At 47.5% G+C, this 274,610-nt stretch overlaps 5 protein-coding genes and 2 long non-coding RNA genes across 61 annotated transcripts; 4 read left to right on the forward strand and 3 right to left on the reverse strand.

Moving 5' to 3' along the window:
- Positions 1 to 600: 600 nt before the first annotated feature.
- LOC125705246 (protein arginine N-methyltransferase 8-B-like) lies at positions 601 to 18,473 on the reverse strand. Of its 2 annotated transcripts, XM_048971700.1 has the most exons (12): positions 18,315 to 18,473; positions 17,578 to 18,203; positions 17,124 to 17,242; positions 13,519 to 13,740; positions 12,658 to 12,813; positions 8,933 to 8,996; positions 8,336 to 8,478; positions 7,964 to 8,051; positions 6,706 to 6,821; positions 4,403 to 4,553; positions 1,871 to 1,992; positions 601 to 1,013 (listed from the first exon to the last, which is right to left on the reverse strand). In XM_048971700.1, exons 3-12 carry the CDS (start codon positions 17,190 to 17,192, stop codon positions 930 to 932), a joined length of 1,215 nt encoding a protein of 404 aa, XP_048827657.1. In that variant the 5' UTR covers positions 17,193 to 17,242; positions 17,578 to 18,203; positions 18,315 to 18,473; the 3' UTR covers positions 601 to 929. The 2 variants fall into 2 exon arrangements, with proteins under 2 accessions (XP_048827657.1, XP_048827648.1); XM_048971691.1 differs by having other exon boundaries at positions 17,124 to 18,203.
- A 6,622-nt stretch (positions 18,474 to 25,095) lies between these two features.
- Positions 25,096 to 80,546, forward strand: tspan11 (tetraspanin 11). Of its 11 annotated transcripts, none has more exons than XR_007400370.1 (11): positions 25,098 to 25,319; positions 25,667 to 25,756; positions 29,315 to 29,409; positions 32,742 to 32,933; positions 52,222 to 52,296; positions 53,872 to 53,976; positions 55,644 to 55,802; positions 60,170 to 60,256; positions 71,198 to 71,265; positions 77,322 to 79,773; positions 79,875 to 80,545. XR_007400370.1 is itself a non-coding variant. In XM_049028565.1 (10 exons), exons 3-10 carry the CDS (start codon positions 29,323 to 29,325, stop codon positions 77,332 to 77,334), a joined length of 786 nt encoding a protein of 261 aa, XP_048884522.1. In that variant the 5' UTR covers positions 25,098 to 25,319; positions 25,667 to 25,756; positions 29,315 to 29,322; the 3' UTR covers positions 77,335 to 80,546. The 11 variants fall into 11 exon arrangements, 3 of the variants coding, with proteins under 3 accessions (XP_048884579.1, XP_048884522.1, XP_048884572.1); XR_007400374.1 differs by having other exon boundaries at positions 79,976 to 80,545; XR_007400371.1 differs by having other exon boundaries at positions 77,322 to 79,672.
- An 8,997-nt stretch (positions 80,547 to 89,543) lies between these two features.
- On the forward strand, positions 89,544 to 182,562 carry LOC125741873 (tetraspanin-9-like). 2 transcript variants are annotated; one of them, XM_049013351.1, is made up of 8 exons: positions 89,544 to 89,907; positions 142,335 to 142,414; positions 170,359 to 170,550; positions 171,382 to 171,456; positions 175,055 to 175,156; positions 176,385 to 176,516; positions 177,153 to 177,236; positions 178,831 to 182,562. In XM_049013351.1, exons 2-8 carry the CDS (start codon positions 142,352 to 142,354, stop codon positions 178,900 to 178,902), a joined length of 720 nt encoding a protein of 239 aa, XP_048869308.1. In that variant the 5' UTR covers positions 89,544 to 89,907; positions 142,335 to 142,351; the 3' UTR covers positions 178,903 to 182,562. The 2 variants fall into 2 exon arrangements, with proteins under 2 accessions (XP_048869308.1, XP_048869298.1); XM_049013341.1 differs by lacking the exon at positions 89,544 to 89,907 and having other exon boundaries at positions 141,286 to 142,414.
- A 4,586-nt stretch (positions 182,563 to 187,148) lies between these two features.
- ttc38 (tetratricopeptide repeat domain 38) lies at positions 187,149 to 195,348 on the reverse strand. 3 transcript variants are annotated; one of them, XM_049013311.1, is made up of 14 exons: positions 195,267 to 195,348; positions 194,600 to 194,677; positions 194,428 to 194,509; positions 194,085 to 194,256; positions 193,304 to 193,477; positions 192,271 to 192,346; positions 191,907 to 192,026; positions 191,051 to 191,110; positions 190,752 to 190,790; positions 190,480 to 190,561; positions 190,227 to 190,392; positions 188,946 to 189,105; positions 188,363 to 188,436; positions 187,149 to 187,530 (listed from the first exon to the last, which is right to left on the reverse strand). In XM_049013311.1, the coding sequence occupies exons 1-14, from the start codon at positions 195,294 to 195,296 to the stop codon at positions 187,443 to 187,445; spliced, it is 1,401 nt and encodes a 466-aa protein (XP_048869268.1). In that variant the 5' UTR covers positions 195,297 to 195,348; the 3' UTR covers positions 187,149 to 187,442. The 3 variants fall into 3 exon arrangements, with proteins under 3 accessions (XP_048869268.1, XP_048869278.1, XP_048869288.1); XM_049013321.1 differs by lacking the exon at positions 195,267 to 195,348 and adding an exon at positions 195,166 to 195,230; XM_049013331.1 differs by lacking the exon at positions 188,363 to 188,436.
- Positions 195,349 to 197,130: 1,782 nt separating this feature from the next.
- Positions 197,131 to 273,936, reverse strand: LOC125741707 (protein-methionine sulfoxide oxidase mical3a-like). 40 transcript variants are annotated; one of them, XM_049013008.1, is made up of 46 exons: positions 273,918 to 273,936; positions 238,303 to 238,681; positions 237,914 to 238,121; positions 237,529 to 237,645; positions 237,251 to 237,352; positions 236,622 to 236,777; positions 236,123 to 236,223; positions 234,045 to 234,302; positions 233,778 to 233,893; positions 233,514 to 233,640; positions 233,318 to 233,411; positions 233,152 to 233,181; positions 232,625 to 232,772; positions 231,707 to 231,903; positions 231,500 to 231,612; positions 231,353 to 231,409; positions 230,935 to 231,114; positions 229,516 to 229,623; positions 228,038 to 228,133; positions 227,223 to 227,315; positions 226,934 to 227,032; positions 224,338 to 224,448; positions 223,731 to 223,829; positions 221,962 to 222,069; positions 221,435 to 221,621; positions 220,240 to 220,331; positions 219,865 to 219,955; positions 216,765 to 216,960; positions 216,451 to 216,686; positions 215,683 to 215,772; positions 214,766 to 214,897; positions 214,438 to 214,500; positions 212,268 to 212,339; positions 210,583 to 210,696; positions 210,363 to 210,427; positions 208,412 to 210,266; positions 208,219 to 208,313; positions 206,685 to 206,735; positions 205,879 to 205,986; positions 205,613 to 205,706; positions 204,836 to 204,886; positions 204,084 to 204,134; positions 201,126 to 201,191; positions 199,261 to 199,360; positions 199,096 to 199,169; positions 197,131 to 198,956 (listed from the first exon to the last, which is right to left on the reverse strand). In XM_049013008.1, the coding sequence occupies exons 2-46, from the start codon at positions 238,576 to 238,578 to the stop codon at positions 198,772 to 198,774; spliced, it is 7,062 nt and encodes a 2,353-aa protein (XP_048868965.1). In that variant the 5' UTR covers positions 238,579 to 238,681; positions 273,918 to 273,936; the 3' UTR covers positions 197,131 to 198,771. The 40 variants fall into 40 exon arrangements, 35 of the variants coding, with proteins under 35 accessions (XP_048868965.1, XP_048868937.1, XP_048868912.1 ...); XM_049012980.1 differs by lacking the exon at positions 273,918 to 273,936 and adding an exon at positions 272,633 to 272,827 and having other exon boundaries at positions 238,303 to 238,678; XM_049012955.1 differs by lacking the exon at positions 273,918 to 273,936 and adding an exon at positions 272,633 to 272,827.
- LOC125741892 (uncharacterized) lies at positions 205,682 to 213,796 on the forward strand. The gene is made up of 3 exons (XR_007397932.1): positions 205,682 to 205,870; positions 213,480 to 213,575; positions 213,680 to 213,796. It is a non-coding gene; the product is annotated as an uncharacterized LOC125741892 (long non-coding RNA).
- Positions 226,262 to 226,728, forward strand: LOC125741897 (uncharacterized). 2 transcript variants are annotated; one of them, XR_007397934.1, is made up of 3 exons: positions 226,262 to 226,312; positions 226,558 to 226,606; positions 226,656 to 226,728. It is a non-coding gene; the product is annotated as an uncharacterized LOC125741897 (long non-coding RNA). The 2 variants fall into 2 exon arrangements; XR_007397933.1 differs by lacking the exon at positions 226,262 to 226,312 and adding an exon at positions 226,458 to 226,508.
- Positions 273,937 to 274,610: the final 674 nt, after the last annotated feature.

Consider the following 274,610-nt stretch of genomic DNA (forward strand, 5'->3'; position numbering starts at 1 on the left):
GCAGCTCCAGGCCCAGAGCCCAGGACCCGTCCAATAGGGACAGCGCAAAACCAGGGTGGCCCCTCCCACACAGTTACATGAACAGTGGGAGGAGTCCACTTAAAGGAGGTATGGCAGCCTCCCTGGGACAATCTTGGTTTCAAAGCTTGAAGTAAGTGCCTCTTGATTTTCCTTGTCATGAATACTACGTAGATGCTGACACACTGAAGCCTATTTTACTGCTCCTAAGAGCCTGGTGGTTTGGGCTACTCAGGACAGACCATGCAGCTTTCAATACTACATTCTGGGCACCCAAAAACCAACTGTGTTTGACAAAATGTTATGCTTATATTACCCCACCAGGTCCTGCAGAAATCACGTCATTTAAATACTTATAGCACTGGCTTGTTGACCTGCAATTGTCTTAAATTACTACCAGTTTCTATAAATCCCATATTTTTTTTTACATTTTGTTCTGTAATTATAATATTCCACATAATTAAGTTTAATTTCCAGGTACATATATTGTAAAAAACTTCAGCAGGCATATTCATTTATTATTATTTATTATATAGGTATATAATAATAATTAATAGCAGCTATTTGTTAATATTTCAATTCTCTAGTTGTAACTAAATACAAAAACATACCATTCCTGCCTGTTTCCTAAGAGTTTTAACCGCCTCCATCACCCTGTTCACTAGCTCATTCACTTCCCCGGTACTAATAACATTCACAGCTAAAGATAACTTTCTTAAATAGGTGTGTCAAATTCCTGCTCCAAATCGCTCCTAAGTCTTGGCTCTGTTTTGTAGCTGCAGTACTTGGATAGCTTCCATACTGCAGTATCCGCACGCAGATGGGTCAGATCTTCGTCTTACATCCCCACGTGTTGTCTTCCGCGTGCCTCTGCCTCTCTGTGCTGATGCAGCACCGCCCCCTGCTGGAGACTAGCGCATCCTGTAGTCGTGGGCGATGGAGGCCTCGCTCAGCTGTCCCTTGAACTCGAGCTCAATGGTGAAGTCCAGGTCACGCTGCGGGAAAGCAAGGCCAAAATCACTACTCACATTTGTTTGCTAGCGCTTAAATTTTCCTTCTGTCCATTCGGTGTGTGGCCATGCCCAGCTAACGGCAGGAACATCTCTAGGAACGTTACAATTAAACTATGAGAAAACGTTCAAAGTGTCCAGTTTTCCTGGTATTCTAAAAAAATCATAACACTGCTACAACTATTTCTGTAACTAAGGCTAATAAAATATAAGCTGGGACCGACAACCTTCGTTAATATGTGACGTGGAAACAATGTTCCATTTAGTTACATTAAGAACGTTCTCAGCCAACTTTGAGAGGAACTGTAAATAAGGTGAGCTGAAGTTCTAGGAACGTTCCCTGCTAGCTGGGTGGATATGATTTATGGGAAGATAATGAGGAACACCTGAAGAATTAGATTATCAGCCTTATATGTCCATGGCATGTGTCAGAGCAAACACCATCCATTACAACGCTTATCTTCCCAAAAATATGATTGGATCTCCTAGTAAAACACAAGTGGTGGAAAATAGCTAGCTATCTCAACTAGCTGTTCATGCATTTCTTGCAACAGGGGCGGGAATACAGGGACACTGGCCCCAGTTGAAAGCTGATTGGCCCCCAGAGTGAGTCGTCCTCCGTCACCAACATATCATTGGCTAATGAGAACATTGACCCTTCAGTATGAATTCTGCCCCCTTCATGCCCCCCACCTCAAACAATTCTTAGAATTGCCCCTGCCTTGCAAATTCACCTCCAAGATGTAAACTTATTAAGAGCACGCAGGACATCGCATAAATGCTCTGGGTGACATTCCCCCAAAGCATCAGTACCACCTTCACGTCTACAGCCCACTACTGACCACATTGTTCTCGTTGGGCTTCATCCCAATGGTCCCCACGATCTCTTCACCCCGTCTGACGGTCAGGTAGTCCTCCAGGTAGAAGACAGTCTGCTTCCAGTGCGTGTAGGGAGCCTCTGGAGCTGTTTCAAAAGAATTTCACCAGAAACCTGCTTTGTAAACACTAAGATCAATTTTTTTATCTTGCAAACTTAACATCAGTCTCATAGTCCAATAACAACGCCGGCTTGGAGATCAGCCTGAAGAAGGAAGAGACTCTATTTTTGGCTAAAAAGCATAAGCATTTATCTAAAATTCACAATTTAGCAATTTTTATTTTGATTTTTGTGGCTGGATTATTTTTTTTACTGACGCAGTAGCGACTAAACAATGTTCTCGAGGGAACATCAGATGGTCGCCTCCTGGGACCTGAACCTGCCGCTGTTCCTTCAGAGACCCACTGCTGGTGAATCTGTCTGTAATCCAGTCTGGAGGCGGCCATGTTTCTGCCCGACGAGACAGAACCTGTCTGTCAATCAGCATGAAGAGGCTTCTCAGGGCTCCTGGGCCTCAGTTATTAGACGGACCGGCTTCTGATCCGGATTGAGTTCAGCTCCACAGCTGCGTTAGATCCACACGGACGACTCCCACCCATGTCTGTTTCAGTCTCCCCCATCCGAGCAAGCAGCCGGCCCCCTGAGGACTCCGATAATCGGACATCCCCCCCCCCCGGTCGCACTGCAGAATAAACACCCAGTCGATCCACAGAGCACAGCAGAACTGGCAAATTAGATTTCGACTCTGGCTCCTGATTAACGTCTCTTTGGGCTTCTCTGTTCCTCTGTATGGGAACATGGGGGGTTCCTGCCATTAGTGGGCTGGTGGTCCATTATTCTAACAGTCTGGGACACCTGACCTAACCATCTCCCTCGGCAGCAGGGCTGCCCATGTTCATTCTGATAAAGGTTTTCCGTGACAGGAGGGAATCGATGGGAGCCTTCGTTCTGTGTCATCTGACCCACGCAGACCTTTTCCGCAGAGACGGAAAGTCTGTGCCGGTATGATTGACAGATTTAAAAAACGAGCAGAATCACGAAGAACCACAGCAGCCGGAACCAGGAGCTCCGTTCTGAAGTTCTGAGGAGCGATTGATCCGTCCCATGGTACCGGGCTACGAGGCCCCTGTCTGAGCTGCGATAGATGACGGATCGATGACAGCAGATGTCTTTGTGGTGCTGTTTCTGTAGGCTTCGATATTGCTGGTGTTGATCAATAAGCCTTGTAGAGATACACAAACCCACGGCTTACAGAGATGGTTTAAGTTTTGAGGGAATAAATTGTACACCAACTAGACAGAAGCTAAACGGCATCAAAGCTGCAAGTCAAGATTCAGCCCAAATTATACATGACTTGGGGAAATGTAGTGTAATGATAATCATGTTTTTAGTCACCTATAGTGCGGAAATAAGGAATTCAAAAGAGCTGTTATTAAAGGAACCTGCCACTAGAGGGCAGTCAAAGATCTCCCAAATACCTATACTTGTCTAGTTAAATTAGACACCTCTGAAACAGATTAACCTGAAGCCCATCTTTCTAATATGCAGTGATGAACCTATTTTTATATTATAGTATTAATATTAATATTTGTACTCTTTCATTTATGAAAAAGGGCCATTTCCTTTCAGGCCAAATCTATAAAGATAAAAAGGAAAGACCCTTAAAATTGTATCTCCTGAACAGTGAATACTGAGCAGCCTTTGCGCTTGGGCGTTGTGGCACCGAGCTCACTGGATGCTTTAATCAGTCGTTCTAAAAGCTGCATGATTGCTACCTTTTACCGGCCATTTAAGGGTCCATCAGTTTGAAGCAGTTGCATATGTCCGGAAAACACTCAGCAACTCTGAGGTCCTTGGGTTCGTAATACTGTTGCTTTTAATGCTAACGGTGCTAGACTTTATGAAGACACGTCTTGACCTGGACATTTAAAAGAGGCTTGACGGACTGTCTGTCTTGGCCTCCTGTCTGCCTTGGCAGGGTCCCCCAGGGGAGCAGGTGAGATAAGGTGTCCCTTTCAGCAGACACCTCCAATGGTACCGAAGTCCCCTCTCCTGAGGCTGCCAACTCAAGCTTAAAATGCCCCAGTGCCGCCCTCCTGATTGTTCTCGCTGTCGGGGTGCACGCTGAGTGACAGTGGCTCTCTGACTGCGCTGGCTGGCCCTGTCACATGTGGCCCCATTTTGGCACGAATGGGTTTGAAGATGCACTGCCGGGTTTTTTCAACAGATTCCATCCGTTTGCCCTTTTCACTGAACCGCTACCTGCTCACTCAGCATGTTTAGTACATTTCCACTGATGAAACGCTTCTCAAAAGGAAGAGATGGGGTGATATCACTTATCGTGTAGCTGAGTTCAAAAAGGCAATTCTATAGGTAGGTTCTGTCACCAGTAAATAACTTCCTCCGAGCCGCCCATGAACATCTAAGCTTGGGGCGCCCGAGGGAGCGACGAGCGAATGACATTATCGCTTGTGACTTGAAGCAGAAGGAGCCTTACCAGTGGAGAAGCCGGTCTTCTTGTGACACTTGGTGAACTCGATGTTGAAGTAGGTGACGAGGGCGTGGATGTAGTCGTTGCGCTGAACCTGCAGGCAGAACGTGGAGGTGAAGGAGAGGTCCTCGGCCTTGACCGTGTAGATGTCCACTTCCTGTTAGGGTGGAAACACGGCACCATCATGGCAGGGCACAGGGACGTCTGCGGAGATGACCTCTGTGGCAGCACGTCAGCTGGCAGCCAGAAACATCGTGTGCACCTAGAGTCGCATTTCTGCATCGTCACCGTGAGTGATTCCTACCCCGGTGCCAGTCGCGTTAATGAAGCCCAGCTGGCCCTAATAACGCAGTAAATGGCCCACAAACAATACGAGACAAAGCGCCCTGGTTTTGCTCGTGCGTTTGGACTGTTAATTTGAATTAACTTTCATTCGATTCATAGCGAATTGTTTCTTCAGCAATCTTTCAGTTTCCACCTAGCACCTCGGCCCAGATGCCAACATTCTCACAACGTTCTGTTCAGAACCCTGCATCCCGTCGCACGGGGCTGCCTTCGCCCCACCTCCACCCCCTCTGGCGTACTAATGTGGCAGACGGCACATTAAGGCCTGCTTTATCGGTGCTGCGTGAGAACGGCTCTTAGATGGGGCTCTGCTCTCTGTCCTGTAGCTGCTGACTCCCGACCACGGCTCCGGAGTACTACAGTTTATGAGCCATTATTTATAAATCTCAGCTCCCAGAAGTAATATATTTCTTTGACGATGAATGGGAGAGAGAGGCCAAATGTGAGACTGTCATGTATTGTATCTCCCTGGAGCACATCCCATTAATCCTGATGGGGGCAGGAAGACAGACAGGGTGGAGGCTTTTGGCCAGAGAAGCAAGTCTCATAATGGCCTTGGTTCCACATGCAAACCCACAATGACTGAAGACAGTCTTCACTTCCCCCTTGTTTCCAGTATTACTTTCATGATGGTTCTGCTACCAGGAGATTCTCATTGAGTGTATCACTGTGGAATGTGGCCTGTTTTCCTGTGAGCCTTATCGTTCATCCCGGAATTGCAAACCCAAATGGTCGTCAGATGCTCTAAGGGTAAAGTATCGAATACCCAGTGATTAGCGAGTCCCTGCACTTCACATCCTGGTTGATACCCCTGGAAAAAGTGACGCAGATGCAGACAGATGTGCTGACACTGAACGAAAATGCAGTAATGAGTTCGCTGTTAGGCAGCTGGGACCTCACTCTCTGTTCCCAGGGTGGCCGAAAGTTAGTGAAAAATAACTCCTGTTAAGCAAGAACCCAGCTTATTGTCATGTTTACTCACTTCCCATTGTCACCAAGCTAAAAAAATAAGTCCATCCCCACCTACCCAGGGAGGCAACCTGAACTACATGGCTTTTTACCAATGCTGAGTAGAAGGGATGCAGTCTTATGCCGTCGTTAACCAACACTCCCCGTCAGGGGCACAGCTGCAAATTCTGGGCCCCCTGACAAAATGTCACTTTGGGCCGCCAGCCCAATTTTTCTGCATTCAAGGGCCACTGTAAAGTGCTGGGCCCCCTGAATCTGCCGGGGTATCCGTGCCCCTACTGCACCCCTGGGTAGGGCCCCTGTAAAGTGCTGGGCCCCCTGAATCTGCCTGGGTATCCGTACCCCTACTGCACCCCTGGATAGGGCCCCTGTAAAGTGCTGGACTCCCTGAATCTGCCAGGGTATCCGTGCCCCTAATGCACTCCTGGGTAGGACCCCTGTAAAGTGCTGGGCCCCCTGAATCCTCCAGGGTATCTGTGCCCCTACTGCACACCTGATGATATTATCTGGTCTTCAGCTTCTCTTATGTGGCTCCATTCCCCTCCAAATGATGTCACAAGCCTTTTAATGGGCATTTCAACATTTCTGTATTTCTAACTGAATTTATGGGAAACTTTAATTCCAGTGCCCTTTGGAATTCGACCATCTCAGTCCTTATTACTTTACTTTAAATCTTTAACATTTTTCATATCTGGCTCTAACTACATGTTGTGTGTTCAAGAGGCCGATGTGTCCAAATTCAGGCCAAGCCAACAGCTGGTGTCTGAGAATCACAGTGGCAGCCGGGCTTTGAGGGCCGTGTGTTATCCTTCAATGGCCTCTGCCACCCGACGCAAGTAGTAACTCATTTATTAACATGTCTTACTTGTTATGAAAAACACCTTCGTGCCCAGGGACAGTTAATGTGTCATGTTCTTACTTCTCTCTTCATATTTAAGGCTTCAAAGTAAACCTGTACTGGCTGGGCAGATTTCTTAGGGAAGAGCTTCTCAGACCTTTAGGAGGCAGGAGTTGGTCACCACTTGCTTGGAGTCCACAATGTCCACCAGGGGCTCCCTCATGGCCACATTGCGGATGCAGGTCATGTCAAAACCGTACACGTTCTCCCACCCTATCAAAGAATGCAAAACAAGCACAGTTCAAGCCTTCCTGCTGAAGAGTTACAGTATATCCAACTTCAGTCAACTCCAATTTGGCTGCTTGGGGAGAACTTGGACCCAAAGACGCAGAGGCCGGGTCAGGAATGGGGGCTTTTTCATCACTCCCTTGTCCAAAATATAATAGTTTAGTACTTTAGTCGTCTCTCTTGGTCACCTCACCCCACCTACTCAAAAGGATTTGGTAATGAACAGCGCAGGAGCACCAGGGCTAGGCAAAGTGCTACTGTAGTCGACAGCTATGATTTGGCTGATGATTTAACATTTAGTTTCCTGGATGTTTATTCATAAAGAATGGTGATACATTATTCATAAGAGCAGAGGACTGTGTATGTAAGCACTTCTGTTGTATCTCACAGAGGAATCGCGGCTTCAGCGTGACGCAAAGACAAAAGGATGAACAGATCGCCTGCTGGGGGCTGATTTGCATACTTGGCTTACGATGGAAGCTTCCCGGCCCAATGCTAACCAGTGTGAAGCTGCTCAAATCGGCTGTTGGGTCGGAGACTCGGTTACCCATGATCCTCCTGAGGTAGCATATTGACAGGAGTGCTGAAGTGAGAAATGAGGCCCAGCATAACAAAGGTTCTTTCATCCCATTCAAATGAGTTTGCATCAGTTTATAAAGGGGGGGGGGGGGCTTGTGTTATTTTTCTTCCAGCTCCAGGCCTTCTGCTTTAAGCATTTATATTGGATATGTTGGTGGAGATGTACTACCCAAATGGGAACACTACCTGGGAAATCATGGCCTTTTCTCCTCTACTCTGACAAGAACTGACGAACTGCTCAGCATTTGGCTACAGCCTGCCTTTAATCCCAAAATAAAATCCCAGAGTCGTGGTGACGGCTAAAGATCCCCTGTCCTTTCACAGCCTCCGCGCAGCCGCTGGAAGACGGCACGCTAACAATATCAGAAGTGACAGACTCTGCATGTTCTCCCGCAAGCCTGTGCTCGCAGGCATGTGCTTCTCCCCGGGTTTGTGATGTTCTAAAGAGGTACAAGCCTCAGTAGGATGTTTCAACGTTTCTATGTGGGCAAAAAGACATATTATTGTAGACAAGCTAGTAAACGGCCAAGGAGACACTGTAGACTCACAGTGGATTTTGAAGTCCTTGTACTGCCGATCTTCAATGCCCACCACATACAGGGCGGCTCTGTCTGGGAACATCAGACCTCCAGGCTTCTGTTGATACACCAGAGGGGAGGGGGCTGGCTTTGTGACAAGCACGACACCTTTTCTGGACATGTACGCAAAAATCATTGAGCAAGCAAGACCAAGTCGCTCTCCAAGCTGTTGCACTACTTGGTCCTTGAGCTGGCAGCATTGCATTAGCTTGTATCGTTGGCTAAGACCCATGGCTGGCTGTGTGCATGAGAGCGGGCTGTACGTCATGCACGGGAAGCCCGCTCTCTTGTTAGCGACTGAGCCCATCCGCCCTCAGGGGTGCAGGGAAGCTAAGAACCTACCAGCCACTTGTCCCGGGCAAAGATGACGGTGTTGAGCATGGACTCATAGAAGAGGCAGTAGCCCATCCATTCAGAGATGATGATATCCACTTGCTCCACGGGCAGCTCCACTTCCTCCACCTTGCCCTTGAAAATGGTGATGACTACAAGACACACACAGATACCATTGATGTCTTGCCTCCATGGGTCCTCTATAAAGTCTAAGAGCAAACAATCGAAGAGCAAATTTCCAAGACTCAATCAGTCCATTTCTGTAGATTTAGAGAGCTTGGGGAATTTAACAAAAAGTTCTTTGCTGGATTACAGGAGGACTGAGTGATACGGAAACATTATGAGGAAGGCTGACTTTAGATCATTGGTGATCTTACAAACAACAAAAAACAACAAAAAAATTGACTGATTGAATTGTGGAAATTTGCGTTTCACTCTACTGCTGAAAATTTGCAAAGCAGAAGAAACAGATTATGGATGACGGCTTCTGACCTAGAGCTTCTTAACTGCCAACACATTGGCCACATTTTCACAAAAAATTCCATAATCGAACAGATCAAGGCATTATTACTCAAATACTGCAATGAGCAAAAAGACTAACATTACCATTATCCATGTGATTGGACTTGATGATTTTCTCTGAGAACTCGGAAATGCTGGAACATTCAATCTGCAACACGACATACGGTGATTATAGAAAAACATCGCAACAGACTAAATATATTTTAAGTCTGCATTATGCTGATAGAGCAGTGGGTTGTGATGTCTCAGGAGCATGAGCAGACATTGAGAGTTAGTTAGGTTAGTTTAATCGCGAGAGGATTAGGTGCAGTTTACCCACCCACAGTGCCTCCACTTACCAGACTGGTTTGCAGAGGACTTTGGGGGATTCATGCGATTGAACAGTTCAGTTTTGTCGTTCATTTCCACTGGCACAGCATTATTAAAAGGTCCTGACAGTGGTCTTACTGTACGAAACACGTAGTGAGGAGATTATTGTGCAAGAGCTTTTCCACACGAACTGTCCTGCTGTTTTGCAGTGAGTGGGTCTTGGTAGTTGGGCTATTTTTGTTGCGAGATACCAAAGCATTGAGCCAAGATTTGCAGTTATTTTTTTTTTAAATCATTTAAGTTCTGAACGCAGTGCGCCCCAGCACAAATGCAACACTAGTTTGCTCATGGGAGTTTTACTTACACAAAAATGTTCAGAGGACAGGACAAAACATGATTAGTTCAGAGAGTTAACCAATCAGATTGTACAGGAGGTGCGTCCAATCGACTAGAGGAAGCGGAACCTTCACATGTGATTGGTTGCCCCTGCCGCCTCTAGTTGCTTGGACACACCTCATCTACAATCTGATTGGTTATCCTTCTGGACCAATTATTTTTCATTTTGCCCTCAGAACATTTTCATGTAAGTAAAATTCCCATGAGCTACCAGCTCGGACAGGGGAATTACGAGAGCATGCACTTTTTACAAATATTAAAAACCTTACATGAACATGAATTTTTCAGATCTGAATGAGGGGCGAGAATAATTTATTTTATTCATCAACAGAATGGGTAGAAAGTGTAAAATAATAATAATAATTGTAAAAATAATAACAATAAATAACAATAATTCTGAATTTGAATATGTACATACAAGGTACCCTATTTGCACACTCCTGAAGTGCTGCTTTGATTCAAACATACCTCATGCGTTTTATAGCTGTGAATATGCGATGCACACATGAAGAGCATATGGCCGAGGTCTACCGCAAGGAGATAACCTGCCCTGTATCCCATTGCTTTCATTAATTTCTTAATGGAGTACTGTATACAAAACCGTTTAATAAGATATAACAAGTGCTGACACTGTAGCGTGACCTAATATACAAATGATCCACGCTGCCCTCAACCCTCAACTAATGATATGCATGCATATATTACACAAGTATAAAAGAACTAAAAATATCGATCAATTCTTGCATGATCCATAGCTGTGTATCCATTGCTGCCTTTAAGATAACAGATGTATATAACATATTAGTGGGAGTGACCATCTCTCACACAGCTCAGCCCTGCCAGTCACTGTCAGGCGCAGTGCTTCCTGCGGCCGACGGGGACAGTGTACTGTCACAGGCGGACTTGCAGCAGTTCGCACTTCACGCGAATGGCGCCGAGTGCCAGAACCGTTACCAGATAGAGCAGCCGTTTCCTGTCTCTGGGTTGCCGCTGAGCCGGGATGACTAACTGGTTCTCACGCCGGCCTTGGCGAGCCGACAGCGGGGGCGGGACCAGCGCGGCTACAACACTGACGTTCATCACGGGCGGAGCGGTGAGCAAAATGATTGCTTTAGACAGCACTGGCATTATATTGGGCAAAACTAAGGGATTTCATAAAGAAGAGTGAATTTTAAGTCCTCTAACGCCACATTGATGCCCTCCGTCTATGGGGCAAAGCTCTCTCTCTGTAAATATAGCTTCATTCAATTGTTTTTTGGTTTTGAAGCTCTTGTCTCACATATCCAGCTTGTCCTCGATTCACTTTGTTCCCCGACTTTCTTTCTGTTGCTCAGACGCGAAAAGCAAACTTTCTTCTCAGGGCTGAAGGATCCTCCAGGCTCCATCAATATGCCCCGTCTCTATAATTGCTGTTTGTTGAAAAGTCAAAAGCAAGACACTTGTTCTCGTCTGTCAACGCCGAGCCTATCCCAGAAGCAATGGGCACGAGGCAGGGAACAACCCAGGATGGGGGGCCAGCCCATCGCATGGCACACTCACACACCATTCACTCACACATTCACACCTATGGGCAATTTAGCGACTCCAATTAGCCTCAGCATGTTTTTGGACTGTGGGGGGAAACCGGAGTACCCGGAGGAAACCCCACGACGACATGGGGAGAACATGCAAACTCCACACACATGTAACCCAGACGGAGACTCGAACCCGGGTCCCAGAGGTGTGAGGCAACAGTGCTAACCACTGCACCGCCATGCCGCCCCCAGTGCTAACCACTGCACCGCCATGCAGCCCCCAGTGCTAACCACTGCACCACCATGCAGCCCCAGTGCTAACCACTGCACCACCATGCCACCCCCCCACATACATACAGTACCATGAAAAAGTCTTAGGCAGTCAAAGAAAATGATGCTTAAATGATCTCCATGTTGGTGGAAAACTATGACATTATGTCTGTCAAAATGTAGCTTTGCCCATTTAAAAACCGTTCCCCACGCCCCCCCCCCAGCATACGCAGCCATCACCCAGTACACTCAGACTCCACCGTTAGCCCACCTTGCCTGGCTAATCTGTACCCCACTAAGTTAATTAAGAGAGTTGGGGGTGAAACTTAGTAAAGACAGTAGCCGCCCTGAATCTGCACTTTCGTTTATCCACGGTTCGCCATGGTCTGAAAAAATATATTGACACGGGAGAGAATCTGCGCAAGAACAATGGTGCTGAATAAGGCTGAGGCTAAGAGCATCTCCATCATTGTGGTTCCAGATGGGGTTGAACATCCAAGGTTCACGAGGGAAGAAGAAAACCAGTCGGCAGCTTAGTAATATTCCAGAATAAAACCAGGTGCGACAAACAATCCAAATCGTCAGGCACTAATCCTAATGAGCACCAGATGCATGTACTTTCCTTAAAACTCAGTCACACATGTTTAACCAGAGGAAGCCAGGAAGCTGGCGCATAGCATTCTGGGAAATGTATTTCCATAATTGTAAAATGTGTAACAGTATGTTTTTGCATTGGTCCTTCATCCATTGAAGGATGATTTTCATTTGCTGGCTTATCCCTCAACGCATTTTTTCATTGCTCTATCGTCTCTTGAGAATTGGGCTAAAACGTCATGATCCTTTTCATTCAAGAGAGAGTAGAGTGTGGAGTACTGCATAATAATGTACTTTATTATTTATATATTTGATGTTGGTAATGTTTCATTGTGTGTAATTTATCAGTTACCCTAGATACACGAAAATCACTATAGGCTTGCTTATGGGGTCCATGGATCGTTCACTGTTATCCGCGGCTTCGGCGATCCGCGTTCCTCACTGTCATCAGGGGAATTTCTCCAGTTTCCAGTTACAGTCCAAAAACTGTAAATGGAATGGCTGAGATGCCCCTGAGGAGAGGTTTGGGAGCTGAAGCAGTGTTTATCTAACCATCTGACTAGATATCAGGAACTTGCTGTTTCCTTTTGTGTCACTCTTAAGTTCCATATATTCTAATGGTAAATTGTGTTATTTTCTGAGAAAATATAGACTTATTACCCGGATAAATAGCCTTAAACATTTTTTGATCGCCAAGGACTTTTGCACGTCGACCTGGCTCCTTACCCCGTACACATGGCGGGCTCCAGCCTTGGCTGCAAAGAGGGACAGAATCCCTGTCCCACTGCCCACGTCCAGGACAATCTTGTCCTTGAAGACGTGCTTGTTGTGGTACATGGAGTTCCTGTAGGTCAGCGTCCGCACCTCATCCTTCAGCATCTCCTGTGGAGAAGAGAAAATTGCCAGCTCTGCTCTTTCTCCTCCAAAAGAGCCCGTTCACCCGCAATTGATTGAGGTCTTCATCACTCCCACACAAGACAAACGTTCTCGAGACCTGCACGATTTCCAGTACAACTTCAATGCTCTGTGTCAGTTTATGATGATTCCAGAATGGGGGTGTTGCGAGACATTTCGGACCCCATCAAAGTATGTCATATTGGGCCCCCAACCCAGACCAATCCAATTATGTTCCAAATATGTTAGCTCCCCTGACTTTCTCCCCTTTATAGAGGCCCCGATTCCAAATTCAGGGATGATTTGCGACAGAAATGGAGACTCACTATATATCAGAGGTGCTAGTAAAACAGCGCAGTGATAAACTATAAGAAACTAGCGAATCTTAAACCAATGATGCACCAGGCCCATACTTCAAAGTGGATTTATAAACCCGATTCGTAATTCTCTGTTGTTGAATCTAAGAAACTCAGAGGAATCAGTATTTTAACAAGGTCCTTGTTTCTTTCACAGGAATTTTCTACTGAAATGCAACCCCATGTTTGGATTGTCTTGAAAATAGTTTCTCCCCATAAATCTCCACCATTTAACATATTTCTATGCTTCGCCGTCACCATGCAGGAAAGCATGTGACCTAAATCCTGAAATATAACAGACTGAAAGGCCTCTGTCTTGGACTTTTGTTCTTATCACCTCATGGATGCCAAAGTGAGCGTAGGAGTCGAAGTAGTAGTCTCTGGAGGTCATCTCCTCGGGGTTCAGTAACTTGGCCATCTTGCCTCGGCCAGGGCAGCTGGGCAGGGCCACAGAGTGGGGCAGGGGGGCCATGCGTGGCATGTGATGGACGGACGGCACTGGCTTGGGCAGCGGGGTGGGCTGGACCAACTGGGACGGGAGCATGCGGACGGGCTGCTCCTAGCCGGGGGCGGAGACATCAAGTGCACACGATTGGCTGCCAGACCGACACTGCGGGTAGCAAGGGCTACGCAAGAAGGGTGAGAGAACTTTGTTTATCGCTTGCATTGCATGCTGGGATAGATACACAAGAGACCTGTCACTTGGACATCCCATTTTAACACAGTGTTCATAAAAGCACATCATATAGGATATTTTGCGAAATTTAGCGTGGGAACAATTAATGTATCTATTCAAAACAGTGCGAGACTGAATCTTATATATGGCTTAATTTACATCGTGAATATTACAGTGTTTTAAGTGTATTGTAGGACTATAGGAGAGATCAAGCTGGGTTTGAGAGTAACTTTGCCACATCAAAAAATAGTTGATCCGCTACCCCTGAAGTGTCAGAAATCTGATAATCACAGAGGGAGAAATGAGTGTTACTGTATTACGAGGCAGAGAAAGGGCACTCGGTATGGCGGGTCTTGCAGATTTGCCCCTGAATAGCCAGCACCGTCAAAATTTCATTATGCGACAGATGCTCAATATGAGACACAACATCTGCACATGACGCATATTACAATGATATTATTTGTCACTGAAATTTCTCATCCGAGTGTCGTCCCTCGCAGAGTCCCCTGCCTTGGGCCTTATGCTCTTTGGGATAGGCCTCCTGTCATAATTCAGTACTGGATAAATAGTAAACAGTGAAGATGGATGGATACTATCATTTATGTTGCTTTTTCAACTACTTCCTGTCTATTTAAGCTGCAAGCTATACACAAACAAGCCGTGCTCATTTGATCTTTTGGTAAAAAATATGAATAATAATCATTTAGACCATTATAATTTTAATAATTTAAACAACTATTTGTCATAGTCAAGCAAAATAATGTCTAAAACCACACAGGCGCACAACATTCTTCTCAGTTTTTAATTTTAATTAAGTGACCTGAAACCCAGAGCATGTGAGGCAGCTGGGAGGGAAAGGCCACTTCTGAATGAAGCCTGTTCAATAGCAAAGTGGGGAAAACGTGTTTTCAGAAGGTCCGTATGGAGATGGCAGATGAGAGGCGGCGAGCGGAAATGTGGGAAGGTGAGGCTTTGTGTTTCGAGTTTGAGCTGATTGTCTGCCATGGTCTCTTGAAATGTAAGATCATGAAGATCGATGAAAAACACATATTCTCTGCTGATCACTGTTGATTCTGCGTCCAGACACACACACACCGGATGTCATTTCATGATGAACGTGAGACGAATCTTCGGGAATCGCTGCAATCAGATTAAATCAAGTGTGTGAAAAGCTCCCTGAGTGGAACACATTAAGCTGTTTTATATAATCTTCCGAGAAGATTTGTAAAACTGAATTACAGTCTTCGCCCTGTAGTTCCATCCGGCTTCCATACCTGCTTGTCATATACAGGGCCCAGAGCCTATTGTGGACACAAAGCAGGGAATGACCCAGGATGGGGTGCCATCCCATCTCAGGGCACATACACACCATTCACACACACGTTCACACCTATGGGGAATTTAGCAAGACCAATTCAGCACATTTTTTTGGACCGTGAGGAGAAACTGGAGTAAATATCCTAAGGACACAGGAAGAACATGCAAACTCCACACAGATAGAGCTGAATTTGAGACCCCCCCCCCACCCCCATGGTTCCTACAAGAGGAAAAGCGGAACATCAACCCCCAAGATGTATCTTCTCTAAGTATCTTCTCCCTAGCACAGCCAGAGACAAAGCAAAGCCTTCAGAACCCTTATTATCCACCCACCAACCCTGAGCATTATACAACATCACAAAGCCCCTGTCTGCCGTTGCCAACATAGCAGGTGCCAAGCAAACCAGCATCTGAAGGGATAACATCACTTCTCCTTCTGCTAGTGTGAGATGGTGCAAAAAAACAAACTTAATAGCCAGCATTGATAGCAGTGTAATTTTTCGTGACTCCGTGGCGTGTTTGAGGTACCAGGGGAGCTGAGGTTCAGTGTTCGCCTTTAACTTTGAGTCCCAAAGCTTTGTCATTGTGCTTATGCTTCAGTTTGTCCAACAAGGGCTGGATAAGGCGCTCATTTCGTATTCTGTTTTGAACTTCAGTCTCTTCTCATTCCTGCAACCGCGCTCTGAGTATTTGTGTCCACCTTGCAAACACCTACTCAAGTACCGACACTACAGCTGATATGTATTGATGGAGGACTTGGGGAATAATCTCCTCCCTGCAATATTTCAGTCATAAAGGGTACTACAGATGAATTATGCATACAGTATCTTTAAACTCTCATGCAATCTCATATATCAGTACATATGATAGCGACCTGAAGTCAGGGGAACGTTTTCCAATTAACTGGAGGACGTCAGAAGAACAACCTTTTTTGAAGGTCTTTATGTCGCTTGCGATGTTGTAGACTATGTAATTACCGTATAAGTCAGGGAATGAAACACCTGCTATGCTGTAAAGTTACATTCCGCTGGTCCGTAATCACCGCTTGTTCTAGTGGGAAATAGCGGCAGACCCATTACGGTCGTCTGTTTTGCCGAGTAGTAAGATGTGGTACCATGATGCAGATAGAGCCCCCCCCCCCTTTTTTTCTTTTAGCTTCATGCACCTTTTGCTCCGGAAATCTCACAATGACTGACAGCTGTTTTTCTGGTACTTGTTCGGTCATTAAAGTATTAAATTCCTTGCAACTCAGCTAAATTATGAAAATGTGAAGCATGAAGATGAACGAATTAATGAATTAAAGGACTTATCAGAGCTTATCAGCTTATCATCAAAACAGCGTGTTCTAGTGAATACGTTAAATGTTAAACTTCTTCCATGCCGTCCATATGCTGTTTGGGCGCTTTCGTTTCCGACGGGAGCCGTTTAGAAAGAGGCTGCAGTTAGACAGCGGCTACAGGACCAAGGACAGCGGACCGGCGCCATCGCCACGCACTCCTGTCTCGGGATTGTGGGTTTCCCCGACCGGGCATCAATAACATCCTCAAGAAGCAAAAGCATCTCACTCCGCGACAGTTAGACATTAAGGTTAGACATCAGACCCCCGTGTGCCGGCTGTTTAATACAAGGTCTAATTAAACTCCGATCATTTTAACCGCGCCGGATCCGAATGCTATGTTGGAGCAGTGAGATAGAAAATGCCGCTTATATTCACCTCTCACTAAAAGCTTAAGCTCGTTAATTAATACAGACAAAAAGCTGAATTGGCTGTTAATGTCAATGACTGTAAGACACATGTAATAAGGTCAAAATAGAATAACTTGTATGGTTTTGTTGCTTTTACGGGGTCTAAGCTGCCCGCTTTGTAAATATCATACCTTGATACAAGCGGGACAGCAGAATAAAGTCGAGCGACAATTATATTAAATAAAAGCGTATTTCTTACCTACCTCTGGGTTCTCAGTCTCCGCCATTTTTCTCCTCAGGAGCATACAGCGTGAGGAGTGTTTTATTCCCATAAGAGCCAACGGGATTTCTGCAGCTCCACCACAGGAAAAGGGCAAGAGAACTTAAAAAAAAGAGTTAGATATGTTCCCCTTTAATTTGGATCTTTTCCTTTCCGGAGGTGCTGCAATTCATCTACAATTCTGATGCAAGTTTTGATGTATTAAAGAGAGGGGAAAAAATCGGTTAAGTCCCGAAAGAAGTGTGATCTCCGTTTAAAGCAGATAGGGTCACGGAATCCATAGTACAAAAGTTATCTCCAGTGTCACTCCTAGAGAGGGAATACGAGATAACACGCATGACTTGACAACAACTGTGATCAAGGTGGAAAGCAGTCCTTTTTCCCCAGAGGTATATTGTTAGGCTATATATGCGCACATAGAGAAACTTCATACCCACCTTCCACAACGCTTTAACGCAATATCATAGCAGGGGTGCAGATGATCTGTGCATAGTCCGCCAGAGCAACAACAGTCTTCTTTTTGTCATGTTGCGTCGCAGAAAAATGCGAGCAACTCTCCTTATTTCTTCTAAAAAAATCACTATTTATTTTTTTCTATGAACAATCCAGGTAAAAATGTATGCTGTTTTTTTATTCAGGTTTGCTCGTGAGAAAAAAATCTTCCCAAATTTGCTCTATTAATGAGCTGGTGTAACGACACCAAATTTCGACAGTGGCGGCCAGTTTTATCGCAGCGCGGCACGCCGGCTTACTTACGGCGTTTAATGGTCGAGTGCGTTTCCAGTACGTTATTTTCCAGTTAGGCTATTTGCCAAGTGTCCGCTTTATGTCTGAAGTTCAACTTACCTCTTTGCACGGTAACCGAGAGTATAGAAAAATAGCGTATGGCCACATGACTGAGCATATACCCCCCCATGTGTTTGAGTAAGACGTGCCTCTATCCAGCAGGTCGGCGTCTTACTATTTTCTGTAAATGTACATGGAACTCCTCTGGATCCTCTCAGCTGCTCTTCGTGCTTCTGATCAGCGTCTCATTCTTCCGGCTCGTCCTGTCCTGTTACATCTTGAATAAGATCATTACAGTCGGGACATGCGATTTGATTCGCCCGTTTGCCGTTTACGAATCTCTCTTTCCATTTCTATAAACACATATGAAATAATTCTTCAACATTACCTGCTCTGCTCATTTGCAGTTGATGTTCTTGCATCTATAGAATTGTAATTCAACACTTGGCATTGTAAAGCATCATCGCGAATAAGTAAAGATCACCCAAATTAAATACACAAAGCCCGAGGTGCTGAATGATCTGCCTTCTGCAGATGACTGAGTGTGAAGATGGTCTCTCTTTTGAGTCTACACCCCTTATATGAACTAAAAGTCGTGAACCACCAACTTAGCCAGTAGTTGGACTCTGAAACCAGTATTGACAGTACTGGGGTGCCCAAACCATGTGGGATGCTATCTTAGAATTACCATAGAGACGCTATTGTGACAAGAGTGTAGGTTATGAAACTGCCAAGTGTAAAATTGCTGGTCTGCAGAATATAAGGGGGGGGGGTATTTTGGCAGAGAGGAAACTCACCATTGTTAATAAAACCATTGTTAGGTGAAATAACATCATGCAACACACTAAAAAATATTCACTCGTCACCAATTTGAGAGTTTCAGAAGTGTGAAAAGTCGGGAGCAGTGCATAGCCGATTGAAGAATCTTTTGTTTGTTTGACTTTTAAAAAATTGCTTAGGGCTGAATGAAAAACACGCAAGTTTACACAGTAATGATGAAATAGCGTGACACACAATCAATAACTCAATAATCAATAATACTTAGGTCATTGCCTTTAGAAACCCTAGGTTTAGTTTAACCCGTTCGTTTTAAACAATCTTATGAAATAAATGCGGTTAAACCACCGCGGTACCGAGAATGCGCGTGCACGTGAAAGGTGGTGGTATTTGGCGGGGGAGAGAGATTGGATTTCACCCGATTTGGGGAAGAAATGAAATCCCCCAACTTGCAGACGGCCAGTCCGCGTCTGCCTCCTGGGAAAGGCTTTCTTCATAAGTCTTTAGTGTCCTTACATTCTAAAACATAGCGATGAACCATCGTGATTAACGATTTGGTTAATTTCCTCCGATTATATGTTAGTACAAGAGATTTTGCCCGTGGTACAAACAAATAAAGCTACAATTTCCAGAGGAGTTCACATAAATCTAATGGCTGTATATTTGCCTGGGGAAGACCAACCTGTTCCTTCATGACTAAGGCTGCCCCCCGTCCGGTATGCGCGATTGTCCCGCATTGGAAAATAAACTGCTGTGTCTAGTATTATACAGGACGATCCCTTATTAACAGGCGTTCTGAAAATTTAGCATACCACCAGAACAGTATTCTCTCGCTTAGAGCGCATGCGTAGAACAGAATTTCACAATATTATTCGCTTTTCCATAAATTTAGCATACTGTTGCAAGAAAATTCGACGGAAGTGCAGCGTTGCATAGAATATTACACGAAAAGTAAGCAATTATGCTTTCCGGTATTTCGCGTAGTTATAGGTATGAGTACATGAAAGTGGAATAATAATTTATACTGTTTCTCGCCCCATTATTACGTGTATAGTGCTGTTATACGTGATATTTACGTGCAGTTATGCATGTTATTACATGTAGTTATACGTGTAGCTATAGTGTAGTTATACGTGTTATTACGTGTAGTTATAAGAACATAACATTCGACCCATCAAGCTCGATTGGGGAGAACTCAACTAATAGCTCAGAGTTGTTAAAAGCTCTGATTTAAAAGAACCCAAGGTTGCACTACACTAACAGGAAGAATATTCCAAACTGTGTCAACAGGCTTTGTAAAGAAGAGCTTTCTCCATTCCAATTTAAAATGTTTTCCCAGTAATTTTCACCTGTATCTTCAAGTTGTTGGATTTGAAGTAATGTTGAAGTAACTAATTGGTTGAAGAGCACCCAGACCTGTTAGAATCTTATATACCAGGATTTTATACCACTACCGCGGTTATACATGTTATTACATGTAGTTATACATGTTATTACATGTAGTTATACGTGTTATTACATGTAGTATACCATTAAAAATTAAAGGTATGTTAACGTGATTCCACTGTTAAAAACTATAGGTATTTTATTCTCATTCAGTACATTTCCTGATTAGGGCATGTTGCCTCTATTAAAAACACAGTTTATTTTTGGCATTGTAAATTTCCTTATCAGACTATTTTACCCTTATTAAAATATGCAGTCATGCTATTTTGTTGAAGTGTGACAGACCGATAGATGTAGCAATAAACCTGCACCACCGGTATGCTATTCTGATAGAGTATTTCACAGTGTTAGAATAGTGACAACTTATTCATGACCTGATATAATGACATTTAGCCAAATCATCGGCACGCTTTCCCTGCCACATCTCCTCTGACCAAAGCGTAAACAGCACCGACCATCAGCATGGCGGAGGGCGTGATCAACTATCTAATCCGCACCCTTTGCCACATTTTGATCTCACTAGTCTCTCTGAGGTAAGTAGCAGCGCTAGTGATGGCTGGCAAAAAAAGAGACTGTCAGCTCAAAACGTTGCTGTGATTTTCTGAGAAATATCTGTCCTTAGGTCTTACAGTCTCAAATTTGTCTATGCGTTTGTCATACAGATCACACGTCTGTTCAGATATGAATAGCTCTGAATTATCAGTAGTTTGTCTGTCTGGGAATTCATAACACTCATCAGTTCAATTATTGTCAGGGCACCTGTTAACTCGTGTCTGTTTTGTAGCAAAATTTGCAGCCTTGAGTCAGCACGGGAATCTGAAGTACCTTCCTACAGCTGAACAGCATATCCTAAAGCAGGATGCATACTGTCCAATCTCTTTGCAGCAACGTGACGGGGCTGACAGGGGTCAGGGTGTCATCTGCACGGTGGGAGGATATTGAGGCTTGTTTGCTCCTGTTTTGACTCACATATAGCTGGCGTACAGGTGCTAGGGTGACAGGGAGAATGGGCACTAAGTGGACTGTGACAGTGCAAATGCGGGGGGGGCGGGGGGGGGGGGCAAATTGAGTGCCACTATAATTCTCTTGCCATCGTGCCTTTCCATTGCACGTTCAGCCGGTTGTGTGGGTGGGGTCACGGTTCAGTGGCCCTTGTGGTCGTCCATCAGCAGGTTGGGTTTGACGGTCAACAGGGACAGTTGGGGACCAAGAGGTGAACATAAGATGCTAAAACAAGACAAAAGGCATAGTAGGTGATGTTAAAGGAATCCAGAGCTGCCTCTTCCTCCCAATATTCAGACAGAAGGAATTTAATAAGTTATATCTGCTCAGTTGCTCATATTTCCTGTATGACAGGAAGTAGTTTCCACGATACATGTTGGGGACTGGACTGATTTCAGCAGAAATGCCAGCCTTTGTATTCCAGTGCCTTTCAACTTCATTTAAATAGCAATAATATCTACAGAAAGATAAAATTGAATTATACACAGGCTAATTTACTGTGATAGTGAATCAGCAATTTTCTTGTGTTTCTGAGAACAATGCTTAGATTCCATGATCACATGACACCAGTGGGCGTCACACTGGTGATCACATGACACCAGTGGGCGGCGGCTTCAAGAAGGTCCATAAAAGGCCCAGCTGAGCCTGTGGTCAAAGATCTGATGGTTCAAATTCTGGAAAGAATGCTGATCTAATGATCCGGGACATGTGCAGCTGTGCACATATATGTTACCCTCCATGTGACGGCTTGAAACGTGTCATATGTCGTGTCGCAATGGCAAACGACCCAAGGTGCAGAGGAGCAGCTAATTCTACAAATAACCTGAATAACAATGTCTATGCTTGGCTGCCGTCAACAGATGCTGAAAAGTGCCCTGGTGCATGCTGGGAGGGGGGCGAAGCACAGCCTGTCCACAGATTCCCCTCATTTCTGAAAGAAAGCTGCTTGTATTCACCTCTCTTTACCATTGCCCCCCCCATGCAGTCTGCTGATTCATATTCCCTGGCAAGTTGGCAGAGTTCAGAAATAGTCCTTAATGGGGAGCGTAACAGCGCTAGCAGTTAGACAGGAGGTGTTTTCAGTGCTGGGCAAGCTTTAAAACCAGCCCAGACTGAGACAAACAGCATTAATGGATTTTCCCTCTTCCTTCATACCCCATTATGGTAGATTGGCGTTATGGATTCATTACTGTACTATGCTCTTCTTGAACTTAAAATGAGAAATTCCCCCCCCTTTGATAGTTCGCTTATCTGATGGAGTATCCAATATTTGGGCAGCAGTTGGTTGGTCAAAGGAAGCCCCAAGGACGAGATCAAAGACATGTTGTTTATCAAAATGTGGGGCCTCTTCTTGGAGCAGGAAGTTCAGGAACAACATGCTCATTGTTGGCTGTTTCTGCCGGTTGAAGTCTGTCGCTTCTGCCCCTGAGAGAATGCGATGCTAGCGGCCATTAGAGTTAGCAGGACGGCGTGTCGTGGGGGGGCTGCGCTGTGGGGTTTGCATGCTGTGCTCTTCTTTAAATGGGCTTATGTGGATTGGCGTCTGTAAATAGTGTGTGGACTAGTATCCCATCAGGAGCATGTCTAAATGCGTAACGTAATTGACTTTGATAAAACAGACATACTTTAATGCATAATTTAGCCAGTTTGTTTTAATTAAATGGGGTGGCACTGTACAGGGGCAACTAGCTTCTCTGTTACCGCAGCCCCGCTCTGTGTGTGTGGAGTTTGCATGTTCTTCCTGTCTTGTCTGGACTTCCTCCCATTGTCCAATCAGATTCTCTGTGTTGCCAGAACTGTCTGGGTCTGTGTCTATATGTGCCCTGTGATTGGCTGGCATCTTGTCCAGGCTGTATCCCAGCCATGTGCCCCATGTTACTGGGATAGGAAGATGACTAGGATACGAGGTTGGAAGATGGATGGATGTTTTATAAATGAACTCACATATGACACAGAGAGAAAACACATGTTCTATTTGGTGGTTTTCATATCTGTAGATGTATGAAATATCTTTATCCTTTTAAAGCATGCCGCCTTACGGTAATGTCCTGTGTTGTGGCCAAAGTCAAGAACACTTATGGGGGAAATTCAGATGTGGAGAAATCCTGTTGGTACCCTTACAGCTCACTGAAACTATGCTTCATTTATCCTGAAAAGCGGTTCAGTTAAAAGCAATCGTCTAATGTATACCTGCATGTCTTTAGTATATGATAGAGTAAACCAATAAAATTGTGAAAAGAAATGATTTGTTAGTTATTTTACAAAGATATGCTAAAATGGCATGGACAGATTTGTTGATATACCTAAAGAGACTATTTATCCTTGCATTATAGTTATGTTTCAAACTGCTGTAAGTGTTTAACCTTAATTGGCATCATAGTTGCCTTCAAGCATTTGATCAGATATTCAGCCTATCATTGTGTGCGCCACACTGAACTGACCAGAGACAGCAAAGGAGAGAGCTGACAGGAGCTCAGAAAGACGATTATAGGTAACCATGTTAAAGGCTATAAGATCATGTGACCACAGTTGCCAATATTATTAAAAAGTATGAGGTTCATGGGACCGCAGCCAACCTCCCAAGACGTGGACGCAAGAGGACATGCAAGCCCAGGTTGGTCAGAAGGACAGTGTGGATGGTAGGAAGAGAGCCAGGGAAACCATCTAAGACCATTTGAGCTGAGCTCCAAGGTTAAGGAAGGTCACCTTCTGATCGCAGCATCCGTCGCGTTTTGGTCAATAATGGGCTCCATGGATGTAGACCCAGGAGGGCTCCATTATTGATGGAAAAACAGAAAATTCACCAAAATGCATGTTGACAAGCCCCACAGATTCTGGGAGAATGTCCTTTGGACTGATGAGACTGACTGATGAGCTGGAGCATGTTGGCCAGTTACATCAGCTCTATGTTTACAGAAGAAAAAACAAAGTTTTAAAAGAAAAGACCATCATACCTACTGTGAAACATGGGGGGGGGGGGGCTTGGTTTTGTTATGGGCTGTTTTGCTACCTCTGGCACTGGGAACCTTGAATCTGTGCAGGACACAATGAAGTCTCAAGACTAGCAAGGCATCCTGGACCAAATCATACTGCCCAGTGTCAGAAAGCTCAGCCTCAGTCACATGGGTCCCTCCAGCAGGATAATGACCCAAAACATACAGATAAAAGCATTAAAGAATGGCTGATAAAAAAAAACATTGGACTATTCTTAAATGACCCACCATGAGCCCAGATCTTAATCCCATCGAAGATCTATGGAAAGATCTGACACCTGCAGTGTGGAGATGCCACCCTTCAAACCTGAGACGGCTTGAGCAGTTTGCTCAGGAAGAGTGGGCCAAGCTACCTGTTGGCAAATGCAGATGTTTCACAGTGAAGTACAGAGATCGCTTGTTGGCAGCAATTGCTGCAAAAGGTGGAGCCACAAAATATTAAATTACGGGTGCCATCCTTTTTGTCCTTACCATTTCATTTGTTTAATTATATAAAATATTCAACTCTATCGATAATGAAAAGCAAAGTCTGATTTGTGTTAAATAATGAATAAACAATAAGGGATGCCATTAAACTTGTAAGTTTCAAGTTATTTCAGAGATAGTTGTGTTTTTTTGTGGAAGGGTACCAACAGAGTTGTCCACGTCAGTAATAAGCTAATAATAAAAGAAAAGCCTCAAAAATATTGTGAACAGTAACATGCCGTGTCTGTGAAGCGGCAGCTCGGGTTACAGCTGCCATCATCCAGGTCGTCGTTTCGTTTTCCCGTCTTTCTCCCGTGTCGTTTACAAACTGTTATCCTGTAACATGGGGGTGGAATTCGGGCAAATGAAAACCACCTGACACGTTAGCCATGTGTTAACAAATGAGAAAATACTGTCACCACGTTTTAATTGTCTTTGTTTATTCAGGAAGCGCGACGTAATAGGGATGGCCAGTCCGCACTGCGAATCCTGCGCGCTAATACGGAAGCATGCCAAAAGGCCCATTTGGACGACAAAGAGCCATTCTAAGTTGCTGAGAACATTTCCCACGATCTGGCAGAGCATCTTGCTGGCAGAGTTGTGCATTTTCTCAAGAGGCGCGCATCTCAGACCTCCTCTTCAGTGGTGCCCACTTTGGTAAATCATTGCCTTGATCTGTGCTTTATCCTGCCACGGAGAACAGGCTCCTGGTAAGGTTAACGGCTCGCGCATATTAACACTACAATAACAAGAAAAGTTAAAAAATAAACACGATTACTTTATTTCACGTAATAACTACTTAACAAAGAAAAGACAAATGAGTTAAATAGAAATAAATATTGTTTATTATTATATATTTTTTTTTTTTGGGGGGGGGGGGGGATGTTTATATAGAAAAATATATATGTTTGTAAATTGTCACTGCGATTTGTAGTTAAGTATAACTGTTCGGCGCTATATAGTTTAGTTGGGAATTAGGAAGCAGGCGTCTGATTGTCCTGCTTCCTTTTGAACCCGCACTGACCGCATCTCCTCCCCGGACCGGACGGCCGAGAAGCAACAAGCTGGAGCCGGACTGACTGACGGCGAGCCGGCCAGAGCGCCTCGCAACTTCTCGCACACAGCCTTTCATCAACGTCCTCTTCTGGTAAGTGTGTAGAATATGCAATCGCTGACAGTTATCGGTTATGTAAAATTTACACTTAGTGACATGCGAGACTTAATTTGGGTGCAGGTGCGCGTGGCAACTTATTTAAGGCAGTTTGCCGTGTCGAAAATGCAGAATATCCCTGGCTGCAAGATAACACGTAGGCTGCCATCATTTCGCCGAAAAATATGATGGAGATGTTTTGTTGTGGTTTGTGTTTTTCTTTTTTCTCTGAAATGTGAGAAAGGAATATGGGTTGGAAAGTGCATTTCTTGTTCTTCCTGATGCAATGGAGGCGGTGTGTCCGTATCTGCGGAGCTACAGGAAGGGAGATGTCGAAGGTGTATTTTTCACGGACTATATACACGATAGACAGTTTTAATTCAACAATATTCCAGTTTTCCCAATGCATTATTATTCTGTATATCGCTATTACGTACAATGGTAAACGAAAGGCTGTCTGCAGTTTAAAAGGGTAAATACGATCGGCGGTAATAAAAGCGCTACAGTACTGGCGAAACATCGGTGGCGGAGAGCTTAACACATTATCTAATAAATGTTCATTTTTATGTTCACATAATTCACGTCTAATATTTCCTTTCTTGTCTTTAATCTACTGCTATAATGGTATATATGTATTAGCTACGAAATATTTTGAATGGAATTGTGCTCAGAAATAAAATGTTTAGAATGTGTATATAATAATGTGTAAAAATGTTTTGGTTATCTTATTGACGGCGTTGTGTCATGTATAAACAAACTTAAATAGCGACAAGAATCAGTTTCCAGAAGCGTTAAGACCATCGAGTCGGCTGGCGTGCAAGTGTTACAAGGATAATAACGTTTGTAAATGCTTGAAATGTCATTTATTTAAATGCCAACCAAGCATTTGGAGTGTGCATCGCTCCAGATGGAGATGTAAGGAATAAGGTATCAGATTGTGCCAAAAATGTCACGTTGCCAGTGCAGCACTATGTTCCACATGTCGTCCCAAACATGTATATACAATAGTTAGCGGAATAAAACATGCCACCGGTTGCTCTTTGCTGTCATAGTGTTTTTCAAAACTATATAGCGGCTGTCAGGATGGAAACTTCCCAGTGGCTTCACACAGCTGTTCAAAATTCCCTTCTGCTGTTCGCAGGTGAGCTTCCCAATGATAGGATAGCAGATTGTTATTATGGAATGGAAAGTTTTTGTGATATCTCAGACATGGCAGATTTGGATTATATTTGCATATTTTATTTCAGTGTCACGTCGTTTCTTTTGCTTATTTGGTAATTGTGTACTAGCTAGGTAACATGTTAATTCGGAATGCATTTTTTTTAGCAGCAACGAGGCGTAGCTCAATGTTAATTAAGTTTTAATTTACAGCTTAATATGCAGACTAAAATATGCAGTTTCACTCCTGGATGTGATAACGATGTATGGGAACATAAATATGGCAGACCACACGCTGCAATAAAATATATATATATATATATATACATATATATATATATATATAAACACACACACACAGAAAATTATTATTTAAAAAAAAAAACAAGCTATTCCATCGATATTTATTTATTTGTATGTTTGTTCATTATAATATTACTTGGTTGAGACAGACTAATCAAGGTGTGTGTGTGTGTGTGTGTGTGGGGGGGGGTGTAGCTTATGGATAATTTGTATAATGCAACACAATTAATCAGAGTGCCCCCATCCAGCTGTCTCCACTAAATTAATTCTGACTGTGTTATTTGTTTCTGTCTGTGTTTAATTAATCTGCTATTCGCATATGCTACCTCGACGCAGGCATAATTTGGATTTAAAGTTTTCTTGTGTTTTGCGTCCCTAAGTTACCTTTAGAAACCTATCAGGGCTCTACTGTGAAAATATAGTGCACATTGTAGTGCGCCCCCTAGCTGTGTGGAGTGTTTCTGTTTATTTCTTTGTTAATACATGCAATAATATACAATAATGTGTTTCTGTCTCCCTGATTAGCTCAGTGGCAATCAGTTTGTTATAAACGATTATGTGTGTTTATTTATCCTGGTGGATGTCTCCGTATGTGCACTGGAACAGTGTCCTGCGTTGCGTGATTAGATTATGTTATTGACGGGCGGATGGTGTTCTTCCCGCTAAGCCACTGTTGCTTCTTTAGATGAGAAACAGATTTTTTTTACTATAATAAAACTTGCCTGCAGGATCCTCTGAGGAACATTGGCATTTTTCTTCAATGAAGGAGCCTGTGCCCCCTTGTCATGTCTTGCCCTACCACCAGGAGGCGATATGCTTGTTTTTGGTGTGTCTGAGTTGGGGTTTTGGGGCATTTAGAAAATAGGGTAGGTAGAGGCTGTAATCCTGCTCGTTCGAAGATGTTTGAAGACGTCTGTAGTGGGAATTAACAAGATCGCAAGCTCCTTAACGTGTTTGGGTTCAGCTTTTTCAAGGTTTTTATTGAACCAAGGTTTATTTTTCATAAACGGTTGAAAATTTATTCTAAGTACTGTGCTGCTGACTTGACAATAGGATGCTGCTGTGTAATGGATCATGGAAAATTGCTTCATTTCTCTGCATCTATGGCAAGTTACAGCTGAGTTTATATCTAATGGACGGGTGCCGCTTAACAGAGTATTGGAATGATGTCATTATTCAGACCTATCAGCTTCACACTGTTTTACAGGCATGACCAAAAAATAATTGACATTCTGCTATGTTTTGGAAGGTGATGCAATTCAGGGGTCAGCTTATGTCATGGATCCAGGTGTGTGCGTTCATACACCATTGCTGTGCCAAGTCAGTGCCAACTGAACGCAGAATACCACATAATTTTATTTTAATATTTGATTAATAATCACAGATTGCAGTTGCTGCTACGTATGTTTGGCGAAATCCATACCAAGAAACCTGTAACAATGTTCAAATGTTTGTATTTTTGGATAAAATCGTTGGGTAGTTCCTTCACTTGATTAGATAAAATGGTTAATCATGGTCCATTTAGCAGAAAGACATTGTTAGGAAACCATAATTAAAACGTGTTAATTAACCACCTGCCAATACATCCAGAGTTATTCTTAGCTCCCCTGGCTTGATGATCAGTCAGGGGTAGGCGGCCATTTATGGGTCAGGTTCATTAGTGATGACGGTCTCAGGGTCTCCCCAAAGACGCCAGCTAGGGTCTCCGCCTGCCCGCAACACCATCTCAGCCGCTGCCAGTCACTTCCGCTGATAAGATGGGGACTAATTGCCTTGTCGCTGAGAGAGGCCCCTTGACTGGTAACACAGCGGATAACGCCACTGAATTGTATGTCACTGTTGCTCTTCTGACAGCTTGAAGGCTTTATGGTTTTCTTTAGGCTAAGTGTCAAAGACGGATTTGATTAATGTTAACCTGACAATCCTGCACGTATTTCAGCTTCTCATGTGACAATTTCTTGGGCATGAAGGATTAATTTTAGGAATGTAGCTTGCATGCAGTACTTTGACGCGGACAGCAAACCTGCATTCCCAATAATTAACTCTTGTAGGTGTCTGTGTGTTAGTGTACTGATTGAACATTACCGCTTTCAGGAGGAGCGATGTCTCGCTTTTACAAAGACCCCCGAGAAGACTGGCTCACTGTGTGTCTGAAATACCTTCTCTTCATGTTCAACTTCATCTTCTGGGTGAGTGTAACACTGGTTTTAAAGGCTTTGGTGCGGCGCGGATGTATATTAGGTAAATGCTGGCCAGTCAGAGTATAAAGGGGTATAACGTAAAAGAACAAAGTAAATGAAGATGTACCAAGAAGGGGAAGTACAATCTGGACAGAAAACAGGGATCATTGCTTTTCTGTAAATACTTTTACAGCTGTAAGACAATAAGGTGTACCATCGATCAATAGGGCCTCAGAAAACAAATGTTCTTTCCTTATTCCTAAAAAATGGTAGCATTATAGCAGAAAGCTTAGGCAGTACAATGCGCTGTGTAGTATTGACCGCCAAATAATTGTGGTGAAAAATATATATAACTGTGAAAATGTGCCAAAATCGCAATGAGACCTTTGTAAGAGACCTCGGAACAGAAATGGATGTTAGTGTTTTGTACATTTGGGCTTATTCCCTGGGTCCATAGTTGATGGAAAGTACATCACGCCAAAAGCCCCCCCCCCCCCCAAAGTGGCAGACTGCCGGCACTTTGCAGTGGTCAGCATTTGGGCCTCGTGCGTGGGAAGGCTGAGAAGCTGACTCTTAGGGTAGCTGTGCCCTCGTCTCATTCTGCTCACATCACACCAGGAAGTTAATTTCACTGGGTTTGAAGAGCTATGAAGCAGAAATGAAAATATACTTTTTCCTTCGCTGCTCCAGACCTCTGGTGTCTTTGTATGTGTCATGTTGGGAACCCGGTACGGCCCCCGCACTCCATCCCCCATAAGTCTTTGAGGCGCCTGCCATGACAGTCTGACAGGGACGTGTCATCGAGGCATCATGACTGCCACTCCTGTCATGACTTTTAACCATCTGCTTCATTCCTGTCCTACTCCTAAGGCCTCCTCTTCTGATGTTCTTCTCAAAACAGTCAACCATTCAGCTTCAAACCCTAGCACCCTTTTCACATTTGAGTTCAACAGACACGTTACCTCTTGTAGCCTCAAGGCAGCCATGTATCTTAATCTTGATCGTAGGTTCATCCGAAAAACCAAATTAGAGTTCAGAGCCATGCATCAATAATTGAGGATTAGCCGTTACGTGGTAAGAAGTGCAGGTTCTCGCGCATTTCCGCAGCGGCGCTCAACCAGCTGAAGGTGCCATGGCTTTCAGATGTAGCGCGTTGCTATGCTAACACACAAGGTGTTTGACTGCAGCATACATATAGATGCTTTAATTTTTACCAAACTTTTACTGTGCAGTTGCTATAGAGATCTGCTTGTCACTATACGCAAACTTCATGGGCTTTAAAATTATATTTATTGATTTTCCTTTCTATCCGTACAAATTCAAAATGAGATCAGTAGACGCCTCGTGGTGGTGTGCTAAGTGAGGTTAAGCAGAAGCTGCTTTCTGTAGACGTTTCTGTGCATTTGCTCTATGGATGGTTCTCCTGCAGCGGCTGCTGATAACTCAGTTCTCGTTCCTCTTATTGAAGACACACAACCTAGAGTAGATGCAGGGGAGACTTAACATAGTGTGGAGTGATTTTATTCACTGATGCTGGGGGGGGGCTGAGCTGATGGGCGATGAGAGATATCAGACTTTTAAGACCCACGGTGGGTAGGATGTTCTATCTACCATTGATCACAGTGTTGATTCAAATTGTTAGATCTAATAAAGTCAACTATGAGATATGGGTTAAACTGATTGGAGCTGCTGCTTGGTTTGAAGCCAGGTTCCTCCAGTTTGCCGAGTTCCTGGATTACCCTTAATCTCAGGCTTTAAATAACGTGAACTGTCAGAGTTCGCCGAAGATTCATCTGTCCCCTCGAATCAAACTGTTAAAGTAGATTAGTGACGCATTTTTGCATTATTGCTTTTTAATGAACTCGGCACTTTGCCCGTATGCAGACTGACTCTGTATCGAACCGATTTCCTCGCAGTTGTCTGTTTCGCACTGTCTTTGACCTTGATCCGGAAGGACAGAGCCGGAGACCACAGTACAGTTATTGTAGATGTGCTTGGAAGATGTTTTTGTTGCTGTGTCTTGGCCTGGTTCACCAGATAGAGAGAACTTTCTCACTGTGTTTAGCCCATAAACCTTCTAGGTTTCAGGACATCTTTGTTGTGGAACAGTGCTGGCTGTGTTCCAGGCCTCCTTTAAAGCAGAGAGGCTTGTACTCTAATTGAATGGGGTGTGGGTCCATGTAAGGATTGCTTTTACTCTACCCAGTGAGATGTGTAATTACCTCAGTCTCCCTGTAAGGGACCATTGAAATGTTCATTATTGCCAGACATCTCTGCAGGCTTGCTTTAACTCTTATCTGTGTGCTCCTGTGGTGATTGGGAACGGTTCTACTCTCTTCCTGAAGAGCAAACTCCACATTCCTTTGACTGCTTCCATTGTTAATATTCGAACAAGCAGTCAGTAGGCAAATAAGTGTCAGAAATAATAAAACACTTGTGCAGATATTTAATAGGGAACATGTGAAGTTTTGCTGATTGTGTCAATAAATTGACAGTGCTGAAGTGTAAATGGACTTAGGACAGATTTAGAGATGTGTGCTTGGAGTAGAAGCCAAGAGTATTGACTGGCAAGAGTATTGGGTCTGTAATCGCAGAAGATCAGGGACTCATCACTTATGGACATTTTGCCGTTTCCAATGTTGATGAGAACACAGAGCCTGGGGGGTGCAGGACCGGCCCGGTTTCAGGAAGCCCTTCTCACCAAAACGGCTCTCATTGCCCCCACGTCGTTCTCCCACTGTGTGATATGCATGCTGACAGTGCATGTTAGTGAATTGGGGGTGGGGGAGATGGCCCTGATGGTGGGGAAGATGGCCCTGATGGTTTCTTCCATTCCAGCGTGACTGCCTTTGTGTGACATGTGATAAATTATTCATATTGACAGCGGAAGTCGACTGAGAGGGCTTATCTAAATACAGAGGGTTAGGGTGCTGCAGGGCATCCAGAGGAGAGATGTCATTTGTCTTTGGTCGCAGAGGGTTCAGCGGCAGGGGGAATCGGTGTCCGCTAGTTGCTAATGTTTGGCATCCTGGTTTCAGCTGGGTCTGTGATATTCAGTCCCAGTCAAGTCAAAACCGCTGATCTTCCCATACTTGTATATTTATGCTTGTTGTAAAGTCGGCAGTTGGTCAGTTGATGCGCAGCCACGGCAGATCAATGAAGCCTCAGATGACTGATGATAGTGCAGTTGTGATTTCATAACGTCATGAACAGTGTCCCCATCAAATGACCTGGTTCTGCTGAGTGATGATGAAAAGCTTCCAGGCGGAAATTATTCCGGGCCTCAGAGCTCGGAGAGTCTGCCGGACCCAGTGATCTGTAATGTCCCATCTGTCTGGCAGGTGGGGGGGGCCGCGGTGATGGCAGTGGGCATCTGGACGCTGATCGACAAGAGCGACTACATAAGCCTGTTGGCCTCCAGCACCTTCGCTGTGTCTGCCTACATTCTCATCCTGGCTGGGGTCTTGGTCATGGTCACAGGCTTCCTGGGGTGCTGTGCCGTCATCCGTGAGCAGAGGACCTGCCTGTCCGTGGTGAGTGAGTCCCCATCCTCCTCGACACACCGGGAGAGTCAGAGCTAAAGGGGGGCATGTGGAGATGTTCAAAGGGTGGTCTTCTAGAAACTCTTCCATCAGTCAATAGTTTCATTATGTTCCACAATTTTTTAAATGTCAGGGTCTCTGTCACCAGCAGAACCAATCATCTCTGCTGGTGTCCAGTGGGTGTCTTTCCATAGGATGAGAGGCTGCTGCCGCATGTCTTCAGAGCAGGGACTAGCTGAAGGTACAGGACGGGTGAGTGAGGAGCAAAGGCAGCAGTGCAGTTGTGGTAGCTACTGCGTCCACGGGAGCTCAAGGGAAATGCAGAAATCGTACCTAAAGGCCATAGAGTTATATGAAAGTCATCCTAAAAATGCATGAAAGTACAAAGAAAGGCCTGCATCCCTTCAGTAGGGTGGTGTGTGGCTCAGAGGACTGTGCTTGTGATTGGAAGGCTGCTGGTTTGAATCCCATGGTAGAGGAGCTGCATCTCTTTTATGCCCTTGACTAAGGCCCTTAGCCTCACCCAAATTCCCCAGGGCTGCTGGATGCATGTGTGACCCTGTATCAGACCCCAAACTTCAGTCCTCCTGTGTGTGTGTGTGTGTGTGTGTGTGTGTGTGTGTGTGTGTGTGTGTGTGTGTGTGTGTGTGGGACTATCTTTCAGGTCCCCGCAAAGATCTGTGAATAAACTAAAAGGTTCTCAATGTTTGGATTGTTTGATTTGTGATTAGAGTTTTCGCCATATAAATGACTGGAGAGTCCCCACAAAGATATAATTATACTGTAAACCTGTGTGTGTGTGTGTGTGTGTGTGTGTTTGTGTTTGTGTGTGTGTGTGTGTGTGTGTGTGTGTGTGTGTGTGTGTATGTGATCTCAATGGAGAGCATGATGGGGTATGTGAAAAGCAACATGTTAAATGTAAGTGCACCCATGTACAAATAGCAGATGAAGCACAATTTCATTTCATTTCATGTCATGCCTGAGTACTAGTTTCCCCAGCTGCAGAAATAACTCCCAAAATGGGGAGGCCATACCTCAGAAACGTAGTGAAGTTGTGAGATGCTGCCTTCTAGCCGGCGGGTGGACGCCACACCGGATGGACACGTGGGGAGGTAGAGGAGGAGGCAGAGCGTGATATAAACGGATATCAGGAGAAGTAAACAACTCAGCAGAAAAGGACTGGAAGGGCAACGTAAATGAGGATGTATGAAGTGAAGTGGAAGTAAAATCTGGAAAGAAAACAGGGATCATTGCTTTTCTGTGGATATTTGTACAGCCATAAAACAGGAAGGTGTACCGTCGATCAATAGGGTGTCAGAAAACGATGTTCTTTCCTAATTCAGTAAAAAAATGGTAGCATTATAACAGAAAGCTTACGCAGTACAATGCGCTGTGTAGTATTGACAGCCAAATAACCATGGTAAAAAATGTGTATAATTTTGATCACAATGACAACTTTGTAAGAGCCCTCGGAACAGAAATGGATGTTAGTGCTGTGAACATTTGGGCCATTTAATCTTGTTTCTGTTCCCTGGGTTCATAGTCGATGGAAAGTACATCACGCCAAAAGCCCCTCCCCCCACACAGACCTATAGACGCAGATAAGGTACCTTCATTTTTGTAGGGACCGTCGATACATTGTCATGGACGTAACCCCAGTCACACAGTGAAAACCTTAACCGCTACCCAGCCCTAACCATAACCCTAACCATAACCATAAGTAACCAAACAAAATGCATTTTTTGGGCATTTCTAGTTTTTTAATTGCAATCATAGATTTTTATACAATTCAGTTTCCCCTTGTGGGGACTGAAAAAAGGGTTAGAATAAGAGGTTTTTATCACATTGTCAGGACATTTGGTCTCCGCAATGTAATATATACATTACAGACACACACACACACACACACACACACACACACACACACTAGGGTGCAGTCATGATGCTGTCACTCTGCTCTGATACTTCATCCAGATGCAGTGAGGTGTCACACTTTGAACCTGTGCCTCATTGGTGATGTGGGGGGGTGCAACCCCCCCCCCCGCAATAATGTTCCGTCAGGGAGCCCGAGCCGTCTGCTCCCTCGAAGAGGAGAGACGCTGTCTGAAGGGTGCGTTGCGGCAAGCAAGGACACCTGGCCACAGTGGCTAAAAATAAGCCCCTGTGGAGGGTAATATTCCCCCTCCCCCTCACTCCCCTCTTCGCTGTGACAGTTTAAGGGCTTCTGGGTCCTAAGAGGGAAGGGATTCACTGTGTTGCCAAAAAATTGGACGGGATGAGGACACCATGAGCCAAATTTCACTGACTTGAAAAGGATCTCTGTTCCTGCTCAAAGCCTTTTGCTGAAGTGGCTTTGGAGAGCACATCACTGTCACCCGATCAGCCACCTACGGGCAGCGGGGAGGGGGGGGGGGGGGCACTGCTGTATATTTATTTGCTGTTACTGTGTTTTTATAGCATGATTGATATTCTGGACAGTAGATGAATATTCAGTTTCATTTTTTTCCCCCTTCAAGACGACGCCGATGTGCAGGAATGATTATGTGACCCAAAACCTGGCGTTCCCAAAACTCTGAATGGGAAAAACAATTGTGGGGTAGCATAAAATTTTCCTCTCCACTTGAGACACGGCTTGGTAACCGGAATACTGGCCGCTTCCTCTGTGACATTTTCCGCAGCGCTGCTCCCGGAATGTCGGCGATCACAACGGTTCTGTTGGGATGAACCTGTCGTTTGATAGTTGCTTAATGCCACCCCTGTGTTTACACAATTAAAAGCAGGGATATATCAATACTGAGGCAGAGCTGTACTACTCTTCCAGATGTAAAGGGATCCTGTATCTGCCCGATTTTCCCTGCATCCCGCCTGGTTTAGGTCCTGGTTCCTCGTGCTGCACCAGTGCGCTTTTTATCACAGCTGGGGCATCATCCACTTTGGCAGATTCCGTTAGAGCATCGCCTGGTTGCTCATTAAAATGTAATATCGGTTTCCTCCGGCACACCTGAGTGAATCCCGCCATTCCTGCTCTGCTGGAATTCTTCTCGTCTCCGAATCTCATCTCCCTGTTCGCCATCGGCGGGGGTCCTCGCAAGCACAGGGGCTCGGGATGTGATGGGACGGGGGCTTTCTGCTGGGCGGCTCTCAGCCGGACAGACGCAGCTGCCCTGCTTGAGGTTTTTCAGTAGCGGTGATGAGATGTGATTTCCTATCAGACGACCTCTGATACCTGCTTCCGCCTGGGTGGGTGGGGGTGGGGGCGGAGGGGGGGGTGAAGGAATTTGGGTCTCAAGGAAGCATTAACAATACTCTCACACCTAAATACTTCAGATACTCATTTGCCACATTTTGCACCCCGGCCGGCTGGCGCCCCCTACCCAGGTCGGTGTGATTTACCCAGGCATTGACAGATGATGACGCCAGTATTGCACCCTAAACATTGTAATTTTCAAACACATCACAGCTCAGGCCTATAACCTTGTAGCTCAATAATTGAATGAAAAATTGTCTGCGATAGATGCACAGATGGTATAACTGAGTTGGTCCTGTTGTTTGCCCCCTCCCCCGAACCATTTTCATCATGGTGGAGCCAGATTGTCCAGCACATTCCCTCACATTCAGGAAAAATCATCAACTCACCCCAGTTAATTGATAATTATAGCCTCAGTACCAATTATAGGTTTAGCGACATGCTTGTTAACAGGGTCATGTGACTGGGGTGATCCCCTAGATCTGCTAGGCGGCAGGCCTGGATGCCTGCCGAGTTTGCTAATGCGAGGTGTCGGCCCCGTATAAACTGCAAACAAAAGGCAGGATTTAGGTGTATCCTGCATGGATCTTGAGGTGTCTTGAGTCAGGAACTGTGGATCGTGTTGAACTCCACTGCATCCAGTGTTCAGTTTCATCGATGCCTTTAGAAGCCCTTGAAGGCAGGGCTTGTGTTGTCTCCTGTGAATATGTATTAAGTCGACCTGGAAGAATGGCTTAAATAATTAATCGTGCACTCGGCTGCGCTGATGGCCGACGTGGGGCATTCGGAAAAGACAGCGCGCAGGGAGTGTTCCATAGCGCCGCGGTGGCTTTGACACGACACGCTACGACATGCGATACGCAGCTGATGTGGTAAATTCGTTGAATATCTGACCTACCTTATGTTGCAGTGGTACCAGCGGCGCACCGATGTGGGTATTTTGGCTGATACTGATATCAATATCTTTTTGTCTAATACTACTGGTATTGATAAGCGATACATTTGGGGCAGTTTGAGTTGTATTCATATTTTCTGTGTTCGAGAAACAGAGTAACTGCATATGGAAGCGAGATGAGCAATAGATTTGCTATAAGCTAACTGCCTTTTGCAGTGTGCCCTTGGTGAGGGTCTGAGAAGACAGACCTTGGCTTCTTACTGTGTCAAACACTGCAGGTCAGAAATGGAAAGCAGCTGAACACCTGCTTGCAAACTGGGACACTACAGAGCGTAATGCAGGTGATGGTAAATCAAATTTATGCTTATAAAAATATTCATCCATACATCCATCCATTTTCCAAACCGCTTATCCTACTGGGTCGCGGGGGGTCCGGAGCCTATCCCGGAAGCAATGGGCACGAGGCAGGGAACAACCCAGGATGGGGGGCCAGCCCATCGCAGGGCACACTCACACACCATTCACTCACACATGCACACCTACGGGCAATTTAGCAAGTCCAATTAGCCTCAGCATGTTTTTGGACTGTGGGGGGAAACCGGAGTACCCGGAGGAAACCCCACGACGACATGGGGAGAACATGCAAACGCCACACACATGTGACCCAGGCGGAGACTCGAACCCGGGTCCCAGAGGTGTGAGGCAACAGTGCTAACTGTTCGTACTTGTATGTTAACTGATATTTTACATCACTATTTGGTACCATGGAAATCACTGAGGTCCAAAACAGATTTTGGGTCATCATCTTACAAACCTTAACCATGTTCCTAAAAGCAGTCGTACAATGATGAAATATGATTTTATTAAACAGCAGTTTGTTCCCACATCCTAAAGTGTGCAGCATCTTTTATATCATGGCAAAGTCAATGAGTTATAAGCATAAGTTTCAGAAGTGGGTATTTTCCAGGCCAAAGGTCAGGTGGAAGTTTTATAACTTAAATTCTTGCCAAAGCATCGTCTCCATGGTGATTCTAAGTTAACATCCCAAATGACTAAAACCTGGGCATCCCAGTGCTGTCGGCGCTCAAATCCTAGTCCACCTTCTGGCTGATGGTTCAGAGTGTTTAGGGGGCTGATTTGACTGGATGGCCGGACGCAGGGGCGCAGGGTTGCCTGCTGAGGTGAGAGACATCGGGTGTGTTCTCAGGTGTTCGTCCTCAGGTTCCCTCTGTGATGCAGAGTGTTCTCTGGGGCAAACGGACTCATTTTGCAGAGGATCTAAAACGGGAACAGGACAAGCTGTGCCAGGTGAACTGATCAGGACCCTGAGCACACAGAGAGTCTCATTGCCTGCAAAGAAATCAGCTTAACATCTCTGCTCCCCGGGTGCAACAGTTTGCTGCATGTGGCGTGACTTTTCTCCACGCCGACGCCTTTCCTTGAGTACGCGACAGCATTAGGGGACCTTCTCGTGGAAGTTCCGCGCTGTAAAGCAGCTGGTCTGGCTCAGGTGGAGAGCTGTTTGTGTGCTTTTAATCTTCTGTGCACCCTGCTGTGAAATGCTGCTGCTTCTGACGGGGCGTGTGATAGATTGTCCGCACGATGGGGGCGTTTATTAATGCAGCCTCACATTATCACCGTTGGCCGTGATCTGCAGGACCCCCGTCCCCTAGCCTCCAGCGGTAGCATCTGCCCAGCAGTGTGGCACCCAGCCTGCCCTGGGGTGTCATTGTTGTTTTATCGGAATATTCCCTCTGGTCTCTTTAAAACCTGGCTGCTCTCTCAACTCTGGCTGCTCAGCATTTTCTGAGTTATTCGAGGTGAGAGTGACACGGAGGATTTGTGATTGCTGGAATGCACCAATGCGGGGCCAGTTTTACCGCGCTTTACAAAGCTCTGGGTCTGTTTATTTACTGACTTTCGCTTTAAGAAATGGGTCTCTGGGAAATTTGAGAAGAATTAACTGACTCTCAGGGACAAAAAAACTAGTTTTTTTCCATGCAGAGTGATATATTCAGGATACTTTTCTGGCAGGTTTATGCTCCGACTGCTTTGGTTTTCTGACAGACCTCATCCGGATGGTAGGACCATCTTCTTCTGATAAACACGTCCCAGAAGCCAAAGCCTTTAGGTCATGTGTGGCTCATTGCTGGGACGGTAGCAGCAGAGTCGTCACACGTATATCCCGGCTCCACAACAAAAGTACCTCAATGGGGCCCCGTGACTTGTAGCTCCTCCCCTTTCTCCAGTTCTCCCAGTTGGTGGGCCTGAGTACCAGCCTGTGAAGGAAGACTGCTCTTAAAGTGTCCTGTGACATCATCCTTTAATTCACCCCTCACCCCCCATACAGATGCTCAGGTCACAGTCAGAAGCTCATAATTTGGGGCCTTATATTCACCCAGTGATGGAAGAGGAAGACTGAAGCACTCAAACAACCCAGACATACCTAATTCCGATTCCCAACTCAATACAGAAACAAAGACCAAAATCATGACCTCGCTGCCCCTTTGTGGGGCCACAAGACCAAAGTTCTGCTTGACTCCCTATTTTTTCTTTCCTCTCTCATCAGGAAGTAGAATAATGATAGGACATTTGTCACATAGCGGCAGTAATGGGCTGCTTCTTGCCTGGGTGACTGTTTTTTAATGCTTTTCAATGGACTGGGGACTTTTAATGTCTGGCCTTTTCCATATTTTAGTATTCTAATTAATCTGAAATGTATCAAGTTAAAAATAGAGGCCCTGGCTCTATCACCCGCCCCCCAGGCAATGTCTGGGTAACACAGAGCGTTCAGCTCTCAGTCCCAGTGTCCTGGGCTTGGACTCCAGGGGTGACCTGTTAGTGTATGTCCCTTTAAGATAGGAAGGGACACTGCAAATGCTGAGGTGAACCAGAGGCGTGAGGATGTCCACTCTGCTCCTTTGACATCTGCGTGTTATGATGCCGCCTGTGTCAAGCCGAAACGATGCTTTATTTACTCCTGTGCACTGGAATCCTTTAGTTTCCATAGTATCCTGGGAAGGCCATTGAGACACACACAGGCACGCATACATACACATACACACAGGCACGCATACACACACACACACGCGCACATGTAGGGTATACCTATCCTTATGGGGCCCGCTCATTCACTTCTATGGGAAAAATGCTAACTATGACAACCTTAACCCCCACCCTGCCCTAACCATAACCATAAGTAACCAAGCAAAATACAGGAGTTTTTAGCATTTTTAGTTTTTTCATAGCAGTCACTGATTTTTATGAAATTGAAACTGGTCCCCATAAGAGAAAAAAACAGGTGTTCATTACGTTGTGGGGACATTGTGTCCCCATAAGGTAAGGTATACCCGCTCACACACACACACACACACACACACACACACACACACACACACACACACACACACACACACACACGCACACACACACACACACGCGCGTACACAGGCACATATACATGCACGCATACACACACATACAGGCATTTTTAGTTTGTTGATTGCTGTCACAGATTTTTGTAAAATTGGGTTTCCTCTAGTTGGGACTGAAAAACGGTCCCTGCAACGTTAAAACAGCCCCTTGGGTGTATTTGGTGCACACTGTGTAATATACACCCACAACACGCACAGCTGAGAGTGAAGCTTAGCTTCTGAGCACAGGGTCAGCTGTTTATCCTGCAGCCCGGAGCAGATCGAGAGCTAAAGGCTCAAGGGTCCAACAGTAATGCAGTGTTTCCCTGCTGAGGACCGGATTCAGACCCACAACCACCAAGGCCAAATACCCTGAGCCACGTGGAGATGGAGTGGGTGTGGGAGCCCTTTGGGTGAGGAGCCAAACCCCCCAGCGGGGGTCGAGCACTTACTCCGAGAGTTAGACTTGTGCTCCAAGCTTAGCACCCAGAGTTCCCCATGAACACAGTACTGCCTGGTCCTGGTTATTGCTCAACCCAGAACTCCTGCATGTCCTGATGGACCTTCTGAGGCTGGTCACTGGAGCTACAGGACAATCTGCGTGTTTAGTCTTTGGAACGTTAACATGACTTCTTAGAACTGCGTCAAGATTACAGCTGTCATGGTACAGAAATACATTTTTAAATGTTTAAAGCATTAAACCGAGCTTTTCAGCATCAGTGGTGCACAGACACAGTCTTCTCACATGCAGTGAAGCCTTGAATCCACGAAGGCTTCTGTCGCCCCTTGGCAGATATGGGAACTGCCTGACAGTCGCGAAGACGGCCGCGTCCCAAGCCGGCCGGCCTCCGTTTCCAGGACAAGGTTTGTCATGATCCGCCCCCCCCTCCCTGACGCGTGGTTTAATTGAACCGGCAGTGGCACCTGGGCACCGCCCGACCTGACAGAGCGGTGGTAGCAGAGCGGGGCCCCGCGTCCTGGGGCTCCGCGGAAGTGGCCCGAATGGAGCGCGGCGCGGCGCCTGCCAGCTGATTAATGAACTGACATCTCGTTACACGTCCTCATTTTTCACCTTGGAGTTGGGGGGAGCGTTCGGGGGTAGGGAGGAAAAATGACATTGCAGCAGTCCTATTTTAGTAAGCCCTAAATGTGATATATTAGCAGCGAGGGGGACGTGGATCAGGGTGGGGGTGGGGCAGGCGAGTACGTAGAAGGTGCTGAATGCCCTCCTGTAAATTGCAGGGACACTAAGGAGTGTTGGTTTGGCTCCAGGCAGGGTTACTGCAGTTCAGCTGCTCAAGTCTGTTCAGCTGGTACTTCACGCTCAGAATGTGCAGAGTGTGGACCTTCACACGCAGGGCATCCAGAGTGTGGACCTTCACGTTCAGGGCGTCCAGTGTGTGGACCTTCACGTTCATGGCGTCCAGAGTGTGGACCTTCACGTTCAGGGCGTACAGAGTGTGGACCTTCACTCGCAGGGCGTACAGAGTGTGGACCTTCACGTTCAGGGCGTCCAGAGTGTGGACCTTCACGTTCAGGGCGTCCAGAGTGTGGACCTTCACGTTCAGGGCGTCCAGAGTGTGGACCTTCACACGCAGGGCGTCCAGAGTGTGGACCTTCACACGCAGGGCGTCCAGAGTGTGGACCTTCACGTTCAGAGTGTCCAGAGTGTGGACCTTCACGTTCAGGGTGTCCAGAGTGTGGACCTTCACGTTCAGGGCATCCAGAGTGTGGACCTTCACACGCAGGGCATCCAGAGTGTGGACCTTCACGTTCAGGGCGTCCAGAGTGTGGACCTTCACGTTCAGGGCGTCCAGAGTGTGGACCTTCACGTTCAGGGCGTCCAGAGTGTGGACCTTCACACGCAGGGCGTCCAGAGTGTGGACCTTCACGTTCAGGGCATCCAGAGTGTGGACCTTCACACGCAGGGCGTCCAGAGTGTGGACCTTCACGTTCAGGGCGTCCAGAGTGTAGACCTTCACACGCAGGGCATCCAGAGTGTGGACCTTCACGTTCGGGGCGTCCAGAGTGTGGACCTTCACGTTCAGGGCGTACAGAGTGTGGACCTTCACGTTCAGGGCGTCCAGAGTGTGGACCTTCACGTTCAGGGCGTCCAGAGTGTGGACCTTCACACGCAGGGCGTCCAGAGTGTGGACCTTCACACGCAGGGCGTCCAGAGTGTGGACCTTCACGTTCAGGGTGTCCAGAGTGTGGACCTTCACGTTCAGGGCATCCAGAGTGTGGACCTTCACGTTCAGGGCGTCCAGAGTGTGGACCTTCACACGCAGGGCGTCCAGAGTGTGGACCTTCACGTTCAGGGCATCCAGAGTGTGGACCTTCACACGCAGGGCGTCCAGAGTGTGGACCTTCACGTTCAGGGCGTCCAGAGTGTAGACCTTCACACGCAGGGCATCCAGAGTGTGGACCTTCACGTTCGGGGCGTCCAGAGTGTGGACCTTCACACGCAGGGCATCCAGAGTGTGGACCTTCACACGCAGGGCATCCAGAGTGTGGACCTTCACGTTCAGGGCGTCCAGAGTGTAGACCTTCACACGCAGGGCATCCAGAATGTGGACCTTCACACGCAGGGCATCCAGAGTGTGGACCTTCACGTTCGGGGCGTCCAGAGTGTAGACCTTCACACGCAGGGCATCCAGAGTGTGGACCTTCACACGCAGGGCATCCAGAGTGTAGACCTTCACGCTCGGGGCATCCAGAGTGTGGACCTTCACGTTCGGGGCGTCCAGAGTGTGGACCTTCACGCTCGGGGCGTCCAGAGTGTGGACCTTCACGCTCGGGGCGTCCAGAGTGTGGACCTTCACGCGCGGGGCGTCCAGAGTGTGGACCTTAACGTTCAGGGCATCCAGAGTGTGGACCTTCACGTTCAGGGCATCCAGAGTGTGGACCTTCACGTTCAGGGCGTCCAGTTTGTGGACCTTCACGTTCAGGGCGTCCAGAGTGTAGACCTTCACGTTCGGGGCGTCCAGAGTGTGGACCTTCACGTTCGGGGCGTCCAGTTTGTGGACCTTCACGTTCGGGGCGTCCAGAGTGTGGACCTTCACGCTCAGGGCGTCCAGAGTGTGGACCTTCCCGCTCAGGGCGCCCAGAGTGTGGACCTTCACGCTCAGGGCGTCCAGAGTGTGGACCTTCACGTTCAGGGCGTCCAGTTTGTGGACCTTCACGTTCAGGGTGTCCAGAGTGTGGACCTTCACGCTCAGGGCGTCCAGAGTGTGGACCTTCCCGCTCAGGGCGCCCAGAGTGTGGACCTTCACGCTCAGGGAGCCCAGAGTGTGGACCTTCACGCTCAGGGAGCCCAGAGTGTGGAACTTCACATTCAGGATGTGTAGATTGTGGATTTTATTTTACTTGGGGGGGGCTTTGGCCTGCCAGTTAAGGGAATGGGAGCCCAGCATTTTCAATCCGATTGTGCACAGACTGTTTACCTTAAAGGGCTTTCAGTTTGATAAGATTCCAATGCTGTGCTGCTCCCTCTGTCTGCAGTGGCGTCCTGTTGGTGACCTGGGACCTGCCAGACCTTCATTCTGAAGGCAAATGGTACATTGTTAATAGCTGCCCCCTCGATGCCACCGTTTGCCCTATCAAATGGAAGTTTAGGCATTATCACCTGGATCGGACACGGGTTCTACAGAGCGTGTTTGCCTAGTTTAGCATGTTTCTCGCTCTGGGTGTGTGGGGTGTGCAGTGTGTGGACCTTCATTCTCAGATGGTGTGCTGAATGTAGCGTGTGCCATGTGTGTGTGCTTTGTACCATGTGTAGTGTGGACGCCCCCACGCTCTGGCTTTGTGCCGTGTGTAGCATGTACGCCCCCGTGTTCTGACTTTGTGCCGTGTGTAGCGTGTACACCCCCTTGCTCTGGGTTTGTGTCGTGTGTAGCGTGTACACCCCCACGCTCTGGCTTTGTGCTGTGTGTAGCGTGTACGCCCCCGCCCTCTGGCTTTGTGCCGTGTGTAGCGTGTACACCCCTGCACTGTGGCTTTGTGCCGTGTGTAGCGTGTACGGCCCGCGTCCTGGCTTTGTGCCGTGTGTAGCATGTACACCCCCGCGCTCTGGGTTTGTGCCGTGTGTAGCGTGTACGCCCCGCGTCCTGGCTTTGTGCCGTTTGTAGCATGTACACCCCCGCGCTCTGGGTTTGTGTCGTGTGTAGCGTGTACACCCCCACGCTCTGGGTTTGTGTCGTGTGTAGCGTGTACACCCCCACGCTCTGGCTTTGTGCCGTGTGTAGCGTGTACGCCCCGCGTCCTGGCTTTGTGCCGTGTGTAGCATGTACACCCCCGAGCTCTGGGTTTGTGTCGTGTGTAGCGTGTACACCCCCACGCTCTGGGTTTGTGTCGTGTGTAGCGTGTACACCCCCACGCTCTGGCTTTGTGCCGTGTGTAGCGTGTACGCCTCCACCCTCTGGCTTTGTGCCGTGTGTAGCGTGTACACCCCCGCACTGTGGCTTTGTGCCATGTGTAGCGTGTACGCCCCGCGTCCTGGCTTTGTGCCATGTGTAGTGTGTACACCCCTGCACTGTGGCTTTGTGCCGTGTGTAGCGTGTACGCCCCGCGTCCTGGCTTTGTGCCGTTTGTAGCATGTACACCCCCGCGCTCTGGGTTTGTGTCGTGTGTAGCGTGTACACCCCCACGCTCTGGCTTTGTGCCGTGTGTAGCGTGTACGCCTCCACCCTCTGGCTTTGTGCCGTGTGTAGCGTGTACACCCCCGCACTGTGGCTTTGTGCCGTGTGTAGCGTGTACGCCCCGCGTCCTGGCTTTGTGCCGTTTGTAGCATGTACACCCCCGCGCTCTGGGTTTGTGTCGTGTGTAGCGTGTACACCCCCACGCTCTGGCTTTGTGCCGTGTGTAGCGTGTACACCCCCACGCTCTGGCTTTGTGCCGTGTGTAGCGTGTACGCCTCCACCCTCTGGCTTTGTGCCGTGTGTAGCGTGTACACCCCTGCACTGTGGCTTTGTGCCGTGTGTAGCGTGTACGCCCCGCGTCCTGGCTTTGTGCCGTTTGTAGCATGTACACCCCCGCGCTCTGGGTTTGTGTCGTGTGTAGCGTGTACACCCCCACACTCTGGCTTTGTGCCGTGTGTAGCGTGTACGCCTCCACCCTCTGGCTTTGTGCCGTGTGTAGCGTGTACACCCCCGCACTGTGGCTTTGTGCCGTGTGTAGCGTGTACGCCCCCACGCTCTGGCTTTGTGCCATGTGTAGCGTGTACGCCTCACGCTCTGGCTTTGTGCCGTGTGTAGCGTGTACACCCCCGTTCTCTGGCTTTGTGCCATGTGTAGCGTGTACGCCCCGCGTCCTGGCTTTGTGCCGTGTGTAGCGTGTATGTCCCCGCGTCCTGGCTTTGTGCCGTGTGTAGCGTGTACACCCCCGTTCTCTGGCTTTGTGCCATGTGTAGCGTGTACGCCTCACGCTCTGGCTTTGTGCCGTGTGTAGCGTGTACACCCCCGTTCTCTGGCTTTGTGCCATGTGTAGCGTGTACGCCCCGCGTCCTGGCTTTGTGCCGTGTGTAGCGTGTATGTCCCCGCGTCCTGGCTTTGTGCCATGTGTAGCGTGTACGCCTCACGCTCTGGCTTTGTGTCGTGTGTAGCGTGTATGTCCCCGCGTCCTGGCTTTGTGCCGTGTGTAGCGTGTACACCCCCGCGCTCTGGCTTTGTGCCGTATGTAGCGTGTACACCCCCGCACTGTGGCTTTGTGCCGTGTGTAGCGTGTACGCCCCGCGTCCTGGCTTTGTGCCGTGTGTAGCGTGTACGCCCCGCGTCCTGGCTTTGTGCCGTTTGTAGCATGTACACCCCCGCGCTCTGGGTTTGTGTCGTGTGTAGCGTGTACACCCCCACGCTCTGGGTTTGTGTCGTGTGTAGCGTGTACACCCCCACGCTCTGGCTTTGTGCCGTGTGTAGCGTGTACGCCCCGCTTCCTGGCTTTGTGCCGTGTGTAGCGTGTACACCCCCGAGCTCTGGGTTTGTGTCGTGTGTAGCGTGTACACCCCCACGCTCTGGGTTTGTGTCGTGTGTAGCGTGTACACCCCCACGCTCTGGCTTTGTGCCGTGTGTAGCGTGTACGCCTCCACCCTCTGGCTTTGTGCCGTGTGTAGCGTGTACACCCCCGCACTGTGGCTTTGTGCTGTGTGTAGCGTGTACACTCCCGCGCTCTGGCTTTGTGCCGTGTGTAGCGTGTACACCCCCGCGCTCTGGTTTTGTGCCGTGTGTAGCGTGTACACTCCCGCGCTCTGGCTTTGTGCCGTGTGTAGCGTGTACGCCCCCGTGCTCTGGCTTTGTGCCGTGTGTAGCGTGTACGCCTCACGCTCTGGCTTTGTGCCGTGTGTAGCGTGTACGCCCCCACGCTCTGGCTTTGTGCCGTGTGTAGCGTGTACGCCTCACGCTCTGGCTTTGTGCCGTGTGTAGCGTGTACGCCCCCACGCTCTGGCTTTGTGCCGTGTGTAGCGTGTACGCCCCCACGCTCTGGCTTTGTGCCGTGTGTAGCGTGTACGCCCCCACGCTCTGGCTTTGTGCCGTATGTAGCGTGTACACCCCCGCACTGTGGCTTTGTGCCGTGTGTAGCGTGTACGCCCCGCGTCCTGGCTTTGTGCCGTGTGTAGCGTGTACGCCCCGCGTCCTGGCTTTGTGCCGTTTGTAGCATGTACACCCCCGCGCTCTGGGTTTGTGTCGTGTGTAGCGTGTACACCCCCACGCTCTGGGTTTGTGTCGTGTGTAGCGTGTACACCCCCACGCTCTGGCTTTGTGCCGTGTGTAGCGTGTACGCCCCGCTTCCTGGCTTTGTGCCGTGTGTAGCGTGTACACCCCCGAGCTCTGGGTTTGTGTCGTGTGTAGCGTGTACACCCCCACGCTCTGGGTTTGTGTCGTGTGTAGCGTGTACACCCCCACGCTCTGGCTTTGTGCCGTGTGTAGCGTGTACGCCTCCACCCTCTGGCTTTGTGCCGTGTGTAGCGTGTACACCCCCGCACTGTGGCTTTGTGCTGTGTGTAGCGTGTACACTCCCGCGCTCTGGCTTTGTGCCGTGTGTAGCGTGTACACCCCCGCGCTCTGGTTTTGTGCCGTGTGTAGCGTGTACACTCCCGCGCTCTGGCTTTGTGCCGTGTGTAGCGTGTACGCCCCCGTGCTCTGGCTTTGTGCCGTGTGTAGCGTGTACGCCTCACGCTCTGGCTTTGTGCCGTGTGTAGCGTGTACGCCCCCACGCTCTGGCTTTGTGCCGTGTGTAGCGTGTACGCCTCACGCTCTGGCTTTGTGCCGTGTGTAGCGTGTACGCCCCCACGCTCTGGCTTTGTGCCGTGTGTAGCGTGTACGCCCCCACGCTCTGGCTTTGTGCCGTGTGTAGCGTGTACGCCCCCACGCTCTGGCTTTGTGCTGTGTGTAGCGTGTACGCCTCACGCTCTGGCTTTGTGCCGTGTGTAGCGTGTACGCCTCACGCTCTGGCTTTGTGCCGTGTGTAGCGTGTACGCCCCCGTTCTCTGGCTTTGTGCCATGTGTAGCGTGTACGCCTCACGCTCTGGCTTTGTGCCATGTGTAGCGTGTATGCCTCACGCTCTGGCTTTGTGCCATGTGTAGCGTGTACGCCTCACGCTCTGGCTTTGTGCCATGTGTAGCGTGTATGTCCCCGCATCCTGGCTTTGTGCCGTGTGTAGCGTGTACGCCCCGCGTTCTGGCTTTGTGCCGTGTGTAGCGTGTACGCCCCGCGTCCAGGCTTTGTGCCGTGTGTAGCGTGTACGCCCCGCGTCCAGGCTTTGTGCCGTGTGTAGCATGTACGCCCCCATTCTCTGGCTTTGTGCCATGTGTAGCGTGTACGCCTCACGCTCTGGCTTTGTGCCATGTGTAGCGTGTATGTCCCCGCGTCCTGGCATTGTGCCGTGTGTAGCGTGTACGCCCCGCGTCCTGGCTTTGTGCCATGTGTAGCGTGTACACCCCGCGTTCTGGCTTTGTGCCGTGTATAGCGTGTACGCCCCCGCACTCTGGCTTTGTGCCGTGTGTAGCGTGTACGCCTCACGCTCTGGCTTTGTGCCGTGTGTAGCGTGTACGCCTCACGCTCTGGCTTTGTGCCGTATGTAGCGTGTATGCCCCCGTGCTCTGGCTTTGTGCCGTGTGTAGCGTGTACACTATATTTTCTCCTACACCTTAATTGCTGTAATGACGTCAGAACCCACATTGCAGAGATCCATCTGTTCCAGTGTGGCCAGTCACAAACCATTAACTCCCTGCCAGTTTTGACAAGTGACTTAATTATTGGCATGTTTGTGATCTGTCAGGTCCCCAGCCCTCGCTCACATCCTTCAGTTGAACAGTTGAATATTATGAATGCTTGTTATACAGCGGCTGTGCTAATAGGTCCAAAATCTCATACAGCAGGTTCAAAGTTAAGGTAAGATGTACTATATGGATCCTAGGGAGAAATTAATTTGCATACAGCAGCACGTTGTGTACAGTGCACAAATACGGGAAACTGAATGTTTGAAATGTGTTATACTTACATTTTCCATCTAGGGGGCGATGTGTGGCTCATTGGGTAAACCTCTGTGTCTGTGGTCAGAAGATCACCGGTTCAAGCCCCAGCTTTGACAGAGGATCACATGTCTGTGAGGCTGTGAGCAAGGCCCTTCCCATGCAGCTCCAGGGGGCGCTACATGCTGGCTGACCCTGCGCTTTGACCCCCAAGCTTGCCCTCAGCCAAAAAGGGAATTTCGCCCAGGGCTTACTGAATATTGCTCTATTTAAACATTCGTGGTCTCGTCCCAGGCTATTCAGTGCAGGTTCAGCTGGCCCCTGCTGGTCGGCGGCGTCGACCCCGTTTTCTGCCTGCCTGTGTCCTGCTTTGGCCAGACTTGAGCACCGAGAGTCTCCGCCCTACAGGGACGTCTGGCCTTCTTGATTGCGCAGTCAGTCCATCTCAGCCAGAAAAAAGCCAGCTTAACATTAAATATTTGTACAAGGGAAAGGAAAACAAGTTTTTTTGGGGGAAAAAAGGCCACTGTGTACCTTGGCACTGGTCAGAAGATCATTCTCACCTCCTTTTCAGAAGTTTCGTTGGACCTTCCTTACTCCCCAGGAACTTGTCACAGGCAGCCCCCCCCAGCGCTGTGTGGTCCAGGATCTGGGTTTAGTTCGACCGGCCCGACATAGTGTCCTGCCAACCAATCAGTGCAGTAATCGGACCTTAAGGGCACCCTTCCGATTCTGGCGAATTAATGACTGCTTCCGCCCCCCCTGTAAATTGGGGGGGAGGCAGTGATTTAGAATGGTCTCTAAGTGGTAGCGGACAGCTGGGATGAGCCCGGGGGCCCGTGGAGGCCGGAGAGCTTGACACTCGGATCCCGTTTATTTTAATGGCCGACCTTTGGTGACCCCAGCTATAATTCACCGTGTGGGAAAATCGCTTTTTAATGCCTGAATCCCGTCTCAGTTTCCCTCCTTGATGGTACTTTATGTGACGCCATGTTCTCTTCCGTTCTGTTGTGTGTTTCGAATGAGGTCTTCTACTTGGGGGGGCTTTGGCCTGCCAGCTTAGGGAATGAGACCCCAGCGTTTTGATCAGGGAGATGTTTTCAATCCGATTGTGCACAGACTGTTTACCTTAAAGGGCTTTCAGTTTGATAAGATTCCAATGCTGTGCTGCTCCCCCTGTCTGCAGTGGCGTCCTGTTGGAGACCTGGGACCAGCCAGACCTTCAGTCTGAAGCCAAATGGTACATTGTTAATGGCCCCCCCCTCGACGCCTCAGTTTGCCCCATCAAATGGCAGTGCAGCCATTTTGCACAGATTGTTTACCTCATTTAGCATCACCTCCATCTCGGGGCGCCGCTCCTTTGTCCTCCTTCACGCTCACGCCATTCCATCGTGTGGAAAAATTGAGCAGTAATCAGGCCCATATTGAAATCTGACAAAATGTGACGTGTGTCCTGCCTGCGGTTCTTCTTCTGACAAGAAGAAAAAATGTCTTTAGGAAGCTGGCTGGCTCCGGACCTGCATAGGATGTCACTGCTCAGTGGAACGTTCCGGCAAAAATGGTCCGAGAGCAAATTCAATGAAGATGCCAGCCGTGTAATTTAACATTTCAGGTTCCTGTTTCACTTTCTGTGCGTAATGCAAGAACGCTTAAGCCCCTTTAAATAAAGAATTTGTGAGACGTGTGAGTGAAATGAATAATGACTTTATTCTTAACGCGGTTCTCCCATTAGCAGGGGACAACTAGCTTTTAAGCTGGTAACGGCGATACCAGCATGCAGATTCCGCCCCCCCTGCCCTCCCCTGGTGAATCATAACCTCTGATTCGCACAGCCTGAGCACATTAGCATGTCATTCTGTAAAGGACGGATGAAGCAAGTCTCACTTGTTGTATATTAAGGCCATAGACCCGAGCTCTCTGTTCCGTTCCTCTGTTCTAATTGGCCATTCGTTGTTCCTGGAGCTTGTTATTAATAATAATACACCTTGATTGTTCACATAAGAAAAACAAACTAATGGTGTCATGCCTTCGGCTAGTTCTGTGTTATGCCTGACACCTCCTATAGGTGGATGTATTAGTTTACATTTATTTATTTAGCAGGCACACTTATCCAAAGTGACGTACGAGTCGGGATCAGCGGGTAGGGTTCGGCAGTCCCAGGAGCAATGAGTGTTAGAATCTTTACTCAACGGCCTGATTAATATGATTACTCTGCCAGTTGTGGGACTTGAGCCCACAGCCTTCCGGATATGGGCACAATGCCCTAGCCCGCTGAGATACGTGCCATTCCATATTCACAGGATCGCGTGGTTTCCAGGGCCTCCTTGCTTTAATCAGAGACATTTCCAGTGAAATGTCAGCATTCCGCTCACAGATGAAGGCTTTCCTGTAACATTTGTGGGGAATATTTCCTCCCGGCTACGTCTCGGTTTTATTTCGCCGTTGTAAGATAGCGGAGATTCTGTAAATGTCACAATGTCCAAATGCCAAACGGAGCATGTGGAGCTCAGGCGGGTCGATTGTACTATAATGTTGTATAAAAATGTTTTCTCTGGTTTCTGAGTCTATAAACCGCTCATTAAGTCTGACTGAAATGCAGCGTACGTAAAATTGTTTTATTTTCTCTGCGCTGTTTTCGGTCTGAATCTCTCGGCCGTTTTTTTTATTGGCCACGTTTCTGGAGTCGGGGATGAAATGTTTTTCTGGTTATTGTGATTTTTTTACGCAGTCAAGATGTTTGGTCTTGGACCAGCTCCCGTCTCCCCCGATTTGAGCTTGTGAGTGAGCCGCTCTCGACCTACAATCCACACACTGTTGTCCCTGTACTGGCACGGAGCAAAGGATTCGGATCTCTGTAACGATGCGGGTTCCTGTTCACCAGTCCTTTTAACTGTTTCGTTTGAGTGCAGTTTTAGAATCGAACAGCAAATTTCCAAAATTCACTCAGTACATCTTTTTGTTATTTTTGAGGTGAAACCGGCAGTGACCTAAAGTCGGGCTCCCTCATGATATGTTTCAGTATTGGCAACCAAAACTCATTCAGTACCCATGACATCCAACAATGAATTTTCATTAAATCAAAAATTTCCTTGAAAACATATGCCGTGATCTGAGTAAGGTTTGGGAATTTATTCCTGGACCGTGGTGACCTTACGGTTTTTCTCTAAGATCGTTGGAGTTTTCAGAGATGGGTCTCTCTCTACCTATGGTAGGGTTTTGGTAAAACAGGCAGGCTTTAACCCTCCACCCTTGTCCCCTGCAGTACTTCTCCTGCCTGTTACTGATCTTCCTCATCGAGCTCGTGGCTGGGGTCTTGGCCTACGTCTACTACCAACGGGTGAGTCCTCCTCCTGGCCGGCGCCAAAGACTTCCCCGAAATTACCGGCAGTATTTCTGTATTTCACTCCACTCTGCTGTCTTCACAGGAGTGTGAAGGTCTATCAGGCTTTGTCTGCTTAAGATGAAGTTCTTTTGCATTGTGCAGGATAAGTATTTGGGAATCTCTTCTTTAATCCCCCGCCCCCCCCCCCCCAAAAAAAAAAAAAAAACAAGATTTCATTTATAAAGACCTGCTGAGCTGCTGTAGGTGTTTTGTAGCAGTGGTGGGGGTAGAGAGCAAATTCACAAGACCGGCAATGCTGGACCTAATTTAGTGTTCAAGTGTTTAAAAAAGTAACGGCAGCATAACAGAGCTTCGCAGGGTAGCTGCACAAACTTTGGGAGATGCAGATGGGTTGGGGGCTTTGGGTAGTGGGTTACGCACTTCCCTCTTCATGGCAGGAAGGGCAGTGAGTCACCCTTTCCTGGACGTGTTTATATTGAGTCTGTAGCCATTACAGCTCATGCTTCTCTTCTTTTCCACCGTGGCCAACGACTTGGGGTGCAGGGTGACCCCGCTGGCTTCTTCCAGGAGACAAGGAACAGCAGCATCTTCCATGAAATATTTTTTCTTTCACCGTCTGGCGTTAGTTATGTTGAGATTCCTCGCTGACATGTATCCATAGTGACTTATATCATTTCACAGCTGGTTATTTTACAGAAGTATCTTAGTTTTACTCCCTTTTTTCAGCGATGTCACAGTGTGTTCTGCGACTTAAGGCATCAGGTTTCTAATTACTGGCCCGTGTGTTTAACCTCCGCTGTCCTTGTTGCCGGAGTCCATGACGGAACGGGCGAAAAGATGGCCGGCGCGTGTGACGGGCCGCCGCTCAGCACCTGCACTGGAGTCCGCGTGCTCGCGAGCTCAGCCTGGCTCGCGGGGATTTCCCGCCGGGGGCATTGAGGGTGAAATATGAAAATAAGCGCTGTGGCGTGAATGAAGGTCAAGGGCTTTGTGGGGGGGTGGGTGGGGGGGGAGCAGTGTGCTCACCCCAAACTCATTTATTCGTCCTGTAAGTCCTCCTTCCCCCGTGTCCATCATCGCTTAACTCTCCGCTTAACGTGCTGCCAGACCAAAGAGGAGGACATTCAGGATTTATGAAGGAAACCTAAAAAATTAAAATATGGACAAAGATCATAACTAATGCCAAACCACCAGCCGGGTTTAGTCAATAGTGTTATCAGGGTGTGGCGCATGTTTAGATGACTGAGGAATAAAGGGCTGTGCATCGTAAAAACCAGGGCAACAGACAAACCAACACGGAGACGTACACCTGCCCCCCACCCCCCAGTTCAGAAATCTCTGAATGAGATTTTTAAGAGGACGACCCAGATGAGGCAGATTTCTGGAAACAAGAAACCAATTTAAAGAGAGAACACAAAAACAAAGAGATGGGCCACTGGATCTTCTCGATTGCGTGTCTGTTCTTGAATCCCCGGCTGGTGTGTGGCTTCCCGATCTTACCGACGTCGTGGTCTTCAGGCTGTCGTTCGCTCTTCTCCAGTGTCTCTGTCTGTGTAACCCCTCCCACAGCTGAGCGACGAGCTGAAGCAGCACCTGAGCCGCACCATGATGGAAAACTACAGGCAGCCGGGGAAGGAACCTGTCACGCTGGCCGTCGACAGCCTCCAGCAGGACGTAAGAGCCGCACTGCCTCATTCGCCGTCTCTTGGGGGCGGAGCCTCAAGGTGCCACAGGACAAACCGCGAGACGAAACCTCCAGGCTGAGACAGGTGCAGGTGAACTAGTGCCGGCTTACCTAGCGGACGAAGAAGAGAAGGTCCCATGTCGTCTCCTTGACGTTTGGCAGTTTTATTGGCATGTATGAAGTGCCCTCCCTGAACACAAATGAGAAAATTAGGTCCGCTGAACGATTTAAGACATGCTTGTCAAGGGAAGGTCACGTGAGTGATCCTGTGCTGTGACTCCTCGCAAGCCCTCAGCCTCCACCTCCGTCTTACCGCGGTACGCGAGGTGCTGCTCTGCGAGGTTCTGTTATACCGTGGAACCTGAATCACCCGCTGCGTATCTGCACCGCCCCCGGTGTGTGTGTGTGTGTGTGTGTGTGTGTGTGCGCGTGTATGCGTGTGAGAGAGACCGCCCCATTTCACACTGCGTCCCTCTCTCCACAGATTAAACGGCGCCCCGTGGCTCGTGACGCCCAGTGTTAAAAATAAACCACGGCGTGACTTTGGAGGAAACTGAACCAAGGCGTCTAATCCCACGGCCAGTGAAAGTGCCAGTGTACAGTAAACAAGGGCGGTGGTGTGGGGGGGTGCAGTACCGCGGATGGTTTCGGGTGGGTGGTGATGGGGGGGGCGGTGTCAAGGGTGGTGTGGGGGGGGTAGTGGCGTCAAAGGGTGCTGTGGGGGGGGGGGGGCGGCATCTAGGGCGGTGTTGAGTATGGTGTGTATGGAGGGGGTTGTGCTGTGTTCAAGGCGGTGTCGGGGGGCAGTGCCGAGGGTGGTTTCGGGTGGGTAGTGTCGGGGGGGCGGTGTCGAGGGTGGTGTTGGGGTAGTAGTATTGGGGGGGGCAGTACAAGGGCGGTGCTGGGGGGCGAAGTTGAGCCGGGCTCATGCTGGAAGGCCCTCCTACCCCCCAAATAAAGTGATGATCATTTCACTTCCTCAGTAATTTGGAGCCCCGGCAACTGCCTGTCCTGTATGTAGCTGGTCAGCCATCTCTCTGCCTGTGTATTTTAATTTGAGGTACTGTATATAGGTTTTTTATTATGTATTAGGTTTTGTGTAATTATCCTTTTTTCATGATTTTGTCGGGGCCCTGTGCGCCGATCGGGCCACAGACAGCTGCCTGGTTTGCCTGTACCTGCATCCCGCCTTGGTGTTGAGGCTGGTGTTGAGGCAGGAGCGTTGAAACATGTTCAAGCTACACCATCGCTGCTGCAGCGTAAAGGGTGTCGCTAAAAGCCTGCTGTGATGAAAGGGATGAAGCTCTGAGGAAATATCACTTTCGGTTTTTTAAACCCTTAAGTGAATGGTGATTCATTTCACCGGTTCCCGCTGGATTAAATTCGCGATCGACACACGGTGACCCAGCTCACACCGGATTTGAAGCCCCGCAGTGCTGTTCTGGTGGCACAGAGATCTCATCACAACATGGGTTTGCGTCCCTGTCTGCCTGCCGTACTTTTTTCAGAGACGCATAGTGCTGATTAGGGTGAGGTTTGGAGTAAATGAGTCATTGTTTGCTTTGGAGATGATGGGGCAGTGAGGAAGGATGGAGGTCTGGAAAGCCCACAGTCCGTCTTCTTCCTTGTGGATCCGATTTCTCCTCCCCATCTGTAGTTCAAGTGCTGCGGAAGCAACAGCTCCACCGACTGGCTGCTCAGCGCCTACGCGGCCTTGCCGGATGCCGAGGGCAGGGTGGTCCCGGATAGCTGCTGCAAGAGCGTGACTCCGCACTGTGGGCGGAGGGACCACCCCTCCAATATCTACAAGGTGGAGGTAGGTTTGAGGTCCGTGGGGGGTGGGCGGGGGGTGTGGGGATTAAGTAAAGCTTTCAGCTCAGCGGCGGACGATCCTCTCAGAGCACGAACGTCAACACTCTCATATGCCGTCTGCTGTAGCGCTGGCTTGGTGTTAAATCTGCTCTGGTCCCAGGCTGATCCCAGGCATCCCGCCTTCCGCAGGGAAGAGCGCGGTTTTTAAGGACAGGATCAATCACATGGAAAGATCATCTCACGCACGTCCTGCTATGATTCCTGATGTCTGCCCTGTATTCCCTCTGCCAGTGCCTAAAACTTCACAGCGTTAAATGAATCTTAATCTGGCTACTGGCTAATGTTAACATAATTATGCTTGTTTTTTTTCCCAGAATCCAAGTAGTGAAGATTTGCATGCCGCCATCTATCTTCCAGTCACAGTGTAGGGTCATGGTGAGCTTGGAGCCTATCCCAGGAAGCACGGGGCACGGGGGGGAGGGGGGTGCCAGCCCATCGCACAATGACAGCTTGGAACTCGGCTCGGTCCTTCTGATTCTAGGCTCGCTCCACAGCTGAAGCCATTTTGCCGTTCCCAGAAAATAAAGGAGGGAATAAAGTTAATGGCTTCATAATTTATTTGCATCATGCGTCATTAAACAAAGTAAAGCGCAAGTTATTTTCCGCACCCGCATATAAATAGTGCTGTTTTGGAGATGAAAGTACAGCCTGAGTAGTGCTACTAAGAGGTCTTTCTGTCATGAGGAAGGTGGCTGGGCGCTTCATGTAAAGCGCGTTGGGTGCTTTGAGGGTTAAGGGTAAGACCTGCCTTATGCACGGGGTAACCAAAGCCTCAGGCTGGGACCCTCAGCTGTAGGCGGATCCATCCGTTTTCTGTAACGACTATTCATGGTTGTAGGTGGTTCAGAGCCTGTTGGCAGAAGGCAGAGAACAACAATGTTTTTGGACTGTGGGAGGAAACTGGAGAAAACCCTGTGAAAACATGGGGCCATCATGCAAACTTCACACCAGGGCAGGGACTCGAACCCGAGTTGCAGGGATGTAGGGCTACAGTGCTAACCACTGTGCCACCAGGCCCCTCTGTGAAGGGAGCCCCAATTGTTTTTCTGGTTGTTAATTTTATGCTGTAGGTAGAGCCCCAACAATGAATTTAGAGCAGGGACCCCCACCCTGGGGGTGAAACTTATGACAGGGGGCCCTAAAGAATGTGAAGCATAATTGGATTGGTCTGGGTTGGGCTGCTCAGTACAATATTCAATAAAATCTCCAGTGGCAGCCCTGTTCCCACCCCCGTAAATTCTACCTCTGCCTGAAGTGAACTGGGGTATCTGGGCATGACCTGGGAGATGTTACAATCAGACGTCAGGAACACAGATGTGTAATTTCATTGTTGTGTTCGTTGTAGATGGAGCAATCAGGTTACAGTGGGCTGGTGAACCTGTCGCTTCCTCTTCCTGCTCGTCCTGTGCAGCGAGGATCCCGTTCCAGCCTCTGCTGCTCCTGCTGGAAATACGTGGCCCAGTTCCTGATTTCTGTGGTGCCTCTGATGTAGGGATCGCATGACCGCTTTCTCATGGCTGTCAGGACCGCTTGGCGAGTCCCGCGATGACGCTGCCTGTGTGTGTAGCTATATATTTAAATTAAACAAAAATTTATGGTTCGTTTTTTTGCATGAATAACTTCACGAATTATGCTTCCTATTATCTTCTTTTACATTGCTTATGTTGTTTTAGTGTAATATTATGCCGACGTTAACTTTAGCGTTACGGTCCATAATTTCTCGTATTTTGATTGACGATACAGGGGTTTTGTTGGACATGCTCCTTTGCTGCTCTGTGCTGAGACCTTTACTCCTGAAACCACGTTGATGTCTGGAGCTGTGTAGCATCTTGGACCGATAGGGTAGATAGAATGGCAGATTTGCCTCAGGATTAAACATCATTTATGTGCCCTAGCTGTGAGGGGACCTTACTCTTCCTGTGATTACCTCCATGTTATGGGACAAGCCCAATGGACACCTGAACCCTTGACTTTAGCTAGGTTTTAGGTCACATTAAATCACAGTCCGGCATTTTTCATATATCCAACTTCTAGCAGATACTACCATGAGAAAAGTGCAAGCTCATCCCATCAAGGTGTAGCTCGAGCAGGATTTTATTGTTTTTTTCTTAAAATCAGCAAGAATTCTAAATAAATCTAAAATATATCTTTAGGAAGTATTTTTCACAGGACTTTTTTTTTACATCGGCTCCGTCCGTGTGGTCTTCTGTTCCTGTAGCGTGTTTGGGTTATGGAGAGTGTAGACAGGCGTGGACAGGACCAGAGGCCTCCTGAGTGTGAGATATCGCCCCGGTGGGGGGGCCTTTTTGTGTGGCTGCGGGTTTTACTGTGCCGAGGTGTGCGGTGAGGTCATCACCTCCAGAATGCTGTGATCCCTGGTGGAGAATAGGCTTTCCCTGTAAAAGAGGTACTCTGTTTATTTGCTGTCTGTTAAACATTTGGGGAAAATTGATAAAAATGTTGGAAGCCTTGTAGGCCTAGAGCTGTTAATGCCTAATAATCGAGGACGTCGCAGATCTGATCCCAATGTTTTTACCGCATCGGGATTCTAAGCTGGAAGAAGAACCTTTAATGTGTTTTTAAGGGTGAGCTTATGCTGTTGCCACAAGGACCCAGCGCTGATCTACGCATGTTTTAATTTGCCTGGTCCTCAAATGCAATTTGCATATCTACACTTGGGCCTCGGGAGAGTCGAGGCAGGCAATATGAAAGTGAAACCGTAATGATTTTGGTGCTGAGCCAAATGCCTGGTGCTCAAGGCTGACCTCAGTTTAATGGTCCCAAGGCCGTTCGGGCACACAGATGTGGCTGTAATGGTATTAGAGAGCTTCTCGTGCAAGGTATCAAGGGCAGGGCAAAGGACGAGGCCAGCAGAGGTACTATCTCTTCCTGACACTCATTATGTCAATAATATCCTCCTCATGGATAATAGATGCATTTGCAAGGTCGAGCAGGCAAACGGAAGCCATGTCTGCTCTGCTCGGGTCTGGGATACGTTCATGGACGTCCCTTTCAGACACAGATGTGCCTGGCAGCAGCCACATGTGCTATCAGATGCTTCTAGCTCCTCCTAAAAGCCAGATTTGTGAAATGAGGCGCAACACAAGACTCCTCAGAATGGCCCAGAATATTTACACAAAGATAACTCAAAAAAGAATGCAATTACTTCCAGCAAATGTTGTTTAGTTCATCAGCTGCATTGTGGGTGGTATAGTGGCTTACTGGGCGACGCTTAGGCCTCATGACACCAGCATTGTGGGTTCGATACCCACCGTTGGCTCTCCGTGTGTGGCATCCTTCTGAGGAGGCACCAGCTTAGCAAGCTGCCGTGTGGTGGCCCAGAGTCTTTCTCTGGAACAATCAAAAGACATGTGGTTAAGTGAATTGGTGTGTCTCCCTGCTTTGTGTCCTGTGCAAGTTACGATGGGCTCCAGGTTCCTCATCGCCCAATGCTGCATCAGCGGTCGAAGATGGATCGATACTCATCGGTTAAGTCACATATGTTAAAAAGCACCGAATCAGGAACTTGATGGAAGCCCATGCGATGATTATTCTGCATAGTCTGAATAGTGTTGAACATGCATAAGGGTGAACGCACACACACTGTTTCCACTGGGGTCTTTCCTTACTGGGAATTCCTGTTTGCTCACCCTGTGCCAAACCCAGGAAGGACCCTCAAACAGATCTGATTGGAAACATGTGTCGCATTTGCTGTGGGATTAATTACTTAAATCCTTAGGCAGCTCAAAGATTCCTTAACCGGACTTAGGAGAATTCGGGACTCTTCTCTGTAAATGCACTTTCAGGCGGGTGTGTTTCCATATCACTATTGAAACCTGTGCTTTATATTGATATTCCGGACCTAAAAAGTCACAAAGGGTAGTAAGTTCTGTCAATGTCATTTTCTGCCATCTGGCATTTTGAACCTTGAATTGTTTACCGTTAAACCAAATGTACAGATGCCACTTTCATTTGATTTAATGCAGTAACGTTTGAAATTTATGGAGTTTTGTATCTGGCTGTCCTGAAATGAGACTCAGAGCCATTGAAACTTAAAATATTAAAGCGTTCGATGGCAGAGATGATTAAGCAGGCGGCTGAGAGCGTGTGCTGTGAGCCCTTCTCTGTGGGGGCGAGTCTTCACAGCTTGAGGGCTTCGATTTCGGTTTCCCAGACCTTTTTCTTTCACGTTTTCTACACCATATCATCTGGTCGCTTCCCCAGTGGTGTCTGTGCCCCGCCGGCCCCTCCAGGTGGGCCGTGACGCAGCCACCTGCTGACACACCCCCTTTCTGTGTACCCCCCACCCAGGGTGGCTGCATCACCAAGCTCGAGCGGTTCCTCTCCGATCACCTCTTGATCATTGGGGCAGTGGGAGTTGGGGTGGCCTGTCTGCAGGTAAGCTTACCCACCGTTTTAAAGTATAGCAGGGTCCTTTAGATGCTTGTGGAAGTTTTATTGCAAGAAACTAGAGGAGGCAGGACCAAGACATCTGATTGGTTTGTCCTCCCACCTGTAGCGCTTGGACCCACCTCCTCTACAATCTGATTGGTTATGTCTCTGAACCAATCATTTTTCATTCTGCCCTCAGAACATTTTTGTGTACGTATAATTCCTATGAGCCCTTAGCAGGGACCCCTCCTCTTTAATGTACACACACAGCCTATCTAATACAAACCCCTCCCCATCCACATTTATTATAATCTTAAAAGGTAGGAGATACTGGAGACAATTGTCAAATGGGGTCAGTTGTTCAACACTTTGTTGACTTTTTAACACATTTTGACAACGACTAACTCGTTCCTCCACTTCTGCTGACTCAAGGCTGCGAACGACAACTGTAACTCTTATGAAAGGCGTCACAATAAAAGCTCACAGGTTAATCAATAGGTGCCAGATCTCATTCAGCAACTTTTCCCGGTCTCTCCTACCAGAAGGATGCGCACGACTCTTTGGAGGGTTGCTGTCGCCGACTCATGTTGAGTTACAACGTTAATAGTTAATAACTTTACCCGCCTTCCCGCTCATGATGTTAATAATGCAGCGCTTCCTTAAATATGACCTCACAGCATTACGGAGTCGTGTTAAATTCGATCACATAACGAGCCCCTGTAATTACTTTTTAATTAAACAAAGATGCGTCCCGTGCACAGCAGATGGAGGGAGCTTCCCCAAATCCGGAGCGGCGTCCCACGGACCAGCTGACAAAACAGTCACCAGTGTCACCGGGGGACATACCAGGGCCCTGATATGCCTGTTTGTTTTGCTTATTTAAGGCTACCCCCCCCACCATATGTTTCCAATCTGGCCAAATGTATTTGGACCAAAGTTCTGATGAACCACGCCAGCCGTGAATGTAAACTCTGGTCCCAGTTGTTCTGACCCAGAATGGCTCCTAGACTGACCTTTCATTTCTCACAGAGAAGTTGATCATTCTGCAAATAAACTGTGTAACTGATCTTGAAGTTGTTGCTGCGTCTCTCCCCCCCCCCCCCCTTCCACGTTCATTTGGGGTAGTTTCTTATTTTCTCATCGAGCAGTCAATCCCGAATCAGAACGGTACGTTGCTTTTTGAATAGACGGTGTCCAAGGCAACGAGCAAGCAAACCTCGCCTCGCTGGGCGTGGGGTGAAATACGAAACTGATTGGGGTGTCCGGAAGACACGTGGCACATATTTTTTTCCAATAATAAGTTAATCAGCACCCCCCCAGCAAGTCCAGTCAAGCTAGTCAGCTTCAGAATAGTAACTGGTGCATAAAATTTCGGTGCAGTGTGGAACGGAGCTGTGTGGAGCAGCTCAGATGCTTTACCTGCGTCACTGCATTAACTTGGATTAGTTAAGATGACTGGATAGTCATTATTCACACTGAATAATTAACCGCAGCAAAAAGCAGAGCTAGTGTTTGCCTGTAACAGGAGAGCTAAAGACATTACCTGACACCTGAGAGGGAGGGTGACATGCTGGCAAAATGTAATCGCAGCAGATCTTAGCCCCTTTGCCTCACAAACATCTTTTATGTCTGGTTGTTTCATTTCTGCCGTCTACAGCCAGACATCCTTTCCCATCAGGCCTGATGGTTCCTTGCCTTCTTTGGAGCTTCTGCTGGGTTCATGCAGGAGGTTCGGTGTGCCTGTCTTCCCTTCATTCCTGTCTCTCCTGTTACCCCATCTCTCCCGCACGCTTGTCTCTCCCGGGTGACCTTGTCCTGCCCCACTTAGCTGTTTCCCCTGTGACCCCGTCTCTCCCTCCCACCCACCTCCCTGGTGACCTCCATCTATCCCTCATGCTCATCTCCCTGGTGACCCTGTCTGTCTTGCATGCCCTCCTCCCCAGTGACCCCATCTCTCCCTCATGCCCACCTCCCCGGTGACCCCATCCCTCCCTCACGCCCACCTCCCTGGTGACCTCATCTCTCCCTCACGCCCACCTCCTTGGTGACCCCATCTCTCCTTCACACCCATCTCCCTAGTGACCCCATCTCTCCCTCACACCCACCTCCCTGGTGACCCCATCTCTCCCTCACGCCCACCTCCCTGGTGACCTCATCTCTCCCTCACGCCCACCTCCTTGGTGACCCCATCTCTCCTTCACACCCATCTCCCTAGTGACCCCATCTCTCCCTCACACCCACCTCCCTGGTGACTCCATCTCTCCCTCACGCCCACCTCCCTGGTGACCTCATCTCTCCCTCACGCCCACCTCCTTGGTGACCCCATCTCTCCTTCACACCCATCTCCCTAGTGACCCCATCTCTCCCTCACACCCACCTCCCTGGTGACCCCATCTCTCCCTCACGCCCATCTCCCTGGTGACCCCATCTCTCCCTCACGCCCAGCTCCCCGGTGACCTCTGTCTCTCCCTCACGCCCATCTCCCTGGTGACCCCATCTCTCCCTCACGCCCACCTCCCTGGTGACCCCATCTCTCCCTCACGCCCACCTCCCTGGTGACCTCATCTCTCCCTCACGCCCACCTCCTTGGTGACCCCATCTCTCCTTCACACCCATCTCCCTAGTGACCCCATCTCTCCCTCACACCCACCTCCCTGGTGACCCCATCTCTCCCTCACGCCCATCTCCCTGGTGACCCCATCTCTCCCTCACGCCCAGCTCCCCGGTGACCTCTGTCTCTCCCTCACGCCCATCTCCCTGGTGACCCCATCTCTCCCTCATGCCCATCTCCCTGGTGACCCCATCTCTCCCTCACGCCCATCTCCCTGGTGACCCCATCTCTCCCTCACGCCCACCTCCTTGGTGACCCCATCTCTCCCTCACACCCATCTCCCTGGTGACCCCATCTCTCCCTCACACCCACCTCCCTGGTGACCCCATCTCTCCCTCACGCCCATCTCCGTGGTGACCCCATCTCTCCCTCACGCCCACCTCCCCGGTGACCCCGTCTCTCCTTAACACCCACCTCCCCGGTGACCTCTGTCTCTCCCTCACGCCCACCTCCCTGGTGACCCCATCTCTCCCTCACGCCCACCTCCTTGGTGACCCCATCTCTCCCTCACACCCATCTCCCTGGTGACCCCATCTCTCCCTCACACCCACCTCCCTGGTGACCCCATCTCTCCCTCATGCCCATCTCCCTGGTGACCCCATCTCTCCCTCACGCCCACCTCCCCGGTGACCCCATCTCTCCCTCACGCCCACCTCCCCGGTGACCCCATCTCTCCCTCACGCCCACCTCCCCGGTGACCTCTGTCTCTCCCTCACGCCCACCTCCCCGGTGACCCCGTCTCTCCCTCACACCCACCTCCCCGGTGACCCCATCTCTCCCTCACACCCACCTCCCCGGTGACCCCGTCTCTCCCTCACGTCCACCTCCCCGGTGACCCCGTCTCTCCCTCACGCCCACCTCCCTGGTGACCCCGTCTCTCCCTCACGCCCACCTCCTTGGTGACCCCATCTCTCCCTCACACCCACCTCCCCGGTGACCCCGTCTCTCCCTCACACCCACCTCCCCGGTGACCCCGTCTCTCCCTCACACCCACCTCCCCGGTGACCCCGTCTCTCCCTCACGCCCACCTCCCTGGTGACCCCGTCTCTCCCTCACGCCCACCTCCTTGGTGACCCCATCTCTCCCTCACACCCATCTCCCTGGCGACCCCGTCTCTCCCTTACACCCACCTCCCCGGTGACCTCTGTCTCTCCCTCACACCCATCTCCCTGGTGACCCCATCTCTCCCTCACGCCCACCTCCCTGGTGACCCCATCTCTCCCTCACACCCACCTCCCTGGTGACCCCATCTCTCCCTCACGCCCATCTCCCCGGTGACCCCATCTCTCCCTCACACCCATCTCCCTGGTGACCCCATCTCTCCCTCACGCCCACCTCCCTGGTGACCCCATCTCTCCCTCACACCCACCTCCTTGGTGACCCCATCTCTCCCTCACACCCATCTCCCTGGTGACCCCATCTCTCCCTCACACCCACCTCCCTGGTGACCCCATCTCTCCCTCACGCCCATCTCCCCGGTGACCCCATCTCTCCCTCTCGCCCAGCTCCCCGGTGACCTCTGTCTATCCCTCACGCCCATCTCCCTGGTGACCCCATCTCTCCCTCACGCCCACCTCCCTGGTGACCCCATCTCTCCCTCACACCCACCTCCCTGGTGACCCCATCTCTCCCTCACGCCCATCTCCCCGGTGACCCCATCTCTCCCTCACACCCATCTCCCTGGTGACCCCATCTCTCCCTCACGCCCACCTCCCTGGTGACCCCATCTCTCCCTCACGCCCACCTCCTTGGTGACCCCATCTCTCCCTCACACCCATCTCCCTGGTGACCCCATCTCTCCCTCACACCCACCTCCCTGGTGACCCCATCTCTCCCTCACGCCCATCTCCCCGGTGACCCCATCTCTCCCTCACGCCCAGCTCCCCGGTGACCTCTGTCTATCCCTCACGCCCACCTCCCTGGTGACCCCATCTCTCCCTTACGCCCATCTCCCTGGTGACCCCATCTCTCCCTCACGCCCACCTCCCTGGTGACCCCATCTCTCCCTCACGCCCACCTCCTTGGTGACCCCATCTCTCCCTCACACCCATCTCCCTGGTGACCCCGTCTCTCCCTTACACCCACCTCCCCGGTGACCTCTGTCTCTCCCTCACGCCCACCTCCCTGGTGACCCCATCTCTCCCTCATGCCCATCTCCCTGGTGACCCCATCTCTCCCTCACGCCCACCTCCCTGGTGACCCCATCTCTCCCTCACACCCACCTCTCCGGTGACCCCGTCTCTCCCTCACGCCCACCTCCTTGGTGACCCCATCTCTCCCTCACACCCATCTCCCTGGTGACCCCGTCTCTCCCTTACACCCACCTCCCCGGTGACCTCTGTCTCTCCCTCACGCCCACCTCCCTGGTGACCCCATCTCTCCCTCATGCCCATCTCCCTGGTGACCCCATCTCTCCCTCACGCCCACCTCCCTGGTGACCCCATCTCTCCCTCACACCCACCTCTCCAGTGACCCCGTCTCTCCCTCACGCCCACATCCCCGGTGACCTCTGTCTCTCCCTCACACCCACCTCCCTGGTGACCCCGTCTCTCCCTCACGCCCACCTCCCCGGTGACCCCGTCTCTCCCTCACGCCCACCTCCCCGGTGACCCCGTCTCTCCCTCACGCCCACCTCCCCGGTGACCCCGTCTCTCCCTCACACCCACCTCCCCGGTGACCCTGTCTCTCCCTCACGCCCACCTCCTTGGTGACCCCATCTCTCCCTCACACCCACCTCCCCGGTGACCCCGTCTTTCCCTCACGCCCACCTCCCTGGTGACCCCATCTCTCCCTCATGCCCATCTCCCTGGTGACCCCATCTCTCCCTCACGCCCACCTCCCTGGTGACCCCATCTCTCCCTCACACCCACCTCTCCGGTGACCCCGTCTCTCCCTCACGCCCACCTCCTTGGTGACCCCATCTCTCCCTCACACCCATCTCCCTGGTGACCCCGTCTCTCCCTTACACCCACCTCCCCGGTGACCTCTGTCTCTCCCTCACGCCCACCTCCCTGGTGACCCCATCTCTCCCTCATGCCCATCTCCCTGGTGACCCCATCTCTCCCTCACGCCCACCTCCCTGGTGACCCCATCTCTCCCTCACACCCACCTCTCCAGTGACCCCGTCTCTCCCTCACGCCCACATCCCCGGTGACCTCTGTCTCTCCCTCACACCCACCTCCCTGGTGACCCCGTCTCTCCCTCACGCCCACCTCCCCGGTGACCCCGTCTCTCCCTCACGCCCACCTCCCCGGTGACCCCGTCTCTCCCTCACACCCACCTCCCCGGTGACCCCGTCTCTCCCTCACACCCACCTCCCCGGTGACCCTGTCTCTCCCTCACGCCCACCTCCTTGGTGACCCCATCTCTCCCTCACACCCACCTCCCCGGTGACCCCGTCTCTCCCTCACACCCACCTCCCCGGTGACCCCGTCTCTCCCACACACCCACGTCACCGGTGACCCCGTCTTTCCCTCACGCCCACCTCCCTGGTGACCCCATCTCTCCCTCACGCCCACCTCCCTGGTGACCTCGTCTCTCCCTCACACCCCTCCCTGGTGACCCCATCTCTCCCTCACACCCACCTCCCTGGTGACCCCGTCTCTCCCTCACACCCACCTCCCTGGTGACCCCATTTCTCCCTCACGCCCACCTCCTTGGTGACCCCATCTCTCCCTCACGCCCATCTCCCTGGTGACCCCATTTCTCCCTCACGCCCACCTCCCCGGTGACCCCATCTCTCCCTCACGCCCATCTCCCTGGTGACCCCGTCTCTCCCTTACGCCCACCTCCCTGGTGACCCCGTTTCTCCCTCACGCCCACCTCCCCAGTGACCCCGTCTCTCCCTCACGCCCACCTCCCCGGTGACCTCTGTCTCTCCCTTACGCCCACCTCCCCGGTGACCCCGTCTCTCCCTCACGCCCACCTCCCTGGTGACCCCATCTCTCCCTCACGCCCATCTCCCTGGTGACCCCATCTCTCCTGCCCCCCCCCTCTACCCAGTATCCCCATCTCCCCAGTGCCCCCATCTCCTTCTCCCCTCTCCCACCCCAGCCCACCCTTGTCTCTCTACTGCATGCCCATTTCTCCCTGTCTATTACCATATATCAGTCTCAACCAGATGGGCGCTGAGTTGCTTCATTAATTCTGCTCCCCCTGGATTAGACAATTAGCCCCTTAATTGAAGTTTAAGAACTTTAATGAGTGGGATGCCTTATTTCCTAACCCGGCACGGCAATCAGAAAATCCTGTCCGCAGACATCATTAAATGTGCCTGTCAGCATATGCAGGCTGGAAATAACCCATTTTGGAGTCTGCCACAGTGCTGCACCTGTAGCTCTTAATAAGCTGCTATTCACGCTAAGACAAAACTGATTTATTAAATTGGATTCACCGGGATAAATGACACCATCAGGTTGTCACCAACTGGGGAGATTAATAGGCATCCATCTTCAGCATATATGAGATGTTCGAAAACAGCAGAGATCTCATACTTGTATGTATATGTCATTTTCAGGCATTCATTGTTTGTCACATGAAATGACCCAGTAGACGTGTGTATGGCTTTCCAATCTCAGGATGTCGTTGGGTGAGACTTGGACTTTTGTCTGAGGCAAGGGGGGGGCTGCTGTTCTGTCCCCTATAGCACTTACACCTCAGTGACGGGTCTCTTTACACCATTCAGTATCACTAGGTAACCCTTCAGGTCCTGGAAGGTCGAGATGCCATGATTCAATGACGTTTACAGTTGTTTACAGGTTATGTTCACATAATGGTATTACTCAATGTCTGGGGTTAAGGTTAGTAACATATAAAGCATTAAATTCATTCATTTAGTAGACAGTTTTATCCAAAATGAAATACAATTCAGAAAGCGATTGGTGGTTAAGGGCCTTGCTGAAGGGCCCAGCAATGACTCTGCCAGCCATCAGTTTGGACCAGTGACCTTATGGTAATGGGTAGTCCTGCCCCACTGAGTTACACAACTCTGTCCCAGTTGATATGGGGAGTAGTTGAAACTCACCAGTTTACCCAGTGGGGGCATGAATGTCGGCCATTTGCGAAGGTGTATAAAAAATGAGAAATATCTATATAGAATATCATGTAATAAATTACAAGCATTAGCCGTGAGCTGTCTAGTGTAGAACATCTGTATTGTGGGGAAAGCAAACCAGCTGGCTCCTTAAATTGCTTCTGTTTTGAGAAATGTAGCCCAGTTTGCATGTGTTACTGCACGGTGTCGTGAAAACTAGCAGAAACTAAGTAGAGTTTTCCTGAGTAGTGAGTGGCGAGCTTCCCAGATATATGCTGTTCTGCCACACTGATGGGTAACAAAAAATTATGGTCCAGTAGCCCTGAGATTCAGTAGCGCTGGGGAGATATTTATAACCGGAAATGCTTTATTGCAGTGACAACGCAAACCTTCTCAAGGTGCACGTTTCCTCCTTGTAGAAGGTGTTTAATTGGACCTGTGTGATACATGTGCAGTTGTTTTTGCTGTCCAGAGCCCGATGTATCCTGTCAGCCATGTTTGTGTACTGGAACTGCAGGACCGGGGGAAGGATAGGAGGTCAAAGGGGGTGAAAAAATGTATCGTTAGAAATGCATTAAACCTGAGCTCCCCTCGGAGTGCCGTTGGGGCAAACCGGACCCCCGCATGCGGACAGAACCTGCAGGTCACAGCCGTTCAGCGGGATCTCCTGAGGGAAGCTGCTCGGGTCTGGGCCATATCACTGCATCCTGTCCCGCTCTGCTAAAGCCTTCCCGCGCCTTTTCGCCTCAGGCGGCGAAGCTCTGTGGCAGATCCGCACATTTTCTCAAAATAATTGGGACCGTGTAATACACCACACGCTCAAGGCATCGCTGAATGTGGCACGTAGATGCAGGCAAATGAGTTAGACCGGCCTTCTCTGCATCACATTTGTTCCCCTGGCAACGAGGTCACCTGACCAGCAAACCTTCATATATGCCGTGAATGTCGTATGTCTGCATTTGCAAAGCTGCCTTAGCAGCTTCTTATTCCAAACTCTGTCTTCTGAGGATGCACAGGGGAATTTTCTCTTTCTCCCTACCTTTCTTTATGTCTTTGTGTAAAATTGTCAGTAAAATGTTTTTCTGAGAATCCGGCATCCGGCATCGCTGACGCCATTAACTTCCAAACATCATACTTGTTCTTGTGTCCCGAGTTCCCGCAGGTGCCTGTTTTGCTCTGATAGAGCGTCCCACTGCAGTAGCAGACAGGCAGGGTATCAAAGACATTGCCATCTAGGTGCATGTCTGGGTCTCGGGGCCATTCCGGAGTGCTACCCTTTTGAAGGATCTTACTCTGAGAGCATGAAAATGCGTTAAACCTGCGGCTAGCACGTAAAGGCCATCCATCACGGGCTACGGGCTTCGCGGTTCCGCTTCCGTTGTCGGCCGGTGGTGGGATGTGGAGGCCTGAGGGCAGACCTTTTATGTGGGAACGCGGCGTCCTCAGGAATGGCTGCCCTCACAGGAAACGCCATGACAGGGCTGCAGGCTGGCTGCAGGCTGGCTGCGAGCTGTCGGGGTCTCTGTGTGTTACCCGGGAGGAGTTGATGCTATGTTCTCTTCGCTTTTGTGCCTGTCCAGATGATTCGTGTCATAGCGTGTATCCTGCAACATTAACATTAATCAGCAAAAAAAAAAAAAAAGTTTGTTTTGCACCAGGCCCGTAGCCAAAAATAAATTTGGGGGGTGTCCGGCATCCCTACCGGTGTTTTGAGGGAGGTTCGCTACCTGGCTATGTCCTTCATCAGTAATCAGTAGCTAATACATTGTGGAGGAGGGGCCAAACCATTGTTTTACTACATGGCTACGTGCCTGTTTTGTAGGGTGGTATTATTTACCATGTGTATGTATTTGCCCAAGGCGAGGGTACAGAGAAGATCCCACCCCTCACATTTACCACTTTTACCATTTCCCTAATTTCCCAATTTCTCACGCCATGTAAAATACACATTTTTTGCAAACTCCAGCCTGACTCTTCTCTGCTTATCATTAACGGAAGGCTGGAATACCAGTCCTGCTTCTAGGAGCCTCTGATACAAACTGCCCCAGCAGTGCACTTCACATCTACTGTACACTTAATGTTTCCAATTCCTTTTGAAGATCACTTGAGGTCACCCTCTGATTTATGACAAACTGTCGGATAAGCTGTCAGCCATCTCTGGCATTAGAAAGTGGCTTCTGCCCTCTATCTGGCTGGTTTCTGGTCGTTCCCAGTGTCTCCTGCTTCACCTTGTTCCTGTGTCCTGCTGTCTTAGAAACTTTGAGCCTGGAAGCAGCCCGCCTCGCAGCGTAACCTTCTGACAACTGAACTAGGATTAAATCAGGATTTAAGGATGCAGATTTTTTCTTACATATCGAGTGGTCTCTTAATTTTTCCAGAGCTGTACACTATACACTGCTACCATGAAGTAGTATGTTATAGGCGGGCAGACGTACCTTACCTGTCAATTATTTGTCTCTTATGATGGTTTACAGTCATGGGGCACCATCAAATCCAAACGTGAGGGTTAGAATACAGCAATTGGACAGATGTTGCTAAGTGGGTATCCAACTTATGCCCAGATAGGGCACAATTTGCCTTTTAACATATATATTTTTATTTTAACTACTGAGTAGCCCTGAATAATGGAGGGGGCTTGGCATTAAAGACACGTTTGGGCCCTGCAGTGCGTGCAGTCAGTGCTTTTCACAGCCGCATGGTTTATGGTCTCGTAAATGTTTTTCATGCGAGTCGCATGACCGCTGGAGGCGTTACTCGAGTCTGATGTGTGGAAATGCGGTGCATGGAATTCCAGCAAGTCTGGGTCTGTAAAGTGAGTTTTCAATCTATGCATCAAGGAACCTAAAATGAGGAAAATCCGTCAGAAGTCCCACCCAAGCAAGGAACACTCACAAAAGCAGTTAAGTTGATTTTTAATAAATGCCAATTTTATGAAAAGTCAAAACAATGGCATTTACTCCCAGATGGAATGATCACATCATTGGGTGGGTCTGTCCTTATCTGCCTTGACAGAATGGGTTCTTCTGGGGGTGTCCTGTGTGTCTGTGTTCAGGTTTCTCAATCTTTCCAACCATCAGCCCCGCCTATCCATCATTTATGATGCTGGCAGCTGATCTCTGTATGTTGCAGATTTTCCTTGCCGGCGATCAGGTTCTCGACCCGGTCTGTGTGTTCGTGTCTGTGTCTAATCTGTTACCTGTGCGTATGTTTGTCTCTTCCAACAGCTGGTCTGAAGTGACTGCATCCTCTCCACTGTACCTGCAGAGCTAACGGTCTCCGTTTCTCTCTCATTCCTGTTCTGCAGCTGGCTGGAGCCCTCCTGACTGCCTGCTTTATCTATCTGCTCTATAAAGAAGAGGAGGAGGACTTCTCGTACGTGTGATTGTTCTGCCTGCGTGCGGGTCGGCACGACGGGGACGGGCCCAGGTTGGAGGGGGTCGTGGGATGACTTTCCATGCATAGGTGCACCCTGCACCCCAGGCTGACTTGTGCCTCTTGTCGCAGCTGTGCTATTGCTTTGGCATTGCAGCTAACGGCTTTGCACCTGGACAACATACCGATTATGGGATGCTGCAAGTGGCTGGTTCATGCAGCTTCTGCTTCCATTTGCATGCTGAGCAGTGCATGTCTTGCAGTTAAGTATGTAAGATAAAACGCTGTTAGATAATGTCCATCAAACCCAACTAATCAATGCCTCTATGCACCTTATCATATGAAACTGTATAATACTACACAGAAAAGCTGAAAACACACTCATTGCTGTCTATCCACTCAAACAAATCCCACTTGCAAGCACAAACACACAGACGCACACACACATTAATGAAATAAAGGCAGGAGAAAGTTTGATATTGAGGGGAACCAATTTCATAGTCAATACATCCATTTTCTGTAATTGCTTATCCATGGGGGGTCCAGAGCTACGAGGATGGGGGCCAATCAAGTGCAGGGCACACTCAAACGCCAACTTCATCATTTAAATATAAGGGTCTTTTTACTGGGGGGGACAAATGAACCCAAATTAAATTATGACGTGACACACCCCCATTCCTGCTCAGTTCCTACCTCTCTGGTTATCCAACACCCCCACCCGGGTAAATCATAGATACCCGGAATTCAAATATCTGTCTTGAGGTCACAATTTGCGTGACAGATGATGTAATGAAGCAGGGGGCTCATCTGCGCCTGTTTCAGTTTGATAAACACAGCTGTCGCCCCCAACTGCTTGATTAATGCAGGGGCTGCAGCCATCAGCTGATCCTGATCTCTTCTTCATCAGGCCCATGACCCTCTCTCCCCTTACAACCATCTCATGGTACCTCTCCTATGTAGGACATTTTATTTTTATTTTATTCCTTGAATCCTTCAGGAGCAATGGAAAAATGTGTAAGTGGATGGATAGATGGATGGATGGATGGATGGAAGGAGAAATTCCCTTTGAGAAATTCATTGTATTCATCACACATCAACAGATCCAGCTTCATATACATCATACACCCCATACCTCAACATGTACTCATCTTAACTCTTAGAACTCAAACTTATTTTCACTTATCAATGATGTCATCAAAGTAGGACACTAATGAAACCTTCTGCCAAAGTAAGGTGATAGTCTTCATGTTGTTCTTTATCGGGCTTCCAGTAAACGTGTGTGGCCTGGTTAGTGTTGAGAGCCTCGGGCACCTGGAGTCCTCCATCCTATCAAATCCTGCAGGTATCATTTAATAAATAAATGCTGCAAAAAGCTGCCTAGGTTCCGATCCGGCCGGGACCGGACGCTTCTGTTGGCTCAGTGATTCCGCCAAGTGATTTATATAATAGCCAAGTTTCTAAGCCATTGATCTCAAATGGATGTCAGGACCCAAGTCCAACTTTAAAGCTCAGACCCCAGAAAGGCATCGTCATCCATCTTGACTGCGGTTTCGGGCTGGTTCCTAGTCGCTTAGGAGGGAGCCTCTGACAGACCAGGGAGTCTGACTGAGTGTCCTGGTGGTGATGAAGACCAGTGCCATTAGAATAAGCTTTAAGGAAAATACCTTCTAATATTTAATTTTTTGGTATTTTAAAAATACATTCAGGGGCGGCATGGTGGTGCAGTGGTTAGCACTGTTGCCTCACACCTCTAGGACCCTGGTTCAAGTCGCCGCCTGGGTCACATGTGTGTGGAGTTTGCATGTTCTCTCCATGTCGTCGTGGGGTTTCCTCCGGGTACTCCGGTTCCCCCCACAGTCCAAAAACATGCTGAGGCTAATTGGAGTTGCTAAATTGCCCGTAGGAGTGCATGTGTGACTGAATGGTGTGTGAGTGTGCCCTGCGATGGGCTGGCCCCCCATCCTGGGTTGTTCCCTGCCTCGTGCCCATTGCTTCCGGGATAGGCTCCGGACCCCCCGCGACCCAGTAGGATAAGCGGTTTGGAAAATGGATGGATGGATGGAAAAATACGCTGCCCGGCCAAAAAAAAGTCACCATTTAAATTTAAATAAGCAAATACTTGAAAGCCAATGACTGGATCATTATTACAGCTCTGCAACATTATAAAACAGTAAAGTGAAGTTAGCTGAGTACCTGAATCTACTGGATGCCCAGGTTACCGCTTCATCCATCATCCATGGATTTTTTTCTTCCCTAATGGCATGGACATATTCCAGGATGATGATGCCTTGGTTCATATTGTTTAAGCTGTGATGGAATGGCTCAGGAGCATGAGGAATCATTTTCACACGCGATTTGGCCACCAGAATCTTGACATAATCCCATTGAAAATCTTTGGGATCTGCTGAAGAAGACTTCACGGAGTGGTCCAACTCACCTATCATTAATACAAGATCTTGGTGAGAAATGAATGCAAATATGCATGAAGAAAAATGTTGAGATGTTGCATAAGCTTGTGGATATAGTGCCATGACGAATGTTGGCCATAATAAAGCTAAAGGTGGTCCAACTAAAAATTCAAATGGTGACTTGTATTTTTGACCAGGCAGTGTAGGATGGATGAATAACCCTGCAGAAAAGAGCCATGTTGCATTTTATAATTATAATAGGCTGGCTTTTGTGAGGCTCTCCTTGGTGAGGCTCTCCTTGGTGAGGCTGGCCTTGGTGGCGTTGGCCATGGTGGGATTGACCTTGGTGAGGCTGGCTTTGGTGGGGTTGACCTTGGTTGGGCTGGCCTTTGTGAAACTCTTCTTGGTGAGGCTCTCCTTGGTGAGGTTGGCCTTGGTGGGGTTGATCTTGGTTGGGCTGGCCTTTGTGAAACTCTCCTTGGTGAGGCTCTCCTTGGTGAGGTTGGCCTTGGTGGGGTTGATCTTGGTTGGGCTGGCCTTTGTGAAACTCTCCTTGGTGAGGCTCTCCTTGGTGATGCTGGCCTTTGTGAAGCTCTCCTTGGTGAGGCTGGCCTTGGTGGAGTTGACCTTGATGAGGCTGGTCTTGGTAGGGTTGACCTTGGTGGGGCTGAAGTCGGAAGTATTAAAGTTTTTAAAATTAGATTAAATCGGTAAAAAAGTAAACCATGTCACCTTTCTTTGTTTTACCTGCATCGAGGGCGTGTAGTGCCGCCCTCACCTGAAGATCGCTATTCACATTCTAAATAGCTGCATTACCGTGTATTCATATGGTGATTTGATGAACAACGCAGCGGTGAAACGCGATCCAGATACATCCCCATCAGCGCCATAAAAGGGAGGGGGATGTGGCCAGGTGTGAATGGCTCATTCATACACATGAAAGCTCCTATATATTCAATGGAAGGAGGCCAGAAATAGTGATGTGAGTTCGGTTTTTCTTATTTATTTATCCAACTGAATGTTGCAGCCACACCATTTAGTCATCTTCATGTAGCCAAGACTTTGGTGATCAGATATCTGGGATCAAAACAAACTGCCACCATTGCTTACTATGTACTTTTATAATGTTTCTGCAAGTGTTCCAAACTGCATTTTGCAGTGTCTGTACTTTGATGTCAAATTACAAACTTCACATAAATCTGACATATTTGCAAAGTACACTAAGATTAAGATGAGTTTAATGCCAAAACAAATATATAAGAAATAACCTTAATTCAAGGCAAATAAGTTATGATACTGAATGAAGTGTGTGACCATGCCCCAGTCCGTGAAAGTGCGTTCCCTACCCCTAGACCCCGGAGCGTTAATGCTCCCACTGCTGGCTCTAACCACCTCTGGGATTAACTGACACCCAGACAGAACCCTGGAAGCCCCACTGCAGCCTGCAGATGGTCTCCAAGTGTCCCCTCTGCTGATTTAGGCTCCCTCATCCAGCCCCGTCTCCTCGCTCATTGACATCTCCAACATCTCACGGCGTTATTACAGCTGTGTCTCCTTCCCGATCTTACAATCAGGCACCACATCTCCCATTCGGCCCGGTCCCCAGGGGAAACGGAAACAGATTAATATCCTGCTGTCCGAAGACTCCCCTGATCTGTTACGCGATGCAGACGTTTGTCCCGTTTCCCTCCAGTGGATCCGTTGCTACGGCAACGAATGATCCCCCTTCAGCCTGTAGTTGCAGTCCACGCTCAATGCTTCATGTTGACACTCAGAACCTGGTGGCGGACGTTAGTAATTACGACGCTGTCACAATCGCGTCGGTTGACTTCCTACATGATCACCTGCGGAGTAATCAATCATTGAGACACTCAGATGTAGGAACCAGTGGACACGAGATATCTGCAGTGGCAGAGCTATGAGAGGCTCATGGGATTCTCTTAGAGACCTAGAAGTTTCTCTTGTTGGACCCATGAGCTTAGTAGAGTACATCTAACTGCATGACGGAGCGGCCCATGGGTTGTAATCTCTGACCACTGGGGTGATGGGTTTGATTCCCACACTGGCTCTTTGTGGTTGGTGCTTGCAAAGTATCCCGAATTTCATGCAAATCTAAACTTCCAGTTTGTACTGGCATTCCCGTCCATGGTGTCCTTTCTATGATTGTGTCCTGACTTGTGGTGACCCTGCATGAGATAAGCAGCCGTTAAGACTGGAGCGATGTGTGGGTGACACACTACCAGAGAGGCTTAAATTGCCTTTGATAAAAACACCTGTGTGTGACACCTTCAGTGTGTGGGGATGGTCTGCTCAGGTTTAGATGTTCTTTATCATGATGACCTTTGAGAGAGGATCAGTTACTTTGCAGATGTCAGCTCCAGTGATATTTCACACTGAGAAACCAGGAACTAGCCCCGGGTCCTGAGCACTAGCTTCAGTCTGCCTGATGTGGCGTTCAGTGGAAGACGGCCCACTGGGGCGTGTCACTCAGCTCTCTGTCCTCACCACTGTGTTTGTCACATTTTTACACTTCAGAGAACTTCAGAACTATCCCATAGCTGATTGATGTTTCAAAAGGACTCCTATGGATGGAATATTTGACCATTCTTTTGTCAACTTCAGTGAGATTATGGCAGGGTATAGAGGCTATATGATCTGAATACACAATATTTAAGGATGTGAACATGTAGCCGTTATAGCCAGGCGGGGGGGTGGGGGTGTTTACAGGGTTCTTAAAATGCGTCTGTCCCACAATAACAATGGGTACATTTATGTTTGTATTCTTGATCAGGTCCACAGTGGGGGTGTGGATACTTTGGCAGATTCTGGGGGGAACACTTTATAGGAGCCCTTGAATACAGGGGGCCAAAATTTTTCTAGCTACACCTGTTGTTATAAGCAGGCCAAAACTGAGTCCCGGAGGTCTATCAAATCCCTCAGAGCAAAGCAGGAGGTCAGTCTGATCCCTCACAGCAAAGCAGGAGGTCAGTCTGATCCCTCAGAGGAAAGCAGGAGGTCAGTCTGTTCCCTCAGAGGAAAGCAGGAGGTCTATCAGATCCCTCACAGCAAAGCCATCGGTCACGCGGCACTTAGAAGCTATTTGCCATGTTCAGCCTTAACCCTTCAGTCCATTTTTAATTATCTGTCCTAAACATGCCTCATTCTGGGCATCTTTGGTGCCTTTTTATTTCATTTTTAAACTAATGTAACTTCATAGGCAGTTAATGCTGTGATACAGAGACTCCTGGCAACACTTCACTTAGAAATACAATTTAAAGCAGCATCATCAATGGCTGGATGTGAAAACCTCAGATGGTTCCTGTTGCTGCCTTGATACCTTGAAGTCGGCCTCTCAGATTCCCCAGAGGCCTTTTCCTCGTGTGCATGTTTCCTCACGGTGAGGCTGTCATCACCACACTTGCACGCACACGCGCATGCATGCATGCATGCATGCCACAGACTAATTACAGCACTGCTGCTGTTACAAGCCCTCTGAGTCGCTCTGCCCATAGTGACTGTAAACTGCAATCCTCTCCCCCGCTTAAGCCAAACCCTCCTCACACACTCTTCTCATTCACTAGTTAGACTTTAATTGCACCATTGCCAAGACTGGATTTTACTAAGGCTGCCTTTGTGTGTCTGTTGCAGGTCTGTGGAATGATTTTCTTACTCGTTGCCTGTACAGAAGATCTAAGCTGGATGCATCCTGAAGAATCCAGCACCTCAGGGCCACGAATTACCTCCTGGTATCGATTGTCACGTTTCGATTGAGCTTCTCGTCTGCACGTTTTTCTCCACCATTGTGCTGTTCACTTATTTATCGCTTAATATTTAATGATGCCTTTTTAAATAGCTCTTTGAGTGCTTATAAATATCAGTGCTGGATTCCAGTTTTTGCCCAAACTTGACTCGTCTTACCAACAGTGCCGATCGGAATAACGTGGTGACCGCATTGCGGTTAATGCCCAAAACCACATTCTTTGTTGTTCAAAGAGGATTCAGCAACCTATGGTTGTGTAATCAAAAGGTCCGACACAAGAACACAGGCATGGAAATAAGGGAATGAAGTGTGTTTATTTGATGGCTACGTCTTGGCAAGCCTCATGTGCGTGTTTATTCGTTTTTAATCACTATCTGAGCTTTCAGTACATGCTTAACATTTCAAAATTGAACGATCAAAAGTGAAATACGTATTTCTATTGCCGCATTTTGTAGATACTCGCATTTGATGTGCTGCTCTTTTCATATTTTACGGTTTGGTTTTTTTTTCCGTCACCCCAACTTTAACGGGAGGATTTTCGAGGTTTTAATCAGCTACATAAGCCTTTCATGTTAATCACGAACATTTGTGTTTGTTAGGGAATAAATACTAAACCAAATTAAATGAATTTCTGGACAGGACCTGGAGAACAGTGAGTTCTGGAAGGTAAAATTAAAGGCAGAACTGAAGTCCAGTATCAGCACAACCTCAGCGATGTCGGAGCGCACACTGGGTGCCGGCAGTGTGTTTAAAATATGCCGTATTTGCCTCTTACCTGCCAGTTAGCTTCCTGCTATCAGAGAAGTCAGGGCATGTCAGTAAACACTGTGTCTGTACTTTGACAAGTACTGTAAGTGGATTCTGAGGCTGGAGGCCTCGTGTTCCTGTTGGGGGACGGCCAATGTGGCACGGAGGGTGATATGATGGAGATAACTCCGGATGAGCAAAGTCCAGCCCCTCCCCATTGGGGTGTAGATGTGTGAGTGTGATGCGTGACACTCTGCCCCCTCAGAAGAATGACTTCAGTCTTGGGTTAATAGCCATGACACCTCAGTCGGTCCCTACATCTTCTTCCACCCTGTAGGTCATCTGGATTCCTTTCCAAGGCTTTCGCTCCATAAAACCCCCCCATAAAGAGTTTTAAAGGCCCACTTCTGTGGCCACACAAATCCCCTCTATTCTCTTATGGTGCCTATACTGCTGTTCTCTGTCATTTTCTTCATGCTCTGATTAATTTGCGTCTCTCCACAGCCCCCATCCCCCCCCCCCCCCCCCCGTCTCTGCCTCACTCCCTCCATCTCAAATTTATATTGAAACTACTTTATCAGCATGAACTACATCTGTTGCCAAACCATAGTGATTTATATTCATAAAAATAATATCAATAAACACAATAAAATGGATTATATATGTGTAATAAATATAGTTGTGTAATACATATAGTATAATTTACATGTTAATAAAAATTAAAACCAGTATGAAGTTGTTTAATTGTCACTGTATTCCTTGGGCTGTTACAGAATTAGTTTTTTATTTACAATATGTTAACATTTTAGGTGGACTGAGCATGTAGGTTAGAGCAGGTTAATGAAGTAATAAGCAAACAAGCCAGATGCCAGAGATCACTGCAGAGGAGCAAAAAAAATTTAAAACATTATATAAAATGTATTTTTACTGTTCTTTTCTGCCCTCTTGGCTTTTCTTTCTGAAGAACATGGGAATAGCTGAGATGCTTTTGTAGATTTTCACACTCTTGGCATCATTGGATGCTTATTCTGCTTAGAGTAGCATTCCTTTGCTCCTCAAACCTTCTGTCCAAACCCAGTCCCCGGAAGGTCCTGGAAGATGACGATGTACTTCGCTACACTGCAGCCTGATGCTAAAGAATACCCAGCCCTCCCTGAAGAGTCCCTCTATTACACAGCTGATGGAGAAGGTCCCGGAAGGTGACGGTGTACTCCACCACAGTACAGCCTGATACTGAAGAATGCGCAGTCCTCCCTGAAGAGTCCCTCTATTACACAGCTGATGGAGAAGGTCCCGGAAGGTGACGGTGTACTCCACCACACTACAGCCTGGCGCTAAAGAATACCCAGCCCTCCCCGAAGAGTCCCTCTATTACACAGCTGATGGAGAAGGTCCCGGAAGGTGACAGTGTACTCCACCACACTACAGCCTGATGCTAAAGAATACCCAGCCCTCCCTGAAGAGTCCCTCTATTACACAGCTGATGGAGAAGGTCCTGGAAGGTGACAGTGTACTCCACCACACTACAGCCTGATGCTAAAGAATACCCAGCCCTCCCTGAAGAGTCCCTCTATTACACAGCTGATGGAGAAGGTCCCGGAAGGTGACAGTGTACTCCACCACACTACAGCCTGATGCTAAAGAATACCCAGTCCTCCCTGAAGAGTCCCTCTATTACAGAGCTGATGGAGAAGGTCCCGGAAGGTGACGGTGTACTCCACCACACTACAGCCTGATGCTAAAGAATACCCAGTCCTCCCTGAAGAGTCCCTCTATTACAGAGCTGATGGAGAAGGTCCCGGAAGGTGACGGTGTACTCCACCACACTACAGCCTGATGCTAAAGAATACCCAGTCCTCCCTGAAGAGTCCCTCTATTACAGAGCTGATGGAGAAGGTCCCGGAAGGTGACGGTGTACTCCACCACAGTACAGCCTGATACTGAAGAATGCGCAGTCCTCCCTGAAGAGTCCGACTGAGATGCACCAACTCCCTCGCATTCCTTTTTATTGCACCACCAGAATGGTTTCTTTGCAGTGGTGTGGGTGTGTGGTGCAGACACATGGCTCTTTCAGTCTGCATCTCTGCAGCCAGACCATGTACTGGCCCTGGCACCGAAGTCTTCACAGCACAGGGGAAGGATGTTGGGAAATATCAATCCAGTGCGGGCTGTGGAGAGTCAAATAGCACACAGGTATAAATCACTGTCACACAGGCCAGTGTCTTAGCTTATTTTTAGTCTTTGGGTGATGGCCTTGTTGGACACTTGTGTGCTTGATACCCCCCCATGATGTTCTGCTGCTTTCTGGTGTCTTCTTTCAGAAGCTGCTTTGTGTCCACGGATGGTGCTTAACGATACCTGATTTGGCATAATTCGAGACTAACCTACAGGCAGGGACTGATGAAGGTCTCTGGGGACCCTAGGCCAACATGGTTAAGCCCCCCCCCCGCCCCCCCCCCCCGCAGATTTTTAGTCAAGTAAGAAACAAAGAAGAATGATGCAACACCAGTTATTGACTGGGGGGTTGGAGCATCGCACCAGTGGATCATTCGGCCAAGTTTGACCACTGCATTTTTGCTAAGGCAAGGCTAGGCCCCTGACGTTTGCTGAGGCCCCTGACGTTTGCTGAGGCCCCTGACGTTTGCTGAGGGTCCCTGATGTTTGCCGAGGCCCCTGATGTTTGCTGAGGCCCCTGACGTTTGCTGAGGCCCCTGACGTTTGCTGAGGGTCCCTGACGTTTCCTGAGGCCCCTGACGTTTGCTGAGGCCCCTGACGTTTGCCGAGGCCCCTGACGTTTGCTGAGGCCCCTGACGTTTGCTGAGGCCCCTGACGTTTGCCGAGGCCCCTGACGTTTGCCGAGGCCCCTGACGTTTGCCGAGACCCCTGACGTTTGCTGAGGGTCCCTGACGTTTGCTGAGCTACCTGACGTTTGCTGAGGTCCCTGACATTTGCTGAGACCCCTGACGTTTGCTGAGGGCCCCTGACGTTTGCCAAGGCCCCTGACGTTTGCTGAGATCCCTGACGTTTGCTGAGGCCCCTCACATTTGGTGAGAGCCCTGACGTTTGCTGAGGGCCCCTGATGTTTGTTGAGGGCCCCTGACGTTTGCTGAGATCCCTGACATTGGCTGAGGCCCCTTACATTTGCTGAGAGCCCTGACGTTTGCTGAGGGCCCCTGATGTTTGTTGAGGGCCCCTGACGTTTGCTGAGATCCCTGACATTGGCTGAGGCCCCTTACATTTGCTGAGAGCCCTGACGTTTGCTGAGGCCCCTGACGTTTGCTGAGATCCCTGACTTTTACTGAGAGCCGTGATGTTTGCCGGGGCCCCAGACGTTTGCTGAGGCCCCTGACGTTTGCTGAGATCCCTGACGTTTGCTGAGGCCCCTGACGTTTGCTGAGATCCCTGACGTTTGCTGAGATCCCTGACGTTTGCTGAGATCCCTGACATTCCCTGAGGCCTCTGACATTTGCCACGGCCCTAAGCTTTAGCTTAGAATAGCTTCTGCATTAATCGGGCCCTGGGTAAGTCTTTTGATGGGCAAAATGGTTTCAGTGTTGGTTAGTGTTGGGTTAGTGTTGGGTAAGGTGCTAGAGGTTACAGTATGTTTCTTGATCTAATTTATCACTTCCTGGTAGTTCATGGGAAAAAAGGCCCCATCCTTCGGAAAGGAGTCCTTGTTTGTCCCGGCCAACTAAGTTCTGAGGGGGGTTTGGCTGTCATGTTGTGACTCAGCTCCCTCTGTCCACCCCCCTCCCCTTCTGATGTCCTGCAGCTCGCATTCCTCATCTGGGTGATGTCATTTTTCAGACGCTGCTGGGAGCTGGCCTCCTATGACCCGTGCAGAATCTGTTCTCTGCATTCAGTAAATTTCATTTCTGGTACCCAACTTTGTGCAGGGATGGGGAACGGAGCGTGCCACTGACTGGTGCCCGAGTGGGCCCCTGGGGGCATGCGGTGGGGGCAGGACGCGGTGAGGGTGGATCGGAGTCACTTTCATTACCCGCATCATTTTAATTAATGTTTTTTTTCACACTTTTCGTTGCAGTGAGCAAATATATCTCTGACTTTCTTGGGTGCTGCACTTACACACTCACCATTATTTGGCTAATAAGCACGGGCGGATACAGAGGCGGGGCTAATTAGCCTAGTAGGGTCTCTCCCCTGTCACTCATCGATTCAAGTCTTACCACTGGCTAATGATAGAATCACCCCTGCTATTACGGTCTTCATGCTCATCGGTGGAGAGCTGTCTGCTGTGCCATGTTGGTTTGTATTTTATTGAAGGTGTGCAGCCTACCAAACGTAGCTTTCTGAAGATCAGGTCACAGCACTGCAAAATGGCGATTCCCTCCCCTGTCTGGATGTTTGACCTTGAATGGGGTCTCGCCTCCCCATTCAGTCCAGAGGCCCAGCATCTCTCTTCATTTCTGCTCAAAGCGCTAAATGACAAGTTATAAACTCCGTTTTTGACAACAGCTGCCATGCAAAGAATTAATCAGAATTAAGCGGCATTGTGTTCATTGAAAGGGCATCTGACAGAACATCTGGTGTATGTTTAAATAGTGTAAATAGCTCTCAGAAAAGTTGCATGGTCATTTGTAATCCACCTTCCTCCTGTGTCCTTCTGCAGTGGATAATATGTGATGGCAACATCAGTTTTAAATTTGATAATGTCATGAGCATATTGGTAAGATCACACTATTTTGGCCGGTACTGTATGTGTCTGTTACCTGGATGGGAGCATCCTGTCATGTCATATGAAATCGGCATTTTCAGCGGCCGCCACCTTGTGACGAGATTTCCCCCTCAGAGTTCATGGCCCCATTTTCTTGTTTGACTCTTTCTTTCTTTCCATTTTTTTTTTCCTTTTCTGGAAGGATCATGGGGAAGCAGCCCCCCCCCCCCAGCCTCGGTTTATTTACATTGAAGTGTGTAGTAAAACAAAGCAGATTGTATCAATAAAGAATAATAGTTTCCCATATCCATCCATCCATCTTCCAACCTCTTCTCTTTTGCAGGGTCATGTGGGGCCTGGAGCCAAGCACAGGCAGCTCGGCGGAGCTGGAGCTACTCCAGTCCGCTGCGGGGCATTGGGCAAACACACACACGCACACACATACGTGCACACGCAGATACACATGCACACACCTGCATATATCCACACCAACAGGCAGACACGCATGCGCACACACACACACACACACATGCATGCATGCATGCATGTGCACACACACACATGCATAATGGATGCAGATGGATGGAGACAAAGGAATGGAGCGACTGTGAACCTTGGCATGGGGAGGTGTGGCCTATGTACCAAAACTCAGTATATTTGACACACTTCTGACAAATTCATGGTTCATTCTGTGGGTCTGGCTATGTTTTAAGATCTCTGCCTCTGATGTGAAGCAGACCTGAAGACCTGGAGGGGATTCTTAAGGGCAGACATGAGTGGGCTTATACGACCACTTTGGTTAAGGGAACAGATCTGGGTAGTGTAGCATCCACCTGATTCACGGTCAGTTAAAGCCACCGCCAGCCCAGCTACAATAATAAACACGCATGATTATAAGAAGACCGGAGTAATGAACTGCATCTGATTGGAATTTATGGTAGAGAAATTAAGTGAATTCAGTTCTTTTTGGTAGTTTCAGTATAAGTTGACCCTTAATGATTGTACTGATTGTACTGATTGATTGTTGGGATAGAGAGATAGAGGATTCCCTAATTGTAGGGTTTGATGTAACATGGGATGGGGGATTGCGGATGCGCCCTGATTGTTGGGATTGATGTCCTGTCGGATGGGGGATTGCGGAGGCGCCCTGATTGCTGGGACTGATGTCCTGTCCGATGGGGGATTGCGGAGGCGCCCTGATTGTTGGGATTGATGTCCTGTTGGATGGGGGATTGCGGAGGCGCCCTTATTGTTGGGATTGATGTCCTGTCGGATGGGGGATTGCGGAGGCGCCCTGATTGCTGGGATTGATGTCCTGTCGGATGGGGGATTGCGGATGCGCCCTGATTGTTGGGATTGATGTCCTGTTGGATGGGGGATTGCGGAGGCGCCCTTATTGTTGGGATTGATGTCCTGTCGGATGGGGGATTGCGGAGGCGCCCTGATTGCTGGGATTGATGTCCTGTCGGATGGGGGATTGCGGAGGCACCCTGATTGTTGGGATTGATGTCCTGTTGGATGGGGGATTGCGGAGGCGCCCTTATTGTTGGGATTGATGTCCTGTCGGATGGGGGATTGCGGAGGCGCCCTGATTGCTGGGATTGATGTCCTGTCGGATGGGGGATTGCGGATGCGCCCTGATTGTTGGGATTGATGTCCTGTCGGATGGGGGATTGCGGAGGCGCCCTGATTGCTGGGACTGATGTCCTGTCGGATGGGGGATTGCGGATGCGCCCTGATTGTTGGGATTGATGTCCTGTCCGATGGGGGATTGCGGAGGCGCCCTGATTGCTGGGATTGATGTCCTATCGGATGGGGGATTGCGGAGGCGCCCTGATTGTTGGGATTGATGTCCTGTTGGATGAGGGATTGCGGAGGCGCCCTGATTGTTGGGATTGATATTCTGTCGGATGCTGGATTGCGGATGCGCCCGGATTGTTGGGATTGATATTCTGTCGGATGGGGGATTGCGGATGTGCCCTGATTGTTGGGATTGATATTCTGTCGGATGGGGGATTGCGGATGCGCCCTGATTGTTGGGATTGATGTCCTATCGGATGGGGGATTGCGGAGGCACCCTGATTGTTGGGATTCATGTCCTGTTGGATGAGGGATTGCGGATGCGCCCTGATTGCTGGGATTGATGTCCTGTCCGATGGGGGATTGCGGAGGCACCCTGATTGTTGGGATTGATGTCCTGTCCGATGGGGGATTGCGGAGGCACCCTGATTGTTGGGATTGATGTCCTGTCCGATGGGGGATTGCGGAGGCACCCTGATTGCTGGGATTGATGTCCTGTCGGATGGGGGATTGTGGAGGCACCCTGATTGTTGGGATTGATGTCCTGTCCGATGGGGGATTGCGGAGGCACCCTGATTGTTGGGATTGATGTCCTGTCCGATGGGGGATTGCAGAGGCGCCCTGATTGTTGGGATTGATGTCCTGTCCGATGGGGGATTGCGGAGGCACCCTGATTGCTGGGATTGATGTCCTGTCCGATGGGGGATTGCGGAGGCACCCTGATTGCTGGGATTGATGTCTTGTCGGATGGGGGATTGTGGAGGCACCCTGGTTGCTGGGATTGATGTCCTGTCGGATGGGGGATTGCGGAGGCACCCTGATTCTTGGGGTTGACATCCTGTTGGATGGGGGATGGCGGAGGCGCCCTGATTGTTGGGATTGATATTCTGTCAGATGGGGGATTGCGGAGGCGCCCTGATTGTTGGGATTGATGTCCTGTCGGATGGGGGATTGCGGAGGTGCCCGGATTGTTGGGATTGATATTCTGTCGGATGGGGGATTGCGGAGGTGCCCGGATTGTTGGGATTGATGTCCTGTCGGATGTGGGGATTGCGGAGGCGCCCTGATTGTTCGGATTGATGTCCTATAGGATGGGGGATTGCGGAGGCGCCCTGATTGCTGGGATTGATGTCCTGTCGGATTGGGGGATTGCGGATGCGCCCTGATTGCTGGGATTGATGTCCTGTCGGATTGGGGGATTGCGGATGCGCCCTGATTGTTGGGATTGATATTCTGTCAGATGGGGGATTGCAGATGCGCCCTGATTGTTGGGATTGATGTCCTGTCGGATGTGGGGATTGCGGAGGCGCCCTGATTCTTGGGGTTGACATCCTGTCGGATGAGGGATTGCAGATGCGCCCTGATTGTTGGGATTGACGTCCTGTCGGATGGGGGATTGTAGAGGCGCCCTGATTGTTGGGATTGATGTCCTATTGGATGGGGGATTGCGGATGCGCCCTGATTGCTGGGATTGATGTCCTGTCGGATGGGGGATTGCGGAGCCGCCCTGATTGTTGGGATTGATATTCTGTCCGATGGGGGATTGCGGAGGGGCCCTGATTGTTGGGATTCATGTCCTGTCGGATGGGGGATTGCGGAGGCGCCCTGATTGCTGAGATTGATGTCTTGTCGGATGAGGGATTGCGGAGGCGCCCTGATTGCTGAGATTGATGTCCTGTCGGATGAGGGATTGCAGAGGCGCCCTGATTGTTGGGATTGATATTCTGTTGGATGAGGGATTGAGGAGGCGCCCTGATTGCTGGGATTGATGTCCTGTCGGATGAGGGATTGCGGAGACGCCCTGATTCTTGGGGTTGATGTCCTGTCGGATGAGGGATTGCGGATGCGCCCTGATTGTTGGGATTGATATTCTGACGGATGAGGGATTGCGGATGCGCCCTGATTGTTGGGATTGATGTCCTGTCGGATGGGGGATTGCGGAGGCGCCCTGATTGTTGGGATTGATATTCTGTTGGATGAGGGATTGAGGAGGCGCCCTGATTGTTGGGATTGACGTCCTGTTGAATGGGGGATTGCGGATGCGCCCTGATTGTTGGGATTGACGTCCTGTCGGATGGGGGATTGCAGAGGCGCCCTGATTGTTGGGATTGATGTCCTGTTGGATGGGGGATTGCGGAGGCGCCCTGATTGTTGGGATTGATATTCCGTCGGATGGGGGATTGCGGAGGCGCCCTGATTCTTGGGGTTGACGTCCTGTCGGCTGGGAGATTGTGGAGGCGCCCTGATTGTTAGGATTGATATTCTGTTGGATAAGGGATTGCGGAGGCGCCCTGATTGTTGGGATTGATATTCTGTTGGATAAGGGATTGCGGATTGTTGAGATTGATTTTCTGTTGGATGGGGGATTGCGGAGGTGCCCTGATTGTTGGGATTGATATTCTGTTGGATAAGGGATTGCGGAGGCGCCCTGATTGTTGAGATTGATTTTCTGTTGGATAGGGGATTGCGGCGGCGCCCTGATTTGTTGGGATTGTTACATATGTGGTTGGACGTTCCTGGTGGGCAGGGTATCTTGTACTGTATATTATGTAAGACACATTTTCCATTCAGTTCTTATCTAAAACATTATTTAAGTGCCCATGAGTGAATAACTGAACAGGTTTGAAATAAACCATGAGATAAGCTTTGACAGGTCAGTTTACGGGGATTTCCACCACAGTCTGCTCTCGGGTAGGCCTTGCGCTTAGGATTTCAAAACGGGAATGAGGTTGCTGTCTGTTCCATTGACCTACAGGCAGAATGGAGGTCTTGGCTACTGCATAGTTGGTCAGCAGGACAAAGATGGTCATTCACAACCCGCTGCTATGAATATCCATTTACCCCATAATGCTCTGCATCCTTATTTTCGCAAATCACTGCTTATGAAGAGAGACTCTAAAACAGCAGAGAGCCAGTTTTGGCAAAGTCTAACGTGAAACACTGCACTAATGCATCTAGCTGTTAAGAAGGGGCAGTGATAAGGTACTCAAAGGAAAAGCATCGGCAAAGCAGGCATGAATAATCCTAAAAAAAAAAACACTACTTTGTGTGAATGTTTATACTTTAACATCCAAAGGTTGTCAGAATGGTTGAGAACGTGGGCTGGAATTTAGGAGTTAGATGGGGAAATTCTGGGAATGAGAGTCGGATATTGCAGGGACAGCATCCTGATCTGATTTCAGCTTTGGGATCGTTTTCCTCATAATGAAGCGTGTTTGGTACGGGCAATAAAGACCTGACGTTACCCAATCCGCTCCAGTGCCTCATCCCCTCCTAGGAGAAACACACACTTCAACTGTGTGTGTTTTTACAGCATTATATAAGGACTACATACTGTCACAGACCAGGATATTGCTTTAAATAAGCATCTTTATTATTATGATAGTATTATCAAGTATTATCTTCAAGCAAGACAGTATACATTTAAGCAGATTTCTGATTTAAGATTTCTGGACAAAAATTTAGATTATCGTCTGTTATGTTTAAGCTCTGTGTATTAATGGATATTTGAGAAAAGAAAAACTATCTTTTCAATCAAAGGTGACTTCTGCCATTAAAATGTGTTTTTGCTGGTGTGATGTTACTCTGAAATAGATGGTTCACAAACATTTAGAAATGACAGAACATAATTGACGAATTCCAGATTCTTGCCTTCCAGCCTATGCGATCTTTGGGATGAGGGGTGATAAGCAACTGAAAATAAACACTCCGTATGTAGTTTTGATTCTGTGGTTTAAAGTGACTTAATGATGAAGACTGAAATTGTGCTTTCTCTAGCAGAAAAACAAAGTTAGTGTACTATGATTTAACACATAACCACAGCTGCTGATTAACCATGGCAAAGGATGCAGTGTTTACACGTTTGAAATCTGGTGTGCGGATCACAGACTGTCTTGGATTAGCGGTATACAGACGGATTTAATTACAGTGTTCATCTATTCATCCTGCGTCATTAATAGTATAAAAATTTCAGTATTCAGAATTCTAAGCAGCAAGGATTCGCTGTGTACAACGTGGTTTTAAAAAGGACAGAAATTGCCCGCAACAGTATCCTCTGTGAGTTTTTAAGCTCCGCAGACCTACTGTCCTACTTCATATATAGACCTCAGTCTATCACGATGTTTCGCCACTAGGCGGAGCTCAAAACTCAGTTGCTCAACTTCGCTGGCGGATAGAAAAACTCGTCGCTTTTTCCAGTTGACTTATCCTAAGTGTTCATTGTTATTTATGAGATTTTTTATATATATATATATATTTGTGATATTCATTTTAATCACGAGCAAATTTATCTTTGTATTTGATTCCAACAGTGGTATATTTCTTGGTAAGGAAAGCGGGTTAACATATAGGTCTAGTAAACATCCAGAAATGTCCAGATAATGAATCATATCCCCGCAGTTCTCCACACTTTGCCTGCTGTAGTGTTCTGTATTTTCGAAATGCTGCATTGTTCTGACTAACTACCAGCAACCAAAAACGTATCTTCGGGTGTCTAGGCCTAATTCTCATCGGTAAAACTGTTAAAATAATATTCCATTCATATCGCTGCGTGTAATCGCAAATAAACCAAGTTAGTAAAAAAATAAAATGAAATAACAGCTCTATAAAATGTAACCATATTGTGTTACCTATTAGATGCCGTCTGCTGCACGCAATTACACCACATTTCGACATCAATAAAACACTCCAGTCCTGACATATGGCCGTTAAGGGAAATATTCCGCAGCTGAATTAATTGCCCCCTAACTGCAGTCTCACTTGAGGCTGCCTACACGTCCATCATTATGCGCGACTCGCAATTAAAACTGGACGATGTTTGACCTCAACACAGCGAACCATAAATAGATGACAGGAGGAGAAACTGCGCCGGGGTCGGGGGCTGATTCATGAAGGGATCGCGCCTGTAGGAGTCATTGCGACTCCCGGCCCCCTTTCCCACCCCTAGTTGCTTCATTTCCGCTTCCAGAAGGTAAATCCACAAGTTTCCCCCCGAAAGCCAGCGAGTAGTGAAACCCTAAAGGGATCAGGGGGGTCGGGGAGTCCGGCTGCCGCATTGTTCGCATAGCCGCCTGGGTCTGCGCAGCGCAAATCCGCCGTCCCGAAGCACCGCAGGCAGTAATCGCTGCTTTTCCCTTTAACACAAAGCGTCAGCATCCAGGAAAACTTTTGCCTGCCAGAAAGTTCAGCGGCATTGATTTCTGGCCTTGGTGGTGAAGTAACTCCGAAGTGTTTCTAAACCCCACCATCACAAGGTAAGGTCGTGCCTGAAAGGTAAACTTTCATTGCAAATTATTTCAAGCAAATTAGCCTATTTTATTTTATTAAGCTTAACACGCTCTTTTTACCCCGGCTTGCGTTTTTGCTGTTGAAAATATGACCATATAGAAAACATCCGTATGTACATATACAGTAGCGTGCGTGTACATAAAAATTGACATTTAAAAGTGCAAATGAGCATAGAAACATAAGACAAAACACAGTTATGCGGCGTAATGCGCTGATCCTGTACATTAAACCGCCTCTAAGACAAACGCCGCTTTAATCCTGTAAGTGTGTTTGCTGTACTTTCCTTTTTAATATCGCACTCATAGGTGGGGCGTCCATGACTCGTTTCTTGCTGCTGTAATTGTGTACAGCTGCTTCTTTTCTGGCTAAAATGACAGCATTTATGGGCTGAGAACAATAATAAATACTATGATTAAGTTGTATGCTTTTAAAGAGTTGTACAAGTAAACAGTGCAAAGAATGCCTTCCCGGATAATTACCCGCATTAACCCTTACAGTGGCGCCTGCAGCGGGGAAAAGGCTCCTTTTATAACCTTATTGCAGACGGGTCAGGCAAACTGCATTGAAATATGCATATAAAGCACTGTTGCGTGTGCGTGGGGAGCGTGCATACCAGCCCTTGGAGAATGCGAGGAATTAAGGCAGAAATGCAGAGCACTCGGTGGAGCGACAGCTGAGCGGCCCCTCGGACCCGGCTGTGGATGCCTGCTGTCCCGCGGGACTCGAGCCCCTAGTAAGGACACAGCCCGAAAGTGTCTGTCTGCGAAAAGACCCTTTTAAACTGCTGGCCGTGGGATTTAATATTTTTGGGAGGACAGTCTCGATATGATCAGGAGACCTTTCACATAAGCTTTAATCCTACTGTGCTTTCAGTAAAGAAATACTTCAATTTAACTGTGGCAATATATGAGGAAAGTTTCTGAAGGGCACAGTCTGGTAACTTTAGGCTTGAACATTCAGTATCTAGTCTGTTTCTTTAATGGGTAGATGCTTGGTACAATAACACCCTGACAGGTTAACTTGGGACGCACCACCTACAGCCTAGTGCAGTGAAATGCTGCTGCTTCTCACGCTCGCGGGCTTCTGCGTGAACTCTGAGCCCCGAGGCGACGTGCCCGAGGCTGTTTTTGTCTGGTTGGGTTGAGTAAGACTGAGGAAAAAAAAAAATCTATCACAGTCATAAGTTGAAGCATGAAGGAGAAGCAGTGGGTCTTGATGATCTCACGCTGTGTGTCAGTGAAGACGAGGAGGCAGGCATGAGGAATGCGGGGGTCGTGGATGAGAAGACATCAGGACTGCTGAAGCAGATAAAGGCTGCCGTTCAGGTCCAACTTTCTGCTGCTGTTGTCCATTGAGAAGAGACAGATGTACATATTCTGATTCATGAACGCCCCCCCCCCCCCCCCCCAAGTCTTCATTGTGGTCCCCGCTGTTTATTTTGTTTCACAGAGCCCTACAGTTGTTGGCATGGGAACAGATATTTTTGGGAAACTGAGAGCAAATCAGTATCATGCCCCTTATGTAGAAGACCCCTCTTTGGTCCTCTGAGTTACCCGACCTCTGGCGGCTGGTGTCCAAGCTCTTCTGGTGAGGGCCGATGGCCGAGTGTGTTGTACTGTGGGGTGGAAGGACATTTTGTATGGTTGTCTTGCCCTCTCATTTTATTTTGGTGAGGTTATCAGGAAGGCCATACCCCGTTCAAGAAGCAAAGTAAAAATAAAACAGGAATTATGTTTTTTCCATCGCCCCCCCCATGTTTACGTCCGGTCCTGTCCTGTCATCGAGTCCCTTTGTCATCCCACCATGAAAGCACTGATTCACCAGCGTTGCTCATGACTCTGGGTCTGCGTCCCAAGCTGCCAGCCTACAATGGAGGAGTTGTGCGTTGGGCTGCTTTAAGCTCGGTGACAGCCTGCGTTCCCGGTTCCTCCTGTGCCAGTCAGACCAGTGCCTCCGTGAGCGCAGGTTCTGTACGGAGAACAAAGCAGCCCTGTGTCTGTGAGATTGGTCTGCGAGCCGCCGGTCCAGCAGACACAGAGATGGGCATGAAGAGCCTCTCTCACCCCGGCTGAACCTGGAATCAGCATATGGTGAAGCTGTGATCCCAACATCATGCAAATGGAAACCTCAGGAGGCAGCAGTGTCTCTGTTCCTCCTTAAATTTAGCATGACGCTAAGGATGCTAAGTGCTAAGCGTTCCCAGCAGGTCTGTGGCTCAAACTGAACCCTCTTTATGCCAAGCCCCCCTTTCCGGACATGGCTTCCTAGCGCAGACAATCTTTATATCGTTGGATTAGACGGAGCGTTATGGTCTTTAACCGTATTTCGGGAGGAGTGCCTGACGTGGCATGTTGCCAGTGGTTAGGGCCTCTACGAAGTCTGTTCTGTGTGCTGGAGGCTCTCGCTCACTCTCTCTCTCTCACACTGGCTTCACCCCAATCTGGCCTTAAGCTGGAGTGTCAGTTTGATCAGAGGATGCTCTGCTCGGTTTGAGAATATCTCCTGGCTTCTGTGCACATTATGAGGAGGTACCGGGCCCGGTGCCACGTTTGCCCTCTGCCCTGTAGCCTGCAGATAAGGTCACTCTCCCTTTCGTAGAATTAGAATTTCTCAGAGCCAGCAAGGTAAATCCAGTCAAGCCTCCCTGTATCTGGGACATTCGCCTGTTCGTTTGACACGTTTTTTTAAATGTTATAAGCCAAGAAATAGTAATCATGTGACGCCGAGGACTGCAAATGGCCTTTCAGGCTTGTTGCAGGATAATTGAATAAACTTCCCTGAATGAATTTATGTATGAATATAATTTTGAGGGCTTTGAATGAATGAATGTCTTTATTGGCACAAGGTCCAACGAAATTGGAAGACCCTCCCCAGGACAGAAAAAGAAAAGACAGGAAGGACAGAAAATACAAAAAAAAGATATATAGTAGAATGTAACGCAAACAGAATATTAACAGAAGACGATACGAATTAGGAGGATAATGGATGGATGGATGGATGGATGGATGGATGGATGGATGGATGGATGGAATACGAATTAGGAAACAGAAAACTGAGTACAAAAGGAGTGTAAAGAATAAAAATGGAAGCCATGTAAAAATAAAGGAAAAAAATGACAAAAAAGAAGGCTGTTATTGGGGGGGGGGCGGCATGGTGGTGCAGTGGTTAGCACTGTATGGGGCGGCATGGTGGTGCAGTGGTTAGCACTGTATGGGGCGGCATGGTGGTGCAGTGGTTAGCACTGTATGGGGCGGCATGGTGGTGCAGTGGTTAGCACTGTAAGGGGCGGCATGGTGGTGCAGTGGTTAGCACTGTAAGGGGTGGCATGGTGGTGCAGTGGTTAGCACTGTAAGGGGCGGCATGGTGGTGCAGTGGTTAGCACTGTTACCTCACACCTCTGGGACCCGGGTTCGAGTCTCCGCCTGAATTACATGTGTGCGGAGTTTGCATGTTCTCCCCATGTCGTTGTGGGGTTTCCTCCGGGTACTCCGGTTTCCCCCCACAGTCCAAAAACATGCTGAGGCTAATTGGACTTGCAAATTGCCCGTAGGTGTGTGTGTGAGAGTGAATGGTGTGTGAGTGTGCCCTGCGATGGGCTGGCCCCCCCATCCTGGGTTGTTCCCTGCCTCGTGCCCATTGATTCCGGCATAGGCTCCGGACCCCCCGCGACCCAGTAGGATCAGCGGTTTGGAAAATGGATGGATGGATGAATGTTATTGGTGTTTCTCTGCTTGTGATTCAGTTCGTATCTGTTTGCTTTTGGTTGTGGTACCTGAATTTATGAGTTACTCCCAGCCTAAAGCCGCACCAAGCCTTACACTTGAAAATAAGGCCGTCACCACTGCGTTCTTGGTGGACCGTAAAACTCACAAGTGGTTCTGCCAGAGATGCGTCCGCCAGCGACCCGCAGCCGAGGAGATGAGGAGAGGTGTGACAGCGAAACCCTGGGTCTCAAGCTACCTTTTGTAGTTACTGTGAATAATCGGCAGCTCCACCCAACCTCAGGTGATGTCCGTTGAAATGTTGGTCACCAGATTACTCGCATTATTACAGGGGCTGCTTCTGAAATGAAGAGCCCTTAACCTGCTGTTTGTTTGATTGCGGAGTTAGGACTGTAATGCCTGTTTGTCCTCTGGCTAGGGGAAGGAGAATCTGGGACTGGGCGTTGGGTGGCCATTTTGATCCTGCTCTGTTAGAAAAGAGATTATCACTGACTATAAACAGGTTTTGTGCCTCAGGATAAAGAATACCACAAAGCCATGTATTTTATGGGGTGGCAATGACATCATGCAAAAGGGAGAATAGAGACTGTGAAAATCGGGATTTTCTTTGCTTGTCCCCCACCTTCCCCGTTGTTGCCCTCCTGTCCTGTCTACACTTGTCCCAGTTGTTCATAGGGGTGGGGGGGGGGGAGGATTCCCCACAGTACAGTAAGGTATGAGCACCTGGGTGGGGCTGCAGGTGTTGACAGCATCCCTCCCTAGCTTTCCAGATGGTGTCAGAGAAAAATGCTGAGCTGTGGCTTAGCACCACCTTGTGGCTGGAGGACTGAACACTACTCTCGTTCCAGTTTTTTTTTTTTTTTTGTGGGGGGGTGGTGTTTGTGGTCTTAATTGAGGAGGCCCGGGGATTGGTAAGGGGACAGAAAATCCTTATTATGGGATATTTAATTTCTGCTCAGTATGTCCAGACTATTAACACACCAGTTCTGAGTGTCACATTATTCCGACGGTCTGTAAATATCAGAGAGTCCGCTCTGCTTGTTTGTGCACCGTTACTTTGAATGGTCTTTTTAGGGTTGATCTTTTGGCAGCTCCAGTCCTGTTTAAACCTGTAATAACGCCCTAGGGAGCGAGCCCCAGTATGGACATTTATATAAAGCAATATTCCTGAGATCGCTGCAGTGGATATGGCTGTGATTCTGCGGGATTGATATGTCTCCTCTCCTGTGACACCCATCATCCTTCATCTGTCAGTTGTGCCTTCGCTTGGTGGGTCTCCCTCCCGTCGCGTGACAGACTAAATGCAGCCTGAAATTGCTGTAGTCCGTTAATATTTCAGGAGCTAAACGTTTTTAGCAGGTGGGTTTTTATGGTAGTTGGAGGCTCTTGTTAAGCAGTTCAGAACGTGTGGCAAAGCCCTTTAGTATTCTCACGGGCCACTGCCTGGTTTTTAGGTAAATTTCTAAACAGCTGTCCTTAGCCGGCCCCAGTCGCGCTCAATGGAATGGCTAAGAATTAATAGAAATGGTTCCACAGCGACTATGAAGCTCCTGCAGCCTGACCGGAGTTTGCACCGGGTTTGTTGTACAGGGATGTTATTCCTTAGCCTGTTTTTAAGAATAACAGTCTGGGGTCTATGTCAGCAAGTCCGTTCAGAGTCGCTTTGCGGATAGTGAGCTGGCACTTCCTGTTTTCTAGGAGAGACCCTGTGGACAGGAAATGCGGTGTGATGGAAGGCGGTGCTGTGTGTGTGTGTGTGTGTGTGTGTGTGTGTGTGTGTGTGTGTGTGTGTGTGTGTGTGTAAACACTGGGCTTCTGTTACAGTCCTTCAAATACGTTTTCCCGTAACTGTGCTAGACAGAGACTCAATGTGGCTGTTCCTTTTCTAAGACGTACACAAACCCTCCTCTGCCGTAAATGCAGAACTTGATACTTGTCCCTCAGAACATTGGATAAAAGGTTTCTGTGGACGATTACGATGGAATCGTCCAGCTCCGGCTTGTTCTGCGAGATCTCTGAGGCAGAATCGGACTTTCTGCTGGAAAGTGCAGCCCTGGAGGTTGTTCGGTTTGCCCCTGTTATGAATAAGTGGGCCGGCCTGGGTTAGCGCGCTCTCCAGGGGATTAGGTCGGGGGCAGTGCGGATTCCCAGAATAGCTGCAGTGCGCTTACTGCCTGCTTAAGTTTTTGTTAAAGTGTTTGGACAAAATTCAACAACTCTGCTCCATGCTGGGGGGGGGGGGTTCTCTGTTTCAGATGTACTTACAGGGTTATTTCAGAAAGCGTGACAGAAGTACAAGTATCTATAAACTTGTATCCAGGATACAACGGGGTTCTGCATCTAATCTTTTTATTTGTCCTTGTCCAACCTTTTACAGTTGGAGTGAAGTCTTCTATTTTGTTGTTTTTTTGCTGTTACTGTTTTAGATGTTGGACAATATGGTTGGTGAATCAGTTACCCAGATCCTGCCAATAAACACATCTGCTCAAGCTGCTGTGAAGCTGTGCTTCTGGGGGGGGGGGGGGGGGGCTCTTCTGGTGGCGCCATTAAATTTCAGGTTTCGTAAAGGTGGTGGCGCGGAGAGGAGCGGGGGATGATGCTGGGCTGGAGATGAAAACATCCAGAGCAAACTGGAATGCTAAACGGAGGCCTGACCTCTAGGCCTGCTGGGTCAGCACCAATCTCTCTGCCACATTTGTTGGGTCATCAGCTGCTATTGGTGGCGACTGAGGTGAAATTCTAAATGGCTACACAGAAGGCCTTTGAAGTGTTATTAATTAAAAACAGCTTGCAGTTTCCACACATTGAAACATACGAATGTTAGACACAGCACAGCACTCTCGATGCTTGAACCAACAACCTTCTCCCTTTCAAGATGGGGAGGTAAAACAACAGCCTGGCTGATTTAATCCGTACTCTTCGTTTCCGTGGCCCATGCGGAATGGAACAGTTGAGCATTTTTACATGCTTTACAATGATAATCCCACTGAGATTGCATACTGTACTACTGGAGATTCCTCTCCGGATGTTTCATCGGTCGTTAGACTCCTCCATGGCATTTAAAAGCTGGTATGGGGGCTGCATGATCTGGGGGAGGATTTGGAACATTTTCAATCAAATTAATAGGTCTTGGGGGGGCTTCATTTAACTTGCGCAGTTACAACCATGATATGAAGCTGAGTAATTGGCTGATGGGTGTGGCTTGCTGATGTCATTATTTTTTTAGTGCTGAAGAGTCAGTTTTATCCGTCTGTGAGGAATTAACAGCAGAATAGCCTCTGTACTGTGCAGATTCATCTTCTCGAAATGGTCTGATGGATGTTATTCTGAAATTTAAAAATATTTTAAAATCCCATGCAGAGTCTGAAGTGTGATCTTAACACTTAAGCTAAGTATAAAACAGCTACATCATAACAAGCCTTTACCCCAAAACCCAGTAAAACATGCTTGTTGTAAAGCTTGGTGGTATTTGTTTAATTATTATTCTTAATGTTTAGTTGCAAATGCGTCTTACTTTATGGAGAAATGATTGTGAGCGAAAAACGCATAATAATTTTAATTATGATTAATTGCCGCGGGCAAATATAGCCTAAGAAACTAACGAGCTTTTCTCAGAACTGACTTGTCATATGGTTCGCCTAGTCCCAGCCATGGTACCGACTCTCGCTGGACTCCTGAGTGATTTTGCTGTAACGTAAGGCCTGCTGTGGATGCCGACTGACCCATCGCTCTGACGACGACGGGGTGCCGTGATAAATGCGTTCAACTGCCAATCCGCATTAGCTGCTAAATTTGCGCTGGGATGCCATGCTGCAGCAGGATTGACTGTTTATTTATTTACTTATTTTTTTTTTTGTAAGCATTAGAACTTTAACCTTTCTGGTATTTGAGAGGTTAGGGCTGTTGCCATATTAAAACAACCCACTGTAGGCCTTCCAGAAAAGGCCATACTTACTAAGGATACTCGGTGTGCACCGAACTGTGTCATTCTGTATTTAACGTTTTGATGATTTTTATGAGATAAACATTCATGTAGCTGTGTTCTGATAAAACTATCATGACTGTAACGTCTGCTGAATTAGAAAACTGTGAAATGGAGCAGTCTAAACGGTTAAGCTTTTGCTGCTGTCCATGTTCCCCAGAGAGCCTTCCACCGGCCTCTATGACCGTCTTGTATCTAGGAGACAGGCAGAGGCTCCTTAATAACTCTCACAACAAGGCCTTAATAATCCTACCAGACCCACTATCCCGATATGGGTAGGCTACTGGAGTCATTGTATACTTGGATTCAGGAATATTTGTACTCTGTGCTTTTGCATGTGTTTGTGAGTTAAACTCGCGAGGCTTGCATTCAAACAGAGGGATCCATTGCTTTTCTCCATAGGGACCTAATTACCTCCCATTTCTGTGGTGTATAACTCTTCTAGCGAGCTCAAGCTCTCCAAAAAAGGAAACCTTTTGGGGAAAGAATAGTGTCCTCCAAGCTGACATGCTACGCTAACAGGTTTTCAGCAAGTGTGAGACGAGGGGAACTTCCTCAACTTTACAGCTGGGCCATCAGAACCGACCATCCCTCAGTGAGAAACATCTGCTGAGCCTGACTGGGAGTCTCTCTGCTCACTTTAAAGGTTTTTATTTGAGCATGCAGTCATGCTTGCGGTGTTTCTAAAGCATTTAGCGTGTCATTTCAGGGCAGCCGATAAGCTGCTCTTTTGTGGAAATTCTAAGCTCATCGTGTCAGAGGGTAAAGTTTCAAAGTACTGGTTGTCCCTCTGTAGCTGTGGTCTTTGACGTCTGTAGGCTTGTAGAAGCAGGGTAGCTGGAATAGGGTCACTGGTTTAAAGCAGCGGAGAATCTAAGTTCTCCCATTGTGGTCCACAGTTGTCCTGCTTAGCCTTCCCAGGTTCCTCTGGGTGTCACGTCTGGGTTGGAATCTCTTGTACAACCTTCTGCCAGTTCAGGTGTAAGTACCTGTCCAGCTGGTCTGCAGCCACTAGGTCCTGCTGAAGTTTTCTTACCCTCCGATCAACTAGTCCTTGCTGTTGACCGGTGCTCTTCGGGCTGCTAGCCAAGGCTTGGAGTTCCAGGCTCCATCGGAGCTCCACTCCGACCGTCCCATAGCCATAAAGCATGAGGATGTAGAGTGAATGATGGCTTTTGAAGTGGTCCACTCTCATCCATTGTTCCACCTCCACCTGCTGTATGACTTGGCCGCTCTTTATTGAGTCATCATTCAAAGTAAAACTTTGGGTTTGACGTTAACCATATTTCAGTGTTTTTAGTGAATCTGATTTGTCACTGGGCTGCCCCAGAATACCAGGATGTTTCATTATTTTTTTGTTGATAGCTTGACGCTCTTAAGGTAATTGCCCATAGAAAGAGATTTTTATTTGGTGTTACTTTGGAGTGGTGGGGAGGGGTCTGCTCTGACGTGTGAATGTCAGGCTTCTCCTCTGGAAATAGTGAAGCCTGCTGAGGTTGGTGCGTTTTAGATGGAAAACAGTCCCGCCTCCAGTCCCGAGTCCTTCTTGCTGGATGTTCCACTGCTTGCGGTTTGGCCACAACAGAATACGAGCTGCATGTTTGCTTGACATTCAGTCGACAAAGGGGTGGGGGCAGATCTATGAAATGCTCTATTAAAAGACACTGGGTTGGAAAAACTGCCACGTTTCCAGCGATCTGCCCCCACACACACACGCATTTGTATTCATATCTTTGTGGGGACTCTCCATTCATTTCTATGGGCAAAACCCTAATCCCAACAATGACACCCTTAACCCCTTAACCAGCCCTAAGCTTAATCATAAGTAACCAGACAAAATACAAGTTTCTAGTTTTTTGATGGCGGTCACAGATTTTTATAAAATTATTCTCATGGGCACCAAAAAAGTGGTCCCCATAACATCAAAATGACAAGTTTTTATGACAATGTGGGGACATTTGGTCCCCACAATGTAATATTCACATGAGATAGACATACACACACACACACACACACACACACACACACACACACCCAGCAAGCAGAGGAAAACCCTGGCCCTATGGTCAGGAGTTGAGGAACCGTGGGAATGGTCGCTGTCCCTCAGCAAACCTTCCCCTCCGAAGCATCCCTCTGGTGGCGTAGCTGTTAGCTCAGGGACCCAGTCGGCAGAACATAACTGTGCCCCCAGGGCCGCGTTTCCAGGCCCCGCCCCCAGGGCCGTGTTTCCAGGCCCCGCCCCCAGGGCCGCGTTTCCAGGCCCCGCCCCCAGGGCCGCGTTTCCAGGCCCCGCCTCCAGTACGCGCCGATTCACATCACTGCTGTGTGTTTATATAGCATTTTGCAGCGTCTTGTGCTCCAGTTGGCATCGCCGTTCTCCCCCCACCTCCTGCCAGTCTAATGACCCCTTTTACAACCCTTCCTGTACGCATTAACACACGCATTGATTTTTGATCATGGGGTTGAATCCAAGAGATTTGAAGTACACTTTGAATAAGTGCTTTAGCTTGTGCTTCTGAAAAAAAACATGTCTCCACCTCGTTGGTTAACGTTGTTTAAATGTTTCACATTGCGAATGTTGCCTCGTTTTCCCATCCATCTTGCTATCTTAGCGACATCTCTTTGGGGTGTTTTCTTTGGGCAGCACAAGCCACAGTGCTGAGCTTGATTTCCGCACAAATAAAGAACTGGGTGATAAGATGTTTTGGTAAAGTGCCCGTCACTCACAAACCCCCTCCCCTCGCAGGTGGGTTTGCAGAACTGACTGCTTGGCCTGCATGCGTCATGTTTTCCCCTCTAGATCAGGGACTGACACTTAAACCCCCCCCCCCCCTCCAAACCGACAATAGATAATGCTGCCAGTGGTTTTCTGTTCATAAAGCCCATTGACCCCATGATTGCACAAGGATGATCAAGGATGACCTTTCCAGAAGTAACGCATTGATCACCAATGGCAGGCTGGAGGGATTTTATCAGGGTGAAATGCACCATGGGAGTCTGAGATAGCCGGCCAGGCACCGTTAAAGACTTACTGAGTGTGATGACGATGGTCTTGTGCTCAGTGAAGGTCTAGTAAGTCTTGCTCATTCTGGCATCTACCGGTGTCCTTGTCCTGCTGTTTTACACGATCTACCAACCCTTACATCATACCTGCTCGTGAAATGCATGTCCTCAGGCCGAGCTGAAGATTTGGAATGCTTGGCTCGGAGTGACCTTTCTTGCGTGTGACTCCTTCCAGCCTGTCGTCGGAAGCTGGGCAGCATGGCTTGTATAGAGGGCAGTGTAGGCCGTCGAGGGACCTCTTAGCTGAAAGATGAGGAAGATTTCCTCTCGGTTCGATCTGGGTGAGCCTGGCAGTCGCCCTGTTCTTTGAAGGAGTTTAATGAGCATTTGTTTAAAATGAGGCTGTTCTTTGGAAATCCGAAGCTAACGTCCTGCCAACGTCCATAAAAGCGATACGGGATGAATGGATGTCAGCTGGTAGCCTGTCTGCCAGCTCACTCAGTGCCCTGCTCATAAGCTGCCGTTAGCAGGCTGCTAATGGCAGCTTCTGACTCTAATCCAGTCGTCTCTTTATTGTCTAAGACGGTATTGCCCAATCCGGTCCTCAAGGACCCACAGCATTCCATGTTTTTGCTCCCTCTCAGCTCTGGGAGGTGAGAGGGAGCAAAAATGTGGATCGGCTGTGGGTCCCTGAGGACCGGATTGGAAAACACTGCTCTAAGAAATAACAAACACCGAAGGAACAGATCTGTTCTATTAAACTGTTCCCTTATTATTCACAATGGCAGGAAATGGACTTCTGCAGGTCTGCAAATGAACCTTGATATATGAGTGAGTGCGCCACCTAGAGGGCCCAATTATAACAGCATTATAAATGCCAGAGATCTTGGCCACATGGATCAGTACAATGAAATGCCGCAAGAATTACACATGGGATTTGGTCAGGCTAACTCATAGCTCCATAAATCGAGGTTCCAAGTGAAAATCTTTGCTTTGCCCTCACGTTGGGCCTCGGTGGCTTTGTGCACAGCAATGGCTCGATCTGCGGGATGGTCCCCAATGCGCGGCATGTCGTGGCTGTAAAATGCGAGTGCGCAGGATCGGCGGATGTAGCTTGATGGTTGCACCAAGCGGATAGTAAAACTTTCTCAGGTAGATTTCGAGAGCTTGTTATGCTCATAAATCAGCTCTGTGGTCAGGTGTGTTTTCATTTTATTAATTTTTAGGTGGACTTGGTGATACTGGGAAACAGACTAAGCTCGTAGACCAGTTGTTACGGAAGTCAGTGTTTCTGCAATGTGGTTTTTTTTTTTTTTTTTAATCTATTAATTATTCCCTGACTCTTAGCTGACGCCAGCTGTGATTTAACACATCGTACGACTCTGCACTTGGGTCTCGTAACGGCCAATCCCTGAATGGCCATTGGTAAGTATTGCTTTTCCTTTGGTACTGGCCCCCCTCACCCATCTGTGCGGGGTGGGGGGGGGGGGTCAAGGGGGGGCACGGCCCTTGTGATGGCTGCTGCAGAGGTGTCCCGCAAATGGCCCAGTGATGGGCCTGCTTGGCATCGGCGACCTGGCGTCCCACCTGCAATAAATCAGTGTGGCTGAGTACTCCTCACTCACTCTGCACTCGTATGCCACCCAGTGGCCGCTGCTGAGCACTGCACACAATTGCGTTTTCTGAGGCATTACCGTTCAATGCCTGCTTTCTTTTGAGGACCTTAGCAATTCTGTCTGTGTCCTATAGGATCTGATGGGTAGAGCTCAGATTGCATGGCATTCAAGTTGGTAGTTTCCTGTGATTCTGTGAAGCCTTCTGCTATTTTCTCTTCTGTTGCTCCTAATCTGTCCCTAAAAATTTTGTGAGCGGTGTCCAGCGTACACGACGTGCGCAGCCACACCCGCTTTCGTTCAAGATCCCTCTGACACTCCCTGCGCACCCCGCCTGCCATTCCGAGTATTACACGGGAGTCTGGAAAGCCGCCGTCCTCTCGGAGCTGGAGCCTGCTAGGATGCGATTTCCTGCTCTGGTGGCTCATCTTCATTGGTCTGCCGGTATTTAGTTCAGCTTCCCGGGCAGTTTCCACAGTGTGGCCCTCACACGCTTAAAGAATCCAGCTTTGGTGGCTCCGGGATTATTTTGATGGGGCCTCAAATGCATGACAGCCTGATTGCTGCTGATGCCCGGGCTCCGATTGGCTCGCTGTCAGACGGAAACCTACCGCGACGTGATGGAGATGCCTTTGGTGATGACAGCAGCGCATAAATCTAAAAATAATTACAGATGGCTTATGGCAGGAGGGGAGCAGGGAAACCGGGGGAGACCCACTGCTAGCGATATATATTTTTTTGCTCATTGATCTCCAGTGTCTCAGGCACATTCAGTGTCTTATCCAAAGGCTTATTTTCTTCCTTTCTCTTGGAGATGAAGTTTTGACACACAGCTGCCCAGTGCACCCCACCCCCACCCCTGCCAAGTTCATGCATCATCTGTTGAATAGTGAGCTCTCTGTTTATTGCAATAATTTTTTTTTAGGTTTGATTTCCACTGAGGATTTTGTTAATGGAAACAGTTTTGCTCAAGCAATGTTGCGGACGTAAATCTGTTCTGCTTTGTGCTCCTGAGCCGGGCTCTCCTCTTATCTAGACATCAGGCAGACTGGGACCTCATTGCTGAGGCCGCGAAGGTTGAGTCACGCTGGCCCACCGCAAGATCCCATCTGTACCCCAGTGGCATAGCTCAGCTCTGCGGGCGAGTGACGGCAGACCGTGCTCAGAAATAGCTGCGCTTCATCAGCCAATGGTGGCTGTGTTTTCAGTAAGAGATTTTCTTATCTGCGCGGGGAACAAGGATCCTGCTTAATTTATCATGCTCCCAGTCCTCCAACTGTCCTCCCCCGACTGGTCATGGTTCATGGATCCACCACAGAGACATTTTCATCCCGTTTTAATTTGCATTTGCGTATCTGGGAAGTGTGCACCACCTAGTGGACATACACTGCAGTTGCACTACCTGTAATATTTTTAAATTATTATTATTTATTGCTGTTTCTCATTTAATTAAATTTTATTTCATTTCATATATATATATTTTTAATTTCTGTTAAAATGAATTACCTAGATTAAGGTAGTTATCATTGGCTTTTTGGTTTGGTTTATGTTTTAATATTTAGGTAGGAATTTAAAACTTAAATGTCAAACTGGGGGCGGCATGGTGGTGCAGTGGTAGCACTGTCGCCTCACACCTCTGGGACCCGGGTTCAAGTCTCCGCCTGGGTTGTGTGGAGTTTGCATGTTCTCCCCATGTCGTCGTGGGGTTTCCTCCTGGTACTCCAGTCCCCCCCCCCCCCAGTCCAAAGACATGCTGAGGCTAATTGGAAATACTAATTCGTAGGTGTGTATGTGTGAGTGACTGATGTGTGAGTGTGCCCTGCGATGGGCTGGGCCCCCATCCTGGGTTGTTCCCTGCCTCGTGCCCATTGATTCCGGGATAGGCTCCGGACCCCCCGCGACCCAGTAGGATATGGGAGGTCCATAGTTGTTGTGGACAGATGTTGCACAACCTAAAAATTGTGAGTGTGTCTCTGTGTGAGAGAGAGAGAGAGAGAGATGGTCACATGAGTCATGGTGTGGAACAGAACCTAACTAACCCGTCAGTTTTTTGATCTTTTATGTTCTGCAGAGGTGCCCTATATAATACCACCACCAGGTGGCACCAGACTCCAAAACCTGTTGTGGTTGCCACATGTGGAGTCCATTATACAATGGAGCATGTTTTATAACAATTTTAGCTTTTTTCTGGTGTTTCCAAGAATATTTACTGAGATGTAGAGACCCCATAGCATCTATTTCATGCTGTTTTTTTTTAGCCAACCTTTTGTCACATCATCACGCCAGAAGGAATTTCACATTCCATTTTAGATTCTCATTTATCACATGACATGTTTTGGCCAAAATAAGTGAAAGTAATATCCCAGTAATTCATTATCCAGGCACACAGAGGTCTGTGTGTGTGTGTGTGTGTGTGGGGGGGGGGGGGCTTGTTGACCATGGTGACCCAGTACAGCCCCTGCTCCAGCATGGAGGTAGGGAAGACGGGAAGACCGCATCCCAGAAGTGCTAATAAAAGAAGCGTCTTTCGGGGTAATGGGCGAGTTTGCGGGCAGAGATATAAAGAAATGCACAGAAATTGGTATATTGTGTTTCAAAGGTGACTTCCTGCCGGCCCATTTGACACCGGGTGGCTGGTACCCCCCTCCACCCCTCTGGGCGAATTTGGGCCGACCGCGGAAACCAAAACCCAGCTTGAGGTTTCGGGGGGCAAATATAGATCCGACTGGACCAGTTCCATGTCCCCGCCTTGGTCGGCCCGCCCAGGCCTACTCAGGATTTCAGAAGAATCTGTAGTGCTAATTACCTGAGAATAACTGTCAAATGGCTTTGCATATCGCATTGCCATCTGCGAGGGACCCGCCCGAAAAACATGTTACGTCTGTTGACATAGCTGTCCCTCACTTGTAACATTTCAGGCACTGTTTTCCATAACCCCCCTCCCCACCTCCCACATGTACGTCAGCCTCCCATCTCTGAATGGCTGGTCTTTTCACATCTTCGTTAAGCGTTGTGTGTCAGTGCCATGACCGGCGTATCGTACACAGAAGCGTCTCGCCCAAGCTGTGGTGGAGATACTATTTATTACTATCAAAGCTAATTTAAGACACACAAACTGGACAACTATATATCACGGCGTTGGGTAATGAAGTTGCCATTGTCTTGCTCCAGTTTCTCACAGTTCCGGCGTCGTCTTGGGGCATTGCATGATGAGTGGTGCTCTCCGCGTAACTGTATTTATACCGCATTACGAAAAAGTGCAGCTATCACCGGGGCGCGTGGTCCTTGGCGGTGACCAGGTGGAATTCGGAGCCTGGTGATTATGGTGCTGTAGGACTTGTGTGCATGTCATGGAAACTTTAAAAGGTGTGAAGCCGCTCGCGATTATGACTAAAGGGGGTGAGAGTAAACTGAGCCTCGGAGCTTTCTATTCAGGGCGGGGGTGCGTGGGCGGGTGATTGGCTTATGAATTTTCTTGAGGGTGGTGGGAGCAGGGGGGGGTGCAATAGACACAGATATTTATAATGCACATGGATCCAGACTCTCGAGATAAGAGCTCGAATGTGATCTGGGCTTGTTTTTCTATCGGTGACCTTCCCTGCCCTTGGAGCACAGCTGCACGTTTGCAGGTGTTGCCTACCTGTCAAAGACTAAAATCCGCGTGACGTTCATTTTAAGGACAGACAGGCGACTCTGCGATTTCGTTGTGCCACCACAGTGTTTCCTGAAAGCTGCGGACTTGTGAGGAAATGGTTCCATCGGTAAAAAATGAGTGTGTATGTGCTTGACAGGTGTGAGGTGAAAGTGCACAAGTCGCCCCCCCCCCCATTCCCTGGACACGTCCCCGACGTGTAGCAGAGAACCTGTTCCCATTTCATCTCCGTACCCCCCTCGTGATAATCCTCCTGCAGTAAATGTTTTGTGAGCTAGCCCTGTGAAATCTGAAGACCCTGATTCTTTCAGCCGGATTGGAGTTTATCGTGTGCTGAAGTTACACTTTAATGGCATTCTTTGAAACTGAGTCGAAACCCATAAACCTGGAATTATGATTATTATTTTATTTTTTCTCTTTCTAGCACAGATGTGGAGTACAGCTTGTCTAATCACGTGAAAATGGTTTAGTTTGGCCCGGGCATAGAGCTGTCATCCGTTTGGGTTTTCAATAAGGGTCTGCTGTGTGGTAATGGGTGGGGGCAGGCAGTTTTTTTTGGGGGGGTGGTATGTCTTCAGCTGAGTTGAGTTTTAATGGCACCGTGCTGTACATACATCCATTTGCTTTTGGGTCACCAGAGGTCAAAGGTCAAGGTAACTCTAGTGTGGGCGTCATGCCGTTAGATGGCGCTTTGACTTGGCATCCTGGGGTGTGATATGTGCAGATACAAGCTTTAAGCGAAGTACCCTGATATACCTGTACAGTTTAAGTCGGAGCTGGCTCCATGCATGCTACTTTCAGAAGAAGAAGTGTACTTTACTTGCTAGTTTCTGCACCAAATTTGAACCACTTCTAGAAAGACACCATCGAGCTCTCTGCTGGCAGCATGGAGATAAATACCCCGACAGTTTGCCCCTTTTTGCCTGGAACAAACCTTTTTGGGCACTGCTGACTATCCTCACCCCCCCCCCCCCCCAGAAGGCAGAGTGTTGTCCATTCAGCCACGTGCTTAACTACCACATACCACTCTCTGGCATTTCTGAAAACTGGATGTCTGGGTGGGTAGAATCCATGCCCTGACTTTGTTTTCATGGCAGGTTGCATCTATGTGTGTCTGTGTGTGTGTGTGTGTGTGTGTGTGTGCGAGCGGGTATACCTATCCTTATGGGGACACAATGTCCCCATAATGTGATAAATATCCATTTTTTCGGATCTTTCTAGATAAACTCTATTTTATAAAAATCAGTGACTGCTATGACGAAACTAAAAATGCAAAAACTCCTGTATTTTGATTGATTACTTATGGTTATGGTTAGGGCAGGGTGGGGGTTAAGGTTGTCATAGTTAGCGTTAGCATTTTTCTCATAGAAGTGAATGAGCGGGCCTCATAAGGATAGGTATACCATACGTGTGTGTGTGTGTGTGTGTGTGTGTGTCATGTGCAGTCATGTGCAGTCATGTGCATATTACATTGTAGGGTTGCTTATGATGCCCATCAGGTTAGGGCTGGGTTAGGGTTAAGGTTGTCATTGTTGGGATTAGGGTTATGCTCGTAGAAGCGAATGGACGATCCCCTCAAAGAGATGGATACGTGTGTGTGTGTGTGTGTGTGTGTGTGTGTGTGTGTGTGTGTGTGTGTTTGTCTGACACTTGATAGGAATTTGAGAGAATTCTGTACACGGGCGTCTATTTTGAGACGGTGGGGCGTCTGGGTGGCGACGTCCACCAGGCGGACTTCCAGCGAGTTCAGCTGATTCCCATGCGTCATGCGATAGTTACGATAATAATAACGGTTATTGATATGGTCTCGCACAGCTCTGTCAGAATCCCCAGTCTTGATGTGACTAGGCAGATGGTCTCCTAGAACTGAGCTTTGACCAAAAATTGGTGGTTTCATGGGCCCAGGACGGCCCTTCCAGCTGTGCCCATAGGTGATGCCCCTAGCCTACAGTGTTACAGCTGAGCAAAGACGTGGAACCGCAATCCTGATGAAGCCGTCTGCAATCATGCTCAAATGAGGATTCCTGATGCCAGAGTTTGGACTGGGATGTTGGGGAACACTGGTGGGTCTGAGCGATGTGGGAGATCCGTCCGTCAGTCGCAGAACCCCGCCGCGCTCGTCATGCGTGGGGGGGCTGATTCATTGCCGTCGTTGGAATCGCCAATCCCGCCCTGGCGGATAGAGTCCATCAGATTCCTTCATTGGTCCCGAGGGGTGTGTGTTCACTAAGGCTCGACCCTGTTTGGGATTGTATTTCCATTCAACAGGATATTGTCTTTCTCTATTTTTAAGCGTCCGATGTCTTTTCTGCTTAATGTTAAAGGCACGCTCTGGAAAATGACAGAGTCTGAAGGCCCCGTTGTAAATCTGTGATCTTTACGCTCTCCCGCACGTCAGTTTCCATAGTGCTCTGTACTTGTTAAACAGGAGGTTGACGTCTGGTTTGCTCGTGATGGCTTTAACACTTGGAGTATATGCCATTTGATGGATGTCTGACACACTCTACTCTGCATTACCTCAGATCGCAACATGCTGCGGAGGGTTTATGGACCAGGAACTGAAGGGAGGGTACCTCCCTCATCGCCCGCTTGACCCCGCCCTGGCCGCCGGCCTTCAGTGTGTCTGCCGCGTGGCGTTTGCTTGGCTGGTACCCACTCTCGTTGCCAGGACGCCCTGAGGACAAACAGTGGCTGGTGCCAGGGAGTTTGTCTTTGGCTGTGCTACTGATGGATGCCACAGGTGCCATGATGCCAGTCTAATATCATTCGGGGGGCCCCCGGCAGAGCTCCCCGCACCTTCCCACCATGCAATGGGGCTAAATATTATGCAAGGTTGCTTGGAAAAGGCCAGCTTGTCTACCTTTGAGTTATGGTCGTCATTAGAAGGAGAGCACTGATACCCGGTGATAAAAATGTCCTCTGTAAGAGCTCATTCCAGACTCCCACGAGTATGGAAGAGGACAGTGGCAGCGAGGGTGGGTGGGTGTTGTTCAGACAGCCCCAGCTTAGTGCCCAAACAATCTTTAGGCTACATTCAAATGCTCCAGGGGCAGGTTGCCATGCAACAACTGCTATTGAAGTCTGGTTTGGGACAGTTGTGTGCATAACTACTGCTGCAGATAAATATGTAAGGGAGAAAAATGGGTTCAGCCTCCCCAATTGAAAAACACTGTACAGTGGCTCAGTGAGGTATTTCTCAGACTGCACACTTACTGTGCCTCCAAGAGCCCTCACAGGGACCAAACCTCCATGATGCTATGCTACATATAGCCAGCTGCCTCCATCTGTCTCCCTGCCCAGATATGTCTCGCACTACTCTCCCGTTGGCCAGTGTCTGGCTGGCCCACCGCTCTGCAGGAACAAGCCGCCCTGATGCACGGCCAGCTGCTGAGTGTCACCTTCTCACAGAATAAGATGGATTTGTCTCCCTAAGGGCCGTAGGTTCCACGTTCACATGCTCCCCACTTACACTCCGGCTTTAATCTCCCAAGTTTTGCTGCCGTTTTTAAGCCTGCTTTTGGGAAACAGGAAAGCGAATTGACCAAATAAAAGTGCGATAAACCACTTTACCGACGGAGGATTTTCAGGGCTGGAACGTCAAAGTGCGTGGTGGGGGCGTTGTTTCTCCAGTTACTTTCTTACTTCCGCAAGCTTTTCACGCTAATCCCTCCATAGCTCTCTCTCGTACCTCTCAGACTTTTCCTTTACTCGCCAGTATCTGCAGACTCTGAGGGCGGATGCATTCTGAGCACGTGCCCCTGGCTTTGGTCTTTGGTCTCTCTCTCACCCTTCAGCCAGGCTCCAGGAATGTCTGTGTCAGGACCCCCTGCTTGACTGGGAAAGGCATCTGCAAACCTAAAACCAGAGGTCCCCTGGTTGGGGGATCACGGGAACCAGCTCAGGGGGTGTGGTAGCACGCCTGGGGTACTGACAATGGTCAGAAACCATGGTATCTCCAGTCTGCAAGGTTGAGGAACACCTGGGTTTCCCTGTTCTGGTTTTAGGTAGGATTATGTCTTTATTTTTTTAAGTCCAGCTAAGCATGTAAATAAGATTTTTTTTCTTAGTAGTTAGATACTTAGAACAAATGATGATGATGATGATGATAACGATGATGAAACCCTTTATTACTGTTGCAATGCACCATGTCACCATTCAGAAGTACCAGCGAAAAAACTGGCCATCAACCCGACCATACATATACACAAACATCACAGTAGGGGGAGACAGGTCAGGAAGACAGGGGCAAACAGAGAGAAGAAAAAGAAATGGAATAACATGAGGAGAGAGGATGAGAATAAAAAAACAGCCCCCAGACTGTACTCCAGTGGGGAGTACATTGTGGGAACTGGAAAAAAACACCTCAGCAACATAAGCACATGGTCACCACACCTTACAACGTAAAAAGGCACGACTTGCCACAGGAGAGGGAAATGGGGAGGTGGAGGTAGTCCAGCACAGACAGACAGCCATCCGGTCCTGCAGCCATGGAGGCGCTGGTCACAGACCCACCTGTTCACACTGGGGGTATGAAGCGGCGAAGGCGTGGGATGGGGGGAGGGTGCGGTGAGTCCTTGGGATCGGGGGAGAGGAATGCAAGAGAGTCTCACTGCCTTGTTCTTCCGGGGGAGTTGTTAGTTCAGCAGCGGCATTTGGCCGAGGCCAGTGTTGATTGGGGGGGGGCCAAAACTAGATAGGATGGGGTTGTTTGGGTTTCCGGGCGAGAAACTGTAATTTCACAGCTCTTCTAATGTCCACACTGGTCTCCGCCATCCAATAACCTATGTAAAGCCGTGAGCTTCTCCGTGATGTTATCCAATTTGCAATCAATAGTCACAGTCTGAGTGCTAACAGCTCTGCCCACTCCATCAATCATTCCGGCCAGCCTAGTGGGGCTTTTGAGCGGCTGTCACCGTCTTCTTCAATCTTTGATAAACTATGGCAATGCCTAATCCAATCAGCATAAGACCTGTAATCATGGTTCAGAATAGGTAGATGTCTTCTGTGTCCTCCACGGAAAGAGCTGCCAGACACACGACCCTCCACTTCTCCCATCCGTCCATCGTGTAGCCAGCAGCATACGTTCCTGCAGGACAGTCAGGTTCCCCCGAACCTAGGCTTCTCGTCGAGAAGATGGTGTCAATTGCGTTGAGAGACCAGTTGATCAAATCTATGATTTTACTTAGTTTGGAGAGCAGGGCTGAGAGAGTCTCTTCACAGACACAGTATAAGACAGTAGACTAGACGAGACGAGAGGAGCGAAGCAGGGAAGATAAGGGGAGGGAGAGGGAGAGAAGTGCATCCTCCTCCGCTGAGAGCCAATGATATATGAGAGAGATAAATGAGAGTTGATAGATCTTGTCAACTGAATGTTTAAATCTTACCCTAATTTTCTTTGAGTAATTTCATTGCAAAGGAAACATCTGCACCCCTGCAATGATCTTTTTCGTTATTTAATAGAGTCTATGAAGCAGTTGAGTAAAATGTCATGACATGAAATCTTGCTAATTGTCACCTGGTGCTTGTCCCCTTGCTTGTGAGATTCAGGTTTCCACCACTGTATTCGTTGAGGTGGGACCCACAGTGAAGCTGTGAAACTGCACCAGCAGTTTAAATTAAAATCCCAGACTTTTTTGCCATAAAAATTAATTGAGTGAGCCTTGTAGCCTAATTAGTGTGAGGTACAAGATTCTGAAAGTCAGCCGAGTTAATGTACATAATTTGGTGTGTGATTTCCCCCCCCCCCCCCTTGGTGTTTCCAATGGTGTGGGCTTTGCTGGTCTACAGAAGCATGTTTTGGGTGTGGATCCTGTTAACTGCTGACAGTAGCTCTTCCTGTAGCTGTCTTTGGCCAAATTGCATATGGTGCAGTGCTTTTTGCGTGAAGCAGGTGGGTGGCAGCAGAGCTGCTCCGTTACTGGCATCACCCCCTCGGATGCCCCAGCACATCCGTAATGCTGTAGGGACACAGGAATCTTGGCTGAGCGGCAAGCAGATGCCTGCAATTTTGCACGGTGGATCAGAGACCGAATTCCTACTGAAAGAGGCAGGCTCACAGATAGCTAAAGTTCCGTTTGTTGTCTGAATGAACCCTTGGCTGCTTGCCCTGCTCTCTCCAGGCAGGATGACATGACCTGCTTCCATGGCTCATTCCTGTACAAGGTGTCTGTTATGTACCTGTGAATTGTATTCTCTCTACAGCCAGTTGAATATTGCTTATTGATGGATAAATCCTAAAGTAGGCAAGAGCTCTTGGGCTTAAATCCTTTACCTTGAGGAACAGTTGTATCATTCAGCAGACAGGAGACCTCCCACATGTACACTTCCTCTATAGGACTGGTGCTTACGGCCTTCTGGTAGGTGAGGCATACAGTATCTGATCTTTCTGACATAACTTGTCCCATTCATGACGTCAGGCATCAGGCGATAGGTAAACCTTAATGGCAGACTGGCAGTTGGTTGTCTTGGAATGCGTTCCCTTCTTTGAATTCGGCATCCAACAAATGTGTTAAGGTCATGGTGATATGCATTTCATACTCTGCATTATGGGTACAATGCAAGCCCGAGTTTATGCAAAAAAGAGGAGCAAGTTTGCATCGAAGTTGTTTGGTTGCCTTTTGTTTTGTTTAGTAGCCTAGTACGTCCGTTTGTTTTTCAACCTGCAGAGGTGTCTGTTGACTTTATTGCGACTCTTGTGCCTTTTTTGACCAGCTTGACCTTTTCATGTGCAATAAGCACTGGGAGAGCCAGGCGGCCTGCCATTCCCCAGCTGGCCGTCATCGACGTACCACGCTTTTGTCTCTATTGAGCACTGGTGACTGGGCGTCCAACATGAGCTCCTGCACCGTCATGTACTATAAATACAATCTCTGAGGACTGCCTCCTCCGGGTAGCTTGCTGCATGCGGCTCCGTTCCCGGAGATGATGTACCCCTCTGCACATTCCCTGCTGGTGTGTTCTGTGCGGAGTCACCCTCCCCCGACACTCAAAAAAGTCAAACCCTACATAACTGAAGACAAGTGGGATGACAGTTATCTTTTCTGTCTCTCGGATTACTGGATGTGCTTCGTATCTCGCGTGTCTAAATCAAAAGACCATCTGGCGCCGTTTCCAGTGGAAAAGGTTGTTAAACACTGAGTACCTGGAGGCCTCAGACTGGCTGTGCAGTCTAGCGTTCCAGTTTTAGGTGTGTGAAGGGCAGTCTACTCTCCTGTCTGAACATACTTTAACTGCTTGTGGCAAATGGTGATAAACTACGAGAGCCAGTTCCTTAAGAAAGCAAAACAATTAGGTGGCGAAGCAGACCATAAAAGAACCTCCTTTCCACCAGTTTAATTCCCTGTCTGTGTGTTTGATGTGCGCCAACTTTATGGGAATGAAGCCTGAGTGGTCCAGTGGTTTTTAATTGGTTCACGTTTTAATGCGACACTGTATGTGTGTGTATGATCAAGGCTGCCTGCCGCGGCGGTGTCTAATGAGCATCGCGTACGTCTGTTACATGGCATCGTCGGTTAGCACACGGACGACTCTCGAGATTTAAGACTCGAGACAGTCATATGAATGCACTGCTACACAACAATGAAATGAAATCACTGCTACTCCAGAATGCAATAAACATGGTAGAAGTATAACTAAAAGAAAAGAAAAAACTTAAGTACAGGCAGTACCCAGGTTACAAATGAGATCCATTCCCTGTTTTTGTCTTAGGCTATGTTCACACTGCCAGCCACATCATTCAATTCCAATTTTTTTGCTCAGATCGGATTTGTCTCTCGTGACGGTTCACATTCATAACTACAAGTGACCTGTATCTCACTGCAATGTGAACGCATCGGTCCTCCGAAACGTCACGCATGCGCACATTGATGCGTTTTTACACGGGTCCACTGCGTCACCAGCAACAAAAAACCGTCATATCTGTGGGACGATGACATTAAAAATGGAGGCGTTAGTAGCTCATGCATGTATCACACTTTGCTCTGGAGGACGACACACAGTGAATCAGCTGTACATGAGCAGGTCGAAAAGGAGAAGAAAATGTCAGGCGGTTAGCTTTTTCTGTTTTCACAGTTATTGCTGGAACTGCTGCACCAAGAGATGTGTGGGTGCGAGCCTGCCGGCGCAGGCTGATGATGTCAGCGCTGGCGTATAAGCAAAAAGCCACATGAATTCCGATCTGAGTGTTCACATTCAGGTCGCATGGCCGCGATTCGGATACATATCCGATTTAGTACCACATATGAAAGTGACACGAATCCAATTTGAAAAGATCAGATTTGCGTGTCCACACAGCCATGAAAAGATCAGATCTGTGTCACATTAAGGCAAAAAATCCGATTTGAGTCACTTCAGCATGGCAGTGTGAACGTAGCCTTTATGTCGAATTTGAAGGTGAGTTAGGAAAATAATATTGCAATACATAATAATTATTCAGTAATAATAAAAGTGACTTTATCCGGTACTGTACTGTACCTCAAGGCGACAAACCGCCAAAGCCACACAATGTTTTGGTGAGTGTCACAGAGTAGCGTGTGCGTTAGTTATTACGAAGCATTGTATTTAACCCAATTTTTCATATAATGCACTTTATGGGAGTCCGTTCATAAGTTCAAGTTATTTGTTAGTCGGACTTTCTGAACCTGGGGACTGAAAATTTGAAAAAAATTTGAAATGTATAAAAAGTTATATAGGTATATATAAAGAGTAAAGATGGAAAAAGTTATAAGAAAATATTTGAGAAAATAAGTCTCAAGTTTCAATAAGTTTCTAAGTTTCATGAGCATGGAAGCTGTTCTCAAAGCAGGATTGTTTGCTGTCAGTTGCTTCTGGGTGGGAAAGAATGTTCTGAGCTTTTATGAAGTTTTGGATGGAAAGCGAGTCGACCCTGGTGTCTTCTCTGAACTCCACTACAGTCCAGTTCACTGCTTTTCTGCTTGTATTAATGCAGTACAGCTTGTTAGCATGCTTAAGCCTTGTCAATTTTCATATTATCGGAGTGGAAAGTCATTGGTGCAATTAAAATTGCCCTCTTAAGCATAAATACTTGGAATTACTGAGACGCAGGTTTAATTTGATTTCATAATTAGGACATAATAAGCAGTTTCGATCGAATGGAAAACTTGTTTCGCTTGAAATGAGAATTCTTCAGTAATGAGATAAAATACCCCTGGTTTGGGAACATGGGATGTGGCCGCGGCGGTCAGGGGTGGCGGCCTCCAGTGCTGCTGCTGAAGCCGCAGTGATCCTGTTTCCGTGTCGTTTCCCTGGCCGCTCCTTCAGATGCATCTTCAAGCAGAGCTGGGCCTGGTTGTTGGGCCGCTGCTCTGAAATTCGGCCCACTCATTCGGCTGAGATACTGACATGTGGGTGACTCTTTAAAACTCCCGCACTGTCCCGGTCTCACTGAGGACCGGCACCATGTGGTATCGTAGCTCTGCTCGCCCAGAGGTTCACTTCACCATGTCCTGAACTCCATGGCACCATGTCCAAGGCACGGCAGCTGAGCTTCATGCCCCAGCCCCCAGTAAGGAGCAGGGAGGCAGCTGTTGTGGGTTTGCAGGCCAGGTTCTGAAGTCACTCCAGTGGTTCCGGATTAGGGTGGAAATGCTTCTTTTTACCGCCTGGTAGTGGACAGACGAGCGGGGACAGCTGTTGGCGCAGAGCTGAGTTCTCGCCGCTCCTCGCTGGAGGATGTGGTATCTGCCATGCTCACTGGTATGGCTGGAGCTACTAAAATGAGCCATTCATCCCTTAATGCATCGCAAAGCTACTTCATAAGCACATCCCACAAAGACCCAAGTCGTCCTGACATGCTGTTCTCTCTAGTGCTCTTCTGCAACTCTCCAGCTGGAGAGGCGCTGTCATGGGTGCCAGTGTCCTGCGCTGACTCCTTCTCTGACTCCTGCTGTGACTCCTGCTGTGCCTGCCAGCTGCGATGTCTCATTAAACATGGGGGACCTCACATTCGGGCCGAAACCTCCTCACTGGCATCTCACTACTCTTGCCTTTTCTCAGTCACGCAAACCCGTGCAGTGTTAATCAAATATCGGCTGCCTTTTGCGATTCCCCCCCTCCCCCGTCGGGGGTAACAGCTGCGATTCCTCAAGTGAAAGCTCCCAGTGTCTGATCTGTATAACAAAAGCCTCATTTCCTGTTACTCCTCTTAATTAATGCCGGGCTTCTTGTCTCATTGAGCCTTGGTCTCCTGTCCGTAATGATCAGTAACCACCACGGAGCTTTCCAAAGCAGTGATGCTGCCACTAAGAGACGGCCTAATCACACCCCTCTTCATCTCTGTCCTGATTATGCTCAGCTTACTGGTTTATGAAGATCTTCAGTGGTGTCCTCAAACCCGAGTCAGCCTATGGTTCAGGGGCGTGAATGTCATGTTACCTCACAGTGCCAGCAGATGTCCGTTCAGTTCGCTTTTCTGAAGGTGGGTCTGAAGGTGGGTCATGAAATGTACCAGAAGTAAATGGTGTTGGGGATGAGATAAAACCACAGGAAAACTGCACATTTAAAAACACAGAAGTATTTAGAGTGTGACGTCCAGGATGGATTGAAGAGTTGGGGACATTATATAAGCGTAATGACCCAGTCAGTATCCATCCGGGCAGCTCTAGCTGTTGATGCAGTGAAACCTCACTGGCCAAAACATCGCAACAGTGTCGTTTCACTGCATTCTCACACACGTGATGTTTTGGTTCCGAGTTATTTTCCTTAAACTTTTGCTAATTTGTCTCCAAAAATGATAGTTATCGAAATGATTATTGTTCATTGATTCAAAACTTCAGTTGCAGGAACTGTACTAAACAAATAACATCCTTATGCTGATTAGATCGGAGTATTTTTTGTTTGCTCTGAAAAACCAAAAGGCCTCATTAATCCCTGCCAGGCTGCAGGAAGAGTTTGGCTGCAGGTCACACCCGTGGCTGGTGTGTTTCTGCCAAGCTGTGGGCCTTAAAGCCCTCTCGTTCACGTTTGTCCACATGGTGGGGGTGGTCTTTATGAGTTTTAGCAGCACGGGGGGGGAGGCTCTTGTTGTGCATGGTGCTCCGAGTGAGGCGCTGGGGCCCCTCTGCGGATCCCATCTGAGTTTGTCTTCAGGGACTCCGTCCGCGGCTCGGGAGGTGATGTCACGCGGAGGGAGCGCACGCGGGCGTGTAACATTTTTGCTCCTTTCTCCATGCTGTACAGTGAGCACTGCCTCGCAGGTGACACCAGGTCACCTCAGCCTGCAGAGCATCCATATTTAAAGAAATAACAATACAGCAATAACATTTTCGCTCTGCAGTGATGTTGATGGGCTTTAATTTTTAATGGCGGAGTCCTGTCTGTGGGAGATATCTGCCCTCCTTTTATATACTTTGGTTTGACCGTGTGCTTCGTCTCTCACTATAAATACACCATTACTATTCATGGCTGGAGGTGTAAAAGATTGATTGCCCTGTGTCTGGCAGTTCCCCAGGCTGCCTGACCTGTGACAGAGGCCTGGATTACCACCCCTCCCCCCCCCATCCTCTTTTGGAGAGAAAGGGTAAGAGTGTAATACTCCGAGGTGTCCATTAGGGGTGGGGAAGCGATGTGGGGCTCTGGAAACCGCCATTTTTTTGTCCAATGAGTCCATTTCTCCTCTGGCTATGTGGTACTGTGAAGGGTTTGATGTGTGTGTGTGCATGCTTGGGTTTGTGTGTGTGTGTGTGTAACTGAAATAGCATGTCTAAATTAGCCCCTTTGGTGCCTCCTCCCCCCTCCCCATGGCAGTGTAAGACCCTGCCTCTTTGCTCCAGCTTCACCACCTTTCAAAGTCGGGGGTAACATTATCGGGTCCTGTGTGACGTGGGTTAACTGGTCTCACTGTGCAGAGCTGTCGGGATCCCCGCCCTGGTCTCCCTGTGGCTCCTGCTCTAGGGCGTCCCCGTCGCATGCGTGTGTGTGCGTGCAGAGCGCGGCGTGTCGGCTGTTTCCGCTGTGTCCCAGGAGACGATACCCACGCTCCACAGCTGGCAGGACTCTCGCCAATCCGGGCTGAAATATCAGCAGTCATGTGGAGCTGAGTGGCCCTCCTGACCGCAGGCACGCATGTCCCCATGCGCCGCAGCGAGCTCAGCGGTAATCGAACACGTGGAGGCCTTGAGGGTGGGTGGCGATGGCCAAACAAGGCTAGGCGGGAGTGGGTATCAGGGGGGCCGTCCGTGCATCCAGCCGCGCTGTCACCTGCGAACGCGGTCAGTTCCCATGACCTCAGAATGGCGGCCAGAGAATTGAAGGCTGAGACCCGATGTCATACACGTACATCCTCTGATTGGGGCAGCGTGTGGCTCAGTGGGCTAAGCCTGTGTCCTTGTAATCAGAAGGTCGCAGGTTCCTTGCGGGTCCTTGAGCAAGACCCTTAACCCCCAGGTCCCTGGGCGCCGCTACGGGTGGCAGCCCTTCGCGGTCAACTTACTCCACAAAGAGCAAGTTGAGGGAGGCGTAAAGATAATTTTCCTACAGGGGATCAATAAAGTATCAATTATTATTACAGTGTGTGGGATGGACCTGAGGTCCTGCAGCTTATGTTCTCTGGCAGAAGCACAGAGTTCTAGCTGATTTCTGGCTAGTAGGTTTGGGTATATCTACAGCTCCCTGTGCTTTTCATCTTCCTTCGCATTCATTAGTCGAAGCGGCAGCCAGAGACACAAGGCTGACTCTCCGTTGCCCCCCTCAGACTGTAGAGTAATTAGAGTAATTACACAGCCAGTGTATTTTGATGTAATTCTGTGAATTGGCTGGCAGGAACTAGTGTAAATGTCAACTAAAGTGACCCTCAGTGTAAAATGCAAATTTAAATGGAAGAAGTGATTAATAATTTATTGTGTTGAAGTATTGCATCCATATTTATTTAAAATGTAAAAGGTTTTAAATATTTTAAAGAAAACAGTACTGATGTGGAGCTTGCATGTTCTCCCTCTGTGGTGTGGAGTGGAGCTTGCATGTTCTCCCTGTGTGGTGTGGGGTGGAGCTTGCATGTTCTCCCTGTGTGGTGTGAAGCTTGCATGTTCTCCCTGTGTGGTGTGGAGCTTGCATGTTCTCCCTGTGTGGTGTGGAGCTTGCATGTTCTCCCTGTGTGGTGTGAAGCTTGCATGTTCTCCCTGTGTGGTGTGGAGGTGGAGCTTGCATGTTCTCCCTGTGTGGTGTGGAGCTTGCATGTTCTCCCTGTGTGGTGTGAAGCTTGCATGTTCTCCCTGTGTGGTGTGGAGGTGGAGCTTGCATGTTCTCCCTGTGTGGTGTGGAGGTGGAGCTTGCATGTTCTCCCTGTGTGGTGTGAAGCTTGCATGTTCTCCCTGTGTGGTGTGGAGGTGGAGCTTGCATGTTCTCCCTGTGTGGTGTGGGGTGGAGCTTGCATGTTCTCCCTGTGTGGTGTGGAGGTGGAGCTTGCATGTTCTCCCTGTGTGGTGTGAAGCTTGCATGTTCTCCCTGTGTGGTGTGGAGGTGGAGCTTGCATGTTCTCCCTGTGTGGTGTGGAGCTTGCATGTTCTCCCTGTGTGGTGTGGAGGTGGAGCTTGCATGTTCTCCCTGTGTGGTGTGGAGCTTGCATGTTCTCCCTCTGTGGTGTGGAGCTTGTATGTTCTCCCTGTGTGGTGTGGAGATGGAGCTTGCATGTTCTCCCCTTGACTGCACGAGTCTTCCTCCAAACTGCTCCTGTAGTCCAAAAGCATGCAGCATGCTTGGTCTCCCTCCCAGGGTGCACTGCTGTCTTGTGCCCTGTGCTGCCTGGCATGGGCTCCTGGCTCTGTGCTCCAGACTCCCCCCCCCCATGATCATATGCTGCAGGAATGGATAATGGTGCTGTGGGCTCACACCTCCAACACTGTGACTTCAGTCCCCATCCTTGTGTGTGTGTTTGTGTGAGACGGCATCCTATCTTGGGTGGTTCCTGACCCCAGTGTCCTTGGACAGCCTCCAAGTGGCAATGGAATGGAGGTTAAGAAAAACTAATCAATGGGTAATAGACGATGACGAGGACATTTTAAAATTAATAATATTCTCTGCCTCTATTTTCTCCTCATTGCAGCAATTTGTAGCTTTCAGCGGACTGTAAATGGAATCAGTCAAAAAATACTGATGACCTGAATTGGGTGAATTGGTTCTTAAAAATGACCATGCAATGATGCAGGACCCGGGAACCTGTTCATGGCTGGTCTCGCCAAAGCCAGGCAGAAATGCCTCACTGCACAAAAAGGCATCTGTTGTTACTGTGATCCATGGCAGGGCAGAGGTTTAAAGTGCCTTTGATAAGATGTAAATGAGCACGTCAGTCTCTATCCCTGTAGATGTGTGAATCCGCCGCTAAATTTAGATATTCTGCTCGCGGCTCAGCTTGTCTTGTCCAGATCACTGTTTCATAGTGCCTGCTTGCCTTCTGGTGTGTGTGTGTGTGTGTGTGTTTGTGTGTGTGTGTGTGTGGGTCATGTGTATATATTACATTGGGGACCAAATGTCCCCACAATGTCATTTTAACATTCTGGGGACCATTTTTCAGTCCCCACAAGGGGAAGCTCAGTTTTATAAAAATCTCTGACTGCAATCAAAAAATTTAAATGTATTTGTTTGGTTATTTATGGTTAAGGTTAGGGCTGGATGGGGGTTAAGATTGTCATTGTTGGGATTAGGATTATGCCCATAGAAATGAATGAAGAGTCCCCACAAAGATGTGAATACAAACGTGGGCGTGTGCGTGCATCTTGCCACCTCCCGCTCATCTGCATGTCCTGCCTTAACATTTATACCGGTTATCTTTAAGCCCTAACTGTTCCTGGCCATGATTCGCAGTCGGGGGGTCTTTGCTAAATTTCACGCGCTTGTCAGCCATGTTGAGCGAGATCAGCCTTCTCCCGCTGGCTCGTAGGAGATCAGGGTATCACAGAAGATGTAGCAGAGTGTGAACCGCCCAGAAACGGTGGGCTGTGCCGTGTGAAAATCTCCCCCAACTGAATTAGGCTAAATTAAAGACCAGAATTTGAATGAGAGATCTGGGGGTTTTTTTGGGTTCCTGCTGAAAACATTTGCATAGCCTTTGAGTGGCTCAAGGTCATTTAGCAGGACTGTTTGCAGTCAGTTTCCTTGTTGAATCTCATTGAGGAGTTTCCATGTTCTTTTGTTCTTCCTTTTGGGGGTTAACCTTTGCTTGTAATAATCGGCAGTCTGGCCCAAAGTGCTTCCTATGAGCCTCCCGCAGTAAATCTCATGGCCCATGTCCCTCCTCAGCCCATGGCTATGATTGACATTGACTCCGGCTACCATCTCAAACTGTTTTCCCATGAGCCTCTCTGTCCTAAGTATAGCTGGAGATGAGAGTAATTCAAGGAGGAGAATTTTTGGGGCTTTTTATTTGAATGCTTGGCTTTCCCCAGGAAAAATTCCCCCTCCCCAACACCTGCACTATCTCTCCACTATGGTTTGGTTGTTTTTGCAGGAATCCTACCCCCCCATCTTCCCCCCACGAGTGACCGGCATCTCAGTGTCCGTGACTGAAATGAGACGCTAACGCGTATCATTTCTCCGGGTGGAGTTTGTGTCCGAAGAAGACATAAAGATTTGCCCTCTACCACCCCACATCACTCATGTCTTCACTCTGCGGTAGCTGGGGGCATGTTGGCGTGCTTGTTACTCTCGCATTAAGTACAGTCAGACCCACGTTGCGCCTCATTAAGCACATATTCTTCCGTTATACCTGGACTTCCCTGTGCGGAGCTGAAAGTGAAAACATTGGTTTCATTTTCGCTGTTTTTTTTCCCCCGCGAGCTCCGCCTCGGAACCCGAGCCCCGAATTAACGGCGGAATCGGCCTGAGCGCAATCGGCCGGCCGTGTTAATGGGATATAAATAACCTGTACATGTCGGTGTGCGAGATCAGACGGCTGTGCTTCACCACGGAAAAGGTCAGGGCTAAAATGGAGCGGGTCATTTTGGCCCCGGGTGCGCGCTCCGCTGCGGTGGCCATGCCGTGACCCGCTGATCCGCTCCGGCGCTCGCCGTGGTCACGTGACGTCCCGCACGTGCCTGCGTCCAGGCCGCTTTAAATACCCATGCACCTTTTCCTAGCTACGTGATGGAAAAAAATGATGAATAATTTGTTTATACACGCTATGTTACACAACCGTGGACACTTTGTAAAATCTCTAAAAGTAAATTATTCATTTTGAGAAACCCGTTAAAAATTGTTAGGTAGGTGATTGCCTAACGTTTACTTACTGCTTAAAATAAAACATAAACATGCAGGATGTTCCATGTGGGGGGGGGGGGGCATAGCATAACTGGATTGTAAATCTAGGTTTCTCTTCTCTTTTTTTTTTTAAAAAAAACCTCCCACCCTCTGGTCAAAACTATTTGGTTTCCTGCAAATCATCCCATAAAGAGGATTATCCATGTTGAGGGGGGGGGCAGGGTCCCTGGTCAGCGAGAGACATGTTATTGAAATAAGGATAAATTATTTGCAAGTAGAATTACTGGCAATTAAATAAATATTCCCTGAGCTCAGGGACCCTGTTTGCAATTATTTGTTAATTATGGATGATCTGCTGTTGTGGTTTCAAAACAAAAGGATTCAGTCAGGCAAAAACATGACTGGATTTTAATCTCTTTGTGTCCCTTTTTCTGTTAAATTAAGGCGAGTATGTTTGACATCCTGTCATCAGAAAGAGACTGAGAAAACATCCAAACGTTTTGAAAAAAACATTTTGTTTGTGCTGGGCCAGATGCTGCGATGAATAATGTTTTTATTTTCCACGATATGGCCTGTTTTTACCCATCACCGCGCCCCTCCCCCACCAGTCAGACCCTTTAGCCGCGTTCTGGAAACGCACCTCAAGCGTATTCATCAGAACGTGAGGTAATGCACCTCTCTGACGTAACGGAGAAATCAGGGAACTGCGGTACATCAGAGCCGCGGTTAATGTGTCCGATGACTCATCAAGCTCTATATTTTGATCCGGCGAAAATCCGGGCCGAAGGGGAAGCGTCATGAAAAGTACGTGGTGAGGATAAGGGTTGAGTGGCAGGTGAACTTCGTGAAACCCACTGCGCTGGGCTTGGCCTGCCGTTGTTCAACATCTGGACTGGGCTGGTGTGACGCCAGTGTTGGTTGCGCTGTCCTGGCTCTGGACTGGTTGTCGCTTAGAAATTCTGACGTTCATCTTTTGGAGAAAAATGACTGCAAATTTTTTTTGGCTTGGTTTAGCTGATCCTGTTGCCTTTGAAGGTCAAAATTATTCATCCGTCTGTTTAATAACTTTCAAGTATGAGTCCATCGTTGAAAGAGTAGGAGATGAGTAGGAATGACACGCCGGCCGGGCACCAAGCATACACTCTGCAATGGAAATGCTCACTTATAAAGATTAATTTAAGGTAACCTTTGCTTCCATGTCGTGTTTGGCTAAGAACAGGGAGATGCCGGGTTGCTTCTAGATGTTCTGTTGGGTAAGAAGCTGCTGTGTTGGATTTAAAGGATGCTGATGGGGATTGCAGCGGGATTTGGAAGTTTCAGGTGAAAAGTTTGGTGCAGTTTAGACCACCCTGCTGAAGGCTCATGAAACGAGGCTCCCTCAGACCCCAGCTGTGATGTGAACGCTCTGCGGAGAACTAGCGTAAAAAGTTATGATCACGCTTAACGATATGACGAGCGCTTTCTTCACCCTGCCCTTGCTGTCTGCTCATCCACATAAGGAAATCCATAAAACAGCATGAATGACGCGTTCTTCAGTCCGAATTATCCCAGACTCTAGGTTTACGATAATCTGGAACGACTTTGAAAATGTACCGTACAGCATTTCAATGGTGCTTGGGATCAAGAATTCGATTCTTCTGTAAGTCTGCTCTTCTGTTATCTTTGATTCATGAGAGTCTATGGTAATTGCTCGTATAAATTAAATTAATTGTCTGCCCAGACTCTCATGTACTTAATTAAAAAATATTCGGCAACAGGAATATTCAAAGTATTCCAGATGAACTTGTCTTTATTTTAAGTCCAAAGTATGTCGCTAATGACATTCAAAGCACCTTCTTCTTCTTCTTACCTCCATCAACGTTTCATTTTCTCCTCTCTGCTGTTTTTCTTCTGCTTAATATTAATTGTTCTTAAGCAGGTCTTAGGAAGCAGAGAAAAATCACATTTAGATGCAAATTGTCTGAAGAATAACACTCGGCGCGATCAAATGTGTGGATTAATTGTTTTGAATTGTAATCGCTGCTCTTGGTACATGTAGCTTGGGCTCGTTTTCAATTACCAGACTTGGCGGAGCAGCATTAGAATACCTGGTGACGCCCCCCCCAGTTTATGGTGAGCTTCAAAATGAAATGTATGCATGAGGCAACATCTGGAGCACCAGTCAAACAGTTTTTGGCTTTTTTTTAAAGCCTGTTCTCCTTCATGTCCTCCCTCCAGATGGTGGCGAAGTCCAGTCCCCCCCCCCCCACTACTATTTCAGTTCCATCAGTATATCTGCACCTTTCAGTTTAGTCCAGGGCCAAAGATCTGAGTTAAGACCCAGGATGGAGATCATGTACCATCCTTTTCTTCTGATGATTGCTTTTGTTGAACCGAAGCCGTACTGCTGAATATTTGTCATCCGAGATGGTTTGTTGGTGCTGAGCTTGTCCTGCTTGTGCACTGGAGGCAGTAATGGAGCAGCATCCTGAAACTTCGGTACACAGAACGGCTCATTCTCTGATGTTATGAAATTCACCTCCATCCTTGCTGTCGTCGTTCGGCGCCCGTCTGTTTCTCATTTGCACCTCACGTGGTGGCGGTCCCGTGGAGGACGCTGCCGTCTTTGCACCCCGTACGACTCGTGGGGGACATGACTTTGCACAGGTGAATGAATTTTCCATCTCAGGCTGCGCCACCTGTTGAGAGAGGCTGACGCACGGCTGGCCTTTTGGGGCAAAGTGCTTCGGGCTCCGGGCTGTTTTGTCGTGCATCAGAGGGACGTGAAGCTTACTGATTTATGCGCTTCGTCCTCTCTCTCCAGGGAATGGGGGCGGGGCCCTGAGTTTGTAGATCAAGTCACTTTGGACACGAAAGTAATCTCTGAAGGCATGATGTATTCATTGAGGTCACATGGGGTTCTTCAGTCCCCCTACGCATGGAAATAGGTGGTATAGTCCCACTTCCTGGGCCCCTGATTGGACATCAAGTGAGACGCCCTGCCCAGCTGCTCCTCTAGCCAGGTCACACAGAGCAAATGCTAGATTATTTCAGAAATAAGCTGTTTAAGATCTTTGTTTCAAAAAAAACCATTGGGCCTACAAATGAATACTTTTCCATGGGGGGGGGGCATTAGGGGCTGTAAGAGCAAAACCCTGCTGGTCTTCCATTCCTTACCCCTCTGGGGTCGAGTGTCTGACGAAATCCGTAATCTGTCTTCTTTTCAAAACGTCCATTGTCGGAAGTATTAAAGTTTTTTAAATTAGGTTAAATCGGCTAAAAAGTAAAACGTGTCACCTTACTTTCCTTTACCTGCATCGGGGGCGTGTAGTGCCACCCTCACCTGAAGATCGCTATTCGTATTCTAAAAAGCCGCATTACCGCGTATTCAAACCGCATTCGCATGGTGATTTGATGAACAACGCAGCGGTGAAACGCCATCCAGATACATCCCCATCAGCACCATAAAAGGGGGGGCGATGTGGCCAGGTGTGATTGGCTCATTCATACACATTGAAAGCTCCTATATATTCAATGAAAGGAGCCCAGAAATAGTGACATGAGATTTTTCTTATTTATTTATCCAACTGAATGTTGCAGCTACACCATTTAGTCATCTTCATGTAGCCAAGACTTTGGTGATCAGATATCTGGGATCAAAACAAACTGCCACCATTGCTTACTATGTACTTTTATAATGTTTCTGCAAGTGTTCCAAACTGCATTTTGCAGTGTCTATACTTTGATGTCAAATTACAAACTGACATAACATAAATGTGACATATTTACAAAGTACACTAAGATTAAGATGATTTTAATACCAAAACAAATATATAAGAAATAATTTATTTGCCATGAATTAAGTTGATAATGATATTTGAAGAAATGTGTGATCATGCCCAGGTCAGTGAAAGAGTGTTTCCTACCCCTAGACCCCAGTGAGGGGCTTTGCATCTGCCCCCCCAGTGACACAGAGCCTTTGGATGAAAGCTGGGCTCCAGTTGGCTCCCTCTTGGCAATATCTGGTCTGAAGTCCACCCCCCCCCCCCCCCAGCATGTCAGCCACTGTTCCTCAGCTATCGCTCAGCACCTGGCCTGTTAACCCAGAGTGGCAACATAGGGAACAAGGCCGGGCTGCCAGTCAGTCGCAAATACAGATCTATGATGCCCAATAGCCAATTTAGAGACCCCAATTAGGCTAATTGCGGGAGGTAGACCTAACATGCACACACAGAGGGGGATTCGAACCCCCCACCCCAGTGCTCTCCATTGAGTATCTGCCGCCTTTGATCTGCAGCCTTGTGGAATTTGCATGATCTCCCCATGTGAAGTGTGTGTCCCCCTGCATTTCAAAGACATCCAGTTTGGCTAATTGGCTTCTCTAAATTGCCGCTGGTATACGAGCTGCACGCTTGTACACACTTGTGTCTGTGCCGTGATGGACTGGCATCCTGGCCAGCGTGGTCTGAGCTGAAGGGAAAGGATCCAGCCGTCCCCTCACCCGCCTCCAGTTCTGACCTGTATAAACTGTTATAAGATGGATGGATGATTCAATACAATCAGCAGGGAAAAGGGACAATTGAAGGTTGAGGGTAAAATACTACGGCGTGGGACGTGAAAACGATCATCGAGGTTTTTTTTTCCAGGCGAGGGTGCATGGTGTCATTTTATCAGGATGTGAAAGAAAACATAGATTGTGAAGAAGTGGGGCTGGAGTGGCTGCTGTTCATTGGTACTGGGGGTGCAAGTCGCCCTCTGCAAACTAGATTCTAATGAAAGTCTAGGGTTGGGTGTTTTTGTTTGGGAGGGGGGGTTAATGGAGGGTGGAACAGGGAGAGATTGAATACAGGGATGGGTTATTTCCTGCAGAGTAATGTTCAGTGTAGTCTATCTCTGCACTGCAGCAGGGTTTAAATAGTTTGGCGTGCGTGTGTGTGTGTGTGTGTGTGTGTGTGTGTATGTGTGTGTGTGTATGTGTATGTGTGCATGTGTGTGTATGTGTATGTGTGCATGTGTGTGTATGTGTGTGTGTATGCGTGTGTGTGTGTATGTGTGTGTTTGTGTGTGCGTGCTTGTGTGTGTGTATGTGTGTGTGTATGCGTGTGTGTGTGTGTATGTGTGTGTTTGTGTGTGCGTGCGTGTGTGTGCGCGTGTGTGTGTATGTATATGTGTGTGTGTGTGTGTGTGTGTGTATATACACCTTTCCCTTCCATAGATCTGTGAGATGAATGGTACATTGCTTCCATAATTGAGCTCTTCCTCTCTCTGATGTTTCTCCAGCACAGCGGACAGTGGTGTCATTACCAGCTGTGTATCTCTGGCTTTTCCTCGATGTCGGAATCCCCATTCTGACTGGAAGCTTCTGAAGGGTGTCCACTGGGCAGAAGTGAAGACGTCTGTTTGATGGCTTCATGTGCGGGCGTGGGGAGAGTGACAGGGGCGGATCCCTGGGCGTGGGGAGAGTGACAGGGGGCGGACCTCCGGGCGTAGGGGAGAGTGACAGGGGGCGGACCTCCGGGCGTAGGGAGAGTGACAGGAGGCGGATCCCTGGGCGTAGGGAGAGTGACAGGGGGCGGAGCTCCGGGCGTAGGGAGAGTGACAGGGGGCGGACCTCCGGGCGTAGGGAGAGTGACAGGAGGCGGATCCCTGGGCGTAGGGAGAGTGACAGGGGGCGGAGCTCCGGGCGTGGGGAGAGTGACAGGAGGCGGATCCCTGGGCATAGGGAGAGTGACAGGGGGCGGAGCTCCGGGTGTGGGGAGAGTGACAGGAGGCGGATCCCTGGGCGTAGGGAGAGTGACAGGGGGCGGAGCTCCGGGCGTGGGGAGAGTGACAGGAGGCGGATCCCTGGGCGTAGGGAGAGTGACAGGGGGCGGACCCCCGGGCGTAGGGAGAGTGAAGGGGGCGGATCCCTGGGCGTAGGGAGAGTGACAGGGGGCGGAGCTCCGGGTGTGGGGAGAGTGACAGGAGGCGGATCCCTGGGCGTAGGGAGAGTGACAGGGGGCGGACCCCCGGGCGTGGGAGGGCTGACAGGGAGCGGAGTGACAGGTAGCAGACCCACATGGGGAGAGGGACAGGGAGCAGCCCTTGGCTCTTAGCTTCTTCATAGCTAGCAGTGACTGCTACTGCTCCCCGCCACTGCTCTTTTAGCCCTTAATGTCGCATGATTGCATTTGTCATCCTGGAAATACGGGCAGAGAGACTCGGAGTGACAGACGGAAGTGATTTTCATGATGTCATCAAACACCCCCCCCCCCTCCCCATGCTGTCGTTAGGACCTTGACTTTGAGCGCTTGACGTGTGATTTACGCTTCCCCAACCCCGCTATCTCCCCTGGTTTCCTACTGAGGCCACACCAGCGGCGGCGGGTGGCTCAGCAGCTTAGGATGCCGGTGATGTCATCGTCGGGCCCCTGAGCGAGGCCCTTAAACCCCAAGAGCTCCAGGGCTGGCTGACCCTCCGTTCTCAGAATGTGGGTCACTTTGGATAACAGTGTCCGTCAAATTAAATATAAACCACTGATTTACATTCCCCTTCCACAAGCACAGCGGTGTGTCTTGGACCTTTTTCTTGCCTCCTGCTACTGCTGATCTCCTTTGCAGTGTGTAAACGGGCTGCGTCACACACCAACAGCATGGATAACGGCTGGCTTTTGGACCCAGCAGAGATGCACCGGTTCGTGTGATTGACAAGATGCTTAAGTGGCAAAATACTTGCTCACCTTCAGCTTGATCTTTATATATAGAATTCTCATCTAAATATGCTTCATTTGATGTTGCGATTTGCTGTAACCAGTTTGTCTTTGTGTGGGCTATAAAAACATGTTCTGCCCCAGGCCAGAGAAAGGGCAACCAACCAATATGGCAACATTAAAATGTTGCATTGTTTCAATAAACATTAAGTCATAAACATTTGCTAATAGCAGTGAGTTCTAAGCCATTACTGAGGTTTTGGCAGATGTTCAAAGAGGTGAAACACGCTGTTAAATAACGTTTAACTTCTGTGGCAACATGACGTCTGGTAGATATGTTCAGACTGTTCATATGAGTGTTTAATAACCCTAGTAAAGCTTAAATATGTTTACAGCATTATTTACTGCTGCTGAGAACCCAGCCTTGGTGTAAACGTAAGTGGTCTACGAGTGTTGGTGCCAATCCAAACGTGCTTCCAAACTTGCTGCCCCCCCCAACCCCTTCAGCAAACAGCCATGTTGACCTCTGCGACCTCTGTGACCTCTGACCTCTGCGACCTCTGTTAAACTTCACCAAGAATCCCAGTCTCAAAATCCCGATGTCACAGGGTGCTAATTGCATCCCGGCAATTTGCTGACGACTCGTCGAATTAGTGAAATCGAATTAATGCGTCACACATTTGCCAACGCGACCCGATGAACTCGGTCAGGACGTGTGACGGACGGGTGCGTCCTCTCTTAGCTCCACGCTGGTCAGGCCTCTTTTTGATGTGACCCAGTTAAGGATAGGGCGAACTCTCCTGCCTTTCCGCTTCCCTCGTTAGCGAGGACGGATGTTTGTGGGGGGGAGGAGAGGGTGGCAGATGTTCATTAGCATGCAGCACGGCCGCCGCAGTACAGGGCTGCAGGAGAACCGGCAGGTTAGCCTAGTCTTCACCCTCTCTGGGGGCTCCGCGCCCCAAATGCCGCTTAATCTGAACTGTCCCATAACTGCCGATTCTTGCGTAAACCCGTCATCCAATCCTTACTGTTACTGAACATTAACAAAGTCCAAATTTTCCCTTTTTCCCGCCTCCCTCCTCTCAGCTTCTCAGCTGTGAAATCGCCCCGTTAGTCAAACAGATTGTCACTTTTCCTCGGCACATGTTCATTTCGCTCGGATTTTTCTCTCCTCCCTCGCTCCGTCTCCCGCCCTCTCTCCCTCCCTCGGTCTCCCGCGCCTTTGTTGGCCATGCCAGCCTATGCCGCCAGTCTATCTTTAGAGCGCCTGAAGCACGGAGGCGGCCTGCTGTCTCTCTCCGGATGCCGCGTGGCCCGTTAGCACTGACATGTTAGTGGTGTGTGATGGGCCACGCCTCTCGCTGTGTAAAACTGCACCGCTTTACCCTGGACTGCCCTGAGGCTGCACTGGGCCCCGTGCTCCCCCCATCAGGAATGAGAGCATCTTCTGTCCCTCAGGACCCCGCTGGTGGGGGGAGGGGGGCAGATGATGTTCCATCTCTCACTGTCACTTTCACTGTCACTGGGCATTCCCCGGCATTTGGCAGACTTATCGAATTCTGAGCTTCTCTTAAAAAGGGGGGACATTTGATCATTTTCACCCCCCCCCCCCGCCCCCAGCACATTTTAGTGCCTCACCCATCCTAACCTGAAGACAATCATGTGATTAATTACCTTACATTTTGCTGGCCTTAGGAAAATAGCAGTTTAGCTTGTAATTGGGATGAGCTGTTGACAGGGGAAAAGGTATTATAATTATACAAGCAGAGAAAAGTGAAATCTAACGGAAACAGCAATTAAGAGTAAAACGTGTGACTCTGTACACAGGGGGGCGAGCCCTGGGATACAGCAGTAACACGGTTGTATCCATTACCGGCCTTATGTACGAGTCGCAGTGGTATTCGCAGTGGTAGTCGCAGTGGTAGTCGCAGTGGTAGTCGCAGTGGTGTCCTAATTTGGCCCTTGTTCCCTCTAGGGCCTCCCCCCTTTGTGCTCATAATTCTGCCTTTTCTGCTTTGCAGTGGCTCTGCTTTGCAGTGGCTCTGCTTTGCAGTGGCCCCATTCCTTGCTCCTGAATGCCTTCATCTCAGGCTCCTCTGTTAGTCCCCTGCCTCAGTCATATTCCCACTCAAACCATTTCTATGAATATGTATCCATCTTCTCCCAGCCCCCATCCCCTCCCCCCCCCCCCCCGTGCTTCAACAAACTGGAATTTATCACCTGTGACATTCAGCTTCCATTGAGCTGTAAAGTGATGAATCAATATTTTAGATTTAACAGTTAGCAGTAAGACTGAGGGTACATGCCGAATAAGAGGAGGTGGGCCTGCACCCAGACGCGTGTGCGTCTGCGCGTGTGTGTCTGCGCGTCTGCGTGTGCGCGTCTGCGTGTGCGCGTCTGCGCACGCATGTCTGTACTGCTAATGAAGAGAGAGGGGAGAGCTGCAGAAGGCTGAATTAGTTCAATTAGGGAGATATAAGTGAGGTAAGTCAGGCCCTTAAGTGCTCAGGTACACCGAAGAGCGCAGCTGAATTAGCCGAGTGTGTCTCGGTTTATTAACGGCGTTTTAGCATGTCGGCCGAGCCAGGCTCTGGAAACTCTCCGGGAGGCTATTTACGCCCCCCGATGCTACGTGCTTTGTCACATTCCCATGGATCAGACTGGCAATGTCAGGGCAGGGGGAGTCAAGGTGGGCCGGAATATGCCTGGTCTCCATTAAAAATGACTCTGTTGGAAATATGAGCCAGTTAGCTCGCTGGCGGCATGGTGGGCTCGCATACCAGCTCCCTGGATGTCCCGCCCACCCCTATTTAATCTGTAATCCTGCTCCCGTTTCTCGTTCTGAGAGCCTGGCTTTACGTCGGCCGGCTGGATTAACCCACCTGCCAGCAGCCTGCTGTTTTTTTGGGAAAGTCCGGGCCGGTGCCCGTAGAGGCTCAGGGTGACATCATGCCCCCCCCCCCCCACCCCACCCCACCTCACCCCCCTCCCAGGGGTCACAGCTCTGGCTGAGAGAAAGTGGAGAGGCCGCTCTCTCCTTGTTGTGGTTGCTGGAATGCTGATCAGCGCTCCGTCATCGCAAGCACTAAAAATATGCCGGTTTAATGAGATGTGCCAGGCTGAATATTAAAAGGCTGTTCAGTCCCAGGGCCTTGCGGTGAGCTGCCTTCGGGGGGAACCGTCGTTTCCCGCAGTTGGCTAGGATCTCAGAGCCACGACGACTGGTCATGGGGGTCCCCAGTCTTTCTCATGTTTTTTTTTTTTTTATCGGTTTCAGTAAGATTTTTTTTCCCACCAGTGTGTGTGTGTGTGTGTGTGTGTGTGTCTGTGCACGTGTGTGTGTGTGTGTGTGTATGTGAGACACTTCATAATTTCTTATTTCTTCATAAAGGTCCAATATTCCTGCGTCCCCCCCCCCCCCCGATTTACAGTGATATTATAGTGTTATATAAAATGTTTTTTTATATAAAAATAAAAATGACTGTTGATCCTGTGGAAAATGTGCTAGATATGCTATTATGGAGGAACAATACAAATGGTGAATAGCTAACGAAATACAAAATATTTAAAAGAATGAAGGAAGCTACAGGAGTGAATTTCGCTTGGCCAGTAGGAGGCAGTGCACAGGAGCCAGTGCACAGGAGCCAGTGCACAGGAGCCAGTGCACAGGAGCCAGCGGCGGCCCGACTGAGCGCGTTTGGGCAGAGGAGTGCGCGGTCCGGCGGTGGGGGGAAACCTGGCTGGATGCTTTTCTCTGAAGGTCACCGTGCACGGAGGACTGGGGGGGGGGCATTAAGTAATATACTGCACCCTGGATGCAGGTTGGGTGTCATTTCCTGTAGCGAGGAAGCTGGGTTTTTGACCACAAAAAGTGAAACCTTATAAGGGATGGAGGCTTTATAGGTGGGGGTCATATGACGTCCCTTCCAGCAGGTTCGAGGAAGATTTTAACCTGCAGAATTGCAGTGGTGTGTGTGCGTGTTGGGGGGGTGTCTGCTTCATCTCATTCCCTGCAGATCCCTAATGTGATCCTACTTCTCTCTGGGGTTAAATTTGACGGCAGTATTAAAGTTGGACGAGCAAAAGGCTGCGATTTGACTTTCTTGGACGCGTGTGTTTTTCATCAAACACAGGGGCTTCAATTTTTGGGGGGTGGGGGCTGGCTGGAGTGGAGGAAGGAGCTTGGAACACCAAAGAGGGGCTGTCATGTCTGCCTGGGAATAATGTCTGATTAGAACCTCGCAGTTTTAGAACCTCGAGGTGTCCGCTCGTACGTGGGTGAGGTCTAGCAGCGGCGCTCTATCTCGGCTCCACCTGGAGTCTTGCTTCGCTCCCAGCGTTCCCGTGGAAACAGCGTATTCTGTTTCGCCCGGCTGCATTACTTTGCGGCTTCACGCTCTGAGGACTCCCGCGGAATCAGGAACGGCCAGCTGCGCTAGAACGGCTCGGCGAATAATGGGCAGCCAGACCTCCTTTGAGTTAATCCCCCAAAGAGAATTGCCTTCTTATAAATGTTGTTTAGCAACATCTGAACGTACATTGGTTAATTGGTATACTCTCTGTTTTTATCCACAAAATAGAATTTGTGGTGTGATCATTAACACCATGCGACACCCTCCAAGGAAAAATCTCGGCCCAGGGGTGAGGCGGGAGGATAATCATCTTGATATTAATTTGCATATTACAATATTCATTCGTCTTCAGTGTGTCTGTGGGTTGTAACTGAGGGGGGTGGGATTAATTAGATATTGTGTGTTTATTGCGATTCATGCACAAATTTGCCCATGGGAACAAAGTAAACCTCATCATATGTACTTTCAGGTGCCTAAGGGACCATGTCTTCCCCAAACACTTTCTGGGTTTACAACCAGCATGGTGACTCAATATGTTGTTTACCAGATATTGTGGCGCTTTGACTTCCTATCATTTGGCTTGTCTGCCCCATTCCTTAGACTGTTTCCTCAAAGATTCTGTCCTCAATGTAGCAGAGCTTTAGCTAAGTACGCAAGTGCCGTAGCCATAGTCCGAACGTGGACTATGTTTTACTTCTCCCTCTTGGGTCCCACACCCCATGGTGCGGAGTGGTGGAGGGGGGGGAGTCACTGGCAACTGTCAGCACCTTGATGAGCTTGTCAGTACCACAGTTATAAGGGGTCATGGTGACACACATGTGTCATAGGCCAGCGCTCGGACCATCATTCACAGTATGCTGGACCTGCTTTTGGTACTGAGGGCCTTAAGGGCATGTTCCTCTGATTAGTCAATGTTTATATTTCCGGAACCTTCCGAGGAGTGAAACGCCACGTCTCTTTCCCCGCTCTCTGTGCAGCAGCCTTTGCTTACCGCAACCTGCCTGCTTCAAATACAAAAGAGGTAACGAAAAACTGTAGCTGATTTGAAATTTCCTGGCCGCGTTTCTCAGTATCTCGCTGTGACCCAAATACTTAAATTTTTATGATCCATGTGCAAGGAGCAAGAAGAACCTGGGTCCTCCACGACACCGATAGTGTGACAGGAGCGTGGCGCACAAAGCATGTCGGACTTTGTGTTGGGGACTTCACCGGGGATCCCGTGGGTGGGGCTGGCAGAATCCGCCAAGTCGTGGGAGCCGGCTGTAGGGTTTTCCTGTCAGGTGGCGGCTTTAAGGAAGGCCAAGTTAACCTTTCTTGGGATGACAGCAGCTGCCGTTTTATCCGTTTTTTGCCTTGGAAGTTCAGGGACACTTGCGGGACGATGCGTATTTTGGCATGTAAGGGACACCATCTTTCATTCTAGTTCTGGCCCTTGCGAAGACTCTTCCACGGCCTGGACTCCTACCGCAGACTTGGCTGTGTCCGTGGCCCCTGGTGTCATACTGAAAATGATAGCAGAATCCCACAGGCTCTGTTACATTCTGTTTAATAGCCCCCCCCCCCTCCCCACCTACCCCCAATCCACAGCCGTGTTCCCATAATTCCCATAATGCCTTGCCAAGTCCCGTGCCCGGTTTCTCCGGGACGCAGAGGGAAGGCTAAAAGATCTATCATATTGCCGGCTCGGCGCCATGGGAGCATTGCTGGGGGGTGGGGGGCTGGGGGGCTGTTTGGTTGGGGCCAGAATGCTGATATGACCTCATTCCTCCAAGGCAGGAAATCGACCAACGTCAAAGTCACATCTCAGAACGTTTCTCAAATCGATTCCGAGGGAGGGAAGACGCGTCTTACCAGAGTGAAGCGATTTTTACTTACCAGCATTGCGGCTGAATGCAAGCCACACTCAGCTTTGTGGTCCCTTGACCTCTGTTCCGAAAATAGGTGGAAGGACCCCCATTCTCGGGGATGAGTAACTGTATGCTGCCCGCTAACTTTAGCTGGTGGTGATTATTTGGTTCGGTCTTTTTCCGGTATGCGTATCGTGACAAAGGCACGGAAAGAGGACCGTAGGTGAGGAACCCAGTAGCTTCTTCACTTAGAATGGAGGTGCTTCGCTTATTTCATGCCGGCCAGGGTGCGACGGCAGTGGGTGGAAGATGCACAGTCATAATCCCCATGTTTCGGGGTTCAAAGCAAGTCACAGCAGGTGCTCTGCACTGATATCGTTCAGCAGTATTTAACCTAAACTGCTGTATAAGTGGATACATATGGTGTATAAAAGCATATGGTAAGCAGCTTTAAGGTGTATGGCGGCAGCGAAGGAAAGAATATCCCTCTGTAGCTATTGTAGCCGCTAGTCAATTTAATTTCTGGTCTTTAGCTCTCGCTTGATATGGTGTCAGTCATTGATGAAAGTGGAAATTCCTACTGGCTCCACTAGCTATAGCTTTATATACAGTATATGTGTGTGTGTGGGGGGGTTTGCATAGATCACATTTGGAGACCAAAATGTCCCCAATGTGCGGTAAAACCTGAAACTTCCTTACTTGTGGGGACACTTCTTCAGGTCCCCATGTGGATAACCTCAGTTTTATAAAAGTCTGTGAATCCATCCATCCATCCATTTCCCAAACCGCTTATCCTATTGGGTCGCGGGGGGTCCGGAGCCTATCCCGGAATCAATGGGCACGAGGCAGGGAACAACCCAGGATGGGGGGCCAGCCCATCGCAGGGCACACTCACACACCATTCACTCACACATGCACACCTACGGGCAATTCAGCAACTCCAATTAGCCTCAGCATGTTTTTGGACTGTGGGGGGAAACCGGAGTACCCGGAGGAAACCCCACGACGACATGGGGAGAACATGCAAACTCCGCACACATGTGACCCAGGCGGAGACTCGAACCCGGGTCCCAGAGGTGTGAGGCGACAGTGCTAACCACTGCACCACCATGCCGCCCCCAAGTCTGTGAATGTGATCAAAAAAGTAAAAATGCCAAAAGTCTTGTATTTTGTTTGGTTACTTATGGTTAAGGTTAGGACTGGGTGGGGGTTAAGGGTGTCGTGATTGGGATTATGGTTCTTCCCATAGAAAGGAATGGATGGTGCCCATTTAGATAAGAAGACCAACTTTGTGTGTGTGTGTGTGTGTGTGTGTGTGTGTGTGTCTGTGTGTGTGTGTGTGTGTGTGTGTGTGTGTGTGTGTGTGTGTGTCTGTGTGTGACTTTTTAATTGACATTTCAAAGAGTGTTGCAAAATATGTTTCTATATTTTCAGGATAATCATCTTCATTTATGACTCATTCATCTGTCATTATGCAAAATTTTAAATTCACCTCATCTGAATGCCTTAGTGAACAAAATGATTTCTTGGTGTAAAAACTAATGTCCTCAATTCTTTTTGAGACCCATTTTGCCTGCTTTCACTGGGTCTGTTCTGTGCCGGCCTGTCACGGGTTCCTGTGCACGGTCTGGTTTTGGATGGTCCAGAGTCTGTGACCGAACGGTCACTCTGTGTCAGATTTTTTTGTGATGGCAGATATTGTTTTTCATCCCAGCATATGTTGGTCGCCCAATGGTCCCAACCTAAAGTACTTTGGGAAATATCTACTTTGATGATCTCAGGTGTGGATTATTTAAGTTGAAGTGATGAATTGTCCATCTGTTCTAATCCGTCATTCTAGTCAGGGCTGTGGGAGGTACCAGTAACTGGTTCTAGGTGGTATTGGGTACAGGACATGATACAGACTGGATGGGATGCCAGTCCATCACCAGAGGTGGAAATTTCAGGGCCAGAAAGTAAAATGATTTATTTTCAACCCGTAAAGTGTGATTCTGACTCTTTATACTCAACTGCTTGGTTGAAACTAAATCATGGTCTGGATTTTTACTTTCTGGACCTGAAATTTCCACCTCTGTCCATCACAGATCCCACTCGCACACAATCATACACGGTTGGAAATGTGCATAGATGCTAATCAGACTAACTACATGTCTTTGGACTGTGGGAAGAAGTCAGGGCCCGCAGGAAACCACAGATAACATGCAAGCCCCATACGCACAGACTGCAAGCCCCATACTCACAGACTGCAAGCCCCATACGCACAGACTGCAAGCTCCATACGCACAGACTGCAAGCCCCATACTCACAGACTGCAAGCCCCATACTCACAGACTGCAAGCCCCATACTCACAGACTGCAAGCCCCATACGCACAGACTGCAAGCCCCATACGCACAGACTGCAAGCCCCATACGCACAGACTGCAAGCCCCATACGCACAGACTGCAAGTGAGATTTTAACCCATAACACTTGGAAGTGTGAAGCAAATCACTGCCATTTATGCAATTGATTAGCACGAGCCATGAACCTTATTTTACCAAATTATAGGAGGTTCATTTCACAGAGGATGTCCAATGGCACCAACTGGAATGCTGAACTCTCTCCCACGTCCCTGCAGGTATTTACAGATACTCTAGTCATTCAGTTGTACATTCCCATAAATTCTAAATTTACTTCTGCCAGCCCAGACGGCCTCCTTATCGTCTCTGTGTGTCGCCAAGGAGAAGCGACTCTGCTGCCTGTGACAGGAATTAGCTGAGCGTCAGCTACCGTGGGGGAAGGGGCAGGTTATCGCAGAGAAAATCAAATCATATTAGCATCACTTAAGTAGTTAGCCTGCCCGGTACAGGTGACATGTCCCGGCCATCTGCTGGATGCAGAGTAATCAGGTTTGGCCCATAAGTGAGTCGTGTGGCTTTATTGATTTTCTTTGCTCCTCGGCCTTTTCCCATTCCTGGAATTCCACCATCATTAAGGACCAGCTGACATTTAGAGCCATTTTCGTTTTCCCTGCCCTCCCACCTGTACTTCGAGCCTCAAGTCAAAACGATGCTGGCTACTTAAAATGCTGGGGAATTTAATAGGATCTACTGCAGGTAGAAGGTTCTGCAGCAAGCTGGTAGATACCAAAGAAGCTTAACCTGTCCTTGGTCTGAATCTGGCAGCCTCATATTGAGAGCATGTACCCTGGCCTTGAGGTCAAGCTGTGGTAAAGGTTCTCATGAATCTTCAGGAGCCACTCAGTGTCCCTGGCCTTTACGAGTTGCCTTGGCTTCCTCGCCGTGGTTTGAGGTTGGGTAACCAGGGGAGAAAATGGTTACTTCTTTCCATGCAAGCCAAGCTTCATGTCCCAGCCAGGCAGTACACAGAGCTGCTTCTGAGGACAGCAGGCAACATGAACATTGACCGTCTAAGCCTGGGACTCGGGGCTCAGATCTTCACCTTGGCAGCCTAACTGAAGCCCTCTGTGGTAGTACAGCCGGTTAGCTTATACCTTTACATGCCGACTTTTGGTGCTTTTGGTAGAAGTTTGTTTCTTGCCTCCATGACCCTGGACTCATTGCACTGATTGGAATCTTAGTTCTCTGAGCTTCTCCTGTGTCATCATGACATCATGCTGCATGTTTTTTAGGTTTGCAGGTTCCAAAAGTCAAATAGAAACATCTCAGTCCTTTCCTGCTCTCAGCCTGGTGTCTTCAGATCAGTAACTGAAGGATTTTCTGCTGTGTGTCTGAAGGATTCAGAGAATCTGTGACTGATAGGAGCTCTGTCACCATGCTGGAATGATAAAGGTTTACATTTCAGGTGTGTCTAGGGTTCTTCCGGATTTGTTCCGCGGTCAGAGCAGCTAAAGCCCAACTCATCCCAGAACAGCTGTAACCCCCCTTTGTAATCTCACATTGCACACCGTGTTCCTCAACTCACAGGTGTCTTATACACATGAATGTTTCATTTTTTCACAGTTTCCCAGCAGTAGCTTTTTCATCAGGCAGTAGCTTTTTCATCAGAAATTGTGATCAATTCCTTCAGTCTCTATGCAGCCTTCAACACACTGGCTAATTCACACAACCAGGCCTGTGTTGGACCTCTGCAAGTTCTGGAATGTCGTCCTTCCTCATTTAAACTGGGACAAGGGAGCCCTGGTACACTTAGCAGTGTTGGAGTGGCGTATGTCATAGTATTGCATCTTTGAATACTGTGGGGGATCAAGGCTGGCTAATGTATTCTCTTGAGGTGTGCAATGAACTTCTGCAGAGTCATCCAGCAAAGTATAATATGGTGGGGATTTATGTGAGTGAATGGTGTGTGAGTGTGCCCTGCGATGGCCTGGCCCCCCATCCTGAGTTGTTCCCTGCCTCGTACCCATTGCTTCCAGGATAGCCTCCGGACCCCCCACGACCCAGTAGGATAAGCGGTTTGGAAAATGGATGGATGGATGGATTTATTCCACGTCAACGTGATGAATGTGCCAGACTTGTGGTTAAAATTAGCAATTGCCTGGATGTGAAGTGGGCGTGGTCAGGATGGTACCAGAAGTAGCCGGAATGGGGGGCGTGTGGCAGACCCCCGATTTGATGAGTGGCGCGCATTGATTCCCGTCCTGTTCTTCCTCCTTATGGGGTGGGGGTGAGGGGAGGGGGCTTCCTAATGTGCCGATCCAGTCAGTCCATCAAACATTATGGCCTTAAGGAATCAATAATTGATACTTTCCCCATTACATTTTACCTACGATTGATGCGTTGAAGCCTTCGGCCCATTAACAGACAATAGCATAGATTACAGTTTCCCTCCATGCTAATCATATATAGATCTTCCCCACAAATTCTAATCTGCTCCTGTCACCCAATGAATCACAGACTTCTTCCAAGCTGTTAACGGCTGCTTAAGGGTGGCACTGGGGACAAACCTGAATCGGGCTGGTTAGTGGATTAACCTTAAGACCAATTCAGCTAACAGGTTTACTTTCCTCTGATAACAGTGCTGCCAAGGAATTAGCGTCATGTCCGTCTGTTTCGGGAAGTTCCAAGCGACCGCTTTGTCCTGTTGTCATGATAGATGCTTCTGCAGATTTACTGGTGACTGGAGAGAGACGAAGTTTGATGTGTAATTTTTTTTCCCTAGTGCTTTTCTTTGATGCCAGTTGAGATACGTGCATGCTGACGATCCTCCCCCAACACATGCTGGAGTGTCAACGGCATTAGATGCTCACGTCGCAGGCTAGGGATCGTGTCGAGGTGTGACCGTCGAGTGTTTGGAACCCGCCTTCCAGTAAGGTTGTGGTTATAAGGTTCAGGCACACGTGTCTCCTGAGGACTGGGCAGCTCAGATCAAGTCTGGCAGCTCTTCTTCCCAAGATGCATCACCGAAAATGGCGACTAGTCCGTCGATACTCCCCTCCTTTGTTCCTAATTTGTCATCTCTTTCCTGTGTCTGAGTTAATTCAGAATGCAGAGCCCAGCTGTCTGCCGGTGCCCTGTTGAACAGCATTTTCCAGTGTGAACGTCTATGTTAGTGGTGTTATGTTAATTTTAATTCCACCACCATACATGGAAGGGCTGGCAGTGATGGTTATTAATTCAATATGTAGCCACAGAACGCTGAACAGCCAGGTGCAGTTTATATGGCCTTATTTCAGTTTGCATCCTCAAATTTTATGCCATTTAAATGGCTGAAATCAGATGCTGTGTCCGTTGCCTGGAATAGTAGTTAATGATGATCTAAAATGATACTTGCGTGGCAGAACGGGCTCTGGAGATGGTGGCTGCAGCGCTGGTGCTCAGCGTGGCTCTGCAACATTGTGGACGAGCAGCAGATCATGTGATTTTGACGGTAGGGGTGGGTGGGGGGGGGTGGCTTTTTGGGCAGCATTGGGGCTGACCGCTTCTCTGCCCACGCAGCCCTGTCAAGATGTCCCTCTCCCCCGACGCGGTGACTGACAGGCAGTGTCACAGTCCCTGTGTCAAAAGTCCAGTTGAAGCCTTCGTCTTCACGCTGAGAGCAGAAGCTCTACTTCGTTATTAAAATGTTAGCTTCTCACACACACACACAAACCCTTATGCTCAGCTGAGCTTCCTGTCGTCTGAAGATTTTTAATTTTAATTCCTTCTTTTTAATTCCCAGTCGTCCTCCCCGGCATCCCCACGCATGGACCGTAGCGTAGATGAAAGCCCTGAACTTGGATAGGCAGAGTACTAACAAGCTTATTAAAGGAAGGTGGGAGGAGCCATGCCCCCCGAGCAGTCGCCCTGATTGGCTATGCCCTACCCCTCCCGTGTTCTCATTTAGAGCAGGAAAAAGGGGGCTGCATGGAGGAGGAGAGGCACAGTCGGGGGGAGAGAGTGGAAAGGTAGGGGGCTGGTGCTGCAGCGGAGCTGGTTAGCGGAGTACGTTTATACAGGCGCCACGCAGACAGATACCAGGTCAGAACAGCTGAGCGTGGAAGGGGAGGAGAAAGAGAGGGAGGGAGCGAGAGAGAGAGAGAGAGAGAGCATATGCACCAGGGACGGAGAAGCGCTTCCATTGGTACGAGGAGGACACTACTCACAGGTGGTGAGAGAGCAGAACGTGGGGAAAGTTAAAAGCTGTGGGAACTCCCAGCTCCCCTAGACGAGAGATAGGGGCAGCGTGCCGAGAGGAGCAGCTGGGGATCGCTGGTGGTGGAGCGGGAGAGGAGCAAAGGATAAAAGTTACTTAGGAGGGGAGAATCGAGCCGGAGGCACTGGATGGGAATCTTTACTGCCGCTAAAACATTCAGCTGAGGTTACTGCCTGACGGGGGAGCATGAGGACTGATTACCGCGCCGCGAGAGACCTACTGCCAAACGTAGAGCCGTGAGCGAGGGCTGCGAGCGTGCAAGAGCGTGTCGCACGGGGGGCACATGTGCGTCTCCTCTCCGTAAGAGAGCTCCACGGCGAAACTTTGCTGGAGAGTCGCGAGCAAACTGAGCAGCCGACAGCGAATAAGGAGGGGGGGGCAGAGGAGGTGACTGGCCCACCTGCGTTCAGAGACATGGTCTGGGCCACGTCTGGGCCCCAAGCAGCAACGGCCACCCCCCAGCATGGAGAAATCAAGTAGCGAGGAGTCTGCCATCCACCGCAGCCCCTCTGTGGACAGTCGGGACTCGGATTTCGCCAGAGCATCCTCCTCAGGCCGGCCGTTCGGGGGCCGCGGCTTCACTGCCGGCGCCTTCTACGGCTCCACGAACCGGCGGGACGCTGCCACCCCCCCCACGGCCACCGCCGCCGCCAGCACCGCGGCCCCCGGAGACAAGGCCGACGAGAAGCAGGCAGCGGCCAAGGGGAGCAAATACGTGGTATTTTACCTGGACCTTTCCTTTGTGTTTCTTCTAGAATTCAAGAAGTTGGACATGGCTCGAGGCTGCCTCTGCTGCTTAAAATACATGATGTTCCTCTTCAACCTCATCTTCTGGGTAAGTGGACACCCTCTCTGACACCATCTCTACATTACATGCTCCTCTCACCTCTTGTTTTTTGTTATTTTTGGTTGCTTTGTCTCTTGGTTAGTTGCTGTTGCACAAGTCATGTTTGCTATTTGTATTATGTGTATTATAAGTCAGAAGTCCCAAGTGTGAAAATAATGTCCTTACAGATCATGATATGGGGGGGGGCAATTACAATTATGCCAAATGTGAAACTCTGGTGTTTTTCTCTACATGTCATGACATAATTTACATGAACTTGTACTGGTTTGCCTGTATCCTTCCCGTGGTTTGTAGTGTTTTTTTATAATGGATTTAATAGATCGGTCAATGCGTGCAGCTCGGGAATGAACAGGAGAGTAATTTAAAACAGGCAAAGTTAGTGTACTGCACAAAAGGAATTCGTTTTTAAGGCATAAAGTGGAGTGGTTTATGGTTTGAAAACGTGGAACTTTACACCAGCCAAGTGCAATTCCCTCTGATCTGTCCCTGAAGCGTTGTAAAATTAAACGTCGAATGTCTCATTTTATCATGTTGCACAACTTGATTTGTCCGCCTAGAGTGAAGTGCGCCTTGCATCACTTTACCCAGAATGCCTCACTCCCTCCTTTCCTCCCCAGAGAACCCATGAGGGTACGGTGGTTTTGTCTTTAGAGATTCAGCGTACCGTGAGCACTGAAATGCTCAATTTGGACCTCAGTGCAGCCCAGAGTCCCTTTCTGTAGATCAGCTATTGCACAGGTCATAATAACATCATAGATTTAAAACCCCATTTTACTTTGCAACGACACCGCTGTTGTCTCGCTCTTATCTGGTGATGCTGTATTTAGGAATTAAGCAACAGATATGTTGATTTCCCTGAGCCATGGTAGAGACTTGGGCTCAAAGCAGATCTTAGTTAAGGAACCCCTGTATGGATTGAAGGAACGTGTGGGAACTCCATGCATGGTAAATGGGGGTATTTGTTCTGAAAGCATGCTCGGGGTGTATGCCTGCTCCCCCAGACATGGTCAGAGACAGCATTGTAATCCTGGGGAGTGACAGTAAGAGATTAGAGGTGAAATACATTTCGTACCTGTGCTGGCTAAGATGGTCTTCAGACACCGCTTAGGGTGGCGCTGCCCTGACAGCAGATACTCCACGAGTCAGAAGGTCGGCTGTCCGTCCCTTGCACCAAGGCGCAAAGCAGTAACTGGACCCCTGGCCGGGCCGCCTGCCGGACCCTGGCAGCCCGAGTCCCTGTAGGCCTCCCATCGGTAACCCGAAACAAGTGCAAAAGCACGACAGGAACTCCAGGCATCTCTGAATGTTCATCTCAGAGCCTGTGGCAGTTGTTCCCAACCATCTGGCTTTCCCTTCTTATGGGGATTAGTGGAGACTGAGCCTGGGGGGTTGGGGGGCTTGTGGTGGGGGGGAGATTCCCCATAGTTTTAAACACACGGTCATGTCATGGCCCCACCATGCATCCTGCCCCCCAACTGTGTGACCAAGTCCTGATCTCTATCAAGGGCGATCAGATCAGACAAAAGGAACTGTAATCATTTCCTATTGGTGTGGGACACCAAATTCCCCGTGTGTGTGGGGGGGGGGGGGGGGCTGGGACTTCAGCCTGTCCTGTTGCTGATTATCCTGACACTCAGATCGGCCACCTGACCAGAATAGCGCCAGGCTGTGATGCATCAGCTTCCCGCTCCACAGCAAGTCGTGCTTTTATTTTATGCAGAGAATTAATCTTAAGGCAGTTCTGCAAGGATAACACAATGCCAAGCATAATGATTGCGAAACGTGTCCCCCGCACCAACGGGAAGGGGGGGGGGGGGGGCACGGTGGACTTGTGGGTGGCGTTCCCAGGACGGACAATGTTCCCGTATTTACCGTCATTCTGCTTCAGATTCCATGAAGATTTAAACGACAATTAGTAAGAGCTGACATGGGATTAATCTTCTCAGCCATTTAGACTGTGGCTCCAGAATTCCTGCTTATTTCTGAAGACGATACACAAATGCATTTACTGTGTGCTGCCGGTTTTAAGAAGGAGGGAAACTGTGCAAACAGCCAACAAGCATGTAGATCACAATCATCGATTGCATGAAATGATCCGTATGTCTATTTGAATTATTCGTCTTTATTATCTCCTATTCGGTAATTTGAACATCTCTTTGCAAAAACCGGACACCTCTGTCGTTCCTTACACTCGTTACGTTTTGCTCTCTCGCTCGTCACGCTCCCTCCACACCTGAGCACGGCCGCACGCAGTGAACTGGAGAGAATCACGCGGTGTCTGGTCTTAAAAAAGGGTTGTCTCTGAGTGAGCAACTGGAGACAACAGTAACAACTGCCTCAGCGGCACAGCTCCCGCTGAGCGAGTGATGGTCTCGTCACCGCGGGCAGCAGGTACGGGGGCCCCCCCTGGGGTATTTTTGGTGCCATGGAAGTTAACGGTGCCTGTCACGCCGAAACTGAAGTGTTTGTTCCGGCAGAAGTACCAATGTGTGAGGCTCGGAGGTCGGAGACTTTGCCGTCTGTGGACTGTGTTTGCCAGATATCTTCATTTTATGGTCCCATTGAGGTCGGTCGAGTGGCAACCGTAACCTTTTGGGGATCGTTTAGTTCCATCCATCTCCATATAGGCCACCATTTAACGTGCGTTACATTCGAAATGTATAAGGAACCTGTGTTTGATGAGGCACTAATTGGTTCCTCGGGCTGAAAAACGATCCCGTCGGGTCTGTAACATTCTGTAATTGAAGGCAGTGCGTTAAAAACAACGACCTGAATAAAAGGCTCGTGTGTATTTATTTACCTCTGTCTGCACTCTGGGAAAATCAATGCCATTTAAGACCTTTAAGGAATATAAAAAAAAATCAGCCGGCTTGTAAAAACAGTCGCATGTACTCTCTTCGTTTTGTGGTAAAAGGCAGAATCTCACTGGAAACCTTGCAAGAAGGAATGTCAGGACTGTAGAATTTCGGATAACTTTTTTTGTTAATATTGCCTTCTGTCCTTTTTATAGACCAGGCCTTAAACCTGTCCCCAGATGCACCCTGCTGACAGTGGAATCGATGCTAATCTGCTTCTAACCGCTGAATTAATGCGTATTGTTAGACGGGCCCGCAGGCTGCAGTGCTCAGCGCTTTCTCAGGAGCAAATCGGGGGCTGATCAATGCAAGTCAGCATCCACTTGCCAATCTGGGAGCTGCTTGTGCCCCCCCGCCCATCCCATGTGTAGCTATATCTGTTATTTATTTATTTATTTATTCCATTCTTCATAGAGGCCTTCCGCTCGGTTAATAATTGATCAAGTGGGGGGAGACTATTCTCAAATGTTGTTTGCTCTTCTCAAATGGGTGAGACGTTCAGACCTTTAAACAAGTCGCTACAGGAGCTTTTGCAGTGTCTGGTTCCCATCCACGTGTATTTATACGGGCCACACTTGTGGGAATCATGGGAGTTACTGGTGATTCCCCATCACTCTCGCCAAACCACCCTGTTTTCCAGTTCCATCTGTGAGCAACACCTGATCGACATCTATTAGAAGATCTGTAGTGTTTTCTAATGGGAAAATAAGCTTTGGCATATCAGAAAAGCTAACTGTGTGGAACTTTCTGCTTCTGGCCAGTCTCGTCAGATTTTACCTCCAGCCACAACTGGATTAAACAAAAGATATCCGGCCTCCAGTAGTCGGTATTCCCGCAATGTTTCTGAAGTTACCTGTGAGATTTCTCCGGGGACAGGTCGTCTTCAACGTGGTTTGAGGGACCGAGATCGCCGTCTGCATGAGAACGAGCCGACAATGTGGCTGTCCCTTTCGGCCGGAGTGGCCGGGAGCCGCCGCTGACAGGAAGGCTTTGTTATTGCTGCGTATTTGCATCAAACGCTCCGGCGCTTTTGAATTTTTTTAACTTTCATGTATAATGGACGTCGCAATTGTTTCCATTCCCAAAACACATGAGCTGACTGGATATTAAAAAGAACAAAAAATGTTCATGCAGGACATGATTCTGTAGCAGTATTATTATTAATGATAATGTTTTTATCCGTTTAATTAAATTAGCATAAGTTTTTTCTTTTTATTTGAAGCCTGTTAAAAATTTGGGTGAGGCCGGGTTCAGGGGGTTTTGTCCCATGGGTTGGACTGGCACCATGTTTTCGAGGCTGGGGTAAGATCTCCTGCAGTGATGCTGGATTCAGGCAGGCGGTTTTGGGTTCCAGGGGCTGGAACGGCACTGCTTAGGTCATACAGTGGTTTAGCTTCTCTTCTGAATACTTGATCATTCATCAACGGCCTGAACATCTTCAGACGATCGTGCTGCGCTGCTGTGACCTTCCTCTAGTTTAATTAAGACCATCCCCACATGTTCACTCATCGATTTAATTACCTTGTCTCAATTAGAAAGAATAGTCAGCCATAAGAGTCGAGGGTTGTCAGGGATGCCCGCATTACAAGTTTTGAACAGAATGCAAGCTTCCCTGTTGCATATTAAGTCTTGGAGAGTCTCTTGTTTAGCCTCCTATATGAGAATAGCTAGAAGCGGAATATTCTCTACTGCGGATGGCGTCAGACGATCTTTGGCTGTGAGCGGAGGCTCAGTGATTGAGTGAAGTGATTTTCTCCTCTTGTTTTATCGAGCTTATTAAGAGATTCCGGAATGCGGAATGGCTGGTTGTGTGGAGACTGTTGGAAGGTGGCCAAGATGAAGGTGTGGGTGGTCATATGTGAGGCACACATCTTCATTACTGCACTCTTCCCCTCGTGTGCGATACCCTACAGCTGAATGCTTTGAAACATTGAAATGGATGGGACCTTTTGCCGTTAATTGATGGATCTCGCTTCCAGGAAATAGGCTGGTTTTGCGCAGGTCTGCAGTGTTACTTCCGTGGATATTTGGGTCAAGGGATCGGCTGCGATGTCCTTATTACTAGTGATGATGTCCCGCTCCACTTTGTCGACTTGAGCTCCTCTTTGCTGGAGCCAGCCTGCCTTTCCTCGTATCTCCCTCCCCTCTCTTTGCAGATCTGTCCCACGGATTATAAGGGGTACTTTCCCCAATGCCTGCCTTGACCAGCCAACCGTGGTTTTGGCCCCCAGGCCTGATGACAGCACGTGTCAACAGTCTCTACGGAGGCGACTCGTCTCCTCGCGGCCTGTTGTGTTTCGCTTCACAACCTTGTGAAGACACATGCTGTCTTCTGAATTTTGTTACCCCTCCAAGAAAGTACCGCCATCGGTCATGGTCACTTGTAAAACTAAATATACAGCAAGGAATGAGCGAACCAGGGGGACTTGCACACTTGCGCAGTTTAATTTAGGTTAATTTAAAATTTGCTGCATTTAAATCTTTAGGCAAATTCTGCTTCATTAGTGGGCAGTTTTCTGGTTTGCTCAAGGCACAGCCCAAACCAGAGTGTACGGGCAGTCAATTGTCAAAGTAGTACATTTTATTAAGAGTGTTTGCTGGTAATTTTCTGTAATTAAACACAAAGATAAACTATAGGTTTTCGTCACAAGTTTAATGACGCAGATTGGAATTGCCTGATGCAAGAAGCAGTCGATCTCAACGAAGCTCTGGAATAATCCATCTGGAAATAACCAGGATTGTTTTTTCCGGGCTTTTAGCTGAGAATTTGAATGGCGTGAGGCTTTTTGTGAAATCACTCCATTATGACACATTAGAGAAATGCCTTGTATGAAGATGTCTCTGTACTTCATGCCTCAGGGGCCTCTTGTCCATTTTGGGAGGGATGTGCAGTGAGCTGGATATTTGCATGGAGATAAATTCAAAATATGAAAATGTAGTGCGATTAGTGAGTAATCTGCGTACACTCGAGACTAGTCAGTGTAACTACCTGTGTGCTCCATGATGGGGTGGAAAAGGGCGCCCTGGGCACCTGGTTCTGCTTAGCTTGGATACATTTTTTGTCTCGGTCCAGTTCATGATGTCATGCTCCAAACACACCTATAGTCAGTTAAGGAAGAATTTAGCTCAGGAGGGGTTGTGGTCTGCCTGAAGTGGGGGTCCATGTGTTGAAGCCATGTCACCTGGAGTGAGGAGGGTCAAAATCACATGTTCAATGGGGCATCCCCAAACCATTATGCTTCTTCTCAAACTCGTTTAATCCCCCCCATTGCAGTGCTATGCCGAAGATCTGCGCCAAGCACAGCTAGCGGGAGTAAACGCCCGCGATCAAGACTGACAAGCTGCACAAGGAATCTTTTGTCACCGGAATAGGTCCCGGTTGTGGATTAGAGTTGTCCCCAATTGCTTTGCACGCCTTTGAATAGCAGCAGACCCTAAATCTCCGTACCGCAGATAAAATCCCCGCTTTTCCTTCATGCACTTACCCTTTGAAAGGCTGAATCTGGGATGCCATACACTGTAGATATCTTTGTCTCTTGTGTATGAGTTTCAAACGGCGTAGGCAGAGGGCTTTGTAGGACAAATTCCTGATGGTCTAGATTTCCATTCCTTTCATGCTGTAGAGTGGATTCCGCTTGTGTTGTGCATGTCCCTTAGGGACCATACCTCCCTCGCTCCCACCCCTTCAGGCAGCACCCAAGCCTGCTCATGCAGGTGATGGCTGCTCCCATGCATCTCTGGTTGGAAGACGAGCCCTGTTTGTGGCACTGGGGGATGGTTCCTCTCAGTTACCAGGTACCACTCGGGCTTCCTTGGTGCTACTCGCGTATGTTCTGCAGTGAAGGAGAAGCCAGGCCACTGAGACATTAGCAGAGGTATGTAGTTCCTATCCAGAGAATAAATGTCCAGATGAAGATTTTGTTTCAACTAACAAGTTGAGTATAAAAAGTCACAGTCACTTAACTGGTTGGTTGAAACAAAATCTTGGTCTGGACTTTCTGGACATGAGCTGCCCGTCTCCGGACATTAGCCTATGAATATGCACAACCACTGGCTGCCATGTTTTTAATGTGCCCCCGAATGCTGAAAAATTAGCTTTTATTCAAGGATTTATTCAAGATCTGCCACTGAAAGTTCTGCTAGTCATGCTGATTCTCCAATCATTGTGCTAGTGACTCTTACTGAGGGGTTCAGCATCTCCTGAATCTCCATGTTTAGCTTTTGGCAGGTTGATTCCTGATGTGTGTAATGTACAAATTTACCTGGATGGGATCAGCACCTGTGATTTTGAAACTGACCTGCATTTTAGTGTTTTCCAGGTCAGAGGGGTTGAGGGATTCATCAATGGAGTCAGTACAGCATTAATGCTGTTAAGACTCACTTGGATGACTCCCAGAAAATAATAAGTTATCATCTGAGGAACTTTGTGAGCAGCTGTTCTTCCCCAGACCTGTGCTGTGTTGACTAGTAGACAAAACTGAACTATGATGCATAATGACAATTTGCGCTTTACACATTAATATATAATTCTAATGCAAGTCCCCAAGAATGTGTACATGTTTCTGGGTGTTAGTAAGTGATCCCAGCCCACGTGTCCTTAAAGCAGAGACACGCGTTCACATTTACAGTGACACATCTCTTTTTGTATCTGTGCCTAAAGCCCTTGGGCTGGGTTTGTAGTTCTGAAAAATTCATAGCACCAGCTCACAGTTGGGGGCAGCCTCCCTCTAAGGAATGCTCCCTGCCTAATAAAAGATGACAAAGGCTGAATGAGAGCTGAAAAAGTGAAGACACCTTTTCAGGCTTGGAAATAATGTCTTAGCATTTGGCTAATCTGCTTTAGTAAATCCCTCAAACGTTCCTTTAAAATGTTGTGGAGTAGTTGTGTTGGTTCCTTCTCTGCTGAGTTGATAAAAGGCAGCCGTTCACTCGGCCTATTTCACACGCACAGGCGCCCGTTTTTAAATGTCTTTTTGTATCATGTTTACAGTCTGCTTGTCAGGCCTCCCCGTTATCCACCTATCATAGAGGCACCTTTTCCGTCTGTGCCGTTGGCTAGTCTAAGACGTCCTTTAGTCTGTGCCGTCAAAGCAGAAGCAAGCAGCACTTCAGTAGCTGTGAAAGCGTGGCCTCCTTGCTCGATGTTTGGAGACCAGAGGATTTATTACTAGGCCTGTATAGCGAGGAGTCCAACATTCCTCTGTATGTTACATCCTGATAATCTGCCCAAGGTCGGCAGTCGGCAAATCGGCCCTTAGCAAAGTCACGCTCCTGAAATTTGATCTCAGTCGAAGCTGCTTTTGTCTAATCAGGTAGATGGGTGCGTCGCTTAGGCTGGGGCCCGCTGACGTGTGCGATGGGTGCATCACTTAGGCCGGGGCCCGCTGACGTGTGCGATGGGTGCGTCGCGTAGGCCGGGGCCCGCCGACGTGTGCGATGGGTGCGTCACTTAGGCCGGGGCCCGCCGACGTGTGCGATGGGTGCGTCGCTTAGGCCGGGGCCCGCCGACGTGTGCGATGGGTGCCTCGCTTATGCCGGGGCCCGCCGACGTGTGCGATGGGTGCCTCGCTTAGGCCGGGGCCCGCCGACGTGTGCGATGGGTGCCTCGCTTAGGCCGGGGCCCGCCGACGTGTGCGATGGGTGCCTTGCTTAGGCCGGGGCCCGCCGACGTGTGCGATGGGTGCCTCGCTTAGGCCGGGGCCCGCCGACGTGTGCGATGGGTGCCTCGCTTAGGCCGGGGCCCGCCGACGTGTGCGATGGGTGCCTCGCTTAGGCCGGGGCCCGCCGACGTGTGCGATGGGTGCATCGCTTAGGCCGGGGCCCGCCGACGTGTGCGATGGGTGCATCACTTAGGCCGGGGCCCGCTGACGTGTGCGATGGGTGCCTCGCTTAGGCCGGGGCCCACCGACGTGTGCGATGGGTGCATCACTTAGGCCGGGGCCCGCTGACGTGTGCGATGGGTGCCTCGCTTAGGCCGGGGCCCGCCGACGTGTGCGATGGGTGCATTGCTGGCTGAAAGCACCGCTGTCCAAGAGCACCGCTGTCTTAATCTCTGTCGTTTGAGGGTCTCAGAGCGTCCCAATCATTTGAGATAAGATGGGAGCTTTGGGATCGTGGTGACAAGCGTGGGCATTTGTGTCATGGGTAGTCGGCCTGGACAGTCATGGTGGCAGCATCTTGTCTGCCAGGAACAGTGAGACTCTCTCCAGAACTGTGCTACTGTAAAATGCCCAACCAATGTTATGACAGCGCTGGGTAAACAAGCCCTATTTGCATAGTAAGGAGAAGCAGTATTCATTCCGGCAGTGCTGACTGACTGCAGTTTATTTTATGGAACATCTCTACTAACATATTTCAGATATTAAGTGATGGGTCGATTTGCCTTTAAAAGACTTTTTGAAATGACTTCCTGCTCATTATTCTATTGGTTCCCATTGGGTTAAACCAGGCAGTGATTGACTGTCATCGACTTTACGGTCTTCCTGATAACTGGCTCATGTTCAGCCCCAATGGGGGGGTGCATCTCTCCTACATCTGGTTTGATGCTTGGTGGAGATGGGATATAATAGGCTTGGCTAATGGGGGCTGAAGATGGCTGAGAGGGAGAATGCCGAAGTGCTCTCGAGTCTTTGATCACAGGCCTCCCTTTCCGGCTTCCCATTGCAGTAAAGGTACATTTTCTTAAATCATCCTTGTTTTTCTCAGTCAGCAATTATCGTGCTTCAATGGAGGACTATTTGGCCATCTTACATGTGACATTTGGTAGCCTCCTTATTTAATTAGGAGGATGACTAATTGTCAGCAGTGTCATTTTGGCGGGGGTGAGGCACGGAATTAGTCACCAAATGCTGTTGTTCCTACTCTGTGTAGCTTGTGGCTCTGTTCAGTGCCGTGATCCTATGTGATGTTCGTAAGGGAATGGTAGTTTGTCGGGTTAGGGTTAGGGTTAGGGTTAGGGTTAAGCAGCCTTAACATCGGCGCTGTAGCTGGTGTCTTGAACAGCCCCTCCTTTATCCCCCATCATGCAAAGCTGCAGTAGGTGCCTGAACTTGGGGGTGACTATAAACATTAGCAGGAACTTCAAGGGTCATGTAGGATAAAACTCTTTCCCAGAATCCTGCAGGTCAGTGTTGGGGTTTAGCCACTCCAGTTTGGTTTGATCTGCCCAGCTCATGGTTGTCTGTTTGCGTTTTATTCAATTGCACAACATGCGGATGGGATAGAGGAGCATTTGACAGTGTGCTGACGACGTGTTACGTAACTTGTTGTCCAAAGCCATTAAGGAGAAACATGGTGATTGGGGAAAAGCTGTCACACGGTGGATTCATTCCCACCTGCCCACTGAGGCCAGTTTCCCATCTTCAGCCTGCAAACCATGTGGTGCAGTGTGGAGGCTGGCGTCCCTCTGGCTGACCTGCGCCTCCCCCAGCGCCTCCTCCAGGGCGTCGCAGGAAGGCCTGCACTCCACCCCACCCGCCCCCAAGACACTTTGTGTTTGTTTATACTGCTTGATTGCTTTGGCTGCCAGCATCTTTTTTTTAATCCTGGCAAGTGATGGATAGCGCTCTCAAGAAGAGTCCCCCCTCCGCTAAACTCAGTCGATCAGAAAACACACAAAACTGCGGGGTGTCCTCAGCGAGGACTGCAGGAACACAGAGACACGTACGGTTTTATTTGAGAAGCCCCTCAAACATTAGCTTGCACTCCAGATACATATAATAATGCGCGTGAGTTTGACCTCGTGGTTAGAAGCCGTGCAGCTTTTAAGCGGCCTAATATGCATTTTAAACTGCAAACTGGATTTAATTAGCAGGTATGGGACAGCTTTATGGGGGGTATTTGGTTGGAGGGTGATCTCTTGATCTCTGTTAACTGCATGCTCAGGAGTTTATCGCATATTTTACTGAGCTTTGATTTTTATTGCGTCCTTTGCTTCTGTCTGTGATTTAACAGGCTTGAAAAAGAGGCTATAAAATCAAGGATGGGCATTTGATGGTGTCCCGCCCATCATTCAGGCAGAATAGTGAGCAGGCCTGAATGATCAGGATTACCTGGTCATGTATAGGACCATGGCCTCCCCGCCCCATACGTTTTTACTCGCGTTAAATATGTTTGTTATAGAGCACTGACAATGAATGTTAAATTCATGCGCAGTCCAAGCTGAAGTATCTCACTGGGAGCATTTTCGAACGTGAAGAGGTGAGTCTAATAAATGGAGGGTAATGGGCAGGGGGCTCGCGAATTTGGGCAGCGGCCTAGAACCCGCATTCCCCCGGGCGCCCTGGGGACCAGCCCTGCTGCTAGAGGAGGCCGCCTGCTGTGGGGAGAGAGCCTGGGCTCCCCCCGACTGCCGCAGCTCAGAGTGCCCCAGTGGCCACTTCCCACAATGCGCCTGAAGCCTGCAGTTGGATGTGAGGCTTTGAGGCCCCGGTTCTCAGCCCCGCCGCCCACCCTGAGCACCTCCACCTCCCAGTGCCGACTCCTCGTGCTGCAGTGATGATGCCCCCATCTTGAGCCCTTGTTAACCTTTTGGAATTTGAATAGAGGACTTTGTCGCTCTTTTTATCTTCACAGTTTCCCGCACCCGTCATTTAAACGGCTCCTGACCTTTTAAAAGCCAGCATCTGAGTGCCCGGAGGCTGCGGCTAATTCCGACTTTGATGTAATGGGTTGACGCGGGTCTTCAGGCGGTGGCAGGTAGAATCACGCAGGCTAATTCTTTACGCGTCGCCATGCCGCGGTTACAGCAGACGTCCTGCAGAGCAGAGCGCGGGATCATGCGGTCCGTATCAAAACGTCGGCGTACCAGTTGAAGGTCAATCCTCTGCTGTCTATGGTAAGAGTGATGATGCCTTTGATTCCCTCATGAGCATCGGCCATTCTGGCCTTTGAGCAGAAGGCTTTGTCGGGCCTTTCTGAGAGAGTCTGCGTGGGGTGCTTCCTGCCTTCGGAGATGACCCCCACGCATTCATGCTGTCTCAGCCCAGTGCGTTTCCCACAGAAATCACTCCTCGCAAATGGACTGAATAGGCCAAAGATGCTATGGTCCTCGCTTTCGCCTGTTACACGTCTAAGCAAACACACGCAACACTGTTCCTCTGCATTTATTCATACCGTAGTGCACTTACAAACATTCATATCGCAAGCACGTTTATTTATTTATGACAGACTGGGATCTAGAGCGGGTGACGGTTATTACCTAGCGGAGCAGTGGGTACAACGTGGACAGCAGCGGGAATAAGGACATAGATTGAAAAGACTGAATTTTACGTCAGTCCTGCTGTCAATTATATATCACGTTTCCATTTCCAATGCCCCAGCTATCAAAAGCCGGCCGTCGCCATCCTCATAGAGCTGAGAAACAGTTTTGTGATGGTATATAAAATATCTCATAAACAGAAAATCAGTTTTATTACCAGCGCATTGGCCATTAAAAGCATCCCAGTAGACTGTCGGGTTCTTCGGGAGGCTCTGATGGATACCTGAGAGCTCATGAGGAAGGTGAGTAGTGTAAATGGTGCTCAGGACGTATTGTCATTCTGTGTTGCCACCGCGGCTGTCCGGCCCAAAACGCCACCACTGCTGCACAGGGAATCAGACGCCAACGCGATTTATCCTGAGCAGGCGGGTGGCTCGTCTACCAGGGCGCTGTCAGCGGGATTATTGTGCCTTTGATCTCGTGGACAAAACTTTGGAAGGAAACTGGCTGAATCTGAAGTCGGATTGTAGTTTGATCTATAGGCTTTGGCTTGTTTAATCACACGCTTTGCCCTTTATGCGATCAGTAGCTGTCTGCGGATCTGTGCTTATGGTAATGTTTCCATGAACTTACCGAATTTCAATTTTATTTTTCTCCCCCTCCTCTGTCAGTGTCTGAAAATTAGTAGTTGTGTCATGTCTGATTAAAGGTGGTTTCAGTTCTGGCCCTGAAATAACAGTTTGGCTATTCTCTCAACCCAGTTCAATAACTCTCCCACATCAAAGATGGAGATTTGACTAATGGTTGGTTTTATGTGTAATTCAGCTACACCTGTTTGGCCTGCAGGACGCCGCTGATGGCGGCCGATCTGGCCTCCCTTCGTGGTGGGGTGTCGTCTCCCGCCGAGAGTCAGCCTGCCAGCTTGTGCGCGTCTGTCTGTTATCGCACGTTTCCGGCTGAGATGCCACTCTTCTGGGGACGTGGGATTGGCTGTCCTCTTCAGGGTGTCTGAACACTTGCACTCAAACAACTCATAGGGCGTCCTGCTCGCTCTGGCTTAGCACATGTCTTACTGAATCAGAATCCCAAGCAGATTTATTGGCCAAGTGTGTTACGTTACACAAGGAATTTGGTTCTGGCGGATGGTGTCTCTCAAGTTAGACAGACAGTATACAGACAGTGAACATATAATTCACCGACAATACACAAGCAATTTACAGATTAAATACGAGACAAGTGATATATATAAAATGCCAACAGCATTAATAAGCATCATGTAAGGGAAGGAGATTCTATAATATAGTACAGGGAGTAAACACAGTCTGGTAGATGATACTGGTCTCCTACTTTTCTTTTTTCCCTCCTGTCTGTTGGGGTACATATGCCAGTTTCTAAAGGGCTTGTTTTTGCTGGTTCTTGGGCAGGTTTAGTTGAGGTGGCAGAGACGCTGTGGTTCTGTCTCTGCGTGAAGCTGCTCGCCGTTTGGTCTCCGGCAGCACTGCCTGTGTCGCTGTCCTCCTTCTGTCTGTCTTCCACGCTCCTCAGCGTCTCCCTCAGCGTCTCACTCCCCGCAAGTGGCTCTCCGCCAGATGTGCATGTTCTCCTCGGAGCTCCCCATGCTACCCCCCTCTCCTCTCTCTGGGGGGTGGGGGGAGGACAGCTGCCTAGCTGCGGAGTGACGGTGCCTCGGCCCCCGTGGTCCCAGGCCTCTCCGGGAGCAGTGCTACTTAACAGCGCAGCTGCTGTAAGTCGGATTCGCAAGGACCGCGGCAGTGCGTGCTGTGTGCCCAAAACGGCCTCTTATTAATCATCTCCAGGAGGAAACTGCGTGCGGAATTAATGCGGATGCTGATTGGATTTCTCCAGCTTTGCGCTCCATCCCATCCTTAACTGCATCTGTCATGCACCTTTCTGTCGTCGTCCTCCACAGCCTGAGGACTCACTCTCTCTCACTCTCTCTTCCTGAGAGCTCTTCTTCCAATGCATCGCCTGTGGTGCTGTCGTGTTTCAGCCCACATGGGGGGGGGGGATATGATGCCTCAGGTTGTTGAGGATGTTCGAGGTACTCTCAGTTCTGAGCGATGAGCGGAACAAAGAACAGGTGAAGCCTGCCCCCCTGCCATTCATCCCGAACTCCCACGTGATGACGTGGTCCCTGGCGAACACGCCGCCAGTGCATTCCTGCTGATGCGCGACAACAAATGCAATGTCATCGATTCTCGCCGTCTGCTTTTCACTTATTGGTGATGGCCCCGTTTTTTTGTCCTTTTCCGAGTCCAAGGCGCGTAGCGGAAGATTCTTCCCCGCTTAGTTGTTGTTAAGCGAGGGAGGGGCGCGTCCAAGGTGGCCAAATTCACTCTGGAAGGGCGTTCCTCGTATGTCTGCACGTTCAGCACTTAACGGCGCCCAAAAACTCTTCAAAATGTCGTGCTCTACCTTCTGAGATGATTAATGCCACGGGTCCGTCGACCATGCAGCATAATCGCCTTTGCCTTTGCTGTCTAAAAAGTGTGAGACGCCTCTTAAAATTACTTAATTGAGAGCCAAAGGAAGGAGACAGTGGGGAGGGATGCGAGTCCTGGTACTGCAAAATTTTGTCTAAATACGCTTCCAAATATTTCTCCGGCGGAGTGTTTGAATGCACGGAAATGAAAGCCAATTCAACAGGCACTAGACGCGAGGGGCGGTAATTTGGTGTGTGTCGGCAAACACAGTCTGCCAGTCATTAATCCCCTAAAGAATATGAATTTGTCCCTCCCCCCTCCCGCTGGTATGGAGCTGTGGGATGGAGAGGGAGGATGATGGCCAAGCCAAACGCTCACACTGTCTCGGGAGGTATTTATTTTCAGGGTCTGGGTGCAGCTTCACCTTCCCTGGCAGCTGCCCTGCCAGGCTGTCAGTAGAGCGTGTTGGCTGATGTCCGGGCCGCTTGAGCGGATTCACGCTTCCTCTCGAGCTCCTGGCCGCGCTGCCTTCTCTCTGGTCTCTCTTTACTGGGAATTTTGGCACTGATGTGTTTGCGACAACTAGCCAACAAACCTTGGGTCCTAGTCGCTAAATGTTTAAAGGAAGGTTAAACAGGGGCCTGATTAGCTTGATATTCTTCAGTTGATTTTGCCAAAAATGTAGGAGTAGCCAGAACATAGGAAGTTCTCGACTGATGCATGTAACCCTTACGCAAGTCAAATTGCATGCAAGTCAAATTTACCTTCCTATATTCAAGGCCCCTTATAGCATAAAACACATAAGCTAAAAATATACTAGTGATGTGTACTAAAGGACATAATTTAAATGAATGAAAAGTGTAAATTTACTTATGCAAACTCTATTTTTGCTCAAGTGCAGATATGCTGACGTTGGTTTTATGTAAGTCGAGAGCAGCTTTTAATTTCTTTTTTAATTCTCTTGATCTGCATGATTGCGGTTAATTGAAATCCCCGGGGACGTAATGTCACCGATATCTGTGAAGGGATCAGTATGCAGAGGACAGAGGCGGTGAGTTCGCTCCTGCGGCATTAGTTTCCCGCAAGAGCGTTATCGGCTGCAGCTGCCTGTCGTGGGTCGTCTGCAGATTCTCACTGCACACTGACACTCTGGTGTCAGAGCTGCTATACTACATGCGAAATATTGGGGGAGAACTGGATTTATTTTTAACAGAAGCAGTGACTCTTCCATAATCCACCCCCTGTTTGGTTCAGATTTAATTACTGCATGGATCAACAAACTTCATGCTGCTGGAAATGAATCGAAGGTGGATCCAAGTACTAGGAGCAGTTCACGGTCCACACACCATCTGGACTTGGGCGTATGGCTGTGACACTTGTGAGAACTTCTGTCTGAAGGCCCCTTGTGTTCATCCAGATGTTCAGCTGCTCCTGTTTTAAGCAGTTTTCTCCCTTAACACACAGGAGAAATTTAAACTCACGTCACCAGTGTGTATGTGACGCTAACCTGTTAATCCACTCTGGTCTCGCCAGACCTGTGAACTATCCAGTATTTTGTAAACGCTTATTTTTTTTGCTGCTTTGCAATTTCTCTGTGCAGATGAAACAATAATAATAATGGATGCAGCTGTGGATCTTTTAATGTGCATTTTATGCCATTTATGGAATGGGGAAAAAAATTAAATGAACGGTAGGCAAATAGGCAGCTGATGCTGAATCCGAATGCCAAGCTTTTAATAAGTTGTACTACACGGAAGCAGAAGGTACAGAAAGCTCCCCAAAGCTGGTCCTAAGGGGGGATGTTCTTTGACTGCCTTTGTGTTGAGTTGCACCCTCATCTTGGGAGACGGCTCATCCTGAGAGAGTCTTGAAGGTCTTATTATGTGAGGGAATCCGTGGGTTGAACCGAGGCTGGTTCCTGCTGTCAGACGCACTTACTGCTGACGATTATTTCTCCCCCTCCCTTTATGGAAAAGAGGATGCATCATCAGAGTGTCTCAGATGGGGTGGGGTGCAGGTGAAGTTATCAAATATTGAGCGATGGGGGGATGTATCTCAAACTGCAGGGAGAACGAGAGCGTACACATCCCTTATTCCTGTCAGTGATGTGCATCTCATTTCTGGGGGCAGGAGGGAGCTATATATATTCCATATTTTATTTGCATTTTTTTACAGGGGTTTATCTTGGAAGCTTCTGGAAGTGCCAGTGGCGTTTAATGCCTGGAGCTCTGTAGCTCGCATTGGCCCTTTGAACCCTGTGTCCAGTCCTGTAGGTGCCATCTGCAGCAAGACCTGACCGAGGCGCCCCAGTGGGACCAGAGATCGCTGAGACATAAGTGTCGGGTGAAAGAGACCTCTTCAGACTTTGGTTCTCTCCTTTGGGGCCAAGCCGAATCAAACCCAGGTGGCAGAGTGTAACCCAGGCCTGGCTTTGGGTGCAGGTGGCAGAGCGTAACCCAGGCCTGGCTTTGGCGTGCAGGTGTCAGGCTCCCCAGCCCTGCACTCCTGACCTGCTTAACAGCCTTAACTCTGATCTCTGCCTTATGGGCGCCAATCTTGTCGTCCTTCCCAGTACTTTCCACTTGCCTGACCTACTGTTACATTCTCCCCTGGAGTGGTTTTTCTGGACTGGGGTTTAAGTTCAGACAGATTTCAGCACCCTTCCACCTCTGACGGGCAGCTGTCAAATTTCCCCCTGGACTGGGTGTAAAAGAAGATTACATCAGTAGGCTCAGGGCCATTGGGAGGGATTCAGAAGGATTCGTGTAATTTTTTTTGAGACGTCGTTTATGCAAATGCATTGCTTTTTTCTACAAGGAACGTGCTTCGGTTAAAAGCAACCCAGTTTTTCCTCAAACAGAGTTCAAGTTGTGCCATTGAGAGATACATCAGCAGTGTCCGGCATGATCATTGGAGCGATGTTAACGTGGAAGGAGTCAGTGTGGTTTGGTGCCTGAGAGAAAATCAATGGGATGTTGCTTTCACTTCTGAAAAACATTTCATTTTATGCAGTCAGTTGAGTTTTTATGGGTCTTTCATGCTGTCTCTCGCCCTCTGCTACTTATTAAGGTATGGGCAGCTTTCGAATTAAGGTACCCACTTAAATCCGAAATGCCGAACGTCCCCCCCCCCTTACCTTGATTATAGTCATGGGATACAGGGCAGTGTGTCCTGGGTCCAGATGGTCGCAGCGAGGTGTGGGTTTGGACACGACGCGTGTTTGTTGCCGTGGGTAGGAACTGGGCATCACGTCAAGCTTTGCATAATGGGCCATATTGTGTGGGACCTCTGGTCCAAATGAAGTGCGAAGGGCACGGGACAGGCAGCGGGGGGGTTGCAGTGGAAGCGATGGAATGGGAAAGATGGGCACAAGAGAAATTATATTTGTCACTTGACCTGGCGGGACTTCAAAGGCCAGCACTGACAGTCTGCATGTAATTTTTAAGGTGGGGGACATAAGAGGGGCCAAACTTATTACCCTATGATGTGTTTTGCATTGGTGAGTAACAGGGGAGGGTGCACTCTGGCAGCCAATCAGCTTTCAGCTGGAGCCCCTCCCCCCATGGTCCGGTCCCTGTATACCCGCCTTGTGGTCAAGAAGTCACGGCACTGGGCATTTCATTGTTCTTAGTGGCCCTTTTTAGATATGGAAAAGTTTACATAATCCATTAATAATAACTCCCCCCCCCCCCCCGCCCTGGGAGTGCATGGATATTTTCTCTAGATGAGGAGGAATCGTGCTCAGGCAGATACGCATTGCAGGAGTGGTCATTGCTCTGAAGAAAAGGACTCATTTTAATAACTTCCTTTTTTATGTTTTATAATAATGCACTCAGAGCGGGAACAAGAGTTAATGAGTGTGCTGTTCAGAATGAAGAAACCCACCAATCACTGTGAGCCCCTGCAGGATGCAGTTTGATGGACAGGAATGAAATCGGTTGTGCACAGTCAGAATACATGTAGAGTGATGGCGTTGATGTTGTCCTTGAGAGAAGCGCAGTCTGTCCCAGCGAGAGTGACGCTTTTGAAGACCCAGCATTCAGACAGTGTTGTCAGATTGCATTGGTATGGGATCACAAGGTAATACAGCGTCCACACCGCTTTTTGTCAGTAATGCCGGGATTTTATTCTGTTTTTTTTTCTTTGTTTAGCTTGCAGCTCATCCTGCCCGAAAAAGCCAGACCCTCTGAGAAATAATCCACGGGGATTACAAGGTGCTTGCTTGGGTATTTGAAGAATTAATTCTTGGGTAATTTCTATTTAAAGCTAAAAATTGCATGGCTTTCAAATTCAATTACAGTGAAATAAACAGACCTGCACCTCACCAAATACATTTAATTTACACTGGAAGAAACTTAACCTTTACCCTCAAAAACATTTCATAAAATTTTTACTGAATTGTGTTGTTACTATGTACACCAAGTCCAGTTTTCCTCGTTATAATGGCAAGATGGTAGCTGCATGTCTCTCTACCCAGAATGCCATGCTGCAAGTCAAGCAAGAGAGAGCTATAGGCTGGACATGTCTCTCTACCCAGAATGCCATGCTGCAAGTCAAGCAAGAGAGAGCTGTAGGCTGGACATGTCTCTCTACCCAGAATGCCATGCTTGCAAGCCAAGCAAGAGAGAGCTGTAGGCTGGACATGTCTCTCTACCCAGAATGCCATGCTTGCAAGCCAAGCAAGAGAGAGCTGTAGGCTGGACATGTCTCTCTACCCAGAATGCCATGCTTGCAAGCCAAGCAAGAGAGAGCTGTAGGCTGGACATGTCTCTCTACCCAGAATGCCATGCTGCAAGTCAAGCAAGAGAGAGCTGTAGGCTGGACATGTCTCTCTACCCAGAATGCCATGCTGCAAGTCAAGCAAGAGAGAGCTGTAGGCTGGACATGTCTCTCTCCATGTCAGCAATCTAAATATACAGGTAGTACATAGGTCTTAGGATGTTCTCTCCTCCCTGTGCCATGGGTCATTTTGGGTTTCAGTTTTGTGAACTTCCTTAAATTTTTTTTGCCTGCTATGTTTATAGATTATAGAGTATGCCAGTGATACTATTGCCCCCTAGAGGTGCAAACCAATGCAGTGGTGTCAGTAAGAAGCTGACTGGTGGTAATGACCATGTTGAGTTATATGCGAAATAACGTCTTCCTGCATTTGAGCAATTAAACAAATATTTTCTCGCTTCCTGCGTGAGCTGATGGCCTGATGATCTACGGGGTGAAGCCTGTATGCGAGCTTGTGAGTGTGAAGAGCTCTTGAGGATGAATAGGGAGCATCTTGAGATGATGAACAGGATCGGACCTCTGACATCTGCCTGCCCCTCTCAAGCAAGCATTAGCCAGTAAGGTTTATGGATAAATATCAAAATGCATTTCAGTCAGAGGTGTGAATATTTATCATGGATCAAAGATAAACAAGGCAAACAAACAGCTGAATCTTTTATTGCTCCTATGAATGTAATGAATTGCTCTCGGCCGTCGCTGATCAACGTTTCATGGAGAACGATAGATCTGAACACAGAGCCGGATTCCGAAGCCGTGTGGCGTTTCGGAAATGAGCCTTTCAAGAGGGTTATTGGATGGAGGAAGAACAGCAAAGGATGCCTGGTGTAGTAATGGGGGGGGGGTTAAAACAGAAAACTAACCCCCCCCACCCCCACACCATGAGCTGAGAGGTTGAGTCTATAACTAACAGTTCAATAGCAATGCCTGGAGCCCACTTGGTTTCACCTCACACTTACTGAAGGAGCAGAGGTTCGGAGGTGACATCGTGGTCGGTTATTGTTGTATAAATTCCTATCGCTTTGAGACTTTTTGGATTCTACTTTATCACTTTTTGACCGCTGTCTGGCAGAGCGTTTTACACACACACACACACACACACACACACTGGGGACATACACAGCACAGAAAATTGATTACCCTGAGCAGTAGAATAACACAGGGCACAGCCCCCGGGCAGTGAGCTTATGTGGATTGTTACCATGATCCATGGTCACTGGCGGTTGGGCCAAAATATATTCATGTGTGCTTGTGAGAGACGACCTTCCTGTCCTGTTACCTGTTCCTAATGCATTTTCTTTGTGCCGACCATTAATGAGTCCATCCACCAGTGATTCATTCTGTCTTTCATTGGGTGCACGTGTGTCCTGTCTCTTAGAACAGGTTACACAAATGTGGCAGTGCGTGGCTCTATCATTTAATACTGCCCACGATTGGAAGGTTATTGGTTTAAATCCCCTGACTGGTAGAGTGATGTCACCCTTGTGGCCTTGTGCAAGGCCCTTGATTCTAATGTCCCCGGAGCTGGCTGACCTTGCTTCTCAATTAATTGCTTTGCATTAAAGCGTCAGCTAAATTAGTAACTAGAAAGCCAGTGTAAATCACTGTGGCCTTAATTGGTTCAGTGGACATTACACATTGAACAGATGGCTCTTTGTCAGTGCTTTGAATTATATTTTTGTATCTAATCAAGCCATTGTTTTATTATTGGTATCTTTTTGCTACCATAACATATAAATGCTTCCCAGTTTTTGCTATATAAGTTAAGTGATCAGCAGATTTGAACCCATGACTGAACCAGTCATGCCACTGGAGCCCCCAGGTACACAAGCTGTGGAGTTAGTCCCAGAGCAGGCTAGGGGGTCAAACTCCCCTTAACAGTGATTGGTCCCCTGGCAGAGCATGGAACCACATTGGTTGCCAGACCTTCTAGTGATGTGACATTGCAAAAGCAGTCAAGAGATCCCTACAGGTTTAAATAGAGCTGACATCTGCGGAAAAAAATCGACGGGTAGGTTGATGCTCATCCGTTCTGAAATGTCAGGGATCGATACTCTGGTTGACTTTTTCATATTTTCTTTGTGGAGAAAGTTGGAAATGAATCTAATGTATATCTCAGTACTCTGTGTCTGGTGTTCGTGAAGGTCAGCGCTTCACCGTTCCATGGATCTCCTCTGAGCATCTTCACTGCCCCTGAGCTATATGTAATACCTCAATATCAGGAAGAATCTGTGTGTTTATGATTCTGCCGCAGCCTGGGCTGTTCTTTCATGTTCCTCTGGGTAAATTTCTCATGCTTACTTGTATTTCCATGATTGGCACCTGTGGTTTCCCGCTCTCCTCATGGCATCGCATTAACGAAGCCTGTGATTTCCTTACAGCGAACGCCCGCAGTCCCGACGGCCTTGCCCAGCTTTGCACTTTCAAGCTAAGCCCATAATTTGTGCAAGTCCCGTGGCTCTGACCCATAGAAAGAGCCCCTTTGGTTTGTAAACCACCGTGATCCAATCATTATGCTCTGTGAAGATGTCAGACCACAGGATGGTTAATATCAGAGCTGATTCTGCACTCTGTGTAAGGGCACTTCAGCCACTCTCCTTTCTTTGGATTGTCAGTGGCAACCCTGTGGAGATCTGATCCCCCCCCCAGGGTCAAATTTGAAAAATACCCCTGGTTAATATCCTGTATCATCTGTCCATGTCTTTTAAATGTTGGTTTCTAAGCAGCCCTACGATGAAGCTTTACGCACATAAAATGAATAACGGCATTCTTCTGGAACAGGTTAGTAGCTGATATGTCTGGAGCTCATAAAAACGTCCCCATATCTGCCCCCCCCCCACCTTGGCATAGGTAGGGCTGCACAGCCCAGCACTGTAAAACCTGATTCTACTTCCCACTGTTCTGTGACTCCGAGGTCAGACTGTGGGAAGACGCCACCCAGGATAACTTTAATATTCTCGCTGCAAAATAAAGTATGAAATTCTCATTCTCAGCTCGAGCGGGTCGCCCTGCAGATAGAGACATGGTGCAGGGAGAAAAATCTGAAAAATAATGCATCCCTGCAACCGTGAGGGTAGATGGAGAATGTCATAGACCCAACTGGGAATACAGATTAGAAATAGCCTCTGAAAGGCTGAAATGCAGTTTGAAACGGTTATTAGTTAACACTGTTGCAGGATATCAATCCCAGCATGCTCAGCATCAACGCCATGCATGGCATCCGGTCCTGATGCATCGCTGGGTGGAGACTAGATGTTGGTATGTCACGAGGGGAAGGTGTTACTGCGATTTTTACACTCAGCGTTTGTGGAGTCACGTCAGGGCGAGTGGGGGCATCGTTGATTCTGAGCGTTAGGGTCATCGGGGGGGGGGGTGATCTCTGGCCCTGAGTTCTGTAAGTGCAAGTGGGGGTGATGAGAAACTTAATGAACGGAGGGGGTGTTAGGGGTAGCAGCTGTACCCTCAGGGGCTTTGTGTTGTTGCCTTAACATGCTGCTTGATAGATGCTAGTTCGTCATCCCTTCTTTTTATAACTCCATTTGGCTTTTCGTTCTGCCGTAACCGAACCGATTAAATGGGTGTCAGAAGCAGTCACATTTCTCTTAAAAAAAAAAATAGTTACTGATTCATTTAACCTTCACGGTCCCCTCCTATGGAGCCCACAGCGAATATCCCAGCTCTGGGGGGTATGGAGTTACAGGCACTTTGGGTTCCTGCAGTGTGACCGCTGGACATTTCAGCTGGGGAACTCGGAGGAGGGTTAATTCATCTGCAATGGGTTGCCTCCCCCACTCTAAACGCACAGCTGACAGGCCTCTACAGTGTCTCTTTGGTGTCCTTAAATGAGATATTGGCTAATAAATGCCAGTGGGGCTTTTACAGTAACTGTCCTGGGGAGGACGGGGTAGTGGATGACCCCAGTGTCACCTCAGGCTGACCTCAGTGGGGCCTCAGGTCACCAAAGGTCAGGGCACTGTAATGAAACTTAATGAAAGTTACTGCAGGATGTTATTGACGCTGTGGGAACATGTAAACGAATCCCTCTGTACTGAAGAAGATGTTCTCGATGTTTTCCAGTATGGGATTCTTGGCCAGAGAGTCCAGTAGAAACCATGATTCTCCCCCACCATAAGCGGGACTGCTTTTGCTCCCAAAGGGGACCATCTGCAGGAGCAGAGCCCCCACTCCTCCTTCCCCCAGAATCCCTGGCTCTTGTGCGTCTTGTACTGTTTTTTGTCTCATAATTCACCTCTGAGAGCTCTTGGATGAAATAAGGTAACGCAATCGCAGTGTCGAGTCCCTATCGCGTGGTCTGTTTGCGGAGCTCGGCTTGCGAGAAAGGCTGGCTGCCCGTGAAAACCCGATGGAGGATTCTGGGTAATTCATCATGAGTGGTTAATGGAGAAGGCGACGTTGTTTTAAATACGGATACCCCGCCATCAGACACCATAAGAGTGAGCATCTAATGTGACGTTAATGTGGTGTGAGAGTCGGCAGTAAACGTCTCTGACGCCAGTGGAGCCTTTCTGGTCCGTAAAGGTCTGTAAATGGGTGTGGTTGGCCGTCACCCCTGTCAAAGTCTATAAAGCTCTTTATTAGTCGAGTAACATGCTGAACTGTCTGGGTTTCAGAGGTCGTGTTCCAGGCTGCCCTCGGAGGATCCTGGTTTTATTGTGGGAACGGGGTCCTCTGGTTCTCCCCGTCTGTCTATCACAAGGCTGTGGATTCCGGATTCCCCTTTTCAGTTTCCCGACATCCTGTACACCCCCTAAGCCACCTGGCATTTTACCTTGTCTCCTCGCTGGAGGTGGTAGCCAGTAATATCGCTGCTGACTTTAGGGTTGGCTGGGCAGGCTTTTATATACATTCTGTCACGTAAAAGGCCATTGTTTCTGTCTAATTACATGTCGGTGTGAAAATACCTCACAGTAATTGTCCGGCCTGCATTCGATTTTTCGGAAAGATTATTGATGGAAAATTCAACCCAGGAGTGAGGAGACAATGAGCAGCTTGCGATGCGTTTCCTGTAATTTGCTCAAACGAATGTGATGAAGTTCCTCAGTCAGATGCAGCGTAGGGGCAGGAAATTCTGCTCCGTTTGATCACTGTAACGCAGGCACCGAATGCCGCCATTTTAAGGGACCATCCTCCTGATGATTTACTCACTGTTTATGTTTTCGTCCCACCCATCATCCCAAGGGTGTCTTTTAATCATCTGTCTTCAATGGGCAGATTTCCATTTTGCGTTACCCTCCACTTGTGTTCCACCTGTACCTTTCCATTAAAAATCCTTCTGTAATGAGTGACTTCCAGTCGAAAACATCTGACATGCACCCTATCGGGATTCTGTCAGATGATTTGACCATCATATCTCAGACAGTAGCAACACCTCTCCCAATAAGATCGATCATATATTAACATATATGATGTTTAACCACTTATAAATAGAGAGCCGATCTGGGAAGCAGTTGACCACCGAGTTGGAGACCTGCACGTACGAGATGTTTACTGATGTATTTTGTGCCAGTGACCTTGTCTTCCCCGTTCTCTGATCTGGAGGCTCCCCTTAGTTTGTACTTCAGCCCAAACTCGAGGAGGCAGGACTATAACATAGGAGGAGGAGCATATAACACATGCAAAAAATGATGACCCCCACAAACCCCTCACACGAATCTGCCGTCTGGGCCCACAAAGCACTCAGCCTGCCTTGAAGCAGTGGAGAACTGGGGACAATATGTTGAATTTTATTTAAATTTTTATAAAATGGGGTGGGTGTGCCCTCACACGCAAGGGAGCGGGCACCGGGGGGGGGGGGGGGGGGGCAATGGGGATCGGAGGTTGTCCCGTTACTGGTGGGGGGGGGTTGAGGTAGCTCCTTACAGGGTTACCCAGTACAGCGTTTCAATTACACAGAGCAATGGGGCCATTTGTCTGGTAAAATTGAGCTATCCCTCACACCTGCAAGATACTCCTAAACCTTAATGTCCCTCGTCGCCCCCCTGTAAACACTGTCCTCCGCAGAGCACTGTCGCAGCTACAGAGGACAGTCTTCCTTCTTGTTGTTACCACTGCTATTGTTGCGGCTGCTCATTCCACAAGTCAATAGGAGCTGATTTGTTTTCATCACTTGCCACGAGAGCAGGTATAAGACAGGAAGCTGTAATTGTCCATAATTATTCAGAAGGAAGCGGCACACCTTCTCCGAACAGCAGATCACAGCTGCCTGAGTACTACAGTCTGGAGAATTTGTGAAACCCTTTGAAATTTTGCATTTGCGTACGTTTGAGTATAAAAGGTGATATAATCATGTGGAGGCTGGAATTACCGAGGTCTGACTCAGGCGCCGCTTGGACGTATGTCTGAGACTGAGGCTGGGGCTGTAAGGATGGGGAATTACATTGTTGAGGAAGAAGACTCCCCGAGCAAATTCTTATCCTTGGCGGGTATGAAGACTTTATTTATTATCTGTTTGTTCTGAAGGTGCTCCCTCCCAGCACCTGCAGTGCTGATGCAGGCCTGTGATTAGAGCATCCCAAGGAGATCATGAGATTTCAGTGCGGATCAGCCAGACGGCAGGAGCAGATGACCGATGACGATGATCCATCGTGGTGACCGCGAGCCGGGGCATTCCCAGCCCTTAGACCAGGGGGAGCTTCTGGGATGAATTTGTGGAGCTTAGGAAGATTAGGATTATGGGACAGGTGCCGGATCGTAAGTCATCCGGGAACTGATCCCTGACCAGGAGCAGCCACAACGACAAGCACACTGCTTTCTGCCAATGCCAAACCCAAATGGAGTGTTTATTTTATATACTCATACCGCTTTGAGTCAGGAAATTACAGATTATAACACCTGGATGCGGGGGGAAGGAACCATTTTAATGATGGCAGGGAATTCCTGCTGGGAATTCATGTTTTCTTGTCAGATATTTCCAGAATGAGCTAAACTCTCTCCCAGCTGATCCTTCCCCAGCATCGTAGCTCTTGTAGGTGTTTTTCCATATTTTCGGGTGTCTCTTAAAGCCCTCTGGGCCCATCCTGGAGGAACGATGGTCTCGCTCTTATGAATATTCTCCCCACGGAGATGGTGGCCTCACCTGCCCTCTCTGGGCCCTGCCTGCTTCATTGCACTTTCATGGCCACGGCTTAATGCTCTTCCTCGTGACCTTCGCAGGAACTCTCTTCCTGCTCTGATGGAAGCTGCACTGTCAGGCACTAATAAAACATTTGGTAGGAAGAGCTGAGCCTTCATCTAGTTACTGGGGGCACTTTGCTCCTGGAGCTCCTCTGCGGTTCTCTTTGGGTGCTTTTCCACCGCACAGAGTTACGGCACCTGGTGCAGTGGAAAAGCGCCCTTTGTCTGCATTTGTTTGTTTATTTATTTATTTTTTTATTGCCTGGAACTGATTGCTGATTATTGCAATTGGTTAATAACTGTGTCGAGGTGTTTGCACTCGGGTTTAAGCCTTGCCTTCACCAAATCAATTCTACAATTATTTCCCCCTGGAATCAATAAAATTAATCTTCTCTTCTGTGTGCCCTCATGAAGGGTGCCCCCCCTGGAAGCCGCCCCAAACCCCTCGCCCCCCCCCCCCCCCCCCCCCATAATCCTAACATGAAGCAGACTGGCCTCCCACACTGGATCGCAGGCTGTGTTCAAAACCTTTGGGTCTTATTAGTGCAAACAATTCTCTTGCCACTCAGACCAGACGTGTTCATCCTCAAGCTCAGTGACTGAACGCTCTGTTCTCAGGCGAGAGTGTCGGGGGCTCCCAGGGAAGCTTTGCCAGTCAGCAGTTTCTTCAGCTTTTCGCATTTGTGGTTTTTAAACAAGGAGGTTAGAGTCGTCTCGTCTGTATTCCGTGTGGCTGCTTGTTAGCCAGTGACACTGGCATGTTTCCGCCCCAAGGTGCATGTCGCCTTGGATTCTGGCCACCCCCAGTAAGCCATGTCCCCCACCCCCCCCTAATGGTATCAGGCACAGGACCAAGTCCATCTAAATGATTAATGGGCTGAAACTGTGCAGCAGGAGGCCTGTCATCTCCAGGGGCAAGTGGGCCCACACCCAGGGGGGGGGGAGAGGGCCCCGGGGAGGGGGGGGTTGTGTGTCATGGGGTCTGGGACTTATGTGCACCAGGTCTGTACAGCTGGTACATTAAAGTGGAGCCCGGCCTCTGATTACGCCGACATGTTCTGTGACACAGAACCCCCCCCCAGAGATAAGGCTGTTTTGCACTCGGTAGGCCTGACCTTCGGAAATCCCCTGGCCCCCCTCTGGCTCGCCCCCCATGCCGTCATCTTATCACTTTATAAGAACTTTTATGAGTGTGTTTACTAATTACTGCCTCCCCAGAGTCAGGTGAGGTTCTGACAGGCCAGACCCGTTGAAATAGGTGCCTGTTTAAATCTATCCCGTAGCATTAAGGCCACATAGGAGCGCGTGTGCGCAGGTGCGCGTGCGCAGGAGTGCGTGCGCAGGAGTGTGTGCGCAGGTGCGCGTGCGCAGGAGTGTGTGCGCAGGAGTGTGTGTGCAGGTGCGCGTGCGCAGGTGCGTGTGCGCAGGAGTGCGTGCGCAGGAGTGCGTGCGCAGGAGTGCGTGCGCAGGTGCGCGTGCATGCTGTGCAGCCTCTCCTCACGCGTTCCTTCCCTCCCTCTGCAGCTCTGCGGCTGCGGCCTGCTCGGCGTGGGTATCTGGCTCTCCGTATCGCAGGGCAGCTTCGCCACCTTCTCGCCCTCCTTTCCCTCGCTCTCCGCCGCCAACCTGGTCATCGCCATCGGCGCCATCGTCATGGTGACGGGCTTCCTCGGCTGCCTGGGTGCCATCAAGGAAAACAAGTGCCTCCTCTTGAGCGTGAGTTTGCGCGGATCCCGCCACCAGCGCGCATGCTCTCGTCCCACAATGCCTTGCTGCACTCGGTTCCCAGCTTGCAGGCATCTCGTTCAGTCCAGCTGACAGACTAATTAAAACCCTTTTGTATTGTCCATGTAGACTCATCAAACAGGCATTTAATTTCGTTTTTTGTTGGTTTTCAGGTTTTTTTACTATAGTAAACTGTTACATGGGGTTCAGATACCCAAAAGCTAGTTTAGCGCTTATCCCTTTTTAAAAATGTGTTTTGGACATGAAATTTCAGTAGCACGAAAATCAGTACTATAAAAAGGGGCAACTAGGATTTTTTAAGATGGGGGGCATAAAAGGGACTATAATTCATACAGAGTAGCTTACTTTCTCATTGGCCAGTGATATGGGGGGGGGGGGCACTCCAGTGGCCAATCAGCTTTCAGACAGCCCCTGTTTACACCCCCGATTCTCTCATTAGCTGCATTTCTGTGTAAAATTACTTAAGTTCAGTCGCTGGATTTATACATAACCCCAGCTTTCAGAGCCGCCCCCCCACATCAGCCAACACTCTTTGTTTTCACTGTCATGTACTGAAGGAAACGTGCTGAGTGAGAATCTACATGTCTGTCGGACTGAAGGCCGTAAACAAGTGTCTGGGATTGTTTCCATTTAAGATCTGATGAAAGAATGTCAGACCGTGGAAAGAATAATAGATCCGTACAAACAGACGTGTCAGCTGGCTTGTTCCTTCTGTGTGGCGTAAATCTGGTGTTCAGTGTTTATCAGGAGGGGTGTGGGAGCCGTGGTCCCCGAAACTGACATGCTTTGTCTCTCTCTCAGTTCTTCATTGTGCTGTTGATCATCCTTCTGGTGGAGCTGATCTTACTCATTCTCTTCTTTGTCTACACAGAGCAGGTAAGGGCAGAAATGCACCCTCCTTCACTTCATCGCCAACGCTTGTGCTTCTTATAGAATGCGAACCCCAGAGTCCGACACAAAGCTAAATGACAAATGGGCCATTTGCAAAGCTCGATTGAAATGCCATATTCTATTATCCAAGTGTGATTGGGTATAAACAGACTCTTAAACTGGCAAAATTAACAGCGCAGTGTTTCCTATAGTCTTTAAATAATTAAGCATCATTATGACGTTTTGTGTAGTGTTGGCACTTTAGCACACGAACCAGGCTGATGGCTGGTTGATTCGGTTGACTGTCTGACGCACGACATGATTGCTGGTTGACGGTTCTTTACCCTTTTAGACCTGCACGGTTTCCCTCAGCAGCCAGCCACCTTACTGGCCTTTTATCTGGCCTCCCTGGCTACATCTCCGCAACTTCCAGAATGTCTCAGACACAGTGGCTGTCTCTGGCATCTCACATGCAAACCCGCCGCCCCGCCCTGTCTCCTCAAACAGACGGGAGATGTCTTTAACACCCATCCGTCAGTCACGAGTCGCACAGTGGTGATCAAACGTCACACGTGCGACGTACAGACACATTTCCCCAGTCTGTCATCGGCTGCTGCTCTTAGGAAGGAGAAGCTGTTTGACAGCATCTCACAGACACCTTCTGAGTCTCTCTGTTACAATGGGAATAAGGAACTCATTCCCTCTCTCCTTTGACTTAATGGGAGAGAAAATGCTTGAAGGGATGTCATTTTTTTCTTTTGAATCATCTGAACCAGTAATTTTCAGTGTTGTTTTTCTTTGAAATCCATTAAAACGTGAATTTGTTTCTACTAATGGTATATATTTAGACGTGGGATTCAGATGATATACTTCAAAAAGGCTTTGTTTTATGTTTTAAAAACAGGCAGTCTCTAGGACACCAGGAGAGGTCCTTTTCCTGCTCTTTTCTTATGTGAAGTGCAGACCGCCATGAGATCAGACCGAGCGCTTGTTAGTCATGCAAGTGTGAGCCATTCAGTCATCTTTAAAATTTTAAAACCGCTAAGCAGAACCCCAGAGTGATCTGATTTATAGAAAACATCACTATTTAACCGTCCAAGCAGTGGCATTTAGGGGGCTTGAGAGGGATGCATGCGCTGTGGAGAGCCTGCGATATGAGAGCCTTCATCTTCTCACCTGGTGAGACATTCATGACAGGACAGGCACTACAGTGCTGAAGTACAGTTTCGGAATCATTTGCTCTGAGGCATTTCAAAGAAAAGGGCTGTTTTATGCCACACCCATAACACTGATAAAATGCTATGTACTCCTAGCATTAAATTGAATTAATATAAGAATTAGATTTGTCTGTATATACCCCAAAAAGGTTACATGCAAATCGATTCATTGATTCTAAGCCTGGCCGTGCGCTGCGGCATTTTGTTTGCCAATATGGGTGTAAATGTCACATCCCTACAGCAGTGCAAAAAAACAATTCCTGTACAATTATCAATAATTATGATTGAAGGGGAGCGTAGACAGAGAGCAGCCACTACATATATTTACTGTATAGCCGAAGCATTCCGCACAGACGTGCAGTGAATAGGCATAATATGTAAGACTGGCAGGTAACCGGTGTGGCATAAAAACAGTATTCTCACTGGGGTGTCTGCTGCAGGGGGCAGGGTCAGGGGGTGCAGTTTTGTGTGCCCTACAGAGAAACAACCCCCTCCTTTGTCACCCCCCTCCCCCCCCCCCCCCAGCAAAGCACCATCTGACTGCGGCAGATGGCAAGAACAGGGCCGGATTAAGGGGATCCATCTTTAATGGTGTGACCTCGTTCCGTGCGTCCCGGCTTTGCGGTGACAAATAAGCACTGGTGGTTTTTACTGTAGCTTTGTGTCTTTTCTGTCTGGATGATAATTAGCAGCAGTGTGATTTGGTCTCCTAGTATCACACTCACTGCCGCACTGGGGGATGATCTGCACTGCACAGCAGAGTGCAGGGGAGTAGGATTGTGCTGCTTTACAGCTGCTCCTGTATATCCATCAGACAGCCTCCAACTCCCCCCCCCAATAACGTGGTCTAGTGCTGTACCTCCTGGTCGTGCAGGGAATGATATACATATAGAGGACAGTATGATGTGCTGAGCTCCGAGGATTCCCAAACCCACCCCCCATTCAAGGAATTTTACCCTCAAAGCCCCCAACACACAAAAGCACCATTCGCGTTAGTTTTAAGCAGGAAAGGAAAAATATAAAATAAGGAAATGAGTTTCATGAAACGAGCTTCATGAATATAAACCCTGGGATGGGATTCCGGACGCGCCTTGTGCCGATCCCCCGTGCCCCGGCAGGACTCCTTTCTCACGCCACCCTGGTGATGCTGACATTTCGGAGGCTGAGATTGATGGTGCAGTGTTCTCCATCTCGTCCTGCGGCGGGGAGCTCCTTCCAGCCCCTGGGTGTAAATTCAGTATTCAGATGAGGGAGCGCTGTGTAGGAGCACGGGGTTTCCCATGGAGTTTTTCCATGGAATTCTGCTTTAGGTACATCTGCAGAACGTTCTTTAACTGTCTGCAGGTCACAGTATCTCGTGATTCTCCTTGTCATCGGTTTGAAAGAGGCCTGCTGTGATGTCACAGGTTTTGTTTTTTCCAAGTCAGTCCTGGTCAAATGTCTGATGAAGATCAGAATGTCATGCTTACCAGCAGATGAGATTCAGTCAGGGAAGATTTAGAATTTTCCTGTGAAATTAACAGCTGGAGGCAAGACGATCTAGGAAGTCCTGCAGTGTATATAAAGTAAGGTCTGAACAGGCATGGGCAGAGGAGGTGAAGATGCTGTCTGGTGTTGAGGCCTCATTAATGATTTCTGTTTTCCTGCTTTGACTGGCCCGTATACAGTCTGAGTTACCCCCTAATGCAACGTGTCGTTTACAGTCGATTTGTTCCCTGTCCGGCCAGGAACAGACTGATCCGCATTCGATCTTTCCTGAATTACGGGCTGAACCCCAGGCCCGTGAGGACCGAGGAGATAATCTGTGATCTTGTATCTCATTACAGTGTCTGCCTGAGCGCAGTCTTGTCTTACTAATTGTATGACAGCCACTCAGCACAGGAAAATCGCAACCTTTTCAAACATGCGAAACGATGACCATTGGGTAACGAGTCTTGGATGTGTGGATACCAACCATGGCTTTTAATTGCACTATGTGTCCTGTTCTGCAGTGTTTGAAGGGTGCCACTTATTAGCTATTTTACTTATTTTTATGCCTTGCAAATTAATTGTATATTGCATACTCATTGGTAATGCAGTAAGGGTGCAAAATGTTGAAAAGGTAGTTGGATGAAATTCAAAAAATCTTTTTCTCTTCTTTATTTTGGGCTTCTTCTGCTGCCTTGGCTGTATCTGCTGAATACTGTTTTTCATATTTTTTCATTCTTTGAAATTGATGACCTTCAAATGAAAAGACCTTTTTTCAGTTTGGACAGCTCAGGCGCTCATCTTAATACCTGCCGTCATTTGTAAGCTCGTACAAGCAGGGCATGCAGATGCCCATTCACGCCCGGCCCGATCTCACAGACCTAAGATCTCCTTGTGTCTCTCCCCATCTTACCCTGTAGGTCAGCGACAGTGCCAAGAAGGACTTGAAGGACGGACTGGCACTGTACAACACGGAGAATAACGTCGGCCTGAGGAACGCATGGAACATCATTCAGGCAGAGGTAGGCTCGCATAACACCTGGGGGGGATATGCTGTTTCTACTGCTGTTCCCAGGGGCTGTGCTCTTCATGCATAACAGATGTGGGGCTATCCTCCTCAGGCAGAGAGCATGGTGATGTCCTTCTGCAGAAACCCATACTTACACTTAGTTGCCATTAAAATTCTTAATCTTGTTTATTCAGAGTTCAGCATAAAACAGAAGCCATGTGGTTTCCATTAAGTATGTGAATGGCAGATTGATCTGTTTTGGTCCTACTGATATTTGATGGTGTCTGCTAATGACCTTCCATGTCCTGTTGATATTCCATGGTGTATTTGTTGGTGGTTTTCCATGTCTTACTGATATTAGATGGTGTCTGTGACAGGCCTCTCTGACCATCTGTTGTTAGATAGTATCTGTACTGATGATGTTCTGTGTCCTCCTGATGGTTGATGGTGTCTGTACTGATGGTGCTCAGTGTCCTCTTGATGGTTGATGGTGTCTGTACTGATGGTGTTCTGTGTCCTCTTGATGGTTGATGGTGTCTGTACTGATAGTGTTCTGTGTCCTCCTGATGGTTGATGGTGTCTGTTCTGATGGTGCTCAGTGTCCTCCTGATGGTTGATGGTGTCTGTTCTGATGGTGCTCAGTGTCCTCTTGATGGTTGATGGTGTCTGTTCTGATGGTGCTCAGTGTCCTCTTGATGGTTGATGGTGTCTGTACTGATGGTGTTCTGTGCCCTCTTGATGGTTGATGGTATCTGTACTGATGGTGATCAATGTCCTCTTGATGGTTGATGGTGTCTGTACTGATGGTGTTCTGTGTCCTCCTGATGGTTGATGGTGTCTGTACTGATAGTGTTCTGTGTCCTCTTGATAGTTGATGGTGTCTGTACTGATGGTGTTCTGTGTCCTCTTGATGGTTGATGATGTCTGTACTGATGGTGATCAATGTCCACTTGATGGTTGATGGTGTCTGTACTGATGGTTCTCAATGTCCTCTTGATGGTTGATGGTGTCTGTACTGATGGTCCACAGTGTCCTCCTGATGGTTGATGGTGTCTGTTCTGATGATCCTCTGTGTCTGTACTGATGGTGTTCTGTGTCCTGCTGATGGTTGATGGTGTCTGCACTGATGGTCCACAGTGTCCTTCTGATGGTTGATGGTGTCTGTACTGATGATCCTCTGTGTCCTCCTGATGGTTGATGTTGTCTGTGCTGATGATGCCTCCTCTTCCCCTGTCCTTCAGTGGAAGTGCTGTGGCGTGACGGGGTATGCTGACTGGCATGAAGCCTTGCAGGAGAAAGTGGTGCCGGACCGATGCTGCCAGGAACACTACCAGGAATGTGGCCGTAATGCCACTAACCAGTTCTGGACTCAGGTGTGTGGTGCCGCTAAACTCATGATCTTTGGAAGGTCCTTATCTTATTCCATCCAGCACTTTCCTTTCCATGATCTAAATGCATGGGAGGCGTGCAATGTCCGTTAGTAGGGGAGATCTGAGTTGGTCTTCTGTCACCTTATTTATCTTATGTCATACGCAGGACAGGTTATTTAGTTTTCAGTTCAAACGGCTCTGAAATTGTACTAATTACACTGCACTCTTAAATAATTACCGGCTGAAATTATAAATTAGAAATGGGTTTTACTACCAGCAGGCTATAAAAAAACCTTTCATTTAATGCCACAAAGGAGAAGCATGTTTTGTAACATCTGAGAATAGCAGAAACATAGGAATGTTTGGCTTGTTGCCTGCATTATGACAGAAACGCCGCCCCTCGTGTGAGGGAGGGGCCGGCGCGGAGACACGATGTCACCCAGGGAGCAATTTTAATTATTATATCAGTGTGTTTAATGAACAGCCTGTGAGTCTTGTTCTCCGACACATGGGTACAGCTTGAGAGAACATGGATAAATCCTACTGAGGGTTTAAGAGCTAGAGCCAGAGGTGTGAAGCTGAAGGTTTTGTTGGCTGGGGAGAGTTCCGCTTGACCCCAGGTCCGTGTTCTTCCTACAGGGCTGTTATGAGCTGGTGAAGGGCTGGCTGGACGACAACAGGCACCTCCTGGGCACCATTGGCATGTGTATCCTGGTGGTGCAGGTGAGAAGGGCACCTCGGGGCCACTGGAAGGGGCAGGAAACACACCTTTGCCACAGTCATCCGCTTGGGTTGCGCAGTGATGGGGCAGGATGACAGGATCTGAAAGGTGGCCCCTCCTGTGCAGACCGTGGCCATCTGCTGGGAAGTAGCACTAGCTACTGCATAGCCAGACTGGCACTTCTCTTGGATATTGATGGAAATGGTTTCGTTTACTGAGGCGAAGTGCGTCCACCACCAAGGACATTTATTTATCACGTATGCTAGCCCAGGGTGACCCATGTAGCTTATGATGCTTTTATCATTTTGGCCTCAGATCCAAGTCTTTCACCTCTGCCCATCACTGGCTGCTTTCAGAGCACTGGGCTCCTACCGGATTTTCCCGATGCTGGCCAGTTAGACGTCGACGCAGTGACTGCTGGCCTATCGATCTGATTCGTGAGCCCATTAAACCTCCCTCCCATTAGCGCGTAATACTAACCATGAGGTGATGAGAGTGATGAACCCCCAGGGGCTCTGATGCAGACCACAATTCCAGTAGGTGAAGGATTACAGGCTGTTATTCTTGGGCTGTGTTAGAAACGCCCACTCGCGCACTATGTAGGGAAGTCGGCCATTTTGTAGTGTCGTTCAAATTCTCAACTATGAATTTCAACCACTATATATATAGTACACTACAAAACTTGCGTGAGGCACACCGCAATGTAACTTACAGAAGCTGTGTCCTACATTGGTCGACTTAGACCATCATACATTGTGTTGGAACCAAGTTTGAGAAAGTTTACTCAGTCTGAACTGTAATTGTTAACTGCTGTTACAGGACCTATAAGCACAGTGGCAGTGCTACTGCGCCTTTAACGTATGTCAGTTATAACGTGCACATATCCAAAAATAGCAATGTCGGTGTCCATGTTCTGGCGTCGGCTTAAACAGCTGCGATAACAAGTACGAATATCCAGTGTATAATTATGTAGCAGCGCAACATCTGGCTAGTGTCCGAAATATATGAAACGCTATCTATCCTTATTCCCTAGTGAGTGTTCTATGTAGCAAACACTATACAGTGAATGAGGCATCAGCGCTTCCTAAAAAGACTGGATGTAAGATTTGTTTTCTGCAGAGCAGTGAAGAAGTGAGGCTATAGTCTGTCAAAGATAATGCCTCGGGAAGGAGCTGCCTGACTCTGCTGGAAGCGAGTCTGTTCCACCTACCCTGGGTGTCGCGTAATGGAAACTTCAAAGCACTCGCGGTTCTTTAGCCCGTCTCCATTTACCTCGCTGATATAAAGTTCTCACTCATGAGGTCCCATTCCATCAAGAGATATAAAAGAATCTCAAACAGAAGATCGATTTACTGGTATAAAATTGGTTATGTGCAGAGGTGTTTTTTCTCCCTAGAAGATGCAGTTCTCCATTTCCTGGACCATATTCTCGTCATTATTGTCTATTTGCTTAGCCAAGCCTTTTATCCTGAGTGAATTATTGTGTTATTCATCCATACAGTGTGATATTTAATTGTAGTTCTGGTAACAATAACAGGTCCCTCACTGCCAATGTTTCCTACGTGTCCTTCACACATGTTCTGGTTTCTTCTGTAGCTCCTCGGCATGGCTTTCTCCATGACACTGTTCCACCAGATCCACCAGACCGGGAAGAAGTATGACGCCTAGCTGGGTGTGGACATGGGCAGGGCAAGTGAGGGCAAGTGAGCCTCTGCCACATGAGACAGACTGCGGGGGACACCTTATAGCCCTCCCCCACACACACAACCCCCACCCACCCCCCTGAATGCCCTTTGCTCACAGAAGATTTCACAGGTTCCGTACGCAACAACGCCGTCACCTTTTAATTTGCCAAAGATAAGTTTCACTGCAGTGACTGAAGGAAATAGACTTTCAGTGAGAGACACAGGTCTCGTGACCTCTGTTTGGACCCCACAAGCTACTTGCTGAGAGGAAAGTGACAATGAAGAGCATATTGATTCAGTGACGGGTCCCCAGACCCCCAGAAGGTACGATGAAGCTGTCAAGAAAAAGGGGACAGTAATATACCAAGACAACCCTACTGGAATGGATCTCAGTGCTGATTACAGGTGACACCATCTTCCACTGCAAAAATGGCTTGTGGCTCCTCCTCCACATCTGTGGCTCCTCCTGCACACCTATGGCTCCTCCTCCACACCTGTGGCTCCTCCTCCACATCTGTGGCTCCTCCTCCACTCCTATGGCTCCAACTCCACGTCATGGTCTAAAATCCCCATAACCTTATATCTATCACAACACTAAAAACAAATGCCGTATAAAAAAAGAGAGGACATCCTTTGAGCAAATCCCATACCTGGTTTGTCTCCTGCGGTACGAGAGCTGTCAGCCTAAGGCACATTAACCAGAATAATCTGTAGACCCCAAGCACCTCTACCTTTTAATCCAGTGATTTATGACCACGCGCACAGGGGATACATGTATAGCTCTCGCCGGATCAATGAGACCCACAGACCAGCACAGCATTCCTGGCGAGACGTGGCCTCGGAGCAGGACCCAGCAACCCTCCCCCCCAGTGTCACCTGCACGACTGATTGCTTTGTTCAAAAATCCGTCTGCTTCCTTTTGTCTGCTCAGCTATTTTTGCCCCCTCCCCCCAATTCTTATTTTATTTCAGGCCTGCATCTTTTCTTATTCTCTGCTGCAATGAGTTAGAGTCCCAGACATTCCAGCAAGACGAGCTGAATAGGGAATTTATAAATAAATACACGAACCAAATGCCCATGCAGTCTCTTAGGAAGCTGCTTAATAGCCGAGCCCCATCTGAATCTTAGCAATTTACACTGGGTGAAAGAGTGGATAGTGCTGATACAATGTGTCGGACTTCAGCGTGATAGTCACTATGTGGAGTGTGTGTGCAGGGCATGTATAAGTGCATATGTAGAGTAAACGGGTGTGATTCAGCTGTGTGCACATCTGCTTTCATCAGAATATGAGGTAATCGTCTGTTTGTGGCTCAACTGATAGCGATCGTGTGCAGAATAAATGCCAGGCGGAGTGGGATGTGAACATGGTTGTGTTTGTGCGGGTGTCTTCACACTATAAGGAGCCTAAGACAAAGTGCTGATTAGGAGAAAAGCATGCTGGGAGAGGAGGGAAGCTGATCATAACAGAAGGCGTTGAATGTGCCGTGTGGAAGCTTACTCAGTTGCCACTTCCCGGGGCACGGCTCATGCCGAACAAGGCAAGGCAGTTGACGTGTAGCTGGAAACAACTTAACTTTCATAAACAAGAAAGGTCCTTTCAGGTAGGAGGTGGGGGGTATTATTTCCTGCACCTAGTTAATAAAGGAAACGGGGACCATAGATGGCTTAGGTCTTAATTTTATCTTAGAGGTGCAGCCAAGGTCAATTTGACGGACTGGGCTCAGCATTTGTGCAGGAGCTGTTGGGTCCCCAGCTGTCCTGGGGTGTTCGGCTAGTGGGATGGGGGGAGCCCTGCTAGCTCTCCTCTGCAGAGTTTCTCAGTAGTTTTTATTATTATGTTTATCTATACTTATGCCCGGTGCTGGTGAAGCCATTAGGCGACATGGACGGCTGCCTTCTGTGGGGGTGCCAACTTAGCAAGCCAACTGCATTTGTCTCAGACGGGCAGCGCTGACAGTGACACTTACCTGCTCATGCCTGATAGCTTCTGAAAAATGCCGGTCTCATTCTTTGTTAAAAGGGGCATTTATTCTTGCCAGTCTGAAGACCATAGATTGTGGCATGGCGGGGGTCTCATGCCAACCCCGTAGCCTGCTCATGCTCCACACCGCCAGGCTGACGTTTCCCTCGCATCGCCCGTTTCCCGGCGCTGAATTCGGAACACAAGCTGGCGCCCTGAATCCGAGTGTTTAATTTGCATGGCTCATGCAGCCGTTCATGCTACCCCGCTGCTCTAAGAGCTCATTTCACGTCTATTATCAGCGTTCCAACCACTGTGTTAAACTCCCTTATGTCCGCTGTACCAGGACTGAAATCTGAACGCTTGTCACTTTAATGAACTGTTTTGTATGGTAGTCCCTTTTTAAAATAAACAAAAAAAACAAAAACAAAAAATATATAGTTATAATGCAGATTGTACTGTGCATTACTTTTACAAAAAGTCAGAAAAATCACTCATGGTTTGATAGTCATTTCAACAACCATTGTCTTAAAACACTGATGATTATAATTGACAGGCATTTTTGAAATGATGTTTTTTTTCCCCGTTTAAGCAGTTTGGGTTATTACCACAGAGAGTGCCTGTTGCTCTATACGGCCCTGACAAAGCCTAACCCTGTCTTGTTATTGCGTCCATGTTTGAAACACCTGTAAATGTTATGTCACACAGCTGGGTTCTTGTTTAAGAGGTTAAAATGCCCTCCAGTGCTGTTTAATCATTTAAGCTAAACTTACTCCCCAGCATCGTTAATATGCTACGGTACAGGGCAGATCCATTCTCTTCATGGTTATTGCTATATTCAAGTAGCACTGTTGAAACCAATACTGCAGTCTGTTTCTGACTAATTGATATGTCAGGAAAAATGTATCCAAATGACAGTTGTTGTGACAATGTTTATACGCATACATTATGTGAAATTTCCTTTTTACTCATTAATTCAGAGTTGTTACATTTTGTAAATATTGATCGTCTTGTCTATATTGTATACATATTTTAAACTCTGCTTTGAGTGGAAAATTTTTACTAATGGCTTTTAAAGAGGTCAAGTATTTTCTTAAGTCACTTCTCACTGCCAGTACTCCAGCATATTTTTTTTTTGTAGTTTGTATGGTCGCTTTTTCGGTTTGCCCTTCTATATAGTTTAGTTTTTTTTTCTCCTTTACATTGCCATTGTTGGTGAATATTTACATATATTTATATAGTGAATATATATGTTTCATTAGCATCACCTGCAGCTTGTGACTGGATTTCTGAAGGACTGCCTGTGTGATTCACTCTGGTGCCAGATGGAACACAGGTACCAAGGACCGAGGACTCCTGTCAAACCAAACAGACTTAAAAACGCCTGAGAAATGATGCAGAAACTCCATAGTCCAACATGGAGGAGGGTGTATGTGGAACTTCTCTGGGGAGTTGTACTCTTCTGTATTTGCTTTGGTAGCTGGAATGCTGGATGTGAAGAGCAGCTCTCTGCCAAGCTCCAGGTCCCATCCCAGACCATTTTGTTGGTGATTAGTCTTGTGCCATTCCTTCCAGCTTAGACTCCACCGCTCCTTCTATGCAAAAAGAAAAAATCCTTCTCTAGCCTTTGTACAGATTATTTTGTATTAGTAATACGTAAAGAAATAAAGTGCGTAGAACCAACCTTCTGACGGACTGGACTCTTCAAAAGGCAAGAAGCCTATTTGAGGCTCCAAATGGCATTTGATAATTCTGTCAAAGATGTTGATAATTACAGGTTCCAATGGCACCATGGGACAGGAACAAGAAACGGTGGAGCTGAAATCTGGCAAACCCTAGGTGCAGTCGTGTTATATGTAAAGGCACTGCCTCCCGAAACTGAGCTACGACACAATATCGCATGGATCTGAACTCAAATCCTCCTGCTTGCTCACAATAAACCTGAACATGAAGCAGTGAAAATAAAGCCAGGGATTATGGTACACTGAAGTCAGACACACTAGAGAGAAACGTTCGGGGTTGGCTCTAATGCTACGGATAAGTAGCCATTATTAAGCCTAGGGTCAAGGTTTAGGGTTCCAGTCAGGGTTACAGCTAGGATTAGGATTAAGATTGTTTTAAGTAACCCAAACCTTAACTCCAGGTCTAACCCTAATGTCGACCTTAGGAATAGGGTTAGGCATAGGGTTATGGTTGGAATTGGGATTACAGTTAGGGTTATAGGTAGGTTTGAACAGAGTAGCCATGAACAAAGTTAAATCATTCACTGGCACAGCTGTTTTTAATAGCTAAATATTTTAGCTTTCATGAAATTGTAATAAACTACTCAAGTTTTAGAATACTTTCAGTTGCTTTCAGAATTCATTCTGACCTCTCGATTATGCTTTGTTATCGAATAGTTCTGCTAGTAAGGAAAGATGGAGAGGAATGTGAGGTATCTCCAGACTGGGGTTGAGAAGAGATTGTCTTTGGTCCTTGCAATACCATCAAAAAACGACAGACTAGCAGATTAATACAAGCTTCTGCATCATGAAGAGACAGCTACCTGACAGCATGGTGGTAGTAAGCCTGGCTGAGGAGAACCAACAGTAATCTAATCGGTCATTTATGGCCAACAAGGGGTGCCATTGTGCTGCAGCAGCTAAATGTTGAAGGACCACTGTGCTAGGCATCTGACTCCTTCCTTAATGAACCCCTGGGTCCAGCTGCTTACTCCAGTGCTACTCGGCAAACCCCTGGCAGCTACAGGCTAGCCCCAAACCCTAGTAATACCTTCCGGCAAGAAAGCTCACTGAAAACCAGCAACGTTAAAAACGTGGCTGTTTTCATTTGTGAAAATTGAACTCGGCAGAAGTCAATTTGAGTCTCTCTGGATGAACGTGATGGGTCAGCAGGAGAGGAAAATGTAATCAGGTGTAGAGCCTGTAAAGACAGAGGGCCATCCCCTCAAAGCAGATTATTCTCGTGTATCCGTTCGGCTCCACTGAACCATCTGTACCGATGTGAAAGTCTGCGTTTGAAAAAGGCAATTGGGTCCAGCGATAATCCAGATAAATTATGACTCCCTCTTCCCCGTCATAATCTTGCTGAATTTAACACTCATTGCTGTAGGCTGGGAGTTAAGAAACTAGCGTCACCCATGATGCAATGCTGTGACCAGCACATAGATCCCATTACTGAAGTACTCTGGCTCCGAGGTTAGGGCTCTGAGATGTGGGTCTCCATGAAGATGGACGATGTGGGGGGGGTGCTAATGAGTCAGAGTCAAGGCTTTCTCATGAGACTTTGGTACAGGTCAGTAACAACATCGGTTTTCGCAAATTCATTCCCATAGTTTCTCTAAATCACATTTTTCTCGCCCTTGCCCTTGCTGTGAATGACCATATGCCACTTAGCCTACATGCTGGAGTTCATTAAAAATACAAAGTTAATTTTTATCCTCCAGAGGCAGAAGTGAAATAAAGAACCAGATGGTCTTAAGATACTTGGCATTTCTTAAGCTGCCCCCCCAAAAAAAAAAACTTTAAAAACTCGTTATTAGAATTCTATTTAGCCTGACGATGATGGCGTCTTGTTGAGAGCTGCCAGCTGACATCCAAGCATCACTTATAAATATACGTTTTAATCGGGGGGGGGTCACTTTCGTTCCACCTATAACCAAGATCTGTTTATTACACTGGTATTTAACTGTGTCTGCATAAGGTTAGGTTTTCCTTGCTTGCAATAAACGTCTACAGCATTGCATAGACCAATACCTTTTACCATATTTATCAGTGTCAGCCGCTGTCGTCTTTATTTATGTGAAATACTTGCATCCTGGATTATTTATGGTTAAACCTGCCCAGGTGATCTCCTCTTCAATACCCCAGTGAATTGTGATCCCCATTAAATCACAGTCTCTCTGACAGTCCCTTACACCCCCCCCCCCCCCACCACACACTTTTTTTAACGTTTATTACTTGTCTTAAAGCAACAACATGTTTCATGCACGCCAGAATCAGTCATTTCCCAGTGGATGACCAGAGCCAAAAAAGAATTCAGCAGGCTAGCAGTCCGTCCAGCTTGCTTCACAGGTTGAGCTTGTGCAAGGGACTACGGTGAATTGCAGAAGCGCGAAACCGGCCACATCACGAGCTGTGGCTTAAACTGCACATGAAGTTCGCTTTTGGCAGTAATGTGATTTTACGCCCCCACTGTTCCTCTCCTGTGCTCCTTCTTGCTGATCGGCGTGGCAGAAGATAATGCTTAATCTCAGACGATGCCATCTCTTTGGATAGCCGTGCCCTTGAAATCTTGGATGGGTGCTCATTGAGATACTCGCTGTTAGCGCTCCACAAACACATGCGTCACAGTGCAGATTCACGCCATTTCTTGCCATTACATGAAAAAACCATGAAGACTTCGGAACACTGACATATCAGGAGCTTCATGTAATACGCTGAGCAACGTAAGCCCTTGCTGTTTAAGTCTGACATCAACAAACCGACGGGCCTTGAGAGTCCCCACTCGCTCACTCTCTCTCTCTCTCTCTGTACATGAGACATAAGTGGCATCACCTGCAGCCCATCCGGCTCTGATCCAGTATCCTGGCACACTAAGCACATCTCGACAAGCGGAGACACATGTTCCAGCCATGCTCCATGCAGAATAATTAAAAAACGCTTCTTCGGAGGGTACTAGCCTTGAAGCTCTGCTTTGCCAAATACTGCCCCCCGATGGACAGACGGACTCCACCCTAATGCGACGCACTCTGCTAACAACCCACAAATAAAGAACTTCGGTCACCATGCCTGGCTAGGGGGTGGGGGGTGCATTGTTACAGCCCTGGAGAGTATCCGTACAAGCATATTTACTTGAAACTGCACTTACAGATAGACGATCGTACTGCCTAGATGCATCACACAAACACAAGCATTTTCACATACCTCGCGCAAACAATCCAAATAGTGATTATCACACTGAAGTTCAACACTTTGTATCAACACCATCACTTTTTCATTCAGTGTAAATTGCTGTTTTGCCCCATATTCCCTTGTTTGTTAACTTCAATGGGATTGAGATGCTGCTGCCCCCTGTAGTATATGTAGAATAATTACATGGAGTTTTCTCCTCCAAACCTTTATGTTGGCTCTTTGCTTCTCTTCATCAGGGGTTAAGTACATTGGGATATAGCAGGCTAATCCATAAGGCTGTCTTACCCAGAAGCCATACAGGAGCCGCTATGAAGTATAAGCCTTCATCTCATAATGAAAAGATGCACTTTGTGGATTTGCATAGATAACCACTCAATTTTCTGAGTGTGCCTTTGGGAATCCCTGACAATGGTGGGACCCGGGACAAACCTTTGTGGTATGCAATCTCCATTTAATTTGTACTCATTCAATTGTCAAACTCAAATTTAAGTCTGATGTTCTGAGAACAGATTTAATACCATTTTTTTATATATATGTAAACCCCAGTCCCATTGTGCAACAGTACGGTGATAAGGAAAGTGCAATGAGAAATCATTTTTAATCACTTTACTGACTTACATTTGAGATTCTGAAGGGGCGCAATGCCTTATGGGATGCAGTTGGTAAGAGACTGAGTTTCATTTATCATTCTGGGGATTAAAGATCAAAGGAAAAGCCTCTGTAAAAAAATAAAACCTGCTGTCATTTCTAAATGTAGCACGTAACTGGAAAAAATGGGATATTTAGTGTGTCACAAACACGCACGCGTGTATGTGCGCGCACACACACACGCACGCACGCACACACACACACACACACACACAGAAAACATCCATGATGTGCTGAAGCTGTTCACCTGAGCTCTGAAATACTGCCAGCAACATTTATCTAACAAACAGTCTGGGAATAACTCACTTGCCCGATATTCTTTAATTTCACTAGGAAGGGGAAATCGAACGATGCCACATACCAAACTCTGTTCAGGGTTTACGGGTTATCAATGAACCAGACATCGTGCAGGATCACAACCCTGGTAATTCATTAACTGGACCTAGTTCCACTGAAAAACTCCTGGTGATAATGTGAAACTGTCAACTAAACATTCAGGGCTACGCTGAAACCAGTAAAAACACATCAGCCGTGTGCGTTACAGCGTACCATACACACATAATAGCTACATAATTTATATTGCTATACATTGTTATTTTAAATAATACCCAGGTTCAGGATTACCATATAATGAACAGAAGATGTTATTAAATGTAAAGCAAAACAAACCTCTTCCTGCAATTAAAGCAGAGTATTACTTTCCAAAGCTTCAATCGTGCTTTTTTTTATTATCATGAAATCTGAATTCAAAACAATTATGCATTACATAAACATGTTAATTTATTCAACCACCGCTGATTTATGCATTAACATTTTTATGGGTAATTAATGGCCTGATCTGTGCCGAGTACTGCAGTAATTGAAGAGAATGGATTAATCTGAGTTTCACTGATAGATACAGTACTCCACTCTGCCTACACTACTTACTAAACGTTTTTACGCAGGCCTCTCTGCTCCTGCCCTGGCTCTTCCTTGTGGTAGTTCATTGACCTTTGACCTCTGCTAGGCATGCAGGGCGTTGGCTCTCTGGATCAGGCGACTGGTGAGCAGGGAGTTGGGTCTGGCTGCATCGCGTTCAGCCAGCAGGCACCTGGGGATCGTAGTTTCCATGAGCGTTTACATTTCGAGTGCGACGTTGTCAAAGAGAACACGTAACAGGATTTAAAAACTCCATCTTCGTGTTGCAAGACTTACTGTAGACAGCCAGAAAATGCGGATCATAGCAGAAGACCCACAGACCACAATTAAAACGCAATTCATGTACATAAGTATGGGAAGAGCTTAGTTGTTAAATTACGCACAGTAAGGCATTAACAGCATTAAATACAGTGATAAAGTACATTGTACATTATTATACAGTACTCTCTCAAATGAACATTTTGACGTTTTAGCCTAATTCTCAAGATACAACAGAGAAATGAAAAAATAGCATACATCAAGGAGTGACGAAAATCATGCTTTTTATAAAAAACACATACACCGCAATAATGCGGCAACAAATGCGATCAGTGAAAATGCTGGAGACAAGATCAGAGTTCTGCGAGGAAGCGTGGGAATGGTGACAAAGGGAGATGAGTCATGTACTGAGAGCCACTGGGCTGGCAGATTTCACCATGAGTGTCTGTACTCACTCGGTGTGTAGTTTGAAACTTATGAACCATTCATTTCTGGAATTTTCCAGCGATTTTTGGATGTCAAGCAAATAACTGACATTGCGTATATGGGGGTAACCATTCAACTTACAGTCTTGGCAACACTCCCCTGAAACACAGAACACAACCAAGCCTAGCTGTAACATGTATGATCAGGCATTCACAGTCTGTTAAGGTACTCGACGCCAATGGAGAACTCTACTTGGATGCGCACATTGAAAACGCCTTTCTGCAACAAAATTAATTAATTAAATGGAATGACGCGCTGACCTGGCCAGTCTTCGGTGATACTCGCTCTCTGACTTCATGGCCGCGTGAATAAGCAGCTGACTGAAAAGATCCCTCTGAAAGAGGAGCGGGGTCAGTTTGCAATATCTACCCGTCCCATCACACTGCGGCTCACGGCTACAATAACTACAAAACGTAACAGAAAATAAAACCATCAGAGGCTGGATATTTAATGACTAAAACCCCAAAGGAGCAGCCCCTCAGATTAGAGACCCATCTAGAGGCTGTGCCGTCCCGTCCAGTGCCATCCACACCAGTGCGCTGTTAACTTCCATGCAGCAGATCATACTAGCAGCAGCCTTTGTTACATTCTCAAAGAATATATGGGCTGATATCAGCTGTCCTATACCAATACCAACTATGCTGTAAAATATTTTGTCCAAGTGCATTATTATACATTTAATTATGGTCTGCATACACTTAACTGTAACAGGTCCAAGGTTAATAAGACAATATCAGTCAAGGGCAGAACACAACAGGCAAAGACAATATGTGAAGGGAATTGTAAGACCAGCACAGCAGCACCCCGAAGGCAGCGGACGTGAGAAAAATGGTAACCGCTTACCTGCGCATCGCTGCCCCCTATCTGGCAGAAGTGGTAGCGTAAGGGCTGCAGCAGCTCCACAGCCTGCCCGTAGTTCCCCTGATCGTACTCCATCAGGGCCTGGCACATGGGCAGCCCCAAATCCTTGGCCAGCTGAAGTTGGTGGTTAACCCCTGGGGTCCTGAAAAAGGGGAGCAGGTAAGCCCACAACATCCTGGACGATCCTGTCCACAGTTCTCTGTCTGATTGGTTAAGGGATGTTTTTAAAGCTGCCACTGAGCATGTAATTAATAAAAATCTATCCACAAAACAGATCATGTCCATTAACATTTAAATTAATCTCCTAAACAATGTTTTACCTGCCACAAAAATCTATGCTTTGTTCATGGAATTTCAGTGATAGCCTTCAAGATGGTGTTTCGATTCATCCAAAGTGAGTCAAGCTTTAATATCATCGTGCAGATAAATGTTTTCCTGGAGTTTTTTGCCTTCTAGCGCTTCGCTAAAGAGGACTACAGCGCAGACTCCATGTGGGACTTAATCTAGCCACCTTCAGGATGTCAGCCTATGCTTTTAAAGGCTGTTTTGATGGTTTTATCCATAGTATGTGGCAGTGGGTCCCACTCTGTGTGTCAGAACAGAGATGGGGGAAGCCTGCTGGCATGCAGGAACCGAGCCGTACCTGAGCTGTACCGCAAAGAGAGCCTAGTTGCAAGGCGGTTCCAGCTCACTTTGGTTTTCCACCGAAGACGGACCGGATCGGTAAAGGCGTTGCTGGGTTTGGAGAGCGACAGTGATGGAAAAATCGAAGAGGCGCTTATTTACTACATGGTGCACGTGGTGATTTACTACGTGCTAATTTCCGCCGGGACGTCTCTGAGAATCGCCATGTTATGTTAACGTTAAACGCTAGTAGAATTAGCATTCACTCGCGTAAATTTGTATTATGAATCCATTTGGTTTAGCTGTTCTATAGCACTTTTTTAAGTAGGCGGTTGGAAATTTTCAAGTTCCGAGTTTTCAGGAATGCATCAATGCAAAGCGATGCGCAATACTACTAATAATGAATAATATACAGAATATGGGCTTTTTTCCTTCAGATAACCCATGCGTATTGACACAGATCACCGACCAATCAAATGCCGATGATGCAACCATCTCGGTTTGGTCATGCATGTAAGCAGGCCCATGTCAGTGCAGGGCCAGCTCAGATCCTGGTGGTAGTGGGAAGGCACCATTACACAGCATCTCTTTGCCCCCCTTCTGGCTACAGCTTGCGGTGTGGCGCCCGGCGTCGCTCACTCCGCCTGCTCCCGCAGGGACTCCAGCAGTCGGCGAGTGGCCCCCTCCTCTCCAGCACCGAGTGACGTCATGAGAAAGTGGAGGTCATTGAAGATCAGCGTGTGGTCCTCCGCGTGTGACTCCGTGACCTGCATCAGCTCCCTCGAGCGCTCCTTCACAGCCACACCTGCCACCACACACGTCCTGCCGTAAAGACCCCATCGCTAACGTCGGCATGACGACGCTGCATGGGATGTGCGCATGGTCGCCTCACCCTCCAAACCCAGCCGGTAGAGCAAGGAGCAGGCGTCCACTGTGTCCAGCATGGCCCCGGAAGACAGGCATCGAGAAGCCACCTGCAAGACGGAGGTCGCATTGCATGAAGCACCCCACTGAGGCGCCAACATCAGCGCTGAGCAGCAGAAAAACCTGCACCCCCCCATACAAGGAAACATCTCACAGTTGATTTTACTGCAGCCCTGCAAGCATATCCAAAGGGCCAATCGTCTGCAGCATAAGCACTTCTGCGAGCTGGGGGGCACTTACCTGCCCGTCGTATATGCCCAGGGCAGATTCATACTCCCCCTGGGGGTGGGAAAAAAAAACACATCAGGCTAACCAGCCCACCAAAGCACTGCGGCAGAAAGATGACGATCATTAAAACTCCGCATCGTGATGACCCTGGGATTTCTAAGCATCTCTTCCAAAAACAAACATCTCACTCTCTGCCGTTTGTATTTACATTGTGGCCCCAGGCTGTGACATTCCTACACGGACCACGTTTATGCACCTTCCCTCTATTTTGAACGTTCTACTTTCGCTGCAGCAACTGATATCGCACCTACCTTTTCAATGAAGTACAAGGCCCAGTGCCAGTAGTTATGACAGGCAAGCATGTCACAGGTCTGCAAAGCGAGGGTGAGCATATGTTTATGACCTGCAGACATAACTGGGGAAAACAGCCAGCAGGTGCATTGATGTTCTGTTAACATTAATGTTAACAATAACCGTTTCCACAACCCAGGTATGCATACAAAACAGCATGCGGCATAGCAGTTAATTATCTGGGCCGGTTAAGAGAGTCACGGGTCCAAATCCCAGCTTGGAAACTTGCCACTGCTTGAATGCAGGATAGCTGGAATTGCAGTGCACCGCTTTTGCCATCTAGTGGTAAAAAACAGCCATGACGGCCACTAAATCACAGATGTTCTCAATCTCAAATCAGCAGCTGCGAGAATGTGTAATTATACAACATCACAGCCCAATCGGAAATGGTACAGCAGGCTTACAAGCATCTCTGCTATGATTTCTCTCACTGGAGAGAAAGGATCTTGTCCAAAAGTCAGATTTTTCTCAATAAAATCTGTTTTTAATGAGGAGCCTCCAGCTGCTATTAGTTTTAGATGCACAATAAACTGCTAAAATATTTAAAACATTTTATTATGTGAAATATAATGAATGCTTGTGGGAAAAAACATGCCTTTCACCAAATTTCAGATTTTCCCCCAGATCTGTTTACATCTTCCCTCATTCTGTACTGCCCCGACTTGACCACACCATTTAACAAGAACTGTTTCATTAATTCCCAGCTGTTTATTACTATAATTAAGTCATATCTACCAACCAATAAATGATATATAAAAAGGTTGCATAAAAAGTCCCGAAATCTCTTTCCCTTTAAAAAAACAAAAACAAACTGACATTCCAGTTCTTTTCTGTATCTTCCATAAACCTCAGGCCCTTGTCAACCTCAGCTCTCATTTCATGCACATGTGCCATGGAGTGGACACTCCAAGCATCGCCAGGATTTAAGGCCAGGCCCTGGGGGGGTGAGAATCAGAAACATACAGACTAAACATCAACTCCCTGCACACCACAGAGGGTCCGACTCTAACAAACACTCACAAGACAAGCTCTCCACACCAGTGACACCTGAGTTTACACGGCTCTCAAACTTATACTCATTGAGTAAGGAAATCACGCTTACAGCAAGCACTAGCTCCAATGTGCTGAAGATTTGTTGTTAAAATGGATAAAATATTTGATCTATCCATGGTCTACTTGCCTCTCTTGCAACCTTTTCCGCCTGGTCATAAAAACGTGTCTCTAGAAGTCCAAAGGAATATAATCCTTTAAGGTAGCTGTCAAGGAGCATGGAGGAAAAAAGCAGTAATGCAATAAAAGCATACAGCAACAGGCCAGAGGAATAAACATGAACAGAAAGTTTGGAGAAGAAATCTAAGGCCAGACTGATGCAGACCCAAGTCCTACAGAGGCTAAAGACCCTACCTGCTCTTGCTTAAGCTCAAAGCTGCAGGGATTTTAGGAACTGTGGCAGCTGGATCGAAAACTGGTTAACAGACAGGAAGCAGCGAGTAGTTAGAGGCACAATGTCACATGTGCCTGCGTTCATAGTGGGGTACCGCAGGGTTCAATTTTAGGACCACTATTGTTCCTAATTTACATTAATGATATTGACAACAATACATACACTATACTGGTTAAATTTGCAGATGACACCAAGGTGGGTGGTGTAGCAGATACAAATCTAGCAGAACAGAAGCTGCAACGGGATCTTGATTTAATTAGCGACTGGACTGATACCTGGCAGACTAAATTTAACACAAATAAATGTAAGTAAATGTTTTATGGGTTCCACTGAAATAAAGGTAGTCAAGAATTTTGTGTGTAGGTTTGGTCACCATAAGTTAAAAAGGACATTGCTGACATGGAAAGGGTGCAACGTAGAGCTACGAGAATGATTCCTGGTCTTAGAGGAATGTCTTATGAGGAGAGGTTAGCTGAGCTAAATCCGTTTAGCCTCGAGCAAAGGAGACTAAGGGGGGACATGATCCAGGTATATAAGATTCTAACAGGTCTGGATGCTGTTCAGCCAAATGGCTACTTCAATATTAGTTTAAATACTAGAATTCGTGGCCATAAGTGGAAATTAGTGGGAGAACATTTTAAAATGAATCTGAGGAAGCACTTCTTTACACAGTGTGTAGTTAGAGTATGGAATAGTCAAGCTCTCCCCAAACGAGCTTGATGGGCCTAGTGGCCTCCTCTCATTGTAAATTTCTTATGTTCTTATGTACCTGTAGAGAGGCATGGAGGGCTTCCAGTGGGGCAGGACCCGGGCCACCGAGTCTCGCATCTGCACCTGGTACCCCATGTAGAAGTAGCTATCGTGGGCAAACTTCAGCGCCAGCAGGTCGGTGGGGTGCTCCAGCAGGATCTCCTCCCACAAATCGCATGCTTTGGGAAGGCACCTGAGATCGGCAGATTCCCCACCTCCATTAACTGACAAGGAGCAAGTGGAATGTTCCAGTACAAAAACGCATACATGACACGAGCAAGACTAAACAGAATCAGCCTTGAAAACAAGCTGCAATGTTAGTGCGAGGTTTTTTTAAGTGTTAAAATGTCACACATTCACATGGCGAGTCTCTGCCCTAAAAACCCGCCCCTTTGCGACTAACTCTAAGAAGCCCCATGTTCCAGTCACATGACCACTGACAACAGGGATAAGAACCATGTGACCAGACATCAAAGTCCGGCCAATGAGATAATAAAATAAACATGAAGGCGATTTGTGGCTTAAAAGAGCTTTGAAAAGACAACTTACATGAACGCTTCAGCAAAAAAAAAAAAAAAAAAAATGAATTACACAAACTTTAAGAAAACACTTAAATTGATAATTTGACATTATGACTCACTTTTCACTGATAAGGCTGATTAGAGATATCTTTAAATAATCCAGGGGAGGTATCAAGATCTTCAGAATGTGAGAAAGCAGATATGAAAAATATATATAAAGGCCAAAGGTGTCCAAAGACATCAACCCAAATTTCACTGGTGGGATGAGGGCTTCCTCACCCCTTGGAGAACATCTCCACAGCGCTGACATGCAGCTTCTCTCGGGGAGTAAGGTTCTGGATCTGAGCTAGCTCCATGGTCCTCCTGACGGCGCTGGCCAGCCTTTCGTTCAACAGGACAGAGCTCCCCGTCCCGACCAGCTCCAACCCCGTGCTGATCACATGACCCATAACTGCAGGATTCGGATGGAGCCAAAGTCATGTGACCACACAAACACAAAAATTCAGAATACTGTACAGATTTCCAGGATTCTTATCGTAAGCCATCAGGGTGCAGACATCTCAGAACAGCAATGACAAATATAACCTTATTTTTAACTGAAGGACATCATGTTCTCTCCTACCAAAGTTTGGGTCGGCTTTCTGGACCCTGGAGATACATTCATCTATCCCACCAAGAGTCTTGTCGTTGCGCCATGTGACATACTGCACGCGAAAACAACACAACTCAGACTAATAACCCCAGTTCACAGCAGGATAACACAGTCATCGCGGCAGTTAGCCAAGACACAGTACCTGAGTAAGTATGGCATCGTACATTTTGCACGCCTCATTGCTGGTGGTGGATAGAGTCAGACCTTCTGCCTGCCAGGCCTGTGAAGAAGTCCCACAAGGTGACGTGCATTATTACATTAGGAATTAAATGCAAAAATTACAGGACAGTGTGCATGCGCTGAGTATCTATATATACTGTAAATGTATTACACTTTGACCCGTATTGAAAGATACATTACGAAACATCGGCCCAGGGTTTTGACAAGCCAAAACGCACGAAAGTAAACTGCAATAAGTTTATATACCAACGAGTACTGCAGTACTTATCAGCACGTTAGCAAACTATTACATTTAATACTCATTTTCTTAAAACATCTTATTCCACAGTTGCAAGCCCAAACTTCTACACTTATATATTCATTCATGCAGTAAGAAATGTAATATGCTGTTTCATATTCCTTCACGCAAAGAATTAAGAGTACAACGGAATAACAACTTTAAAATGTCATGCATTCCGTTAAACTTGACACTGGTTCAGGAAATGATGAATAATAACAATAATCCCCAAAATCCACGGCACGGAGGACCTGCGCACGCCAGTGCTGTCAGCTGCAGTCACATCGCCAGTGCCATAAGTACAAATGGAAGTGTAATGTTTCTGGTATCTACTAACTATAACTTCACTTACCTCGCAGTCCCTGAAAGCAGCGGACTCCATGACTGCAGCGGCCCAGGATCAGTCCCGCCCAGAGGGGGGCGGCTGCAGAGGAATAGAGGGGCGGATCTTGTCAATAGAGTCTGACCGAGCAGAAAGAGGGAAAATGCCGGACGACTGTCGCCTTGTTTTTCTGTCCGCTCGTCTTCTCTCGGTTCATCGAGCGGCGTGGAAGCCCTGTCTTCTGCTATCCCTGACATGATTTTTATATTTGCAGAGCAGCAGTTTCAAAGATTTTAAAGCTACAATGCAGACAGGAGAATCTGCGACCCGGACATTTAACTTAGTCACGTTATGTCCACCGAAAACCCCGAAACCTGGGCCTGTGTTTATGCGTGTTTGACTGGGTGGCGCTGCTGCACCTCCGGGGTTGTGGCTTTCAATCCCTGCGTTCTGTCTGGAGTCTCCTGTCATAGTTATCAACAGCTGTCCAATTGGGTAATAATCAGTATTTAAATTCAATTCCCCGTATTGTGTGTACACGCACTATGGGATGATCTGGCTCCCCAGTGTAATGTATACCCGTATACTCTGTACTGTCTGGGATCAGCGTTGTCAACTTTGCTCGGCTGGTGTGAGATTTTCAGTTCGAGAGAAGTCTGCACACTTATTTAAATGTATGTGACGGTTTTATTACCTGGTAAATGGTCTGTAGGGTTTGCAAACTAACCCAGAGCTTTTGATGTAGCTAATTTTAGGATTATAACGGAATAATATAGAGTTGCCGTAAGATTTATTGCGTGAGCTTAAGAGTCACGCCAGATGCGTGAGAGTTGGCAACGCTGTGGGATACCTGTCACCCTAACCAAGATAAGCGATTAGAAAATGGATGGTATTCTCCGCACATGACATTGCCCCCACCCTCTCTGTGACCACAGCTGAATCGGGGCCGGGTCCGCCTGCGAGTTAGATACGTTTTGTGGTTCCGCGCAAAGGTATAGCTCAAGTACACTAGAGTGCACATGCACCGATACAGCACGTTGCCGCACCCACCACATGACGAAACACCTCGGGATCCGGATTGGTGCCCCCCCCCCCCAGTCCGATACTCGGGAAATGGCCGTATATCTGCCGCAGCTAGGTGTTACGTGGGCGACCCTTTGGCCTGGGGCTGCCCCTCCGTTTGTCACTGTGAGGTCCCGCGAGCCGGATCGCCCTCGTGGAGCCGCGCCACGTGGCCGTAGTGCCGTGACTGACGCTCCTTCACAATGGCGCGTGAACAGCTTTGACGGCCTGAGTAACGGCTCTCTGAGGCGGCCAGGAAAGCTCGGGAGAGCGGTTACTCCAAAGCTATTGCTTACGGTAAGTCAGCACTAATTTCGCCGGTACTCTAACGTGTAATTTAAGTAATACGTTAAAAGTGTTTTTATATTTCCTAATGGTTTGGGCCACGCACTGCTCCCTGTGTGCTGAATGGGCTGCCCCCAGCTAGTCACATATGGGTTAAAAGCAGACGACATGCTTCATTTTTATGTGATGTGGTTTGTCAACTCATCTGTTTCTCTATAAAAACCGATTTTAATAACTACTTCTCTTAACATCCCTTATCCAGGTCCTTGCTAATTAAGTCTTCTACTTACAAAAAGCAAAAATTCTAATCACTTACACAGGTAAAATTTAGCCAAACTGTTTCCCCTCAAATTGTGAGGCACTTCCGCGTGACAGTTGTTCTCTGTTTTAATGCTCGTTTATATTGCTAGTCTCACGCATAGTTTTGCTACCCGGTTCTCTAGTTGTCTTATATTTTAAATCGTACGTCAAGATGACATCCATTTTAATGGGATCCGAGTAGGTTTAGGCTATTGAGTCCACGATACAAAAATTCTTGGTGTCCAACTTCTTAAAATATCGTCTGTTTTGCTTTTATTGCCTTTTCAATATACATCCAATAGTGTATGCATCGAAGCTACAAGCGTTTACATTTTAGTTGACACAAGTTTAAAAATTAGGTTTTTTTTTTTTTACATTTTATATTATACATATTATACATCCCACCTGACTTGTTAATAAATAAAATATTCTATCAGACATATCACAATCTGTCTTGAAGCCATATAAACATGTGCTTGGCCTTTTGACTGTACAAAATCCCATTTCATGCACAGTTATGCATCTGTTTCATTATATATAGTGATGCGCAATTTGGCAGAATTTTCTTTTGTATTTGCCAAAATAAATGATACATGCTGTAATTAACAGCCTCGATTCAGGCAAGTCAACAGTCTTTAATATTGTGAACTCTTATGTGGAGTAAAGAGGGGGTGTTATTATTAGAATTTCTAATATTTAAGGAGTGAACCGTAAAACCGAAGGGCATAGACAAACGTGATAAGGAACTTGGAAAGTTTACAACAGAAAAGGCATGTTGTTCCAGCGCTTAAACGGAAAGATCAGGACGTTGCAGACGTCACCTTTCCCGTGTCACATCACGTGAGCTTTATGAAAACATCATCCACCTTTTGTATGGTTTGTTCTGGGTAATCGGTATGCCACATGCTTCCACCCAGTCGTGCATGTCTGACTATATATATTTGTACTGTACAAAGGATTCACATTTTATTCAAAACACGAATAGCTACCAGTAAATCCAAATATGTAAAAAAAAAAAAAAAAAAAGTCAATCTCAATTCTTTTGTAGGTGACCATCTGAAAATATTGATTGTATAGAATAAACTCAGGATTTTGAGGGGTGTGTCTGATGTTATTGTCACATGACAGATGACCATAACCACAGCCCTAATCCCTATTCATTCTGCCAGGTTAAATTTCATACTGCAGTTAGAAGATCCTCCTCTCTTCCGACCTTCAGCCTTGTTCTTGCTTTTAATGGCTTGTGAGGGCATGGATAAAGACCTATGGCTCCAGCTCCTCTTTAATAGTGATGGAGAAAAACAAGCCTCTACAATAACCTTAATGAAGGAAACGGAGTTTCAGTTACAAAGCAACTATACCAAAAGTGGTCCATCCTTAGACAAGCCTGTGAATATTGGACAAACAGGACACAACCATCCCACCCATACCGGCTCAGCCAATTAAGTCACAATGAAGGTGACTGGCGGCAAGGCTGACCAGTGTTAAGTTATGGTATGGGGGGGATCCAGTGACAGCTCCACTGCATGCTTCCTCTTCTTGAAAATTCTTGCCCATTGCTCCAGGCTTCCAGGTTAAACATTCCATCTCGGTCTCCTTCTTTCAAAAAGATAAAAGCAAAACAAAATTTAAAACAAAACAAGCAATAAAAAAAACTGAGAATCTTTCCCCTTCCATGAAAGGAAAAAGCAAACTATGGTGAAGGTGGCCTGTTCAGTGCACAAGTGATATGTAAACAATCCTGGTGGTATGAGGAGGACAGGATGTGTACAGGAAACTGAACATGTTCCGTGAAAGTGAGGAGGGTGGATCAGCCCCCTGCCAGCATGTCTTTGGCTATTGCATTAGAGGGGGGTGTATTCTTCGTTCCAGGTCAGCAGTTTACATCTCAGGCCCAGTTCAGGTTGAAGCCTTTGGAGAGCATAACGGCTTCAAGGTCTCTGTCCTCCTCTTTTTCTCTCAGCCGCTGTTCCTCCAAGAGAGCTACCAGTGAGTCACGCTGTTCCACCACCTCCAGCATTTCATTCAGGATCTGTCTCTCCTCCAGCAGCTCCTCCTCAGACTTCAGGTGGTCTAAGGATGAACAGAAAGTCCAAGCTCCAAGTTACATGAAATTTTGCTAAGTCAGAATGGTAGAACACTGATATCCGTACACTAATTGAAGTGGTATTGGGGCAGAGCTAACAAAAAACCAATTCACAAATTGCCTTACCATCCACGGCCATGCGCTCCCTCAGCTCCTGCTGCAGACGGCTCTGCCGGTCCTCCAGCTCCAGCTCCCTTGCACTAAGGACAAGGGCACAGGGGGGCAGTGCAGCCTTAAGTCATGGGAACAGAGATCAAAAGCAGGTACAGAGATGAGTTTGTTTGTACTCACAATATCATCAGCTCTGACTCATAGCGCACCAAAGCGTTCTTCTCTTGGACCAGTTTAAACCATTCCTGCATGAGTCTGGGGTCATCCTTCTTACCCATTCCTGCAAGGGGTCCAGTGAGAAAAGGTAATTAAATGCAGAGCAGGACCAGGGAAGGCTCCTGGGCTGACAGAGTGAGTCAGGCAGTGTGGGCAGCAGCCAAGCAGAGATGTTTCTACTGAATGGCAGGGCAGACAAGCCCACAAACCAAACATCTGAAAATGGATGAGGACTTGTCCTGACTTTTCTCTGGAAACCACAGGATTCTGTAAGTTGGGCAATCATTAGGTCTCTTACATACATCAGATATCAACATAGAAATTACCAACATAGAAAGTTCCCCCCCAAAACACAGGCAAGTGTATAGACGGCTATACCCACATATGATCTTTAATTTTAGACCATGTGAGGATAATTTTATACAACCATTTCAACCAGATCAGCATTCGAAGATAATTCACACAATGGACGGTAACTTTCTGTGCCAGGGGGGGTGAGGAACAAAAGCCAGGAACGGCATGCGTTAAGTCACATGACCAGCACATCCACCAAGTCACCCAGCTTCACCCCCTTTAGAGTCGTGAAGCCTGCAACCACGGCGATGGGCGGGGCAGAGCCAAGCAGGTTCGATGATAAGTCAGGAGCAGGGGGGATGGTGACATACTTAGCTGACGGAGTGGGGGCTCTTGCAAAACAAAAAGAAAAAACACAGTGCACACATAAATGGAGTGACTGTGCTCTTGGGCGCTGGCATTTGCTGTTTTTAGACAGGGACAGAGACAAAGGCAGGAACTCAGACCGATAAAGTTTAGCTACCAGCTTCAGCACAGCTGTCACACCACACCTCCCTCTTAAAACTTGCATCAGAAAATCGTAAAAAATACACTCGGTTACATGCAAAAAACCTGGCTAGTTTGCAAACACAATACATACTTCAAAAGGTAGCAAAAGTAGCACATGTAAGTTTCCACCCAGGGGGCCAAAATTTCAACACGCACAAGATCAGAATCCCTCCCGCTGGGACAAATCCAAGCAGTTATGACCTTTTACCTCTTACAGGTCCCCAACACCCGGACCATCTAAGCACTAATCTGAGATTAGGCAGCACACGCACACACACCATCAGTGTTATATGGAGCACGCCCCCCACCCCCCACAATCTGACGTGCACGCTCAGCAAGGATGCTCACACAGGTGAAACGGTGGACGTGGGGCAGACAACCACAGTACGCTTTCAGAAACTGACCACATGCTGTTAATTAAATGCACTCAGTTTGCCCTGCAACTGGTGAAATTAACAGCTTGGACAGAAATAAAGACAGATTACAGTAAACAGCACTAATGTACGTTTAATAAATATTTCCAAGTATTATATTTGTTCTGAGAAAACATATTGATAATACATTTAATATTTCGTTGAGAAATGTTGACATTGTCCTTTAAGTAAATTTTAAAGGTTTTAAATTTCATTGCTATTTTCGGATTACAACTCATCTAGGGCAACTTTCCAATACCTTTTTAAATCTATTTATATGTAAGCTTTTTATTGCATCTCAATAAATTTCTCCATACATGCTTCCATATATAACTAAAATGGAAAAATAATTTAAAACATATTGCCCCAAAACCTGGTGTCCCCCTAAACGATGCAACTGGACTATGATAGACACTAAAGTGAATATCAGGTACAGGTACAGAATTACATGGTGCAGGGGTAGTGGGAGGAATCCTGGGTGGGTGGGTGGGTGGGGGGGGTTTCTGGGGGGGGCTCCAATGCACCGACCCTGCTGCAGCCAGTGGGGGGGGGGGGGAGGCGGGACTACTTTACCTTCAGTGACACAGCATGGGCAGAAGGAGAAAGGTCTTCGGCGAGGGATCCGAAGTGGGGGCTCGACTTCCATAATACAGGGAATAGGGAGCGGGGGAGGTGTGTGGAGCCGACAGGGGAACGGAGAGAAAGAGGGAGACGGCAACGCACGGAGGTGGAACGCACGGGACACGGGATGGGCGAGGGTGACAGAGGGAGAGAGATGTGAGAAAGAGATGAGGAAAACTGTGAAGGGGCATGGGAGTGGGGAAAATAAAGGGGGAAGTTGGAATACCACTTGGAAAGTGGAGTGTTCCCAGCACAGTGAGAGTGATCTGAAGGAAACGGAGTGTGGAAAATAGAGGCCTGGGAAAATGAGTGTGCCAGGGTGAACTCCATGACGACAAAGGTCTCTATTACTCATGGCTGTTTGGCTATAAACTTCACCTGCAGGGCTGATCTTTAAAATGAATATGCCAATGTGTCATATAATATTTCTAGTATAAATCTATTTGTATTTTTATTGTGTATTACTCTGCCTAGCCAAACATTAAACAGAAGTACCGGTACTGTCAAGTAAGCGTAGAACAAATAAAAGTAGAAAAAAAAGACGGCAGAGGTATAGAACGAAATGTAGGGACAGCTAAAAGAGAGGTATAGCAGTAATATTGACAGCATAGGCCAAAGAATCAGCCAATGAGAAAGTACGAGGAATAAGGGACTCTGGGCAATCACAAGGGACTATCACAGAGGATGGCACTGGGGAGGACTGGATAGGCACTTTACAAGTGAAAACACTCGCACACATGGCAGACCGGCTCATCAACCAGACACAGCCATATACAATACTCATTTTATGGAGCTTTTAAAACGTCTTTTAGCAACAATGTATTACAACTTACAAAAGGCTTATGTTAACAAGAGGATTTAAATTGCACAACACAATTGAGAGAACTAGCATTCTCTGATCATATCCAAGGTTGCGTAGAACTATAGAGGAATACGAGTCAGGGATTTTACATTCATACAACACTGAAACCAAGCAGCCAAAGAATGTTTCTTAGAGCTGTCACAATTACTTGATTAAACACGATTACTCAGTTATTTTAAAGCACCAACTAAAATTTTCCTTCTTGATTACTTGATAATATGACGAAAGGAAGATGGCGAATAGTGGAAAATAAAGAGCTAAAGCTTCAGTCATGTGGAAGCTCTTCACATAAAAAGTGAATGACAATGCAGCTGTATGTCAACATTGCAGTGCATAAGTAAAACATCACCACAGCACAACTACAATGCAAATACATTTTAAAATAAGACATTCAGGTTTGATGGACTCGCCCAATAATGCGAGGTTAGCAATAGCTATGTCTCATTTAATCTCTTGGAGTAGCCTAGCCTGTCTCTGTCACTTTGATTTAAATTATTTTCCGTAATTTACTTTATATGATTCCTGTATGTCAGACTAATCACTGCTAAAATGAAGCTTGACCCTGTCGCTGAACCACATCATCTTACATAATATGACACATATTAGCCATATAATATTAAATATTTCTTGTGGGTTGGGTTGGATGATATTGGAAAACGCAAATTATAACGCAAATTTCCCACCCGTGGGACTAATAAAGGCAATCTTAATCTTAAAAGTTCACATTGCGATATTCCAGTTTTTCAGGCTCTAGATATGCGAGTTTTTGCCATATTTAGGAGTTTATTTTTAACAATCTAGATAATGCTGAAAAGGAACCATCATTAAAATTGCAAAGCTTGCCAAGTTTTGTTTCCTATGACAATGAAAATGTTTTAGGGCAACTTATAGATGGTTTTAACCCAGCAGACTATTGTGATACTTGCAGTGTGACAACTGCATTTGCATGAAATGGCATGCCAATGTTAATGCTGTACAGGCCTATCTAGGGTGGCACAGTGGGTAGCACTGTCACCGCACACCGCCCCCTTTTGTGAGCTGTTAATTCTCAGAATAGCCACCCTGCTGCCACACCACTGGATCCTACAGTTTCAGACTGCAGTGTTGAGAGAAACTGGCTAAACTGGCCATCGCTAAAATTTCTATCTCAGGTATTAAGCACGCTCCCATTCTACTTCCATTTCAGCAATACAGGGTTGGTTTATGCAGCATTATCCTGCAATCTGACACAAGGGATGACTGTGGAACTGGCAAACGGAATACGCAGTTTGTAAGCATCCTTAACAGTTCTAACGCCCTCTTTGTAGCACAGGATATACCAGAGACAGAAAGCCAGACACAGGCATCAGGATTGGGGCACAACACACCTGAACAAACACGGCTTTGAATGCAACTGAGCAGATATGAAGAAATCAAGAAGATCAGAGCAGCAGCTACAAAAGCAGAGCACTTAGGGGTACAAGGTTTACTGAGAGTCTCTAAATGGGGGGGGGGGGGGGGCTGTAGAAGCATTGACTACAGGGGAGGGAGGTGGTCAGGTGGGTCCTTTTAGGGTTGTACTCCACTTTCCAGTTCTTATCTGTAATTAACTATCACACAAATTCAAAAATGAAATTCACACACCCAACCATGAAGAATATGGGAATTTTCCTTCAGCTAAATCACAAGCTCTGAAAAGAGCAATGCGCTGGTTACTCCAGTAACCATTTTCTCCCACAAAGGATTTCACTATTGCCACTTAAAGACAAATACATTTCACTAGAGCAATTTGGGTAAAGTACCCAAATTAAAGGTGACTTGAACGGCCAACTTTAAAAGTTTATTTCCACGAGCCACCACAATGCTTCAATGAATTAATCCATCAGCTGACCCAGGTGAACACGCTGCAGGCATGTGAACACAGATTGCTACAGCCCACCCTGTTATTCATGTTTTGAACTGGAAAGTGTAGCGATGCCAGTAGCTACAGAGGACACAGGTACAGTGAAAGGAGAAGCAAGGGAGGGTTAGCCATTAGTCGGGGGGAGCGACAGCTTGGAAATACATACCGCCCAGGTGCAAGTCCAGGATTTCACTGTAATTAGACTCTCCCCAATAGTCTATAATAAGGATATATTAGAGACAGTTACTGCAGGCAGCTCTTCAGGCTGCACAACCTGCAATAAGTCAGACATGCACTGGCAACCGTACCCAGCACACACAACACACTGTCCACATGCCAGACTACACGCACACAAAGACTGTGGCTTTGCGTGACTGCTGTGCACTGCACCTGCACACAACTGTGTGTGAATGCCGTCTATTTGATTCTCTATGCAGCCTAGTTCATTAGACTGTGACTGGTCTCACTGGGTATACTGGATACCAGTACCATGCCTTTAACTGGCACAAGGCTGGCATTCACACTAACAGCTGCAGTTAGGTACATGCACAGCTGGAACCTCTAAGAGAAAAGCGCTGTGGATACAGGACATCTGTGCAGAGCATCTCTGGATGGTTGGGTGGCATCTGTCCGAATATTTACATATTAATCCTCACATAAACACCACTGAGCTATGCAGATAATAAACACACCAACTTTGTCTGTAAAACTCCAGCTGTGAAGACAACGTTTGATCCACGTGAAGCAGGACTTCCAAAGTACAGCAACACAGATCTGTTTTAGACCGCTCTCTCCGCAATCAAAGGCATGCAGCTCAGAGATTAAGAGGAAGACATGATGGGGGGGCAATGGTTGGACAGGGGATGACCCTGCATCACCACTACAAACGGTACGAAAAACTCCAACCAGCTTTAGTACCTGATCGCCTTTTGTGTTGTTTTGGACTAACATAAGACCATCTACACATCCCTTTAAGAGAGTAAACGATAGAGGTTAAAGACATCCTCACATTTCATATTGCATTCAGCTGGACAGCAGATCAATCATACAGGTAAACAGAAGGGCTTCTCAGAACAGCCAATGGGCAAATCTGTTTGTGTTCACTGATTCATCTTTTGGCTCTAAAAGTACTTGCAGAATCATAGGTCTTACATATAGCAATAACAAGGCCCATCATCCCAAACAGACCAGCTGAGGATAAAACCAAATCAGGAGAGTGTTGAGAGACATTTTGGTCAGTGCTGTGGATAACATCATCCCCTTTTGCAAACTGAAGCCTATTAAACTGGAAGCAGCTTTATAAAAGTTCACAGATCTATTCCATAGCAATAGATCAGACAAAATGTCCTGCCCTTCACATTTACGCTCGTAAAACAGACTCTTAGAATACACTTCCATCTGATTTTAAACAGTTACACATTCTTTTTTAAGACCCTAAAAACACCATGGTAACATTTTAACATTTACTTTGAGAGCTGTGTGCAACTTATATGTCTGTGATAGTCCCTTGTCTTATAGGTTTTAGAGGATGAGTACTTCTTAGGAAGCACATGTATAAGGCAACCACTGAAGAACAGGACCACTGATGACTAGGCAACCCAGTGAGCAGGGACTTTGCTGGTGAGGCCTATGCGATCATTAGCTCTCATCGAATCCTGACGCCAATAGGAGGTAGACATAGGAGCAGAGAAGTACCTGCTTCCCCCCGCAAAGCCTTCTCTACGGCCACCCCCCTCTCCTCCAGCTGCCTCTGTTTCTCCTCCACCTGCTCCAGCTGCCTTTGGATGATCTGAGGGGGTCAAGACCAGACATGTGCGTTAGCCAGGCTGACTTCACCAGACAGTGGTTAGAGGATACTAATCTTCATCATTCTTCCACCATGACCAGCAACACCATCATGACCATCACCACCACCATAGGAATCCATCTGCTGCAAATTTTCAGGTGCAAATGGTAAGTACCTGGGCTCGGTGCAGCCTCTTTAGCTCCTCTTGCTTGGCCTGCCTGCGGGCGGCCTTCTGCACCCTCCTTGTCAGCTTGGCATTCAACTCCTCCTCCGTGTAGGTTCTCTGAAACGGCATTCCACACATATTGGACTGATGGCCATTGGTGCTACTTAAGCCCTAAGCAAAAGGACCTGCAGTCATTTGCTAAAAGGAACACTTCTGGTGAGAGGGGATGAACCTCCTTCAATAATACGCTACCAAAAACTGAACATTAGGAACTTTAAAAAATGCACATTTTAAAATTAATGTCTGATTCGGACACTTATACCACTATCAAGGTACCCCAAAATGCTACCAAAATTTTGATATTTTCTGAAATAAGGATCAGGTTGAAATAAACACTGAAACTCCAAGTAAGATTTAAGATTCAAATAAAACACCTGTTGGGAAAGCACAAGAGAGTATACAGAGATTGGAAACAGGTGAATGTTAACAGCCCCTCAAGTCAGTTCACCAGCTCACAGTGAGAGCCTGAAGCCTAGGGAAAGCTCGAGAAATGTTAAAAAGCGGCGCCGTCAGAATGCACTGCGAGGAGAAGCAGCAGCAGTAGCTGCGGGACTCCAGGCGGGACGCAACTGCCACAGCGACAGCGCATGTGCCGAAGCAGAGCCCCGAAGCCTGCCAGCTAGAACATTTCGGCCTCCGGCAGGCAAGGGGCATGCATCGGCAAAGAGGTGGTTAGTACCAATGAGGGTGACCGCGATGGATGGAGAGATGGCGCATGCGCAGGACAGCTGGACCGACGGCAGCGCGCACACTACCTTTATGGCGTACCCTCGCTTGAGTGCCAGGGCGTGAGGGACATTAACAGACTGGGAGAGACGGAACAAGGAAACGCACACAGGGGAAGACAGAACACAAAACAGATGGTGTGATTAAATGAGTTAATGTAAAATGTTAAATCAATCAGAAATAACACAGTCAATCAGCACGTCCAGTCAATGCAAAGGTGAATCCTTTAAGTACGCAGGTTTGCTTAATCTCACAAATATTCCATCATCTGAATATCATTGGTAATATTGGTATCTGGGTAGGGATGTACATCTTCACAGGTCCATAAATTTCAGAATGATGGACATGGCTGTGTTTTTTGTTAAAACTGAATCACAATTTTAAACCAGCAGAACACACAAACACCACCATTTTAAAATCTATTACCCAGCAAGACTAAGAAAATTAAAGACTCCAGACAAACATGAGGCCATCCAGGTTGGATCTCCTGATAAATTAAATTGGTGACACAAAAAACTGACCTGTGACCAGCACTTCCTCATCCAGTGTGTCATCCATTTAGTGCCAAACTACCACAGCAATTAGAGAGCAACCTTGCAGAGACACTTTCTAACCAAAGGACAAGGAAAATCACTTCATACTGTGGGATTTTCTCTCTCCATCCCCTCCACTTCTGCTACACTTCAGTAAAAAAGAATGAGGCTCAAGCCTTGAAGTCTTCAGGCAAGGCAGAAACGGGGTGACTGCAGTCAGAAATACAGTCAAGTCACTCATATAATAAAGCTCATTGAACTTGGTTTAAAAAGCCTTTGTAGCCATATACAACTGGAAGCAGTTATATATATAAAAAAAAAACTGGAGATTTAACCTTTCTGTTTTGCAACAACAACAACATCATTATTGATCCCCATGGGGAAATTCTCTTTATGTCTCTCCCAATTGCTCTCCATAGCTGACAACAAGCTGGCCTTAAAGGGCAGCCACCTGTTGCAGTGCCCAGGGAGCTGGGGGTTAAGGGCCTTGCTCAAGGACCAACAGATGTACTGAGGCCGGCCTTGAACCAGTGACCATCTGATCACAGGCACAGAGGCTTAGCCCACTGAACTGCAAACTGCCTTCAACGAGAAATGTTACAAAGAAAACCATGGTAGCTTGGGGAGCTGAGATAAGGTTGCTTGCAAAGAATTTTTACTGTGTTGAGGAAACCCAAACAGCAATCCCAGCCAAGGTGGTGAGCTCCTTTTTGGGTAGGGAATTCTCTTTCTTCGATGTACTATAGTCACTGTTGTCAAGATGTCTGGAATTGATAACTGTCCCCAATGTCGTAGGTTGCCATCCAGACACAACAGTGGTTATCCATCTGGTTTTATCCATTGAGAACTTATGAAACAGCTACCCTTGGAGCTACGTTCTGCTTAAGGAATATCTAACATTTTAATGAAAACTGAGCAACTGCACCATCAAGTATGATTATATAGCTAAACAATAAAATACATTTGTCTAGCAAACATATACATTGGGCTAGCAAAGTGTAGTAGATGCAATGAATGAGCAGGAACTCACATCTGCCTTAGATCTCTGGGAAGACTTCTCCAACACATCATCACAAGACAGGTCAGAGTCTTCTGAGAAGCTTAGGTTTCTTCTCAACTGGACATCTGCACCAATGTAAAACCACACTTGTGTAACAGAATAAGCATCTCAATAGCATATTTAAAGAATTCCAGTATAAAACTGCATGAGACAATGTCCTTACCCGAGGCTCTGTTGAGAGGGGAAGTTCTCTTCTTTTCAGAATCCACTGCTGAAGCACTGGAAGGTGTGCTGGGCAAAGATTTGTCATCTTTCTTTCTCTTTTCTTTCTTGTACCCTGAGAAGACAGTCTTCCAGATAGATTTGTGCTTGGGCAAATCTTCCTGGCTGTGTTTGTCAGGGGATCGCCCTTCACTCTTGGCCTTCTTCTCTTTCTTGCTTTTGCGGGGAGAGAAGATAGAGCTGCGTTTCTTGATCTTACCCCCTGCTGAGCTCTCTGAAGACGCTGCAGATCCCTCAACACTCTGGTTCCCATCCTGGGTCTGGTTGCCAGAGTTACTGGGGAGTCTCGCTGGCAAAGTATCTGCAAACCTCTGGGAATCAAGGACCTTGGCTTCCAGCACATTAGGAGGACTCAATACCACAGATGTGTACTCTGTTTTCCCTTCTGAGTCAGAGGACACATTCCAAGCTGCTTTTGATGACGCGTTCGGAGCATCCATTTCCTTCATCTTAGTGAGGTGCATAGCCATGGCATCCTTGAGAGCCTGGCTTTTAATGTTTTTCTCCCTAGCCCGCATTCGCTCTTCTGCAATCCCCTTAGCTTCAGGAGAGAATTCCGAAATGTCTCTGTGTCTCTTGGGTGTGCCATTCTCCACACCCAGGGCCAGGTTCATAGGTGGCCTCTCCTTCTGGGGCCTGCTAGTGGGTGGAGTGTAGAATTTTTCTTTCTGGCTTGTGTTAGGTGTACGGGCATCAGATTGGTCCTCCACATCATCAGCGAACGGAATCTCCTCCACACTCTCCACAAAAGACTTGCGCTTAGTGTTCTCTCGTCTGACAACTGCTGATATTGGTTTTGTTCTGAGAGCTGGTACAAGCATAGCTGTAGGCTTAAAGTTCTCATGGGTTGGAGATGGAACTGGGGGTTTATCTGGGCCTGGTGACGGGCCGGGGGTTTGTGGGGATCTTGTGATTGGTTCGGCTGGCTCAGACGGATTGTTCCAACCAACCTGGTGCTTTTTGTGCCTGAGAGTGGCCGGCTCCTCATTGGGTGGGGGAGGGGGTGGACTGGAAGGGGGAGTCAGCATAGCGGAATCAGAAGTATTTAATGTCTGGCTGGTAGTCGGGCTGCCATTAAGGCCCAGACCAGAGCTGCTACTAAGGGCCCTCTTGACGGAGCCAATGGTCTTAGGCTCCTTGTCAACAGGTGAGACGACCCGTCCCTCTACAGTAATGTTGAGCCTATGGATGGGAGAACAGCTACTAAACAGTGGTTTTGATTCATCTGGTACCTCATCTGGAGTGTGTAACCTGGATGAGAGCAAGTCAAAGGGGACTGAGAAGCGCTTCTGTGGACCACTGCTTCTTTCTAAAGGAGTGAGCCCCAAACTCTTCCTGATCTCGGCACTCTTCATCCAAAACTCCTCAATAATGTCTGATCTTTTGACAGGACTAGTCGTGGTGTTAGGCAAACTTGGCTCCTGAGCCTTTTCCTTTGGGGATGAGGGCAGTGGTGTGGAGGCAATAGTAGGCACTGGCTGAGTCCGTACAGGGGAGTCTTCAGATTGAGTCCTGACAGACTCATCAACGGGCAGGGGCTGAGTGCAGATAGGGGAGAGGGGATTCCCAGCTGGAGAACATGCAAAAAACTGTTTGGTTGGCGATTTTGTAGTGACAGCGTCCGGAAGCGGCTCAAGCTGCGAGTGGATGGGGGACCCAGGGGCAACAGGAGATTGCTTTGCGCTTGTGTCTGGAACGTACACATCGGGTTTAGTTGTATCTTCAACATATGGCTCAGGGAAAAAGTGCATGCTGGAAGTTGCCAGTGAGTAAGGAGACTGAAATTCTTGGATGGTCTGGAGGAGAACACCATGGTTTCATTAGACATGCTCAAAAACTACTGTCTTTCAGAAGTCCAAAAATATAGCTTAGCCTGAAGCCGCTGTACATACCTCCAACTGAGACTCCACGACTACATCATCACCATCCATTTGTATTGGACCAATAGAGGATTGCACTAAAGACACAAGAGACAAAATGATGAATTCTGCAGCTAGTTAAACATTTGGCAGAAAAATCACGAGTCAGATGTTGTAAGAGTTTTGTTAAAAAGGGCAAATTTGTGAAAGTCTGCTTCTGAAATAAATCACAAATAAGACCACGCAAACTCACCAAGACTGGAGACCCGACCATGGCTGACAGATTTCTCCTCATCCTCCTGCAGTGGATCTCCAGCTTCCAACTGGTGTAGACGTGCTTCTGCCTCTGCATCTGAGGGAATATCATCTGAAAGCAGAGCACTTTGTTACTATCTCATATTGGTGAAGATGGGGAGCCTTTAAGCCAGTGTTTTGCTACCCAGTCCTCAGGGACCCCTAGATTGTCCACATTTTTGCTCCCTCCCAGCTCTTGGCACACCTGAACTAGACAATGAAGAACGAACCAAACAACCAATACTGAACACCTGCAGTCTAAAAAATGTTGGCTCAACTTAAAAATTTGCATGTTTTTTTTTTTAAGTTAGTCTACCTTTAAAATACATAGTTTACTGGACTAAGTTAAATATTTCAGTACAGCCACTACCATCTTCCTTTACTTCTACATATCTAACCAAGTTAAAACAACTTGCATCATTACTACTTCTGAATGGATATCATGTCCTCATTTAAACATAGAAATCTGTTCTACCATCTTTGTTTCTTATGGCAATTCTCCATCAAATGAGCTTCCATAATTTTGGCACCTCACTTGGAAGGTGTTGGTTTATCATAATCCAAAAAAAAAAAAATGATAGTGGAAGACAGTTTAGAACTAGGAGTTTTTCGCACAATTAGCACAGATCCTCAATAAACCCCAAGAGGTCTGCTGCTGGACTATACATGGGCAGTGTGTAGTTTATACAACGCTAAAGATTTGGCAGGATCGGTCAGGGTTCACATAAGACGTGGGAAAACACACGGGACATTTGGGAAGTGCAACAAATATGTGTCAAAACCAGAGGCTATATACAATGTCCCAGCATGCTCAGCACATCTCGTTGGCACTGCAATATTATAGGGCTGGACGATGTGCGATAACATCTTTGTTCATCATTGTATTCTGAGCTTGCAACTTTTTTCATGACTGTGGTTGTATTGCTTTTCAGAGGCAGGCTATTTGCTTAACTAAACAATGTTTAAAGTCCCACCCCGAAGTACCATAAAAGTACTCCAACTGGTTTGGCACTTATACTAAATACTAGAACTTTTGGTACTGGTACTTGACAGGAAGTCAATGGAAAAGTACCAAAAGTACCATAGCCTATGGTACCTAATGCAGTAGAAAAGTGCCCAAAGCTTCTGCACAGGTGAAACTCACTTCCAGAAGTTGCAGTAACTTAGCATTTTTCAGATGTTATGTAAGGGCAAAAATATTTGTTCAAAATGCACATACAAGTTGAGAGAGTGTCCTCTATTTTTTATTTTGACCAACATATAAAAATAAGAAAGATGGGAACGTGTAACAAACGTAAAGTTTTATGCTAAGAATCTTCTTTATTGTTAGCGTTACTTACTATCCCCTTGAACCATCTTTTAGAGTGTTGTACAAGTGTGCTGGGAGCTGGAAGGGAGCAAAAATGTGACTCTGGGGGTTCCTGAGGACTGGTAGTGAAACACCAGCTTAAAGACTCCCCAACATCAGCATAAGATAGTATCAAGAGGACGGGGTTGAGAAACACCACTTGAAGTGAAAATGCTGCAATCTTCAACATACCAACCTGACTCCATTAACTGAGTTTTAGAGAAAAAAAAGACAGCACAGAGCAGGACAGGAGTAAACAGAAACTCAACTTGACCTCCCTCACTGCCAACACCCACCCTCAAATACGTCAGGGCCCTCATCCGCATCCATGCTCTTGGCTTCCTCTTCCAGGGCATCCTCATAGGCATCTGAGGTGATAGGGGGAAGGGCAACAGTGTAAGGGCAGTGCCCAAGACCTCATCTCCATGAGAGATCATAGGGTGAACTTGAGTACTGCTCACTTTATAGTTCCAACTATTAGTTGGGTCACATGGGTAAGTGAGATTAGAAGAGAAACACCAAAAATGTGAAGATGGAGAAATAAACAAAAGACTAAGACGAACAGATATGAAAACTGCTAGCTAAACGAGCAAAACCCTATACAGGGAAACTTAGTACATACATTGATATATAAATAAGCAATACTTTGGCAGTTATATTTGTCATTCAGGTTGATCTGAATTTTGGACATGCACATCCTTTTCAGCACAAAAATGGACAAGCTTGCAAAATAAAGTGGTTAGGGCAAGTGCTCGCAATGAAAGCCTCGTCTATTTACCAATATCAGCTGCATCAGAAAACTAATCCAAGTGCAGAAAACACACACTGCCATCAGCTTACCCACATTTTTGACCATGCAAAGCCATGCACGGCCGACCGGCAGTTTGCTACACACATCAATGTCTAGATGCTTTTTCTTTCCATTCAGAGGAGTCCTGATGTGCATCTGTGAGGCCAGGGGGCCACCAGGGCTTTGGCACAGCTGGTTACCCAGCACTCCTGTCCGGTTAACTGACAGTAGCAGAATCACGATCATGCTCCCTCCCAATTGGGATCACCCCCCCTCCCTGTCGGCTCCATTCTTGGCAGCCAAGCCAGTGGCCAGTGAGCATTGAGAAGGGGATTATAAAACTGGGTCGAACAAAAAAAAAAAAAAAAAAAACAAGACTAGGGAGGTTCCACACCATGAGCTTGGAAACAGACTCAGAGAAAAGGCCATGTGAAATGAACAGAACAAAGGCCAACTCAAGATTAGGTCAAAGCAAACCAAGCTGGGCTTGTCTGGACATCAGCAGTAGCTGTAAGGGTGGCGATATAATGAAACATAAGATTATCAGATGAAAACATCCGTCCGTCCATCTTCTGTAACTGCTTATTCTGTGCAGGGTTGCGGGGTTCTGGAGCCTATCCCAGAAGCACCAACCCATCCCAGGACACACACACTACTCACACATATTCACAACTACAGGCAATTTTGTTAACTCCAATTAACCTTGGCATGTTTTTAGGATTGTGGGCAGAAACCTGAGAACCCCAGAGGAAACCCCATTACAACATGGGGACAAGATGCAAACTCCACACACATGGAACCATGGGCCCCAGAGGTGTGAGTCATAATTAAGTTGCGCATTACCTGCATTGTAAGTAGCTAAAATGAAAAGGTCAAATTAGTTCATTAATACTGCTACTCTCTAATAATTAACCTCAGAACACTCATCCTGGTAAGGACGGTGGTGCCAATAGGCCAGCACATCTGGACCGGACCTCTCTCTCCAGGATATCTGACACTAGCGCATTCTGGGGCATCCCCAGATGTTCCCAAGCCAGACGGGAGACATAATCCTTCCAGTATGTCTCCAATCAGCCAGCGCCTTCTCCCAGTGGGACAGGCTAAGCATGGCCCCTTAGTGACTGCCTAGGTGGCATCCTTTTGCAATACTTAAACCACCTCAGCCAATGCTTCGCAATCCAAAGGAACAGTGCTATTATTTCACAATAAGATCTTTTAACTTCTCATCCTGGCATAGAAGTGTACCCAGCAACGCCTACAGAGAAACCGCACTTTGGTTGCTCAGTGAGGCCCAGCTAGCTCAAAACAGAAACGCAACTCTCAGTAAAGCCCAGTACGGCCTGACAGCAGGAAAAGGACACTTATGACGTTTCCTGTATCATGCAATGATCAGTATTATCTTTATATACACACACAGACGTGTGATTCCATTTGCACATGCGAAGCCTGAGTTTGAGTGCTGTGGTCCGTTCGGGGGCCACATGACATGCTTAAGAACAAACCCAAAATGAGCAGGACCCGGGCAGACCCGAGACCCACAAACTTTGGGTGAGGTGAGGTAGTGAGACTCGCATGCATGTGCTGCCGCGCCATCATCAAAAAGCCAATGGGCCAGCAGAAGAAAGGCAAGCTGGAGAGTGTGGGGCAGGGGTGCTGTCAGGTACACACAGCACTACCTCCAGGCAGGGAGTCCAACCACGCTCTCACGATCTCATGACGGGCGGATGGGGGGGCAGGGACTACATATGAACAAAACAAGGATGGAGGCGAAAATAAAACAAAATAAAACATTAAAATCAAAAAACTAACCAACAGGGGTGAAACAAACACAAAGAGGACTGGGAGATCTTCAAAATGTCACGTATACACATGATCAAATAAAACAGAACAATTAAACATAAAACAAAGAAGCGGTGTCTCTCAGAGATGCCAGGGGTGACAGACGCGTGGTCCCACCGGACCTCAGAGCCAGGACTCCAGGCTGCTAAGACCCAGCAGCTTTACCTGTGCAGAGCGACGGCCCAGAGGCCTTGGCTGAGGCCCCCCCCTGGGGGCCCTCGGCCTGGACGGGGCCTGGATGGGCGTCGGCTAGAGGGTCGACAGGCTGCAGAGCTTGCTGGATGCGCAGGTTCCTAGCTGAAGGCAGTCGTGGGCATTTTTGTGTGTTTGTTCACGCATGCAGAGGCGACCATTTGGACGTAGAGAAAGACCAAGAGACAGGCCGTCCCAGAGAGAGGAGAAGGAGGAGAGAGAGGAATGGAGGAAAGACAGCATTAAAGAAGTGATAGAGAGAGATGTATCAGGAAAAGGTCACAGCCCCACAGGGCAGAGGTGGACTACATGCACCAGGCAGAAAACGCATTTTACACAAGATATGGCAAAAGGGCAGGAGCAGAGCTGCGCTCGTGTTCCTTAGTCTGGGGCGGTAATGCAGGATTTCTGAGCTGCAGGACACTCACATGCAGGGATGGAAATGGGGTCTTCACACCAAAGCAGAAGCACAAAAAGCAAATCCGCCCATTTTTCAAAAACTGTAAATCTGTAAATAATATTCTTTATCTACAAATGAAGTATATAAGGTGTGATTCACATTACTTTATTGCCTGATGTCAATGAGAAATCAGCTTAAGCCAATGGACAACTTGAGTATTACACTTAAAAAAAGGTAATTTCTCAATGTGTTAAACTGTAAGAAGCTAGGTAGGACCCAGCAACATGTCAGCTTCATAAACAAAATTTTGTTAACCAAGCAGGGTGAATACCAAGGTTTAGCATGGCAGTGATTCACACGTAACTAAAAGTGCTGGGGGGGACATTTTACACTGGAACGGAAAAGGCGAACAAAACAGGGAGTTTATTCATGACAAGTTCATTTGCTTGAGGTTACATCGAGGTGACAACACATCCGTGACCAGTGCTACCTTTGAAAGTACCAGTGTCCTCTTCATCCACCAGGCTCTCAAGCCACAGGCCTGAGTGCAGCTCCATCTCCCAAGGGCAGTACTCCCCCTCTACCAGTAGGGGGAGACAGAGCCCCAATAATGACCCAGACACAGCAGGCCATGAAGAGCAGGTGAGGGACACATACATGAAGGAATAGAGAAGGATGGGGACAGTGGTGGGAAAAGGTAAGAGAATACAAAGCAAGCAGAGCAGAGGAAGCTCCAGTAAGCTGCCGAGAAACAAACCCATCATAAAGCAGGACCAGTTTGCCAATAGTCACAGGTTCAGTACAAGGTAACTCTTATTGATTAAACACTGCAGGAACTACACCAGCCATCATGGTGCATTAAATATAAATTATAAAATAGAGAAAACAAAAATAACAAGCAGAATATGGATTACTCGGGAGTTCAATGGTAAGGCAGTCACGCTGTGACTAATGCTAAACTCCTCTAGAGGTCGTGATTGGACGGGATGGCACAAGCTGGAAAACGGTAAGCAAAGCCCCGAGACACTGGCTCTGACTGGGGGCGGGATAAGATGGGGGGCGGAGCCAGCCAGGGGTCAGGCCTGCAGGGATGTGTTGTACGCCATCTGGAGGATTAAAAATCTGCACATCTGGACACACTTCTGGGTCTCTCTTACACACACGCACACCAGCTAATCTAGAGCAGTTTCATCTTTCAGGAAAGACAGTGCCAGTTGATTAGCAAACTGAAATTTAAGATGGAATGATATGCATTTACCATCACTGGACTCCTCCTCAATATCCTCTTCCTCCTCCTCATCCTGCTCCTCCTCCTCTCGGTCCCCCTTTGGCCCAGCCTCCCCCATGTCTGGTGGACCCACTTCTGCCAGGTTCTCCTCAGGTTGCGGGGTCTCTTCCCAGGCCGCCCGCTTCGAGCCCCGGGCACCGGGATGCTGCCCATGCTGCTCTGGCTCCTCCTCTTCCTCCTCCTCCCCCTCCATCTCTGACTCAGAGCTGCCGCAGAAGAACGAGACACATCATTTAGGAGAATTCTGGGATAGGAACAGGGAGCGGCCTGGCGGCGTGACGCACCTGGAGGCTTCCTCCGCGTCGGTGACCTTGTCCAGAGCACTGCTGAGGTTATGTTCGGCCAGCGTCTCCTCTGGCACCTCCTCCAGCTCTTCCTCACGCTGCAGGGACAGCCGGTAGTTCTCCAGCTCGATGCGCTCTGGTGTGCCACGTGGACGCTTGGCCAGGCAGGCTTCCAGGACACCGTTTACCTCTGCCACTGGGGAAGGAGGTTATGGGAGCATCGCGTGAAGGGGACAGAGACACTGTGGCTCAGGCTCACACCGCAGGGCGGGCACACACGTTCACCATGATGATCGAGAAGCCCAGGGAAAGAGAGAGAGAGAAAAACACCACACACGCTATATGCAGCACACTCGCTGTAATCACTGCCTCGCAGTTAATTCAGCCTATATTCAGGTTAGTCTTTCACACAGGATGCTGCCACCTGCTGGCACAATTCAAAGTGGGGAGAAACAAAAATGCATTGTGGGACTGTGTTCAGCCACATGCTCCCTCTGTTTTGGTGCTTCATATGCAGCATAACTCTGTCCTGCTGCTATTGTTTGCACAACTATCTACTGCAATTTGGCATTCTGCACACTTCTGCTACTAGAATAGCATCTGCCATAATAATTTGAATTTAGAAATAATACAGTATTAATAATTTAGTAATTCGAACTAGTACTGTTACTGCTTTAGAGGACTGCACTGTATGTTGTCTTGTCCTGTATTATTGTTTTGTTGCCCTTGAGTTGTACACTCTCTCTCTTTGCTCTCTGTATAGTTCTGTCCTGCCTGTACTTGTGTAGCTTCTGTTTTTGTTCTTCGTGTTGCACCTTGGTCCAGGAGGAACAATGTTTTGTTCCACTGTGTACAGTGTATATGGCTGACCACGCACTTATACAGTGCGTTGCCACACCCACCAAACGAATCACCTCAGGGATGAGAACCCGAGGGCAGCCGTGAAGCAGGTGATACCGCAGCACCACACTGGTCCTAATAGGACAGTAAGTGTTTTTTCCGGTGACTGGAGTGCCAATCCTGCCACCAACCCCCAAATTTTTCCCTACAAGTTGGAGGACCTCCTTGCAGGGCTGGATGTAGGTTAAAGTCATACCCAGGACAAAGCAATGGCAGGTTAAGGACCTTGCTCGGGGGCCCAATGATGTATAATAGCTCCTGGCATTCACTGGATTCGAACCAGCAACCTTCCGATTGCCAGCGCAGATCCCTAACCTCAGAGACACCGATAAACAACAATAAATCTAATTGACTTGAAATATTTCAAAGACTGAAAATAAAACATAAATATTTCTTGATGTTAGACAAATTTAACACCACACAAAAAGGGAAGTCTAGTCACTTTTATTAAGTTTTTTTCCAATAACTCACAAAGAATATATTAATATGTAATATTTTATATTTTTACATAAATACAATCTTTAGTACCTTACCCTTCTCCCATCCTTGGAGCAACTCCTAAAATAACTTAATTTAACTGCAACTATGCGTTTCTGAAGCCTGCCCTCTACTGCCCCCCCACACCAAACCAATCAAGAAGATTTTTTGTTACTTTGCCACCTGCAAACCTAACTAGTACCTGTCTGATTTCTAGCTCTTGATTACCTCAGGACATGGTTGAGATTGGTCAAGTCTAAGTGATGTGACCTACATTTAACAGAAATAATTTTTAATCAACTGCTTGATGAGGTTAAGTGTTACATTAGTGGAAGGTGCAAAACAGACCAGCGACTCACTACTATACCACATTCAGATATGAAGGGATGTCTGAGTTTGAATTTAGTCCAGCAGTGAGCTAGCAGATGTGAAGGGATGGGAAACAGCCCCCAAAGCATGCGGCCATGCAGCAGGACCATGCTGCACCAGCACCTTTAAATGTGCAGTTGAGCAGGGGAAACACACGCGCAGCCCATGCTGGCTTTGCACATCTAAAATTGTTTGCACCGAGAAAATGTAATTCATGCTAAGATTTGTAAGTTCCATGCATTTCATTTAGCCTACCCTACATTTATGATGAGATGATTATTCACGATACCTTTAAATTTACCTGGAAATTTAAAATTATTCTATAATACTACACAGTGGCTAGATACTAAAAGATTAATTACTACGCACATGCAGTCTGCTAGCATGTTTGGCTCACTTATGCTAGTTAAATGCAGTACTATTTATAGCCTAAGGCCTAATGGATTTGAGCAGAGAGGCAAGAGAGAAAGATAACCAGAGAACCAATAGCAAGCACTGGTAGAGGCGCCAGCTCGGAGCTGCTCTGACAGAAGGGGGGAAAGGTAAAGCTCACAGAAGGATCAATTATAAGCAGCGATACAGGCAATAGCTCTTAGTAAAGAGGGAAGGGTCAGTGTCACACAGAACCGCCAGCGGCTGCCTTAAGTTTACAGAGTAACTTTCAACAAAGGTAGCCAGGCAAAATGCATCTGTTTTTGATTAGCATGCACCCATTTCACAAGATAAAAACCCCTCTGATGGTAAAACAACATAACCGAAAGCAAGGCACAGTGTCAACTGCTATAATATGAGCCCTCGAGTGGGCAGCACACACATTCGCTGCCCCGCACCAGCTGCAGCGTCGGAGGCTGCCATCTTGGCCACATTCTGACTGGCTGGTTCGTTTCACAGGTGAATGCGTGAGCAAAGGTCTGAAGACGCAGCATTCTGATGAGCCCCAGGCCGCCATCATCGTGCGGCTTTACGCTTCCTGCTGGGTTGCAATTTTGGAGGCCAGATGAGCCCTCTAGTTTCCGAAACTGTCACAAAGGGGCAGAAGGCTGCGTCTGCAGGGGGTGAAATCTCACCGCAATACAATGTAAGAAAGGTACATGGGGTGACAGCAGATCAGCAAGCCAGCAGGCCAATCAAAGGTAAATTTACACAAAAAGCGTGAGCTAGACTGGCAGGTAAAGAGAGATGTGCTACAGAAAGCTGAGCAGGACATTCAGGGTGAAACAGGAGAAAAGGTACAGGCAGTATGTACACAGGAAGGGGAAATCTAAAGGGTGGAGCACCACCTGGTGGCAAGTCCCGAATACTGCACTCAGCAGAGAGCCCCCAAATCCCAGGGACAGATCAGAACGGGGGGTACCTGGGGGCCGGAGTTCTCCAGGGGACACGGTGGCCATCGCCCGTCCCGTGGAGTCTACGGCATTGGGTGCAGACGGGGTGACCTTGTTTTCCTGGGGGGTGGTGGTGACATGTTTACAGAAAGGTAATAATGAAGTGGGAGGAGTTTCTCCTCCACCTTAGTTAATTAGACATCACAGAGAAGGCATGTCACCTTTGAGAGTTCACTTATATTAAAAACGTATAAACTGTTTAAACCTGTATAAACAACAAGTTACATACAAATGACATCCTACCACTGTACGACCACAGTATCACTCAAAAGCGGTGAAGACCAAAACACAGGAAGAAGGAGGCTTTGGGAAGATCCAGGCCAGAGTAAGAGCAGTCGGCGTACCTTGGTGATGAGTGGGGCGGTGGGAGCTGGCCTCTTCCTCTGCGCTTGACCAGACAGGCGGTAGCAGTAGTGAGGCTTGCAGTAAAATTTCCCTGTAAGAAAGAACAGAGGGTTGATGGGGAATACCAACCAACAGTTAACACTCTGGCCTACAGCCCGCCCCTAAGCCTGAAGGCAGGATTTCCATTGGTCCTAGGGGGAGACGGCAATGCCTCATTGGCCTAAGTTGTCTATAGAGGGGAGGAGGCTTTTTGAGAGACCCGAATGCTGCCTGGTTTTTGTCCGATTCCCAATTTGATGCGGGCGCTGGGTAACACAGGGCACGCCTGTTCCTACATGCGAGCCCATCGGCGGTCAGGGTGAAAACGGCCACCCCTTCCGGGCACCAACAATGTGCCAGTTATGTGGGAAAACAAAAGAGGAGCTGATGGCAGCGCGGGTCGGGCCGGAGCAAATTCCAGCAGGGAGAAGCTGTAACCGTCAGGCACACAAACTACCCCAAAGGGCTTTCTCGTGGCATGCTTGTGACACTTCTCGCAAAAGCAGCCCTGGACTCCCTTTGTCACGCTAATTCTGAACTTATGTGTGAAATAAGTGCCATTGGAGGGATTTGTGAGGCTCTGCGAGTTGGGACCCAGTCCCCTGATCAGAGGGACGCCTTGGCTGGCTGAGTGAAGCCACCCTCCATGGCCACTAACCTAAGTTGCCCCAGTAATGTGAGATAAATGACCTACCCTGTGTTCCAACCCCAAAACTTGCTCTCACTAAGGGTGTAGGAGGCCAAAACTTTACGTACACCTAGGCTAAAGACTCTACATTACCAAACATTCCCTGTGTGAAGTTAATCAGGATATGTAGTTCATTTCCATAAGAAGTAACATCAAAACAATAGCTAAGATTTCACCCTTTCTGTGTCGCCTCAACAGTATGTCTGTCTCATGGAGTGCAAAATGGGCTGTGTGAAAGCTACCCGATTTCTTTTACATTTTATTCATTTAACAGATGCTTTCATTAGAATTTTTGAGAGAAAGCAGGAAAGTCCCTGGATCAATTGGGGGTCAAGGGCCTTGCTTAGTGGCCGTGGGGTTTGAACTGGTTACCTTCCAAATCAACCTGCTGAGCCACACACCGCCCCCATGAGGACAAATATGGTATTACCATTACAGCTGTTTCCCAGGAATGTGGCCACACGTACCGTCCTCCAGGTCGAAGGCGTAGGACGACAGGCGCAGCGTGGTGCCACAGTAGTCGCATTTGAAGCAGCTGCGGTGGAAGAACTTGCCCTCAGCGCTCAGACGCTCCATCACATAGACCCGCCGATGGCAGAAGTAACAGACATCGCTGCCTCCGATGTTCTGTGGAAACTCCTTCCGCAGGGAGCACTGTGGGGTGGGGGTGGGGGCACAGCGTTAGAGGGGCAGCCGATTTCAGGAGACCACCTGGGGGGCGGGGGATCAGGTACGGAATGACAAGCTTTTACCGTCACCCCTCCTGAAATCACTATATTTTAACTCATTAGCTGCACTCAATACAAAGTGAGAGCTGTGAATAAAACATGAAATCCACAGTGGTGATGATAGGGTTAAAGCCACAGGAGCTCCCAATTAGCCCCCTCTGCTCCTACGAGTCCCCCTAAAGGACAAACAGTGCTCAGCACACAGCGGACCTCCATTAGTCACTTCAGTCCGTCGACGCGTTCCTCATGCTACCATGGTCTCTTACCAAATCCTTCTTGTTAAGGAAGGGCTTGGGCTCCTCCTGATTCTGAAGCTGATTGGCTAACTGCTGAGCCAATGAGCTCACTCCCCCTGTGTACATCTTAATATAGCTCTACCAACAGCAGGAGAAAGGACAGCAATCAGTGAATGGAAGAGAGGAGAAACATCCACAAAAAGTACCAGAAACCCGACAACTACAGAGCATGCACATCTAGGCATTCATGCTTGAAGCAGGTGGGTTTTATTCAAACAAAACAAGTAGTGCTGACATTTCCCATAATACACAGTAAGACTCCAGCTGTGGTGAGAACAAGGTCACATTACTGCACAAACAAGCCAAACATCTGTGCGCTTGACGGCTCAAGCGTGCTGAGCAGGACTGCCATCTAGACAGCTGTGAGGTGCCGCATTTCCTGAGCACCACTGCGAAAGCCCGCATGGGGTCACACACCAAACGTTGTGATGTTGCTCATAGACGCTCCTACAAGAATATCAACTTCGAGGCAAAGAGCGCAAGCAGCAACCCGTCCTGACGCCAGGGGTGGATCAGAAAGGTCAGGCCTTCGTTGAGTATGTCTCAATAGGACCAGGCCCGTCGCAGCTAGCTAGTCACTAGCCCTAAGCATTTTGTTGGTCATGTGGGGTATCAAAGTACAACGCACTCTAACAAAACACGACCTGAACCAAACTCCCCAAAACTTAAACATCTGAAAACTCTGTGTAAAAACAAAACACAGGACAGTATTTGGCCAGTAGCCTGTATGTACAGGAGGGAAAATAAGTAACCGTCAAAAATAAGTAACATAAAGCTGCTAGACAGACCCAGTCAAGCACCCAACTTGAATCCAATAAAAAAAATCTATGGAAACAACTGAAGATCAAAGTTCATATGAGAGGTCCCTGGAACCTTCAAAATTTGAAGAGAGTTTGTGTGGAAGAATGGGCCAGAATCACACCTGACCAATGCGTGCTAGCTTCTCCACACAGGAGGCTTCTTGGAGCTGTCATTTCAGTACGCATGTTCAGTACTTATTCCCTGTGTCATTTCATTTTATCACATATAATTTATGGACTTATTTGTTTGGATTTCTTTGTACGTCTGGATTACTTGGGTTGTTATCGATACTTGGTGTAAATTTCATGTCAATAGCCCCATTAGAAATGTATTTACTGAGAAAAATGTTGATGCGTTCAATACTTATTTTCCCCGCTGTATATTATTTGTGAGACATTTATAAGCCGTTTTATTCTAAATATAGGTTACAACAGATGAAAATTAGCCCATAGAGCTAACTAGCTCATTTAGTCTCTTTCCGATGATCAATAAGCACTATCCCTGTCAAACAAACCAGCAAACACTGCCCACTGCGACAACATCACTTATATTGACAGAAATGTAAGAGATAAACCATAAGTAGCTGAGAATTAGCTTTTTAAACATATTACAGCAAAAAGAGACTTTATGATCTCGACTTGTCTTTTAGTTCACAGGACTGAGGTTAAACATCAGGACACGCTACACTCTGCAGTGAAACCCCAGTTCCTCAGGCATTCAGGTCCCACAGTTAAGACGCTATCCTCTGATGAGTAATGAGCTCTACAGTATGACAGCCTGCCCGGCAGTATGACTCTGAGCCGGTACTAGCAGAGTGTACCACACCGCCCATACTGTAGGGGGTGTGACAGGGCTAAGGTTAGTGTGCTGCACCACAAAGGAATTAGCATCAAAGGGCAAAGGTCATCACACCACATCCGAGGCCTGAGCCCGGCTACCTGTCGAAGGGCGTTCGAGGAGGACAGGACACGGGCAGAGCGCAGACCTCGAGACAGGTGCCACCGCTCGATAAAGAAGCACGAAGGCTTTTTGAAAGGCTCCAGGTGAGAGAAGTGAGTAGAGTCAGACAGGAAGTGAGAACAGAATCAGGCAAGTATACAAACAGGAGACATGAGAGACATCTTTTGAAATAGTAGGTAGGTTGCCCTGATGTCCTGGCTAAGATTTTCTACTACAGCCCTTTCAAATCTGGCCTCCTAATCATCTCATATATCTAACTGCTGAATTCTCTCCTGCCCCTTCACTACCTCAGCGTACTGGTGGGGAATGGCTGCAGTCACATCATCCGGGTGGGGGCCACAGAGAGGTGCTGCTTGAGGTGGCTCCCCATTGGTTGCTTTGGGTGTCTTTAAAAGCACTATATAAATGCAACATTCCTTCATTCATAACAGAAGCCACCCTGGGCTCCCTTTTCAAGGCTTCAGCAAGGCCTCCTTTTAATCTGACACTTGTTTTATTGCTGTTTAATTGAAGCTAACATTGATATTCTCCATTTCTTCCCCTGTCTAAATGGCCTTGTGACACAGATAGGGGGCGCCGTTTCACCTGTGGCTTCTCAGGCTTGTCTGTAAGCGCAGAGGCAAGACAGGTGGCCCTCTCCTTAACACTAGGGATGTGTAAAGACACTTGGTCCTCTGAGGGAGGGACATGCGACTCCTGCAGGAAAGAGGATGAGCAGCTCAGTGTGGCAAAGGGCAGATGCCAGAAGTTACTATGGTTAAGTCACACACTCCAGTCAGGCACAGCCGAAAGTCAGGGTGTCACCATCCCAGAACAGGCTTTGCAGATGCAGGGAGAGAGACTGGGGTCCAGTTAAAGGAGACACTGGGGAGTGACGTTCCATAATCAAGCAGGTTGAGCTTTTCAAGAGCAATTAATATGTTTAATTCATTAAAATAATTCAACTTATTGTGTTAATTAGTAATGGATGTATGTCAGGCTGAACACCAAGACCATGACCCCTGGTCAATGTGTTGTGTTACAGACTGCCCTGTAGCAGGTGAGAGGCCCCTGGTTAGTACGTCATGTTACAGACTGCCCTGCAGCAGGTGAGAGGCCCCTGGTAGGTACGTCATGTTACAGATTGCCCTGCAGCAGATGAGAGGCCCCTGGTAGGTACGTCATGTTACAGACTGCCCTGTAGCAGGTGAGAGGCCTCTGGTTAGTACGTCATGTTACAGACTGCCCTGCAGCAGGTGAGAGGCCCCTGGTAGGTACGTCATGTTACAGACTGCCCTGTAGCAGGTGAGAGGCCCCTGGCTAGTACGTCATGTTACAGATTGCCCTGTAGCAGGTGAGAGGCCCGCGGATAGTACATCATGTTACAGATTGCCCTGTAGCAGGTGAGAGGCCCCTAGTCAGTATGTCATGTTACTGATTGCCCTGTAGCAGGTGAGAGGCCTCTGGCTAGTATGTCATGTTACAGACTGGCCTGTAGCAGGTGAGAGGCCCCTAGTCAGTATGTCATGTTACAGACTGCCCTGCAGCAGGTGAGAGGCCCCTGGTAGGTACGTCATGTTACAGATTTCCCTGTAGCAGGTGAGAGGCCCCTGGTAGGTACGTCATGTTACAGACTTCCCTGTAGCAGGTGAGAGGCCCCTGGTAGGTACGTCGTGTTACAGATTACCCTGTAGTAGGTGAGAGGCCTCTGGCTAGTACATCATGTTACAGATTGCCCTGTAGTAGGTGAGAGGCCTCTGGTTAGTACATCATGTTACAGACTGTCCTGTAGAAGGCGAGAGGCCCCTGGCTAGTACGTCATGTTACAACACTGTCCTGTAGCAGGCGAGAGGCCCCTGGCTAGTACGTCATGTTACAGACTGCCCTGTAGTAGGTGAGAGGCCTCTGATTAGTACGTCATGTTACAGACTGTCCTGTAGCAGGTGAGAGGCCTCTGATTAGTACGTCATGTTACAGACTGTCCTGTAGCAGGTGAGAGGCCTCTGATTAGTACGTCATGTTACAGACTGCCCTGTAGTAGGTGAGAGGCCCCTGGTAGGTACGTCGTGTTACAGATTACCCTGTAGTAGGTGAGAGGCCTCTGGCTAGTACATCATGTTACAGATTGCCCTGTAGTAGGTGAGAGGCCTCTGGTTAGTACATCATGTTACAGACTGTCCTGTAGAAGGCGAGAGGCCCCTGGCTAGTACGTCATGTTACAACACTGTCCTGTAGCAGGCGAGAGGCCCCTGGCTAGTACGTCATGTTACAGACTGCCCTGTAGCAGGTGAGAGGCCCCTGGCTACTACGTCATGTTACAGATTGCCCTGTAGCAGGTGAGAGGCCCCTGGCTACTACGTCATGTTACAGATTGCCCTGTAGCAGGTGAGAGGCCCCTAGCTAGTACGTCATTTTACAGATTGCCCTGTAGCAGGTGAGAGGCCCCTGGCTACTACGTCATGTTACAGATTGCCCTGTAGCAGGTGAGAGGCCCGCGGTTAGTACATCATGTTACAGATTGCCCTGTAGCAGGTGAGAGGCCACTGGTTAGTATGTCATGTTACAGATTGCCCTGTAGCAGGTGAGAGGCCCCTGGTTAGTACGTCATGTTACAGACTGTCCTGTAGCAGGTGAGAGGCCCCTGGCTACTACGTCATGTTACAGATTGCCCTGTAGCAGGTGAGAGGCCCGCGGTTAGTACATCATGTTACAGATTGCCCTGTAGCAGGTGAGAGGCCACTGGTTAGTATGTCATGTTACAGATTGCCCTGTAGCAGGTGAGAGGCCCCTGGTTAGTACGTCATGTTACAGACTGCCCTGTAGCAGGTGAGAGGCCCCTGGCTAGTACGTCATGTTACAGATTGCCCTGTAGCAGGTGAGAGGCCCCTAGCTAGTACGTCATGTTACAGATTACCCTGTAGCAGGTGAGAGGCCCCTAGCTAGTACGTCATGTTACAGATTGCCCTGTAGCAGGTGAGAGGCCCCTAGCTAGTACGTCATGTTACAGATTGCCCTGTAGCAGGTGAGAGGCCCCTAGCTAGTACGTCATGTTACAGATTGCCCTGTAGCAGGTGAGAGGCCCGCGGTTAGTACATCATGTTACAGATTGCCCTGTAGCAGGTGAGAGGCCACTGGTTAGTATGTCATGTTACAGATTGCCCTGTAGCAGGCCCGTTTTCATGCAAACACCAGGCTGGGCTACCTGACAGAGGTAGTCATGGGAAAGAGAAGGGCTGCCAGGACTGAGACCCCGAGACTGATACCACTGCTCTAAAAAGGAGCGCGGAGGTTTTCTCATGGGCTACAGACAAGACACAGGAGAGAGAGAGAAGCAGAAGGCAATGTTAAACAAGGAAACAGAAAATGTGGCAACGGAATCAGAAGCAAGGAGTATAAATGGAAAATTATGAATGAAGTCTTAGCTGTGAGTGGTGCACTGGCCTCAAAGACACCACAGTGCACCCAGCACAGATAGGGGGGCGTTGTTTCACCTGTGGCTTCTCAGGCTTGTCTTTAAGCCTAGAGGCCAGACAGACATTAGGGGTGTATGTAGCTGTGTGGTCCTCAAGGGGGAGCTGCGGCTCCTGCAGGAGAGAGCAAGTTGAGCCCTGGATGGAGAGTAATGACTGAACAACGTAAATCAACCAGACCCAGCAACACCATGCAAGGAATTTGAACTGAACTGATTAGAAATTAACTTGGAAGAGATCTAGGCAGCAAGACATCCCACGCAAATTTTGATATGCTATGGCATCTATAAAAAAAAAATCAGACATTCTCCAAATCACTGTACCAAGTGCCCTTGTAACACAGGCTAAGATGAAGAATCATCAGCTACAGATTTAAATATCAGCCAGTGTACCTTAAAATGAGCTCCAGGAAGGCAACAGAGGAAGTCTGTCTCTCCCTCAACACAAATTAGTCCCTAGGCAAATGAGAACTCAACACGACACACCACAGGAACATTTCAGCCTTCAGCATCACCTGACTCTTGGAGCAACAGGTAGGAACCACAGATAAGGATAGACCAGTGATGTACAGATTACCGGGTAACGTTCCAGGAGGAACCCGACTCTAGTGCCCCTCAGCACTTTAGACATCCTGACTTACGCTAGTAAAGCAGTCAGCTGCATGAACAGGAAACACCGCGAATCAATTTAGCTACAGGCGCCACCTAAAGAAAACCTCAGCTCTCCTGGTAACCAGGCCCAACCTAAAGGGAGTAACAAAAGGTTTAAGAGGAGCAAGTGTGACAGAAATGAAGGACAAAAAAAGGGCAATGAATGTGCCAGAGACTGGGCGTCACCTGCGCATGAAGAGAGGGCGAGGAAGAGGTGGAGGAAGAGGAGGAGAGTAGAATGATTTTCTTAGGGCAGCTCCGTGAGCTGGAACAGCTTCTGGCCTTCAGGAGATGAGAGGACAGGATCAGTACTGTCATTCCTCAAATACGCAAGAGGGGGTCTCGTCTTCTGGGTGAGCCAGGGATCAGCTAACCTGGCACAGCACTAGGTGCCCACAAGCACACACACCACCTCGTCACATCTAAACAAACTTCCTGTGAACAGGAAGTGAGGTCAGCGTGCAGCAAACCAGAAAGATTGTCCACTGAAGGTAAAAATTGCCGTTTAGGCACATTCAGCCCTGATAAGCCCATCGCAGAAGAGGTAGGTCAAGAAGAATGTGGCCATTCGCATTCTAGCAGGAAAGCAAGTCTGCAAAACTCGAGACAAGAGAGGAAATGGGTGTCGCTTGGAGTGGGATTCAGCAAGACGCCAGTTGCTTGAGGGAACGCTTCCTTATGTGGTTGGCCAGCTGACCTGTTAAACAAGCCTGGATGGTGAAGCGCAAATGGGATTACGCCAGCCCTTAAAGCAATCACGCTGGATTTAATATAACTATACAGAAGCTATTCTAAATAAGAACTCATAATGCAAGCACCTTTCTGCTTTCAGCTAAAGAAATAAAACAAAAAAACAAACTGGTCAACGCAGAGCTAACACGGTGAAATCTGGAAATGGTGAACCTTACGTATGTTGATTTGCCCTTCATTTAACCATGTTACGGGGATGAGCTTAATGAGGAAAACCTACAGAGGGCGCTAGAGTGGGGACAGCCTGCTTCCCCCTGCTGGGCAGAATCCTTTCAGAATGTCATCTGCTCCTGCTCAGGAGGTGGTGTGGGACACCGGGACTGCTTTAGTGTCCAGACGTTGCTAAATCACCAAAACCACCTTCCAAGGAGCACCATCCTTCACACTTGGTGCTTCTATTATAAATTTCAGCACAAAATCTTGTAATCAGACATTGTGTCTACAGGGCACAAATCTAGTACCTATCCACCATGTGGGTTCTTTAATGTTTACAGGGGACAACTATGGTGACCAGATAATCCATGTCTGGGAGGAAATTTTAGCTAGGACAGGATTTGTAAATTACCATTACAGTTAAAAGGACATGGATTTAAACACTTCAGCACTGAGTTCTTGCTGTGTGCTGATTGGTTAGTCTCCTGTAATCATGCATATGTCACTAATGTTAATGTGAAACAGCTGGATGAGTCCTTCAATCAAGGAAACAAACCAGTCAAAGTGCAATAAGAACTGAACTAATTAGCCAATCACAGGAGCCTTTCAGTTCTAAAGAAGTTTGTGAAACTTGAAGTAGCTCAAAGTGTCTTCGCCAACATGGATTATCTGGTCACCCTCGGAAAACACACTCAGACTGCCATGATGCCCAAAAAAAACCTAATAGGGGTATTAAGAGACTGAGGGGTTTGTTACTCTACCTTTGTCCAGGCGGGGATGTGGGAAAGATACAGCGGATCATTCTGGGATACGAGCGATGAAGAAGCAGGCAGCAGAAAGTCCAGGTTGGGCATTGAGCCCCCCCGTGTCTGGTGGAGATGCATGTGGGCAAATCGAAGGAGCACAAGGAAAAGCCCACCCCCCAAGCATGAGGGTGTAGCGTAGAAGGAGAGGAGGCAGGAAGAGAAGAGAAAATAACTGATGGGAAGAAATGCTGGTCGAAAAAAGATAGATGGAACAACAATTATGAACTTTATGCTAATCAAAATAATAAAGAAAGCAGGAAACTGTTACAATACAATCAGAGCTGGAATATGTATCATTATAATCAGAATCCAAGGCCACAATTCCATTCCCCATGATGAGAGCAGAGATTTAGGGAGTTTGTTAGAGGAGAAAATACGAGTATATAGAAGGGAGCACAGCTGTCACCAGGAGAGGTATACCAGTAACATCTCACACACACAGACACACACAGACACACACACACAGACACACACACACACACACACACACACACACACACACACACACACGGAGAGAATGTGAGTATGAAGCAGGGAGCACAACTGCCACAGAGAGCTAAAGCTGTAACATGACTCTCTCTCTCTCACACACACACACAGGTGGGGATGTAAAACTGAATATGCCAAATCGACCTGAATGGTTTCTTCACTTCAAAAGGCACCAGCCATTTGAGACCATTAACCCATTATGGAGACCGAAACCTCAGGGAAAAACAGTCTCCTCAGGAATTTAAAACATTTCTCCCGACCCAAAGCTGGTTCAGCAAAATTTGTGCAGAAATCAACTCCTCCCAGGTTCTGTACGGCGCAGTCTGACAGAGATCATCATTCTCAGAATGAAAACTCCTACACAACCCTTCTCTGGGGGTTATTAGGGGTCAGTGTAGCTCACCTTTGCATACTAAACCCCAAATATACATCCACTTCCATAATGAAGTGAGTGACAGCAAGAGCGCAATAGAAGAAGAGATGTGTTATTCCTCAACAGCCCCCTTCATGCCACCAACCCCCCTCATATAGCCGGGTCAGCGAACTGGCACGGCTAACAGGAAAATCTCAGCGCAATGCGACTCCGTTACCCGCGATGCCAGGCCAAGCCAGCACAGGCCAGCACAGGCCAGCACAGGCCAGTTACGCAAACGCCTACAATCTGTAAACAAACATCACTGACACAGTAAGTGAGGGGCTGCCATGTTAATGAACATCAGGCCATTTAATCGCTAACAGACTTTCATAATTAATCAATACTGCACTTAAACACACAAGCAGAACTTGAAGGAGTGCAGAGGAGGTGAAGGTTAGAGAGGTTAGGAAGGTACCATCTCTCTCGTGTCCACGGGGGTGTCCCTCTGACACATTCGCGCGGCTGCTCACCTGTCTCTTCAGGCCTGAGGAAGGCACGGGGGCGTTCTCCTCAAACTTGGCCAGCAGCTGAGACGCCATGGACTTCACTTTGTTGTTGTTGTTGCCGCCGGCTACGGCATCAACCCGGCGCTCCGTCAGGGCGGTGGCCAGACCGTGCCGGTCCTCACAACGGACCCTCGGGAACCCCTCCTGGGTGTCAAATACAATACGGCTGAAACCGTGCAACAAATTTCAATCACATTCTGGACGGCTTCGTTTAAAAACAGATCCAAGGAGGACAGAGCACGTGCCGCATCTCAGAATCCCATCAGGAGATAATGGATAAAACCAAGCTTCTAGAAACCAACACGCTCTGCCATCTTGCTGAGAAATAAACACAAAACTAAATGGAAACGATGAATAAAAATGACAGCCGATCACTGCTTACATCTTCGGTGAGGCTGGTTCTCCTCCTCTTGCCTTCCAGCTCCTTCTCCTTCTGGTCCTGAGGGACAGTAAGGAACGCCTGCAGTTATACTGACACTTTCGCGATTCACCGACGGGCATCACGCCAGAAGAGGCGGGCGATCCGGACCTTAGGGTTACGCTTGCGGGTGATGCTCTGTCCAAGTTTGCTCAAGAAGGAAATGGGAGACTTTGTGCTGGCGATCAGGGCTGCCTTGTCCTCCGGACTGAGGTTGTTGTTGTCTGACAAGCCAAAGGAAAAAAAAATTAAAAAAAGGTTTCCCCAAGGCCAAAGGCCACACAGCATGCACGTTGTTTATGACATTCCAGCACTCACCACCAGGGGGCACCGTGTCCTTAAACATCTCATAGAACTGGCTGAGGTACATGACCATGGAGAGCTTGTCGGGCTCCCCCACTGATGACATCTCCTTGCCAGTCATGATGGGCGAGATGCCAAACTCCTGCTCGGCCACATCGAACGCTAGCTGGTTGTTTTTCTCCAGGTCTCGCTCTTCTAGGGAGTCAAAATCACTGCAGGGACACAGCAGATCCATGGATGGGGGAGGAGAAATAAGCAGAAAATAATAGGGCAGGTGCCACGGCCATATCGAGTGACCGCTGAAAGCAGCTGCCCCACCATCGTGCGTCTTTGCCACGCCCACAGATTAGCCACTAAAAGTGCCTTGAGCACACACAAACACTTCTACAAAAGTTGGGGAAAAATTTACACGACATCACTAGACGTTTAATGGCATCTTCCACAATTCCTTGATGAGCGGATGAATAGGGGTGGAGCCACAGGAGTACTGGCCAGAACTGAATGGTGATTGGCCCTCGGAGTGCCCCCCTCCACTGTCACTCACCGATTCAAAACATCATTGGCTGATAAGGTTTGCCCCTCTATGAACTATGCCCCCTCGCCTGCCACACACCTCACATGCCCCTGCGGTTGAATATCCCGGAGAAAATTCACAGGCTAACTGATCAGTGGTTGAGCTGGGTCAAGGACAAGATGCCCTCTCTCTCCAACAGGGTGCATTCGGGGGGGAATCTGAGACTCAGACCAGTCCCTGCTCACTGCTACCATGCAAGCATACTGCCGCACAAAGACTACAGGAAACGGTCGCCAACGCAGCACAGCATGATTCAGCGTAAAGACGACTCCCATTAAGCAAATAAGGGTTAGGGTCTAGTCCTGCATGACTTCTCCCATTACAAAGCTCCTGGGCGTGGATCTCAGCAGGCTTCTCACATGAGGTCGGGCCGGTAGCGGTGGATGATGGCACACAGGGCCAGGCCACTCTTCCAGGACGTGGTGAGGTCGGTGACGCTGACATTCCGGTAGCCCTGCGTCTGCCGCTGACACCAGCTCAGCAGCTTGCTGGATCGGGCTATGGAGTCTGTGGAACATAGCAGGGCACCACAGTGACTGATACAAACCCAGGGCCCAGTGTTGCCCAGCCAATCCTGAGACGCCCAGTTAGTCACATGACCAGAGACCCAAGGTCAAACAGTCATAGCTATAAAGTTTAACACAGATTATTCAGACTGTAAGCGTAACAAAATGGTAATCAATTGTTAGTTATTACCCTGCTGATCTGTTAGTAAATCAAATTAACCTTCCAAGATGCCATAATCCATTTTTTTTTGTAAAACCAAAAACTGTTTTCTATGAACTGTAATTGGTGAGTTTGAAGCCTCAGTGTTAAAATTAATAAAATAGCCAAATTACTGACTCTTGAAGGGCTTCATGCAAATTTTAGTGACTGGTAATTTTACCTTCCAAAATGTTCTCAAGCTGACCATATTCTAGGACAAGAATGACACACTGTTATACTTCAGCTGTAATAACAGAGCCCTCGAGTTTAGGGACACGCATACCGTAACGGAACCATGGATAAACCCACAGTACCCAACAAAGGCCAGTATAAAGGTGGTTCCTCACCGTGTCGTGTTAGCTTGGGTGTCAAAGCATTGACTGCATTCTCCATATCAATTCGTGGGTCCCTGCACTCCCCCGTGTCTATGAGGTGTCGCACCTGTGAATAGCAATAATGCGGGTCACTCCCGCTGGTATCCTACGCTGGTATTCAACAACATTAACACTGGTTGGAGGCAGGCAATGCAGGTGAGAGACACACCTGGTTGGGCCTGAGGGAGTGGAGGTTGATGTTGGGGTAGCGTGTGGTGGGGTCCACACTGTACTGGCTGAAGTTCTTGCTGACATTCTCGGGGGTAGTCTGAGGAAGGAGGCGATAGATGGTCTCCCTTTGGGGGTGGGTGGATGGGGGGGGGGGTTAGTGAGAGATTACCATGGACATTTCTTAGCCTAGCAGAGCCGGGCTCATTCTGATCGCAACAGAACGATGCGATACAGGTGGCTGTGTAACACGCGGCCCACCCACCTCTCAGCCAGCACCTCCAGCGGCGCGGTGCCCTGCGACCAGCTGCGCACCATCCAGGCCGAGTCCAGGGCTGCCAGGAAGCCCCTGGCGATGCCCGTGCCCATGGGCCAGAAGGGCTGCGGGGGGGGGGGGGGGGGGCACCGCTTTCAGAATTCATACCTCCATTTTATCAAAATGTCTGAACTATCATCTCCACATCTCTCTCGCGCCCCCCACCACCTCCGGCTGACCCACTCTCCCTCCAGCACGCTCCCCATCTCCCCTCACCTCCAGCAGGCTGTCCCCCACCAGCGCCACCAGCAGCTGGTGCCCGTTACGCTGTCGCACCAGCGCCGCGTTCTCTGACGCGTACATGCAGGTGAAGTCGAACATAGCCACGTCCGGCTGCCCATAGTGGTTTATGGCGAAGTCCAGCGTGGGCAGCTGGTGGTTGGTGGAGAAGTCGGCCGCTTCGCGGGCGTAGGCCAGCAGGGCAGCCTGGTCCACGTTGCCTCGGGACAGCAGCAGCTCCGTGTCGGCATGGTCCTGCGGGACGGATGTTAGCGTTAATGTGCAGGGACTGCTCTCCTCTAATGAGGGATTATCGACTTTTCTTTTAGTCGATCATAGTGCCACATGTGTCAAACAGAGGCAGGAAGTAGCAAAGAGACATGCCACCCTCTGGCCAGTCATCAAGCTTGACTAGATACAGCTAACCTGAGATACATTAACATCAGCACATTTTCCTAGGGAAGAGTCCAGCATGATTGCTGGATTCCAGGACCAGCTGAGCACTTAATGTGCATTTCATTTGGTGATTTTAAACATTTATTTATTGTGCCATGGAGCACTTTAGTTGATCATTTGCGGCTTATTCTCCAGGTGTGTTTAAATGAATCGATACTCCAACATTCAAAAGGCACAATCACAGAGGTTTTAAAATCTCCGCCCATTTTTCCAAGCTGTGCAGGAGTTTAGCTCAGTTTAATACAATCACAATAATAACTGTATTTTGATTCATATGACTTTAACCAAGCAGCCACTCCTGAAACAGCAGCTCAATAAAGCCTAATTAAGAACTCCACTGGAACAAACACGAGCACACGTGGTGTGTTATGAGGACTGAAACCGAGCAATGATGTTGGGAGTCGCAGACAAGTGTATGGCAGACAAGTGTATGGCAGACAAGTGTATGGCAGACAAGTGTATTGCAGCGTTACCACACAGAACCAAGAAAAGGAATTCCAAACCATTACAATCCTTAATATACAGGTCAGGCTTCTGGAAACACCGGGATTTGTGGTGAAATTTGGGCGTGCTCTTTAATTTTACATGCCATTCCAGACGTGCAGTTCTGAATTAGGTACCAGGATGATGCATCCCTGCTAATCCACGTAGAAGCCACTCTCATGGAGCAGGGCTCCAACAGGCACAGGGGGAAGCCGGACCATGGACCACACTTTCTCAGAGATATTATGCATTATGCTGACGTGCTACATCTGGATTTCAAGACGTCCCACAGAGCCGAAAGCTCAGATGTCGACATTCCATCATCACGCGTCTGTGTTCAACCACCACAGAAAAACATGGACCAAAAATGAACCCAGGGCGGAAGAACTGCCCAGAAGAGAGATTAACCAGATTCCAACATGCCCTGCACCTCACCGCTGGGGGTTGTTACATCCAATGCCCCTACGCCATCCGGTCACCGACTAAACAGGGTGACCGAACGGGGCCCCCGACTGAGATCCGGGAAATTCCAGAGGGTCAGTGCCCCTGTCCAGGGTCCCACAGCATGCAAAGACCACACAACTTGGTCCTAATTGACAAGAAAAAAACTAAAGCTGGAATTTCAAAAACTGCGGAATCCACAAAGTTTATCGGTGCTGAAATTAATCTGCGCCTTTCACGACTGATGGAGTCCGTGTTTTCCTGCGTGCCTCACAAGTGCACAGCTCAAAGTCCCCCCACATAATCTCCACAGAAAGCTAAAACAAGACAGTTACCACTGCTTATGAACAGCACAATAAATGTTTCAATGTCGGCAATGTCAGAATAACTCGGCAGTCAAACACCCCAGGTGCAGAACCTAAACAAATACAATTCGAAGGGTAAGCCAACCTGTTTCAACAAGTAAATCCAAAAACCGAAGACAACCTTTTAATCTTGAGATTATACTTCCTAAGAAAACTGTCAGAAGACTGGTATTGTTCAAAGTATATTAAGTTCTCGTTAAGCGTGGCTCAGCTTGTTTGCTAAGAGGGACTGTTCCATCTGGCAGGCTGTGTGTGTGCCCCAGACGTGCCCCCTGCCCCCAACCTCCTCAACCGCCACCCCCCCCTCCATGGGAGGCTTTAATCACTCACATGCAGGATGACTCCCTTCTCCAGTAGACTTTGCTTTTTGGCAGTCATGACAAAGTAATGCGTGTCATCCTTGTAGTAGACAATGTTTTCCAGGTCGATTCCTAGGAATCGGAGAGAGAGACTTATTTTCCTACCCAGGAACCACCACCCTCATTTTCAACCACTTGGTACTTTCCCTCAATAGAGGATTGTGGGTATTGCCAGTGATTATACAGCAACAGACATTCTCAAAGCCCTGTCAAGCTGATCATCTCTTAATTGAGAGCCTCTCCTGACCACAATTTATGGTGTACATTTGGTTGGCTCCACTCGTCCTCCTTCAAAAAGCATCAAACAAAATGAACAGACACTGTGCCTAAGCGGATGAGAAACGTTATTACGCCTACGTAAACAATGATGAATCGGCAGATAGCCCTGCTTTCCTGTTCTGCATTTCCAGCACGTCTACAGGACAAAAAGCACACATCGCTCAGGTACGGCACTGCAGAGAGAAGCTCACCTGTGGCCTCCCGCAGGTCTTGGAAGAACTTCTGGTTGAAGATGAAGGCCACACCACTGATCTCCTCCACCTTAGCCTCAGCCGTGGTGTTGCGGTTGATGAAGTTAGCCGTTATGGCGATGGCCAGCTTGCCCCTGAACTCCTTTCTACGGAACCCTGGGTGGAAGGAGACAGGAAGCATCATCTCACGGGAAGTGGGGACAGGTCATGTTGTGTGGCACCAAAGAAGGGGAGTGAGGCAGTGACATCGCTTGGGAACATAAAGGAATCAATAGTAACAAGGGGAATCCCCTTATTTTTACAGCTATTTCCTACTGCCTCTCTCCATAACCTTCTTCTATCACCTGACTTAGCAGTGATAGACTTTGAGCCTCCAAGAGTTAAATGGGCAGACAGACACATCAGCAGGTACTAGAGGAGTTAGTCATTGAATTGGTGTGTTTGTCTGTGTGTGTGTGTCCGTGTGTGAGAGAGAGAGAGAGAGAGATAGAGAGAGAGGGTTTCCAAATGATAACATTAGTTTTAACTCTGTTACTGATTCCAGTAGATACTCAAGAAAAGGGACACGCCAACACCATCTTGGACAAGGATCCACCTCTATCTGCAAGGGGTCAGATGACTGTCTTTACCAGGCAGAGTGTTTCTTCTACCATCTGCACCAATGACAACGTCAAACTCCAGCTCATTCACAGGATGTGTCCCTGGGGAAACCTCGGCTCTCCATCCTATTCCTGGGAAACACGGTACAGGAGTTCCACTGAGCCTTTCTAGAAAATTACTACACACACACTCAAACCATATAGATAAAAATACCTAAATCTGCATTGTGGACAAAAAAAGTCTCTAAACAGCAGGAGTACAACAGGTGTTACCAGAAGGGCAGCGGGCAAGTGGGAGCCAAACTTACTCTCATTCTCCTGGTCCTCTGGTGGCTCGACTAACCCCTTGAACTCAACGTTGACATGGATCTCTATGCCCAGCAGCAAAGCGACCTTTAGCAGAATGAGCTGGAGCTGGCGGATACCTAAAGAAGAGCCCGGCTGTTATTTTATACTCAGCTCAAAGCGAGGATGGGTCATCACAGAGAAGGGCTCCTTCTCCAGAACTGGACTAAAAACCTTCTCTTTCAGGGTCTGTCATCTATTTACCAAAAAGCACTGCGAAAGCACTGAGGTGACTAGTAAAGTTATACAGAACCTACAGCCCTTGACACCCTGCAATGGGTTTTCCAAAATCTATGATTCATGCCCTCTTGGGTAGTTGTTTACAAGCAAACTGGCTCCTTCACTCACTGATGTGGTCAATGGCTCCAGCGCAGAACTTCCCATAGAACTTTTTTGCCCCAAGACCACGCAGGTCCTGGATGGTGAAGGGCCAGAGGTGCAACACATTGTTGCGTGAGAAGGCATCCCGCTTCTCCAGCAGCACCACCTTGGCTCCCAGGAAGCTCAGCTCTATGGCCGTCCGGAGGCCACATGGTCCTGCACCGATGATCAGGCACTGCAAGAGGAGCAGCAAGGGGAAAAAAATCCTATCAAGGCACAAGCCACCACCAATCATCTGCAAGCTGACCTAAACCTGGTAAAAAAGTAACGAAAACGGTTTAAGGGACAAAACATAATCAAGGTCAGTATAACCATGACCGCGAGTGAAGATCCGGTGGGCAGATTAGGAAGCTCACCCTTGAGTTGGTGCAGGCACGGCCCTTTTTATAGTCTTTATGGCTGGCCCTCTTATCCAACTTGGCCCAGAGGGCCTTGGCCTTCCAGTAGTTGAGCCTAGACTTGAGCTTGTGGTAGAAGATGCGGTACTCGCTGGGCTTCAGCTCCAGGAAGTCGCATAGCTCTTGGAAGGATCGAAGTGTCCCTTTGCAGGTGGTCGCCTGAACGAAGCGGTCGAAGAGGACATGCGACTGGTTCACCGACTCTCCTCCATTTCCGACGCCGCCATCCCCCATGGTCCAGGGGCACAGCTGTCCCCCCGGGGCTCAGGTGGCTGGGACGAGCCCCCTCACACTAGCTGTGCTTCCAGTTCACTTCTGACCTCCAGACATTGCTCTACTGCCAAGAAAACAAGACAGAATATCTGTCACTTATAGTAACCACAAAGGCGTGGGCATTAGGTAACAAAATCTACATCAAAAGTTTCCAGAATGACAAGGAAAACAAAGTTGCATGTGTGGAAAATATCAGCAGGACATGTAAGGAAGATGCATTTTCTACCATGTCTGACGACAACTGCGAAAACAACATTTTTCTAAGAAAAAAAATCCACAACCATTTCTCTAGTTTCACTGGCATAGGGTTGCAAGTTGGATTTTCTACTTAAGATTTAAATCTCAGCTGGGTTCCACATCATGTAATTATGGCTATTTCTGTTCTTTCCTGTGCTTCAGAGTCTCGTCACAAAAAGTTCCCTTGTCTTACCGTGTAACCGAGAACAGGATGCACCGTCACATACTGTGATAAACACTGAACAACCAAGAAACACCCTAAATTATGTAAAGAAGCAGGTCAAATCCAGACCTCAGAGAAGGAATCTGTGCCATGGATGGATCGTACTGCCACACGAACCTGACGTCTTATCTAACAGCATGGACCAACAACAGGAAGCCCATTTCTTCACATAAACCCAAACAGAACAAAGGCAGGCCACTGGCACACATGGGGCACGGCAACAGAGCTCTACGGATGCAGGAAATCGAATCATGATATTGGAGTGCAGCACTAAAAAGCAACGGCAACATCGACGTTTCTCACACAGCCCAAGCCCAAGCCAATGCCATGTCAAAAAGCATGATGAGAAATGGGGCTTCACAGAAGTAAAGCAGGGGAGGAGGACATGGACTAAACCTCAAACCCCAGGACAGCCAATAATGATAACAGAGATTCAAGATATGCAACCGGAAATGTCTCAGTAAGGTTTTCCCAGGTGTTCCATTCTTAGTGAATTTTATTCTTTACTAAATGAAAATTAACATCTCCCCATAATGACAGATTACAGACCAAGACCAGGTCGGACGATTAACCAATCCACAGGTACGGATGATGAAAGATTCCGAAGGAGAAGAAACAAGCTTCTTTAGGACAATCTCTTCTACATGCCAGATGTTTCATGTGAAACAGCGAGCAAGATAAAAACCAAGGTAAGATTAAATTTTTCCAGTGAAATTTATCAACTGGAATCATTTCTCGGGTGCTTGTGGACATTACGATATATAAGCCAAAAGTCAAAGACTGATCTATCTTGCACAGGAAGAAGCTCCCTAGTTAGTTTAACAGAATCATTCTAATATCATGAGAGATAATGACAGTCCTGCAGCTAGTGTAGTCCAGCGATGCACTGCACCATCCCTAACCCAGCCCTCTGAGTGCAGAGAGCCTTTGGCCTTTAAAGCGAAGCCAGCAGACCCTAAATCACAGCAGTGCGCAGCAGGATCAAGCATAAAGAGGCTTGTTGAGAGCACACTGCAGACAGCCTTGAAGCTGGTGCCCAGGAAACCCAGAAAAGCTGTGGCAGGCCAGGAGCTGACCGTAGGTGGAGAGAAGGCCCAGTGGGAGCTGCCAAGAAAACACGGCGCTCTCAGCACAAGCCCTTCCGGTCTCGCGCAGGATGGAACACCTGGCCCACCCAATGACAGCCGATATCCTTCAGGCTCAATGCAGCCCGCGCAACTAAAAGGGCTTCTGTGAGGGATGAGAGATTGAGTCCACAGCTGAGCTAGGTTTTCTGTGGCCCTGTGCCCATAACCAAACGTTATCCCAGTGCTGTGTCATCAGGACAGATTTCCGGAGGCCTACAGGAAACATCCAGAAACACGCTGGAATCACATGGCAGGTATCCAAAACCACTTTCCACGTTGCTCCTACGTTAACGGCTAAAACAGCGAACGAGAATCCCCAAGAGAAGACCAAGAAAACCGTTGCTGGTAATATCTCCAGTACTTCCCTCTCTGAATCACGATAGTGATGCAGAGGCCTACGCTCACAGCTCCGGAATGTGCCAGTCCGTATCTGGCCCTGTGACAGCAGCCTTATGATCCTATTCATCAAGTCGTCCCTGACGGAGATGGGGGCCTCTGAATGGCATAGAAATCACACGATGACCAAACCCCTTCTGCAGAGTCTCCAGACCCCATCAGCTGTGACTCACAAAAAAACTTGCAAAAAAAAACAGCAAATGCAAAAAAAAAAAAAAAAAAAAAAAAAAAAAAAAAAAAAACTGCTTGCTACAATGAAATTATGTTTCTAAAAGATGAAATATAGCAATCCAGGAAAATCACTTTTTATATGTTTGGAAAGATACTGTGCACTATACATTTACAGACCAAAAAAAAAATAAATTCCCACGTAAGTGTACATGTAATGACTCAAACAATATCCACCTTTCTGTAAACGCGCCAATTATTGCCAACATCCTATTAATATGTAGACATAAGCAGGTCATAAGTATGGCAATGGTGACTCACCATTGCCTGAAACATCACTGGTGCCGTATGCGACCAGGTACTTAAGAATCAAGCCCAGAATATCTGCTCCTATGCTCTCGTTTACAATAGATGAAAATGAAGAGAACCAAGTACAGGAGGAGAAAGATCACAACATTTCAATTCATTATACTACTTAATGTCCTTCAAAATGATGAAGAAAAAGAGCTCTTCAATAAACATTTTATCCCTTATAAACAAATAATGAGGATCCACTTATACTGACTCTATCCGGCAACCAAAATATTTAGAGGCTAGACAATCTAGATTTATACAGGCGCTCCTCTACTTAGGAATCTATCTATCTCTGATTTAAAGGAACCCAGGGTTTTAGCTTGCGCTACACTAGCAGGAAGACTATTCCATACTCTAACTACACGCTGTGTAAAGAAGTGCTTCCTCAAATTCATTTTAAACTTAAAACTTATGGCCACAAGTTCTAGTATTTAAACTAATATCAAAATAGCCATTTGGCTGAACAGCATGCAGACCTGTTAGAATCATATATACCTGAATCATGCCCCCCCCCCCCCCCCCTTAGCCTATGTTCACACTGCAGGCCTTAATGCTCAATTCTGATTTCCTGCTCAGATCAGATTTTTTTGTTTGCCTGTTCACATTACTCTCTTTAATGTGGGCAATATCGGATTCCAAAGTGAACGGTTCACTGTGCTGAACTGGCCCGCGTGCGCGCAAAACAACAAAGACGCAGTGACACGCATGCGCAAAAACAACAAAGACGCAGTGACACGCATGCGCAAAAACAACAAAGACGCAGTGACACGCATGCGCAAAAACAACAAAGACGCAGTGACACGCATGCGCAAAAACAACAAAGACGCAGTGACACACATGCGCAAAAACAAAGATGACACTTTACTGATGCAGGAAGTCAATCTCCAGCATGGAGACACCGGCAGGTTAAATGCTTAAACTGCTTACCAGGGGAAGTAGGCAGCTTCAAAACATTGCTGTGAGGAGGAGAAAGATGAAGAACAGAAAAAGAGAAGATAAAAGTGCTTAATTATTGCCCTTTGTGCAATAATTGTCTCTACCACAGCACGGAGGTGTGTGTGGATGCAGAGTCGGAGCCAGGAGTGCTGGAATCGCGACACCAATGAGTACACTGAGCTGGATTTTAATGTCAGATTGTGAAGGTCAACGTTTATATCTGTGAGCACCTTTCCACACGACTCGCGCACAGAGACAATCATCTCAGGCGGGGACATATGGTGACTTTCGCCTGTGCAGAATAGTGACGAATGATCGAGAGTGATGTAAAAAGTCGCATGAATTCCGATTTCGCTGTTCAGGTCGCATTGCAAAAAAATCAAACCTGCATCCAATTTATGACCACATCGGAACCACACGTCCAAATCGGAATTTTAAAAAAGATTCCATGTGACTTGTGCTGTTCACATTGTCATGAAAAAATGTGATCCGAGTAACATATGAGCAAAAAAATCAGATTTGGGCCACATTTGTCCTGCAGCGTGAACGTAGCCTTAATCTCCTTTGCTCGAGACTAAACAGATTCAGCTCAGCTAACCTCTCCTCATAAGATGTTTCTCTAACACCAGGAATCATTCTTGTAGCCCTACGTTGCACCTTTTCCAAGGCAGCAATGCCCTCCTTAAGGTATGGTGACCAAACCTGCACACAATATTCTAGGTGGGGTCTTACCAAGGAATTATATAATCATATATAAACTCCACACACCTTGAGATGTAACCCAACATCCTACTGGCCTTTTTTACTGTTTCCAAACACTGGTGAGAGTGGGACACGGAAGCATCAACATATACACTGAGATCTTTCTCATAATCAGCTGCATGGATTACCTTATGGTATCAGCCCAGTTGCTAATTAAATCAATATCCCTTTGTAGTCTCTGTTCTGCTAGATCAGTATCTGCTACACTACACCTTGGTGTCATCTGCAAAATTAACCAGTTTACTGTATGTACTGGTGTCAATATCATTAATGTAAATTAGGAACAATAATGGTCCTAAAATTGGACCATGCAGCACCCCACTATGAACGCAGGCCCACTGTGACATTGTGCCTCTAACTACTCGCTGCTTCCTGTCTGTTAACCAGTTTTCAAACAAAGCAGCATTTTAAGGGTACTAAGCTAAAATTTTTATAGCTAAAAACTATTTCAGATGCCTTTGCCAGTGTTATGCCATATCAGAAAAGTTCCCAACGACAGAAGAAATATCATATTGGTTAACTTTCCATCTTGCAAAAGACATGGAACTGATTAACACAGTCAGCAAAGAGGGTTTTAATAACATGATCTGGGGCCTAATGACGTACGTAGAATTCACATTAAAACATGGCGTACGGACAAAACTAGGAATGTGCGTAAGCAAGAAAAAATCCAGATGCATAAAACTTTGCGTAAGCACAGATCAACGCACATTCCCTTTATAAATGCCAATGAGCACGAAATTTTACGTACGTGAACGAGCCCACAGCCACCCCCCCCAACCCGCCCATGATTATGCATATTTGCATATGTAAATCTGTATAAATACCCGCTTTGTTCTGTTTTTCTTAAACAACAATGGATAAACCACATGGGTAAAATAAGTATTTTAGTGAGTTGAAAGTGGAGGTAATGTGAACAGAAATCGAGAAAAGAAAAATTATATTATTTGGTGGTTTAATTAGTGGCATCAGCACTAAAGTTGACGGAGCGGCAGAACGTGGTGGAGTCAGTTAAAAGTGTTTTTATCTATTCGCACGGTGGCCGAAATTAAAAAGAAGTCGTCCGACATTAAAGTCGACGTGACAAAACGAGTGTCCGCTCACCGTAAGAGTCTTAACAGCACAGGCGGAGGGAGCGGAATCCCCGGTCTCTCACTTTATCGGGTGAGGGGGACGCCGATGTCAGCGCAGGCGGAGGGAGCGGAATCCCCGGTCTCTCACTTTATCGGGTGAGGGGGACGCCGATGTCAGCGCGGGTAAGTTTTTCTCGTAGCATACTTTTTTGAATTACTTGCATGTTTATGAATAACAAGTAGGGTGCAGATGCAGTGTTACTTTTGTTTATTGTTTGTTTAATCTTACAGACAATAGTACAAGAGGTGCCCCCAGTGCAGAGGACGACACAGGCGTCGATGGTGCTGCTGTGCCGAGCACATCTTTGGGCGCTGGCTGCACACATTCCTGTGCCTCGGAAACCGGGGGGCGACCGTCCGGCCGTGTGCTGACTGAAGCTGTGCTGCAGTCACAAAATGCAATAGCACACGCTATAAGAGATGTTGCCAATGAACTAAAACATCGAAATGATACGATGTGTGACATTAACAACACATTCAAAGAATTAGTAAAAAAAAATAAATGCGGTGTTTGGTTACTTGCTTTACATTCTTGCTATTACATTAATGAGACGCATGTTCGAATCGCACATAATTTGTACATTAATAGGGTGAAAGTGCTTTCTATTTACATAAGCAAGTTTGTTCTCTGAAGGTTCTTTTATAGCAATGTGAGTGCAGTCGATGGTTCCGATGACATTGGGAAAACCGGACATCGCTGCAAATTACACTTTAATGTTTGCCTGTTCGACCACAGTGTAAGAAAATTTTATATATCTGGGTGACAAGCGAATTATGCCGTCCCATACAGCAGGCATGGCGCGACTTGGTGTTGATTAAATCACGTGACTATGATCCCTGAATACGCGCTCTCTTCCAATTCTTCCATAAGCTACGTCTTCCAATAACGCAAGAGCTGCCACCGCAGTTGTAATAGTTCAGTCATTTTCTGCACCGTTTTATTGTTACAAATTGAATAAAAATCAGGTTCTGTACATTTGTAAACAACATACAATTAATGTCGGTGTATTGGATAAAGTCAGCGTCATGATTGTGAGTTAAAAAAGGGAAACCAAAGTAGCAATGACTTACCACTGGGAGCCGTCCGTGTACAAAACCGAGCAGAAACGTGCGTACGCCATGTGTGGAGCTGCCGTGAGAATGTGCGTAGCGGTATGCCAAGTTTCGTTTTTATACATCTCGACGTGAGCGTGGAAACGGACGTACGCAACATTTTCGTACGTACGCACCATTTATGCATGAGGCCCCAGGTCACTTGAAAAGCGGTATATAATACTGTCAAGGACCTGATTTTCACAAATTGCCATCCCAGAGCTGTACAAGAAATGCAAGGAGGAAGTTGAAACGGAACTTTCAGTGGGAAAATATTATGTAGCTATGATGAGGGTGGTGGCTTGATAGTTAGGGACGCACACTTGTAATTGAAAGATTGCGGGTTTGAATCCCCGACCAGCAAGGCACCACTGAGGTGCCCTGAGCATGGTGCCGCCCCCAAGCACTGCCCCCCGGGCGCTGAATTAGCTGCCCCCTGCTATGTCACATTGTCACATAAAGGTTAAATGCAGAGAACACGTTGTTGTACACTGTGTGCTGTGGTGTGTCAACAATGACAATTAATCACTAAATTCTAATTCTGATTTGTGGTCCAGCTGAATTACGAAGCCCTACGTAAGCATGACTGTCCACTTATTAATGACGACGTCCACTAATTAGATGACTTGAACTAATTAGATTTTTTAAAATCCTAATATAAGGGTGGGCAATACGGCAAATATATCATAATTTTTTTTTACAGTTAAATCACGATTTCGATTTACTGATTTGAATGATATATATTTACTATTTTGCAAGTTACTGAACAGTACAACCAAACTATTTTCCTTTGTAAAAATATACAGCAAAAGTCTTAGGCAGGCAAAGAAAATGATGTTTAGATTATCCTCATGTTGGTGTAAAACTATGATATTATACCTGTCAAAGTGTGTCAGCTTAGCAATTTCAGAACCTCTGCTAAAATCATCCTAGTATTTGCAGCGACCGTCCAGTGCAGCCATGTATTTTTTTTGACTTGGCCACTAGCACACCTCATACAGCTGGTCAATCTGTCACTGACTTTTTAAACCAATATATTTAATTATGGGGCGGCATGGTGGTGCAGTGATTAGCACTGTTGCCTCACACCTCTGGGACCCGGGTTCAAGTCTCCGCCTGGGTCACATGTGTGCGGAGTTTGCATGTTCTCCCCATGTCATCGTGGGGTTTCCTCCAGGTACTCCGGTTTCCCCCCACAGTCCAAAAACATGCCGAGGCTAATTGGACTTGCTAAATTGCCCATAGAAATGCATGTGAGAGTGAATGGTGTGCGAGTGTGCCCTGTGATGGGCTGGCCCCCCATCCTGGGTTGTTCCCTGCCTCATGCCCATTGCTTCTGGGATAGGCTGCGGACCCCCCACGACCCAGTAGGATAAGCGGTTTGGAAAATGGATGGATGGATATTTAATTATTTAATTAATTATTTAATTGAGTTGTTGGTGAAATTTAACAAAATCATGGAACGGCTGAGGTGCCCCTGAGGAGAAGTTTGCGAACTGAAGCGGTGATCATCTAGCCATCCAACTAGACATCAGTAACTTTTTAGAACACAGAATAAATTACTAGTTTTTATTGTGTTACTCTTAATGTTCTAATATTAAATTGTGTACACTTGCTACCCAGATGAAAAGCTTTAGACATTTCTTTGGACTGCCTAAGACTTTTGCACAGTACTGTAGTCCTAAAGAACAAAACAGGATTTTGGCCAAAGAACTTTTCTGAACAGATTTTAATCAGTTTGTGCAATTTTGCCAACAAGATTATATAAAGCTAAATAAATACCTAAAGAACAAAATATCAACAAGAACAAAAGCTTACAATTGGTAAACAATAAAGATGGCAAATCTTATTACGAGCAAATGCAATTCTTAAACCATTACTGAATTATTCGACATTGACAATACTTCTGAACTTTGCGTTACGTTTTTTCACAGCATTCGGAGTACAGACATGGAATGGCAGTGGGGAATCATATCTTTTCCGTGGTAAAACGTAACTGCTTCTGTAATCTCTTTCCATCGCTTGCTTGTCCTTTCATATATAGCGCCTTTCTCAAAAGTTTGTGTCAGAGTGGTTTGTTTTGGTTTGGTAACTGTTGCCTCTGCTGCCAGTGGGGTGACTGCTCTCCTAGCCTCTATACTCTCGGCGTACTGTTTCGGATGTTGTCTCTTTCAGTGACTGAAAAGGTTTGTCGTGTTGCCGTCCGACCCGCGAACCTCTTCTCTGCAGACTTTGCAAATAAATGTTTGTTCCTTATCGTTTGGGTAAAAGCCAAACCACTTCCATATCACCGATGTACAGTTTTTTTAGGGACCAACTTTATCCATTACATTCTCACTTTCAGCCATCGCTTCCCGCTACACTCAGAATCAATGCGAGTGGTGGAGTGAGAACTGTACGTCATTGACATGATTCAAGTTGGTTGGTTGGTTGAGCGCCGTTTCTATAAGGCGGCATTAAGCGTACTAGCAAATAGTGCACATTGGCTGAGGAGAAAAATCAGGAAGAGCATAGAGCCGCGATAGACAGATAGAATGTAATCTATAAAGATGATTCTACGATCTCTCTGCTTTGGCAGATCAACACGCAGATCGTCTTCACGATCTCATATCGTCATATCACCCACGCCTATCCTAATATCGCATTATACATCGCAGAAAGAATAAATATCGCAATGTGATTTTTTTCCCCAATATCATGCAGCCCTACTAACAAACAAACAAACAAACGGATAATAAAAGCAAAAGAACACAGGAGGAGTGGGGAGAAAATTAAATAAAACACGTGGTTGTGCATACCCCCCCCCCCCCCCCCTACACAAAGCCACCGCCATCTCTGCCCTGGCATCCAGGTACATGTAAGCTCCAAGGAGACACTTCTCCACCCCAGAGATGGGACGGCATCACGATCCATTTGAAAACTGGCACCTCATTTCCTGCACACCCTGAGCAGGCCCACCCATGCCAATTGGCTTGCGATAAGGTCAGTCAGATGCAGCAGCCCAGTCAAAGATCAAAGGTCATTCATTTTACATCTCCCACTGAAAGGAAGCTTAAAGCAAGGACGAGTGGATCCAGGCAAAAAGGGTGGGCTAACAAACCACAGGACCGTCTCCACCTTTATCCAAAGGGCCAGACTGGCACATCTAGACTCAGAAATCCAGTAAGGAAACCATGACATGAGAGATTCTTAATTTCCTAATTTAAATGCAAGGAGGAGTCAGGGCTGTACAGCAAACAGAATGAACACACATGCAACTTTATAAGTGTTAGATGAAAATAAAGATAGAAAAGAAACAACTTTAGAAAAACAATTTAAGGCATTTCCGTGTGAGAAACTAAAGGGCTTTCATGGAAAATATATAACAGACCCCAAACACTATTGTTGAAAGTACGGTAGCACGCACTTTGTGATATAAATAGAGGTCCTACTTCCCTACTCCAGAGCAAAGGCAGCAAGCTTTGAGTCACACTTTCTACCCGCTTATTCCAATGAAGGGGAGGGAACGCAAAACCAAACAGAGACCAACCTTTCAGACCGCAGGCCTGGGAGGACGCCCCAGCTGGGAAGGCTGGCGTGCGGCTCACACGCGCACATTGGTCTGCCGCACCATCTGGTGCGATTTTGATCCTACGCCATCCACAAGCCTGATGTAGAACCACTTAAGCTGGGCATACCCCATCTGCCATGAGAATGGTGCGATAGGCTGAAACTCCAAGGCTTTTCAGCAAGCCTGTACCACTCCGGATTTTACTGAAACCACAAGGATTCCAAGTATTTATAAAATAATGATATCATGCATTAAGTATAAAATAAATGACTCATCCCAATTTTCTCTAGACAAGATTTTTTTTCTGTCCTGAGCAACAATTAGTTACCCTTCCTGATGACACTGCATGGCTCTGGGGCAAATAAGACCAGGAAAGGCAGGCATGACTAATCAACCCAAAATCCAGGGGATGGAACTTTCACGTGTTTGCTCTCCATTTACTGTGCCTGACGTGGCCATGTGCTTCCTACTCAAGAGTGACTGCAGTTAGTTAGCTGCAATTAAGAAGACTATCACCATGCAGCTGATTGAACATGCATCTGCCTAATAACCTGCCCTGTAATAACCCTATAACAAACCTCTAATAATCCCTACATGGCTCACTGATACGAACTCATAGCTCATATATCCTTCATTAAGCTTCATCCAAACCTCTTAGCTAACACGAACCAAACAAATCAGCATTTCAAAGAGCATGTACTATGAAAATAACTGCAAACATGACTGTACAGTACAGTTATAACAAAGTTTATTTAAATAAAGAAACCAACCATTAAAACGCTCTTGCTCTACCTTGCATGTTAACTGCCAGATGTGGCCACCGCACTCTGAGATACATGGTGAGAACCTTCATGGAGATTTCTGGAAAAATGGCTTGGAATCAGGGGCCTGTGGTGGAAATAAGGCTGGTGTCATTTCCCCTTTTCCTGCACTCCAAGCCCGACTCTCATTGGGCAAGTATCCAATGGGAGGAGGAGGGTAGAAGAGAATATCTTTATTGTCATTGTACATGTACAACGAAACTCTGTAACACTACTTAATTACTGCCCCGCCTAATATATTTTGCTACTGATATAACCACATGGCACGCCTATTGGAAATTGATGCGCTGGTCCTCATTTTTCAAACTGGAGGGGGCTGAAGAGTTCAATAAGGTCTGTGACCTAAAATGAGTCATGGGGTAATTTCTACCTTGGGCTGCCCACACTCGAAGAAGGAGCGGTATGAAAAACAAAACACGAGAGGAAGACGTGCAGACCCGTACGCACAAGGCCTGCGCTTCTGGAAAGGCAATTAAGCCTAGAGAGCAGCCGGCTATCAGCTTACCCCTGCGGTGGAGCTGAGGTGGCAGGTGCCGTTAGAAGCAACAGCTCATAAATAAATAAGGCAACAATGAGCACATCTAACTGAGGAAAGGCGGCTCAAGTCTCACCACTGCCCATCATTTTGTTAGGGTAAGAACTGGCCTTACTTGGGCATGATGAAGTTCCTCCCTCCTCTAATGGTGCTTTTCCACTGTCAGCAAGAACCGACCCATACCCGAGTCGTACTGTGAACTGGCCGTTTTTCCATCATCAAGTAGGAGAACATTACCCGCAATGACATGGCCCTGCTTACTATCATGACCAAGTGTGAGCAAACTAAGCTGGTTGCATGACCACCATCTGACTGGCTGAAATGCTCAGAAATTCCAGCGTTCTACACATGGATTATCTAGAGGAAAAACACAACATATTCTATATATGAATTTATAATTATATAATATAAATTTATTATTAGTTGCATCGTACATCACGATGTACTGGTGCATTACATTAACTCAGAACCTGAAAATTTCCAGCATCCTACTTAAAAAGTATTATACAACAGGTGAATGGAATGGATTCATAAGGCAAAATGTACAAGAGCAAACGCTAGGCCTAATTCCGATAGCGTTTGATGCTAACACAAGACGGTTCTCAGAGTTGCTAGTGGAAATCAGCACATGGTAAATGTGTGAGCAGTGAATAAGTGTCTCTTTGGTTTTATGTCACCGTCGCTCCCCAAAACCAGCAACTGAGCCGACCCTTTTGCAGTGGAAAACCGAAGAGCGTTGGAACCATGCTATGACTAGTACTTCTTCAGCGTACGGCTCGGTTCCTGTATGCCAGTGGAAAAGCACCAAAAGCTTCCACCACAGGACGTCATCACACACCTCTGAAGTTGCCCCTCCATCACCTGGACTTCCTCCTACCACTCCCCGAAACACAGGGCACCTCAGCAAACACTCCAGAGGATCCACCCTACCACAGCTTCAGCAAAAACTGTAAAAGGGGTACTGTACAAGAGCTCTGTCCTATCATGTATCAGGAGGAGTTACAGTGCACGGACTTACACAATACAGAAAATACAACTGACAGACAGATACACAAAAGTACCAACTTCACAAGAAACCTTACTACTCTAAGCCATATAAAGTCACTGGCAGTGGCCATGAGCTTGGGCTGGAGTAAAACTGTGAAAGGTGGATAAACCTCACAAATCACCATTACAGTCACTAAGGCCAAACCCCGTGTTTTGGAGCGAAGCATCAGCATTATGCTGTTAAAGTACTGGAGCAGAATGTAGAATAAAAATCGCATCTTCTCAGGAGATTCTTAACAGTCAGATGACACATTCCTCAACTCACGTGATGCTTTCCTCCCTCAAACCAATAGGCAGCCAGAGCAATGTTAGGCAGTCAAATTTGTTTACAAGTCTTGCTTTCTACACAGCTGCCAAACGACAAGGCAGACTTATCAGTAGGCTGTGGATTATGCAGAACAGCTGCATGTCCAGCAGCTGCCCGAGTCAATTCTCAGAGTCCAGGAGCTACAATAAACCCATCCATCAAGCTCCTTAGTAACCCCTTCAAAGATTATGATAAGAATCATATGTTATGGTAACGGTACAACGTTCATTTATGATTTTTTACAAGCAGATCACATCTGCAGATCAGGTGAGGAAAGCATCTGAGTGATGCCAATGAGGCATATAGATACAGCTGGTCTCCCTCCATTAAACAGATGATGCAACGTGATGGTCCATACCAAGGTCTCAGTCTTCTAATGCATGGAGCTAATTCTCAGAAGTGCAACTATTATCCAAAATTCCAAGGCACCAGCGCTGAATATTAGAACCAACAGCTAACACAGGAGCTTGAAAGACGCAGTAGGAATTTCCTCGTTGACGGTTTTTAAGCAAATCATGATAGACAAATTATCCACCTGTCATTTTGCGCGATAAGGGTTTCCACTGCCGATGAAACAACCTTGAACACAGAGCTTGACTATAGGCTAGGATAGTCCACACATGGTACGCAACACAGGCGGCAATTCCTGTGAGCTGCACACAATGCAAGTACCATTAATCTGGTGAAGTGGGAGGGGGGGGGGGGGGGATACCGGCAACAGAAGCCTTTAAATACAAGACACTGGCAAACCAGGGCCCTCTACATTACCCTCAGAAAACAAACACCAATCCAAAAAAAGCCCTTTAAGCATTCCATACAAATTTAAGCTACATACCACTATGGTGACCAGACTAGCTACACTACTCCACCCTGAAATAACCATAAACTGCCTAAGCAAACTGGCCTCCTTCACAGTGTACCCCACATTTAGGAGGGAACCTTCCAACCCTTCATCTTCCTGGAACAGGCAGTGTGATCCAACATACCCTGCTGAAACGAGCATCCTGCCTGTGAGTGGCCCACAAAATAGCCCTACTTAATTAGACATGAATTTCAGCACCTTTCCCCTTGGCTATCAGGAATAAGGCGATAGGAAAGAAGCTGAGCTTGGCTACCATGTGCACGTGGCTCTTCGCACTAATGCCTAAAAGGGCGATGTGACAGTTCCAGCCAGATCTCATACTCCAACTGGACCGGTCCAGCCAAGACCACATCCGGCTCCAGTCGTGGAGGACGAACAGTCATACAGCTTTTGGTTCAACTTCCAACAAACAAGAGGTCCTCAGTCCAGAAAACACTTAAGAATGCCCCATGGGAAGCAGGCAAATTATCCATAATTCTTGGCAAATTTACTGCAGGCAAGTGCTTTGACTGCATTAATTATCAACTTCATCATCATTCCAAGTGAAGTGAATTGGAAATAAACACAGCTCTGACAGACTGGCTTCTGAGCCTCCAACAATAATAGATGTGGTTATGAGAGGTGGGGGATGGCGCTGAAGTCCATAGCAGAGCGGGCTGACTTGGGGGCCAAAAAACAAAGTATCAGTTCTTTAAAAAAAAAGAAAGAAAGAAACACAAGAGAAACTGTGTCGCTGAAACAGGGATTGAAGAACTATGCCTCCTCTTTTCATAGAGCCCGCCTCTGACTGCACCCACTGCCTGGCACTTGGCAGCCATGCCCAGTCACCACTGCTGAGGAAGCAGGCATCTGGGGCGCTTATGCTGAAAGGATGGTGGAAATTCCGGCACACTTCCGGGCTCAAGTGTGTGACATGAACAGCAATCAGGGTAGCCTGCAGAGATCTAGTTATCCTCAAGACATGCCGGGGACGGGGTGAATAGTGCAGTTCAATGAGGAAAAGTTCCATCCTTTTCCAAGAAGGAAAGGACACTAACACCAGCAGGTCAGGACACCCAAATGCACAGCATCCTCCTAGAGAACGTGTCCCTTTAAACAGGAAATGAACGCGCAGAGCAGAGTGCAGCCTGCAGAGAGAGGACAAACATGGAGAACGCTCTTGTGAAACCCGGTCACACCAACACAAGAACAGCTTGGGAATGTTCAAAACGAGGGTTGTTACGGCAACTGACATGAACAAAGCTAAGTTCGTTCGACCTTAAAAAATCGATGAACACATGAGTATGGCTCTCAAAGTTGGAAGACTTTTCAGAAGCATCTTGAAAGAGTTACACAAAGACCCCACGTTCCAGTTTACCACAAACACTTAATCTGCGCAGTGTCAGAAAATCAATTCCCATTCGGAGAAAGGGTAACCAGTAATGACTCAGTGACCTTGTGTAGGGACATAAGTGTATAGAGGAGAACAAACTGCCTAACTATGAAATAGTCTGTGACAGAGGTTTCAGGCGAAAGTAACCACTAGCTTCTTTGGCAAGGAAATGCGAGTGGACGCTCTTAAAAGGCAAAATCCTTTTCTGCGGAAGGCACCGCAAAACACAGCATAACTTGTGCAACAAGATAAGGCTTCGTTTTAGACACCATTCTAAGATTAAGCTTAAGCAAACCGATCCCTTTACAAGCTTCTTATTTTCATGGGTCTTCAGTAATGAATGTCCTAATCCGCAAGGCTAAAAAATGAAGACTAATCAAGACCTGAACTTGCAGACAGCAGGTCATGAGTAACAAAGGGCATTCTTGGTATGACACTTTCAGTAATTTCAGAACCAGTACCAAAAGTCTGAGTACCCAAGGTACTTTAAGGTAATTCTGTACTTTGAGCTGAGACCTGCAAACAGGTTCTCACAGAAAAGCAACCTAAAAACACTTCACAACATACCTACATTCTATGCATGATTGCAGGAAACATGACTTTAAAAAAAAAAAAAAACTCCATATTTTCTAGCAGTCAATGTTATTTTAAATTGTGTTATATCCTATTTCACTTAATTAATGAATATATTGCATTCTCAATATAATTCTCAAAGAGAGGTGTTCTGTGCACCTGTAAGGAAAATTGGGCCAGGGGTATTAAGTAAAAAAATATTTAATAATCATTTAATAACCAATTTCAGTAGGGTTCTGGCACTATTGTGATAAGCCAATAGTGGTAAGCAAAAAAATCATGGTAAGCAAAAAAAATTTAATATTATAATGCTACATATGTTCTGCTGATATAAGCTATGGTGTGAGGGCTAAGGGCAGAATTCACGCCTCTGAAGGTTAACGCACAAGGATCCTCAGCCGCTTACCCCTCTCTACTGTCCCCATTAGGAAACGGCTGAGCTTTAGAGAACTCGCTTTTGGATTTCCTTTCATCTCCGGGCAGCTCCACGTCCCTCGCAATGCTCTGACTCAGCAGATGGGCAGGACGTGCATGCCACTGCCTTTGGCTGAGGAGCGTGAGGGTCCACCTATAGTTAGCTGAGGCTTCATCCAGCCCTCTGTTTGGGTTTTGATGTCGATCACCAGAGGACCCAGTCCATCAATGTAGGTGAAGACGCATGTGACCGATGGCTCCAACAAATTAGCAGACAAAAAAAATAATAATAAAAAATTCACTCACGTCACATCTGAACACCACCATGCATCCTACTTGTAACTGTTTATCCTGGGCGGGGCAGGAACCTACCCCAGGTAGTAATAGTGCACTAGATTGGGGTACACCCTTGACAGGATGTTCATTTCGGTACGATAAAAAATGCATAACGTATAAGGTATCAAAAGACAGAGATGCCGCATCACGTGTTTTCGTTGGCTTGTCCAAGAAGGCTGGCCCCTACAGGCAAACTGACAGACAATCCTGCATCTACCAGGCCCAAATATATAACAAACCTAAAACGTACTCCAACAGCACATTATATTCTCCAGTCTAATAATAAACCAATATGGTCACAATCAGGGATTTACACATGGCACAGTGTTATCGGCACCCATTATGCATAAAAGACAATAAAAAACTACAGCTGTTCATACAGCAGCTCAGCATCAGAATGCTGAGAAAATTTGTCTTCCGGAGGTGTACGTTATTATAAAAATCATTGTATTGCTAAACTGCATGTAAGACATTAATTTAAAGGCATTTCTTGAATAAGGGGAATCCAATCATTCTACATTACTCGGCGGTAAAACTAGATGAAACCGCAAAGCCACAAACTAACGTGGTCACAGCCATAGCTTATTAAATAATTATGTGTTGTTGCTGAATTTACTGTTGACAAAACCTGCCGTGGTGCCGGCTACCAGGGTCGCCGTTTGATCGCGGCGGCGTGTTTGTAGGGGAATCGTCCGCACCAAGAACCATCTGGGCCACCATTATTAAAGGAGGGACTTTATGGAGCCTGACCCCACAGATCGACACAAATATACAGGGTAAATTATACTAACACATGGTTAAGCACCGACACAGACATACCTCAGGTACCCACCTCTAAAGGATATCACTCAGCTTTAAATCTTGATATTATTAAATATACATAAAAACACACACGACTCATCAAACGTGAGATCCCGGTGATGAAGTAACACTGCACTTACCCAGGATCACGGCAAAGGCGCAATGGTTATAAACGGTCTTTTCCCTTCCAGACTTTGGAAGTTTGATCCAAACTTTGACACGTATAACAGGTTCCAAATTTGACATTTAAAACGAAGCAAAATGTCGATTCTATATTACAAGAAAAACAGGTTGTGACGATTTTTCTTCTCAAACTTTCTTTTTATATATATAATCTGATGAAATCACCAAGTGCAGGAGTATTTCGTTTGTCAAGATTGAAGGTGCAAACTTGCAGCGGACGAATGCACCTCGGCAGGTTTCGAGGGGGACAACGTTAATACACAATAAACATTAAACCATCTTTACAACAGGAATTAAACGCAGAATAACTGTTCACTATATATTAAATAGTAATTTACGTAAAATATTAAAATAGTTTACATATTACAAGTAAGGACATTTAAAAACACTGTCAACTATAAAATTATCCCCCTATTTTTGAAACGCTGCGGCGTGTTTTCACATCGTTTAATTTAATTGGATACACGAAGAATGACGTCAGACCGAAGGCGGGGAAGTAGAAATATTATTATTGGTAATACGGCTGAAACTGAGCGTGGAGTCCAGTGGTGACAGTTTTGGGGTATTTCTGTCCTACGCTACTTTCTTGATAGTTACCGATTTTCTGTTTTTAACTGCTTATCGCAAAATAACAAAACTTTATTATTATTGCCTGTAAAGGATCAAAAGTATCTCTGGGAACATGTCCAGCTCACCTCCATAGAGAACCAACGTGTCCCGCCTAAAAATAAACCCTTATCTGAGAAGATTGAGTGTTAGGAAGACTTCGTGCAGCCACGTATCTCGCCAAGGAAGATATTACAGAACCTCCGAGCACCATTTGCTTTTCTCGCATTGAGACTTTTCTGCCGTTGCAGTCGAGCAGAGATTCCTGTCGTCCACCATAAGTATATTATCTGGTAAAAGAACGTAAGGGGAAACATTCCCAATCCAGAGGTTAGTACCTAGAAAATGAAAAATGTCATTCTAAAAGTCACTTGATTTGTGAATGGTAGAAACATATAAGTGCATACCCAGTAAGGCACAATATTAAATAATTACAAATACGAGTAAACAAATTCTTTAAGAGGGAAGCTAATCTGACTCTGACACCAACGATCTTACTTTTTCTGGAATACGGCACCGAGGCTTTTCCTGTAATTTCAAATTACATACCCCAGAAATAATTTTGTAAATCTAAACGGTCATTTGGTTGGAAAGAAAAGCACGATAAAAGCTTAAACATACAAAAGGGTTTTTTTCTTGAAATTGTACTGGTTCAGTTCAAGTAATAATGTAAGAAAAATATAAACAAAAGTGTTGCAGCAGGGGAGCATATTTACGAAGCTTTAGGGAAGCTTCCTGCCCTTGATGGAGGCAGAAATACCAGTGAGAGATTTGAAAACCACAGCTGGTGTGGTTACCATGTGCTGTTAGTCACTGACTGGTTTAACCCAATTTCTGTGACTCCTTTATTATGTCCCGTAGGGTTAAACTGGCAGTCACTGATAGCATCATATCACGCCCACCATACCATCTGTCCTTGCTTCCACATAGATTGAGAAATCTCATCCCTGCTGTAATGGCATCTTAACCAGCAAACACACGAGGTTTACATTTCCCCTTCTGAAGCTCAAAACTTAGTGTATTCTGCTTTGGGAGCAGTACGAGATACACGAAGTGTGATGGATGTACAGTGAGCAGTCTTGCGTCTCAGGGGGTTGCACTGCCACCTTACAGCATCTGTGATTTCCACCCTGCTGTATGCGGACATTGTCTGTTAGGCACAACGTGGATTGTGCCTGTGTTTTCTGGGATAAGCTGCAGATCCCTATGACCCTGTAAAACAGGCACTCAAAGGTGATTATGAGGAATGAACTGTGGGGAAAAGTACTGGTGCCTCATTCAGGTCCACTTGGTATCATTAAACTCCATAGGATTAATCGCCATTGAAAGGGTTAACACTAGTTTAAGTTCCTGCTGGAGATCCAGCATTATAATGACCGTTGTCAGAATAAATGCCTCTGGTCATTTTCCAAGGTTATGATCAAGTCTTTCGAAACATTTCTCTTTTTCAAACAATGTTATTGCTAACAGCTGTGATAATATTATCTGTTGCTTGAATTTGGTAACATGCACAATATACGACTCTTGGAACTACATCTTAATGCTACGTAATGAAAACTTGTTCATGCTTAGAAATGGTAATAGTTCTGTCAACTTCAATAAGTTTATCCTGCTCTGATGTCTATTTAATATAGGTGCTCCTTGACTTGCGATGTAGTTACCTCCTGATGAACCCATCATAAGTGCAAAATATTGTAAGTGGAATGTGATTATGATACGTAAAAACAAAAATAACTACTGACACTGTATACGTAAAGACATATTATCTGCAACTCACTAAATAGCAGTAATTAAAAGTTAATACATAAATACAAATCACAGAAAAAAAACACTGTATGAGATGTTTACGCTTGTGATCACTTCAGTGACTGTGCACAAGTATACTGGTAGCCCAGCAACAGATCAAAATTCAGAGTTGACTACTGAATGTGCATCGCTGTCGCACCATTGCAAAGCAACGTCTTGTAAGCAAATACTGAAACCTGTATTAGCTACACATACAGAGAAATGCTGAATACTCAATTTCAAATTATATATTGCAAATACAGCTTTTATTGTTGTAATTTATGTAAGCAAAATGAACTATAAAACCAAACTGTCCATAAGCAGTACCTAATATGGTTGTTTTTAGTTCTGATTAAGCCGGCCCTGGAGTATGGCAATGACAGCTCAACTGTACTTTAAGAAATCTCATACACTCACTGAAGGAAGATTGCAGTTTCCAAATGTAACAAGAGTGTATGCTCTTCAGCACCTCCCAACAGAGCAGGCTGACCTAGATGCAGTAGCTGGGGTTTGATCATTGAACGTAGAATGAGACACCAGAGAATCACAGCTGACTGCAGTTGACTTGGTTGGATGAAATGTTGCTGGCAGGGAGCTATTTTAAGAAACCCCTGGGAAATCCCATTAAAACACTGAAAAGGTATTGAGTGTCAATATACTGAGCCTCTATATCAGCATGGCCTTGAAATGGAGATGGTGCATTTACATGGGATGGAAGTTAATCAAAGTGAGTCAACCTAAAACTCAAAGGGACAAGTGGTATTGTGGTCTTAAAATATATTTCAAACGACATCCATCTACTAAACTCTTATCCTGGTCTTTGTGATGGAAGCATCTGGAGAGTATCCCAGGCAGCGCAGGGTACTTGGCCTTGGTACACCCTGACTAGGACTCCATCACATGTCACATACACACATTGATATGGGTAAATTAGCAACACTGATCCCTCAGCCCTGGTGGTGTAAGGTGACAGTGCTGGTCACAAAGCCAGCATTTCAAACTATATTCCAAGTTAATTCTATGTAGCTGACAAAACACTATGGATAATGTGTATATAGATCTATGCTTTACCCACAATGCACAGTTTTCTACATCCTGTGAGTCCTGTAGTATCACGTACGATGAAGATCAGTTACAAGTAACACCGTAATTATATTTTAATGCGTCTGTGCCACAGGGATCGTGGACTGTGCTGCTACTGTTTCTCAGGGGACGCAGTCGCAGCAGTAGGGCTGGATTGTGTGGTGGACATCAATCAGTGTCCCTTCCATCTCACAGTGGCAGCATACAGTATGGACCAGTGCTTGTTGTCATGGAAACCGGAGGGACTCATGATTCAACAAGAGGGAAGGCAAACATTGACAAAGGCAGGGCTCTCTGGCCTCCTGCGAGGACACAATGGGCATCTTCGCGGGCAGGGGGCAGGGGTGACAGTCTAGGCTGGGTGACCTGAATGACTGTTAAAGACTGAGCAAATATACTCTGCAGAATGGACTTCTGTGAGTCAGGCAGCCTGGGTACAGGAACAGCAGCGGCAGGGAAAACTTCGCCATCTAGATCTTCTAGAGCAATCTAACCAAGCTTGGCCGTGGAAGGGACTATTTACAGCACGCAAAAAAGACAGTGTTTTATTTGGAAGAAAGGACACAGTTGTACAAACAGATATTTTTCTCTGTGTGCTGGATCTGGGACTGTACAAGCATGATGCAAAAGATATAAACACAGTATTTATTAACCATGTGATAGGGCCAGCACTAATAACAACATGACAAAATACAGCCAAGATGGATTCGGTTAATGTATCAGCATTACTGACAGATCATAGTCTAAATACCTTCCAGTTATTGTCTGCCGTCGTGGGAAACCAAAGAAAAACCAACAGGCCTACAGTTTTTTTTGCGCTCATTACGTTTTGACTTGGACTTATTCTCAGTTTGCAGACTGTTGACAGACAGCAGCATAACAAGAGGTGGAACACAGCAGATGTGGAAGAGCGAGACGGTACGCGAGAGGTAGGGCTTCCAGCTGAGGAGGTTACATTTGTTCATTCGATACCATATTTGGGAAGCAGAGCTTTTACATCCTGCCGCCAATGTCTGAACAAAACGCAGAGAAGGTGCACCAAGGACAAACTCCCTCCAGGACGAATGGCAGAGCGATAATGTTAAGCCTTAATTAGACCCATCTGCACTAGGAGAAGGATGTCATCCTTTCTACGGGCCATCAATGAGGTCACCCCGCTTTATAGTCCAGGACTGGAGTTATAGTTTTCCAGCTAAAAAAAAAAAGAGTTCTCAGAATACCCCTTGAAGTCATGACAGCTTGATAACATTCCTCGAGGACAATGGTAACACAAAGATGATTTGTTAGTCTGATCAAAATCATCCTCAGCTAAATTACGTATATGCATCTTCATCTCTGTTCATCACGATTGGATAGATTACAGTACTGGAAACAATTACAGGAATGACACTGCTCTTGCTATCAGAACTATAATATGCTTGGCTAATATAGTTATGCTATGTAAACTATATACCAGAATTAAATAATTTGTAACTCATAAGTGGGCTTCATGACAACTGCCTCTCAGATACAAGGCCCGAGGTGTGTAAGATGACCTCCTCAAACAATTAGGAAGCATTTTAAGTAGCCCACTTCAGGCAGGCAGGGAGCATTTCAATTGGACCACCTTGGCCAATCAGAAACCATTTCAGGAAGGCCGATCCAACATCCTGCATAATTTACACATCTCAGTTGTGATGATCTGCAATAAGAGGCAGAGGGAGCATTTACAGAATGTGGTTCTTATCGTTGCAGAAATTAATTTTAGTGTCAAGTCTAAATTATCCATCCATCCATCCATTTTCCAAACCGCTTATCCTATTGGGTCGCGGGGGGTCCGGAGCCTATCCCGGAATCAATGGGCACGAGGCAGGGAACAACCCAGGATGGGGGGCCAGCCCATCGCAGGGCACACTCACACACCATTCACTCACACATGCACACCTACGGGCAATTCAGCAACTCCAATTAGCCTCAGCATGTTTTTGGACTGTGGGGGGAAACCAGAGTACCCGGAGGAAACCCCACGACGACATGGGGAGAACATGCAAACTCCGCACACATGTGACCCAGGCGGAGACTTGAACCCGGGTCCCAGAGGTGTGAGGCGACAGTGCTAACCACTGCACCACCATGCCGCCCCCAAGTCTAAATCAGTTTAATAAAATTTTAATGTGTAACTCAAGGAGAACACAACAATATCCAGGGGAAAATGGCACGAGTAGAAGCACAGTACCTGCTGGGTCCCTGTAAAATGACCCTGCCAAGGCTGAAGATGCCACTATTTATAGGCGTCTGCACCTAGACCTGTGTTCTTTCCAGAACAAAAAAGCAAGCAGCCTGCAGTTACATCAATGCACACAAGAGAAGCCCCTTTTTCACCTATCGAGTCTGGCCACATTGAGGCCTGATCCCCACTGATGGAGCCCAGTCGCTTGCCAGGGCAGTCCTACTAGGCGTAGCTCTGAGTCAGGGTCACACTCAGCTCAAAGGGGACACAGGACAGTCTAATCTCCTCAGGATAATGCTCCCTAACTCTGCCCACATGGCCTACAAAGTGGCTTTTGCTGCCACGACAAGGGGGGTTTTCTGGACACCCAGCTTCCGGGACTGAACTGCACCCTCTTAACATGTACAGGGCCAGCCCAAGGTCTACAGGAGTAATACATAATACGATCATGATGAGTAGCTGGCCCCCAAGCCCAGCTTGGGCCTTCCTCCCTATGCAAAGCAGCAAGCCCTGGGCATCAGATATCATTGATGATCTTGGGGCAAAGAATGAATGCGAGTCTCCTCAACACAACAACGGATTAAATTAAGGTCAACACTGTGGTAAACAAGCGTGTTTCATAGCAATTCATCCAACCATTCCAAACAGATGAATCTATTTCCATGGCTGCTACGACCAGGCTATGTATATAATTATCCCTGTGGTAACCCCTTTGGCAAGTTCCAGGAGAGAAGCCACATACGTTTCTGATCCCTGCCTGGCATGAAGTCCCACGTATCTTATTTCTGCATCCGAGTGCTGCTCATGTCCATAGTATGACTTGCCATCTGCTGCCCCGACTATATCGCTTCATCTCTGTCAAAGGTGAGCTCTTCAGGTGAGTCTGGGAGAGTCGTAGTTGCCTTGACATTGCCATTACAACCCTATCAGTTGCACACCTTTAACCCTTTTACGGGCAAAATTAAGACAGTCCAGTGAGGCCTGGAAGCCTGATCGCAGTCATGAATCCTAGAAATCAGACCCAACGACATGGAACAAGCCTCCTGATAGTTGGAGGAATGTAGCTTGTGCATCCCAGAGTCACTTTCCCAATGAACTGAAGCATTTCTATGGCTGCCGGGGAAACGAGGGCATGTTTGTGTGGTACAGTGACACATCCACGGTCCAGGATTTGCAGGCCTCTCAGTAGGACGCCGTCCGAGCTCCTTAGTGTCTCTCTAATTTAAAGCGGCAGCCTCCATTACATCTGAGCCTCATTGCCTTGCCCATGAATGCAGAACAGTGATCATTAACCCAGTGGTCACAATCTGAGCACCCATCCCTGGTCGGTCAGGGACCATTGAGCATGGGGATGCTTGGACAGCAGAGCTATCAAGTCCGGAACGAGCTGCACTGCGGGAAACAAGCTTGCCCCAATGCGTGTGTATACATGGATTCAAACGATACATATGATCTCTGAAGCACGCCCGTGGAGAGAATTAATAAAAATAATCGCTTAAATGCAGAGAAATCACTTGGTAATGTTTCGAAGGGAAAGAAGAAGATGAACCAGGGCAATATGGCTCTGGCCTGCTGATACAGATGCACCAGGGACAGCGTAAGATGACCTGCCTTCTGGCGGCCTGTATTCTCTGCGTGTGCATATCAGAGTATACCTCCTGGTGTAGCATATCAGAGTATACCTCCTGGTGTAGCATATTAGAGTATACCTCCTGGTGTAGCATATTAGAGTATACCTCCTGGTGTAGCATATTAGAGTATACCTCCTGGTGTAGCATATCACACACAGCATTTATAAGTAAGCAATGCAGACGTAAGCATTGTAAATATTTATCGTTTTTTTTTTTCCTTTCAGGCTCTTGTGAGAGCAGATGTTTCACACTTTAAAAACCTGGCTGGTATATTGCATGAATCTCACTGGACAGAAACAGATCATATTTACCCTATTTAATGTCCAGAAATAGTCCCCACAGCACCACCATAACCTTGGCCTTAAATATTAAAGTACACGTAGACATATCTCTAAAAGTAAAATCGGACATTTAGCAGTTTGAGGGGATATGAATCAAAGTGGTTCGGCCCCCCCTATAATTTCCTATGGTGTGATCCACCGAAAAGCTGAGGAAACACACAGAAGCCAGTCGGGTCTCGCTTGAGAGCAGGCTGTACTTACGAGCACATGCAGATGTCCAGACGAAGTGGCTGCCTCCTAATTGCAGCCTGTTCTTGGTTATTCCGCAAAAGGACTCGGCCCTGCTGCCCTGCTGGCGACCACAGAGCTGCAATGGTCTGGGAGCAGCCTCTCAGGACAAAGGGCTTCGCGCCCTGGGAGAGAGAGCAATTCCTAGGGGTATGGAAACACGAAGACACGAGGGGGGAGCTTGTGGATTCTACTCCCCATCCAAACTGCCAACAGGTCAAGTGTCTCCGCAACCTGCTTCTCCGAGGTCAGTGGAGCCTAAAAATAGGCCCTGTTTATCATGCTTTAGAGGGGTTCGAGCAGCCAGCGGTAAGTGAGCCCCTCTGTTGCCTTTCTAGTCATCCCTGACACAGCTCTGGTATAGATACGGAGAGGGCAGCGCTGATTATTGGCTGTGTGATTTACTGCATGTCAGCAGGAGTGCCGCAGGCCTACAGCGCTTATCCTCAGCTGAGTAGAGACGCGAAACCATGGAACAGCTCCAGTACGCTGTGGTGTTTCCTCACTTTTTGCACCACCAGCCAATATATGGCACTGCAGCCTAAAAGACGAAACGGCCTCGTTTGAACGAGTCCTTGAGTGGTAACGAAAGTCGAAAGAAAACCGACCCCCTTAAATTGCGAGCTAAATAAGCTTTTTTTTCTTGATTTGTTTATTCGTTGTGTGAGTCTGCAAGGAGTACGAAATGGAACACAAAAAAAAGGCAGAGTGAGCTCAGATGACCCAGACATCCGTGTTTAATAGAATAAGTACCTTCTGTTTAAATCAGCAAATCGAAGCATAAACACTGTGGTACCAAACTTTAACAGATGTCGCCTGAGAATGTGATTATGTGATAGAAATGTTCTAGACATAACTATAATTGTATTTATATTCTATGTATTTCCTGTGGTAAAGCTCAGCAATTTGTTTTTTTCCAGTGATGTTGTAATACCTTCAGTGAGGTATTGTTGACCCTAAGCCATCTCTGTCCGGGCACGTTCTTCCAGCTCCAACAAAGCACAGCATTTTTTTTTCTCCCTTTGGGCCTTCTGCCGGTCCAGTCACACGGCAGGAGTGAGGACACCCACAGGTCCCTTTCCTCGTTAAAACTGCAGTGAGGAAGTTTTTAATTACTCCATTACACAATGTCCTGGCAGCGTGACACAGAGAGCACAGCAGTCGATGTATCAGAGAACTGGTTCTCGTAACTAATGCAGGTTAATCAGACACACTAATCCAAACATACTTATTCACGTTGAACTTTAATCCCCATTTAAAGTATTCATACTTGTACTGGTCTCAGTAGACCCAATATCCTAACCTTTCAGTTTCATTTTCTCTTTAAGTAGCATTATTTTAGCTGTAGCCAAATTCTTCTGCTCCCACTGAGACCAAATCCACGGGAGCTGGAATCGTACCAGGCCCTGTCGGTCTCAGCGTTCCAGGATGCGCCGCATCCAAACACACTCCTGTCCCCTGCAGCTGGATGATGTCATCACTCAGCTGTGCACTGACTGCATCTACGGACGTCTCATGACACTCGGTGCTAAGCCCCGCCTGGCACCAATGCATGCTCCGAGCAGTGCCTTTATGCAAGCGCGGGCCGACCAAACCCGGATCGTTGCTGGTTTTAACTCTGGGCAAGTCTGGATTAAGATTTACTTTTTGCGAACCTCTGTTGTGATGAATTCAGTTACATCCCAAATTGAAACTCCATGCACAGCAGCTAACTGTCCTGGTGTAGTAGAGAGGTGTGTTTCTGACATAGTTCTGTGTAGCTGTACTTAGACTGTACGTAGACTGCTGCACACAGTCAATGTCAGCCACCTGAAACCAACTGCATGTTCTAAAGCCCCAGCTGGCAGTATGGGGGGAGGGGCTTCCATCAAATCACACCCACTCTGCCCAGCTAATCTCACACACTAAGACGATAAGGTCATGTGACCCCTAATGCCCTTCCCTTCAAGGTGCTTACAAGGAACACTGAGCAATATATGGCAGGCGCGATGTGATCACAACACAAGCCACATGTGTAACGGTAATGTTTACCATTTTAATGACACTAAGAGGATCCACCTCCATATTGCCAAGACACCTCCCACCCCTCGGAGACACTGACCTCTCCGCCTCAATTGTTCAACAAGAGGTGGCATGTGATCTCCACTTCGAACAAAAGGGGGATTTATGACAAAGAGACAAAGGCCCGAAAACAAGCCGCATATCGGCCTGGGAGGGACCCAGCCTTCGGAAGGGTGTCGGCTAATGGCTAGTAATGTGCTGCTTGAAGCGTATACTATCTCAAACAGGCATTTTCTTCTGAAGACAAAAACCATGCTAATTGTAAATAAGGTAAAAGATTAGAGAAAATAACTTCTTATTGCCTAGGATCATGTTATTTTATAATTCTCCCAAATTTTGGTTTCAGTGTATAAGTAATTATAAGGCCAAGACAAAAGCATAACTAGAACTGACATATGTTCTCACTCAACTCCCTTTTTTAATCAAAAGCTTTATGAAGTGGTTCTCACCATGTGTGCTCAGTTGCACAATTTGTCCTTTTTAACGTTTTTTTTTTTTTTTTTAATTCATTCAAACAACTTTTTGTAGAGGGTGGCACGTTTTTGATTTTGCCGAGTTCAACGTGTCCCTGGGTCAACAAGGAACCTTGGGTTTCATTTCCTTAATCAATCACAGTCTCCATCCTAAGCAGTGTTTTCTGTTATGTGGTGAGCTGCACAGACTTGTAAGGTACCCATCAGTCTGTGGCTCAGTGGGCTAAGCCTCCATGCCTATGAGTAGAAGGCTGCTGGTTCAAGCCTGGCCTCACGCACCTTGTGGGTCCTTGAGCGAGGCCCTTAACCCCCAGCTCCCTGGGCGGCTGCCCTTCGCTGCCAGCTTGCTCTCACCTACAGAGAGCAAGTGGGGGGGGGTGGCGTAAAGAGAATTTCCCCACAGGGATCAATAAAGTATCAAACATTTGTTATCATGTATGACATCACATAGATACAGAACCTAGGAATATGTTCACCTGCAAAGGCTGTACAGCATGATGTAAAGGTGCATTTTTATTTATAAAGCGATAATAAAACAACAACCAGGCTTGAACTGGGAAGCTTCCTATCACAGGCACAGAGGCTTAGCCCACTGAGCCATACAGCACATTGGCTGGAAGTCTTGAGTTTGAAAATGAGAAAAAAACAGACTAGTGTGGTGATGTCATATACTGAAGACTGTGATTGGTTAAAGAAATTAAATGGAAGCTCCTCCCATGTTGACCCAGGGACACATTGAACTCGGCAAAATCAGGATGCCCATGGACCATAGGCATCTTGACCTATCCTAGCGCACAAGAACACAGCCTTTGAACCAGAACTTCCAAATGAACAGCTATACCACGGTGCTACATGTGGTCCTCTTCTCTCTTCTCAGTACGCTCCATCCCTGCTTTCTGTCATCGTATACAATCTCTGCATTGGACGCCACAAAGCTTCTCCTCCTTTTTCCGCACCCTCTGCATGTCTGATGTTGCCCTCTGCAGAGCAGACTATCACTTCCAACTTAATCTGAGAAATCTAACACTGAGATTCCGCATATCCCAGAAAACCACTTCAAGCTCACAGCCGTTGTAACTTTGATAGCGTTTTTCAACACCTTGGCATCATCTTTCACGAGAACCTCAGAAAGACACCAAAAGTACCCCAGTCCTGCAGATTTGTGTAATACAGTATTGGGTGGATCTGCCTTACAGTTAAAGCTGCCAACCCAGTAGGTGATCCAGAATATGATCATTCACTATTTAAAATCTCCCCCCAACAGGCTTCCAGCTTGGCAACCAAACCTCTGTAATTCTTCCAGAGAACTGCTGTGTTCAACCTCACCAAAACACTGACATCCTTCTCTTCTCCTGATCTTCCACTGCTGGATGCCATTTGGACTGAGTCATGATTCTTGGTACTGGCAAAGATGACCATCAAAGGAAACATCACCATATGTGCAGGATCGGAAAAAATCTGAAATCAAAATAATACTTTTTGACTTTGGCAGTGCCTTCCCTGAGAAAAGGAGAATGAGGCCGAGGATGCAATTACCCAGAATGCAGAGCTTACGCATAAAATTTAACACAATCTTGTTGTAGCCAGTTTATAGTCATACAGCATGAATGCATTGACATAAGAATAACAATATTCTCATACAGTTTATGACTCTGGAGTTGGACATTGTGTAAGCACAAATCCAGGGCTTCCCAGCCACTAGTCATGTGGTCTTCAAATGGCAGATAGGGGAACTGTGTCATTCTTAAGATATTCCCATAAACCGTTGCGATGACATAATGCCAGTGAGGCTTTGAATGCATTTAGTTTCATGTTTATTCAAATTGCTCTTCTTTATATTTATCTGGAAAAATGGGTAATATTATAATTCCAGTCCAATGGGAATCAACCTGTGAATCGAATGTAGTATATGGCTGAAACATGACCACAGCTCAATTAAATTCATGGGCAGAAAGCTTCAGCTGTCTGCCTACCCGTGACAGCCCAGGTCTCCCTGACCCTGAGACATCCAATCAGCATCACTGTTTACTCTTGTGACTCTTAACTGCACAGCGTTCAGGGTACTGATGCCAGCCGTCTGATCTGAAATGCCTCTGACTGCAAGGAGGCCCAGGTTTAAGTCAGCTGTCACCACTAAAGATTTGTCATCAAAAAGTAAAAAAACAAAACAGCGTGCATGCCAAAAAAGGTGAGAGAGGTGCAGAACAGTCCCCAAGAATCCACATGACCCACCTCAGATCTTTCTTCTAAGAACATTCATAACTCAAACACTAAACCAGTTCAGTATAAGTGCGACCAGTCAAATGAAGATCGACATGCGTGACTCACTCGGGGAAAGCACATACAGTCAGTAAGTGTAGCATTTGTTTTAAGAAGGATGTCAACCAGAAAGATCAACATCCTAGCTGAACAGAGAGATCATAATTACCACATATTGGAAAGGACTACGGGGCAGCCACAGATTGGGAGTTGCCTGTCATTGTTGTTACCATAGCACCCACTCCACATGAACGTTCCAGCTGACCCTGAACTGAACTTGACATTGACCAGTGTCACTCACAGCTTGAGACAAGTCCAATGTAACCATAGTTTGCTCCTCTCGGAAAAGAGATAAACCCATTCTAAGCCCAGCAAGCACCCTTGACCTGCTCAAATACTCAGCAAAATAAACAATAAACTTGTTGAAACCACAACAGCACCTGTCTGACTGCATTGCCGGAATAATTTTTATCCTCTTCGAACCCAGGGCTCAGGGTAGTGCCACACACAGAACACCAAGAGATCAGCTGAGCCGTAAACACAGCGTCACCCCTAGAAGAATGACCATGTGACTTACTCATGCACTTGGTTGCTTTATCTGTGGCTTCTATTGTTTTTGGGAGTAGAGCATCAGAGAATACTCAGCCACCTCGGGGGAGGGGTGGAGGGCCTATGGATTGTGGTGTGGGGAGTAACATGACACTGACGCTCTTTGGTAGTCTTTGGCTCCCTGCCTTCCAATGCCAAAAACACATCTTGAAAACACAGGTCCCCCCCCCCCCCGCCCCATACACCCTCATGCCTCCAAAATTCAGAGGTTGGGTAGGTTCACTTTGCCAGCGTGTCACATGATCTAACAGTGACTCAGGGGTCTTCGGTCTTTCCCTGACTCTGGTACATAATTAGTCATTGTGAGAAGCGTTATACCGACTTATAAATTACCCACGATCACAAAAGATAAGGTACCATTGGAGAAGCCCGATAACTTGAAAGATAAACTGAAATATGTGATGGAATATGTATTAGCGTAGACCGTCACACAGAAAGGTCAGTGACAGCCTGGAGCCACATTACAAGTGGCGTGCCGATACCATGACTGACAGCAGCAAATGTCATCGACGCAGAATACCAGCAGACACCTATAATGCATGAGAGCCATATCCTTACAATGTTATAATGCCGTACTTACCTTCAGTTTGACTTGACATCATTGTTTATAAACATTCCCAGTGATGCGGCATGGTTTTGGATTGAATTTAGCAAGTGAATTTGATTTAAGAAGTTCCTTCATGGGTTTATTAAAAAAAAAAAAAGATGTTTAGCCCTGAAATCCTATGCTAGATTTTGGCATAACAAATCGGAACGGTATGGTACCGGAACTGAAATTTTCTAGGTCATTCAATGCGATACCCTCAAGCCACCTGTCTGAGCTGCTCGGAATAGAAAGGCCTTCATCTTGGACAAACGTGGTAAAATAATCCCACTGCCAAGCAGGTATGCTAACGGAACCAGACACAAGTCCAGCATCTACCATAACCCCGGGAAGCCCTCCTCGTGTGCGACAGCTGCCAGGAGTGTGGATTAGCGTGGAGTGACCGAGAATGAGGGTGATCAGAAAGGCTGACACCCCCCGAGGCTCCATCTGAGTGACATTCTGGCAGCAGACAAGCATGCGCTCGAGGGAACAGGAGCCTCTCCTCTGGATGCCTTAATGCTGGATCCTGGCCCCGCCGAGCCTGAGCTCGCTGGGCCGGCTGCCCGAGGCCTCGGACATCACTGCAGATTCTACGTATTACGCTGAAAGCTGAGACTTTCAGGTGCCGCTTCACTGGATTTGCTATCACTGATCATAGAATGGAATAAATAACCCCAGTTTTTGGTTGTATGTTACTGCTTAGGTTGTCTGACGATCATCTATGATCTATGAGAATATGTCGCACGGCTGAAATAGCATGTGTTTGTAAACATACAACTATATTTAACCTCGGTGTGCAACTGATGTGGTCCTACGGGCCACTTCATAATCATTCGCAGAAAATATGTTGGAAAATGACCCCAGATTTATTGCGTTCAGTGATTTCCTGTTGTCTGGACAAAGGGACTACAGTTATTGGATGATTTATGGCCCTCAGTGGGAGTCTCCTCACAAACGCCTGGCATAATTAAAGGCTTTAAGGAAACAAGTAGAAGGAAATAATGGCACAAGACAAGGATAAAACTTTGATCATCTGCTGACACTGGAAGTAGTAAAGCACTGAAAAAGCTTATATCCTGTACAGTAAGACTGGAGCAGCTATCACAGCTACCAAAAGTCAACGAAACAAGCAGTGTACCAATCTAAAATCTGCCTTACCACCCAAGCATTCCTCTCAGTCCATCATATTTGATGGATACAGAAGATACCGCCATAATTACCCAGAATTATGAGTGTGGGGGTCAGCCATGAGTCCCCATCATGCATCTTTGAGTCTTCATTAGACTGTTGGCTGACAAAGCACTGGCGTTCAAGTTTTTGCAACCCAGCAACTCACAGGGGAGGGGCTTGGCATACTGGCCAACCAGCAGAGAGAACTCTGTTCTATTTTTCCTGCCAGACCATGAAATAGTGTCTCCTGCGTGTATCCAGAGCACCAGAAAAGTAAAATGTAGGGACGCTAGGAATAGGAACCGCAGCAGTGAGCCAGTCCCAGACGCTGCTGCGACAGGATCTGTGTACTGGGTTTCAGAGCTAGCTCTCCGCCCCCCTGAAACACGCAGCAGGACCTGGCAAGGTGTGAACCAGTACGCCAAGCGCTGACTGCCATGACAGGCAACAACAGCAACAAATTTGCGCTAAGCTGAAAGAGCTCCCAGTATATAGACTTCATAATCGCTCCATCTTACATGCTTTTCCATTAATGTTTTTTAGCTTCTCCTAATTTGTAGACATCGCTTTTATTTTTTTGTCCTACACAAGACTAAGTAGAGAATGTAATTTTTTGTCTTGATTTAGCTTGTTAGCATTGCTAATTCTATTCCAACTCTCACAGCAATAAGGCTCCTTATGACTGCGAAGAATAGACCGTTTGTGCTCCCGGTCCTCGCCTTCCCCCGTCCTCATGACCACTATAAATATTTATCAGTGGCTTTTCTTCGGTACTGCGCTGCGTTTGTCTGCCTCCGTGTGTCAGATCTGTACACCCAGGCTTTCACTATCCCCTCCATCCCTCCCCTCCACCCACCCAGGACCTCGAGGCAGCATGGGGTCGCCGAGGGAGCCTGGCACACCCCAGAAATGATCTGCTGGATTCAAACGTGACTAAAGTCGCGGCGCTCGCCTCCCAGTTCGCATGGCTCGCCTTGGGACGCCAGGAGACAGGCAGCAGGAATGCCCCGTGGCGGATGCCTGCCCTATCTGGGGCCTCCATCTGCCAACAGTGTAAACAGCAGCTCCCAGCACATTTGACGTGCACGTCCGCATCGCCGGGCCCCGGACGGCCCTCATGTGAGAGGCACGCAGGAAGGGAGAGACATGGCAACAAAAGGACGACAGGCGCAGAGGAATGTCCCACATGCTCTGAGAGTGCCCGCCTGATGACGCCCCACTCTATCACTCTATCGTTAGTCCCTTCTCGGCCCAGGTTCAAAATTCATATATTTACAGTTTTCGCTTACATTATGCGTATCCTGTAAATAGCAGATGTATCCAGCAGGTCATACGCTGCACATACTGTATCCAGCGAACATGCATGTCCAGCATCAGCTCAGAGACACACAGATGCCCTGTTCTGGGTACGAGAACAGCTAGGATAACCAAACAACAAGGATGTGGCAGTGCGACCAGTGCTCGCAGTTACTGCCATCCAGCAAGCTAATGCAGAGCAGCTAAGCTGCAAGAAGTAGGGGAGTGAGCCAGGCAGCACCGGCGGGATCGTCTGCAGCGTGCATGTGCAACGCGCACAGACACACACACACTGCAGCGTGACAGGCAGACTGCAGCATGACAACCTGGGATTCTGGTGCAGAGCAGCATGTCCTGTAGTTCAGGCATGATACTGTTACACACACACAGACACACAAACACACTCGCAGACACACACATGGCCAGCAGCCTGTCAGAATGTTACTCACAAGCTCGCACTTGGGTTTTCTCTCACAGCAAAGAGAACATTTTCATTTCCTCTCTTCCCGCAGGATTTCAGGAGATGCGCAGAGTTGCCAGATGTGAAATGCTCGCTCTCATAATCCCCCTTCTCTCGTGCCCAAACAAAGAGGGTGTCACAGAAACACCCGGAGATCTACAGCGTCTGAGCTCTGACAGCGCACTGGCACCCCTCTCTCTCCGGCTCTATCCCTCCCCCTCTCTCTCACTCAGTCTTCCAAGGTCAGGGGAAGGATCTCGCTGGTCTCCTCCCACAGACCCAGCTTGGCCCCTCCCCTCCACAGCAACGAGCCTCTGCAGTGAAGTGTCGAGCCACATTAACCCTTGGACTGCCAACATGCTGCACAGCCTTAGAAATACCCCCCTTCAGGGTGTGTGTGCAAGACTTACCACCAGGTGGAGCACATGCTGCTCCACACTTCGGATGTAACACCTATCATTTAGCACACTTACGTTTTGGTTAAGGTAAGTCTGTCACTGCGTTTTATCATTTGAAAAAACAAGTACAAATAGTTTGAAAATGTCCAGTGTGACCTGACAGCTGCTTCTTTGTGTCGTCTGCTCCACTGCAAGGAAGAGACTCTGCTGATAGGAAATTTTAATCTCTATCTAGCTATAATCCAGACAAACGAGCTAATAAGCGATTTATGAATCAGCCCACATCTCTCAAAGCCCATGAACAGGAGGGCATAGGAAGAGAAAGAGAGAGAGATGGAGACAGAGAAAGAGAGATAGAAAGGGAGAGACAGAGAGAGACAAAGAGAGGGAGAGAGAGAGACAAACAGAGACAAGGGGACAGAGAGAGAGAGAGAGATGTGGATAGAGAGACAGACAGAGACAAGGGGACAGAGAGGGAGATGTGGATAGAGACAGAGAGACAGACAGAGACAAGGGGACAGAGAGAGAGAGAGAGATGTGGATAGAGACAGAGTGACAGACAGAGACAAGGGGACAGGGAGAGAGAGATGTGGATAGAGAGACAGACAGAGACAAGGGGACAGAGAGAGAGAGATGTGGATAGAGAGACAGACAGAGACAAGGGGACAGAGAGAGAGATGTGGATAGAGAGACAGACAGAGACAAGGGGACACAGAGAGAGAGAGATGTGGATAGAGAGACAGACAGAGACAAGGGGACAGAGAGAGAGAGACAGAGACAAGGGGACAGAGAGAGAGACAGAGAGAGAGAGACAAGGGGACAGAGAGAGAGACAGAGAGAGAGACAAGGGGACAGAGATCATCCTCCCATAATTACCTCTCTTGCTGCTATGGTGAAGCTTTTTCCTTTGTTTTCAAGAATTTGCACCAAAACACACAACTCTGTGGTAAAACCTGGCATCTACAATTCCAGCAGATTCAGGACCGGTCCAGTTCTGCCCTGTTTATATGAATTCCTGCAATACACCCTGGAGGGACATGGTGTCCAAATAAAATTGGCCCTCTGTCCAAGTCCAAAGGTTTGTACTCAGAGCCAATCAGAGGTTCTCCAACAGCCTGGAATAAAAAACTACTCACTGTGTCCTACAAAAAGAACTTAACAGGGTTTTTTTTCCCCACAGAGAACCATTATGAACAGGGGTGTATACAGGGGGGTGGAGGCACTGGCCACAGCTGAAAGCCGATTGGCCCCTGGAGCGCTCCCTCCCTTGTTAGTCACCAATTAAAAATATTTCATTGGCTAATGATAAGGTTGCCCCCCCTGTATGAATTATGGCCCTTTCTATTCAATTCTATTCAATTCAATTGTATTTGTATTGGGCATTTTCACAACATTACACTGTCTCAAAGGGCTTTACATTATCCCTGTCCCCAGTGAGTAAGCCAGAAGCGACAGTGGCAAGGGGAAACCCCCTAAAAGGAAGACACCTTGGGAGGAACCAGACTCAAAGGGGGAGTCCATCCTCCAGGGGGCAGCAGAGGAAGTCAAAGTCAGATAAGCCGCCCACCT

Source organism: Brienomyrus brachyistius, chromosome 1 (assembly GCF_023856365.1).
Source record: "Brienomyrus brachyistius isolate T26 chromosome 1, BBRACH_0.4, whole genome shotgun sequence".
Lineage (NCBI taxonomy): Eukaryota > Metazoa > Chordata > Actinopteri > Osteoglossiformes > Mormyridae > Brienomyrus > Brienomyrus brachyistius.

Coding starts and splice junctions, on each gene's coding strand:
- tspan11 (XM_049028565.1), top strand. CDS start 29,323: ATGTCTCGCTTTTACAAAGACCCCCGAGAAGACTGGCTCACTGTGTGT. Junction 52,297..53,871: donor CCTACGTCTACTACCAACGG/GTGAGTCCTCCT, acceptor CCCCTCCCACAG/CTGAGCGACGAGCTGAAGCA. Junction 53,977..55,643: donor TCGACAGCCTCCAGCAGGAC/GTAAGAGCCGCA, acceptor CCCCATCTGTAG/TTCAAGTGCTGCGGAAGCAA.
- ttc38 (XM_049013311.1), bottom strand. CDS start 195,296: ATGGAGTCCGCTGCTTTCAGGGACTGCGAG. Junction 194,678..195,266: donor CTGCTTTCAGGGACTGCGAG/GTAAGTGAAGTT, acceptor ACTTCTTCACAG/GCCTGGCAGGCAGAAGGTCT. Junction 188,437..188,945: donor TAGGGGGCAGCGATGCGCAG/GTAAGCGGTTAC, acceptor CTCCTCTTTCAG/AGGGATCTTTTCAGTCAGCT.
- LOC125741707 (XM_049013008.1), bottom strand. CDS start 238,578: ATGGGGGATGGCGGCGTCGGAAATGGAGGAGAGTCGGTGAACCAGTCG. Junction 236,778..237,250: donor TAGAAGAAACACTCTGCCTG/GTAAAGACAGTC, acceptor CCTTCCACCCAG/GGTTCCGTAGAAAGGAGTTC. Junction 233,641..233,777: donor CTGGAGGTGCTGGCTGAGAG/GTGGGTGGGCCG, acceptor CCACCCCCAAAG/GGAGACCATCTATCGCCTCC.
- LOC125741873 (XM_049013341.1), top strand. CDS start 142,043: ATGGAGAAATCAAGTAGCGAGGAGTCTGCCATCCACCGCAGCCCCTCT. Junction 142,415..170,358: donor TCTTCAACCTCATCTTCTGG/GTAAGTGGACAC, acceptor CTCCCTCTGCAG/CTCTGCGGCTGCGGCCTGCT. Junction 171,457..175,054: donor TCTTTGTCTACACAGAGCAG/GTAAGGGCAGAA, acceptor CTTACCCTGTAG/GTCAGCGACAGTGCCAAGAA.
- LOC125705246 (XM_048971700.1), bottom strand. CDS start 17,192: ATGGGAATAAAACACTCCTCACGCTGTATGCTCCTGAGGAGAAAAATG. Junction 8,997..12,657: donor GAGCCCGCCATGTGTACGGG/GTAAGGAGCCAG, acceptor GTCGTGTTGCAG/ATTGAATGTTCCAGCATTTC. Junction 1,014..1,870: donor AGCCCAACGAGAACAATGTG/GTCAGTAGTGGG, acceptor GCTTTCCCGCAG/CGTGACCTGGACTTCACCAT.